The sequence below is a fragment of the Pinus tabuliformis genome, chromosome 2_1 (genome assembly GCF_031772625.1).
Source record: "Pinus tabuliformis cultivar Carrire ecotype Pingquan chromosome 2_1, CPIR1, whole genome shotgun sequence".
In the NCBI taxonomy this organism is placed as follows: Eukaryota; Viridiplantae; Streptophyta; class Pinopsida; order Pinales; family Pinaceae; genus Pinus; species Pinus tabuliformis.
In genome coordinates this window covers 939,794,013-940,082,370 of record NC_142299.1, presented here as the reverse complement: position 1 = coordinate 940,082,370, position 288,358 = coordinate 939,794,013, and the positions used below count along the sequence as shown (strand labels likewise).

The 288,358-nt window shown below is 36.8% G+C and overlaps 1 protein-coding gene across 1 annotated transcript; it reads left to right on the top strand.

Annotated features, from left to right (window-relative positions):
• Positions 1-203,353: 203,353 nt before the first annotated feature.
• Positions 203,354-209,256, top strand: LOC149203730 (uncharacterized). Its single transcript, XM_089401958.1, has 3 exons — positions 203,354-205,029; positions 205,113-206,439; positions 206,530-209,256. Exons 1-3 carry the CDS (start codon positions 203,354-203,356, stop codon positions 209,254-209,256), a joined length of 5,730 nt encoding a protein of 1,909 aa, XP_089258084.1.
• The last annotated feature ends 79,102 nt before the right edge of the window (positions 209,257-288,358 follow it).

Here is a 288,358-nt window from a genome sequence, read left to right as displayed (position 1 = left end):
AGGCAATTGTCACACAAGTAAATTTTCAAATAGAGGTAAAAAATGAAAACTGGTTATGGCATTTGAGATTTGGTCATCTCAACTTTGGAGGTCTGAATTTGTTGCATAGGAAAGGCATGGTGAAGGGACTACCACTCATTGAAAATACGAACAACCTATGTGAAGGATGTATCTTGGGCAAGCAACATAGAGAGATATTTCTGGTAGGAAAGTTAGTAATGGAAAAGGCACATTTGGAGATTGTCCACTCAGATTTACGTGGACCAATGCAGACATCATCAATTGGTGGAAACCACTATGTATTGACCTTCATAGATGACTACACAAGGAAGACATGGGTGTTTCTCCTAAAACAGAAAAGTGAAGTGTTTCAACACTTTCGCCAATACAAGGCTCTTGTTGAGAAGCAAAGCGACACTACATCAAATTCCTTAGGACTGACAGAGGTGGCGAATACATCTCAAATTATTTCCTTCGTTTTTGTAAGGATCATGGAATTCACAAGCAATTTATAGCAAGGTATACACCTCAGCAAAATGGTGTGGCAGAAAGAAAGAATAGGACCATTATGGAGATGGCAAGGAGTATGTTGAAGGCAAAGCATTTGCAAAATGACTATTGGGCTGAAGTTGTCGCTTGTGCAACATATATCTTGAATAGATGTCCAGGCGAAAGCATGCAGAACATAGTTCCTGAAGAGGCATGGAGTGGAAGAAAGCATAGTGTCACTCACATGAGAGCTTTTGGATGTGTGGCATATGCACATCTCCCAGATGAGTTGAGTAAGAAGTTGGACAACAAGGGGGAGAAATGTATATTTGTTGGATACAGTGATGAATGAAAGGCTTACAAACTCTACAATCCATTAACCAAGAAGGTGATAATCAACAGAGATGTGCAGTTCATAGAGGAGGAAGCATGGGATGGAAGTTTAGAAAAGACAGTCAATGTCAAAGCATGCATACCACAAGAGGACAAAGAGGAATTAACAACAATAAGTAATTCCTCAACAGTGACTCCCTCTACACCTATTCAAGCGCAACAAAGTAGGTAGGAAGAAACACCATCAACAAATAATAGGACAATTTCGTGCAGCCAAGCAAGTGCTTCTCCAAGCACACCGCAAAGTGCAACACCAAGTGACATGTCAAGTCCATCTTCAGCAAGCACAGGAAGAACAAAATTCAGAAATTTAAATAAAATTTATGAGCAATATGAAGTTGATAGTAGCGCTGGTCTGAATTCTTTATTTGCCTTGTTTTGTCATGTAGATGACCCAATCCATTTTGAATACGCAGTCAAAGAAGAAAAGTGGGTTGCAGAAATGGAGGAAGAAATAGAAGCAATAGAAAGGAATGACACATGGGAGTTAGTGAGCATTTCGAAAGGAAAACATGTAGAGTAATGTGGGTATATAAGACCAAAAGAAACATTGAGGGAAAGATTGAAAGGCACAAAGAAAGGCTAGTTGTCAAAGGATACAAGTAGCAACATGGAAGAGATTAAGTGGAAACGTTCGCACCAGTCGCGCAGATGGAGACAGTGCGCGCAGTTGTGGCTATTGTCACGCAGCGTAAATGGGAAGTGTATCAAATGGACGTAAAATCAATGTTCTTAAATCGGGTGCTGAAGAAGAAGTGTATGGTGCGTAACCACTTGATTATGAGGTAGAAGGTCAAGAAGACAAAGTGTATCGGTTGAGGAAAGCTCTTTATAGGTTTAAGCAAGCATCACATGCATGGTACAATAAGATAGATGCCTACTTGTTGGACAATGGTTTTGACAAATGTGACGGTGAACCCACTTTCTACATCAAAGAGAGCGATGGTAAGATTCTCATTGTCGTCTTATATGTAGATGATTTGATTTTTACAGGCAGTGATGATTTCCTCATCGCTGATTTCAAACAAGTCATGAAGAGTGAATTTGAAATGACTGACTTGGGATTGTTAAGATATTTTTTGGTCATAAAAGTGAAGCAAACAAACAATGACATTTTTATCTTTCAAGAAAAATATGTGGCAGGCATTTTGGAGAGGTTTAAAATGCAGAACAACAAGCCCGCACCAACTCCAACTATCATGGGGTTGAAGTTGAGCAAAGAAGATTGTAGCAGCAATGTCAATCTGACATTATACAAAAGCATGATAGGCAGCTTGATGTATTTGACCGCCACTAGGCCGGATATAATGTGTGCAGTAAGTTTGGTGTCAAGGTCTATGGAAACACCCAAGGAGACACATTGGCAAACAACGAAAATGATTTTAAGGTATGTCAATGGGACAAAACATTATGGCATTTTGTACACAGCAACAAGTGATTTCAAGCTAGTTGGTTACACTGATAGTGATTGGGCTAGAAGGGCCAATGACAGAAAGAGCACGTCAGGATATGTTTTTCATTTGGATTCGGAGCCATTTCATGGGCCTCCAAGAAGCAGCCAATCACTCTCAACAGTAGAAGCTAAATATGTCGCAGCAACAACAGTGGTGTGTCAGGCAGTTTGGATGAGAAATGTGTCGAGGGATCTTCGTCATGACCAAGAGGGAGCGACAACTATTTTCTGTGACAACACCTCAGCAATTGCATTGTTAAAGAATTGTCTTCCACAAAAGGAAGCATATTGATGCTAAATATCATTTTATTAGAGAGTTCATTAACAATGATGAAATTGTGTTGCAGCACTGCAGGTCACAACATCAATTTGCAGATATCTTCACAAAGCCATTGGCAAGTGAAAGTTTTTTTTTAATCTTAGAAACTGTTTGGGAATCGTCAATGGCGGCAACTGTGATTAAGGGGGAGTGTTGGAAATAATAATCCCAACCACTGCAATAAACACCCTGACAACAGCCATACTTGTCAGAAGTATTTTTGCAGGTTGCGTCTCTATTTAAAGATGGAAGGACTCACGCTAGGCGCAAACCATTCTAAATCACAACAAGGAATTTAAAGCATTTAATGTATTTTGGTAAATAAATAGGGGCAAACATTCATTCAACGACTATTGCCCACCCTCCACAAACATGTGCAGATTCTGATCGCACTCAACAACAACATCATTTTAATTATTTTTCTCTAACATGTTTTAAATGTAAAATCGTAAGTTGAGCTAAATATGAATGTAAAAATCATTTTGTATGTAAGAGAGGGGTGAAAACAACAGTTACTTACTGTGTGTGTTTTACTGTGCTTTATTCCACGTAAAACATAAATGGCTGTAAACCTTTGTTTTATTTGGTGAATGAGCTGCAGTCTCATGTGAATGTATTTTTCATGACTTAAACTTTAATCCAAGGTTTTTATTGTGTTGCTCCAACCTTACTTTGTTTTACTCTGTTATTGCCATCATTGAATTCTGTATTGTTAAGTCTGTATAATAGCTGGGCGAAATCCAGGTCCGCGAAATCAGCTTAGCTAAGAGTCACAGAGCTGCGCGAAATCTAGGCGTCCGAAATAGAGCTCCGCGGTGATCGAGCTGCGCGAAAGTCACACCACTCGCGAAAATTCACACCCATTATTTTTATCTGCCTCTTCGCTGATCACGATTCCACTTTGAATGCCCCTCTGACTACTCTTCGATCGCTGCAGATGGTTAAACAAGTTACTTAACACCGTATTCTCCGCTTAATGTCTTACCTTAACAAATAGTTCGCAAGGTTATACTATATTATCCCCGTATTCCAAATCCGGACTCAGTGGCGCTTGATTAGGTTCAGTGTTTGTGACCGGTACTTCCCAATCAATAAAAAGCTTCTACATCTTCCACTGATGACGCTTTCGAGTGTGATAATATGACAGGATGTAAGATTCCAACATCAAATTTTATTCCGAACTCACATATGTAGAGCACGTTTCGTTGCAGGATGAAGCAGCGGCTCAACCCCGTCACTAATATAATTGTTAATATTTCTAGATACCACAGTCTCCTAGTTCTAGGTACACGCACCATCCTCATATTCTTATTAACGTCAATCGCATTCCTATATCGCTGGAACCGATGTGGGTATGTGTACTAAAATTTCATATAGGATGTATATACGTCTTGGAATAAACTGGTTATATACTACTGAGCACCTGTTCTTAAATCTTTGAAGCAACACCCGGTCAGACCGTATGGCCTTTACTCCAGTAAGAAGCCCAAGTACCTCGAATGCAGATTCTGTGGGCCGTTGCTTATGGTAAGAATAATATTGACACAGAGTTTCATCCGTGGAAAACGTTTTTAAAATTCTTTCCCCGTAACCAAAATGGCGTTTGACAAAATGACAGCACAAATACAATGCAAGGTAATACTACCGTACGCTATTATATGTTTGAGAGATCAATTTTAACTATGTAGTGAATAGGTTTTATCTTACTGTGAAAGATTACATTAAATGTCATCGTGATTCAAACATTTACATTTTGTCAAATAACAATAGTATTCAAACTCTTTAGTTTTTTTCTAAACTTACGTAGATATTCAAAAAGTTGTGAGAAATTCTGCAGAATTTAGGAAAATAAGGTGATTAATACAGAATTAACCTACTGAATAGGGTACATATTTATTAATAACTGGGGTATATATTTATTAATAATTACATATCGAATAAAAATAGTTTCTGAGTTGACTAGTTATATGCGTAAATCCATAAAGTATGGATCCATACCAATTTTTTTTAAAGAATATAAAAAATTAGAGTGTAGAATTGAAAAAAATATGTATTTTTTTTTAAGATTTTTATATGTTGGTAGGGATTAAATTTCTTTCGAATTTTTTTAGATGCAAACATTTTTTATAATGCATAATTTGAAAAAAAAAATATGTGTTTCTTTTCCTCTTTTATCTATATATCTCCCATATATATATATATATATATACTCCAAAAAAACCAAAATGTAAAGTAGTAAAACTACTCAAACATTTTAACTACTATAATTTTTTTTGTTTTCTATTAGATGCAAACATTTTTTATAATGCATAATTTGAAAAAAAAAATATGTGTTTCTTTTCCTCTTTTATCTATATATCTCCCATATATATATATATATATATATATATATACTCCAAAAAAACCAAAATGTAAAGTAGTAAAACTACTCAAACATTTTAACTACTATAATTTTTTTGTTTTCTATTATTTTATATGATATATGTATATTTATTCTATATAATATATGCATAGTTGACATTAAAACATTTTATATAATCTGAAACATTTTATCTATGTATATATAGAAATATTTTATTTACAATTCATAGTGATTAAAATATTCTTACCACATTGGGTTTTAACATCAATGACAAATTGAGTGAAAATTGTGAGGTTGAGATTATTAATATTTATAACTAAATATACAAATTCATTTTTTTTTACTATAGCTGAAATTGTTTTTCTATTTGAGGATATTTTTCATTTAAGAGGGAAAAACGTCAATTCCAAATTAAGCACTGATAGTATCACACATCACCCTCATATTCCAAGTTGAGCACTGATATTATCACACGTCACCCTCATATTAGAATATAGACTATGGCTCTCAATCCAGTACTTTTATGCTCAAATTTGACATAAATTTTTTAAATGTGTTTGTAAGTAAACATTAAGTGAAAAAAAAAAAAAGTCATTAACCAAAATAATAGAATTTGGTTTTCCTAAAATTGAATATTAATGATGATTTTGTGTGAGATTTTTTTAATGATGGAGTATGTTGGAAGGAAAAATGTAATGATGGTGTATTTATCTTTCTTGGGATTGGGTTAGGAGACGAATTTTGCTGCAGAATTGTTTGCATTTTGGTTTGGTGTGTTTTAAGACGGACACTTTGGAATCACATTACAATTTTTTAGTTGGCATGAGAGTTTGATGAATTTTGAGGAAGGCGGAGCTCAAAATTCTAAATCTTAAAACCAGGCCAGGAAAATTAGCCAATTACAATCACAAGAATAATTTGATGACTTGAAAATTATGTATTCTTAAAAAGAATGTTTTAATTGACAAATCCAACAAAAATTCAGTATTAATTGGAATTTTTTTTTTTGCTAAAAGATACCCGTTAGTATGTTGGTGAACTTTGAAACTAAGTTAATAGATTCAAATAATTTTTGTTTTTTTGTAAATGATATGGTGAACACATTATGAAAGCAAGCTGTTTTTGGAAAAGGAAAAAATAAAGGAGTTCATGTTGTTATAATGTGCCAGCGAATTAAATATCATTCGTCGGCATAAATAAGAATTTTATTGGTAGTTAACTGGGAAAGTCGATGGATCATATAGGGAAGACGAGACCTTAAAATATCAATCAAATCACCATATCTTCTGAATAGCTTAATATATTGATTATAGGTAGATCAACAGTTCAAACACGTGCCGATTAAAATTCTGTCTTTCTTTTGCGCTCATATTTTTAAAACACATGCTTAGCTTAAGATCCGGGTCATCGGCGCATCTTCATTTATTAAATAATGTTTAAAATCGACCAGATTTAAAATGAGTGTAAGCGTGTTCAATGTATATTGAAAATATAACAAACCGCGTTGCCTTATTTTAAGTGTGGGTTAAAAATGAAATGTTATTTCAATTAAATTTAAATAGTATTAAAGTTTTGAAGATTATTTTAATAATCAGGTAAAAAGTTTTTATTATATTATAAAATTGTATCTATATATATATATTTTAAATATTAATTTATAATATATTTAATTGAAAATTAATAATATATAAAAATGGAATTATATTATATAACATCCATTTTGCTTAAAAGTTGTTTTGAATTTTGATTTTTAATTTTTCCATAGGTTTCTCATCCGTAATTGTCTGTAATTTGAGAGCTGACCACATTTTTTCATTCAAACTTGTTTGTAATTTGACATTCCTAATTTTTATGGATAGATAATTTGGAAATAAAGTAATCTTGAAATTAAGTGAATTTTCTACTGATTTATAATATAAATTAATATATATTATAATGTGAACATTATACATACATTTAATATTATAGGTAAATAATAAATATCATATTATAATTGTTTCATAAAAATAATATCAAATTATTATGTAAATATAAAATAATTTTATTTCATAATTAAATTATAACTATCATATTGTATTTTTCCAAAATTTATACATACATATTATAATTTATATATTAATACATTATAATCTATATATATCTAATAAATTGATATTAATACAAATATCTTTATTAGAAAGACTAAACATTATATAAATTAATCAAATAATGTTACATATAAATACATGTAGTGTTGTTTCAAGATAGGTAGATTATGTTGGACACACAATCATTTGGTTGAGAGTATATCTCAATAACACACCAATTTAGGAAACATCAATCCCTAAGGAATATGAACAAACCCATTTTCATAGAAATAATCACAATTGAGACAAGTAGGAATTGTATTTCCAAGTCCCCCCCTTAATGACTACTTGTCTCGATCTCAATCTGCAAAGTGTAGTTGTGGTCTTGGTTCTTACAAACATGATAAAAGGAATATGCTGACATCCATATAAAGGAAAAACCATCTACCAGAATGCATGAGTACCAATTGCTGCAACTGTGAGTCTACTAGGATGCCCTTCGTGTACATGGTTGAGTCAACCATTATCTTCATACTTGTACTTGTACCTACAAATCCCCCTCCATCATTATCGTCATGTGTTTTATTTGATTACCCATAACCATGCTCTAGGTTTTATGGGATTACCCTAAACCATGATGAGAGTTTTGTCGGCTGACCCTAAACCATGCCTACAGGAACTTCTGTCCACTTCACTCTCACACATGGTTTCTTCCACTTCACTCTCAGAGGTGGTCTCTAACTTACTACAAATCGACATTGCAAAGTGGTTTCCAGCTTACCACAAACCTTCACTTACTTACACTCTCACAAGTGTTTTATGACTTACCATAGACCTGCACTTCCCAAGTGATTTATGGCTGACCACAAACCTACAATTAGAAAGTGGTTTTAAGATTACCACGAACTTCATGGGGGTACCCATCCCTCATTAGGCTTACATTGCAACTCCAACTCATGGAGTTACCAATACCATTAAAAAAACCATAGACTTGCTTATAGTTGAGATGTGTGATTCATAATACAACATGCTAGTGATTCTATCCAACAAACTCACACATACATTCACTTTGTTGTCTATCATCCTTTAATCTCTAATGTAGCTCCAACCGCTATCCTTTGATGCCATCTTCATTGTCATGTCTTCATCATATCTGGTAGTCAATCATTCTTACAAATAAATTTGTCTATTATTGAAATGGTCAATTCCAACATAGACTCAATTTAATAGTTGGCCAGACTAAATTTCACAACAACAAACATATGATTCCTTCAACTGGATTTAAATTAATGCATTTTTACATGATGCATTTTTACATGAAATACATGCATCTTGACAAAATCAAGGTCGGAGTGAAGGCACCATGTGATTGTGAGTAGAAATGATAAGATGAGTATACAATCCACTGAAATCATAAATGTTCACAAAGTCAAAATCATGTTTAATGCAACAAACAAGCGAAACCATAAATGTGCACAAAGTCAAAATCAGATTTAACGAAACAAACAACAAAATCTGCGGACTGATAGAGTCCACACGGCATTGTGGTTCACGTTGGCTCCACTCTAGCTCTGGTTCGGGCATGGTTCAACAGTCAATGATTCAGCAGCAAATGATTTGGCCGTTAAGTTTTATTTCGATTCATATAAACCTCATTTATCATTTGTTGGGCTCTTCTTCTGTGAGCCTCGCATATACATCTAATTAAATAACAACTACTCTTGAAACAATAGTGAAATGCATAGTCAAAGGGACGTTGTTTCCGCCTCTCTCATCCCACCAGTTGCCTCCCCGCCTCATGGCCAGACCAAAAATTGCTTAATGCCTCTTTGCATAGGCAAGAAAAACTCTTATCCCACTGCGTCATGAGTTTCATCAATAGACTTGGCCCAAAGATCTCTTCACAAATCGTTTTAGAGAAACAACACCTATTTTATTTTTCTCAGTGAAGAGATATGCCAAGCATGTCAGGAGATTTTCTTCTTCTTTAACCATTGTCTTATTGTGGCCATAATACTCCGAAATAGAAAGCCTGAAGAAATTTTCTAAAGAATCTGCGTGAAGAACAAAACTATTTTATCATTACGAGAGCTGCAAAAGTCGTGCAAGCCACCTACAAACTCGACTTTCACAAATCTCTCATATACATAGACAACTATATGTTGAACGGAAGGAAAATAATGGTAATAGTGCTTACGCGCATAATGCAACGACCACGAACATAGCAAAACAAAACATAATTTAATAACTTCAAAATTTTAGCCAAGTGAATGGGGCTCCTCGGAAAACATGAATACAACATAATACATGGTAGTAATGGGATAAGGTGATTCCCTTTCGTCATGGAACCATTTGACTGACCTTTGGGACGAATACATGAGTGTTGGGTATTTTTAATGGGGAAAATACCAAAAACCAAATATTCAAATACACAGAGACAATGCTCTGTTTCTTTTGCTCCAGGATCTTTTGTGCACACAGAAGACTTAAAAAAAAATTCACTGAGGAACAGAGGATTTCACCATAAAATATTTCTATTCATTAAAACAAAAAAAACATTCACTGTGTCTCCATGTGAGAATTTACACTGGAAAAATTCCCATTAACATTTACTGCTGTAAAACCTCCATTCACATTTACTGGTGTAAAACAATTTTACATACTGCTGTAAAAGAAAAACTTACACAGGCTTACAAAATTGGCTCCACCATTTTCCTTATGCACTGCTGTGCAAAACCACACATGGTTTTTCGCTATGGCCAACAAAAAAAAAATTACATCGCCAAAAAAAACTCACACCCCTGTTCTTGTTTTTCTACACACTGCTGTGTGTTTTCCCTTTTTCAAAAATACAATGAGCAAAACTCAAACATATATGTTTTGCTCGCTATATAAAACATAATGCGTAAAAACTCTATATTACGGTGGCCCCTTTTTTTTTTACATTACATATGGTCAACACTTAAATAAATATATGCCGTATATATAAAACTAAATGCATTACGTGCCCTATGTAAAAAACTTAACTATTCACCTAAGTTTATGACAAGCATTAATGAAAGGTATGGTCAACCATGCTTTTAATTTACTCCACGCAAAACATTGAATTGATGTGGGTTCGTATGCAGCTCCAGGTGATCAACGGCGGAGAACACGGGAGCAAATCCAACGGTGGAGAACAATATCGGAGGACCAACAAGTGTTGAACTTTATCCTCCGAGAAAATGACGTTGCGTTACGTCAGGGCTGAACCACGTGTCAGCTCCACATTTTCTCGGGCCCTTGTGTACGAAAACCATTCTCTGCAGGTAGGCGGTCCGAGAAATCTTTAAACCGGTTTGTGGTTTTTGCTGGCGGTTTTGGGGAGCGTACGGCTGCGTTGAAATTATATTTCAACACTCCCCTTTAATTTCAACAGCTGGGCATTCGGTCATACCGAGACACTTTCTCAAAAATTCAAAGCTCTTCTGATCAAGTGGCTTTGTCAAGATGTCTGCTACCTGTTCTTGAGTCCTGCAATGTTCTAGGACAATTTCTCCATTGTTCACTAATTCTCTGATGTAGTGAAACCTTGTATCAATGTGTTTCGTTCTCTTATGAAACATTGAATTCTTTGACAAAGCAATAGCTGAGCTATTGTCACAAAAAATCACTGTCGCTTTTGCCTGCTCTTGGCCTAAGCTTCTCAACATTCTTCTCATCCACACTGCTTGACATGCTGCTGCTGTAGCTGCCACATATTCAGCCTCTGCTGTAGACACTGCTACAATGGACTGCTTCTTAGAAGCCCATGAAATGGCTCCTGAACCCATATTAAAAACATAACCGGAAGTGCTCTTCCGATCATCTACACTTCCAGCCCAATCGCTGTCTGTGTATCCAACCAAATCTGAATGTTCTGAGGCATGATATAAAATTCCAAACATTTTGGTGCCTTTGACATACCTCAAAATTCTCTTTGCTGCCTGCCAATGTGCCTCCTTTGGCCTCTCCATAAATCTGGAAATTAAACTAACAGCATACATTAAATCAGGCCTAGTAGCTGTTAAATACATAAGGCTGCCCACAATGCTTTTGTACAAGCTAGGATCAAAATCCTTGCTGTTGTCCTCTCTGCTGAGCTTTAATCCCATCACTGTGGGAGTGATTGCTGCCTTGCATTCTTCCATCTTAAATCTGCTCAAAATTTGATTTACATATCTTGCTTGAGATATAAAAATTCCTTTTTCATTTTGATCTACTTCTATGCCTAAGAAGTATCTCAACAAACCCATGTCAGTCATTTCAAATTCATCTTTCATGACTGATTTAAAATTCTCAATGAGCTGATCATCATTACCTGTGAAAATCACATCATCAACATATAAGACAACAATTAAAATCTTACCATCCTTTTCCTTGATGTAGACTGTGGGTTCTCCTTCACATTTGTCAAATTCATTATCCAATAGATATGAATCTATCCTGCTGTACCATGCTCTTGGCGCTTGCTTCAGCCCATAAAGAGCTTTCTTCAATTTGCACACTTTGTGCTCTTCACCTTTCTTCTCATATCCGAGAGGCTGTTCCACATAGACCTCTTCCTTTAACACTCCATTTAGGAATGCTGATTTCACATCCATTTGGTAGACTTTCCATTTGTTTTGAGCTGCTATGGACAACACTGCTCTCACGGTTTCCATTCGTGCAACCGGTGCGAAAGTCTCCTCATAATCTCTCCCATACTGCTGCTTGTAGCCTTTGACAACCAGCCTTGCTTTATGCCTTTCAATCTTGCCTTCAGCATTGCTCTTGGTCTTGTAGACCCATTTCACACCAATGACTTCTTTGCCTTTTGGTAACTCAACCAAATCCCATGTTTTGTTTCTCTCTATGGCATTCATCTCCTCATCCATAGCTTCTATCCATTTCTTATCTTTAATAGCTTCTTCAAAATGAATAGGATCATCAACATGACAATACAAGGCAAATAAGGAATTCATTCCTTCTTCATAAATTTCACTTAGATTTCTAAACTTCTTACCTCGTTCACTTGGTGTGCAAGTGCTTGAAGATGCACTTGAATTTCCTCCTTGTGGTGTGCTTGGAGAAGCACTCTCATTGATCCTCAATGGTGTTCCTTGCTGTCCTTGTGTTGGCGCTGCTGTTTGGGGATGCATTTCAGCCACCTCCTCTTCATCTTCATCATGAGACAAACAGTTCTTGACATTCACTGTTTTCTCTATGCTTCCATCCCAAGCTTCCTCTTCAATGAATTGAACATCCCTGCTGACAAAGAACTTCTTGGTAGATGGAATGTACAGCCTGTAGGCTTTGGATTCATCACTGTATCCAATGAAGATGCATTTCTCCCCTTTGCTGTCCAACTTCCTCCTTAGCTGATCTGGTATGTGTGCATAGGCCACACACCCAAAAACTCTCATGTGGGTGACTCCTTGTTTTCTCCCACTCCATGCCTCTTCTGGCACCTTGTTCATGACTGCTTTTGTAGGACACCTGTTCAATATATAAACTGCACAATGTACAGCTTCAGCCCAATACTCATTTGGCAAATGCTTTGCCTTCAACATGCTCCTTGCCATCTCCATGATGGTTCTGTTCTTCCTTTCAGCAACTCCATTTTGCTGTGGAGTGTACCTTGCTGTAAACTGTTTATGAATTCCATTTTCTCTACAATACTTAAGGAATTCATTGGAGATATACTCACCTCCTCTATCAGTTCTCAATACTTTTATGTGCAGCCCGCTTTGGTTCTCCACAAGTGCTTTGAAATTTTGGAATTTCTCAAAGACTTCACTTTTGTTTTTAAGGAAATATATCCAAGTCTTCCTTGTCAAATCATCAATGAATGTTAAGAAATATAGGCTGCCTGCTAATGATGGAGCTTGCATTGGTCCACACAAATCTGAGTGGATAATCTCTAAGGGTGTCTTTGCCCTTATGCTCTTCCCTGATGGAAAACTTTCTCTGTGTTGTTTTCCCAAAATGCAGCCTTCACATAGGCTGTCCGGTTTCTCTATCAATGGTAATCCTCTTACCATTCCTTTCCTACTCAACAAGTTTAGACCTCCAAAATTGAGATGACCAAATCTCAAGTGCCACAACCAATTTTCATCCTTTTGCACGCTTTGGAAGGCCTCTTGGGTAACTGCTGCAATTTCATTTTTGTTTTTCAAATCTGCCCTGATCCTCAAAGGGAACATCCTGTTCCTTGTCATCTTCACTTCAGCAATGCATCTTTTGCTGGGTGGTATATCCATGATGGTGCACACATCATTTACAAAGTAAACATTGTAACCCTTTTGGATAAGCTGTCCAACACTCAAGAGATTACATCTCATTCCGGGGACATAGTATACATCTGCTATGGTTTTCCTTTCTCCTTGCTTTGTAAATATTTTTATCTCCCCTTTTCCCATAACAGACACTTTACTATCAGTTCCTAGTGTGACCTCTGATTTCAAATTCTGATTTAAGGCTGAAAAGAGGGCTATATTCCCTGTCATATGGTTGCTGCAACCTGAGTCTAAAAACCATATGTCCTCACTATGTGTTTCAGCCATGTTACAAGCTAACAGAACATTATTTTGACTGCTGTTTTCTCTTGTAACATTTGCATTTTGTCTACTATTCATATCATGCTGTTTCTTTCTACAATCACTTGCATAATGTCCATACTTTTTGCAATAATAGCATTGAACATTAGATTTATCATACCTTTGTCCTTGAGCATGATACTGTTCTCTTTGTTGGCTGCTGCCTTGGCCTTGGTTCTGATTTGTATTGCTGCCTCTTCCTTGTGCATTTGCTGGGCTGTTCCTTCCACCTCTGTTCTGGCTTCTGCCTCTTCCTCTCTTGTTTCCTCTGCCTTGACCTCTGCCTCTTCCAAAGGACATCTGGGTCTTGAAGGCTTGCTCAAGAGATGAGTTTTCATTCCTACTCAACCTCTGCTCATGTGTTATCAGTGATGCATGTAGCTCATCAACTGAATAACTTGAGAGATCCTTTGTCTCTTCGATGGTGGTGACTATGGCATCAAACTTTGAGGGTAAGACCCTCAATATTTTCTCCACAATCCTTCTATCTTCAATGGTTTCTCCATGAGTTCTCATTTGTGTGATTACACCAATCACATGAGTGAAGAATGAGTCAATGTTATCTGACTCCTTCATGCACAGATTCTCAAAATCCTTTCTCAGCAATTGTAGCTTTGCTGTCTTCACTCTCTCCATGCCTTGATAGGCTGTCTTGAGGGTTTGCCATGCTTCATTTGCTGTCTTAGCTGCTGCTAACCTTGGAAACATACTCTGGTCTACTGCTAGATACAACAACACACGGGCTTTTGAATCTTTCTTCCTATTGTTCTTCAGCAAATCCTTCTCTCCTTGAGTTAATGCATTGAACTCAGTTTCATCTGCTGGTTCTTCAAACCCTTCTTCAACTATTTCCCATAAATCTTGGGAAGCAAGCAGAGTTGTCATAGTTATTGACCAGTAGTCATAGTTCTTCCCATTAAACTGTGGGAGCTGGGTGTTAAACAAACCCATACCAGTGCTTGTGCTGGCCATTCCTTGACTGTGTATTTAAAACACTGACTGTCTCTTCAATAACAAACAAGATAGCTATGAAGAATACCTGAATCCTTTGTTGTCTGAGTCTTCTGTCTGCCTGAGAAGTTTTGCTGCAGCAACAACCTTCTCCCTTCAGCTTCTTTAACTTTTTTTAAAGAGCCTAAGCCAGCTCTGATACCACTGTTGGGTATTTTTAATGGGGAAAATACCAAAAACCAAATATTCAAACACACAGAGGCAATGCTCTGTTTCTTTTGCTCCAGGATCTTTTGTGCACACAGAAGACTTAAAAAAAAATTCACTGAGGAACAGAGGATTTCACCATAAAATATTTCTATTCATTAAAACAAAAAAAACATTCACTGTGTCTCCATGTGAGAATTTACACTGGAAAAATTCCCATTAACATTTACTGCTGTAAAACCTCCATTCACATTTACTGGTGTAAAACAATTTTACATACTGCTGTAAAAGCAAAACTTACACAGGCTTACAAAATTCGCTCCACCATTTTCCTTATGCACTGCTGTGCAAAACCACACATGGTTTTTCGCTATGGCCAACAAAAAAAAAAATTACATCGCCAAAAAAAACTCACACCCCTGTTCTTGTTTTTCTACACACTGCTGTGTGTTTTCCCTTTTTCAAAAATACAATGAGCAAAACTCAAACATATATGTTTTGCTCGCTATATAAAACATAATGCGTAAAAACTCTATATTACCGTGGCCCTTTTTTTTTTTACATTACATATGGTCAACACTTAAATAAATATATGCCGTATATATAAAACTAAATGCATTACGTGCCCTATGTAAAAAACTTAACTATTCACCTAAGTTTATGACAAGCATTAATGAAAGGTATGGTCAACCATGCTTTTAATTTACTCCACGCAAAACATTGAATTGATGTGGGTTCGTATGCAGCTCCAGGTGATCAACGGCGGAGAACACGGGAGCAAATCCAACGGTGGAGAACAATATCGGAGGACCAACAAGTGTTGAACTTTATCCTCCGAGAAAATGACGTTGCGTTACGTCAGGGCTGAACCACGTGTCAGCTCCACATTTTCTCGGGCCCTTGTGTACGAAAACCATTCTCTGCAGGTAGGCGGTCCGAGAAATCTTTAAACCGGTTTGTGGTTTTTGCTGGCGGTTTTGGGGAGCGTACGGCTGCGTTGAAATTATATTTCAACAATGAGCTGTGAAAATCCTTCATTCATGGCCTAGGGGTCGTATTTCTTCTCCCATACCTCATGCAACGTGGCGGAGAGCTTCCACTGAAGAGGCCTCGACTTTCTTTCAGTCTATGGGTGGGACAATTATTATCTCTTTTAACGTAGTGGGCTCTCCTGGTCATGGGTTCATACCCCTCAATGGCTGACACCACTCTTCCTGGCTGCTTAGGCTCACAACTCCAGCAAAAGAAACTCTAACAAATCGCTCACCACCATCACAACTCTCAGCGCAAATATAGATCGACAAATAAAAAACTAAAACCATACAAATATACTTTTTTATTTCCCCACCCGAGGAGGGGCCAAGGCCCACACCCTCACATGCTCTAATACTAATTAGAAAAACCCAAAACAACATAAATTAATCAAATAATGTTACATATAAATACATGTGTTGTCTCAAGATAGGTAGATTATCATGGACACACAATCACTAGGTTGGGAGAATATCTCAACCAAACACTAATTTAGGAAACATCAAATCGCAATAAATAAGAACAAATTCTTTTACACAGAAAGAATCACAACTAATACAAGTAGAAGTTATATTTCCAAGTCCTTTTTCCTACTTCTTCATATTCTATGAAATAAAAATAACTTGTTCTATGATTTTAAGATTTTCAAGTCAGCAAAAATAAATCCTTTTATCTTTAATTTTAAGTATAATAAATAATTTAATTATAAAATGGATGATAATTTGTTTACTCCATTTTTATCACGTTACTTAAAGATAACTTGTTCTATGATTTTAAGATTTTCAAGTCAGCAAAAATAAATCCTTTTATCTTTAATTTTAAGTATAATAAATAATTTAATTATAAAATGGATGATAATTTGTTTACTCCATTTTTATCACGTTACTTAAAGATATTTTGTCAGTTTAAGTTGAAAATATATATAATTGTTTTAATTTTTGAAATGGAAAAATATTATTAATACTAAAAATATTTTATTACTCATATTGTAATAATTATTATATATATAAAAGAGAAAGAAAGTTCTATATATCAATTTTAACATATTTATCATAGCTGACCGGATTCATTGCATCATGGTGAATATTTGTACATTAAACAAAATTATAAAAAAGTTTGCAAGATAAACTTCAAAATATTTAGTTCTTTTCTAAATATAATAAACTTAAATTTAAGATGAATTTGGATTAATATAAATGAGGTTTATATTATATGTATTAAGTTACACAAGAGTAGATATTATTCAATATAGGTACCTTACAATACCACCAATAATGTTATAAATATTAATACATCAAACTATGTCAAGGTAGCAAAAGATATCTTGGACATGCAATCAAATAGTTGAGGGAATATTTAAACTGGGTTCCAGTTTAGGAGGCTAACTAGTTGGAGAGAATATTTGAACCAACTAAATCTTAACAACCTATTGATGAATATGAACAAATTCCTTGTCATAGAATTCTACCAACATTTACCAATAATTCAATAATTAAATATAAGATTATACAAAGATAGCAAATACTAGTTAGATACTCTAAAAATATCATGCATTCTCTTTACTAGATTTCAATTTAATATATCAATAAATTGACATTAGCATGTTTACCCTTTTCCTTACAGTCCTATGCCTTTGCATGCATTGCGAAAAACACATATATGTATCCTACTTTTAGAAACTTTGGTGAGAAAAGATAAAATCTTTTTATCTTGAACATTTCCTATAAAAATATAAGTTAGAATTAATGTTCACATGTGTTTTACAGGGTGTTAATTGTTGTAAGTTTCTAGGTTAGATATTTTTAGTAAATCAGATCCTTTGTTATTGGATCTAGTTGGTAATTGATTCATATATATGTAACCATTGTTTGATTAATAAATATATAGTGATATTTTTGTTTGGTTTGTAACTATATTTTCTCTACCATTTTTTAAGTTGGTATCAGAGCTAATTTAGCCTTGATTCTCTCAAGAAAGGAGTTGAGGTCATGCTAATTCTGCAAGTTTAAATCCACCTTATAGATAGGATAGGAGAGTAGTTTGTGTATTTTTCATGTGAGAGATTTCAGTGTGCCTGTGTATGTGTCTATCTATATATATATATATATATATATATATATATATATATATATATATATATATGTTTTGTGTTTTGAGCTACTAGGAGCCACCATCAATTGAAGGAGAAATTACCAGATAAAGTCTCTAAGTAAACAAAGATTGCTTACCATGGATAGATTGACCATTCAAGGCTAGCGTAGATATATTGATGTGTGAGTCGCTATCATCAAGAAAAATTCCATGGGAGATTAGCGCACAGTCTAGGAACAACCATAAGTGTGAGAGCTTAATTCAGGGTAGTCCAAGATCTATTCCTTGAGAATTGATTTGTCTCTCTTTTTTTGTTGTTGCATATCAATGTCTGTTTGAAATACAAGTAAAATATTTTTATTTTCTTCCCATGACACCAAATAAAATTGTATCCTAAGGTTTCCTATAGTGTCAAATTTCTACACGTGCACTTTATTTTTTGTGCCTTCAAATGTATTATGCATGTAAGAAAGAGATGATCACAACCTGCGTGCATTAGATTAAAGGATGAGCATGTCCAAATACAGATGATTCAGATAAGGATATTCGACCCTCATTTCTCGAGTGCATAGTTCTAGACACATAAGGAACTATTGCAATTTTCTTGTTGATTCAGAATTTTGCAAGGTAGACGTTGTAGAGCTGGGAGAGCATACAAATCTAGATAGCTATGTACCATCAACGCTAGATTGGAGATCAAGAAAACTACAGGGTTGCTACATACATTTCTAGAATGTTTTGCAACATTTATATCCACATTTATTGTGTGGTGTAAGTTTGAAATTTATTGAGTGGTGTGCAAATTTCATGATTTTTTTTGTCATCTCAATTTTCATTTGTAATGAAGAACCAAAATTATAGAAAATTGTAGCATAATTCAAATTGGTGGTTCTTGGTGCACACAATGACACAAGAATACATCACTAATTTGATTATGATATCACCGTATATTATAAGTTGGTGGCGTCATGTGGAGCTATGAACATCAACTTAAAGGTTATTTTGTTTGTGTGTTTAAGAGGTTACATCGTAGTATTGACTTTTGAATACATTCAATCTCTAAAATATCTTCCTAGATAACTAGTGAATACAAAAGAAGGCTATGTGTTCAACACATGGAGGTATGTTCATAGAGTGATTCAGTTACTTGATTGTTTTTCTTTTGGAAACCTCAATGAGTTGAGTATATAAATATTGTCAATTCTACAAGTATGTCAATGATTGTGAGAAACAATTTTATCTTGAATGGGTCAAGTGGTAAGCTCAAAGTTGTGGTGGAGAAAGAGCATAGTATGTGACATGTTAGAGTACATGAAAGCGCTAATGATGATCAAATTAATCGAAGATCAGTGTTTTTATTATAATATTGTAATTTGAGATTTTAATAAATGTAATATAAGCATTAAAAGAAGGATTTAAAATTAATGCTTAGTTGTTAATTGTTGTGAGTTTCAAGCTTAACTATTTTTAATAAATCAAATCCATTTTTATTGAATCTAATGAGTGATTTATTTCTACATATGTAAAAATTATCATATATATATCTATATATATATATATATATATATATATATAAAACAAACTTTTTTGAATATAATAAATTAATATAAAAAGTTGATTATTTAGATTCCCTAAACAACCAACCAAGAGATAAAGGAGGAAATGTTGGAGCTGCATAAATCATTATACAAAGTCATCAACACACACCAGAAGGTATTTAATTTTATTCATGAAACTAAAATTAACTTTTATTATATCATATAATTACAGAGATTTAATAATAATTAATATTTATAAATAATAACTTATTTATAAATAATATATTAATAATATCTCACTAATATTTTTTTAAAATTATTTTCTTAATTAAATATATAATTGATATAAAACCTTAAAACATTTCAGGAGAGTGATAATTTTTATCCTTAAACTGGAAACAAGTTATTTGGATTCATCGAAAAATTATATCCTTCAATTATTTTAAATTTCAAATAATAATTTATATATAAAACAAATAGTAATTACTTTTCTTATTAATTAAAAATTTAAATTAAATTTTAATAGGGTTGATATAATCTTTTTTGGCTGAAGCAAGAGTCGAACCTTCTATTTCATTAATCGGTAAATAAAATACATAAAATACAACATTCCACGAGGAGTTGTGGACCAAGGAAAAAACCAATCTCAATCTGTTAACAGGCCAAAGGCAAAAGCCCCGACCCCTACAAACAAAACCTCAAAACTCTCAAAAGAAAAACAATGCTGAAGCCAGCTAACGAGAATAAAGTATCAGACCCGAAGAGGAACAAATGTACCAATCTATAAGGATTTCATGTCCGAATAACTCACGAACCCTCGAACCTGTAGAACGTACAAAAAATGATGATTCCTGCCAAGAACATTTTGCATCCCGCCAAGAATAAAATGCATTAACGCCTCCCGTCGTCTTCTTGACTTGCATCTTTAATCTCAACCGTCAAACCTCCTCGCCCGATCCAACGACAGTGGCTGATTTCGCAGTACTTAGAAGCACGACGCTTACCCACATGGACCCACCAACATGCTCGATCGTTCCTGACCATAGATCCACCTTGCTTAATCCGATGGCTGAGGATCATATCGCACGGGTCTACATCACCGAACAATAGTGCACGATGAGGGCGGTATTCTATCCGACCCCTAGGCCACGTGTAGCTCGCTGAATGGAATCGCTCCCATTTCGGAAAAACCACTTCCCGCTTGCAAGGCTTGCGATCACTGAAAAACCACCCCAGACGCAGTATTGTGATCAAAGAAGGAAAACCCAGGGTTTTGAGGACGCCGAGAGTTCCTGGATTTCGGCCCCTCGCTGCATCTACTCTACCTAAACCAATGTAAGATGTAACTCCCGCCATCCTGCCGACCATCCAAAAAACAGAGTCTCCCAGGCTGCTTCCACCTGGAGCCTCTATGAATGTACTTCCTCGGGTTGCGAAGGCCGACAATGGCCTGCAACCCACTGAAGACCAGACTGTGAAAAAACTGGTAATCATAAAGAAACTGAGTCATTTGGACCCCCCCTCCATGGCTCTGTTCCAAAACATCATCCTATATTTAGCTGCCTGGTCGTAACAATTCACCTTTAATCTGTTCTGAGGCAACTCTTGCCAACCCATCGCAACCCTGTTTTTTGTATAGATCACTCCTTGATTAGCCAGAATATCCGCTAATTTATTAGCCGTTCTTCGCACATGTTTAAAACTTATTGCTCGAAGGCACTAGAGGTGAATCTGAATCCGTTAAAAGACCTGGATCAGCCTCCAGTTTCTTAAGGCCTTTTCCGGCGTCGCACCCCAACTGATTCTCTTGACCGAGTTAATGATTAACTCTGAGTCAGCTTCAACAATCACATTTTGGAAGTTATCCTGTTCCAGGAAATTTAAACATTGCTCCATAGCCATTAATTGTGCCATATTTTGATGGCTCTTCCTAAATGGCAATAGAAGATGAAAATAATAATTTTGTTCTCATCCCTTAACACCCCTCCATAACCAGCAGTGCCCAGGTTTCCTTCTGAAGCCCCATCAATGTTGTATTTCAAAAAACCCTTAAGGGGAGGATGCTAGAAATCTTGCTCAGAATCCATTGTTATTACCTTCCTATCCAGGCCCTGAGGAATAAGTCCCTGCAAGCCCAGTTGACTGAGAATCCTCAATTCTGTTGCTGAAGGTGGGTTCTTAGGGAGATTTTGCACTATAGTGCTAACCGTCTCCTTAAGATGTTTTAAGATCTGCTCTTAAAGGAATTGGGAGGGCTTCTTTTCATTCTTGAAGATTCTATTGTTCCTTTCTTTCTAGACATTCCATATAATGAAGCTTGGCGTAAGAGCCCATGCTGAGCCAAGAAATTCATAATCTGAAAAATTTCTTCTCCAGTTGTTTAGGGTGTTGATAATACTCCCTTTGTCCCTATCAGTCTGTTGGAAAATGGTGGCAAAAGAATCCCACAACCTGGAGGTAAAAATGCAATTGTTGAGAAGGTGCTCCATTGTTTCCTCTTGGGCTTCACAGAGCTGGCATCTGGAAGGCCCCAGGACACCCCTCTTCCGAATGTTATCCCAGGTCAAAATTTTCTTATGCTGAACCAGCCACATGAAGAGTTTAATTTTCATCCAACCTTGATGCCTCCATAGGTCTTGCCAAATCCTATCCGGAACATGGGAATCCAGTTCAAGGAGTATGAGTTTTTCCTCCTTAAGATTAAAGGTACCCTCATTATTGTTGCCCCATCTCAGTTGGTCATGCCCCCCTGACACTAAAATCGTCCTTTGTTCTAACATTTTCATTACTGCCTCTGCTTTAGCTTTTAGGGGGTTGTCATTCATATAATCAAAGTTCCTCCAGGTTCTCCATTTTCCCATACTATTGGTTTGGTCCCAAACATCTTTTACCTTAGATAACCCTTTAGTATCTTTCTCTTCCTTGAGGTCCCCCAAGTCCTCTTTTAATAGTATAGGTTCTTGTTGCCATTTATCCTCCCAGAATAAAGCTAAGTCTCCCTCTCTAATTTCCTAGAAGTTGTTTTCTTGTACTAAGCCCTTGTTCTCCCAGGCCTTATTCCAAATGTGTGAACCCTTTATATTTCTAGACATCGTTATGTGCTCATTATTTTGCCAAGTGCTGGCATATTTTTCTTTCCAAATAGTAGCCCACTAAGCCTTTGGGTCTTTTACCCAGCGCCACCATAGTTTTGCCCCTAAAACCTTGCTTAGAATCTCAGGATCATCCAATCAAAGACCCCCATGGTTTTTAGGTTTGCAAATTTTTTCCCGGGCTACCAAGGCCCATTTCTTTCTTTCTTCCCTCTTGCCCCAAAGAAAGTCTCTTTGTGTGGTTCTGAATTGTTGCAGGACTCCTTTTGGTGCTGGGAGAGTTGATAGCATGAAGACTGGGATTGATTGAAGGATAACCTTTTTAAGCCAACCTACCAACCAAGTTAAAAGATCTAATAGTCCATTTCCTAATTTTATCTTGCAACTTATTAATCACTGACTCCCAGATGCTTTTGTGTAAAGGTTTAGTATTTAGAGGAACTCCCAAATATTTTGATGGGAGGATCTCCCTTTGAAAGCCCGGAATTCTAGAGGTATTCCTCTGAATAGCAATATTAGTATTAAAGAAAAAAATCTTAGATTTGGAGAGATTAACTTCCATACCTGAAGCCATGGCAAAGTCACTCAGGATTTTCTTATACACAAGAGATTCTTTGACTATGGGGATTCCCTGCAGCATGGTATCATCAACAAATTGTTGATGAGTCAAGGTCTGTCCATTATCAGAAAGTTGGAGACCTCTGATCTTACCAACTTCTTTTTCATGCTTGATAGACCGACCGAATCCTTCCATCATGAGGATGAAGAGAAAGGGAGAGAGTGTGTCTCCCTGCCTGAGGTCTCTTGAGAGAATAAAAGTCTCCGAGGGAGAACCATTAACCAAAATTGAAAATGTGGAAGAAGTAACCAAGGCCATGACCCATCTAACCCAGTTGTGATCAAACCCAAAAGCAATAAGAACTTTCCTGATATAGGTCCAATTCAGCTTATCATAAGCTTTGGTTATGTCCAATTGCATGATCATTCCAACCTTCCTATTGCTAGTTAGAGAGTGCACCAGCTCATGTGCTTGAATGATGTTATTGAGAATTTGTTTACCTTCCACATATCTAGATTGTTCCATAGAAACTAGGGTAGGAAGAAGAGGTTTGAGTCTATTGGACACAACCTTGGATATTATCTTGTAACCACATTGCACAAAGCTATGGGTCTAAACCTGTCAGGAGTTTGAGCCAAGTCCTGTTTAGGGATCAGGGAGATAGAGGAGGTATTGAGCGCCTTCCAAATAGTTCTATTCATCCTGGAATCTTCTACTACATTCAGAATATCCTGTTTGACTATATTCCAACAAGCTTTAAAGAAATCTACATTGAAACCATCCGGGCCTGGCTCCTTACCATTCTACATTTCTTTGAGGACCTCACTCACCTCCTCTTCAGTAACTAGCCTATTAAGGTTGAAATTGTCCTCTCTAGACACCAACTTAGGTATATGTCTTGTTAAGTCCCTGATGGAATGTTCTCTATCTGAATAAGTTTGCTTTGCTATACCTTGAAAGTGCTGAACTAGCACAACTTCTATTTCTTCATGAGAATTGAGAAGATTACCTCCCTCGTCCTTGATCGAAGAAATCCTGTTATGAGCTCTATTTGCCATAGTGGATCTATGGAAAAATATAGTGTTACGCTCTCCTTCTTTTAGCCATTGAAATATAGATTTTTGTCTCCAAAATGTTTCCTCTTATTTACATAAATTCTCCCAGTCTTGATGATATTTGGTAACTTGATCACTTCTGACTTTATCAAAGCCATCCGTGATAAGGGCTTGGTTGAGTTCCTGCATTTTACCTTCAACAAATTTTTTTGCTTCAAAAATATTGCCATATTCATTCTTGTTCCAATCTTTGAGCCTGAGCTTGATGTGTTTTAGTCTTTTTTGAAGAAGGAACATTCTTGTGCCCTGAATATTCAAATCTTCTGACCACCAGTTGGCAATGTTGCTGATGAAATCTGGGTGGGAGAGCTAGATATTCTCAAATCTAAAAGGTCTATTCCTGGGGGTACCAATGCCCTGAACCTCCAGTTGAACTGGCCAGTGATCTAAGCCTCCAAAGGGGAGAACTCTTGCTATCATTTCCTTGTCAATGAGCATAAGGTCCTCTGAGATTATGAATCTGTCTAATTTTGAGGCCACCTGAGACTCTCCTCCTCTTTTATTGTTCCAAGTAAAGAGACCATTACTCGTTACAATGTCCACTAGCTTCATATTATCTATAAAAATTTGAAATTCCAAAGAGTCTTTGCTTAGAATTTTGGTTCCCCCTTTTTTTCCGTAAGTGATTTGATCATGTTGAAATCACCCCCCAAGATCCATGGTATTCCTGCATGTCTATCTCTGAGATCCTCCAGAGAATCTAGAAACCTAAGTTTACCATCCATTCTTTGCGGGCCATACACATTCATGACCAGGTAGGTTTCCTTATCTCCCACAGGCTGAATGACCACTGATAAATAATCCATAGATGCCTCAACATCTATTATGCCAATTTTTTGGGGGTTCCAAAGAGTGAGTATGCCTCCTGCTGTATTCTTTGCTTTGAATTCCAGAAACTCAAATCGATCGAGCAATTTGCTATGAATTTCTTTTATTTTGTGAATGGAACATTTATTTTCCTAGATGAAGATCACATCCAGAGCTGCTTGTTTCATTTTATTACTAAGTAATCTTTCTTTTCTTTTACTCCCTAGACCCATGATATTCCAAGAAGTGAACTTCATTATTAAAAATTTTTAAAGGAGTAGCTAGTTAGGTCTTTCATCTTCCCTGAATCTATCATTAGCTTTCCACATTCCATCAATAGCTCGTTTTGCTTTTTCCTGCTTCTTTTCTTTCCTGGGTTTTTGGGTGCTAATCCTGGTGTGCTTTTCATAGTTTTCACACCTTCGCTGCCCTGCCTTTCATTGTTTGTTTTCTTCTCCAGCCCTTTGGTCTAAGTTTTCCATATAAACAGCTACTGAACTCTATTGAACTCCTTTGGAGGTAACGAGTCTACCCCCTCCCTGGTTCCTTGTTTCAAGAATCCTTCCAGATCTAGGTTCTCTTTATCAAGAATCTCCTATAGTTTGTGGTCCTCCATTTCCATCTCACTCTCGGTCATTTCCTGGTCCATCTCTAGTTCTGCATCACTCATCATAGTTTCTTTCTATTTATTAATATCTTGTGTTTGTTCACCATCTTCTTCTTTCTCCTCCTCCACTGGACATCCTCCCTTTGCCTGATCTGCTTTTGTTATCACTTCTTCTTCTTCTAGTACTTGGAACCTATTCTGACTGGCCTGTTGCCCTTTTGTTTGATGTAGCTTTGGCCCCCTTTTGCCTCCTTTTCCTTTATGTACCACTTTGTGAAAGCTTTCAGTATCTTTCATTGTGTTAGCTTTACTCTTGTTCTCTATTTTACTGAGAGGGCAGTCTCTGAATAGGTGCCCATGCTCATGGCATTTGCGACATCTGAATGGAATATGTTCATAATCTATTGTTTGCACCCATTCTTCATCAAACACTTCCAAGATTACCTCATCTGGTAGAGCTCCAGAGAGATCCATCTCCACACATTTTCTTGCAAAGGAAGTATATTTTCCCCTTCTAATGGCCTTAGAAGCTTTGACAAAACGCCCTAACTTATTTCCTATGGCAGATAAGGATTTCGTTTGCCAGTAATCAAGAGGTAGAGAGTAGAGTCTTACCCAAACCGCGACCGAGGTAAAATTCTCACGCTCCGGGACAAAATTCATAATCCGTGGTCGCATATAGAGACCTGAAGCTGCATACAAGTAGGACCCTCTTTCAAACACTCTGTCCTTATCTTCAATATTTGCAAACACCATAGTGAAGAATCCCTTTGACCCAAGATGTAGGTCTATGCTTCCTTTTGGTTTCCAGTGGCATTTAATCCACGTTTGTAAAGTTTTTTCAGTGGGCCATAAACCCATGAATTTACAAATGATTGCATATGTCTACATGTAGTCCCTATGTGCCTGCAGAGCAGGATCATTTAAAACTACTATGGTTGTGATCACAGCTTTGGATTTACATGGTGTCTTTTGTGCTTTGTCTTTTTTTCCTGTTCCTTGTCTTCTTCCTCATTTTCTTTAGTGCTATTATTCTCCCGTGATTTAGTACCATCTTGCTCCTCTTCACTGTTCCTTTTCCTTCCTTTTGAAGGACCTCTATCATTTTCTATTGGATTTTTACCCCTGCTGGCCACAACCTGCTTGTAGAAGGGAGCAGAGCTACCTCCTTTGCGTCCTTCCATAGAAAACAACCTCTGCAAAAGCCTGTAACCATAGCTATTTGCCCACGCTCTTTCGTGGACAAGTAGCTTTTTCAATCAAACTCACACAATAATCCAATAAGATTGATATAATCATTATTTAATTTAATTTTAATAATTATTTTAAATTTATTATTCAACATTTTTATCATTACATCATAACTAACATAACCATATTTAATTAATTAAATGTGATTTATATACACCTATACGCTTTTATATATATATATATAATATAAATATTATTAATCAATATTAATATTATTTAAAATTAATAATAAAAAATTATTATAAAAACCAATATTAATATTATTAAAAATTAATAATATAAATAATAATTATCTTACTATTACTAAAGATATTATTATAAACCATATTAATAATGACAAATATTTTAATAACTATAATCAAATTTATTATTAAATATTTTTAATAAATAATAATAATTAAAAATATACCAATTAACGATAAAAATTAAATTTTCAAATAAAAATTTGCCTATACTAATTAATAGCTAAAATTAGATTTTAATAAAAAAAACTAATTAACAAATAAAATTAGATATGAATAAATTTTACCCTGATTGTTATTTTTCTTAATTGTTATTTTATTTAAAAGATAGATTATTTTGAAGAGAACTCAGTCCTGAGTTACTATTTCAATTTATAAATAATGAAATGATTTACTTAGCTTGTGTAGACAAGGAGTGCACCTGACTTTGTTACGGCACTAGTTCATTTGACTCGAAAAGATCCTGCATGTTTTCATATCATTGTTTTTCAGTGTCTTCCTCCGTAAAGAGTAAAGCGAAAGCAACTCCCCTATGTCGACCTATTCCCTCCAACCTCCACTATTTAGCCATTGCTAGCCATCTCTAACACAACCGTTGAAATCAAGCCTTCAACTGCAATCGCTTCAGCTATTTCCAATCCACCAAACAACGGTCGATCTCACTTGGAATGCCCGTTAGTTTTCTCAATCATTTCAGGTGTGATTTCCATAGCTGAAGCCTCTGATCGCCCCAAAATTCAATTACAAACGCAAGCTGAAGAAATCTTTTATTTATTCTTTGATTACCAGGTCTAGGTGTCCAAGTCTCAGCTGCATACTAAGATTAGGAGTATTGTAACTTATGGCTTTAGAAACAGCTTTTCCTCATGTCGCAGAGGGATCTTATGATCATCAGCATAGTGTAGTGGTATCGTCGGAGAGGTTTTTACAAGATGTATGGGCTCATTTCATTGGCACCGGGACTCATCATCCAATACATGATAGGCAACAACCAGTTGTTCGCAGTAATCATGGAAAGGAGGAAAGCTGCTTGAATCCTGAAATTGCTGTGCTGCCACTGAAGGAGAACGACTCAGAGGACATGATACTCTTCCAACTTCTGAACGAGGCCGCTAATCATGGATGGTCTGCAAATCATGAACAGAAACAAACGGAAATCCGTGGAGCAACTGGATCCACGGCGTGCGTGTCTGCGATCGGCGAGACTGAAATGACCTGGGAACAAGGTGGAGTTGCAGAGAATTCGAAGAGGTACAGAGGTGTCCGCAGACGTCCGTGGGGTAAATTCGCAGCGGAAATAAGAGACACAGCAAGGCAGGGGGCTCGAGTGTGGCTCGGGACTTACAAAACGGCCGAAGAGGCCGCTATGGCTTATGATAAAGCTGCTCTTCTCATTCGCGGAACTCGGGCCTCTTTAAACTTTCCCGTAGAGGTCGTGGCGAAGGCTATGGCGGACACTAATTACTGGTGTTCCTCTAAACTTATATCCTCTCGGCAGAAGCACATGAGAGTCCCTCATGCTCAGGTGCCGGACGCGGCCGGTTCTCCTGTAGCGGATTTTAAGAATCATATTGGAGAAGACGATGATGGAATGACCAAGATGCGGTGGAAAAGAATGAGGGAGAATAATACAAGTATCGAAGACATTCAAGAGGTGGGCTCAGCATTGGACAGCCCTGCACGCGATCAGGAGCATTTAGGCGGTCCTGCCTATGGGTTGTTTAACAATGTGTTGATGAATAGTGACTGTGATAATACGTGCTTAACCTTAGACTTGGCTGTGCGAATGAATAGCGATAGTAATGATACGCGCTTATCCTTCGACTCGCCTGTTGTCGAGTTACAGGACCTTGGAAACGATTACTTGGAAGACTTGCTTCTTGCCACAGAGGACTCTAGTGATTTCCCCCGGTTTTCTTTGTCTACATCATTTGATGTCTTAAAAACATAGATGTTTAAAACTCTGGGTCTTGTTCATTTCCGATTTGTATTCGTCGATCCATCAATATATAACCATGATATTTATATCAGCAATTATTCTAACAGAAATGTGGCATTCCCTTATTTTTCGTTTAAACAAACTAACTGTCATGTACAAAGGTTGCCGAGAAGAATGTATGAGCGTCACTGATCTCCGCACTTTCAGTTGCTTCTACAGTCATTACTTTTCTTGATCCAGAAATAAGTAGTTCTGTTGTTGGTTGTTATTGGTTGTTATTGGTTTTAATGAAGGATTGCTCCATTGCAATTACATTCATTCCATTAAGTTACGATGAGGAAACGCTTCAAGTGGATTATTGCTTATGTGTAGCCCAGCCCTCACCGATCGGACTGCTAAAATATCTGTGTCATGACACAATCAAAACTATTAGATACCCCACACACATATATATTTCAAATTCCATTAACATATAAAGCTCTCAAATATTGAAGAAACAAAAATCCATTTGTCTTACAAACATCTTCCCTCTTCGAATGGTAGGGTGAGCTCAGGGAAGTTTCCAAAATAGTGGCTACATACTGGTAATGTTTTGTCATCACTATCTTTTACCCAGGTAGGATGGGCTCAGGGTTGTGTCTAAATCCATGCCTACATACTGATAGTGTTTTGTGATGACTATCCTTTTCATCCCACCAACCAATGAAGTCCCAGCGAAATGTGCTAATGGGTGATCCTCCACTGAGACAAGCGATACAACTCGTCCATCTCCTTATCTTGGGTTCAATATACCAACAAATAGCGTCAAGACATGAAGCGTCATCCGAGGACCTGTCTATGAGAATAATGACACTAAGATACAAGCATAGTCAGAATTTTTTCTATCATCCTATCCTATATTACATAAGTTGGTTCTTGAGGTTAATCAACAATTTCATTACACCGATTGGATACTGCAGGTTTCTCTCAAGAGCATAGTGCATATGAGCCCTACATGTTCTGTGTGGTGTTTTAGAGCCAACTGCCTCAGTGATAATAAGTCATAGTGAAGAGGATCATACACAGAGGTAACTTTCCAACATTTTTTATTTGCCATTGATTACTGTTCTTATATGATTTTGTATGATAATGAGTATCAATGTAATTATCTATGGAGATAGTTGCTTCACGCTAACCCAATTTTAGGATTACTAGCTTACACTGGGATAATCTTGTATTGAAATAGATATTTTCAATTTTAATGGTTAATATCTCATGGCCAACTTTAAAAAACTATTGGTTAGCATCCCACATTCCAACTAGTCTCTGCACAACATCATTTGTGAATTCATGTTCTAAATCTTCAAGAATTTCAAAAGCACATAATCCCATAGTGCATCAAGCATATGTTAGTTCATAAATGCTAGCACATATGTTAATGTACTCTCCCTTTCTTTCCACTTTAGCAGGATAGAGAACATGCATACATAATTAAAACAACATTTGAGAAACAAAATTCAGAAAAGGAATTTGAGCAAAAATTGGGGATATTTTTTTTTTTTACTTTTTGGGTGTTAAGGAATAATTGCATCCTCTCAATGTGAGAAGCCATGGACATCTATGGATATTTCCTATATAATCATGACTAGTACCTATTAGTTGTGTTTGTATGGGGCAACTTGTCATAGCACATTCATGACCCTTGTAGTGCTCTCTAGTAGCTAAAAAATCAACTAAATTTAAAAAGAAAGAACTCAAATTAAATGGCATAGCTTGAGAGATTATTTGGTCAAGTCAAAATGGGATTGTGCTAATTGAATTTCCTGCTACGGATTGTGTTAAAAGTTGGAAGAAGAAATAATTTTTTTCCCGCATGTTAAATTTAAACAAAGTTGATTTTGAAAATGGACCTTACTTAACCATATATATACTAGTTTTTGGCCTTTTGAGAGACTAGAATAATCATTGTCCAGATTGTATTAAGGATGTCATTCATTGCTTCTAGCTTGTTATTCATTATTATTCTTACGATACTTTAATACATAATCTAAGTTAAAGCTATTGTTTTTGGATGGTTTTTACAAGACTCTTGACATTTTGTTTGGTACTTTCCATGGGGACATGAAATAAGCCATGACATAAGTGTTCTACATTGATGTATACTCATAAGTTCATTTCTACGATCTAACTTTGTGTTATTAACTATTACATTTTTTGAAATTATTCCTTTCTTTTTGTTCCACATTGTAGCGTGTGCAACATTACCTACCCTTGATGAGACACCCCCATTACAACTAGTTTTACCATTTCGAATCTATGTTGTAATTATTTAGGGTTTAGAACCCATATTTATCTATGCTATTAGTAAAAGTTGAGTTCTATTCTTCTCTCTTAATATTTTTTGTGGCCATGTTCTAATTGGATTCTTATCATTAATTTTTTGCTATATTGTTGCATATGGTTGTTGTTGCTAATGTTCTAGTGCATATTTCCAAAACATTGTTTTCTTTTATCCCCCTTACCACCATTTCATTCTCTCTTATCTATAGCGAATTGCATCAATTTTCCTCCATTTTGGAACCTTACGGAGAAGACTATTGTGACTGGAGATTACGTGCCAAATACCTTTTCTACATTTGTATTGCATAGGTTTGACACATGCACTTGAAAGATAGTTGCATGCCATTGAGTCACTCATTCTCCAGTCAATCATATTTTCACCTCTCTTTCAAATTTGTAAAATCATGAAAAAAGAAACAAAAAAAACATAGGGGTTGTTGGGGTGGGTAATAGCCTTAATTTGTATTTAGTAAGGTTGTATCCATTAGCTACATTCTATAACATGATTATTAGTATTTTAATTCCATCCACTGGCAAGTCTTCCAATCAATTTGGAGTGCCCTTAAATAACTCATGTATTGTTCCATTATATAATTGGTCCTATTAATTCATTACTATCAACTCATCGATATTTCATGCTATATGTTCAAGGAAAACAAATTATGAGTCAGTCATTATATTGTCTTATCTACCCATTCATTTCAACCCTTCATTAGTTATAGTTGGGGATTTATCACTTCACGAGCATCCCCCAATGATTTTTAATATTTCTATTGATGTTTGACACTATAAGGCCCTCATTTGATAATTCTTTTCCTCTCGACATTAGCTCATTTTCTATGAATTGCTTCAAGAAACCTACTACAACGTTACAACATGAAGTGTTTTGTGATAGGTTTCTTGATAACTAATAGTGGGTTCATGTCATTGACTCTTCACTTATTGATTATATGATTGTTTAACATCAACTATTCTATTCAAAATGGATAGCTTGTCCTTGGTGCCTAGAGGCCCATTTTCATTATTGGTGGGTACTTTCATGTATACTAATGGTATTCATCAACGACTATATGCTCAACATCACCTCATATATTCACATGATGTAGGCTCATACCATCAACGGGGTTTGATTGAAGTCAATTTTATTAGGGGCACTCTCCATTCATGTTACCCTCTTCAAGATACACAAAATTTTATCATCATTAATGCTCCCATTTATCTTAGATGTCTCTTTGATGTATATTACGATAGATCCACATTGTATTTTCTCATGGATATGATTTACTATATGACATGGAGCCACTTTATACTTTTTCATTGCCATGGTATTGAATATCATTTTACGGATTTGCAATGTATTGTATTGGCATCCATGCTTTTAACTCCATCTTAGCATGGGTAGCCCTACCTAACATTCTCTCTCTTTTTGTGTGTGTGTGTGTTTTTCATGTATATGATTTACTATATGACATGGATCCACTTTATACTTTTTCATGGCCATGGCATTGAATATCATTTTATGGATCTGAAATGTATTGTATTTCCAACCATGTGTTTTACTCCATCTTACCATGGGTAGCTCTCTCTCTCTCTCTCTCCTCTTCTAACATCACATATACATGTGCATCTAATATACTTTTATTTGTCATCCTAGGCTTTGAAGAAAATTTAATGATATAATTTTATCAAAATCATGAGATATACTTGAAAAATTTATTTTAAGCAAACAATTACTTCTTGGTATCTTTTTCTCTGAAGGAGAATAACTACTAGTTAACTTTTTCTCATGGCTTGATTGATTGCTAATTATTAAAGCCAACTCTTTCATCTTCCAGATGTAGAGAGTTAGTAGGAGATCAATGTGATATGGGCTGGAAATGATATGTTATTGATGATGGAACTTTTTCATGATATATTTTCACCTACTTCACATGCCTTGAATCTATCTTGAATTTTGTCTACATTCCTATAGAGAGAGGCCTAATGTGAGTGATGGGAAACTATTAACTATAAGTTTACGAGTCCTCACATTTGTGTAAAATAATTCACAAGTGATTTTATCATCATTTGATAGAGAATTGGGTTTTGGGAATAAAAAAAAGGGACAACATGATCTTAGACGAGAGATTCCATTATATTCTTCTTATGGTATATATAATTTCCGCTCTTCATCCAACTATGATATGGTGGAAAAGGTGGATCTTGAGGAACATGGATATAGGAGTGCAATTAGAGACTCAATAAAATCTTCACTTGTTGTATCTCTTTTCATTAATATAGATCTATCTTCCTTTCCCCATCCAAATATTGTGTTAGACATTGTTATTCTATTTATGACTTAGGTTTCGTATATCTATTCATCTTTTAGGTCTTATATAATATCTATTTACATGCAATGATAGTTTATATTCCTTATGATTTGATAAGAAGACTTTTTTTGTGTTGTTGGTAGGTAGTAGAATAAAATGGATGTAAAGGAGATGAATGTTAGGAGCGTCTTCATAAGGATATGATTGGAAGAACTTAGGAAAATTTAAGATATCCTCCTCTCTTGTTTATTATAGATCACATGTAGACATTACATATAGGTGGAATTAATAGTGATCTACCCCATATTTTATCAATAAGTGTAAAGGTCAATGAGAGGGGTTATATATCCATAAAAATTCTTGTCTATTACTGTATGTTAATGGGGTTGCAAAGAGGTATAAATGTTACTTCATTTAATCTCCCGAAATTGGCATGAATCCTTAGCTTCTTGAGGTCATGTTTCTATGAGTGAATGACATGGATAAGTTCCACTCGAAATTTTCTATAGAATAGATGATACCTACTCTCAAATGTTATTTTTTCTTTCTATATAATTTCCTTCTACTTATGCACTATTTTTTAGGCTCTCTTCTTCACTACTTTAGTAGTTGGAATGAGGTTGATATTCATATTCCCCATTTATTCAACTAGACTCTTCAAATCTATATAACATTGGGCCAAATAATCCTAATACTACTTCAATAGATCATCTATTTTTTCCATATAATTATCTAACTAGTAATCTCAATTCCAATGATATTTGGTTAGGCATGATTTGAGATGTCAACTTCTATCGTTTTCATCTCAACATTGATCGATTTTTGGTGCTTTTGAATCCTTTAGTTTTTTTTGCTTCCTATATTTCATAATACCTAGGAGGATAGATGATCATATACCCTTCTTCATTTTGTAGTTCAATTTTTTTTTACACTTTTAACATATATTTTACTTCTCTTAAAAAACCCTAATTTCATTAAAATTTGTCTCAACAAGAACTTATGATTAAATTATGTACCAAAATTACAATTATTAATTTTCAAAACTGCAATTATCTATTTTCAAAGGTATGATTGATGACTTCCAAGAGCATGATTAATTTTTTTGTGAGTTTAGGTACTTTATATTACTTTCAAAAAGAGGTGCATAGAAGTTTTCCATGAGCTACTTATATGCCACTTGGGAAACCATACCAGTAGAATAGGTTCAAAATCATGACATTACATATCACATAAGTTATAAGTGTATCTTTTAAACTATAGAGAAAGCAAAAGAAGAATTACACCAAAAATTGATAGCCACAACTATAATAGTGCTATAATAAAATATTGTGACAGAAAGGCTAGAATTTTTTATCACGTTATCGTGAGGAATATTACACTTATATTGGTGTAGGAGGATCACTATCCTTTTTAGAAGAGGTGAAGCAGGTTTTTCCAATTTTTTGGCCTGCATAGAAACTGTTTTCACCAACCTATCAATTTTGTCCATCATTTAGGAGCATGATTATTAGTTTACAAAAGTGTGATTGGTTCCAATAGTGTGATTATTAATTTATACTGGTTATATTATCTATTTCTAATAGCGTGATTTATAAATTTCCAAAACTATGCTAACACAATCTATTTTTCATAGAAAATTCTCTCCAAATTTATCATCTTCCTCTCACAAGGGACAAGAAGGGGAAATATTTGGTAATCATCCTTGACATAAAACTTAAGTGAGATGCAAGATAAAGGAGATTCTAATGAATGGATCTACATATCCTCCATTATATTTCTAGGATTCAACTAGAACCTTTGTAATTCTCGATATCATCTATATCTTTTTACACATCAAATTATTCCTTTCCTAATCCTAATGGATTATTAACGTTTCATCATATAGTGAGAATATGGTATTTATTTACATATTTTCTTGCTTCACATTATTTTATAGGATTGTTACAAGAATGACCCACATATCATCAATAATAAAAACCCTTCGACTTAGGTTGTAAACCATGAGATAATGTTGTTTAGTTTCACAATTTGTGTTTTATTATTTTCTTCTTTTCTACAAAAAAATAACCTCTTCACCTTGATTCATTAAGTAAGTGAACATATAAATCCTTCAAAACATTCTTCCCCTCGATTTTCCATTACTACATTAAAATGAATGTATATGATTTCATTCCTTTATTCATGTCTAACATCTATTTAACATTGTGAATTATGAAAATGTGTGTCCCCTCTTAGGTATGAATGGCTTTCCATTAACCTATTTATTCCATATATCTATGAAACTGAAACCATTTTCATCCCTAATATTTACCTTACCTTATATTACTTGAGGCATGTCACCATCCATAATAAATTTTTTAAAATGATAGGATTTGATAACCATGATATTCTCATTTCCACCCAATAAGTATTTCCACAGAAGGTCCTTAAACTTATAAATATCTCGAAACATGTAAGGAGTGAATTTTATTTCATTTCTAACTGTTGAAAAATTCAACAAGAAAGTCTCAATTTTATTTTTCCTTTGTCAAATTGAGAAAATTCAGATTTCCACATCAACAAACAACTTGGATGTAGTTAACTTGTGTGAAATGGCTCTTATCATCAAGTTAGCTCAGTAAATTCGAGTTACAGGGATTGGAGTTCAGTTAATCATGTGTGGTTTCTAATTTGTAGCAATCAAGGTTAGTTATTTCAAGTTATTTTTAGATAAACTAGTTCTAACTATTGGAGGAATGAGTGGAAGGTCAGTTGTGGAGTGTGATTTTTGTCTAACTCAGTGATAATCTTGTTAACTGATCAATCAACACAAAATAGCTAGTGCATGCAGAGAATTCAAGTTCCCCAGCTTTGATGGAGATTCCAAGGCAGTGTAACATTAGTGGTAGACTACTCTTGAGTGTACAGATGTTGCATGTAGTCAGATGATCAACCTTGGGAATTATGCAAATATTTTGGAGGAACTTCCTAAATAATAGGGGCCTATTTTCCTCAAGAATTGTGCAAGGAAATAGGGGCTGAAGGAGAGGAAAAAATTGACTAAGTCTGGGTCATAAATTCTAAGTGAGCATAAAGATATGTTATTCACTTGCAGGTTGTGCTTAGTTAAGGAAAGTAATTGTAATACATATATATTTATTATATTCATGCAAGAAGAAAAGGGATTATTAGGATATTTATTTCCCCTAGAAAAATATTGTCTGCATGTGTCTTGTTTATCATTGCATGTTTTTGATTGATGTTCTAAATTCTGAGTTGAATTCCATAGAGCAGTAGGGTAGGTTTGTGTCTTGTGATTTTGATTAAAATTTCATAAGCAATTGCAAATATACATCATAGTTTCTACATGGTATTAGAGTAGGATTCACATTAGAACAATAATTTTGAAATTGTTTCTTAGGAGGTTTAAATTTCTAGCTTCAGTGTAATAGGATCTCATAAGAGTTGGGAAGATGACCTTCAACCGGTTGAGATTAGAGTATGCCTTGGAAGGCATATTGAATTTCATTGCATGAAAGGATCGCATGGAGGCAGTGTTGGATGAAAATGGATTGTTAGAATATGTCAAGACAAATATTGAAAAACTACAAGAATCTGATGCACATAATAAGGAAAGGAGAATAATTTTGGAGGGAGTGTGAGACCACATTATCTCAAATATCCATGGCAAAGAAACTCGTTTCATAATGTTTCAGGAAATAACAGATCTATTCGAAAATATAAATGACCACATGAAACTACCACTCAAGGGTAAACTTTGAAATATCAAGATGCATAAGAATGACACTATTCTGCAGTATCTGAGCAGGTTCACAAAAGTTCATGATGAACTTGGTGGGGTTGGTGTTAATGTTGCAAAATATGACTTGGTAAGCATACCCCTTCTAGTCCCTACAAAAATATGGCATAACTACCGAATTTGGAACACTCATGGTATGATTTGGTACAGGAGTAAATAAGGTAGAATATCAAAGATGGGTCCTCATCCAAAGGCGAGGATGAAGAAAAAATTTCATTGGTTAGAAAAAGAGAGAAGGGAAAAGGGAATAAATCCGAAAATAAACTAGAATCTAGCCAAGGGGGAAAGAAAAAATATTTGTCCAAAATTAAACGCTTCAATTGTCATGAATTCAAGCACTATGCCATGAAGTTTCCACTCAAAAATTTGAGAAAGAAGACCTTAGGAGGAGTAATAGATGAAGCTTTGGCTTCATAGTTCGAGCTTGATTTCACCCTTATCACATGCATGGCCATCATAATGATGGAGATATTGTGGTACTTGGACTCAGTTGCATCGTCCCACATGATAGGGTGTGGAGAGTTTCTTAGTGACCTAGATGAAAAAGATCTCCACATGCACATCAAACTAGGGGACGATAGAAAATACAACATGACCACGACAGGTACAATCACCTTTTAGAGGGAGTCAGGCTCCCCTTTGAGACTCAAGGATGTCATGTTCGTTCCATGCCTAAAGAAAAATATCATTTCTATTGCAGTTTTAGAATACTTTGGTTATAATGTTATTTTCAGCAAAGGGAAAACATTCTTGAGACACATAGCCCTCAGATAGGTGAATCAGATCATGGTTCATGTGAAGAACTTGTATCAACTGTATGTGGAAGATTCTGTTTCATTAAGCAGTAAGGCATAAAAAGTGTAGAGTTGCAATTTCAGTAAGTTTGGCACAACATATTTGGCGATTTACATCATGGTTCCTTAAATATTATGGAGAAAATAACAATTGACCTCCCCAAAGGAGAACTTGAGCAACTAGATGTATACAAAGGATGTACCTTGGGGAAGTATGCAAAATTGACATTCAATGATCGGGATAGGAAAGCACATGAAGTCTTAGAAAGGATCCAACCTCCACTACCAGACATAAATATTTTGTCATTTTTATTGATGACTTCTCTAGGGAGTGTTGGTTCTTCTTCATGTGGAAGAAGGATGAGACAATCTCCAAGTTCGTAGAATTCAAGGCACTAGTTGATAAAGAAATAAACAAGAAGGTGAAGGCTCTCAGGAGAAACAATTGATGTGAGTGTGTTTTGAATGAATTCAGATACATATGTGTGAAAGAATGCATTCAAAGGGAGATGACAACACCCCACAACCCACAACAAAATGGGGTAGCTGAGAGGAATAACCCAATCATTGTGGGAGTATTGAGAGCTATGTTACATGACCAAGGTTTTCCTCTGCATTTGTTTGTTGAGGCATGCAACAAAACAGTCTACTTGCAGAACCAGAGTCCTCATCGGATTCTTGGTATGATTACATCCGGTGAGGATTTCATGGGGCGGATGTCAAATGTGTCTCACTTTAGGATTTTTGGAGCTTTTCTTTACTCCCATGTCTCCAAATATTCTAGGAAGAAGCTTGAGTAGACAACAAAGTTGGGAGTATTTGTCTGATATGTGAAAACTCCAAAAAACTACTATTTGTGATCACCTTCCCTTAGAATGAAAGTTGTGCGAAGGGATGTAAAGTTTGATGAGGAGAAAGTGATGCAGTGCTCTCTTGAGAGGGAGTGTCACAATCCACCAGAAGAGGAGCTTTAGATCCAAAGGAGGAGCCTCAAGAATTTTTGGAGTAGCCACAAATTGAGGAGTAGAGAGTGGAGACATCCACTCAAGCAAAACCATCCACTAAAAGTAGAAAAAGAAGCATGGAAGTTGATAGATTTGTGCAAGATGCGAGGGAGAATGTCGGAGCTCCTTCAAATTTGCTAGGAAAAGGAGGTCACTTGATAGGTACACTAGGTATGGATTTAATCACCGAGGTTGTAGGCACTGGGCCATCCTCTTTCGAGGAAGAAGTAGAGAAACCTATATGGGTTGATACAATGGTGGAGGAATACAAATCTATTGTAAAGAATCATGTTGGGAAGTGGTCCCAAGACTACCAGATAAATCAGTTGTGGGTTCGAGATGGATCTTCAAGGTTAAGCATGAAACAGACGAAAGCATAGAGAAGTATAACACCATATTTGTGGCTGAAGGATTACCTTAAGTGGAGGGAAGAGACTATGAGGAAAGCTTTTCTCTCGTAGCAAGGTATTGATACATTAGATCAATTCTTGCGCTAACTACATAGATGGGGTGGCGGATACACCAAACGGATGTAAAAGAAACATTTCTCAATGGTTTTATTGAGGAGGAGGTGTACATCGAGCAACCAAAAGGCTTTGATACATTTGACTGAGAGCATAATTTGTGCAAAATCATTTAAGCATTGTATGGTCTCAAACAATGACCCCATACTTGATACACTAGGATCGATAATTATCTCACTAGTTTTCACTTCAAAAAAAATGAAGTGGATGTAAACCTCTATCACATCTTGGTAGAAGGTAAATTGCTTATTATTGTCTTATATGTTGATTATTTAATTTTAATTTGTGATGAACAACTGATTAGATCTTGCAAGGAGGACCTTGCAAGGTAATTTGAAATGAAGGACATGGGTCTCATCCACTACTTCCTTGGAATGGAAGTATGGAAAGGAGATGGGAACTATTTGTGTCTCAAGGGAAGTATGCAAATGAGATATTGCAAAGATTTTTCATGGAGATTTACAAACCCATGGAAACACCTCTAGTGACCAACTAGAGGTAGGAGGATGACACTTCAGGTGAGGAAGGGGATGCTACCATTTATTGGAAGCTAGTGGGTTCACTGATGTATCTTGTGAACACATGACCATATATGTGCTATGTAGCCAACTAGCTATGCCAAGCTATAGTTAGGCCAAAAAAATTATATTGGAAGGAAGTTAAGCATTTTTTACAGTACCTCAGAGGCACTTCCCTATTTGGACTATGGTATAGAAAGACAATGGGAGTGAATTTATGTGGCTTCATAGGTGAAGATTGGGCATGGACTCCATCTCACCGAAAGAGTAAATTAGGTGGAATTTTTAGTGTTGGGTCCGTAGTTGTTTCCTAGTAAAATAGAAAGTAAATATTTGTGGCACTCAGCTTGGTAGAAGCAAAATACATGGCTTCAAGTCAAGCAACATGTGAGGCGATCTGAATGAGAAAGATACTTGTGGGACTGTTTGGTTAGATGATGGATACAACTATGATCTATTTTGATAGTCAATGGTTCATCAATCTCTCTGAGAATCCTGTATCTCACGATCAATCTAAGCATATAGATATTTGATATCGCAATTTGCGGGACAATGTTCAAAAGTGAATAATGTTGCTACAATACATTCCAATAGAGGAACATGATGCTAACATTTTAACAAAGGCTTTATCAAGATGGATGTTTGAGTTCCACAAATGCAAGATAAGGGTGGTTGATAATCCATTTCTTGCTGAGAGGGAGTGTTGAAAAATGCATTAGGAAAGTCTTAATTTGATTTTGCATTAGTCAATTGAGAAAATTCGAATTTCCACATGAGAAGACAATTTGGATGTATTTAAATTTTGTGACATGGCTCTTTCCACCCAGATATTTTTGTAAATTCGATTTAGAGGGCTTGGAGTTCAGTTAAGAATGTGTGATTGCTAATTCATAGCAATCAAGGCTAGTTATTTCAAGTTACATTTAGTTAAACTAGTGTCTCAAGCAAAGAAAAAATTGACTGAGTCTAGGTCTGAGCTTCTCAGTGAGCAGAGAGATTGGTTATTCATTTGCAGGTTGTGCTTAGTTGAGCAAGACAATTGTAATACATATATGTTCATCAAATGAATGTGAAAATTTCTTTCCCCTAGAAAAATATTGTGTGCATGTGTGTTATTTTTCATTGCATGTTTGTAATTTATGTTATAAATTTTGAATTGAATTCCGCAAAGTAGTAGAGTACGTTTGTGTATTGTGGTTCTGATTAAATTGTTATGAGAAATTACAAATATACATCATAATTTCTACATTAACCATTACATAGTTATTGAATTAAGGCTTCTGTGATCCATATTAGTTTTTGAGACAAGTTTTCGGCAATAATCACATCAAAATTCATTTTTTGACACGTTTCGAACCATTCAAAATTCATTCTATAGTTATCCATCAAAGGTAGTATTTATAATATATCTCATATTTTCATTTGAGTTGATCAATTTAAATGTACCATATATATCTATATGGGCGTGACCAACTAAGAGGAAGCTTACATATATGGATCTAAAAGTGTTTTTTTTTTTAAGTACAAACATGTAATAAAATGGGTAAGAATTCTTATTTTCTATGAGAGTTTCTACACTAACCATTCTATAATTGTACATGAAAGGTAGTATTTATAATATATCTCATATTTTCAGTTAAGTTAATAAATTCCAATATGTTCCATATATATCTATATGGGTGTGACCAACTAAGAGGAATCTTACATATATGGATCGAAAAGTGTTTTTTTTAAGAACAAACATGTAAGAAAATGGGTAATAATTCTTGTTTTCACCTCCACAATTGTTGAGTTGCAAGAATAAAATTTATGGGAGTTTGTTCAAGGAAGCCTTTGGTGTTGATAAAGCTTGCATGGATTCTCTCTTATATTCTTGATATTGTTCAAAGGTTTTGTTTTATAAAAGTACATGATACAATGGATATATTGAATACCCTTTATCCTATAAAAAAATGCCCTAATGACTCAAAAAATGGGTGTTATAACACACTCAAGCATAAATATAAGTACAAGAAAATAAAGTTTGAACCTATATCTAGGAAAAGGATACCAAAGTTACCAAAACTCCTAGCTATACACCTATTTATATTCATGCCAATTATAAGTAATACGAGATTATGGATAGTGATAATTGAATTTTCATTACTTCCCAACCTTGGAATGGAAGTCTTCATATTATCCATCTTGTCATGTAAAATGTTCAAGCATTTTCAAGGTTTCTCCTTTATTTCAAATATATGGACATACTAGGATGGGAAACAACTTTTAGTGTGCTCATTGTGAAATTTTGAACATGTTTCCAATATTTTATCATTGTTAGGTCAATGGTCCCTGTTAGTTTCTAGAAAATTTCATACCACTCATCACAATTTGCAAAGAAAAACTTCTTTGTAGTTGCAAACCGAAAGTAATCCCTATGTTTATCTCAATCATTACCCATTCTTACAGTATTAAAATACAATCATTAGCCATCCATTCCAACATGATGACCAAAGATATGTTTTGAACTTATTTGTGCTCATCATTAACAAAGTGAGTTGGTCTTTGGCATTCCATTCTTATTTTATATTTGGAATTTCATTCTTATTTGTACCACAATCATATACCATATGAGTTTCTAATCTCTTGTATCCAAGATTTGATCTAGTTGGTCTAGGAAACAAAATTAAATTTAATCTTTGCAAGATAATTATAATAGTTTAAAAGAATTGTTTTCTATGTACAATTTTTAGGAAATAATTTTAGAGACATCCTTGCACCACTATAAAGAACAAAACAAGTTTAGTAAGGAGATATATCTAAATGTTCATTTGATGTCTTTCAACATCTAAGTGTTATTAATAAAGTATCAAAAATTCATTTTTATATTATTACACTTCTAAGAAACAATTTCGTGTGTACAATCTATAGGCAATAATGTAAGGGCCATACTTGCATCATCGTGATACACAAAACAAGTTTAGTGAGGAAATATATTTCGATTCTAATTTTCTATCTTACAAAGTCTATATGTTATCACTAAACCATTAAGCTTTTTCTTTTATAACCCCTAATTTCCATTCACTACCTCTATATCACAATTTAGAAATTACCACTTATAACTAAAGAAGGTGACTCTTGTTATATAAAAACATTTATACCATACATGTTGAAAAACCTTGATAACATCAAATTGTTAAGTTAATCACTTCTTTCTTTGTTTTTTTACTCCTATTTATAACTTCATTTAGTTCCAATAAATTGAGCACAATTTTTTTTTCCCTCTCCCCGATCATTTTAATAATGCATTAAATAGTTTAGAAAAACACTTTGTGTTGTCACTGCTATCTATAACTACATTTAATTCCAATAAATTGAACAAAAATTCCTCACCCATTCCTTTAACGAGACATTGGGTAGTTAGAGAAAATATTCATTTTTTACAACATATTTTGACAAACATATCTTCATTTCAACAACATGATAGGACCATTCCATTTATAACATTGACAATAGGAAATATATATATATATATATATATATATATATAAACTTGATCAATTAAAATTCTTATTACAAATTATATACTCAATGGCATTTACAAATATTGTAATTAAGATTATTATAACAAATTATATACTCAATGGAATTTACAAATATTGTTTTTAATCAATAACAATATCATGATATTATCTCTTTACTCCCCTTAATCTTTATCACATTGCCTATATCCATAAGTAAAATAAAGTTCCATCGTAAAAAATCCCTTGACACCTTAATTATTTATTTATGATAATATTAATCAATTTACAATAAATATAAATCAATTACTATATTCGTGTGTAAAATATGGCGTATGACTTATTCATAAATAAAAAATTATTAACATTTTTTTCACATTAGCCTTTGTTTCATCCTAAATTACAAATCCAATCATAATATTTGGATTTGTTATGAAGTGCCACATGGTCATCCATTTTAATGATTCTAACATAGGTAAATATTGTGAGAATTGTTATACGTGTTCTTGAATTATAAACACTCGCTAGAAACATTTCAAGGGATAGATAGAAACATTCACAAAAGATACATATCACCACCGATAGCACAATAGGAACTAGATCAACTAAATTTTCTATGAGATCTTTTATATTTCACAAAATTATAAATATTATTTTTAAATTAAGAAATTATCTTGATAGTATTGAAATTAATGGAGAAATGTATTTTTGGAGAGAGTCTGTTCATTAGTTATGTGTGAGCCTTAGATTAGGATTTAATTCCTACATTTCAGGAGGTTGTTCTAACTTTCCTATTTTCTTGTGAACTATATATTCATGATGTTGAATGATGAGAGGTAGAGGTGTTCTACTAGAGGAAATCTCCAAGTGAAGCTCCTCACCTGTGAGATTCTCAGTTTGATGAATATATCTTTTGTCTTGCATTTTTAACATGATATCGAAGCTTCAGAGCTTCAGGATTTAGTGAGTCAAAACTAGAGTGCTTTGGTAATTGGGTGAGTGCCTAAGCGACAAGATTGTGCCCCTTAGTGATATGAAGGAGTCCTAGTGGAAAAGAGGCAAAGTGCTGAAGTATAGCATGAGAGAAAAAATAAAATTTTCTGAGGATAATTGAAGCAGCAATGTATTTATAAATGGAAGTCACGTTGCCCTAGCTTTGAAAGAGCGCATTATCTATAGCTGGAATTCGTGTTTATCACCGTTTCCTCTTATCGATTCTCATCAACGCAGGCTATCAGTGTGGATTTGACCAGAGGAAGGGCGTTGCTCCAAGTCGACGTGGACTAAGTTGGCCCATTGACTGTGTGGTGGTCGTTGAGAACTACTGGAGCTAGGATCCAACTTGTTGAGATCTATGGAAGTCGATATCGACACAATTTCTAGTAGATCTGGTGAGATCGAGAGAGATCAGATTGCTTGGATTGCACATATCCTATGATTGTCGAGCAGTTGAGCTGAAAGTGTGCGTCGATCAGTCAATAGATTGCAATCGACGTGATTAGAGCAAAGGGGCCGAGTGCCTAAAATTTGGCAGCTGCACTGATAGTGGAGGATTTCCTATTTTCCATGTGTTGACCTGCTTGTTATCGGGAAAACTAGTGTCCATTCAGGGTTGCTAGTCCCACTAAGACGGGTAGCTATCTTAGAAACAAACAGATTAAAGTTACTTGTGTTTTCCTTTATGAGAGATAGATGAGAGAGAAGCAGAGAGTACCAACCTCAGTCTTTTGCTTGGCTCCTTGCTTGTTTCCTCCCTCCTTTCACAAAGATTCGCCACTCCTTCCTTACTTGTCCCGCTTCAAAGAACACCTGTAGAGTCAAAGTAGCATAATACAATCAAAGCATAGAGATCTATAACCATAAACAATATAGGATCAGATGTATATTAACCATACAAATGCATATATCAGTACAAGATTCAGAGATATACAAGAATATGGAGGAAAACTCAAATAACGTTATTGATAGAAGTAGTAGAAGAGAGGATTACAACCCATTGGTTTGAACCAGCGCCATCCTCCCAGCATGAAAGCCCTCTTCACCTCATGAAAAGATTAGATCACCCAACAATGTAGTGTTGCACAATGAAATCAACAGTACTTCCTTATAAAATACAAAATTCCAGCCTTTGCCCCCCTGGATCTCTAAGATGAGGGATCCATATATAGATATTTGCAGAGGTGTGAGTTAGCTCTGGGTTTTTGATTAGTGTCATTCCACTGATAGTTCTTGGTTCCACTTGGAGATTTCATTGATCTCTTACTCATCCTTGGGCGAATTCTAAGAGGCAAGTGTCATATGAGAAGTTTCTAGAAGATTCCTTGATCGCCCACTTAGCAAATTGTCTCTGCCATTTATCTATTCTCGCTCATCGCACCCTACAGAAGTCCTTTTTAGTATGTATCGCACCTCCCATGTGTACAAGGTGATATGCATCGCACCTTGGCCATGGGGCAGGTGAGATGATCCAGTTTTGACCAGTTCTGAGCAGCTTTTTAGGGAGAACTTCTAGGAAATGATGTAATTAGTTGACCTTGATCCTTTAGGGTATGAAATAACACTTTTAGGGGTTTAGAAGCCCTTGGTTTATGGACATATGTGATTTGGGTTGTAGTGCCCAAATATGTCTATAACAGTTTCCCCCTAAAGCATGATGTCGTAAATCTTTTGATGTCGGGTGAAATGATTTATCATGAGGATCTGAGGTTTTTCACACTAGAAGGTGACCTATAATAAGATACAATACAATACATTATATTCATAATATTTTCATGATCTAGCTGAGGCGGGCATTCCCATGCCCAACTTTATAAATTCATTTTCATGTACATAAGAGAGACAATCGTCTGTGTGGCAGACTGATGATTCTGGTACAACCATCATTCCTTAGGTTGGATGATTATCTGTGCAACAATGATGTACATTTTATGTCTTTATTTTCCTGAATATATTGCAGCCCGAATGGATGAAACTAGATCCGGGGTCTTCAAACTCGTTCAATCTTTGCCCGAAGTACAAGTCGATCGATATGAAAAGATGTTCTGATGTCGAACATGGAAAGACATCGCCTAATTACTAGCCAATGATGTAAGTTGTTAATAGGCACGAGAGGAATCACCGATATTGATGATGACCCTCAAGGTACTGCAGTAAAATTCACGTGGTGCAAATACATGAGTTGATGTTGAACACCACGTAAAACCTTTCGGTCGAAGGCCATTAATGTAAACCTGTCGCTGAAAGTGAGAAACTTGCCATTGAGGCATGCAAGCTTCAAAGTACTGAAAGGGTTGTTCTTAGGTCAAGTTCTTGGATGATGAGCGGATGTCGACAAGAAGTTACCCGTCGTATGAGGGCCTTAATGAATCCCACATCTACGACATGAAACGGAGCAAATTATTTTGTGGAGTTGAAAATGATCTGATGATACAAGGTTCAGGGTGGCGGTCATGAAAGAATGAAGCGTGAAGGTATTGCAGTGGATGAGACATAAGATGGGTTGGTGAATTCTCTGAGCGAATTCTCTTGAACATATCGGTGACACTGAAATGGATTGGTAGTGTTAACCCCAAAAATGGATGGTACGGAGGACCAATGGTGATATGAGCAGTGAACAGAATAACCCAACCCGACTCAATCATGGTGATGGAGTGAAAGTGTCATGTTCAAGAGTGACTTGCTACGAATAAAGTTTCTTCAAGTTTTCTTCCCAATTTTTCCCCAGTCATTGCTGACCAGTACCTCTTTATTTTTGTCAAGCTTGAGGAGGATAACATATGCTTGTTATATAATTTTCCCTTCGAGCAAACCTGTCGCTATGTTTTAGCGAGCCTAGCGATAGTGAAACTCGCTCTTGTCTACATGGACAAGTTTGTCGCTATTGTTTTAATGAGTTTAAAGACAAGGATAACTTGGTTCTTTTCAATTTTAGAGAGTCTAAAAATAGACGGAAAGGAAACTCCAATATTCCTTTTTCGTAATATAATCCCTTAAGCCTGAAAAAGTATAAAACAATGCCAAAGGGATGACTTTTTGATAGTTTTAACGAGCCGAACAAGACAAACACTCGATCTTTTTGTGTAATAATCCCTCAGGTCCAAAAAGATTAAAATCCAGAGGAGGGATAACACTTCCGATCGCTTTAACGAGCTGGAGAGGCCAGTTGCTCGGCAATTTTTTCATATTTTACGAGTCAGATGAAAAGAGCTTAAAGGAGACTCGTCTTTTGAGGAACGAGTGATGTTTTCGGATAGCAGTTGGTTCCAAGTAATGTTTGGAACTATTTAATCACGTCAGTGTAAAGAAGGTGGCTAATAGGATCACTCGTCGCAGCTGTTCCTCAAAAGTGGTAAAGAATCAAATGGAGGTGTATGATCGGCTAAAAAAGAGTGGAGGCGATGGTAAGAACATGACCAAGGTTTAAAAGCTGATAATTATGTGATCGCAATGGTTATTGACCGAAGGTGGGTTCATTTTTTAATGAGCTTAAACTCTGGTGGAACATATTCTCATTACTATGTTTATTTTTTAACGAGCTTGAACTTCACGTAAAACTGCTCGTTTTTCCTTTTTATGTAAGCTAGGAACGACCAAACTATAAAGCTAAAAAGCTAAAAATGAAATTGGTCATTTTTGCTTGTATAAAAAAGGTTTGCATGCCTCCAGAATAAAATGTCTTCAGTAACCATATGGAAACTTACTGTGGTTAAGCAAGATGATTTTCTGTCAATACTTAGACAAAACACTTCCTGCACTTTGTCCACAAAATAGACAAACGTGAAAGGTCACTCGGACCGATCACATAACTTACAAGGAAACTTATCTCTACAGCTGGGTTTGTCTACAAAATAGATAAGGGTGCATGCCCTCTAAGCTTTGTTACATTCACCAGTCTACTCGCGGTAATTAGGTAGATGGAATGAAGGTTCCTTTACAAGATCAAGTGAAAGATTCGACTTGGAACTTTGCTCAGCCTTATTTCATTTTTTAATGAGCTTGACACAAGACAAGGAATTCTGCTCAGATCCTTGGTTTCATTTTTTAATGAGGTTAACACTAGTCAACAAATTATCCTCTGGCAATCTTTGATCACAACTCATAAGGGGTCATGAAGGAAAGATCTGGTTCCAATGCCCCCAGTACATAATGTACAACATCATTGAATTGATCATCAGATGATGTAGGTATGGTAGGGCTTGGAGGCAATACCTCGCGATGATCCACACTATCAAAATGTTCAGAGTTCTTCTTCATCCTTTTTGATGTAGAACATATCATGTGACAGGTTTCCACTGTGGCCAATTCGGCCAAATTACTCAGAGGTGGGAGGGCAAAAGTACCCATTAAGGAAGGGTCTTTTAGGAGACCTACTTCGATATTTTGAAGCGAGTGAGAGCTTCCATGGATCAATGGAATGCTTCCGATAACTTGGGAACTGTTGGGGAGGAAGGTTAGTTGGTCAATGATTCTAATTCTGCCTTGAAAGGGGAATGCAATCTTTCTAAAATATGTTGACACAACAGCAGCCATAGCATAAATCCAAGGCCTACCAAGTAGTATATTGTAGTCAAGGTTTCCATCAATGACCTCGACTTCAATTTCTATTGTCTTGCCCCCCAGTTCGACTTGCAAGTCACTTAATATCCCATATGGCGTGTATGTTCTTCCATCGAATGTTTTTAATGTCGTTGATGATTGTGACAAGGGTGGAGAGCCTTAAGTTTTCCAGCAACTCATTGACATAATACAGGTAGATGCCCCGTCATCAATGATTGTTCGATGAACAGTTTTGTTGAGGGCTTTTACTTGTATGAGGAAAGGGAGTTGGGCCAGTAACTGAGGTTCATATCCTTTATGATTAAAGGCCACTAGATTGGAATCTGTTGTATCAATCCCACCTATCGTTCATAACAAAGCCTACTTTTGGGAGGGGAAATTCTGCAGTAATTCAAGTGTCGACATAGTGAATGGCAATTGGGCTAGATCTTCCACTATATTATAATTGTGTTGCTCGATCATGAGGATTAAACGTTGATTTATGTACTACTCCCTTAGGCAGTTTTATTATTAATTCGGGAACGATTGGTGGAACAACTTCTGGTGAAGTTGTTGTCGAACTACCAGGTTGATCTGTAGCCTTGCCGTTCGACGACTGTGGATTTCCATAATCTTTATTCCTTGTAGATATCAAAGCATCATTTTGTTGTTTTGAGATGGATAACATAAGCAGTTGGGATGGGGAAGCATGATCACTAGCAACCAGGTTTATTTCTGGGCTCGGAAACGGATTAGTCAACACCGCTGGGGTATTTGAAGTTTTTAAAAATTTCATAACCTTAGCTTTATGTGGACAATCTTTCATGAAATTCTCATCATCGCATATGTAACATGGATAATGAGGTTTCTTTTGCCCAGTAGGGTTTTCAGAAGATTTTTCAGGAGGTGAATTTTCTTGTTTCTTCTTTTTGTTTGTCCCTTTCTTCTTGCCCCTTGGTTGCTTAGGATTTTTGCCTTTGTCAGTTGACATGGCATTGACCTCCGAGGTGAGAGGTTCTTCATCTGCGTTTTGACTAGAAACCGTATGAGCTTTCTTAGATGTAGCCTTTACGGTTTTCGTGCTTGTCGTACCTATCACGCCATCGCCGGCATGAGAGTCTTTGTTTGATTTAGGAGGAGGAGGAATGGAAAACTCTGGTCTAGGAGCATTAGGAATTTTATCATAGATCGTGCCAAACTGAGTATAGGTCAAGTCTAGATATTGTGCACGAGCAATGACTTGCTCTTCAGTGACAACTCACCCCTTAGCCACATCTTTTGTAATAGAAGGTAACAATGACTTAATAAACCATTAACTAGTAGCTGATCAAGAACATATGTTCTTACCATTCGACGACGACGTCGCCACTCATGAATATGATCAAATATGTGAGTGGTTGTCATTTGCTTAAAATTGGTAAGAAGCTCCATTCCTATTTTTTAACTTATTGGTAACTGAAAATGGGTTGAAAAGGTGGTGGAAATGGTGCTAAACTTATCAAACGAAGCTCTAGGCAATTCTATATACCAGTTAGCTGCCGGACCTGTTAGCGTTCGCTAAAAAAGGCGAAGCCTGATTGAATCATCATTTAGGGTGTTGGATGAACACCACAAATGGAATGTCATCACATGATTCGATGGATCTTCACGTAGATTTCCATTGAATTTAGGAATATCAGAGGGAAGTTTATTAGGAATCGCAGGCCACCAAGGGGCATAAGCAATTGGATCATTCATCAGCCAGTTTAGATCTGGTAATTCTAGAGTTGCTACAAAGGGAAACTGTTGATTCAGGTTAGGCGAAGCATACCCAGGATAAGATGGAATCGCCTGAGCAGTGGGTCTTTGCATACCAGCATAATGTATTTGATGTTGGTAGCTTTGATAAGGTTGATGGTCATAACCATTATAGTATGGTTGTTGATAACCGCTTTGGAAATGTGGTTGCCCATTACTTACGAAGACTTGTTGCCCAGGTCGTTGATATGATTGCTAGAATTGCGGTTGTTGATATTGAACGAGCCATGGTTGTTGGACCATTTCCTATTGTCCAATACTAGATGATTGACCAAGATGAGGAGTCATAGTACCTGTTTGAGCCTGAGTCGCTCCAGTTAAGGAGGAACTAACCTGAGGTTGTGATTGAATCACTGAGACGAGAGGCTATTGTATTGCAACCTGAGAAACTTGGGGTTGACATACAACAGGTAGCGCTTGTACTTGCGATGAAATCACCATAGCAGGTATAGTGGGAATATTTGACACAGGATGGAGTGGTTGCATTGAATATACAACCCTTGGTTGCTGAGGCAGTATTGGTACCCAACTGCTAGATGGAATTCCAGTTTGACCTAAACTTTGTTGTAAACTCCCATATGGTTGTTCTCCAGGAGGGAACAATGAAAAGGCATACTGCCCCCCATATGGTGGCAATCCGGTACTTAAAGGGTATATTGGCCTTTGAAGACACATTGGATCAACTTGTTGAGTTTCAACATAAGAAATAGTAGATGAGAATCCGGATGAAGAAATAGGAACTGACCATGTCGTCGAAACAGTCCCTGATTAGACTTCAGCTTGTTGTTGATAACTTGTCGGGACAGATGGTATACCAATAATCATTGTAGGAACAACAGAAGGAAGCTCCGCTGTAGCTGTGTCAGTTGACACAGTCCTAGATGTTGATGGTTGTTCAGACATGTTTAGTCTATCCAAAATATTTCCTAGTGATTCGATAGGAACTTGTGATGAAAAAGAGCTAACTTCTGTAGTAGAAGGATGTAAGTGGATACCAGTTCCAAAAAGCAATCAATCCAAGTGGAATAGGTAGACCGTTAGGTTCGTAAAATATTTCTGGGCCGAATAATGTGTAGCTTCTGCAATGACAGATACTGGAGGGGTGACACCTTCTGAATTCTGGAATTCAACTTCCAGATGTTCAGGAAAGTGAACTTCAGTTTCTGGATCAGTCCTAGGTGGAGCTATTTCAGGAATAGAGGTGTCTATTGTTACACTAGGATCAATTCTAATGTCCTCTTGTAACTGCAGAACTTCTTCTGTAAAGGCAGATGTACCAGAGATAATTGGAGTAATTGTAGTCTCTAACGATGTTGAAACACAAGTTTCAAATAAATCAGGTGAATTCGACTCAATTAAACGAGAATGCTTTGCCCGGGATGGTTTTGTTTCCAAGGTCAAAGACGGTTGACTCGCTAGTCTCTGCGAATGATGGGGTTTTGATTAAATTTCTACCATGATTGCAGATTACTTGATCAAATTAAAATAAGGAGGGGAAAATGTTATTCCAAATTAAATTAATTTTACAACACTTTGACACAACTTGCTTTTCAATTTTTAAGAGTCGAGAAAAAGCTAAAGATGACTCTAGTCACCTTCGATTTTTAATGAGCCTGAAGAGACATGTGCTCAGATGGACCTTTTCTTTTAAGGAGTCTAAAAAGGAACGAAAGTGACTACTCTCGAAATCTAGACAGAGGGATTACCAAACCAATCGCAAAAATGCAGAATACTTTTTATGGTATGGCAGTCAATCTTCCCAAATGTTGTGTTTAGTGCATTGCGATTGATAGGGCAGTAGACACGACTTCCTAAGGATAAAGGATATAGCCTATTGTGGTCTCCCAATATATACTTGACGGTACGTGGGAGCACAAGTCCATACTGGCACTTGTCGTCTCAAAGAGGAGGAATCACCCAACCTACAATGAAAGCGATAGTTACCAGGATTTACGACGCCGGAATACGTCTCTAGCCTAGACTTCTAAATGTTGTGTGTTAGGTTCCAAAGCGTTTTTATGTTCATTTAATTTATTTTACAGTTGATCTTTCTTAAGAAGTTTGTGTTTAAGGTTCACCACGTGATGTAGATATACAAATCCTAAATATGCAATCTAAGATGATAAACAGTCATTTACTTTCTTTTTGCAATGAAAATCCTAGCTACTAAGGAAAGAGAAGCAAAATCCTTTCAACATAGAGCAGAGAGCACACACTAGATGCACTTTTCCTAAATCAATATCAACAAGTAGTCTAAATGCAAATGCACATGCATGTATTTGTTTTCCTCTTTCTTAATGTGTGAATGACAAAAATAATGCTAAGTACAAATCTGAACTATTCTTCTTCCAAAGCGACAGTACTAACAATTTTCTTTTCAAAAAACCAAAGGAAGACTAAGACGACACTTTGCAATTTTGAATTGAAAACTGCTTTCGACACTTGAAATACTATTAATTCAAATCAAACACAAGAGCAAAAGTGTAATCGACTATCAAAAAGAGGAGGGTTCTTTTCTTTGACTGAAAACAACACTTATGACACTTTCAAATCAAAATACGACAGTTCGATTAAGCTACTGTTTGTAAAGGAGAATTGTAAATGGTGAAAAATACATAAAAACATTCACAATTCTTTATACAATGGAGGTTGAATAATGCAAAGGAAGGGAGTTCCAACAGTGGTATACTGATCACAGACAGCAAAACTATTGAATAAAGCTGAAGATAATGAAGAAAAAACCAAAATCTGGAGGCAGAAATAGTCTTATCTGATCATCGCACCTGTAACACAGGGAAACAGGGATGCATCCCACCTACTACACACAGGAGGTGCGATGCATCCAGTCTACCAAAAGGAGACAATGCAATGGTCCAGGGACGAGACTTTAACTTGGTTTTTGGTCACAGTTTGCAACTTATTTCAGGGATTTAGGCTGAGCTAATGATAGTCAGTAAATACAAAGTATAGGGTCTGATCTAATGAGGTTACTTGAGCTACCACCAGGGCACTTAGGATGTTTGCACGCCAGTTGTTCAGTTCATAAACAAACTCGGAGATTGACTGAAGCAATGTAGATATACTTTGCACTTTCATAGAAAATGCAGTTCAAAGGCTAGCTGGCTTAACTTCAGGCTCCATCTGTAGTTTATGAAGCAAACAAATGGAGGCAAGCAATCAAACTATTCGATCGCCAGCGGAGTCTCCATTTTTCTATCGAGAAAACTAGTGTCCATTCAGAGCTGCTAGTCCCACTAAGACGGGTAGCTATCTTAGAAACAAACAGATTAAAGTTACTTGTGTTTTCCTTTATGAGAGATAGATGAGAGAGAAGCAGAGAGTACCAACCTCAGTCTTTTGCTTGGCTCCTTGCTTGTTTCCTCCCTCCTTTGACAGAGATTCGCCACTCCTTCCTTACTTGTCCCGCTTCAAAGAACACCTGTAGAGTCAAAGCAGCATAATACCATCAAAGCATAGAGATCTATAACCATAAACAATATAGGATCAGATGTATATTAACCATACAAATGCATATATCAATACAAGATTCAGAGATATACAAGAATATGGAGGAAAACTCAAATAGCTTTATTGATAGAAGTAGTAGAAGAGAGGATTACATCCCATTGGTCTGAACCAGCGCCATCCTCCCAGCATGAAAGCCCTCTTCACCTCATGAAAAGTTTAGATCACACAACAATACAGTGTTGCACAGAGAAATCAACAACACTTCCTTACAAAATGCAAAATTCCAGCCTTTTCCCCCCTAGATCTCTAAGATGAGGGATCCATATATAGATATTTGTAGAGGTGTGAGTCAGCTCTGTGTTTTTTATTAGTGTCATTCCACTTATAGTTCTTGGTTCCACTTGGAGATTTCATTGATCTCTTACTCATCCCTGGGTGAATTCTAAGAGGTAAGTGTCATATGAGAAGTTTTTAGAAGATTCCTTGATCATCCACTTAGCAAATTGTCTTTTCCATTTGTCTATTCTCGCTCATCGCACCCTATAGAAGGCCTTTTCAGTATGCATTGCACCTCCCATGTTTACAACATGAGCTGCATCGCACCCTGGCCATGGAGCAGGTGAGATGATCTAGTTTTGACCAGTTCTGAGCAGTTTTTCAGGGAGAACTTCTGCGAAATGATGTAATTAGTTGACCTTGATCATTTAGTGTATGAAAAAACACTTTTAGGGGTTTAGAAGCCCTTGGTTTATGGACATATGTGATTGGGGTTGCAGTGCCTAAATATGTCTATAACACCGCTGGGTGTGTGGTGAAGCATAGGAGGTCGTGTAGATCATTGAGGTGAAAATATTTTCCTCGTGTAACTTTTCCTCATGTGTACAGCTGGTCAAGCCAATGGTGCAGAGGAGGTAGAGCCGGTGGTGCAGCCAGAGGTTTAGTAGTGACAACAATGGCGGTTTTCCCATCGTTGGAGTTGTGGCATCTGTCTGGAGCTAGATCGTCTGCAAGAATATGTCTCATAGAAATTCAAGGGCCTACTCCATACATTGGGATCCAGTCCCATCGTGCACAGTTTAATAATCATTCAGGTGTGTGTTGGTAGGAATAAGGTTGCGATTTGTAAATGGGCGTATCCTCTTTTGGACAGAAGAATAGTGTGTAACTCTGCCCATGGTAGGAAGGCCGAAGGCCAAAGTCATCGAGCATTCGGTGTTGAGGGTGCAACGACTTTCCCAGAGGTCTGCATGCTATATCTGCTTCTCGTGGAAGAAAGGTTCTTCTTGTGGGTCTTCCAACTGGTGTAGTTGGCCTGAGCATGCAAATAAGATTTACACAGAGATTATTTTTGTCGTTTCTCAAGGTTGAAATAGCATCTATGTATATTATTTGGATTGTGTATTTTCAGGGCTCGAATGAAATTTGTAGTGTTGTCATGTTTTGAACATCCATCTGAAACGGGGTGTATTTTAAAAGTTTTTATATTTAAAAGAGAAAGAAAGAACACATACTTTTTGAGATCCCTTCTCTTGGTATCAAAGGATCTATCTCCAGATCTTGAGAAGGGATATGGTGATTGAAATCAATTTTTTTATTTGTTGGAGGTTGACGTTCTTTCTGAAGCTGATCTACAGATCAATCTATCATTATGAACAATCAGGTGGTAGAGGCATACCTGAAAGAGAACAATAAGCTCGGCATGTCCAATTATTCTAATTGGAAATTTAAGTTGTAGATCGTGTTTGAGGGGAAAAATGCATGGGCGATTTCAAGAGGTGATGAATTGAAGTCGACCATAGCTATAGGCGGAACAAAAGCAACAATCTAGGATTGGGAAAAGAGGCAGAATATAGCAAAATTGTGGTTAAAATTGTCAGTGAAAGATTGTATTATACCTCACATCCGATAATGTAAATTAGAAAACAACATTTGGACAACTCTCAGGGACCTATATAAGATCAAAAACACAAATCGCCTGTTGTTTCTGAAAATAAAGATTATCTCCATTAATATGGAAGAGAATGAATCAGTGGGTGCGTTCATCTCCTGAATCAAGGAGCTTATAGATACGCTAGGCGACATATGGGAGATAGTGTATTGATCTCGTCATGATTACCATGAATGGTATGACTGAGGACTATCATATGTTTATCATAGGCTTTACTGCGAGAGTGAAAGCCCCCAAATTTGAAGAATTGACATGGATCCTAATGCAAGAGGAAGAAAGGTCGATGACTCTCAAACCCCAGAGTTTAGATCTTGCTTTAATGGTGAAGAAGAATCCCTTCATAAGGAAGGCAAGTGCAGGAAAGAAAGGCAGAGGTACACCATAAAGAAAGCCACCTCAGGGTATGTATTCAATTAGAAGTGATTGAAGACCCAAATGTTTTTATTGTGGTAGAGTTGGTCACATTTCTAAAAATTACCATAAAAAGAAGCTTGATGAAGGTCAACATAGACATAAGAAGCATGCAGGCCGCTTTACTGATGAAGATCAAAATCAGAATCTCATATTGTTTGTATATGATTCTACATTCTCTGTTGTGGATGATAAAGAACAAACTTAGTTTGTGGACTCAGGAGATTCCACTCACATGACAGGTAACAAACATTGGCTTGAAAATTGCAAAGAAACCAACAGTGGTGCTAATATCTACCTTGGTGATGATAGAGGGTACCAAATAAAAGGGTATGGTAATGTTGGTATCGTATTTCCTGATGGAAATACTAGGCATATTCAAAATGTATTGTATGTACCCAAAATAAAAAAGAATGTGATCTTTGTTTCTATGATAACATATTAGAATATTAAGGTATAATTTTTTAAGTCTTATTCTTTTATTAAATATCTACTGGATCGTATGAAGAAAATGCATCAGATTTTTGAGTAGGAGGACTGTATAAGCTTAATGTAAGAAGCACACCACACCAAGCCTTCAATTCATTAGTTATGACTGTAGAAGACTTGTGGCATCAAATATTCAGTCATATCAATTTTAAAGACATGCTAGTACTTCAGAAACGAGGTATGGTCAATGGTCTTCATGTTTTAAAGAATTTTCATGTTGATTTTGAAGCACGTGCTCTTGGGAAGATGCATAGAGATGAGTTTCCTGCAAATTTAGATAGAAAGAAGAGAGATATACTAGAGCTTGTGCACACTGATTTATGTTGGCCAATGTAGACAAGATCATTAGGAGGTGCCTATTATTTTTTATTGTTTGTTGATGATTGCACAAGATTTACTCGGGTATATTTTCTTAGAAAGAAGACTCATACTTTTGTATATTTTAAATAGTTCAAAAGAATAATTGAAAAACATGCAGGGAAATTTATCAAAACTCTCTGCTCAGATCAAGGGGGAGAATACAATAAGGGTGGTTTCATCAAATATTGCAAGGACCATGGGATAGTTCAACAGTTCACAATACCCCACACTCCTTAACAGAATGAGGTTGCAGAGAGGTAGAACAAAACCCTTGTGGAGTGTGCTCGAAGCATGTTAAAAGGCAAGAACCTTTCTAATGGTTTTTGGGGAGAAGCAATAAATACTGCAGTATATTTGAAGAATACGAGTAAAAAATAAGCCTCGATTTTAAAACTCTATTCAAAGCATTATTTGGTTTCAATCTTGTAGTTAATCATTTAAGAGTTTTTGGCTCCAAATGTTTTTCTCATGTTCCAAAAGAGGATAGGAAGAAACTGGATTCAGAGGCCATTAAATGGATTTTTGTTGGGTACTACACAAAGTTTAAATTTTATAATTTTTTTAATCCTTCTACTTATAAAGTGTTTGCAAGTAGAGATGTAGTATTCCATGAGAAGGTTGATGATGGAAACCATGATAGAATCAATCAAGAATGGCACATGTCTTTGCCAGTGGAAGATGGAAGTGATGAAACAAGGGACAACCATGAGCAGCAACAACATTTGAAAAAAGAACATGTGGATGGTACAGATGCAGGTAGCAGGCCAAATCGACCAAGGGATGATCAAAACATATTTGAAGCTAGTCCACCACTCAGAAGATCAGGTAGGAAAATTCATTTGCCAGCAACATATAAGGATCATGCTCTTATAATGAGTATGTTAAATGTTGTTGAACCCTCTAATTATAAAGAAGCAAGTCAATATAGTGAATGGAGGGCAACCATGGAAGAGGAATATAGACTATACTTAAAAAAAAACCTAGGATCTAGTTGAACTACCTAAAGGAAAACAAACCACAGGTTGAAAATGGTTGTACAAGCCTAAATTTAAAACAGATGGGAGTATAGACAAATATAATGCTAGGCTGGTTGCAAAGGTGTATTCGTAGAAAGAAGACATAGGATATGTGGAAACCTTTGCCCTTGTAGCTAAATTAAACACAGTTAGAATGTTAATTTCTTTAGCTACCAAACATCATTGGACGATACACCAACTAGATGTGAAATATGTATTCGTAAATGGGAAATCAAAAGAAGTGCATTTAATGCAACCTGAAGCGTTTGTTAGACAGGGGGAGGAGCTTTTAGTCTCTAGATTGAGGAAATCACTATATGGGATAAAATAGGCACTCGGGTTGTGGTATGAGAAAATTGATTCATTTTTCTTAGAACATAGCTATAGAAGAAGCAAGAATGACCCTAATCATTATACCGTGTTTGATGAAAAGGGACAAATTGTTTTTATTTCTTTATATGTAGATCATCTTATCATTACAGGAAATGTTGATGTACTTATTAAAGAAATCAAAGAGCAGATGTCACAGGTTTTTGAGATGAATGACCTTGGAGAGTTACACTATTGTCTGGGTCTTGAAGTGTGGAGGGATACTAGCTAGACTTTTCTATCTCAAGGAAAGTATGGTAGGAGCTTATTGAAAAATTTCGTAATGGAACAGTGCAAAGCTTCCTTAGTGCCTTTACAACATGATACCAAACTTTAGAATAATGATGGTTCTAAGGAGGTCGATGCAACACTGTATAGACAATTGGTTGGTAGTCTAATTTACTTGACTACAGCTAGTCCATATTTAGCTTTTATAGTCATTGTTTTGAACCAATTGATGTCAAAACCTCTTGAGGATCATTGGGTTGCAGCGAAATCCATCTTAAGGTATCTTCAAGAAACCTTAGACTTTGGTATTAAACATGCTGATTCGTTTGATGTTAGATTGATACGTTTTTCAGATTTTGATTGGGCCAGAAATATGGATGACAGATGATCCATAACATGTGATGCATTCAACATTCGGTCGAGGTTCATTGCATGGAGCAACAAGAGGCATAACACTGTATCCTTGTCTTGATCATTAGAGATAGACTATTAAGCAATGTGTGTAGCAACGTGTCAGGAAGTTTGATTGAGAAAACTTCTCCATGATGCCGAAGAAGAAAAAAAAGGTGCAACAATTATTAGATGTGACAACCAGAGCTCAATCAAACTTGCAAACAATCCAGTGTTTCATAAAAACACAAATCATTTTGATACACAGTTTCACTTTGTTAGAGAGAAGGTTCAGTCAAAGGAAATTGATATTGAATATTGTAATACGTGTGACAATGTTGCTGATATTTTTACCAAGCCTCTTGGAAGAATTAAATTTGAGTTATTTAGGGAGATGTAGAAGTACTAGTGAACCCTTTATCCATTAAGGGGAAGTGTTGAAATTAATGGATAAACGTATTCTTGAAGAGAGTCCGTTTATTAGTTAAGTTTGAGCCCTAGATTAGGATTTAGTTCGTACATTTGAGGAGGCTGTTCTAACTCTCCTATTTGCTTGTAATCTATATATATTCATGTTGTTTAATGATGAAAGGTATAGAGTTCTGCCAGAGGTAGTCTCCAGGTGAAGCTCCTCACCTGTGAGCTACTCAGTTTTATTAATATATCTTTTGTCTTCCATTTTTAACATATATTTTCCTATTATTATTTTTAATTAAAATAATGGCTTATTTGCTTTGAAGAAAGATAAATTATTGTTTTTATAAAATATTTTATATTGTTATGAATTTTTATTGAATACATTGTAAATATATTTAATGTGTTATTATGGGCATAGTCTAATTTATAGACAAAATAGCATATTTCAATGGAATTCATAAAAATCCGGTAATATAATTTCAACATTTTTTTGTCTTTTATAATGAATTTTGAATGCATAAATGGATTCAACACCCTGAAAAATCCGGGCACACCCGAATTATGCATATTAAACAATTTAAACTCAAGTTTTTAAAATCCCAAAAACAAGGTGGTGAAGAAAGTCATTTCATCTATAAATTAAATTAATGTAACTAATTTTTCTCATATATAGAATCATAGAATCATGTGTGGTATTATTTTGTGTTGTAGTAAAAATTTAACCAACAAATTTTACAATTTATAATGTGGACTATGGCTTTTCTTTTTCTAGACAATAACATATGGATCACGATTGCATGCAGCAACACATTCCATTCCATTATTAAATGCTCCTAGGTCATTTATCTTTTGAATTCATAAATGATGGGAAGTCGAGTGTAAAGGCTAGAAATATATATGTGTGAAAATTTGGGTGGATTTACCAGCAAACGATCTCGCCAACAGGAGAATTGAGTATTTTCAGTTGTGACAATCGTTTATGTGGGATGATAGTAGCCTCTGATCGCGTTATTGTCATTTAACATTTTCTTCCACCAATGGATATTCGTAATTCTCAAACTTTCCGACAGAGAAACATGACCAACAAAAAGTCTCGCTGGTATGCAAAATCTATCACGTTTATTTAGAAACTTAGAATATCAAAAAATTAACCAGGTTTGATGAAAACCACAAATCTTCGATAATTGAGTAAAAAACCAAAATATTTGGGTAAAATAATTTTTGAAATTTGAATCGGTCAAAAATAGAATTTATTTTAAAAATTGAATTTATTTTAAAAATTAAAAGCTAAAAAAATTTGATGTACCGGAAATATTATAATAGTACACACATTAAATCGAGGGAATATTTTATAAAATATTTAGAGATATTTTTATAAAATATTGTAATTTCTATTTATTTTATATATAATGTCTTTTAAAATTTTAGTGATGGTTTATTTTCATATTGAGATAATATTTGTTACAATGTGATGTTAGACCATGATTATAAACCCAAGGGATTTATATAGAACCTTAAAATTAATAATATAAACTGTATGAATAATATTATATCTCGAGAAACTGAATCTTACAGTTAATAAACCCAAGGGATTGATATTATAAACCTTTTGATAAATATTATAAACACTACACATATTCCGTTGGATTATTAAGGGTTATAGTTTTCATATTTACTCTTACCAATCCAAATGTAAGTTAAAATTGTTCTCTCTTCCTTATTATTATTTTTAAACAAAAATTATATTTAAACATTAACTATAAAGAATGACATTGTTTAACTAATATGATGAGTGACACTTGATTATTAATATTAAAAAATACTAATATTAAATAGTAAACATTTATTAATATTATTAATAAAATGATTAAACTTTAATATTAATTACTAAACATTAATGTTAACATTAACATATCAATATTAAACTCACAGATGGTATTAAAATTAATATTAAACTAAAATATTAATATTAATATTAACATTAAAGTTATTAAACAAAAATATTAATTACCCTGGTTAAATTTTAATAACAATGCCAACTTTATTATTAAATTTATTAATAAATTTGATATATTTTTTTATAATATAAAAAAATAAATTATTAAATATAAATTATATTTAAATTTTCTATAGCATGGTTTTAACTAATGTTCTGGATTATGTTAGACTATTAATATTAAATAATAATACTAATAAATAATTAAGAATTATTAATATTGTTAATAAAATTATTAACCTTTAATATTAATTACTAAACATTTAAAGTAATATTAACCTTGATCATAATATTTAAAAATAAATTACCAAATTTATTAGTATGAACTTATTATTAAATTTATTAATATTCAAGTTATCTATAATATTAAAATGATTAAAGTTAAATATTAAATTAAACTTATTAAATTTTGATAACAATACTAACTTTATCATTAAATTTATTTAAATTAAATGTAACTTTAATATTAATATTAAATTATTATTAAACTTATTGGTTAGTTTGATATATTATTTTATAATATAAAGCGAAAAAATATTAAAAACATAATATATTAATAATATATTGGGACATCAACAAGAATGATGCATTGCAAAACATAAATAACATTAAAGATATTGTTACTTCTAAGTTCAAAGAAAAAATGTGGTGTGAGAAAGATTTAGCGGCTAAAAGAAAATCAAGTTATTATAAGAAGGTCATCAACTCCACCCTAGAAGATCAAAAGTATCTCTCTATTTTAACTAGCTCAAAGAAGAAAATTAATATAACAAAGATTAGAACAAATTCTCATGAGCTCCATAGTGAAACAGGTCATTGGGAAGTTCCTAAAACGCCATGATGGAAAGGATTTGCCATATATGTGAGAATAGGAACATCGAGGATGAAAACCACTTCCTCTTAGAGTGCCCCACGTACAATCACATTTGATCTCAGTTTCACAATCTTTGTTACAATACTAACCTTCCGAGCCTTTTACAATGTCAAAATTATAGTGAGCTCGGGAGGCCTCTCTCCAAGGTTTTTGAGCATAGAAATAAAATCTTAAATCAAAATAAATAATTTGTTTCTCTGGGTCCGATAGACCAATGTTTGGTCTCAGCGGGTGGTGGTGGTGGTGGTGGTGGTCGTCGTCGTCGTCGTCGTCGTCGTTTTATTGATCTATTAATAATGTGTTAAAATGAATTTCCCTTCCTTATTATGGTTTTTAAACTAAAAATATATTTAAACATTAACTATAGAAAGTGACATTGTTTGGTTAATGTGTTGGGTCCGAATTATTGATATTAAAGAATAATAATCTTGAATAGTGAACATTTATTTATAATATTAATATGTTAATAGTATTATTAAACTAAAATATTAATATTAATATTAATACTAGCACTAAATTATTAAACTAACCTTATTAAACTTTAACAACACCACAAACCTTATTATTAAACTTATTAAAACCAAACTTATCTTTAATATTAATATTAATTTATTATTAAATTTAACTAACATTATTTAACTAATTTTATCGACTATATTTGACTATTAATAGTAAATAATAATAATATTAAGTAGTGAACATTTAAATTAATATTAACCTTAATCATAATATTAAAATAAAAATTACTAAATTTATTTATATTAACTTATTACTATTAACTTAATATTAAATTTATTAATATTCACCTATCCGTAATATTAAAATGATTAAACTTAAATAGTAAATTAACCTTATTAAACTTTGATAACAATAGTGACTTTATTATTAAATTTATTCAAATAAAACTTAACTTTGATATTAATATTAACTTGTTATTATATTATTTTATAAGATGAAAAGAAAATGTTAAAAAAATAATATATTAATAATATATTGATCTCTATTAGTAATGTAATATATTAACCTCATAAAATATATATTAACCATTGCGCAATAAAGTTAAGTAGTATAACATTGTGACATTTCCAAAAAAAAATTCACCAAACAAAACCGTTACTAATATTATTAAAAATTATTAATATTATTAATAAAATCACTAAATTTTAATATTAATTTATAAATATTAACATTAATTTATTAATATTAACTACAATCTTAATATTAAAATTAAAATTAGTAACTTATCAACATTAATGCTTATTTTAATATTACAGATATTACCTTGAAAAAGTGTTTTGGTGAATTGTAACACCCCTTCATTCTTTCCCCGTAAACGATTAAAAGTAAACACATCTATCAAAGTAAAATTCATAAAGTGAAATTATATATATATATATATATATATATATACAAAGTCGGGATACATATAAGTATAACTATTCCATATAAGTTTGTAAGTCTGACTCATAAAGAACTTAAATGATTAATCTGTCAGGATATTAATCACGATGGCAGATGATGAGACCGTTCACTGTCCAATGGTCAACATAGTCAGCTAGAGTCAGCAGGTATAAATATCATTCGGGGCAGTTATTGTTCAATCCGTGCCTGAAGATGTGTATAAATTGCAACGAATAGTAGTGAAATGTGAAAGGTTTGAGTGTTGAGTGTGTTCTATGATATGGTATCAGAGCCCAAGGGCGGTTGTGTGTTGTGTTAATTGTTTTCCTCCTTAGAGGGTTGCAGTGATGAAGATTGTCTGCAGTTGTGAAAAGTGTCTACAAAGAGTGTGGTTTTCGGGGATTGTATTGTTGTTAAGGAGCTGCTGCAAATTTTGTTCAGATCATGCTGTTGTATTTTGCTACTGAGTGATGTTGTTGTAAGTTAGTCTAGTGTGGAATTGTGTCGTTGCTAGTTGGAGAGGCTGTAAAAAGTTGCTTGGCTGCTATATGTTGCTACTGAGTGACACTGTTGTAAGTTAGCCCAGTGTGGAACTGTTTCACCGCTAGTTGGAGAGGCTGTAAAAAATTGCTTGGCTGTCGCATTTCAAAACTCTTCAGCGCAACATTCTAGCATGGAACCGTGTCACTGCTAGTAGGAGAGGGTGTAAAAAAAATTTGCTTGCCGGTCGCATTTCAAAACTCTTCAGCCTGGTATAATCTCTTTTAAAATTAAAGCATGATTTGTTGTGAAGTATCTTTTTTATGATTAAAAAAGAGCACACCTTTTTTTTTAAGGTGAAATAGCGGCACTTGAATTCTATAAAGAAATAAGGAGTTGAATTCTATAAAGAAATAAGGAGTTGAGGTTAAAAGTTAGAGTGGCTTTTATAATTGTGTGAATGAATATAAGTTTTTTATAACTTTTTAAGGGTAAATGGCACGGTGGGAAGAGGAGTGATAAGTTTTTTTTGTAATGTTTTTTTGTTTAATGGTGAGAGGAGTATTAAAAAGAAAAGAGAGTTTTCCTTTTAATGTGAAGTACGTGAAGTATATTGTGAAGTATATTATAATATAAGGAGGTTTTATTTATGGTGCAATATTTAAGAAAATTCCATAAATGAGAGTTTATGGTGATTATATTTAAGCATTTTGCTTACTGAGATCATTTTGGATTTGGTGAATTTGGGTGCATTTGGCTTCAGATCTGGTGGATTTGGTTGCAGTCTAGTTATTGGAGAAAGATTTTTTTTGTCATCATGTCAAATTTGTTGGCTGATACTTATTTGAATGAATCCACGAAACTTGATGGAGGAAATTACATGAATTGGAAATTCAAGTTGCTGACTATCTTAGAATGTTATAATCTGTCGTCCATTGTGAGTGGGGATGAGCCCAAACCCACTGTTGCAACTTCTGTTCCAGATTGGGAGAAAAGGGGGACGAAAGAAAAGGTGTTGTTGCATATGTCCATAATGGACAACATTATTCCTCACATCAGAGATTGCAAGACATCAAAGGAAACATCAAATATGCTGAAGGGTTTGTATGAAACAACAAATACAACCCAGATCTTTTTTTTTAAGACTAAGCTTTTATCTCTAAAAATGGAATAAAATGAGAATATAAGTCATTTCGTGTCTTGTGTCAAATATTTAAGTTATAAGTTAGGAGATATTGGTGAAAATGTGTCTATTACTGACTTAGTCACCATCAAATTAAATGGCTTAGTGCAAGTCTATCGAATTTTTGTTTCAAGTCTTTCAGCTAGAGAGAAGCCCGCTACATTTGATGAACTAACTGGAATTCTTCTACCAGAGGAGGAGATGATGGCAAGCATTAATTTGGGCTCCAATAGTTTAGATTTAGCATTGGTAGCCAAGTGAAAACATCCATACAGAGGCAAGCCATGGGACAAGAACAAAGGAGGCAAGTTTCAAGCAAAACAGAAAGGTATGACACAGTGTAAATTTCCAAGACATGATAAGAGAAATGATGATTGTTATTATTGTGGAAAACCTGGGCATCATTCTAAAGATTGCTATAAGAGGAAATATACTAAATCTAGGCAAATCAACAGAAGGAATAATGGAAATTTTGTGGACAACGACACCTCAATTAGTGATGGATTTAAAAATCTTAAATTGTTTGCTTTTGATGTTGCATTTTCTGTGGAAAATGATGATGTGAATGCTTGGTTCATTGATTCTCGTGCATCACTCCATATCTATTGTAATAAGGAATGGTGTGATGAAAAATACTATGAAAACATTGATGGAACATATGTTTATCTAGGAGATAATAGATCACATAAATTTCAAGTTTTTGGAGAAATAGGTGTGAATTTCCCTAATGGACAAGAGAGATAGATCCATAATGTGATGTATGTTCTTGGTATCAAAAAGAATTTATTTTTTGTTTCTACTACTGATGATCAAGAGTTCAAGGTGGAATTTGTTAAATCACAGTGTGTAGTGAAAGACATTCAAGATCACTACAAGTTTATTTCCACAGGTACCAAAGTTGGAGGCTTGTATAAGCTGGATGCGACCAGGAAGAGTTATCAAGCATTGGAATCTAAAATAATATCAATGATACAGTTACAGAATGAAAGGTATGGAAATCTAAATAATAATGCTTTAATGCTACTTCAAAAGAACACAATGGTTGAAGGTCTTCCTGTCTTGAAGAGTGATCATATTGAATGTGAAGCATGTGTACTTGGCAAGTAACATAAGCAACAATTTCCTATACATAGAGAAAAAGGCAGAGGGAAATACTTGAATTAATTCATACTGATGCATGTGGACCTATGCAAACTAGATCTATTGATGGAGCATGGTATTTTCCTATTTTTGTAGATGATAGACCTAGGTATAGATGGGTTTATTTCATAAGAAAGAAGAATGGAATTTTTGAGTACCCTAAAGAGTTCAAGAGTATGGTGGAAAAACAAAATTTTTACAATTGCATCAAAATTTTGAGATCTGATCAGGGGGAAGAATATAAATCAAGAGAATTTAATCAATATTGTAAAAGCAATGGGATTCTACAACAATTTACAAGACCACATACACCTCACCAAAATGGAGTTGCTGAGAGGAAAAACAAAACACTAGTTGAATGTGCACTAGTTGAAGCCATTAATACTACTGTTGATTTGAAAAATAGGAGTCCAACCAAAATTTTAGAGTTGAAAACACCCTTTGAAGAATTTTATGGTTACAAACAAAAAGTGAGTCATTTAAGAGGTTTTGGTTGCAAGGAATTTGCTCATATTCCAAAATATGAAAGAAGAAAACTTGATGCAAAGTCAATTAAGTGCATATTTATTAGTTATTGTGATGATAAAAAAGCATACAAGTTGTTTGATCCCATTTCTCATAGATTTCTTGCAAGTAGGGATGTGGTGATTCATGAGAATGCAAATGAAGGTGATAAAAAGAATAATACTGTTTTATGGCATGATACTAATGATTATGTCAAATTAGATACAAGTGTTGAATAGGAACAAGAAAAAGCACAATAGCAGGTACAAGTTGAATATCAAGGAGCATCAAACAGTCATGACACTCCAAGAAGAGGAGAGGAGACTCCACAAGGCATAAAGAAAGATGAAAATAGTAAAACTCCAAGAAGGTCATCATGCCAAAGTTAGGTAGCTATTAGGTATAAATATTATGCATTAATGTCTCTTGTTATGAATGTTGTAGAACCTTAAAGCTATGAGGAAGATAAAGAATATTAAGAATGGAGAGATGCAATGAATAAAGAATATAACTCTGTAATGAAGAATGACACATGGGAATTAACAGAATTGCCTAAAAACAAAGTTCCCATAGGATGCAAATGTCTGCATAAATCAAAGTTTAATGACGATGGAAATATTTATACACATAAAGCTAGATTGGTTACGAAATGATACTCACAAAAGGAGGCAATTAATTATGAATATATTGTTTCACTTATAGCTAAGTTGAACACAATTAGAATCATGATTGCATTAGCTACAAAATATAATTGGAAAATGCATTAGTTAGATGTCAAGTCTACATTTTTGAATGGTGAGTTAAAAGAAGAAGTTTATTTAATTCATCTTGAAGGGTTTGTAAAATAGGGATAGGAGCATTTGGTTTGCAGGTTAAAGAAAGCTTTATATGGTTTGAAACAAGCACCTAGATCTTGGTATGTGAAAATTGATTCTTTCTTTTATGAGAAGAAAAAATTGTCCTAACTTGTACATAAAGGAAGATGAAGGTGGGAATGTTTCTTTAATATTTGTATGTGTTGATGCTCTTATCATAAAAGGAAATGCATGCAAGTTTATTAAATAAATTAAAATTCAGTTGTGACATGTATTTGAGATGAAGGATCTTGGTGAATTACATTACTATTTAGGTCTTGAAGTTTTGAGGGAATCTAATAAGACATTAATGACACAAAGAAAATATAAAAGGGAGATCCTTAAAAGGTTCAATATGATTGAATGTAAGGCAATATATACTCCTTTAGAACATAATGTCAAATTGAGCAGTGAGGATGGAAGCAAAGAGGTGAATGGAACCTTGTATCGCTAGTAGTGGGAAGTATGAACTATCGCACCACCACCATGCTAGATATAGCATATTTTGTCAGCATACTTAGTCATTTTATGGCTAAGCCTTGTGAAATCCATTGTAAAGAAGCAAAGAAAGTCCTTCGATATTTGAAAGGAAGACTTAATTTTGGTATTATGTATACTGATGAATTTGATGTTGAGTTGGCAGGTTATTCTGATTCTGACTGGGTTGGAAATCCATATGACATGAAATATACTACTGGACATGTGTTTAGTATTGGTTCAAGACCAATATCATGGAGCAGTAAGAAACAACCAATTGTTTCCTTGTCATCCGCTGAAGCTAAGTATAAAGCATTATGCAATTCTACCTATGAAGAAATATGTCTTAGAATGATACTTGAAGATGTTGGAGAAACACAACAAGCACCTATAGTAATCAAATGTGATAATCAAATTACTATCAAATTGGAAAATAATCATATATATCATGCAAGGAAAAAAACACATTGACACACAACATCATTTTGTAAGGGAAAAGTGCAATCAAAATAAATTGACTTATCATATTGTATTACAAATGAAAATGTCACTGACATACTCACTAAGCCTCTTAGAAAGGATAAATTTGAAATGTGTAGAAGAAAGTTGTGTCTTGTTGAAAACCCAAATTATGTTGTAAGCCTAGATGAGACTTAGACCAGTAGGGAAGGTCATGATTAAGGGGAGGTGTCAGGATATTAATCACGACGACACATTACGATGTTAGTCATTTTTCAGATGACGTCGATCACTGTTCAATAGTCATCATAGTCCGCTAGAGTCAACAGATAATAAATATCATTAGGCACAGTTATTGTTCAATCTGTGGCTGAAGTTGTGTATAAATTGCAATGTTTAGTAATGAAATGTGTAAAGTTTGAGTGTTGAGTGTGTTCTATATATAATCTAGGATCATAATTATTTCATTGCATATGATTTCTTGTTAGGAGAATTGAATGGGTGTTAATGTTAAAGTTTGAGTCTCATAAATTATTGGTTGCACTTTGTATATATTTCATGCTTGGTGGTATTCGATAATCTCTTGTGTTTCCATATGCTTATTCATTTAACTAAATGGATAAGTTGTAACCCCATCCCAACTTCAGAGAACTCTTGAGAAGGTGGAATCCACATCGGAGGTCATACATGACGGGTTGCACATGTTCCTCCCAACACCGTCCTTCTGCTAGTTTTCAATCAAATGGTAGAGCTTTCGCCTTGACCGTTTAACACAACATTTCCCATCCTAGTCCCTTTCGAAATTTTTCATTCCGTCTCCTCATTGACACAACTCTACAAACTCCAGAACCTAGGGTTTGTCTTGAATTCATGTCAATTGTTCACTCTGGTAAGTGAAATCTGCTAGAATTTGGTTAGAAGATGGTCCAGGTTCCTGCGAGGTAATAGTTATCAGTGGTCATTGTTTTCTGCTCATCTTAGGTAGCATGGAGCAACATTTCCTTCGATTAATTCCTTTCCAACATGATGTGGAATATTATCTCACCCGAGAATAGGATATTTGTTTATTTTCTTTCTTTCCTTTGTATTTCTTGTCTGGCGGCTCTCTTGACTTCTAACCCTCACCTTGTTTACAAGGTTTCTTCACAACACTTTTAGGGTGTTCCATCAAGTAATACTATGTTCTTCTTAATTGAAGTCCTACTGGACTTTTTCATTTGTTCATGCTTAATTGCTTACGCCTCTTGTATCTTATGCAAGTGAGTGGTCAACATGGAAACAACTCTTTATTACCCCAACTGGGGTTTTCAGTCTCAACATTTGATGAATACAAGGGTTTTCTACCTGTAAAAGGCTATTGGATATTTCTCCTCCTAATTCGGGTTTCCTTGTTGGTTAAGGTTTGATCCCGATTTAGAAAAATGTTGGCTAAGTCACCTTTCTGTGTTTTGCATTACTATTTTTTATGAAAAGACAATATGGCTTTATTATTAAGTTTGGTTTTATGCTTTCAGAACGAAACATAGAAACTCTTACAGGGGTTAGGGTTTCAGTTTGTAATTTTGCCTTTCTATTGTTTTTAGCCTAGAATAGGCTAGCCAGAGTATCGACAACTATGGGAGAAAAATGCTTGGCATGTTTTTTATGTGTTAAAGGATTTTTGTATGTTAAATCTTGATGGTGTCGTTCCTCAGCCTCACCTCAGTTGTTCTGTAAAATGTACATTTTTCTTCCTCCAGAATACTTATGGTCATCTTGGATATTTGAGTAATTATAAACTATTGTCGAATGGCTATTTTTTGCAAAATTTTATAATAAACAAGGTTAATTGTATGAATCTTCTCTTTACTTATTTAGTGATGTATACAGTAGATTACCAAGCTGTATTGGTTTGTTTTCTTGGAAGTTACAATGTACTATTTCTTGGGGCTAAATGTAAGAGGAACTACATGTTTCTGCCTTTTATTTCTTGGCTTCACTCGACAGACATTAGGAGAGTACAAATGTGTTTCCTGCATATATCCTATGATACATACATGGGAAATAAAAACCCAAAAAAGTTGTGGATTGACAACGACAGCGAGGGGTTAGCGACACCAAATTGGACCTAGCAATGAGACTTAACCAAAAATCAATCTCGACTTTTGTCACCATCATTTTAAGGTCGCTCTCCCTTATGAAAGTTTCTTTGGAAGTTTCTTTGGAAGTTTCTTTGCACTGTTATGGACGTTAGTCTATGACGATGACGCCTATTGCAGAAATGTCGGAAATGGAAGTTATATCAAAACATGTCGGCTGTTGTTTGTTGACTTTCCCTGCTGACATTACTAGGCCATGTCCATCGTAGATATATGTTCAGATGAAAATATATTCTTTAAAAAATAAATCTTGGCCATCTATTCAAAACTCAAAAAACCTCCTTCCACCTAGAAGTTCATATATATACTCCTATTGGTAAATTACAATAAATTTTAAATTCTAGGCCATCTCCACTAAAGATATATGTTCAAAAGAAAATATATTCTTTAAAAAATGATATATGTTCAGAGCAAAATATATTCTTTAAAAAATAAATCTTGACCATTCATTCAAAATCAACAAACCTCCTTCTACCTAAAAGTTCATATATTTACTCCTATTGGAAAATTAAAATAATACTGATACATATGCATCATCCTGATATTTCAAACATTCAATTAATAAATATATAAAAAATTAATAAATTTAATTATTTTATATATTAAATTTTTTTCTTAAATGGTGAAATATATAAAATATAAATAATATCTATAAATTAAGATCCATTTGAAAATAAAAATTAAAATATTTTTCTGTATTTATAGTGGTTATATTTCCCAACTTCATATTTAAAATTTAATTAATAAAAATATTAAAACGTAGTATTTACAATAAACTTTTTTTCCATAAACTTATATGTTTATTTATATATGTTTATTAATATTATATAAATCACCATAAAATTTAATTTTAAAATATAAAAAAAAAATAACACTCAAAAACAAAAATATATCTGCTACAAACATTGAGAACATCCAAGAAACAAAAGATGCATGTAATGATGAATAGAGGAGAATTTGTGATCACTGTGAGGATAAAAAATAGTCCTTATTTCCTTTTTTCTTCCGAACATCTTTCCAACACGTGGGGTTGGAAGAGGCTGGTGTATTCACCACGATGGCTTGACACTCTGCAGGGTTTACTTTTGGGACATAGGAAGAGACAAACCCTGCATATTTGTCACTATCTAAATTGTCAAACTCATGGGGCCATTTTTTCCCTCCTTGGAGATAATCTAAAGGTAGTTCCATATTTTGTGGCTTAACCCACGGAGAGGGAATTGCGGTAGAATGAACATCAATTGTTAGTATTTAGGTTGGAATTCCTAAAGGAGGAGCATCTAATGTTGTTTGATAGGAAGAAGTGGGCTACAACTCTAAATTCTCTGCTGGAAAATATCTCTATTTGGCAGTTTGTGGTGCCTGCCAACGTATTCTTCTATGGCCTTGAGGATGGATAGAAAGGGAATTTGGGTTGAATATTTCCTACCTCTTAGCACGATCTTCATGTAAAGGTAGTATTTTGGTAATCTAGAGTATGTATGAGAGATTATTTTAGCGAATCAATACATATTTATTTATTTATTTTTATATTCTTAAGTCCAATACAAATATCTATTTCAACACAGATTCTTACAAATGTATATATTCCGTTTTGGACTTGTTCTTCGTCAATCTTGATGAAGGGCCCAAGAATATTGCCAAGTTCCTCCAACAATTATGGAATGTAAAATGGAATAGGCAGATTGGGAAGCCTAACCCAAATAGGAGTACTCATACCTTCATGTCTAGGGGGTTAAAACTGGGAAACCATGGTTCGAATGAGAGTACATGACGCCCCCAGAATCAAGGCCCTTTGCATAATCTACAAGATTATTGAAGTAAACTAAAAAAAACCTTTTGAACAAATCTAGAGAGAATAATCTATGTCTAGGTTTTGCTCAACCAATCACTCAAAAGTTGGAGCTAGGGCCAAAACCTATTAAATCTATAGATAAAAACATTCCTAACAAATAGATAACCCTGCACAATGAATACATCTCCAATTGAATTATAATAGTAGGGGTCTCCTCTAATTTTTTAATGATGTAAGAGAGGGGAGAGGGGGATTTTGGAGCAAGACTAAAGTACCCCCACTTTAGATAATGGCCAAAAGATTTCTTCTATGATGAGCTCATAACCCCAGACCTATTCGTGCTTAGCTCAAAGATTGGTACATCTGTGCCTTGAGAGGTGTTTTTCCATGAGAACCTCCCGAGAGACCCATGGAGACCAAAACAGTAGCGTCCCTACCAATGCCCAAAGCATGGATGGTAGATTCAAACGATAGTGTGTGATGACCATACACCAGTTCAAACTCGGAAGAGGGAATGACCAGAACTATGGAATCTCGAAGCTTTATATCTACCATCATGGAGTTGTGATTCACTGAGAGAAAAAGAGTGGCGGCATCCAAAGATTTTACGAAGATGGAAAAAACCTCAGTATCACTTGATAATTTGGTACTTGTGTTCAAAGCCACCGAAAACAAGTAAGGAGGTACCAAATGCGACCTGAGCTTGGGGGAGCATATAGATAGCAGCCAAAGGCCATCCCGAGGGCCATTCACAGTGAATAGGGACGAATGGTTGATTCCGTGAGAAAGTGAGGTCTGTTGAGGAGCCTATGAGAAAACTTCAGTAATGGGAAACAATGTGGAAGCTAGGGTTCTTCTATGTGACACTATACTTCTCCGCCAAGAAAGATTCAAATGGACTTACGTCTTACCCCTTCCAATCAATTTATTATGTAATATGCTCACACTATTTGTAATATTAATATTTATACTTATTTTTAGAAATCAAGATCACATTAGTTTAAGGTTATATATATATGATATAATAATTAGAATTATTTTCAGTATTTAATAAAATAATTTTTATTTCAAAAAATAATTTAAAAATGTTTTCTTAATTTGATATGCTAGATGTTATGACTATACCAAAAAAATTGTATACCATTTATTTTCACAAACCTTGATACCACAAAATTATTAGGTTAAGGAAACTTCTTTTCTTTTTGTTGTCACTCTGATTTATACCTACAATTACTTCCAATAAATTGAGCACAAATTCCATTTTTTGCATTTTCACACATAACTTTAATGAGATATTGGTTAGCTTAGAAATTAATTATTTTTTATAACATATTATTTTTCTTAGTCATGTGACAATGGGATATTATTCTTCATATTAACTAGAAACATGTAATAGCCCTGGTGAAAATTCCATGTAATAAAATTAAATAAATGAAAAATAAGACCACAATCAGGGGACACATATTCCAAGTTGAATGTTGGGCAGGAGGACATCCTGGTATGGGTGTTCGTTTCAGTTTATTATGGCCAAAGGAAATTGGCAAAAGAAATATCAAAACCATTAAAAAGGAAAAAACCATTTTTGGCACATTTGTTTATGAAAATAAAGGAAAATAGGAGAAAATGGAGGTAAAAGGTCACAAGTTGCATGTGAAGAGGAAAATAAAGGAAAATAATGGAAATTGATGAAAATAGAGGCCTCATTAATAAAAAGCCTTCTGAGGATCAATGGGAAGGATTGGTCAGTGTAAGTTTGGTGAATTCAATTTTGGGGCTCTCTCACTATTCTCTCTCTCACACTTTCTTGGACACTTAGAATTTTTTTGGAGCTCTCTAGCTATGGAGCAAGGAAGGAAAAGCAAGCAAAGGGAAAGGAAGGAACGAAAGGATCAAGCAAGGAAGAGAAGGATCAAGCATCTTCAACACGAATACTTGCAAGTAACATATTGCATGTGTGATTTCCTATCTTGTTTTGACATGCATGGATTTTCATGTTGGAATATGGTTCTCTTTTCGTTGGTACAATGGTTTTGTCTGGTTATGAAGGTGGTTTTCAGCCTAGCCTTACATTTTGCCAGTTGCCATGGTGTGTTGGGATGTTGATATCATTTTTGAGCTTTGGAATTGTCAGATGGATTTTAGAATCCAGGGTAGAGGTGGTATCAAGGTTCATTCCCAAAGGCATTGGAATCCCTTAACTGGTTTTGGTGGGATACACATCAAAGATTGAGGGAGGTGTCTCAGTTTAGTGCCTAGTGATATGAGATTTGATTGTAGTAAATCCTGAGAGACAAGGAGATGGAAAATTCCTGATGGATAATGATGGATTCCATATGGCATTCCAAGTTCAGTTCGATTTTGTGATCAGAGCACCAGTTTTGGTGTTATCACAGTTTGGTGAGGGTGGAGGTGTTTTAATGTTTGGATTACCTTGGTTGTTTTTTATTGATCTGTCCATGAGATACCACTTTCATGCTTGGAATATGGCATAGGGGTGACTCGTTGAAAGAAATATTTGATTCAGCCATGTCTAGGGTTGGGTGGTATGTGGAAGTCCTGAACCTGGTCGGATTTTCCTATGTTTAATAAAAGCTAAGTTCTCTTGTGTTTATACTTATTTATATGTGGATTTAGTGGTTATTATATGACTATTATTTTCATGTTTTTATGATGGTTATAATCATGGTTAAGTGACTTATTCATGGCATTTTTAATTCATGTATTTACTTGTAATTGTTAAAATGATGGATGCAAGACCTAATTATTTTCATATTTGTTGAAAGGAGAAGGTTGTGATCCTTCTTATCATGTCTTTCAGGAGTTTTCAGTCATTCATGCTCTGTATTGTATCTTAGACCTATAGATTACATTGTTTCCAAGTGTTTGACAGAATGCCAGTCTCGGTTGGGGATGGTTAGCCCTAGTCCTGGAGTTGGTTTTTAGTTTATTAGGTTCTTTCATCATGTGTTTAATGGATTCTATAAATTACAACAAGTTCTAGGTAGTGGCCATAATCCTAGGCTTGAAAAGTGCCTTACATCCTCTGGACTCTGACACAATTCTGTTGGAAATAGTCTGTGGACATAGGAATGCAGGCTTGTGGGAGCATCCAGAGCTCTTAGGAAGTTGGCATGCCCATAACATGGCAGCCTCCAGAAGTTAAGTAGTCTAAAAAGTCAATCGAACCTAGGGGCATGATACCTGTGTGGTTGGGGTGGCTCCTAGGAGTGTTGTTTCAAATGTGGAAGGTATGTTTGATGGGTTTCTATCGATTCCACTTACTTAACGATAACTAGTAGGTTGAATCATATCATAGTAGCCACTTGTCACATGTTTACCTTGGTTGTCATATTACTTGGGTAGAAATGGGAGGAGGGATTTACAAAGTCGTATCAGAGCGGGCTACACTCTCTTTGGGTCATATTTGATACCACCGAGTGGTATCGGATCATGGTTCACACCTCAGTTTGGATGGGCACTGTGTTGGTCATGCATTCATGTCAGTTCCATATGTGTTCCTTATGCTTGTAGTCCATGTGCTTGTTGCATTAGCATGACATTGATCATGTTCATAGTGATGTCTCCATGTGAAGGTTGATGGTGTTGTTGTGGGATGTGTCTTCATGAGTGTATGGTTTTATATGTAGTTGTTATGCATGTTGGTTTCTATATGTTGTTATGCATGCATTTTCATGGCGAAGGTTGTTGTGCATAAGGTTATTGTTTGCATTAGGTCATCATGATGATATTCATATGTTATGATGCTAATGTGTTGCCTGAGATAGAGCAGGAGATGAAGAACATCAAAGTGAAGTTTCATCATTGGACCTTGAGGCAAGAGCATGTCATCATATAGGTTTGTATGTTGGACATGCAAGTATGTAGGTTAAGGTTTATTATATGCACTATGGTTATGTGTATTCCTTTCATTCTATTGATGCTATGGTCATGCGTGATAGATGCTAGTTGATTAGTGTAGTCATATGCACATGTGTCAGATAGTCATGAATCATGTAACTTGTGGTTGTATGCATTGCTATTATTGTTTTATGTTCGATAACTTGATGATCAGGTTATATGTTGTTGATGAGGATGATATATAACTTGTTGTTGTTATATTATAGTAACTCAATGATTAGGGTTATTACATTAAGACCTTGATGTTATATGTATCATATTAAGTTGTATTGGTTGGTCCAAATGGTTAGGGTTATGACATTCAGGTATGAGTTAATATGTTATGATATTATGTCATACTAATCTAGACTGAGTGTGCAGATGTGATTATTATGTATGAATGATAATTGTTTATGAGTTTATGATTTGAACATGTTATTTAGTTAATTGTTATGGATATCATGACCTTAATTTGATATGTTGTGAATTTTTATTGTGCTAATCTAGATTGATTGTGTAGAAAAGATAGCCTCCCCTCAGATAGACTAAGGTATGAGCTTTCCTATGTTGTCTATTTGGTGTTTGAGTGTTTGGTGTCGATTATGTTGTCTTGTTGATTTATCCAACATGGTACGCTTATAGTTTGTTTGAATGTTTGTTTAATTGTATGATATGAGTATTTTTCTGTAAGATTGCATGAAGAAATGACCTTATCGTACTAACACATATGTGTTGAGACAGTTGATATTTAATTGAGTATAAGCAGATGATAGTTGTAACATTATGTATAATGACTATGAGATGACTATGGTTATGACATGATTGTTAGTCTTTGTAAATGTTGATTTCGAAGTAGTAGATATGTTTCCTTGATCTTAGAACATGTGGTTGACATGTGTGAGTAGTTGTAGGGTAACATGCTTGGAATTAGTATGACAGGGTAATATATGATTTTCCTATATAATTAATAGATTGGTGATGTGATAACGCATAATAAAAAATCAATTGCAGCAAGGTAAAGGGTAAAAGAAAGGAATTGGGTAAGAATTCCTTTGGCTATGTTTGGAAACCCTAATTCCTAACTGATGAGTGTCTTGCATACAAGAAGTCTTCTTAACCTTGATTTCATCTAACGTTATGTGGATACGTGATATATTCATGGACATGTATTTGAGAGGACCATTAGCTAGTTTCTAGTTACAGGTGGACCTCTTAAGGGAATTGCGGTCCCTTGAGAGATGGTGTGGATGTGTTCAGTAGCAAGAAACGTGCTTGGCACAACAAGGTAAGGTAACCAGTGTATTTCTATGTTTATTTAAGCACTGACAGTTATGTGTTGATGGTAGTATGATGCAAGGGATTGCAAGGAAAAGAAATTTCGATGGAATCTTAAAGAAGGCTTAGTTTGAGCTTTCCCTTGGAAGCACTGGGAACCATGGGCATTGAGTCATGGTGTTTGTTGTTGTTCTTGTGCTTTTGGTATTTTGGTCATTTGTTGTGATTGATTACAATTTTGTTTGTGATTTTTGCATGGCAATGCCACTTTGGTTGTGGTGTTGTATTGTTGTTTCTTTCCATGTTTTTCTTCTTGTTTTTTTCTTGTCTTGCCTTTTATGTTTGGGGTATGGGGAGCTGGTTGGAAAAGAGGAAAGTTAATGGAGCTCAAGGAGAGCTGAATGAAATCAAACAGGTGATGTAAGGCTTGGATGATGCTCAATACATGTATAAGGGAAGATGAAGGAAAGCGTATAACAACTAGTTGGATTGATTGGGTCTGTTGGTGTAAATGTACAATGGGTCGGACAATCATGAGAAAAGTAATCAGGAAAGGTAAATTAAATATATTTGAGGTCTCAAATGCTTCAGCTATGATGCAAATTATTGTTCTCGATGTTGTACATGTGTTTCATGCATAAAGGGAGTTCTATTAACATTGACCTTATGATATCTAGTAATTATGTTGTGATCATGATTATGTTGATGTCTATATGTGTATACATGTATGTATGTATGGATGTATGTCACGTCTGAAAGGCTCATCATGGATCATGATTTTTTAATGATAATATTTATATGTATATATATCTATGTATGTATGTTGTTGTATGATAGGGTTGTTAGGATCATTCTTGTGGAGGAATGATTGCTTATGAAGGTGAATGGCATGACTAAGTGGGGAAAGTCGTCATGACAAATATATGAGGTCAATATCATGTGGTTATGAGTTGATATTATTTGATTATATTATGTCTATGTTATGGGTAGGCTATATCGAGGGATACATCAACGAAATGAAAGTAGTGTGGTCTGCGGCATGTTGGGACAAGCATAGATAAGAAACTGGAAGCAAGGTTGCTTGGTAGAGACATTGTGGTTTTGGATGTGTGGTACTACTATTGTGAATATGTGGTATATTTTGTACATGTTGCATATGTGATGTGGTGAGCATGCAATGTTGTGTATATATAGTGTGTGTACATGTTTTTTATGCAATGTTATGTACATGGTGGTACAAATAGTGTTGTGTGAATATTGCATCTGTAGTGTTGGGTATAGATGGTGTTATGTACATCTTGGATATGCAATGTTCTCTACATATTGTACTATGCGCATGATGGATATGTGGTGTTGTGTACATATGAGGATATGTACATGTTGTATATGTAGTGCTATGTACATATGGTGTTGTGCATGTTGTACATATGGTGTTGTGTGCATGATTGTACATGTGGTGTTGTGTGCATGTGGTTGTGTACATGTAGTCTTGTGTGTAGGTGGTGTTGTATGCATCTCGTCCACGTGGCGTTGTGTACATGTGGTGTTGTGTACATGCCATGCATGTGGTGTTGTGTACATGTGGTATTATGTACATGTTGTATAGGTGGTGTGGTTTACATGTGGCACTGTGTATGTGTTGTGGAGGCGGCACCATGTACATGTGATGTTGTGCACATGTTGTGCAAGTGGTGTTGTGTACAGGGGGTACTGTGTACATGTTGTACATATTGTAATGGTGTGCATGTGGTATTGTGTGCATGTCATGCATGTTGTGTTGCAGGCATGTGGTAATATGTATGTGCATTGTGTAGTCGTGTTATTGTGACATGTGTATGCGTGTTGTTGTACTTTGTGTACGTTTATGTATTGTGTTGTACATTAGGTTTAGGTTTATGTATTATATTGTGGTGTACACCAGATGTAGGTGTATGTATTGTGTTGTGTTGTACACTAGGTGTAGGTGTATCCATTTTATGTTAGGTATAGGTGCATGTATTGTATGGTGTTGTATGTCATGTGTGGTTGTATGTGTGTGATGCACACTATGAGTATGTGTACATGGTTGAATAGAAGGAACTGGGTGTTTTTCAAGTGTGGCACCTGATCCAGAGTGGGTACGAAATAAATAAAAAGGTAGAAGCTAAGTAATTATTATAGGTATCAACATTTTATTACAGCTTTATTATGTGTATGAATTATCATTCTGGTTTATGATGGTTACATGTGATTTATGATTTTGATCTATGATGGTTGGGTTTTGAGCTACCCTGATGTGATATATTTATACATGATGATTTGGTCAAAGATGCTAGTCTGACTTATTCTAACAGGAAGTAAAGAGGATTTCAAGTGTGCCTTATTGACTAGCTACAAATGAGGTATGATTTGAAGTTATTTCATTTTATTTGAATCTAATGGAATTTCTTTTCTTAGTACAAAAAAACATGAACATGCCCAGTTGGGTGGTTGAAATCGACAATAAGAATTAGAAGAAATGACAAAAGGAATTGGAGCATGCAGCAATATGTTGGTAAAGCACTTCAGGAGCAGGGCCATTGTGGGACACTCCTACCAAATAGTGTCCATTGATTGCCATGAGCATGCTATGACCAGTATGATGGTTTGAGTTAGGTATATGCCTTGGTTGTTTGACTTTCCAATGTGAGGAAGCCTTACCAAAGGAGGGATCGCTCGTGATAAGGGATGCCGGGGAACTTGGAAGGTGAGTGACTCCACGGAAGGGGGTGAGTGGATTTCCCGAGGGATTGTGTAGCAGAGAAGAGAAAGTTGGGGACATATTTTTTTTGGTCATTAGCATTACCAGATGGAATTAGATGCACATTTGGAGTGCCCCCTAGAACAATGAGTTGATAAATGTTCACTAAGTGGACAAGTGGTGCATGATATTAGTGCTCGACATTGGATGCATTTTGAGTGTGTTAGTGGATTGAGGACTTCCTAGGAAGGAGGTGAATCCTGTTATTACCTAGAGGGTGGAGGTGTGAGCCTTTTGATTCCCTTGTTGATTGATATGAGCATTGTAGCCTTTTATTGGCTAGTTTAACAAATGTGCATATGTGTATATGTGGCTATTATAAATATTTTAATGAGATATTTTATAAAGCTCTACTAAGAGGTATGGTTGTTGTCTGGTCATGTTGTCATGATGTTTTTCTTTTAAGTAGGTTTTTCATTGTAAATAATCGAATGAGCTAAGTTATAAAGCTCCATGGCAAGTATGTTTTCTTGATAATGGTTTCTATTAGGTCTTGGCGTGGTTTAACACCGACAATGGTGTTTCCCGAGGGGGAGGGCTCTATAAGAGCCCTGGTGAAAATTCCATGTAATAAAATCTAATAAAAGAAAAATAAGCCCACAAATAGGAGATGCCTATTCCAAGGTGAATGTTGGGTAGGACATCCTAGTATAGTTGTCCATTTCAATTTATTATGGCTAAAGGAAAATTGAAAAGGTAAAGGCAAAGGCATTAAAAAGGAAAAATAAATTTGTGGCATGTTTATTTATGAAAATAAAGGAAAATTGGAGAAAAGGGATGTGAAAGGTCATAGGTTGCATGTGAGGAGGAAAATGAAGGACAATAATGGAAATTGTAGAAAATAGAGGCCTCATTGACAAAAAGTCTTCTGAGGATTAGTGGGCCAGATTGGTCACTGTAAGTTTGGTCAGTTCAATTTCAGAGCTCTCTCATTATTCTCTCTCTCACACATCCTTGGAAACTTATAATTTTCTTAGAGCACTCTAACTTTGGACTAAGGAAGTAAAATCAGGCAAAGGGAAAGGAATGGAAACAAGGATCAATCAAGGAAGAGAAGGACCAAGCAACTTCAGTAGGAATACTTGCATGTAAAATATTGCATGTGTGATTTTCTAGTTGGTTTTAACATGCATGGCTTTGAATGTTTGTGTATGGTTCTTTTGTAGTCGGTGGCGTGATTTTCTTGTGTTATGACAATGGCTTTCAGCCTAGCCTTGGATTTTTCCGGATGTCATGGTGTGTTGGGATGTTGATCTTAGTTTTGAGCTTTGGAATCTCCAGATGGATTTCAAAACTTGCAGCAGGGGTGGTGTCAAGGTTCATTCCCAAAGTTCTAAGATTCCCTTCACCAATTTTGGAAGGATACATGGTAAAGACTAAGGGAGGTGTCTCGATTTTGGGCCTAGTGATCCGGGATTGGATTTTGTTAAAGCTTGAGAGACAAGGAGATGGGAAATTCCTCAAGGATAGTGATGGATTCTAGATGGCATTCGAAGTTCAGTTCGGTTTTGTGATCAAATCACCAGGTTTGGTTTTATCACGGTTTGGTGATGGTGGAGTTGGTTTAATGTTTGGATTCCCTTAGTGTTTTTTTGATTTGTTTATCCTTGAGATACCACATTCACGCGTGGAATATGGCACGGGGGTGACTGGTTCAAAGAAATATTTGGTTTAGCCATGTCTATGGTTGGGTGGTATGTGAAAGTCCCAAGCCTGGTTGGATTTGCCTATGTTTAATAAAAGCTAAGTTCTCTTTCTTTTGTACTTGTTTATATGTGGATTTAATGGTTATTATCTCACTATTATTTTCATGGTTTTATGATGGTTATAAGAATGGTTAAGTGACTGGTTCATGTCATGGTTATTTCATGTATTTACTTGTAATTACTAAAATGATGGATGCAAGACGTAATTGTTTCCATAGCTATTCAAAGGAGAAGGTGGTGATCATTCTTTTCATGTCTTATAAGATTTTTCAGTCATTCATGCACTGTATTGTATCTTAGACATGTAGATTGCATTGATGCCAAGTGTTTGACAGAATATCAATCCCAATTGGGGATGGTTAGGCCTCGTCCTCAAGTTAGTTTTTGGTTTATTAGTTTTTTCATCATGTGTTTAATGGATTCTAGAAGTTACAGTAAGTTTTGGATAGTGGCCAAAATTCAAGGCTTGAAAAGTATGTTAAATCCTGTGGACTTTGGCACAAGTCTGCAGGAAATAGTCCCTGGACACAGGCATGTAGGCTTGTGGGAGCGTCTCGAGATCTCCAGACGCTAGCAAGCCCATATCATGGGAGCATCCAGAGTTCAAGTAGTCTAGAACCCCAGTGGGACCCAGGGGCATGATACCGCTGTTGTTGGGATGACTCTTGGGAGTGTTGTTGCTAATGTGGAGGGTATGTTTGATGGGTTTCCATCGATTCCACTTCCTTATGGATACGTAGGAGGTTGAATCATATCATAGTATCCTCTCGTAACATGTTTACCTTGGTTGGCCGGTTACTTGGGTAGATTTGGGAGGATCATGTTAAAAAGCTATTTTCCATACACATTTATTAAATTAATTTGGTCTTAGGAATTGTGATTCTAGGGTATTATTTTCACTAATTGGTGATAAGATCAATTCACAAAAATAGGATATGTTTGTTATAGAAGTAGATATTCTACTTATCTCCACATATTCACCTCTTCTAGATAAATTTCCTTCAATTTTAGATATAATCAGGTTCCAGTAATGTACACAAGCATATCACTTTGCCACTTTATCAAGAAACCCATAGATACTCTAAAGTGGGTTCAATTCTCAGTGAAAAATTTATAGATACAAAATCTAAAACGAAGATAATTTGATACTTAATTATTCCACTTGTTCTCCAAGAACATTTATAATATTTCCCTTAGTAACATCATTATTTTTAGATGAGTATGGATGAGTTAGCTTCACTAACACACCTTTAAACATGAACATGCAATACTTAGTTTAAAAATAGGATCACCATTTTCATTGGTGAAGCCCTTGATCCTATAATAAAGATCATATATTTTTCTTTAACAATTCATCTATTGGAAAATATATTATCTTGTAAGGTTACACTAAGAGGGAGCATACATTTCAAAGTAATGTATATTTTTCCACCATTGCACCAAAGTTATGTGATTCGAACAAATATTGTTGAAAATGTGGTCCTCAAGCATGTTTGACATAAAACCAAAGGGTATTTGTTCCTATATATCTTAGAGTATGTTTTAGAATAACATCATGTAAGTTGTTTTGAACCAACATTCATAGAATAATCTTGGTCCCCATAATACTCATGATAAAACCCAAGGCTATTTTTTCCTCTCTATATGAACATATATGTTTTAGAATGACATTGTGTAAGTTATTTTGGACCAAAATTCATAGAATCATCTTGCTTTTCATAATACTCATACTTTAATGTAGAGTAATCTCTTGGATCCATCCCATCCTCTTAAAAATTGTCATCCATTGAATCACTAAATGACTCCCCTATCAATGCATAATTTGTTTGAGGTACTAAGAATTCATTTGATCACATTGTTACAAACCAGGAAACACATTACAATCCATAACAATGTTTACTCATATGTGTTGGCATTATGATACAGGTGTTTTCCTTGATACAGAATCACATATACGATTCACATAAATGAATGAGTGATGTATGGTGGTAGTTCACAGTGCAACAGGTCAATTCAGAGGTAATAGTATAGGATTATAGATCAGACTCTAGAAACCAAGGAAAGAAAATGGTTTAAGTTGTATATATTATTTCACCTTATCCAAGTATTGTATACAAGTGGTTTCAGAGAACAAAAGTAGCGTATACATATGCACACACTTTCACATAAGGGAAATCACATACGGGATGAAAAATTAAGGATAATGAATACCAGGGGTTCCTACCATGTTATTTGATCCAGGTGGATCTTCAGACACAATGGCATGAAAAAATCTCAAATTTAAAAGCGGTGGAAAGGCAACTGTCTTGACATCAGATTGAAGTTCTCATCGCACTAATTCCAATGGTGCGAACAACACTCCAATCCAAGTCCGGTGAAGGAGATAGAAGCAGTCCAAGTTGGGTTGACTTTGATGATTGGGCAAGTTTAACGAGCAGACAATTTGCACTTTTCTGGTAGATGGGATCTGGCCAACTCTGGCTAGATTCCAGGAGAAATTGTGGCCTAGTTAAAAAGACTCCTTCGCTCCAAAACCGAATTTCTAAAATTGCACCATCTTGTTATTATAAGAAAAAAAATATAAAAAAAGGGGTGGGGGCCACCAACCCCGCCATTCCCCAACTCCTAACTGCACATTGTATTAGTGGAGGGGTGGGCCATGACCCCCAGCCCCTTCCATAGACTGTTGAAGCTACGCATGAATGGGAGCAGAATTGGGTGGGTTGGCCCTTGGGGCGCGGACCCAACCCATTCAACGCCTCGACATCATATTCAATAAAACATAATGGGTGGTGGGCCAACCCTTGGGGCACAGACCTAACCACGCCAAACCAAAAGGAACTTTACAAAAGGAAATTGACTGGCGGGGAAGGTATGGTGGGTGGGCCGCCCAAGGCGGGCCCGGCCCAACCAAAAGTTTAACTTTATAATTTTTGTTGTTGTAATATATGAAAAAAAGAGGGGCCGGGGTTTCACTGCTCAACCCCCTCCATAATAGATGAATACTTAACCTATTGCACCAAAAAAATTATGGAGAAATCCGCCCTCAAAATTATATTTAAACGCAATTTTTCAATGCGCTCGAGCAGAGGAAGTAGTGCACGTGGTTTGAGGCAAAATTTTGCAGGAGGGGCGAATTTTCACTTTGTTAGAATTTGACAAATTTTATATGGTTTCAACACCTCTCAACGCTGCGAATGCAGTGGCGCTATCCATTTCTCCATCAGAGTTCTGCATTTTTCGACCACTTTTTAGTCTGGAGGTATAAAACTCCTTTTCGTAACTGATGCTTGTACTCTTCTTTTTCATGCCACTTAATGAATGAAGACCTCCCCAATTTATAAAGAAGGGTCCGGAGACGTAGTCCAAGTCAGATGAACTCTGTTATCAAGTCTTGTTGTCTTCTTTCATGCATTATGCATTTCTCCTCTTGTCTCATGTGCACATTAAGTTTTCTCTGTTAAGCTATAATTTATGCATGTAATTCTTTAACACATCTATAATCAAAATATTTTGGATCAAGTGGTATCAGAGCAGGTCTTTTTAGATGTGAATTGCATGTTTGTATGCTAACAAGAAACAGGCTCCGAAGAGGCGATGGGAAGCTACAGTCTTTCGATCTCAAAGCGGGGCATGCACATCGAAGGAGAAACATGGCAGATGAAGAGGCTTGTCATGAAGAGGAGCGCAATTTTTGCAAAACCTTCTATACAATGGCAGAGAATGTTCGTCAGTTGCTTCCAATGTTGGAGAAAGAAGAAGAGAGAAATCCAGAAGAACAAGGTTCAGTGCATGGAAATGGTGGAGAAGAACCCCCTCCTTCTCCTTCCACAAGTGAAAGTTCTTCTTCCTCTCATCACCATAATCTTAGAAATTCAAGGGATGCATCTAAGAAACCTTTCTTTAAATTAGATGTCAAATTTGATATTTCCATAGTTAATGGTGAAAATAATGCAAAAAAACTTAATAATTGGATTAGGCATATTGAAATCTACTGCAGGATTCAGAAGATCGATGAGGATGAGGCAAAGATTCAACTGGCCTCTCTTTAGCTGAGTATCACCACTCTCATTTGGTGGGAGAGAAAATCGCGAAGCAATAAGAGTGTGGGTAATCTTCTTTCCTCATGGCCTAGTTTCATTTCTACATTAAAGGAACAATTTTATTCCTTGGGTTACAAAAAAAATCCTTAATGGATTGGCAATACTTAAGGCAAGGTAGAGGTGAGGATGTTCAAAGCTTTACAGAGGAATTTAGAAAACATGCACTTAATTTGGACATTGCACTTGACTCACCTGAAGTAGTAACTAAGTATATTGGACCATTACATAGTTACCTTAGACATTGATTATTATTGTTTAAACCAGCTACTATTGACTCTGCCAGTGTGAAGCCAATCCATCTTGAGAACAGTGGCAAAAATGAAAGAGATGATGATTTCAAGAAACCACCTTTCAAACCTCCAAATGGAAAACCCAAAGTGAAAGGAAAAGGAAAGGAGAAGAGGACAACATCAACCAAAAAAGATGAAGGAGAAAGACCTTATTGCAACCACTACAAAAAGGAAGGTCATGACGATGGTCATTGTTGGGAATAGTACCTGGAAAAGAGACCAAAGAAGTATGAAGGAAAAGGCAAGCAGAAGATAGTGGAAACTCTATAGCAAGACCTTGGATCTGATTGCAGAGATGAAGCGTTGATCACAACAACAGGAACAAAAGGTACTCTTACACCTCATGGTAATTTTGAATCACATGAAGGCACTAGTTCAATAGATGAGTCTCTTCCTAATGAATGAAAGAGAATTGAGCTATTTCATATTAGAGTTATCATAAAACATACAAAAGTGGAAACTCTATTTGATACCAGATCCCAAGAAAACTTAATTTCAGAGTCCTTGGGAAAGAAGCTAGGCTTGGAAACTACACCACATCCAAAACCTTACCCTCTTGGATGGATACATGATAAAGAAAAACTAAATGTAACTAAGAAGTGTAAGGTTAAATTTGTGATTTCTTCTAAGTTAGTGGATGAGGTAAAACTTGATGTGATACTCTTTGATATCTGTGGCATGGTGTTAGGGAGTCCATATGTATATGATAGAAAGGAAATCTTCTTCCGTCATGGAAACAAATACCAAATCACAAAATATGGGGTAGAATATATCGTAAGGGCTCATCAAACTAAAATCAGTGCCAGCCTTGTAAGTAGAAGACAAATGAAGAGGTTGGCAAATTCCAGTAAGGGTTGCATGCTTATGATTGTAAGGGGAAAAGATGCAGAATTATTTGTTTCTTTCCAGGGTTGAGATCATGTGCATAAAAAGGAATTATGTGAATTAATTTCTAACTATGATGAGATGTTTCAGGAACCAAACGGGTTACCTCCGAAGAGGGAAATTCAACATGAGATACATTTGCAGCATGACGATCCTTTACCAAATATTGGCATGTATAAGATGTCGACCATTTAGATGGAGGAGATAAAAAAGCAGGTGTAGGAACTATTGAACGAAGGGGTCACTAGACCGAGTACTTCTCCATGCATCTCACCAATTGTCTTAGTGCCGAATAAAGATGGAACATGGATGATGTGCGTGGATTATCGAGCACTAAACAAAATCACGGTGAAAAATTGTTACCCTCTTCCCCGCATTGATGAGTTACTATATCAGTTAAAGTATGCTATCTATTTCACCAAATTGGATTTTCATAGTGGTTATCACCAGGTCCGAAATACAGAGCAGGATGTGTGGAAAACTACCTTCAAAACCAAACATGGGTTGTTCGAATGGATGGAGATGCCATTCAGACTTTGCAGTGTTCGAGCCACTTTCATGAGGTTCGTGAATGATCTCTTTAGGCCTTTCATTGATGAATTTGTTCTTGTATATCTAGATGATATCCTTATCTTTAGTAAAAGTTGGAATGAACATGTATGTCATGTGAAGAAAGTGTTTGATGTATTGAAAAATGAAAAACTCTATGTAAAATTGTTATAGTGTGAGTTTGGGAAAACCTCTTTAGTTTACCTAGGTCGTATTGTTGGTCATGGTCAGCTAGAAATTGATCCTCATAAAGTTGAAGCAATTGTAAATTGGCCTAAACCTACTAGTGTAACCAAGGTTCACAGCTTTTTGGGTGCAGTATAGTATTGGAGGAGATTTATTGCCAATTTCTCTATAATTGTAGCACCTTTACACGCATTGACAAGTGTAAAGGAAGTCTTTCAATGGGGAGGAAAGCAGTAGAAGTCTTTCGAAACATTGAAATAAAAGATCAGCACCGCACCGTTCTTGGCCTTACCAGATCTCCAACATCCATTCGAGATCAAAACAGACGCTAGAGGATATGCCATGGGAGTTGTATTGATGCAGCAAAAGAAGCCGATATGTTACCATTCAGAGAAGTTCTCTCAGGCTATGAAAAACTATCCCACTTATGAAAAGGAATTGTATGCCTTGGTCCAGAGTGTGAAAAAGTGGAAAAACTACCTGAACAGCAAGGAGACCATCATCCATACAGATCATCAACCCTTGCAGTATCTTCAGTCACAGACCAAGTTGTAGCAATCTTGTCATTTCGGGTGGATGGTTTTCTACAACAGTTTCATCTGGTAATAAAGTATAAGAAGGGCACTAGCAACAAAGTGGCTGATATGTTATCTCGCCCTCCTATTTCTGCTTCTGTTATTTTGCATAATGATTTGTTATCTTTTGAAAGTTATGTTGAACAGGAGAAAGGGTACATGTAATCCCGGAGGCCCACACATCCCTTATGTCTGGTCATTTTGGTATAGAAAAAACTTTGTGTCATGTACAAAGATTTTGTTATTGGCCTCATATGAAGAACATTGTGACTCGCTATGTAAAGGGTTGTGTGATGTGTTATGTTTCAAAGCCCTCTAGTAGAAAACTCGGGCTCTACACACCACTCCCTATTCCGAGTCATCCATGGGAAAGTGTGTCAATGGATTTTGTAGGAGGTTTGCCTTTGTCTAGAAAAAGTTACAACTATTTGTATGTCATCGTTGACCATTTTAGTAAGATGTGTATTTTAATCCCTTGTAAAAAGAAGATCACTGCAAAGTAGACTACTCATCTTTTCTTTCAGCATGTTTGGGTCCATTTTGGGTTGCCCACATCGATTGTGTCAAATCAGGACTCTCACTTTCTCGGAGAGTTTTGAACCAGCTTGTGGAAGATGATGGACACCAAGTTGAAAAGAAGCACGACATTTCATCCACAGACTAAAGGACACATAGAGGTTGTCAATTGCATCGTGGTACATTTGTTGCGAAGCTATTATGGGAAACATCCTAAGTTGTGGGATGAGCATCTTCCATATGCGCAACATTCCTACAACTGATCAGTGCACTCATCTATGAAACGTTCACCATTTGAGACATGTTTTTGATTACCTGCCAAAGGACCCTTTTGATATGGTCTTTAGAAGGGAAGATGACTCCAATGGATGTAATGACAGGGACAAAGCACAACAGTTCATCTAGTGGATCCAGTTGATTCACTAAGAAATATAGGAGCAGTTGGAGAAAAGTCAAGCCCATTAGAAGGCTTGACATGACAAACACCGAGTTGACCATCAATTTCAAGTGGGCAGAAAAGTGTGGTTCCATATCAGCAAGGACAGGATGAAGGGAGAAGGGAAGAAGTTGTGACCAATCCGATATGGTCCATTCACCATTTTGGAGAAGATTGGAAATGATGCCTTTTGTCTCGATTTGCCGATATATATGCAGATGTACTCCGTAGTGAATGTGGAGAACTTAAAGATGTATGAGCCACCATTGATTATGGATACCGAGGAGCTGGTAACAATTCCTACAATTGATGATTTTGCACCAGAGTATCTCGATGAGTTACCTAAAGACACCATCCTTGACAGAAGAACGAGGACTTCATGACTGGGAGATGTGGAATACCTTCGAGTTGTTTTCAAGGGGATGCACCCTAGCAAGGAAAAATGGTTGGAAAAGGAAAGAGTGAGGGAACAATTCCCTCACTTTCCAATTGGTTGATAAAGCTTTTGGCGGTCCAAAAGCTCCTCAATGGGGTGGATTGATCCAGGTGGATATTCAGACATTGTGGCATGAAAAAAGCTCAAATTTCAAAGTGGTGGAAAGGCAACTAACTTGACATCAGATCGAATCTCTCGTCACCCTGATTCCAACAGTGTGAACGATACTCCAATCCAAGTCCGGATGAAGGAGATAAAAGCAGTCAAAGTTGGATTGACTTTGATGACTGGGCAGGCTTAACGAGGACACAATTTGCACTTTTCTGGCAGACAGAATCCAGCCAACTCTGGCTAGATTTTGGATGAAATCGTGGCCTAGTTAAAAGGACTCCAGTCCAAAACCGAATTTCCAAAATTGCACCATTTTGTTATTATAAGAAAAAAAGTATAAAAAAGGGGGTGGGGGCCACCAACCCCACCACCCCCCAACTCCTAACCCCACATTGTATTAGTGGAGGGGCGGGCCATGACCCCCAACCCCTCCCACGGACTGTTGAAGCCACACATGAATGGGAGTGGAATTGGGTGGGTTGGCCCTTGGGGCACGGACCCAACCCATTCAATGCCCCAACATCATATTCAATAGAACATAATGGGTGGTGGGCCAGCCCTTGGGGCACGGACCCAACAACACCCAACCAAAAGGATCTTTCCAAACATAAATTCACTGGTGGGGAAGGTGCAGTGGGCGGGCCGCCCAAGGTGGTCCTGTCCCAACCAAAAGTTTAATTTTAAAATTTTTATTGTTGTAATGTATGAAAAAAGGAGGGGGTGGGGTTTGAGTGCCTGACCTCCTCCATAATAAACGAATCCTTAAAAAACTTCGCCAACAACATTATTGAGAAATCTGCCCTCAGAATTATATTTAAACACAATTTTTCAGTGCGCTCAGGTAGAGGAGGCAGTGCATGCGGTTCGAGGTAGAATTTTGCAGGAGGGGCGAAATTTCACTTCATCAGAATTTGACAAATTTTATATGGTTTCAGCACTTCTCGAGGCCGCGAACGCAATGGAGCTATCCATTTCTCCATCAAAGTTCTTCATTTTTCGGCCATTTTTCAGTATGGAGGTATAAAACTCCTTTTTGTAACTGATGCTTGTACTCTTCTTTTTCATGCCACTTAATGAATGAAGGCCTCCCCATTGATCGAGCAGGGCCTGGAGACGTAGTCCAAGTTGGACAAACTCCGTTATCAAGTCTTGCTGTCTTCTTTCATGCATTATGCATTTCTCCTCTTGTCTCATGTGCACATTAAGTTTTCTCTTTTAAGCTACAATTTATGCATGTAATTCTTTAACACATCTGTAAGCAAAAGATTTTGGATCAGTATTGACCCATGGTACTGAGTGCGATAAAGAATATGGATACCATCAAAGAATACTAGTAGCATAACTATGGTTTTGGTCCAAGGTATTGACAAAGTATCTATGTGTATAAGGAAGAGAAGATCAAAGGGCTAAGTGTGCAATTCAAAGGGTTTTTCATGAATACTTCTATATGAAGTATATTTTACGTTGTAAGGGCTATGGTTATGATATGATATGAAATATATTGTGCACCTTTGGATACAATGTTGGATCAGGATCATGAGACTTGAAATGACTTATTGTTGAATGATCTAGTAAAGAATAGTATAGATCTTATTGTTAACTCATGTTTTATCCTTTATATGCCACGATCTGGGTATATGTGAAGTCCGAAATAGTTGCGAAGCTATAAGTTATTCTCTCCAGATCTATATGTTGGTTCGTCATGGTAAAGGTGCTTATACACACTGGTTTGGCACTACTAAGTAGTGTATACATTATGAAATATGATGTTTCAAGTTGTAGCTAGTACTAGTTGTTGATGCAAAGTTTTGGTTCCAGCTCTATGATATGGTGACAATGATTTGAATGTTCAAATTTACTAATTGTATTTGATGATTGTATTACGATGGTGACTGATTTTTAGCTTCAATGTTACTAATGCGTCAGTATGAAAATTTCATGAAACATGGCCTTCATATTGTATTGTTGTGTACTAAGACTATCCAATCTAAAAATTTATGAAACATGGTCCCTGGAGAATGAGTGAAGGTTGAAGCCTTCTGTAGTTACGTATTGGTAAACATATCAGCTAGTACAAGAGCTAGTGGTTGTAGATTCCTTCCAGTAGAAGCTGGAGAACGAGAGAAGGTTGTAGCCTTCTGCAGGTGGGTTCCTATATACTGGTATGAGTCTGCGCTAGTACATGATCGTAAATATGCTTTTCTTATATTAAAAAGAAGACATTGACAATAGCAGGAGGTGTTTTTTCTCCCGCATTGGGTTTCCACCTTAAATCTTATTGTTCATGTGTTTCTTATGTGTGATGGTTTGTTCTGTTATTACTGCACATGGTTACTATTTAATAAATTATTGATGCACAAATTAAATATCAACATATGATGAATTGACTGAATCAGAAACTCACTAGATATACGCTAGTTTCCTTATGAATAGTTGTGTGTACATGCAAGTTCCCTTCACTAGAATCTGATTAATAGAGTTTAGGCTTCTGTGATCCATATTAAGTTAGAGAAAGATTTCGGCGTAAATCACATGAAAAGTCATTTGTCGACGCGTTTCAAACCAACCAGTGTGGTTCATCGTCAGGACAAGATGAAGAAAACAGATCTAGCTTAGCATGCTATATAGAACGAGCAGAGCCTCCAACGGCTAGTTTGACCCAACCGCTAATATTGACCAGAGGACCAGGATCAAAATAAAGATAACCAGTAAATAATCAAAAATTAAAGGTCAAATTACTAATAAAAGAAAATTAGTTGCAAAGGACCGATTCTAAGAAAGAATTAAGGGAGAATAACAAATTAAATAAATAAATAGATATAAAAACCTGAACTAAAATAGTAAAATAAAACAAATACACAAACACAAAAATAAAAATAAATAAAATAAAAGAGAAATTAAACAAAAATAGACCACGGATATGACTAAGAGTTAATCGAGAATAAAAATAAACAAAAATAAAAATAAAATAATAAATCAAGCGATAATAAATTAATTAAATTAATTAATTAATAATATTAACAATTAATAATATTAAAAATTAATAATAAAAATAATAAAAATAACCAACTAAATGAACGAAAAGTACTAATAAAACAATGAAAAAATGAAATAGAATAATAATAAATATATAAGAATGAATAACTAAAAGGGAATAAAATAAAATAATAAGCTTAAAAAATACTAAATTAATTGAATTAATTAATTAATAAAAGCTAAAAATAATAATAATAATAAAGTAACTAACTAAATAAAGGTAAAATAATAACAAAACAAGAGGAATTAGTAAAAATAAGAATGAAATGAATAAATAGAATCGAATAATTAAAAGGGATTAAACCATAACTTAAACAATACTAATAAATAAATAAACGAATAAAATAGATAAATAATAAAAATCAAAAAATAACAAAAATAATAATAATAAATAAAATAACTAAATAAGAATAAAAGGGAAAAATAGAAGAAAAGAGTCCTGAATACAGCTAAATTGCGAGTAAAATAGTAACAATATAAGGAAATAAGCTACCACCAAGCCCTTAAATAATCAGAAACATAAAGGAAAGGCGATTAGAAGAATGACAATATGTGAAAAAACAATAAAAACCACAGAGGACGGAAAAAAGACCAGGAGGAGTGGGCAGGGACCCAGCATCTGCTGATTTTCCAACCATCGTCTCTATTGAGATTGCTAGGTCTCTTTTCAATCTCCAGAGCTTCCCTGAATTTTCGATGATGGAAATGCGGGACCTTAGCAATAACACTGGCTTCTTCGATACAAACCTGATGCTTGGTTTTCTCCACATGTTCAGCCAAAGCGGAAGACTTAAATCTCCTATGCTTCAGATCCGCTGCGCGCTCACTAATCCTCTGATTAATGGAACGACCAGTCTCCCCAATATAGGGGGTCCCACAAGAACAAGGGATCAAATAAACACCTTTCATATCTTTAGGGTCGATGGGATCCTTCACCGATCTGAGAGACGAACGAATGGTGTTCAGGGGCCTGAAGGATACCGGGATACTATGTCTCCTGAGGATCCTACCAATTCTATCAGTGGTCCCTTGAACATAAGGAAGAAGGACACCAGGAACACGATCTTTTGGCTCTCTTTTCACCAGAGAATTCTTGGAAGCTTTACGGAAAGCCCTATGACCCATGTACCTACTGTAACCATTCTCCACAAAGACATCCAGCAGATGGGATTTCTCCTTCTCAAAGCTCTTCTTGTCCGAGATCCTCAGGGCCCGAGTAGCAAGGGTACTAAGAACCCCCATCTTTTGAGCTGGGAAATGGTGGGAACTGGCATGAAGGTACTGCTCCGTATGAGTTTTCTTCCGAAAAACTTGATGGGCTAGGGAACCATCCTCATTCCTAGAAATGAGAATATCAAGGAAAGGGAGGCATCCATCAACTTCCTGCTCTTTAGTGAACTTAATGGCCGAGGACTGCCTGTTAAGATGATCAAAGAAGAGATCAAGCTCATCCTGGCCGTGAGACCAAATGACATTGGTGTCATCCACATACCTCTTCCATAGCTTAGGAAGGAGCCGGGAAGAGTTCAAAGCTTTGGACTCGAAATCTTCCATAAAAAGATTAGCCACAACAGGGGAGAGGGGGGATCCCATAGCAACCCCACATGTTTGCTCGAAGAACTCCCCTTCAAAACTGAAAAAGGTAGAAGTGAGACAGAATCTGATTATGAAATGAAAAAAAATTATTAATTTGTAAATACGAATTCACACCCCCCAGTATTTTTCCCAACAATTGGTATCAGATCAGGTCCTTTGGCAGAAGCTTGATCACTTGAAGGAGATCCGTAGAGACAATGGGAAAGAAGAAAAACAAGAAAGCAATTCAAAAGAAGAAGACAACTCAAAGAAATATTGACAGTGTTAGAGACGATTCACTATTAGTTGGAGGAAAATATTTAGATTGAGAATCACCTCTAAATGAATATGAACAAGTAAAATAATTATCAGGTACTGTTTCTTTGTCCTCAAGTGATCCCTTTCTTTGTTATATTGAAGATAGTGAATGTGTGAGAAATCTAATGAAGGCAAAAGTTAAAAGAGTCACCGATAAAGTTAGAGATCAACAAGATCTATTTGGCAGAAGGGAATGTTCCTACAGAGAAGAGATTACCAGGTTAAAAACTTAGTTGGAGGAAGGAAACAAAATAAGGAATTAGTACAAGGAAAATGAAGATCAATGTCAAAGGCTGTAGGATGAAGTGACATCATCAAGAAATGAAGAGAATGAAAAGGATAAAATAACCAAGGAACTTAAAGAAAGAACCAGTTACTGTGAAGGTCTTGAAGCTGAGGTCGTCTCTCTAAAAGAAGATCTTGAAATTTCAAATAATAGAATGAATAACTACTTCAAGAATTTTAAGAAAAGGAGAATTAGATTGTCAAATTAAGACAACACATGCAAGAAAGTAGAAAAGTTGAATAAATCATGAAGAAGTAATATTTGGAAAAGGAAGAGCAATATCAGGTTGAGGTAAATATCTTAAAAAGGTAAATTAGAAGAAAATGATAAACTGTTATGATTTCAAGATAGTACTAAGATTTTGGATAATATTGTTAGTAGTCAAGGGTATCCTACCATAAAATCTGGTCTTGGTTTTCATGAAATTTTTGAAGGCGAATCTAGCTCACAAGATGAGGCAAGGAATTCTAATGAAAAATATAAAAATTATGCTCAACAAGGAGACAGGAAGTCAACCCCATCAACAACCAAGGAAAGAAAGTCTTCAAATAAAATCGTTTACTCTTAATTATGGATGTGATAATTAGTTCTTTCCTCTAATGAGTAATTTTGAATGTCATATCTATCATAATTTTCGACATGTTGCTGCCAAGTGCAAAAGTAGAATGTTTCAAGCTAATAACAATCTCACAAAAATATCATCAGCTTCCAGGTACTTTAAGGGATATTGTTTTTCTTGCAATATGTTTGGTCACAAAGCCATTGATTTCTATAGAATGAATATGAAACATATAAGATGTTATGCTTGTAACAAGTTTGGGCATATAGCGAAAGAATGTAGGAGAAAATTTCGGCCAACATACCCAAAATAGAAAACTTCATCACACTCCAAGGTATGGAAGAAGAAGGACTTAGAGTCAGAAAGATGTGGCATAGCTCAATATATAGAAATAACAGACCTATGAGGAACTAAAAATATGAAATTTCAGTGTTTTAATTCTCAAACACAGTTATCGTGAATACAAGTCACGTATATATGCGAGTTTGAAGCTGCATAGTCGCATATATGTTGGTTTGATGAAGAAGCAGTGGGTCAGAATCAGGAAAATGGTTCTGATATTGTTTAGTCAATTATCAATTATCTTTTCTGTTATGATTGATGATGATTATAGTCTGTTGATGACATGTAGAGGTTCTTTTGGCCCTCTTAAGTAGTTTATGACTTGATGAATATCTTGTTGATGTTGATGCCTTGATAATTATTACTGATAAATGCAATGATCAAATATGACAATGAACAGTTGGCACAATTACCGAGGGAGCATATGATATGCTTCTAATAATGCATTGTTGGAATTATGTTTTTCTTTAGAAGACCTTGGTACATAATGATGCTTATTTTGTTGAAAAGATGCTATGTTGTAGACATAGGTTTCCTATGATGAAATCTCACATGATACTTATATTTATTGATCCACATATTTGTTTTGATTGAAATGTCTGCTTTGATGATGGAAATATACAAGTTGTTGTTCTTATTGTTGCTGACAAATGCTTATGGAGAAGATCATATATGATGTATGATAGTTGCTGATGACTATCATGGTCTTGTTTAAGTCCTTGGTATTTGATGTCATGAAAAATTATTTTATGTAAAGGTCATGTGAAGACCTATGATGTAATTTGTAACCCCACTATGCATGGGAAGGATGATGTAATAATTACAATTTTTTAGTCATGTATGAAAAATTGGTATATCCCCACTTCGTTGGGTGATTGATGTATGTATGAGTCATTGGTGATAGGAAGGTCATACTGACATAGTTGAGTTATAGAGTCATGTTATTCTTTTGAAAATTATCTCTCCAGACTTTGCATGTGCTAAGGGGGAGCATGGATAGTATAGTGCATCTCAGCATATACTAAAGGGGAGAATATCTTGGTCTGCCCTTTTCCCTTGATGTCAAAGGGGGATAGTATCTTGGTGTTGTTTGATGGTGGTTCACAGTGCAATATGTCAATTCAGAGGTAACTATAAAGGATTACAAACCAGACTTGAGAAACTGAGGAAATAGAATGGTTGAAGTTGTATACGTTGTTCACCTTGTCCAAGTACTGTATACAAGCGGGTTCAAAGAAAAAAAGTAGTGTATACATATGCACACACTTTCACAGAAGGAGAGGTGTGTATGGGATGGAAAATTAAGGATAATGAATAGCCGGGGTTCCTACCATGGTATTGACCCATGGTAATAAGGGCGACAAAGAATATTGATACCATTAAAGAATATCAGTAACATAACTATGGTTTTGGTCTAAGGTATTGATAAAGGATCTAAGTATATAATGAGGAGAAGATCAAAGGGTTGAGTGTGTAAGTGAAAGGGTTTTCATGAATATTTGTATCTGAAATATATTTTACGTTGTAAGGGCTATGGTTATGATATGATCTGAAATGCCTTGTGCATCTTTGGTTACAATGTTGGATCAGGATCATGAGACCTGAAATGACTTATTGTTGAATTATCTGATAAAGAATAGTATAGATATGATTGTTAATTCATGTTTTATCATTTATATTCCATGATTTGGGTATATGCGAAGTCTCAAATAACTGCAAAGATATAAGTTATTATCTACAGATCTATACATTGGTTCGCATTGGTGAAGGCACGTATACATGTGGGTTTGGCACTTCTAAGTAGCCTATACATTCTGAAATATGATGTTTGAAGTTGCAATTCGTTCTGGTTGTTGATGCAGAGTTTTGGTTTAAGCTCTGTGATATGGTGATAGTGATCTGACTGTTAAAATTGACTAATTGTATTTGATGATTGTATTGCGATGGTGATTGATTTTGAGATTCAATGTTATTGATGGGTCCACTATGAAAATCTGATGAAACGTGGCCTTCATATTGTATTGTTGTGTACCAGGAGTATCAGTCTAGAAATTTATGAAATGTTTTCCCTGGAGAACGAGTGAAGGTTGGAGCCTTCTATAGGTCAATGCCTATGTACTGGTAAACATATTGGCTAGTACAAGAGCTAGGGGATTGTAGCTCCCTTCGAGTAGACACTGGAGAATGAGAGAAAGTTGTATCCTTCTGCAGGCGGGTGCCTGCGTATTGGTATGTTTGTGCCCCTACAATATTGTAAATAGGTTTTTATTATATTAAAAGGAAGACAGAGATGAAAATAACAGGTGTTTTTTCTCCTGCATTGGGTTTCCACCTTAAATATCGGCAACAACAGGTGTTTTTTCTCCTGCATTGGATTTCCACCTTAAATATCGGTGTTCATCTGTGTTGCTTATGTGTGATGTTTTATTCTGTTATTACTACACATGGTTACTGTTTAAGAAAGTATTGATGCACTGATTAAAGATCAACATATGATGAAATAACTGAACCATAAGTTCATTGGATATACTTTTTTTGCCTTAAGAACATTTGCGTGTACACGCGAGTTCCCTTCACTGAAGTAGCATATATAAATCTGATTATGAAATGAAAAAACATTGTTGATTTGTAAATACTAATTCACTCCCCTCTTTCTGTATTTTTCCCAACAGTATATTTATATCTTCATTTGAACAAGATGATGGAACCACTCCATTTGTAGCACTAACAAAAAGGCAATCAAATTTGATAATTTTAAAATGTAATTATGTATATAAAAGATACATATGGGCTACCTATTTCCAAACTTAAAACTTGATCAACTAAGATCATTATAACTACTTATATATTAGAGGGAATTTACAAATATTTTTCTTCAGTCGACGATTATGATATTGTCCCTTTAATCTTTATTAAATTGTCCATATTCCTAATTAAACTAAAATTCCATACTATCAAATTCCTTCATAAATTAATTAATTAATTATTATAATAACCAATACATTTATAAATATAGGAAAACCACACTTATCAATGTGGTTGATATACTCCAATAAGTGTATATAAAGAAGATTTTCAACCACATTAGTAAATGTAGTTGATATATGTTGATAAACGTATATCAACCACATTAATAATTATTAAGTATATATTGTTAAAAGCAAACTATTTCTCATTATTAATAACTATATAAATAATAAAAGTAACATTATTGTATATTTATATATTTATGTTTATTATAATAATATTATATTATTATATAATATTGTATTAATATATTAAGAGTTATATTTCAAAATATAATATAATTAACATATAACATAATAATAACAACTAGTTATTACTAATAATACTTATTTATCTCTCACCGCTATATTATGTTCTGGTTATATATATATATATATATATATATCTATATATATATATATATATATATATATGAAAATAGATATTTAATATAATAAAAATTAAATAACATTATAAATCTACATCTAAGCTTTTCATTTTATTTCTCAATGACTTTGATAGATTTGTCATCAATGTGGCTACATTTTGGAATAGGTTCTTTAATGTTTTGTCAACAATTATCAAGGTATATATAATTCGAGTATGTTAAAAATACTAACTATATCTAGACTATATGTTACACTAAAATATATTATATTACTACTCATAATTATTATAAAATATATATTAATAATTATACATATATAGAGGTAAAGCAAAGGGATTAATATTATAAACCCAAGGGAATAATATTATAAACTCATGGGGTTAATAAACCTAAAGGTCTAATATTATAACCCATTGGGATTATTAATATTATAAACCAAGGGGATCAATAAACCTAAGGGATTAATATTATAATGCTAAGGGATAAATATTTAAAACTCGAGGGACTAATCATATTACAAACTCGAGAGATTAATATTTTAAACCCAAGGGAATAACATTAAACCATAAGTCCTGGATGCGAGTGTACGCAAAGAGTGATCTGATGGCAGCGACACAGGATGGTAAATGGCATAGCCACATGGCCACCCATAAGATCGCACATAGAGCAATAAAACCGTCTCACAGTAGCAGTAAATGCCATTCAATGTGGCGCTCGAACCAATTCACCAGTGCCATCCCACCTCGGCTTTGCATCATGGAGCCCTCAAGTAACATTCGACCCACTTCCTCTATTTTTACTCGTCAGCCTTTGAGCTGCAATTGCCCCTTGGGTGCAATGGAGCCGAGAACACACACTACAACGGGAAGGAGATGTAATATTCTATGTTGCATAGACTTTGGAAAGGGCAGCCATTACTCTTAGAGCTTGATATGTAACCTAACTTTCGATTTTGAGCCTTCTGATCCTACTACCTCAGAGCTCCACCCAGTGTCGACCTCTCATAAGCAGTCTCTTCATCCCCAAGCCATCATGCCTCGACTGCGCCAATGAATACATACCAGGAGGGGTAGCAGCAATGGGATACTGCCCCGTTCTCCACCCTCAACAGTCTAAGACTCCTCTTCTCCCTCGTAAAATTATGTCTCAGCTCATTATCCTAATACTCGTAGTGGTAGAGGCTGCACTCGCACTTTCCACTCCCAGCCTGTGCAAACCTCCAAACTAGTTACTGATATCCCTTCCGGCTCTCAACAATCCAACCATTCTGCCCAATTCATTTACCATTGATCTCTGAATCGACCACTCATTAAGGCTACCATCATAGTTACCTTTCAAGAGGAGAATTCCAGTGACGAAGGATGCCCCACACATGCAATGGAGAAGAGTGATAATGCTCATGGAAAGCCTTCTGCAGCAAAGAAAAATCGAGAACCTCTGGCGAAGGATGACACGAGCATGCTGTCGAAAGATGAGGATGACCCCGACGGCTACAGGTGCCTAATTATCGAAGAGCACCCGTCAGCACCAAATGACAACTAATTCACCACACGTCTTTAGGTTTAGGTTGTCGGCAACCAAGTTTATGTGTTTACTTTTGAATTTTTGAGCAAAATAGTTAGTCGTGAAAATGAATTCAATAGAATATTGCTCCATGTTCGTATGTTGGTTTCCCCTACACGTGCAACAAATTTATTTTGGTTTGGACTAGTTTCCCACTTCTAGGCAGTGTTAATTTTGTTTTTGTTGCATTATGCCATGAGCCTTGGCTTAGAACTGTAGAGGCTAGAGCCTCCTTGTATCATTTTGTTACAATAATAGATGTTAGACTTATTTAGAAAAAAAAACATTAAACCCTAAGATTTATATTATAAACCCAAGGGATTATAAACCTTAGAATTAATATTATAAACCCAAGGGATAAAAAACCCTAGGATTAATATTATAAACCCTACATTTACAAACCATAACTTTATAAACCCTAAACCCAATATTATAAACCAGGGTATTAAATCCTAATTTATTCAATGTCATTATGCGATATTGAATAAATTTTAATGTAATGTATCATTGTAATAATGATTCTGAGATTCATTATCACACTGTTTGTCACATTGTGGTTTTAATGTTAATATAAAGCTTAACATTAGGTTTTATAAACTCAAAGAATTAATCGACCCAAAAGATTATTATTATAAATCGAAGAGATTAATAAACCCAAGGGTTTAATAATATTATAAAACTGAAATATTAATACACTCAAGTGTTTATTAATATTATAAACCCAAGTGATTTTAAGTCTAAGGGATATATATATATATATATATATATATATATATATATAGATATATATATAGATACACACACATTAAAAATAAAAATGTTATATTATTACAATGAATTAAAAATATGATTATTTATTACAATATAACAAATATTAGGGCTTACAATATTGTTTCTTTTAATATAAGTCTTATTATAGGTAAGCATTATATATGCCCTATATAACATACATGCCCAAGAGATTATTAATATTATAAAATCATGGGATTAATAAACCCAAGGAAGTATTAATATTATAAACCCAATGAATTCATATTACAAATCCATGGGATAATAATCCCAAAGGAATAATATTAAACCCTAGTATTTATATTAGAAATCCAATAGATTATAAAACCTATGAATAATATTATAATTCGAATGGATCAAAACCCTTAGGATTAATCTTATAAATCTTAAGATTGTAAACCATAAACCCAATATTATAAACCATAGCATTAAACTCTAATGTGTCCAATGTCGCAATGTGACATTGAATAAATTGCAATGTAACGTATCAATGTGATAATGATTGTCACAGTGATTCTCACAATGCTTGTCACATTTTCGTTTTAATGTTAGGTTTGACAAGCCCATGTGATTAATCAACCCAAGGGATTAATATTAGAAATTATTGGGATAAATAAACCCAAGATATTACTATACCGAAGTGGTAAATATTATAATCCCAAAGCATTAATAAATGTGAGGGATTAATATTATAAACCCAAGGGATTAATAAACCTAAAGGTTATTTAATTTTATGAACCCAATCTATTATAAACCTAAGAGATTAATATTATAAGTCCAATGGATTATAAATCCTATCATTATTATTATAAACCCATTGGATTAATATTATAAACCCATGGGATTAATATACTCAAGGGATTATTGATATTATAAACCTAAGAGATTAATAAACCTAAAGGATTATTGATATTATAAACAGAAGGGGTTAATAAACCCAAGGGACTAATAATATTATAAACTCAATAGATAATAAACCTAATGGATTAATATTATAACCCAAAGGGATAATAAACCCAATGGTATAATATTAAGCACTAGATTTTTTATTGTAAACACAATAGATTACAAATCCTCAGATTAATATTATAAACCCAAAGGGGTTAAAACCCTAGGATTAATATTATAAACCCAAAGAGATTAAAAACGATAGGATTAATATTATAAACATTGTTACACTACAATTTGTCACCATGACTATTAGCAGTTAGTATGGCTCCATCAACTGTCATACTATCCTCCTTGGCAAGCCTCATACCTCTGCTCTCCATGTCAAACTCCAAGAAAGAGAGAAAGTCATTAAAAATCTATATATCTCTGGGTACGCAGTTTCTCTTAGCATTACCTGCGTGTACGCACCCCAAGTTCACAATACCTGCATACATGTACGCTCTGTCTGTAGAGGGGAGGGTGCGTACTCCTGTAAAGGTCAAAAGGCGCAAGTTTCACTCCAAAAAAGTTACTTGTGGTCATTTCTAGAGCATTCTAGAAGCTTGTTTGACGTGTATGGAGCGCCTCCAGATGGTACATGTATCCCTATCAAAGAGGAACTTATCCCATAAAGAGGGGAGCTATCCCATCCAAAGAGGGGCTTATCCCATTGATGGTGGACCTGAATAACTTCCTCTAGAGCACTATAAATACAGGCATTGGGTCAAAGGGAGGGGAGGTTGAAAGCTGAACATTCCTAAGGGTAGATGCTGCTGGAATTAGGACTCCCTTGTAAAGCTTGAGAGGAGAGATTCCCATCCTTTCCTAGCCTTATTTGAGAGTGGGTGAGCTGATCAAAGTAAAGGAAAACTCTTACTGGACCCTAGGAGGGACCTGCACAACACCAAAGTAATGGTTTCTTTTGTTTCCACTTAATACAAATGAACTCATTTTTCTCAACAGATTGTTATTCATGATTTGTTTCATATACTCCTTGGTCTGTATGATGGATATGTATTGTTTTATGAGTTTATCAGGTGCTATTTAATCTTTTGGCTTGTTAGTGAATGCAGGGTTGGAAGAGAAGGAGGAGCTCATCCGGATCGGCGAGGCTAGACTACTACAAAGCATTGGACTAAAGGTATGTTAAAATCACCTGATTACTTGTATTCTCAATGCATGTTTAGAGAAGGGTAGTGTTTATTTGTCTTGTTTGTCACTAGAAAGCCTTTGCTTCTAGGGAGGCCAGTTTTGTCCGCATTATCGACTCTTTCCACATGACAAAATGGCGACTCCACTGGGGAACTCCATTGATGTGAATGTTTTTTCCTTTGTATGAAATTTTGATCTGAGAAAAGTCGTTTGTTTTCTGGTTTTTGGCTGTCTGACTGTGTTTTTGGGTGGGCTAGCTTAGGGTTAAATTAGATTTTAGTTTTTCTTTGTTTTGCTAGAAGTACGCAGCCTCTACGTTGAGTACAGTGCGTACCTGTACACACTGCAGCTTTGTGCACAGAGCGTACACGCACCTGTGCAAACAGGTCGCCTGCGTACCCTGTCAAAATTAAGAAAATTTCAATTTTCTTCTTTTTGCCTTTTAGATTTTCGTTTTAATTTGTTTTTTCTGCCCAGATCCACTGGTTTTCTGCCATAAATCTTCACCTAAGCTTGTTTCGTCAGTGTCGAGAGTTTTAGTGAAATTCATAGAGATTTTGCCCTAGGGTTTGATTTTTGCACTGGTCCTATAGTGACTTTGGCTTTAGAGGTTGTCAAACTTTGGATCTCCCTGGCTTTGTTCAGTCCTCTTAGGAGTCGGGCCTTTCATAGAATCCACCCTTGTGAGAAACCTACCTTTTTGTCTTCTCTTTGCTGAATCTCGAAAAATTTTGTTGATTGAACTTTGAATTTTATTCTTGAGAAAAAGAACAAAAGATTTTGATTTTTGTTTTTGACTGGTTTTTGGTTCTGCATTAACTAGTCCTTAGTTACATTTTGACTGAGTAAAACATCCAGGAATCATCTTTAGTAGGCTTTTGCCTCATTAGATTTACATTTAGATTTATTTCTCTTAGTTTTGCTTTTGAGTGAAATTGAGTTGATTTGATTGCCATAGATTTTTTAACTTTGATTTTTGTTAAAGTAAGTTTTACATGCTTGGTTAATTAGGAAAAAATACAAAAAATATCTTTTGAAGGAAAGTTTGCTTTGCTAGCATTTGAGTCTTTGAAATGAGAAGGAATTTTCGTGAAGTAATTAGTGGTCATGTGTTGTATGTTTTGGAAAAGATAAAGAGTTTGTTTCTTTGATTTTCATTGCCAAGAAAGTTGTCTTTATATCAATTTTGCATTCTCCAACTCTCTTAGCTAGGGAATTCATTGAAAAAGAAAAAGTTAGTATAAATCATCCTAAGTGCATCTTTCTAGTGGATTTCGGTCAAGTCTACACACCATCAGTTTCATCTCCACTACCTTTTGTCTCAAAGAAAAGCCATAAAAATTAACGCTTAAAGTAAAATCAACTTAGTAACTTTTTATTTACTAGGGCTCTGAAACACCAATATAGATCAGGCTAGTGTCTTAGAGTAGGAGAGAAATTAACTCTCCAAGACAGCAAAACCAAACAAGTAGCTCATCTTGTGGTAGGATAAATCCAACTGTTTCATTTGTACTCTGGGAAAGCTCCTCTTAAAGGAGAAGCACGAGACCGTGTCCGAACCAGTGAGGGGATCAATCCTCCTTCATTGGGAAAGACGCTAGATACGCACGTATTACAAACAGTAAACCTCGGATTATTTTCGAGGAGCCTGGGGTCACTTGTCGGTAAACCTTGGATTATTGTCAAGGAGCCGACAAGGGGATTGAGCTTGTTACTCTGCCCTTGCATGCTATCGGGTCGTAGACTGTTCCCCCAGGTATATTTGTTGCTGTTGGTAACCTTAGTGACCATTATCTTTAGGATTCTACCGAGGTGACGGTGGAGGGAAGATCCCACTGTACCTGGAGCAGACGTTGGCTAGACTCACTTGGATTTTCCGGGGGGTTCACTTCACTCGAGATGGTTAAAGTGGAGGAACTTGTGCCGGTCTATTCATTAAGCAGGTTGCCGGGGTAACTGTTCCGCCCACCACTTCTGTACTGAATTCGGCGATGTTGGGTTTCATCTCCAACTAGTGTTTTTGGTCCGGAAGGCTACTGTTTGTGTATGGTTTGACACCCTAGATTCTTTAGGCGTGTGATTCAATTTGTTTGGTTCTTTAGAGACTTTAGGTGGTTTGCTTTGAGATTTTACTTTGTTTGTGTGTGCAATAGTTAAAAGTTTTTAACTGTGGCTGAATTACCGAGACAGTCCCGTAGACTTCGGGGCAAGTCTCCTGAGATTGTTACCATGGCCGATTTGTTGAGGAAGTCTCGTAGACTTCGGGGCGAACCTCCTCAAGAGGTTCCGGGTCATTACGAAGGTTTGAAAGTCCTTGTAACTGCTAGTGGCAGTAAAGTAGGTTCACCTGAAGAAGGAGAGTCATCGTTGGTAGTCCATCCAGATTACCAAGGTCTAGAAATAGGTTATAATCCCGAAGTTGTTGCAGTTTCCGAGCTTGCTGGTAGTTTTTCATCTACTAGTGATATAGGCGAAGAACCTGAAATATCTGAACCTGTTACTCCAACTTCTAGTGCACCTGATTCACCTAGGGTAGAAAGAGTCATCACCGAAAATCTTCCTGCTGGTTTGATAGCTATTGAAGAATTTGCTCCAGAGGAAGAATTTGGCGTATCTATCCTTGAAGATCAACCTACTATTGATCTAAGGGAGCGTGAATCCATCTTTTACAGTCCTCCTAGAAGTACTACTTGGTACCTTTCGTTAACAAATTATTTAGACAACTCAGGGATAAGTTTTTCTCCACCTCGTACTCCTTTTCCACCTGGAGGTATTTATACTCCTGTAAATATGTCTGGTCAGTCGTCCGTGTTCACTCAATCTCCTGAATATTTCTTGTACGACGGTCCTTCTGTTCCCTCCAGGTATCAGTCACTTTCTGGTACTTTTGCGGGAGCATCTCCTCAACCCATTGAACATGGGTTATTAGCTGGAAACAATGGTAATAAACCGTTGGGTGTAGGAGACATTTACATGATGTTAGGTTCAGTTCCCAGTTCTCAACCTCAAGGTGGCCAATTACCGCCTGGGGGGCAGCCTCAATTAACGCCTGGGGGGCAACCTCAAGGTACACAAGTTGCGTCTGGGGGGCAACCTCAAGGATAATATGTACCCATAGTACAATACATTCCTCAAGGTCAACCCCAGCCTCAATATGTACCCCAAGGTCAACCTCAGTATCAATTTATAGCTCAAGGTCAACCCCAGTATCAATATTTACCTCAAGGTTATCAACCTCAAGCTCAATACTCGAGTCAAGGTTATCAACCACCTCAAGGTAAATCTTATGTTCAAGGTATGGGAAATGTACCTTTCAGTTATCAATCCTACCCTCAATCCAGTTACGGATCTCAATATCCTCAACCTGTCATGGGTCAATACCCCGGAATGATCGTAGTGCGGGATCCATCGCAAGTTCAACAGGTATTGCAACCAAGCATACAGTTGTCATCTCAAGCTGGACAACCCTTAGTTGCTGGTCCATCCCAGCAACCAGTCCAATCTAATGTTCAAACTTTTGTACCCTCGGTAGTTACTCAGTCGCCAATTGCACCTAGTACTCCATCTCAAACGACTGCTGCAACTACCGCAACATCTGTTCCTTCCACCACACTTGCTTCTGGAGTATCGACAGCTCCGGTTTCTACTGTCTTTGCAACTACTCCTCAGACATCTTTACCATTGTCTGGATCTATGATTCAAACTACAGTTCAGATGCCTGTAGGACAACCTGGTTTAAGTACGGTTGTCACTAGTCAACCACAATTCACTTATCAACCGTACCAGGGACAGTACCAATACGAGCCTACTATCCAACAGCCGGTTTACCCGTATCAACCGTATCCTGGGTACACTTATCAACAAGCTCAGCAACCCCAGTACGGTCCGGTTAATCCTGGTTTTCCAGGAGGATATAATATCCCGCATGCGATTCCTATTCCAAGTTATCCTGGATATCCTCCTCCTGGGACTGGTCTTGTGACCCAGAGTTTTAGGGATCCTAATCGGCAGTTACCATTTAACGCAACTTTGGATTTACCAGACTTGTCGCGCCTAACGAACGATCCAATAAATTATTTTCCGTTCTGGCCGCCAATGCCAAATAAGTTACCCAGTGATATACCCAAGTTCGAGGGTAAGTCTGGAGAGGATCCGTCAAATCATGTGATGACTTACCACCTCTAGTGTGCTTCAAATTCCATCTCAGATGATTCGATCTGCTTACGTCTTTTCCAGCGTACGCTCATTGGTCTCGCGGCCAAGTGATACATTGAGTTACCACGGGCCTCTTTTTACAATTTTAGTTAGTTAGCTACCTCGTTCCTAACTCATTTTCAGTTTCCGGTCAGATATGATAATGGCACGGAGCTACTAACTTCCCTAAAGCAGTCAACGTCCACTTATATTTCCGATCATATGCATGAATGGAGACGTCGACGGCGATTAGCGAAAGTTTTTATCCCGGACCAAATCTTAGCTGAATGGTTTGTTAAATCATTATTACCGAAGATTACTGAAGATGTAGCTAAGGCCGGAGTAGTTACTGAGGAGCAAGTAATTGCTCAAGAACAGTACCTTGACTTAGTTTACACTCAGTCAGGTACGTTACACGAAAAGATCCCAGATCTTCCAAAGTCAAATCAAATTGCTGCTGCTCCTTCGGGATCTCATGCTGCTGATGGCATGATTGGTACGGTAAATACTAAAAGCAAGAAGAATTCTTCAAAGAATTCTTCGCCTATTATAACCTTACCAGATTCCCCGACAGGAGAATCTTCTCCCGAAATTTCCGCTGATATTCACGTTGTAGAGTCATCTACGGCTCAATAAAAAAATGGTGGAAAGAAGAAAGGTAAGAAGAAGAGTAAAGCAGACAAGACTCCAAAGGAGAAAACAGAAAAGTCGGAAACCAATGACGAAAAGCACAAACCTCGATATCCTTGTCTAATTTATGAAGAGGATCATTTTACAAGAGATTGCCCCCATCGAGCCGAGGTTGTGAAAATAGTCAAAGGTTCCTCAACTCCCGCTGTTTTGAAAGATCCATTTCCAAAGCAGGAGAGTAAGATGATAGGTTCTTCCTCGAGTGCCACTGAAGAACCCATATTGATGATGTCTCATGTAAGGATTGCGACTCGATCACAAGATTATGGTAGTAAAAGTCCTGTTGATGGATCGAAAGAAGCAGAATCTTCTCATTCAAATCCATCAACCTCAGCTCCCGGTTCCGATCCACTACAGATCGAGAAACCTAACCCTGACTTAGTAATCGAACCGCCCGCCAAGGGTGTACTTCGAAGGTCTGCTTTTAATCCACATGCAAGAGCGGCCCAGAATTACAACATTGTTGAGGATTTAGCTGTTTCCCCCTCAGCAATGTCGGCTTTAGAAGTGCTGCAATCATGCCCAGCACAGCGAAAATTACTTTTGTCAGCTATAGGAGCTATTGATGTTCAGGACCCGAACCTAATAATTTTTGATCTAGAAAATAGTACACCGCGTTTACCTCATCAGATGGCTTTCCAGATCCCAGTGATAGTAAAAAACAGGCCTATTCATCGGACTGTAATTGATGAGGGAGCTTCCACGTGTATTATGTCGATACAGTGTTGGAGATCGCTTGGTTCTCCTTGACTAAATCAATCCCCGACAATTATTAAGGCCTTTGATGACCGTGGGTTCCATCCGTTTGGCATTCTACAGGATTTGCCTATAGGGGTTGAAGGAAAAACCGTTAGTCTAGATGTGGAGGTGGTTGATGCCCCTCTAGACTACAACCTTCTTTTGGGTCGAAGTTTGTCTTACGCTATGACAGCGGTCGTTTCATCGGTCTTCAGAGTAATAAAGTTTCCACATAATGGCAAGATCGTAACCATAGACCAGTTGGCTTATTTTTCATCTGACCCAGCCTCTTCAGAGAGTATCCAGCATGTCTGTAAAATGACTATCCCTTTTAAGGATGTTGGCGTAGGATTAGTTAAAGATGCCGGTTTACTGGGAACTTTTCCTTTTCCTCCAATCAACGCCGTGTCTTCGTTTGCATCTATTCATATGATTACTTCAGACACTATTATTTATGACGATCTTTGAATCGTTCCTTCTGAATCTGAGATAGACTCATTTGGCGATGCAATGCCTTTGAGTCCATATGAAATAGCCTATGAAGCCGTGCAGTCTTTTACCGACACGAGTTCAACCCAAATGGACCAAATGAATGTGGTCCGTGAGGAATCTCTTTTCGCGTCAACCTCGGAGTTAATAACGTTTCCCGAAGTTGTGTCATATGACGAACAACTTTGTGAAGTCCTGTGTGTAGACGATTTACCATGGGAAGATCTCCATCATAGATCTTCATTTTTACCTGAGGATGATCATTTTGAAAATGATTTCTCATCAATCTTTACAGCTGAATATGTCAAAGACGCTCAGAGTCCAATGAAACATCCTGATTCAGAGCTGAACTTGGGAAACATTTCTCGCACTATTCCCATTGACATTTCAGTGAAGCCTGGAATTGTTGAATACATTCATATAGGTGCCTCGTGTTCAGATGACGAAATTCAAACATACAAGGCCCTATTTCAAGAATTCTGCGATGTGTTTGCCTGGTCTTACGAGGAAATGCCAGGAATTGATCCCGCCATTGTTGTCCATGAGATCAAGACTTACCTGGACGCTAAACCCATCCGGCAACGTCTGTGTCAAATTCACCCACGAAAAGCGGCCGCGATTAAAGCAGAAGTTGAGAAGCTGTTGAAAGCAGGTTTCATTTATCCGATCCCGTTAACGGATTGGGTATCAAATATTGTTCCGGTTAATAAAAAACAGGGAACAATAAGAATATGTATCGACTATAGGGATATCAATCGTGCTTGTCCCAAGGACAATTATCCAACACCCTATATCGATCAAATAATTGATGATTGTGCCGGCAGTGAAATATTTTCCTTTATGGACAGTTTTTCTAGTTACAACCAAATCAATATTCTACCTGCCGATCAACCAAAAACAGCTTTCATTTGTCCATGGGGGACATTTGCTTATTGCAAATTACCTTTTGGGCTTAAGAATGCCGAAGCCACTTTTCAAAGGGCGATGTCTTATGCATTTCATGACATGAAGCACATTATGCAACCGTATCTCGATGATTTGCCCGCTCACTCCTTACATCGAGCTGATCACCTTGTCCACTTACGAGCAATTTTTATGAGGTGTAGGCATTATCGTATACGGTTGAACCCACACAAATGTGTCTTCTGCATAGAAGTGGGACGATTGCTAGGATTTGTAGTTTCAAAAGCCGGCATTCGCGTCCATCCCTCGAAGGTAGAAGCTATCATCAAATTGCCTCCTCCTTCGAGTTTGCGCCAACTCCAAAGTTTGCAGGGGAAAGCAAACTTTTTACACCGATTCATTCCGAACTACGCCGAGATTACCAAGGGTTTTACCCGGTTGTTGAAACAAAACGCTCAATTTTCTTGGGATGAGATAGCTCAGAAATCTTTTGATGCACTTAAGCACGCGTTGACCCATGCACTGTTGCTGCATCCTCCCAACTACAACCAGGATTACTTTTTGTACCTCACCGCCGCTCATTCTACCATTGGAATGGTCTTAGTCCAGGAAGACGAATTCGGAACGGAACATGTGATATATTATCTTAGTCGGACGTTAAATCCCACTGAGCTCAAATATTCACATGTGGAGAAATTGGCCTTGGCAGCCGTTCAAGCTGTCCAGCGTTTTCGTCACTACATTCTTCTCCGTAAAACTACAATCATTTCGGATTGCAACCCTATGATTTACATTTTGACTAAACAGTTGCTAGGGGGCAAGTACTCTAAATGGATCATTATCCTGCAAGAGTTTGACTTGGAATTTGAAAAGTCTAAGTCTAAGAAATCTTTAGTTTTTGCGGAATTGATGTGTGATTTCCCGCGTGCTAACACGGAAACTGTGGCAGAGGAACCCCTTCCGGATGAATCTTTGTTTCTCATCAGCACTTTAGATTTGTGGTATGGAGATATAATTGTCTATCTCCAAACCCAATCCTTTCGGCCCGAAGTTTCAAAGTCGGAACGTCGGAAAATTCGATTCCAGTCCCAACAGTACAAAATTATTTGAGATACTCTTTATCGTCGTGAGGCGGACTTGGTTTTCCGTCGTTGCTTAACTCATGAAGAAGTTGAAAGGGTTTAAAATGACTGTCACTCTGGAGCGTGTGGCGGTCATATGTCAGGGTATGCCACAGCCCAAAAGATATTGCGCGCTGGCTACTTCTGGCCATCCTTGTTTAAAGACTGTATTATTGCAGTCCGGAAATGCCACAACTGTCAAGTGTTTGATCGCAATATGCGCGCACCACCTGCTCCTCTCCACCCTATAATTGCCGTTGGTCCTTTTTCTAAATGGGGTATCGATTTTATTACATGTAACCCTCACTCGGCCGGGGGGCATGCGTATATCATCCTTGCGGTTGATTATTTTACTAAGTGGGCCGAGGCAATGCCTACATTCGAGGCAGACAGCAAGACAGCTGCGATTTTCATATTCAATCACATTATTGCTAGGTTTGGTGTCCCACAAGCGATAATCACTGACCATGGGCGCCATTTTCGAAACATTATGATGACAGAACTTACAGGCCAGCTTGGTTTGCGTCACGATAGCGTCCACAAGCCAATGGCCTGGTTGAGTCTATTAACAAAGTTTTAGTTATCATGATCCGAAAAATCATTGGTATTCATCGGTCGAATTGGAACAACATGTTATTTTCCGCGCTTTGGGCGTACCAAACCTCAGTGAAAACATCAACAGGGTTCACTCCTTTCCAACTACTTTATGGTTTGGAAGCAGTGTTTTCCATTGAATGCGAAATCCCGTCACTTCAAATGGCTGTCGAATTACTTCCAGCTACTTCCGAAGAGGAGAAGCGTTTATTATACTTAGCTCAATTAGATGAGACTCGATGTGATGCTGCATTGGCAATCAAGACTCACACAAAACGGATGAAATCTCAGTATGATCGCAACGTGACCCCTCGAAATTTTTTGGAAGGAGACCTAGTGCTATTATATGATCAAGCTAACGATAAATTAGGTGCTGGAAATTCGTTCCTATGTGGCATGGGCCCTACATTGTCAAGCGAAAGCTAGCAAAAGGGGCCTATGAGCAGGTAGATTTTGATGGGGACTCTTTGGGTAAGCCCAGAAATGGACTTTACCTAAAGAGGTATTATGCTTAAATGATGGGTATGGAGATTTAGTTAGGTTAGTTTTTTCTTTCTAGCTGGTGTGTTTGTTAGTATAGACAGTGTGCTTAGTTTAGAAAGTGTGTTTTCGTCGTTATTCTGGCTTATCTTGGTTTTACTCTTGATATTGCAGATGTCGACGCCTCTCCAAACGTAGAATGGATTCACTGATGGTGCTTGTCATAGTACACAGAATATCTCTTTCGCAGCTTGGGTTATCTATTCGCCCTCTGACGAGTTAGTTTCTATGCATGGGGTGAGCCTCGGTTAAACAACAAACAACATTGCAGAATACAGTGCAGTGATTGATTTATTATCTGAATCTATTTCGTTTGGGATTCGAAGTTTGATAGTGAGGTTAGATTCTGAACTCGTTGTATTACAGCTTAATAGAGTATATGCCATTAGAAATCTAGTGTTATTAAGGTTATTTTTGAGAGTGCGCCTCTTGGAACGTGAATTTGATTACATTGAATATCAGCATATTCCAAGGTCATTAAATACATTAGCAGATGCAATTGCTTCTCGAATGTTAGACAAACATTTGCGATAATCATGCATGTAAATTTAAAAACATTTCATCACGCATGTTTAACAAGATAAGCCGGTAATAGTGATATATATAGATAGGAGTGTGTCAAAATATACATCGTCTTCGATCATAGGTTGAAAAACACCTTATGATCGGCAAAAATGATAAGTACAAAAAACCAAAATGTCATATGTGTACACAAGAACCTCCTAAAAGGTCCTAGGACTGCGACCACATAGCGTTGAAGTCTGATAGGGATATCATCTATAGTCGTCTCTGGTATGTCCGCCGTGAGACGCTCTTGGTCCTGTTCCAACTCGGCTAAGGTCTCTACGGCCGCATCCTGTGGGGCTGGTGCTGGTGCAACTGGTACTCTCCTCTCGAAAGGCCGAAGATTGGCCGGATGCTGTGGACATACATCTGCATTTTGAAAATTGTCACTGTCAGTTTTGAGACGATATAAAAACAAAAAAAAAAAAGTAAATAATTTAAAAACTTGTGAAAAATGAAGTACCTCTGTTATCCCATTGTTCTCCCTGTGGAAGAACCATGTCCGGATCACCGCGAAAATCCACTCCGGCATAAGGAAAATCCTGGATCGCAAAGACCTGGTCCTCCAACCAGTGAAAGTAACCCGCAGGAAATCGGACAACTCCTGCTCCCTCATCAGGATGCCGGGCCATCACCGCAACCCATCGCATCAACTTTGGCTCCCGAGGAGACCCAACCTAAACAGTGAGATGTTGCGGGATCAGCATCGAAACTCTCTCTAGGGCAAAGATCACAACTAAAGGCCCATACCCAAAGGTCTTTAATTGCCCGTTCTTTGCCCTAGTCAGTTGGCCCTTCATATTGGCCAACACAGTGTCGCACCAGTTGAAAATGGTGCCTCGGAAGCAATCAATCACCATCCGCATTTGGGACCCGGTGGCAATGTGCAAAGCGGCTGCGCCGCAGAGTCTGGTAACTGTAAAGGCAATTACCATAAGTTCAGGTCGGGATATGTATTTGATTTCTATCCCCTTCTCCTGGTTCTGATTATTGCACCACTCTAGCTAGAGACTAGCAAGGGATTGGCCACCCGGCCTAGTTCCGAACAGAGACAGTTGCTCGCCCCTATTAGGCAAACCAGTGAGAAAGTATATGTCTGACGGCTCTATCTCGAGCTGGTGCCCTCCAATGCAAAAGCATTGATCCTGAACGTTCTACCTTTCAACCAGCCACTCTAAGAATCTCACCTGGGCCCTCATGCCAGGTATGGCCCAGTATTTGTAGAGACTGCATGCCTTCAAAGCATCAATGGAAGGTTGATGATCTATTGTGGCCAAATTGACATCTTCGTGTTCTCTTTCGCGCCAATCAAGTATGGTGGGAAATCTACACACCATAAAACATCTGTTAGAGTCCATAAAATTGAAAGTTTTTGGTTCATTTTGGAGCATTGGAAGTTTCAAAATGCTTTCCGTGGGGTACGCAGCCTGCCTTTAGAGACAGAGCGTCTGTACGCACCTTCTCTTAAGGCAAGCTCCGTACACCCGGCATTTTCCCAATGGAGAAAATGTCGGGGTACGCAGGTCACCCATGGGGCACCTGCGTACCCCGAAAAGTGGACCTTGAAACCCCCAAGGTCTCCAAAAAATAAATCTAAAGCCTAAAAATGAATTCTAAACGGATGAAAATGCAAGGGAGGATGTTGTAGAATACCTGATGAGACGGCATTCGGTTTCGACGGTCGGATTCTCCGCAACGACCACGGGAAGTTTCTTGCCAAAAGCCCTTTTTCTCTCCTCAACAGTGAAATGGTAAAACCCCTTTTTATAGGTTTTTTGAGTAAATGAATATTAAATTTGTTTATTTTCCACCACGAAAAGGTATTTTTCAAAGTATTTTTTATCTATATTAAACAGGTATGAGTAATGTGTTGGTTTTTGTGCAGGATAAAAGGATTTTCAGGGAAAATTGTCATTTTTCACATACAAAAGTATCAGAGTCATCTTTTAAACCCTTTTCTGACTACTAAAACATGAAAAGATTGTCGAGCATTTCTTTTACACTCTTTAAAACAGAATTAAAAGACGGTCCCCTTATAGCCCTTTTCTGACCGTAAAAACAGGAAAAGATTGCCGGATTTTTGTCGTTTCAAATTCGATATTGGAAATAAAACGACGTGTCCTTGATCGCTTTTTACTTTTCATGTCAAAGACACTAATCATGAAAGTACTCCTTGGTCGCAAGATCAAGCGGTTCTCTCAAGTATTATTTTATACTTTTTCGGGTTTGGGAGACACAACTTTACGAAAAAGTTCAACCTGGAGTCTTCTTAAGTTTTTTCAGACTCTCTAAAAATGAAAAACGCCGAGTTTCTCCTATACTGGACTCGTTAAAATTTCACAGTAAAGGACCTGTTCGATTACAAACAGGAACGGACCACTCCTTCTTAGGGTTCGAATCAAAACTAAGTTGGACTCATCCGAAGGATGAGCTTATAATCAAGCATATGTTATCCTCCTCAAGCTTGTAAAAAATAAAGAGGTACTTGCCAGAAATGGTGGGGGAAAAGAGAGAAAAATGAGCTTATTTGTTATCCTTTGTCTCAGAAGAAGCCTTATTACCACTCTTGAACACGACACTTTGCATTCACCTGGGTTGGAAAATCCTTTGCCTCACAGTTGATCAAACCACATTGAAAGTTTTCAGCCGGGTATTAACTTTGGGTCAAATGTCACCAAGCCATCTATCGTGTCATTATGTGTTCAAGAGGTCTTTGCATATAAAACATTCATCTGCAAAATACCCATCATCCATCTTGACCATCCCTGAGTCAGTCCTTACAACTACAATTCTCCAACTTGATCTACGATTTCGTGTTGTGGGCTTGCCTGCAACGGGTCGCTTTCTATCGACATCAGCACATTATCTAGAAAGATGACCTAGGAATCATCAGTACCTTGAAGTCTGCATGCATCAATGGCAGGTTTCTCGCCTTTGACGATGGTTTACATCATTGACTTTCGATCGAAGGATTCCGTGAAATGTTCAACATCAACTCATTCATTCACATCTCATGGATTGTACTGGGTACTTTGAGAACCATTAACATCGCTGGTGGTCTCTCTCACACTTGTTAACAGTTTACATCATTGACTGGTAATCAAGTGGTTTCTACCATGTTCGACATAAACTCATTTATTCGCATGGATAGAATCGTACCTGTTCGGGAAGTAGAAATGAAGACCCTGGATCTAGTTTCCACCATCCAGGCTGCGAGGAGTTTTGTATTCATTATACAGTAGACCAATCATAAACAGATGGCTGCATCCATACTGTGTCTACAAAAGTCTATGATTATGATGTACTGCAAAATCATTCCTGTATCAGAGCAGTAGATAGTTTGTTAGTTAATGTTTTCAATCTGAGTATGGGAATGCCTACCTCAGCGATGATATGATCTTATATATGTATTTTGTGTTGAATACTTGCAGGTTCTGACTGGGCTCTCCACAAGATAATCCTTGAAATGCTAAAGTACTTCACCCTTCTTAGATGATATAAAACCCTTATCTACTACAAGCTTCACACTTTATGGGGCAATCTGTTACACTCAAATTTGTCACCATGACTATTTGCAGTTAGTATGGTTCCATCAACTGTCATACTATCCTCCTTGGCAAGCCTCATACCTCTGCTCTCCATGTCAAACTCCAAGAAAGAGAGAAATTCATTAAAAATCTATATATCTCTAGCTACGCAGTTTCTCTTAGCCTTACCTGCGTGTACGCACCCCAAGTTCACAATAACTACGTACATGTACGCTCTGTCTGTAGAGGGGAGGGTGCGTACTCCTGTAAAGGTCAAAAGGCACAAGTTTCACTCCAAAAAAGTTACTTGTGGTCATTTCTAGAGCATTCTAGAAGCTTGTTTAACGTGTATGGAGTGCCTCCAGATGGTTCATGTATCCCTATCATAGAGGAACTTATCCCATCAAGAGGGGAGCTATCCCATCCAAAGAGGGGCTTATCCCATTGATGGTGGACCTGAATAACTTCCTCTAGAGCACTATAAATACAGGCATTGGGCCAAAGGGAGGGGAGGTTGAAAGCTGAACATTCCTAAGGGTAGATGCTGCTGGAATTAGCACTCCCTTGTAAAGCCTGAGAGGAGAGATTCCCATCCTTTCCTAGCCTTATTTGAGAGTGGGTGAGCTGATCAAAGTAAAGGAAAACTCTTGCTGGACCCTAGGAGGGACCTGCACAACACCAAGGCTCAGGTTGTAATGGTTTCTTTTGTTTCCACTTAGTACAAATGAACTCATTTTTCTCAACAGATTGTTATTCATGATTTGTTTCATATACTCCTTGGTCTGTATGATGGATATGTATTGTTTTATGAGTTTATCAGGTGTTATTTAATCTTTTGGCTTGTTAGTGAATGCAGGTTTCGAAGAGAAGGAGGAGCTCATCCAGATCGGTGAGGCTGGACTACTACAAAGCGTTGGACTAAAGGTATGTTAAAATCACCTGATTACTTGTATTCTCAATGCATGTTTAGAGAAAGGTAGTGTTTATTTGTCTTGTTTGTCACTAGAAAGCCTTTGCTTCTAGGGAGGTCGGTTTTGTCCGCATTATCGAATCTTTCCTCATGACAAACATTAAACGCTATATTATAAAGCAAAATAAAAACTAAACCCTAAATTCAATATTATAAACTAGAATATTAAACCCTAATTTATTCAATTTCACAATGTGACATTGTATAAATTGCAATGTAATGTATCATTTTGGCAATAAATGTGAGACTTCTTGTCACATTGCGATGATGTTTGTCACACTATGACATTGGCTAGATTTACATACCATTCCAAGATCACAATATTAAACACTAATATTAAAACAAAATATTCTAAACTCTAACATTATATAACCCTACATTACAAACCCTAAGATTAATATTATAATCACTAGGATTAATATTATGAATCCTACAACAAATATTATAAATCATTGGATTAATGTTATAAATAGTAAGATAAGTATTATTAAACTTTGCATTAATACTATAAATGTTAATATTATAAAACCTAATATTAAACCATATTATTAAACCCAATACTAGAAAACTGAATATTAAAAGCCAAACTGATCTGAAAATGGGGCACTTAGGCTTCTTGTCTAACTTACAAGAACCTCTCCCACTTCCAAAGCTTATTTATTCCCAAGTCTTATTGATTAACCAGTGCAGAATATAATGTGTGCTTGACAATATAACTGTATGCTTATGTTTGTTTTAAACTGTTCAGGTGCTACAAATTAATTCACTTAAACTGATATAAAGCAAATAGCAACAATTAAAAACAACAAATACAATGTAGCGATAAAACACACACAGAATAACAATATTAATTTGGAGTTCACCCAAAACCCTTGGGCTACATCTCCTTGAGCTCTAGTCGACTCGACTAGGCTCTCTAGGATTATGGAAAAATACTTTTAGAAGCTCTCTGGCTCAACTCCACAGTGTAACACAGAAACAATGGGTTTAGAATGCCATTCTATCCCCAGATCTGAATCTCTTGGCCTTATTGCCCTAGCTTTGGCTCTTAGGCTCTCACATTGGCTCTTTGGCTCTGGCTTCTCGGCTTTGTTTTGGCCTCTGCGCATTCTCTTTTGCTTCTGCTCTATCTCAGTGCTGCCTTCTCTTTTTCATTCTGTCATTCTGTGGATTTTTAAGCCAATCGGCATTGGTCGGTTTGTTTTCCCCTTCGGGCTCTTCGGTTCCCAACCTCTATCTACTCAAATCCCCTTCTAAGAATTTAACAATAATTTGTTACGCTTTCAGGGAAGGTGGCCACCTGTTCTATAACGGAATGGGTCATCAGGCCTTTGAAATACCCGAAAAAGTTGTTCTCTATTTACATAGAAAAATACATTCAAACACGGGAAAATTTTGCCATAACACTATTCATTGGACTTTAAATATCCATAAATCCACCTTATACTTCTATCAGGTCTACCTTTTAATTGTTGATCGCATCTCCACCATTGATTTTGGAGATCTAGATCCAATGACTGAGGTTCATTTCGGGCGGCTCTTTTGTACGGGGGTTAACCGACCGAAAAGGGTGGTTTTCTCTCTCTAGGGCCTGGACACGTGGCAACCAATATATGGGCTTGGGCAGAGCCCGGCCAAAACCTCTTACTACCTACAAGCCGCCCGAAATCCCGCTTGTTTCCTTTTTATTACAAAAATACATTAAACACTGAATATATCAAAAAAAGGCTTTATGGCGGACTTCAAATGTTATACATATGCATTCATAAACCCTTTCGAGTCCTATTTCAACACATCGTCGCTTTTCCTTCGTATTTCTTTTATTTAACGAAAAACAAAAATAAAAAGGAAAACCATATTTTATGGATCTCAAAATATATCAAATATCGTTCATACTTTTATCGGGTTTGGCTATATTGCATCACATATGGTATCGGCCCGCTCCTTTGAGTAGCTCCGACGCGATAATGCGATTCAATTAATTGCAACTACATATCACAGAGACCCGGTGTCCTGCCTTAAGCCTCATTGTTGTGGGGAAAAGTATCCAACACGGAATGACCCTATCCCACTCTAAGGGTGATAGTTCCTTAGCAACAGCCGAAGCAAAGCTATCTAAGATTACTTCTTTATGACATGCAAAAGAGGAAAGGAAGAGATCCACTTACCGATGTCTTGCGCAAATGGTCGATCCAATCTTCTCTCTTTGCCGCTTGCTCCCAGCTCCAAGTCTTCTCACGGGCCCAGCTACACGAGATCCTGCGGACAAGACAAGAAAAGGAAACTACAAGAAGCATGCATTCATAATTGATTCAAGGATTAGCATAAATCAAATACGCAAGTAAGACAACACATCATTGAAACACATGCGAATAGAAGAACCTCAAATGCTTTATTAATGGAAGAAAGTAAGGTTCAGGCAGTGATACAACCATAAGAGGTCTAATCCAGCATCACCTTCCCGACGGAAAGAAATCTCCTCTTCACCTCCCTCAAGCAATCACCCAATACTCTCAACTGTAAACCAACAGCAATTCTTTGCACAAAATTCCGGCCTCCAGATCCCATGGGATGAGATCCTTATATAGAGTTTTGGAGTGAAGATAAGTCAGCTTGATGTGTGACTTGTTGTCCTCTTCAACTCTAGTTGTTCTTCAGTCCTTGAGTCCACTCGGAGTTTCTACCTTCCACTTGGAGTTTTTAGAACCTCTTTACTCATCATTAGGCGAATCTTCTGATCCAAGTGTCATTTTGGAAGCTTCCTGGGCACTGGCACATTGAGAAAAGATTCCTCCACATGTCAAAGTATGCCCAGCGCAGGTAGCCTTTGTTGCACTCGCTATGCAGCGCAGGTACACCATGGAGCTTTTGTCATTCAGCGTAGATGCTTAGTGGAGCAGCTGCTTTGATCCAAAATTGACCTGTTTTTGAGTGTTTTTCAGTGGAGAACTGATTTGCAGTGCTGTGGTTTGTTGACCTTGTTCCTCTAAGGGTAAGAACAACATGTTTAGGGACTTTGGATCCCTCAGATTATTGACATTTCATGCTCCATGCTGTAAGGCACAAAAATGTCTATAACAGTTGCCCCCTAAAGTATGAGGTCGTTTATCGGGTGAAATGCTTTATTAGGAGGATCCGAAGTTCATTCAATCGTCGGGAGGTGACCTGTAACAAAATACAATACAATACATTATCTTTTCATACTTTCTTTTCATGATCTAGCTGATGCGGGCATTTCCCATGCTCAGCTTTATAAATACGTTTGATGTACATAAACAGACGATCGTCTGATAATAGACTGATAATTCTCTGCTTTTAATTATCATCCTTTTAGTAGGATGATCATCTGCTGCACATGTCTATGTTTTTATCTCCTGAATATATATCGCAGCCCGGATGGATGAAACTAGATCCGGGGTCTTCAAACTTGTCCGATCTTCACTCTAGTACAAGTCGATCCATGTGAGAATTTCTTGAAGTCGAACATGGAAAGACATCGCTTGATTACCAGTCAATAATGTAAATTGTTAACAAGCGTGAGAGGAATCACCGATAATGATGATGACCCTCAAGGTACTGCAGCACAATTCACGTGGCGTGAATATAGGATCTGATGTCGAACACCACGTAAAGTCTCCTGGTCAAAGGTCATTAATGTATACCTATCGCCGGAAGTGAGAAACTTGCCATTGAGGCATGCAAGCTTCAAAGTACTGAGGGGGTGTTCCTAGATCAACTTCTTGGATAATGAGCTGATGTCGACAAGAAGTGATCCGTCAAAGGAGGGCCTTAATGAATCCCACATCATTGACACGGAACGGAGCTAGTGATGATGGTGAAAACGATATGTGAAATATGATTCAGGGTGGCGGTCATGGAAGGATGAAAGATGATGTATGGTAGTGGATGGGACCCGGTTGACACTTTCTGAATGACATCTCTTGAACATATAACGACACTGATGTGATGGATCCGTAGCATTACCCCATGTATGGATGGTATGGCGAGACCATGGTGAAGGGACCGGTGAATGATAATAACCCAACCCGATATTTACGGAGGCAAAAGTGTCATGTTCAAGAGCGACTTGCTACCATTAAGCTTTGAGGTTCTCCCAATTTTTCCCCAGTCATTTCTGACCAGTACCTCTTTATTTTTTTCAAGCTTGAGGAGGATAACATATGCTTGTTCTATAACCTGCCCTTCGGGCAAGCCTATCGCTATGTTTTAACGAGCTTAACGATAGGGAAACTCGTTCTCGTCTAAAGACAAGTTTGTCACTATCTAATATTTTTAACGAGCCCAGCGACAAAGACAACTCGGTCCTTTTCATCTTTAGAGAGTCTGAAAAGGGTACATAAAGTGGACACCAGGGGTCCTTTTTCGTCATCTAATCCCTTAAGTCCAAAAAAGTATAAAACAATACAGAAGGGATGAATGTTCGATATCTTTATCGAGCCGAACTAGACAAGCGCTCGATCTTTTTGTGCAATAATCCCTCAGGTCCAAAAAGATTAAAATCTAGAGGAGGGATAGCTCTTCCGGTCCTTTTAACGAGCTGGAAGGCCAAAACTCGGCAAACTTTTCATATTTTACGAGTCAGTGAAAAGAGCTCAAAGAAGACTCGTATTTTGAGGAACGAGTGATAAACAGGGATAGCAGCAGATTCCAGGTACAGGTTGGAATTTTCCAATCACGGCAGTGTCACAAGGATGGCTAGGTGAAATCACTCTTCGCAGCTGTTCCTCAAAATAGGTAAACAATCAAGTGGATGTGAATGATCGGCCAAATGAAAAGTGGAGGTGACGGTGCACAAACACGACCAAGGCTTTTATGGCTGATGAATTTACGGTCTCAAATGGTTATTTACCGGTTCATTTTTTTTTTTGGATGAGCTTGAACTCTGGGGGGGAAGCCTGCTCACATGCTTATGTTTATTTTTTAACGAGCATGAATTCCGCGTTAAAACTGCTCGGATCTTGCGTTTATTTTTTAACGAGCATGAACTTTGCCAAAACTGCTCGTTTTTACCAGTCATAAAGTAGGAAGGTCTCCTGGTAGGTTGCTCGCTATTTTTTTAAGGAGCTTCATCTCGCTATGCTTTGCTCCATATACTCTCTTTATGCAAGCTGGGTATCGACTTATCCTACGGGTTAGAGGGGTTAGTCCTACCTAAAATTAAAAAGCCGCCCGTGCTTGTATTCCAAGAGGTTTGCATGCCCCCAGGTGTAAGTCTAATTTCAAGGTTGCCCCTACTTGTCTGTCGAAAACCCTTGTTTTCAATGGGTGAGGCTTACCTCTTTCAGGTTATCCAAAGATCGTTCTGCTAATCCTTTCAAACAGAAACTTTCTTCGGCGATGTCTATCATTAGGTTACACAAAGGTGGTTACAATTTGTTGCAGCAATAGAATCTCTTTCTTTGGAGGCTTCCCCTACTTATCCTTTAAAACATTTGTTTTAATGGGTGAGGCTTGCCTTTTACCCAAAGATGGTTACTACTTGCTGCCGCAAATGGATCCCCTTCTTTGGCAGAGCCTACTTATTTAGACAAAGGTGAATGACGACGCTCCGCCACACACTTAACTTTAACAAAAGAATCTTTTTCCAGAACAACCCCATTCCTAACTGCCCCTTCCTCTGCATGAGAGCTCTTGCCGGCTCTTCTGTTTTACGAAGATGAAGGAGGGGACGGGGTACGGACTAGTCATATTCTCCCGCGGAAATTCTACTTTACACCCAAGGTTTTTTCTGACCCCAGCAGACCAGGATGCATGCCCCCTGGGTTCCGGCCCTACTTTCCCGAATCACTCGCACTCATCAGGAAGAAGAACCGGAGGTAGAGACCTTTCTTGATCAAATAGACCATTCAGGATAGGTATGTGACTATTTGCGATGCGTGATCCCGGAAATGAAAGTTGGTCTACGAGCTTGACCATTCTTCCTTCGTATGGAAAACACATTATTCGAAAGAGTGAGGAGACTATTGCTTCCATGCAATATATGTAGTCTCGTCCAAGGAGTAGGTTATAATCCAAGGGTCCTTGGACGACCATCAAGTTCATCTTGACAGCCTTCCCTTTCAAGGTAATAGGCACATTAGGTAGAATCCCTAATGGTCGACTGGTTCCTTTGTCAAAACCCGAGAGATTCCTTATCTCAGGCAAAAGCGTCGGGCAACCCAGCGCTTTCCAAGCAATAGAGGACAGGATACTCACAGATGCCCCTTCATCAATGATAGTCCCAGCCATCACCATTTTGTATATTTGGACTATAATTCTAAATGGTATACTGGCTGGTAACCGGGGTCTGCCTAGTTGGTTCCAATCAAAGGACACAACAAGGTTGCTTGGTGGTGGGACCGAATATACGGCCGGGTATGATCCTGACGATGCTCCTTCCTGCGATAAAGGAGTGGGCACATTGCCCTGATGTTCATCAGAATCGGCGTTGATGAAAAGAATCTGGACGGTGTCATCCTTACTCTCTTCGGTAGGGGTGTCAGCTAAAGATGAATCCTTAGTGACTGTGGTATTTGAAGATGAAACTTCTGAAGGGAGAACCGGGTCAACTGCCATTTCGACCTTCAGACTTTCGTCCGGTCCGGATTCAGTAGGTTCACTTTCAGTGACTGACACTTCAGCTGGCCCTATGAGCGGGGCAGCTGTATTTTCGACCAACGAAGGACTTGGCGCGAGTTTTTGGTATCTAGGAGGAAGTAGCAACGGTGCAACAGGTTGATCTTCCAAAACTCTCTTGGCTTCGTCTAAAAAGGGACAACGGCGGAGGGTGTGATTGCCTTCACACACTTCGCAGGGGAATCTCATTCCCCTTCGTCGTCTAGAACCTTCACTTTCGTTGGTTGACGGTAAGCATTCAACCTGGTTGTCAGAGGTTGACGCTTCCAAACTGTGCAAACGAGGGGACCAGTCCCTTAGTATCCGGGGAATACTGGGACAATCACGGTGGAGGTGGTCACCTCTACATATGACACATGGAAATTTGGGCCCGGTCCGTGCTGTGTGTGGATTTTTGTTAGATGCCTTTTGCTTGCCCCCAGGGGCCTTTGGCTCCTTCTGCTTCTTTTCTTTCTTCTTCTTTTCCTTCTTCTTTTCTATGGGAGCTCCGCTTTCGGCGGCTTGACCTTTCGAAGAAGAAGGATTGGAGGAAGGCTTATAAGAAGTGAAAGGCTGGAGGGTAGCTCTAGACAGGTCTAACTGTTGACTCGACTGTTCAGGAACCGTGGTGTTCTGAACTACAGTGGTAGAGAATAGCCAAACTGGCAGGCCAATTGTCAGTCCTGGAAGTGACAACGTGGCCATGTGGGGCACACCAACTTCTCCCCAAGAGGAGAAAGGGCTAGGGGTCCCATCATGTGGAATCCCTTGGTTGGTGTGTTCCATGTTCTCAACCCAAAGATCAACGTAGGAATAAGGGGTGATTATGTTCCGTTTAGAATGAATTTTATATGACGACGCTTTAGACTCAACTTGCTTTTTCACTTTTTAAGAGTCGAGAAAAAGCTAAAGATGACTCTAGTCTCCTTCGATGTATTAACGAGCCCGAAGTGACAAATGCTCGGATGGACTTTTTCAGTTATAGAGTTTGAAAAAGGCCAAAAGAAACTACTCTGGAGTTCTAGGCAGAGGGTGTGCCAAACCTTTCGCGAAACCACAGAATACGTTTTACGGTACGAGTGGTCGATCTTCGTGAATGCTGTGTTCACTGCATCGTGATTAGTAGGGCGGCCGACACGGCTTCCTATGGATAAAGGCTTTGTTCCTATAGGGGTCCCCCAATATACGCGACGGTACGCGAGGGCACAAGTCCGTATTAGTGCTATCGTCCCTCAGGAGGAATCACCCACCTTCGTAGAGATCGACGGTCACTATGTTTAACGACGCCGGAACACGTCTCTACCTAGACCTCTACTGTGTTTCGTTATGTTTCAAAGCGTTGTTAGGTAAATTCAGTTCGTTTTAGGTTGATCTTGCTTAGCAGTTTGCCTTTATGGATCACCACGTGATGTATGATACAACTCCTAAATGCAGTCTAAGCATGATAAGCAAGTTTTTTCAATTCTTTCAACTTATGAAAATCTTAACTACTGAAGGAAAAGAAAGACATCATCTTTTCAAACAAATCATAGAGCACACACTGATGCACTTTTCCTAAATCGACATGCAAACTGTCAAAATGCACATGCACAATGCAAGTATTTCTTTTCTTCTTCCTTAATGTTGATGTATTACAAAAAGAAAGCTGTTGTATAATTTCGAATTCAATTTCAAGCGAAAGCAAACAAGTTTTTGTCCAATAATCAAAAGAACACCTTAAGATTCACCCGTTTCAACACAAGAAATACTGAAATCCGAACCATATAACGAAAGAAAATGTTCAAGCAGCTATGAACAGTAATAAACTAGCTCTTAGAATCACAACGACACTTTCTTACAGGCCTAGATCCAAGAGGTCACAACAAGACTAGTTCACTTTCGCTACGGGAAACTGTGAATGAAAGCAAGAAATACAATAAGAACAATCACGGTTTCTTCATACAACTGAGGCGGAATGAAGGCAAAGAAAGGTAGTTTCAGCTGGGTATACAGGTTGACAACAGGCTGCAAAAACAATATTGAAAACTGGGCAACAGACAGTAGGGAACCCCAGTTGCACAAGGCAAAACTGGATCAGCGCAGGTACTGCACTGTCAATCTGACATGCAGCGCAGGTAGCCCCTTCGGGACCTGTGTTGCAGCGCAGGTAGCCTTTGCTGCAGCTGCACTGAAGAGACAACTCTCGTCTCTCTCAGATTCCGGGTCACAGTTTGCTAAAAAATCAATGGTTTTTGGCCAAATCAGAGGCTATCAGCCAAGTATACACTAGAGGATGATTAAGGAAGATGAACACTATCACAAAGAGCTAAAAAGAGTCCTTGTGGATCAGCTCTTCAAATCATAAACATGCCCAGCACTGAGCTAGAGTAGCTGCCCTCTACTTTGCATTCGAAGGATTCGAATGCAGTTCGATTCGGTACTCCCTTTGTTTAGGAAATGAATAGCAAGAAACACAAGCTACCAACAAGACACGATCCCCAGCGGAGTCGCCAGTCTGTTGTGGGGAAAAGTATCCAACACGGAATGACCCTATCCCACTCTAAGGGTGATAGTTCCTTAGCAACAGCCGAAGCAAAGCTATCTAAGATTACTTCTTTATGACATGCAAAAGAGGAAAGGAAGAGATCCACTTACCGATGTCTTGCGCAAATGGTCGATCCAATCTTCTCTCTTTGCCGCTTGCTCCCAGCTCCAAGTCTTCTCACGGGCCCAGCTACACGAGATCCTGCGAACAAGACAAGAAAAGGAAACTACAAGAAGCATGCATTCATAATTGATTCAAGGATTAGCATAAATCAAATACGCAAGTAAGACAACACATCATTGAAACACATGCGAATAGAAGAACCTCAAATGCTTTATTAATGGAAGAAAGTAAGGTTCAGGCGGTGATACAACCATAAGAGGTCCAATCCAGCATCACCTTCCCGACGGAAAGAAATCTCCTCTTCACCTCCCTCAAGCTATCACCCAATACTCTCAACTGTAAACCAACAGCAATTCTTTGCACAAAATTCCGGCCTCCAGATCCCATGGGATGAGATCCTTATATAGAGTTTTGGAGTGAAGATAAGTCAGCTTGATGTGTGACTTGTTGTCCTCTTCAACTCTAGTTGTTCTTCAGTCCTTGAGTCCACTCGGAGTTTCTACCTTCCACTTGGAGTTTTTAGAACCTCTTTACTCATCATTAGGCGAATCTTCTGATCCAAGTGTCATTTTGGAAGCTTCCTGGGCACTGGCACATTGAGAAAAGATTCCTCCACATGTCAAAGTACGCCCAGCGCAGATAGCCTTTGTTGCACTTGCTATGCAGCGCAGGTACACCATGGAGCTTTTGTCATTCAGCGCAGATGCTTAGTGGAGCAGCTGCTTTGATCCAAAATTGACCTGTTTTTGAGTGTTTTTCAGTGGAGAACTGATTTGCAGTGCTGTGGTTTGCTGACCTTGTTCCTCTAAGGGTAAGAACAACATGTTTAGGGACTTTGGATCCCTCAGATTATTGACATTTCATGCTCCATGCTGTAAGGCACAAAAATGTCTATAACACTCATGCCATCGTCGATGCCGATCTGCCGATTTCAGCGATTGCACCATTGCATCAACCCTGGTCTTTTTCTCATTTTATATGCCTATGCTTGACACCGACCCGATATGTTGGAGATCAGCAATTGGGGTGCTTCCCCTTTCCACTTAAGTCCACCTTAGACCTCATCCTATGCGATTTGCTTCATAAAGCCTTTTAGGCCATTTTTTTTAAGATTTGCCTCTCTTTCCAGTAAGCAAGGGCACCTTCTTTCTGCCATAACTTTTGCATCCTAAGTCCATTTTCTCCCATTCAAGTTGTAGTAGATTCAGAATGAGACGATCTCTGCAGTGGGGCTAATTCAAGAGACTTCCTTGGACTTTAATTTTTCCTCTGTGAGGAACACTTAGACTTAGGAGTTTATCCAAAACCCATTTTGGATCACGTCTTCGCACTAAAAGAACTTTTGGTCTCCAAAAGGCTGATTTACTGATCTAAATAGTAAATGAGAGTGACTCACCCTCTTCTTTCAGCCTCCCTACACTTGCCTTGCATAATGCCTCTGAACCAAAGTTTTCTGATCACTTCCCTTCTTGGATGGGCTGGTCCTCCTGGGAAGAATTGTCTTCCTCCTTGCCTTCCTACAGAACTTCTGCTAAAATGGTCATAGAAGGTGGTTTGAACTTCTTTTCCTTGATCATTGATCCAAGGTGGCTCAAACAAATGTGAAGTTCATCTACTCCACAAAACTTTCATTTGTATCTATTTGACAAGCTGTCAACAACAACTGTTAACAACAACAGAAATACAGACAACAACTGGATGGCCTAAACTCCTGCTTCAACAAAAGAAATAGATTTCACAGCATGTGAACACCTCCATGTCTTAGATCTGCATACAAATGATGGACTAGGTAACAAGCCCACAAAACATGTCTTTAAAAAAAATGACCATTCAAGTCAAGCATGTAGAGAAAGACCATTAGGACTCTTTTCAAAATATGAAACACCTCATCATTATCTCCATCTAGGAGACCAAGTCAACTTTTCCCAAGTCAATATTGCATGCATGTTTACAACAAAGCAATCAACCCTTAAAGTTAATTACTCATACATGTTCAAATACAAGGAAAACATCAACATCCCTGTGTTCATGCACATCATGCTTATGCATGCATTTCATCCTTCAACTTTCACTTAAGCACATTGTACTTTCAAAACTGAATTGAAATATAATGTTGCAGAAACAAAGTGAGTCTCCTACTCACCCCTTTTTCCATTCACCTTCTTGGTAGAAACCTGTAACTTCCATCTCATCAATACGGAAATTCAAATGGATGCATCAATAGACATGCAACGTTAATTGGAAAATAACTCTAACCATTTCTTACCAATTGAGTTCAAAGGTCTTTCCTTTGTCTGCACATCAGCATCAACATGTGAATCATTCTAAAGCACATCATCCATGGAAACTTCCTTTCCATTTTTGCCATATTCTCTTTCCACCTTCCTCAACTTTTGTGGGAGCATTGTTGGATTCAGATTCCAACACCTTTTAGCAAGATGCCCTTGCTTATGGCAGTAAGTGCAACACATGTGCATCCTCTTGACAGCATGATTTTCCTTGTCCAATGGACCTTTTGATTTTTGCTTCTTTTCCTTCAAAAGTTTCTTGTATGTGGCCATTCTCTTCCAACATCTAGAAACATGATGGTTATCCAAACCACATAAGGAACATGTATATCTTTTCCCATGATTATGTGGAAATTTACCATGCTTTGCGAAATAAAAGGGGTATGATTAGGACCAGATTTATACCTCCCTCTTTCACCTTTATTGCCTTCATGAGGAGATGAAGCAAATGAGGAAGTGGCTCCCTTTGGAACACCATCAATCTCTTCAAGGTTGTTAGAGTCTCCCCAACTCTCTGGTTCAAGTGTGTGCTTCTGAACACCTGCATCCTGTAAATGATGTTTCAGGCTATTACATTCCTCCTGAATACAATCTTCATACTCTTGAGGTAGAGGACCTGCAATATAACTCCTTCTTGGAACTGTTTCAATGGCTTTCATGGAAGTTTTGGAACTTTCTCCATAAGACTTTCCATAACCAAGACCCAAATACTTAGGCCTTTCCTCAACTATTATTGGCTCAACAATACCTTGTGCATGTTTACCCAAGTCTTTTCCTTCATAGCCCATCTTGGACATTAGCTTGGAACCTATGCCTCTAGTATGTTTTTCAAAACAACCAATATAAGGATTCTTAGAGGAATTTGAAGACAAAATGGAATGGTTTACCTCTTCTTCAAGTTGATACTTGACCAAGGCTTCTTTGGCAACAAAGAGCTGTGACTCCAACTCATGCACCCTCTTCAGATTCATATTTTCAATATGAAGTTACCTCTCCATTTCCTGCAGTCTATCAGAAAGAAACCGCTTCTCTTCCTTCATGGAATTCAACTCTTCTCTAATTATGTTGCTCTTCCTTCCATCCTCATACATTTCTCTCACCTTGTCCATCATGATGAACAAGTCTTGTTTCATGTCTCCATCAAAGAGTCTTGTGATGGAGAAGGAATTTGAGGATACACTTGAGGAAGTTGTCATTATGCCAATGAACAAAGAACTTCAAACAAGATTAATAAAGAGCTTATTTAAGCAACCTTTTGCAACAAACATCTTGTACTCCAAGGACTACCTTGAGGTCCTTTGGGATAGAATAATGCCTTCAGCCCTTCTTCCTATTTGTCCTTCCTGGAATGAGCTATCAATAGCTTTCCCTTCACCTCTACAAACTCAAAAAATAGCCAGTCTGCAAACAAGCATACATCAATCAAACAATCAATCCTTGACTGCCAAAACACCTTTCAGACAAGCAATCTTTGCTCTATCAATCAAGGATTCTGATATAACCTCCTTTGAAGGTGGGTTTAATCAAACTTATGCTCTGATACCACCTGATCTGAAAATGGGGCACTTAGGCTTCTTGTCTAACTTACAAGAACCTCTCCCACTTCCAAAGCTTATCTATTCCCAAATCTTATTGATTAACCAATGTGGAATTTAATGTGTGCCTGACAATATAAGTGTATGCTTATGCTTGTTTTAAACTGTTCAAGTGATGTAAATTAATTTTCTTAAATTGATATAAAGCAAATAGCAGCAATTAAAAATAGCAGATACAATGCAACAATAAAACACACACAGAACAGTAATATTAATTTGGAGTTCACCCAAAACCCTTAAGCTACATCTCCTTGAGCTCTAGTCAACTCAACTAGGCTCTTTGGGATTATGGAAAAGTCTTTTTACAAGCTCTCTGGCTCAACTCTATGGTTTAACACAGAGACAATGGGTTTAGAATGTCATTCTGTCCCCAGCTCTGAAGCTCTCGGCCTTCTTGCTCTAGCTTTGGATCTTAGGCTCTCGTACTCGCTCTTTGTCTTTGGCTTCTCAGCTCTGTCTTGACCTCTGTGAATTTGGTTTTGCTTTTGCTCTATCTCAGTGCTGCCTTCTCTTTTTCATTCCGTCATTCTGTGGATTTTTAAGCCAATCAGCATTGGTTGGTTTGTTTTCCCCTTCGGGCTCTTTGGCTCCCGACCTCTGTCTGCTCAAATCCCCTTATGAGCATTTAACAATCATTTGTTAACGCTTTCAGGGAAGGCGGCCACCTGTTTTGTAATGGAATGGCTCATCGGACCTTTGAAATCCTCGAAATAGTTGTTCTTTATTTACACAGAGAAATACATTCAAACACAGGAAAAATCCACCAAAACACTATTCATCGAACTTCAAATATCCAAAACCCGCTCTATACTTCTACCAGATTCACCTTTTAATTGTTTATCGCATCTCCATCGTTGATCTGGGAGATCTAGATCCAACAACTTAGTTTCATTTCGAGCGGCTCTTTCATATGGGGGTTAACCGCCTGAAAAGGGTGGTTTTCTCTCTCCAAACCCTTGACATGTGGTAGCTAATGTATGGGATCGGGCGGAGCTCGATGAAAACCTCTTACTACCTATACGCCGCCCGAAATCCCACTTGTTTCCTTTGTATTAAAAAAATAAATTAAACACTAAAAATATTAAAAAGGGGCTTTATGGTGAACTCGAAATGTCATACATATGCATTCATAATCCCTTTCAGGTCCAGTTTCATCGCAACGGCGCTTTTCCTTCATATTTCGTTTATTTAACGAAAAACACAAATACAAAGGAAAACCATGTTTTCTGGATCTCAAAATATATCAAATATCGTTCATACTTTTATCAGGTCCGGCTATATCACATCGCATATGGTATCGGCCCCACTCCTTTGAATAGCTCTGATGCGATAATGCGATGTGATTAATCACAATCACATATCGCAGAGACCCAGGGTCCCGCCTTAAGCCTCATGCCATCGCCGATGCCGATCCTCCGATTTCGGCGATTGGACCATCGCATCGGCCCGGGTCTTTTACTCATTTTATATGCCTATGCCTGCCTCTGACCCGATATGTTGGGGATCGACAATCAGGGGTGATTCCCCTTTCCGCTTAAGCCTGCCTTAGACCTCCTCCGATGTGATTTTCTTCATAAAGCCTTTTAGGCATTTTTTTGAAGATTTGCCTCTTTTTCCAAATAAGCAAGGGCATCTTCTTTCTGCCATAACTTTTGCATCCTAAGTCCATTTTTGCCCATTCAAGTTGCAGTAGATTCAAAATGAGACGATCTCTGCAATGGGGCTGATTCCATAAACTTCCTTGGACTTTCATTTTTCCTCTCTGGGGAACACTTAGACTTAGGAGTCTATCCAAAATCCATTTTGGATCACAAACATTTCAAACGCTATATTATTACAAAAAATTAACCCTATGACTATTAATACATTATCATGAATATTCAAGTTTATAATATTGGTATTTTAATATGCGATTTTTAATAATATAGGTCTTTTTATATATTAGCATTTAATATTATAAACCCAAGGGACTAATAAACCCTAGGGACGAACAATATTGTAAACTCAAGGGATTAATAACCCTAATGGATTAATATTATAAACCCAAAGGAATAATATTAAACCCTAATATTGATATTATACACCTAAAGGATTGCAAACCATAGGAGTAATATTATAATCCCAACGAATCAAAAACCCTAAGATTAATGTTTTAAACCTTAGGTTTGTAAACCCTAAACCCAATATTATATACCAAAACAAACTTTAAAACTTAAACCCAATATTATAAACCGTAATATTAAACCTTAATTTGTTCAATGTCGCAATGCAATATTGAATAAATTGAAATATAATGGTTTAATGTGATAATGATTGTCACATTTATTTTAGCAATGTTTGTCACATTGTGGTTTTAATGTTATATGTTTAACATTAACTTTTAATATTAATATTAAGTTTAATACTAGGTTTGATAAACCCAAGTGATTAATCACCCCAAGGGATTAATATTATAAACCAAAGGGATGAATAAACCTAATGGTTAATTAATATTATAAACCCAATGGATTTAAACTGAAGGGATTAATATTAAAACCTAGCATGAATATTATAATCCCAAGGGATTATAAATCATAGGATTAATATTATAAACTCAAAGGGTTAACAAAATAAATGGTATCATATTAAACACTATAATTTTTATTATAAACCTAAGGATTACAAACCCGTAGAATTAATATTATAAACCCAAGCGACTAAAAACTATAGGATTAATATTATAAACCTTAAACCCAATATTATAAGCTAGAATATTAGACCCTAATTTATTCAACTACGTAATGTGATATTGGGTAAATTGCATTGTAATGTATCATACCATTTCAATGTCACAATATTAAACAATAATATTAAACGAAATATTATAACCCCTAACATTATAAAACCCAACATTATAAACCTTAAAATTAATATTGTAATCCCAAAGATTAATAATATGAACCCCACAATAAATATTATAAATCATTGGATTAATGTTATAAACAATAAGATTAATATTATAAAATATTACATTAATATTATAAACCCTATTATTAAACCTAACATTATAAAACCCAATTATTAAAAACCCAACATTTCAAACCCTGATACTAAATCCAATATTACGAACCCAATATCAAACCCTAATATTATAAAACTAGTATTATTAAACCCTAAATTTATGAACCTCAAGTTTGTAATGTCACACTACAATGTTGAATAAATTGCAATGTGATGTAACATTACAACAATAATAGTTAGATTGATTGTCGCATTGAGAAAATGTTTGTCGCAATGCAATGTTGGACACATTTCTGCACCATTCTGGCATCACAGTATTAAACCCTAATATTAAGTCAAATATTTTAAACCATAAGATTATTAATATAAACCCTAAGATTAATATATTAAATCCTAGTATTTTAAACCAGAAGATTATTATTTTAAACCAGGAGATTAGTATTATAAACTCTTTGGATTATTATTATAAATAAAATGGATTAATATACCCAAGGAATTAATATTATAAAACTTTGTGATTAATATTATAAAACCAAGGAATCAAACTTGAAAACCCAAGGGTTTACTATTATAAACCATTGGGATTCATATTATAAACCTAATGGATTAGAAAGCCTAAGTGATTATTAATATTTTTTTTTTCTCTGCAAATACTAAATTCTATTAACTGTAAGGCAAAATATTTTTCCATAGAGTCGAGGCCTCATGAAACATAGTTTGAGGGCGCTCAACAGAACAAAACTGCCCCCATACAAACAGAAGTTGGGGAGACCAGTTACAAAGAGCAAGAAACCAGATGAAAGACACAGAGAGTGGCATGTTTAGCTGAGAAGGAGGACTGAGCCATAGAAACACAAAATCAGTGCAAACCAGCATAAAGTGTATCACCAATTCCCCAGCTGGAAGCCAAAAACAACAGGTCATGAGTGTTGAAACCTGACTGAGAGCCTGGAACAGTAGCTGAATAAAAAAAGAAAGAGGCAGTCCCAGGTGGCGCTACCCCTCCTTAGCCTTACCATGATTCTTCTCCTCAGCCAAACCTGCACCGCCGGTCCTCAAACTCTCATTGTCGTCCAAATCCCTCACATGGATTTCCGTGGAATGGCTTGCTTCACCTTGAGTCCCTTCCTCAGCATCGGGTCTTGTATCTTCAAGGGTAGGAATATTTTTGAGAAATTCCTCCTGATCAGACTTCTCACTTTTCCAATTCTCCAGGCTATCTTTGTCCATGGAATGCTCACTGCTTTGGGAAGGATTAGGAGCAATGCAAGCCAGAGGGGAGACCTGATTTTCCTCTTCCAAAAGAATAATGGTGATGTGAGCAGTAATAAGAGGCCTGTTCAAATTACTTTGAAATTTAAAGTGCATGGTTTGGAAGGCACTGTTCAGAATTGGCTTGCGCCCAGAGTGCAAAGGTGGCACAACTTCGTGGATGGGGGGGGATTGATGGGCACCGGCTCAGGTTCCACAACATGACCGGCCGAGGAATGCAAGCCACTGTCACGACGCCCCCCAGAACGATGTCTCTTGCCCGAACGAACCATAGTGACAGACAGGTGGTAGAGCGCAGAGAGATTATAGACAACAGAGACGACAGAACAGAGTCGATTGAGGCGATAGGGATGCCAAATAGAATTCACAGAATACACCCTAGATGACGACACAATACATCCAATGTGTAGATCCAGAACGGGGGAGAGCTTACCCTTGGAAATGTTTGCCTGGAGTTCGCGGCGGTGAACCAAAATCAGCCCATCACCAACTGCCTCCGCTAACCAAGTTCCGTTGCCGTGAGACTGAGCATAAGGCATGATGAAAACACTAAGGATCAACATGATTATAACAGAGAGAATGTTGCGTCGAACAGCGCGAGCCATTAATGCAGATCTGCTAACCGATCCTGCCTTAATACCTTCCTCCCGCTCGCACAAGGTGAAGTCTCGGGAAGCCACGCTGCTCTGCAGCTTGCAGTACCAGACTTTAATTTTCTGCATGATATGCATTAAGAGTGATAGTGCCACTCGCATCCGGGGAAGTGATTATTAATATTACAAGTGCAAGGGATTAATATTGTAAATACAAATGATTTATAAACCCATCTATTGAAATGGTCATATGAAGAAGCAATCTATTGATTTGACTTTTAATATTGCTCTCAAGGTTAGGCCTTGTAGCTCTTTATTCCCAATATCAATTGTTGTCCGTTCTAAACTCAATCCAATGAATTAATTGACCATAGAGACCTTGGTTGACCATGTGAAACCATTCTAACCATCGACTATGCTTAACCATTAGGAAGCTGAGTATTATAAACCCAATATATTATTAATATTATAAACACAAGGGCTTAATATTATAAACCTTTGGTATTAATATCATAAAGCCAGGGGATAAATATTATAAACCCAAGGGACTAAAGCTATTATAAACTCAAGAGACTAATATTATAAGCCCAAGGGATCAATATTATAGACATGAGGGATTGATACTATAAACTCAAGGAATTATAAACCTAATGGATAATACATGCAAGGCTATAATATTAGACCCTAAGATTTATGTTATAAACCCAAGGGATTATAAACCCTAGGGTTAATATTATAAACCCTAGGGATAAAAAACCCTGGTATTAATATTACAAACCCTACAGTTATAAACCTTAAAGATAATATTATAAACCAGATCACTAAAGCCAAATTTATTCAATGTTGCAATGCGACATAGAATAAATCGTAATGTAACGTATCATTGTGATAATGATTGTCACACGTATTATCACACTCCTTGTTGCATTTTGGTTTTAATTTTAATATTAAGTTTAACATTATGTTTTATCATCCTAAATGATTAATCAACCCAAGGGATTAATAAACCTCAGCGTTTAACAATATTATAAACCTAAGGGAATAATGTGACTTAAGTGTTTACTAATATTATAAACCATGACCTAGTGGCATCTAAGACGTGAAAATCACCTAGGGATCGCACTCGACCTCGGTAATACTAGCCTTTATCATGACTAGATTTTTTTTCCCATCGATTTTTGAACTGGTGACCTTCACATCACGGAGTGACTTAACAATACACCCCATTGCCATTTATTCTACTCCCGATGGGAAATTAATAATATATATATATATATATATATATATATATATATATATATATATATATATATATATATATATATATATATGTATGTATGTATGTATATATATATATATATATATATGTCTGTATGTATGTATGTATGTATGTATGTATGTATGTATGTATGTATGTATGTATATATATATCTATATATATATACATACATACATACATACATACATACATACATACATACATACATACATACATATATATATATATATATATATATATATATATATATATATATATATATATATATATATATATATATATATATATATATATATATACCTAGATAGAGAGAGAGAGAGAGAGAGAGAGAGAGGGAGAACTTGGTCAACCATGTTTGGCCATTCTAACAATGGTTGGAAATTAGGAATCCATAGAGCTCAAAATGTTCTTGGCTGACTAAGATTGACCAAAGACGACCATATTGATCATGGTTATTCATGGTTGACCATGTTTAACCATATTCAACCATGATTAGTCATGGCTCACCATAGAAACATTCACTGACCATTATGACAATGGTTGATGATTCTTAACCATGGTTGACAATGGTTGATAATGGTTAACCATGGTTGGCCACACTCAACCATGGTTGACCAAATTCAACCAGACAGACCTTAATCATGGTTGATCATGGTTGATGAAATTTAACCATCGTTAATCATTATTGGCTATTATTGACCATGGTTGGTTATGGTTGACCATGGTTGACCTTACTTAATCATGGTTGATTATGATTGAAAAGAAATACATTGTCCATAGTTATCCATATTCAACCATGAGTAACCATGGTTGATCATGGTTAACTATAGATAAATTGTTTGAAAATTAATATGGGATTGTGTTTCACAAAACTTGAAGAGTGTTGACTATCCAACATAGTCCAACATAGTCAACTACATTAATAAATGTGGTTGACTTATGTTGCAACGTCGCATTGTAGAGTTAGATAAATCACAATGTAATGTAACATTTCAACAATGAATATTATTAATATTATTGAATAATGTTAATAGGAAATTATGTTTGACCAAAATTGAAGACCGTTGATTGTCAAACATAGTCAAACATAGTAGAAGAGTCACCCACATTATTAAATGTGGTTGACCACATTTTGTAATGTCACATTGTGACGTTGGATAGCTTGCAATTTGGTGTAACATTGAAATTTAGTGGCTGGCCATTATTGACCATATTCAACCATATAGATATTCATCAACAATAACCAACCATACAGACCTTGGTTGACAATGTTTCACCATTCTAACAATGGTTGACTATGGTTGGCCACTATGAGTCTGTGGAGCATGAAATGTTCTTAGAAAACTACGGTTGAGAAAATATGACATATTGATCATGGTTGATGATATTCAATTATGGATGATCGTAGTTGACCATAATCAGCTATGGTTGAGAATGATTGACCATTTTTATCAAGGTTTATCATATTTGACCATAGTTAGCCATAGAGACAATGACCATGGTTAACCATATTCAACCATGGTTAATCATGGTTGATCATAGAAACATTGATTGGCCACTATGACCATGGTTGATGATGCTTGACCATGGTTGATGATGGTTGAGCATGGTTGATGATGTTTGACAATAGTTCACAATAAATGACCATGGTTAACCATGTTTGATCATGGTTAACCATGGTTGACCACACTCAACCATGGTTGACCAAATTCAACTAGAGAGCCCTTGATCGTGATTTTAAAAATTTGCCCATGGTTAATCATGGTTGACCATTATTGACCATGGTTTACCTTAGTTAATTATGGTTGATAATGGTTGACAATATAGACATTGTCCATGATTGAATATATTCAACCATGCATAAGCATGGTTGATCATAGTTAGCCATAGATACATTGATTGACCATTAATAGGGGATTGTGTTTGACTGAACTTGAAGAGTGTTAACTATTAAACATATTCCAACATAGTCAACAACATTAGTAAATGTAGTTGACTAAAGTTGCAATGTCGCATTACAATGTTGGATAAATCACAATGTAATGTAACACTATAATAATGAATATTTTTAATATTATTAATTAATATTAATAGGAAATTATGTTTGACTGAAGTTGAACACCGTTGATTGTCAGATATAGTCAAAGAGTGAATCCGTATTATTAAATGTGGTTCACCACTTTTTGTAATTTCGTACAGTGATATTGAATAAATTACAATTTAATGTAACACCCCAATTTAATTCTTGACCATTATTGACCATATTCAACCATACAGATCTTAATTGACCACAATGGCTGACCATAACCAACCATAGAGACCTTGGTTGACCATGTTCAACCATTATAGTCATCGTTGACTATGGTTGGCCATTAGGAGTTTGTAGAGCATGAAATTTTATTTGCTGGTTGTGGTTGACAAAATATGGCCATATTAATCATGGTTTATCATGTTTGACCATATTCAACCATAGAGACCTTGATCATGGTTGATCATGGTTGCTCATATTCAACCGTACAGGCCTTGATCATGGTTGACCATGGTTGATCATGGATGATGATATTCAACCATGGATGATCATAGTTGACCATAATCAACTATGGTTGACCATGGTGAACCATTTTTATCATGGCTCATCATAGTTTACCATCTTTATCCATATAGATAATGAGTATGGTTAACCATATTCAACCATGGTTAATCATAGTTCACCATAGAAACATTGATTGACCATTATGACCATGCTTGATGCCGGTTAAACATGGCTGATCATGGTTGACAATGGTTCACATTAAATGTCCATGGTTGATCACAGTCAACCATGCTTGACCACAGTCAACCATGTTTGACTAAATTCAACTAGAGAGACCTTGATCACGATCGACAAAATTAAACCATGGTTAATCATGGTTGACCATTGTTGACCATGGTTGACCTTGGTTAATCGTGGTTGAGCATGGCTGAAAATATATACATTATCCATGGTTGACCATATTAAGCCATGCATAACCATGGTTGATAGGGGATTTTGTTTGACCAAACTTGAAGAGTGTTGATCGTTAAACATAGTCCAACATCACATTATTATTATTATTATTATTATTATGTTGTTGTTGTTGTTGTTGTTCATGTAAACTCAATGTTCACTGCATGCACAAGAAAATATAGGTATATCAACTCAAAAGGATCTACCGTCCAACCAAACTAGCAAGGCCGAACCTCAGTGGCATAGACGAGATTTGATCATGTGACCTCCCGATAGGTAGGATACTTAGCAACAAGAACTCAACCAAATAAGGTATCCATTGGGGCTATAAAATTAATTTATTATTATTATGTTAATGTGGTTCACTCACACCGAGTAGCCACTACATCTACGAGAAAATATAGGTAGATCAAACCAAAGGGATCTACTCGTCATCCAAATGAGCAAGGCCTAACCCCAATGGCATCGAGGAGATTTGACCTTGTGACCTCCCGATAGGTGAGGTACTGAGCAATAAGAACTTGCCCAACTGAGCTATCCTTTGGGGCTATTATTATTATTATTATTAAAAACATTTTAATTAATTTTATTTATGTTTTAATTAATGTTTTAACGTTTTAGTTAATGTTTTAATATTTTAAATTAATTAATTAATTAATTTTATTAATTATTGTTTTAATTAATATGTTGTCAATTGTTTTAAATTAGTGTTCTTAAAATAATATAAAATAATTGACTAAACTTGACAATGAATGGCCATGGTCAATTGTTGTTGACTATAAATGAATATGGTGTAGTTACATTGAATCGAGATGACTTTGAGTGAACATGGTTGACTACTATCAAATACCGTAAACATAGGGTTGACCAAATATGAATGTGGTCATGTTTGACTACGTTTCACTAACGTGGTTAACTATAGTAATTATGTTTTAAGTAAAAAAAATTAATTAACTATGTATTAATGCTTTAACTAATATATTAATGTGAATAAATAAATAAAGTAATAATATTATTATTTAATATTAATATATCAATTTAAACATTTTCAAATTAATGTTAAATGTAAACATTTAATGTTTTAATTAATATATTGTCATTTTAATTAATGTTATTAAAACAATATAAAATAATTTAATAAAATATTATATATTTCAAATTATTTTATAAAATAATAATAGTTTAATACATTAATATAATAATGATTGTATTAAAATAATTTAATTATAATTTAAGCTTATTGTTTCTTCATTATACACTTAGTTATCTAATAATGAATCCATAGAGTTGCATTATTATATAAATATAATAATAAACCCTAGCTTTCACCCAAGAGTTGAATATATGAGTATAATAAAACCATAGTGTCAACCAAAGTGTTGATAGAAATTCTGTTTATTTTTGCATAGATGTTAATCTTAAAAAATAATTTAGAAAAGTAATATATCCTCAATTGATTATGATTTCTTAGCCTTACAATTTAACCCTACACCCAAATAATGAAACATAATACTATATTATAAGTTAACCCTACTATTTATTATTTATTCATTATATTGTTTATATAATAATGAAACGTTATTGATTATCAAAAATTTCTTTGTGTGCATGGATATGTTACAGAAGGATGTCGAAATGGCTCTGATGCACATGTCCAAAAACAACCTGATGTGTGTGTATTTTTGTGAGCAATAATAATTTAATCGATGATCAAACTTGCGGTGTCGCCATGGGTTCCCCCCTCTCCCCTGTGGTAGCTAAGATATTCATGGAGGATTTTGAATCAAAGGCCTTGGCTTCTTCTCATATTCTGCATAAGATGTGGAAGAGTTTTGTGGGTGACACTTGTGTCATCTGGTCCCATGGTAAAGAAAATTTGGAATTTTTTTTCCTCCATCTTAACAAGCAATCTAGTTCTATAAAGTTCACCATCAAATTTGAATGTAATTGTAGTCTTCCCTTGATGTCCTCCTCTTAAGGAATGATGATGGCTCTTTCTATCATCAGGTATATTGTAAGAAAACTCATACAAAATAATATCTTCATGCTAATTCTCATCATTTTCCAACTCAAAAGCTTGGTGTTCTCAACACCTTAGTGACTAGAGCTTTAAGAGTTTCTAATGAGAACCATCTCAAGGAAGAGAACTCACATCTCCTAAGTGTTTTCTTTAATAATTGGTATAGTAGACGTCAATGTACTAAGGCTTTCCTCAAAGCTGAAAACAGTCCTAGTGCTAAGAAAGATACCAAGGATTGATTTTTTGGTGTTCATCTTCCTTTTATCCAAGGGACCACTTACAATATTGTGAGGATCTCAAGGAAGCATAAGGTGGCTTCAAATTTTAGGCCTTTAAATACCATCTCAAGCTCCCTTATATCTGTGGAAGACCCAGTGGACCCCAAGAATATGAAGGGTGTTTACGTTATCCCACGCTCTTGTGGGACTCCCTACAGTGTTGAGACTAGTTGCTCGATTAATCAAATGATTCGTGAGCATGCTGCTAACATCAAGCATGGCAGGACCCACTCCTCTGCTTTGGCGAAGCATGCAAATAAATTTAAGCATCACATCTCCATTAAGGAGGCCCAAGTCATTGCTAGGGTTAGTCATTTCCATCATCATAAATTGAGAGAGTCCCTAGAAATTGAAAAAAGACCCAATAATTGGAATAGAGATGATGGTTAGAATATTCGTAGAAGTTCTATCCCTGTCCTTTCCTCCTAGTTTTTTAGGCTTCTTTTTGAGATTTATTTTGTTTGTGTTTATCTATGTAGGTATTGGCATCTTTTCTATAGTATTTGTTGTTGATTTATTCTTCATTAGAGTTTATTTTTCCTTCGTGTTTTCTTATGTATTTTATCATCCTATTCATTCGTAACTCCTTTTAGTATTTTTGTTATTCGTTTAATGGGCCTGAGCTCCAAAATTTATTGTTTTCTTTTGACTTGTGTATATTTTTGTTTTATTTTATTTATTCTTCCATTAATTATTTTTAATTTATTTTATTTTATTTCCATCAATTATTTTATTTATCAAATGATCTTGTCTTGATTAGGTCTTCACTCATCTATATAATTTTGGCCTCCCCTCTTTTAAAGTTTGACTTTGATTTATTTATTTGTTTTTTTTTAATTAATTTAAATATTATTTCTCAAAAACTAGCTGTTTAATATAGTGGTTACTTATTAATATTTGTTTTTTAATAAATTAAGAAACTAATATCACAATTTAAATATTATTTTTCGAAAACTAGCCATTTAATATAGCCGTTACTTAATAATATTTCTTTTAAATATATTAATAAATTAATATTATAATTTAAATATTATTGTTCAAATATAGCAGTTACTTGAAATTATGTCTCTACATTGCTCTCTATTTAAGCCTTTGTCACGGTCTGCCTCTTCATCTGGTCCTCATGATGAACCACACTTGCTGGTTCGAAACGCGTCGGCCAAAAATTCTCTTATGTGATTTCTACCGAAAGACTTTGCTTAACATGAACAATTTAATAAAAAAATATTCTATCCAATATAGTTACCTCACATGTGAGCAGATCTTTGATAATATCTTTCATAGAAAATTCCTTAGTGAATGGAGTGGACAAAATGCTTGCCAATTGGTTAAAAAATCATACATTTGAGAATATGAATAGTTATAAGTTTCAAAACCAATCCATGTTTCAATGAATGTTTTTTAAGTGTGTTTTTTTAATTCACTTCTTAGTGATTATCATACATGATTATTAGCAACATGCACAATAGATTTTTAATCATGTTTTGTAAAAAACCAATTTAAGTGTAGTTTAAACATATGATCTAGATATGCATGGAAGTTATAACTTTCAATTCCATTTGTTGATGTAGTGGCGATGATGAGAATGTACTGACATATTTCAATTTAGACCACCTGATCTCAAATATTAACATTTGTAAATATGGTTGATATATGCCGATAGGCTTATATAAATAACGTTAATAATTATTGGGTGTATCTTGCTAAAGGCTAACTATTTTTTATTATTAATAACTATATAAACAATAAAAATAATATTTTTTTTGTATTTATATATTTATGGTTATTATATCAATATTATATTGTAGGGAAGAATTCCAATATCTTTAGAGGTATAAAGTAGGCATTATTTCAACAGGAATGGTTAGTCGGAAGAATTCTTGGTGCGAGGACTTCAGGTTCATTAGAAAAACATAAATATGTCATGACCTGTTCTCGAAGGGAGCATTATGTAAGCTTGTTCTCCCAAAATTTATACCAATTTTTGGAGGAATTGTAGAGGAGATGAGGGAAAAATTACTACGAGAATGAAGCTTAATGGGCTCAACATTCTAGTTTATTGAACTTGGATTTGATAGAAATTGTAGGGATCGACCCTATGCCATTTCTTTTACAATGTAGATAAACTAAGAATACAACCATAAGCAGATAAACATCGGGAACTTAGGAATATTATAGCACTTACATCGAACATCCATGAATTTTGCTATATTACACATATTATGTGTTTTACATTTTATCAACTACATGCACATCAAAATAATAGTATAGAACATCATAAAAAACACATGTACCATTCATATGAAGACGAGGTTTGATATTGACATTTCCTCTACTTGCACTCCCTTACTATCATCCACCTCCAAGTGTGAAGGTGTACATGCTCTAATTGAATGTAGTGGCCATTGGTTGACATCCCAACCTACTCCTTGGGTACTCTTTTTCCAGGCAGACCCTCGAGCTACAATGGGGTTATACAATGGAGAAAGTGTGTTCGCTGATAGAGGTGAGCACTCTTTGGATTAAGATTCCCCTATTTAAATATACCTCACCAAAATCAACTATAGATCGTAGCCACTCATAATGACATAATGTCATCAATTCAACAATAGGGTAAACAAAGAGTCGCCTCACCCATGGCTTTTCACTTATTTTATAACAGGCTTTATAGGCGACAATTGGCATTTCATGCATAATTAAACTTTTTTGTTAATAAAAAAAAATTATTATTAACCCACCAATGTTGCATCTTCTCACCAAGGCTCTCCAAAATTATTTATTAAATTTTAATTCAAATATAATATTTTTCCTCACCCCAATAAGACTTCCTATTTCTTCTTTTAGTTGTCTCTTGATCCCCCTTTTCTACTCCATAATTTGTGTTCATTATTAAATTCAAAAGACAAGTGTCATATTTAGTCCCCTAAATATATCCTAATTTAGCTCAAACTGCCTCCTAGATGTATATTCTTATGTTTGCTCTTGCCACATGGAGGTTATCTAAATTTCTCTAATTTTAATTTATTAATATTACTTTAATTCACCACTCACTTCTCTTAATGAAGTTTAACTATTTTATAATTATTCACTACCATTAGCTTTATGTTCATATTGCCCCCTTTACCTAATTGAATTACTTATGTACATTATCTAGCTAATATTCTTCAACATGGGAAGGGTAGACTTCTCAAGGTATAATATTTTTATTTCTTCATCTCCCTTTACCCCAAGTTTTATTCTTGATTTAATTCCCTTGGTTTTAACGTCATTTAAACCTGATATGAATTTTTAGGATTCACATATCTTGATTATATTTATTAGTTTCTTTTTAATGATGCCAAGGGTGCCATGTTGGTCATTCCATTCAAGAACTTCCCTTCAAAGCTCCAAGGGTGCCACACCTAATATTTTATCTGTGATACCAAAGTTGTGAAGATGGTATTGCCCTTCAAGAAATTCCTTTGAAGTTCCAAGGGTGCCACGTTGCTTGCCCTTCAAGCATTCAGTGGCTACGAGGTAAAATTATAGGTTCAATGGTAGAGAATTGATGCAAGTTCCCTAGTATAATAATTGTGGTTGACCTAATTTGGGGACTGCCCCCATGGCATTGTGATCTTCAAGGTGAAGGTGCTCCAACCCTTCTAGGAAAATTCATGGTGGTAGTGTTAGTAGGTGAAATCGAGGGCACTATTCCACCCCTCCCATGCGATTCCATCTCTTTGTACAACCCCATCACCCATGTTTGAATCATTCAGCCAACCAGCTAACATGTGGCTGGAGCCACTAATACATCATTAGAATTCATAACAAGTTTCAAAGTGAACTTTAAAATTTGAAAGAATGATGTTCATTTCCATCAAACTAGATGTCGTCAACTCATCACATGTCACTTCTTCTGGTGGTTTCCTATCATACTTGACAATCATCAGTAATAAGGTTTCTCAGGTTTAGTCACTTCCATAATAGCATCATCAACATAACCTAATCATTTACATCATTGTTCATTATGAACTAGAACTAATGTAAGTAGCTAACACAAGGAACAAGTCCATAAGAATTATCATCATCATAACATCAGTAGGAAGCATACATAACCATTGAAGCTTTCATTATCACAACATCAATAAAAAACATACATATACATAAAAGCTATCATCATCATACCATCAATAGGGAAAATACATATCCATAAATGTTATCATCATCATAATATCAATAGAAAATATACATATCCTTTAATGTTATCATCATCATAATATCAATATAGAACATACATATCCATCAATGCCATCATCCTCATAATATCAACTAGGAAACAAACATAACTATGAATCTACCAGTAGTAGGGTCAAGAATTTGGATCCTCAACATGAGGTCCTCAAAGAATAATGTGTGAGCCTTGAGGGACCTACAAGGGGCTTGATAATTCATGCTAAATATTTAGCTAGAAGATAAGTAGGCCCACTTATTGTATTGACAATGCGTCAAAGGGGTCCCCCCTCCTTCTGAATCTTACGAAGCCCATAGATCCTCAAAGTGAGAGGATTTCTCTCAATCTACTTCTGGCTTATTGAGTTGATGAAGCTACTAAACTTAATAGCTAAGGCAACAACTTAAAAAACTTATTTTAGGGGCTTCTTGTTAATATTTCTTTAACTACCGATGTTACATAGGTGATCACTCATTTTTATTCTATAATCCTCCCGATCGAAGATAAAAACTTCCCTAGCTATATCAGTTGTGAGAATACAAATGTTAGGGTTATTATTCAAAGCTTTAAGGGCTTCAAATGCCAACTTGTTTATATTTCTCATAGGAGTTTTCCTTCTTATGAACCATAGCACAATCTTCCCTATTGATGTGTTTAAGGGGATCATATAAGTCGTTAATGCCAAATTCAAATTTGCAAATAATCTCTTCAATCAAATTTTTCTAGGAGCAAGGGTAATGTTTAACCCCATTTTTAGAAGATGATAAACATGGGGACTAAAAGAAAATTTTGAAAGATTGATCACCCTCTTATTAGAATAGGGGGGAATTTTAAAATCATTGTTAATAATAATAATAATAATTATTAATAAAATAAAAATAAAAGTAATAATAATAATAATTATTATTATTATTATTATTATTATTATTACTATTATTATTATTATTGTTATTATTATTGTTATTATTTTTAATGAAATTCAAATTGTTAATGTTAATAATATTGTTATTCCTATTGTTATTATTAAAATTGTAACATCCTCATCCCACATCTAGTCAGGTAACCACCCAACTAGGGTAAATATGTGACGAGAGGCCACTATAATGGGATTCAACCTCCTAGGTGACCTTAAGGAAGTAGAATCTACAAAAACCCACAAAACCGACGTTCTATACCTACTGCAAGACTCCGAGAAGCCTTCCCAGTCATCCCCATGACTAGTCCTTGCGTCCCACTAACGTTTTAAACCATTAAACTGCTAGGTTCTCCCTTGATATGGAGAAGGGTGCATTTGGGAGGTTCTAGTCAATCCCACAACAAGGCATGGGTGCATATAGAGAATTGTCTCCTCAATCCTATGTCTACGACTCTGGGATTTGTGGCACTTTTTCAGGCCTAGAGCCCAAGTCACTGCCCAAAACTCCAGGACACTTTCAGAACTGAAATCTAACAACAGAATAATGATATAAATGTAGTTAGTTAAACAAGGACTTGACTGGACCCCTACTAGCCATGACAAGCATTTCGTCAAACATGTCACAAATATGTAATCACATGTTTAAACAACATATTTGAGCATAGGGGTCCCATACTTATCTAAGAACCATTAAGAAGCATTGTTCCCTTATATCATTAGTTGCATTATCATATATTAGGTCATAGATACATTATTCATTAATTTACAAATCAAAAAATTAGGACAACCATACATCATCATTGCCATAATACATGCTTATAACCAACATAATATCAACAAAAATATCAAGGATACATCAACCATAGAATCCACATATAAACCAATACATTTATACATAATATACCAAAGAAATAACCTCTTATTAATGAATGCAAAAACCAAATTGGTATAGGACTACCACATTCCACCCAACCATAGATTTGTTGAGACAAATATCTCTTTAGCTAATCACCCATGTGCCATATTTCAAGCATCAATGTGGGCCAAAAGAACCAATCACAACATCACGAGGCTAAACTACCTCACCCTCATCAATAGAAACTAGGATTTACTTCAATCCACACTAGATCACTAGACCAAAACAATAAAAATGTAATAACAGGCTTTACCATGATCTCCACCATATCAGTAGGCCAAAACAATCATGGATGCCACCGGATTTCTCCACCTACACCATGAGAAATTTTCCGGTATCCTAGTCTCTAAGATTTACCACAATCGACACCGAATCAATGGCACCTAACTGAGACTCCACTCTCTATGATTTACCATATATACCCTCACAAGCTTATTGGGCATAATGGAGAGCACCTACATCTAGGCTTTATCGTATATCTTGCCATTCACCAGTCGATGATTTCTAGGCCCACTAAGGAAACATAAAATCTAGCTTTACCGCAACCTACAGTCTAGTTCATGGGTTACTAAGCCATGTCTTTATTTATTCAGAGATCCACCTCACCTAGCTTGGAATCCATCCAACAATCCAGCTCAACCAAAACATGAGAAACCCATCACACCATGGCTATCCAGAAATGGCAAGGCTACATTGGAAAATGTCATCACACCTGACAAAACCCATGCTAATGATAGAAAGAGAACCAAGAACACACATGCAACACCATGAATGCCAAATATATCAAGGAAACAACACATGAAAATCGATACTTGTAAAGAATCCTATTGTAGTTGCTTGATCATTCTCTTCCTTGCTTGATCTCTACTTCCTCTTTTCCTCCTTTGCCTTTCTTGCACCAATGTTGAAATGCTTTAAGAAAACTCTAGGCATACATGAGTGAGAGAGAGAGAGAGAATAATGAGAGAGTTCAAAAACTAAACTGAAAAAAGGTATCAACTGCTCATTAGAATCTGTTTTATTAATGAGGCCTCTATGTTTATCATTTTCCATTATTTTCCTTCATTTTTCTCCTCAAGGGCAACATGTGACCTTTCACCTTCCTTTTCTCCTAATTTTCATTATCTTCATAACTAAAATGCCATTTAATGCCACTTTTCCTTTCCAAATGCCTTAGCCATTCCCTTTGCTGATTTCCATAGCCATAATAAACCAAATGAATACCCACACTAGGATGTTTTTCTGAACATTCAACTTGGAATAAGTATCCCATAATCCGTGGTTATTATTTTTCCTTTTCTAACTTTTATTACATGGAACTTTCACCAAGGATGTTAAAAAACCCTCCCCCTTAGGGGACACCATCCTCGGTGTTCAACCACACCTATACCTCAACAAAACAAATGAAAAACAAACATACTTCCCATGGAGCTTTATAACATAGCTCGATGGAGTATTTAGTATTATCACCCTGCTAAGAAGAAAACCAACATTACTACATAACATCATAATAACATGACATCCATACCTCTTATTGGAAATTTATAGCTTAGCTCATGGTAGTATTTACATCGACATACATATATACATATATCAAAACATCACCCAAACATATACCAAACATCATACCAAAACTTCTTTTCCTCAAACAATAAAAAATGAAGGATGCATAACTTGCATCTGATCCAACATCTCCCATGTAGCTTCATCAGGCCCAAAGTGCTTCCACCACACTTTAACCTACTCGACTGCTCAGCTCTAAAGCATGAGTACATTTCTCTGTAATACACACTACAGTCATGGCTGGAAGTATCCTTCTAGCTCCACCTAGAATACAGACCAATCAATCGCATGATCAACATCATTAACATACTTCTTAAGCAATGACACATGGAAAACATCATAAACTTTGACTATCGGAGGTAGTGCAAGTCGATAGGCCAGTTCTTCGATCCTCTCAAGAATATTGATACATCCACAAAATTGTGGCACCATATTGGCACATGATCCAATTCGTAAGGACATATTATTTGATTTCATGCATAAGTGTCATGTTCCCCAACCAGAAACTCCTTGAACACCCTGTTCCTATTTGCATAGCTCTTCTACATATCTTGTGTTGCCTTTAGATTATTCTTGATTACCTTCATTTCCTGCTCCATGTCTGCCAACATGTTTGGTCCAATCACCACCCTGTTCATTGGATCACTCCAACTAATGGGAGTATTGCAAATTCACCCATACAAAGCCTCGAATGGACTAATACTCAAGGATTCTTGATACCCACTGTTGTAAGAAAAATCTGCCAATGGAAGTTACTCTTCCCACTTCCCCTACTTATGCATCACATACATCCTCAATATGTCCTCTAATATTCTGCTCACCCTTTATACTTGTTCATTAGTTTACAGATGGTAAGTCGTAATAAAGGCCAACTTTGTCCCGAACTCTGCAAATAACTCCTTCCAAAACTTGGAACTAAACTAAGCATCCTTGTCTAATACAATATTCTTCAGAACCCATGCCTCCTAACCACATCTCTAATGAATAATTGTGTTACATCACTAGCTGAAAATGTAGACTTCATTGGAATAAAGTGCACAACCTTCATCAACTTGTCCATGACAACAATGATTGAATCATGTTGTCTCATTATCCTTAGAAAACATGTGATAAATTACATGGAAATGACTTCTCATTTCCATTCTAGAATCGCAATCGGTTGTAGAAGTCCATCTAGATGCTTACACTCAACTTCCACCTAGTGACAATCCAAATACCTATCCACAAACATTTCTACATCCTTCTTTAGATTTGGACAATAATAAAAATTCTTCACTGTGGTGAATTTCTTCTAACATCCTAGGTGACTTTAATATGGTTTCATATGAAACTCCCTCAAGATCACCTTCTTGAGCTCAATTCTGTCTGGCACATATATCTTGTCTGTAAACCTGACGAATCCATCTGTTATAAGACAATAGACCACATCCTGTCTACCTATACCTACACCTATACCTTTACCACTAAATGTGCCTGTACATGTACCTGTACTCTATTGTAACATGTGCATAAGCTCTCTTTACCTGCCATCATGTTGACTTGCCTGTAAGATCTAATCCTGTAAGATTTTCCCATAGGAGCTCATAAATTCTATATTATTCACCTATATTTTCCTGCTAAGAGCATCTACAACCTTGTTCTCTTTTCCCTTGATGTACCCGATCTCAAAGTCAAACTCATTGATCATGGACAACCATCTAGCTTGCCTGGCCTTCATATTTGACTGGTTAAACAAGCATCTCAACCCACTATGATCACTCATCAGTACAAACCTCTTGAAAAGAAGATAGTGCCTCCACATATTCAATTCATGAATAATGGTTGCCAACTTAAGATCATGTGTTAGATAGATCTACTCATGTTCCTTTAGTTTCTGTGATTCATAGCACACTGCCTGGCGTTCCTGAATAAGGACTCCACCAAGTCCTCTCTTGTAAGAATTTGTACATAATAAAAATTCTTTATTCGGATCAATGATCTTTAACACTGGAGCATGTGTCAATAACTACTTAAGCCGCTTAAAATTGGCCTCACACTCCTTTGTCCATTCAAACTTATTACATTTCCTCTACAATGATGTAATAGGATAAGAAATATGTGAGGTGTTCCTCATGAACCTCCTGTAATAATCTGACAATCCCATGAAGGATATCACCTCATCTACATTTCTAGGAGTTTCCCACTCCATGAAAGCTCTTACATTATCTGGATCGTTGTTATGTCATCAATGAACACAATAAAGCACTTGTCCAAATAGGGACACAACACACTATTCATCAAACACATAAAGGTAGCTAGAGAATTATTCAAACCGAATGGAACTACAATAAACTCATAATGCCCATACCTGGTCTGGAATGTTGTCTTGTAAATTTCCTCCTCTTTGATGGATACCTGATGATATCTAGATCTTAAATCAATCTTTGAGAACGCTACTGGTCCCTTTAGCTAATCAAATAAGTCATCAATGCTCGACAAGGGATACCTGTTCTTGATGGTCACTTTTTTCAATTTCCTATAGTAAATGCACAATCTAAGAGTACCGTCCTTCTTCTTTACAAACAATATTTGTGAGCCCCAAGGTGATACACTTAGCCTAATGTATCTCTTGTCAAGAATTTTCTTTAACTACAACTTTAGCTCTACCAACTCTCAAGTGAAAATCTTGTATGGTGCTTTTGTTATTGGTGTTTCCCCTAGTATGAACTCAATACAAAAGTGTACTTCCCTGCCTTAGGAAATACATCCTGAAACTACTGTAAAACTAGGTACTTTCTCAAAATATTTGCATCCTCAACTTCCTTACCTTTGTCACTATATATATTTACTACAATTAACACACACCCTTTCTTACGACTACGCTTGGCCTACATAGTTTTCACTAGCCTAATTAATGTGGTTTTATTCTTTCCCTATAAGACTCTTGGTTCCCCATTATCATCCAAGCACTGAATGGATTTGTCATAACAATTCACCTTGGTCCTATAGAGGTATATCCTGTCCATACCAAATATCATACTGTATGATCCCAATGAAAATATGTTCAAGTGCACTGATGTAAACATGGAATTCAACTCAAATGCACAATCTCTTATCCAATGATGAACTATTTTCTTTGTATATGTAGCCAACTGCACTAACCAAGATTCTACATGCACTGCTTTATTCAAACCACACTTATCCACCATGTCAGGACTATCATAACTATAATTAGATCTAGGTTCAATCAAAATAGAAACAATTTAATCACATATCTTGTTGTCCATTTGAATGATAGATGTCCCATAGTATTCGTGCCTATTATCCAGTGTTATGTAGATGCAAGGAAGGCTCTAACCAACATCCCCAACAGTATGTGCCTTCTGTGAACTATATATCTAATGCCTACCGCCCTGAGTCTACATAAAATGTCTCTTAGGGTGTTTCTTACTGCATGTCCAACACTCCATCCATCCAGTACCATCACCTATATGTTGTTGTTATGATCCATGTCCTATCTAGCTGCATTGAACTTATTTTGTGGTGCCACATTTTATTTCTCTTCTGCATTTTTAGGCCTTGTTCTTTTAGGCTACGATTTACCGTTACCTTTATATTTCGATTTCTATCCTTTCTGAGATTGATTATTACACTTTGAATGCTCATAGAAATTCTTCAATTTCCCAATAAATTCCTCAATTGACTGAGGCTCATCATACTCAATCCGATCTATAAATGATAATGGAAAACTATCAAAAAATTGCTGAACTTTAGCCTTCTCATCTTTAAGATACCGTACATACCTCAATAGCTCTAGGAACTTAGTCAATTACTCATCATTTGTCATTGATCCCATATTTAGCTCATATAATTCTTTGGCCTTACCATCATAGTACCTTTCTCAGAAATTCTTCTTCCAGAAAATCCTCTTGAAATAATGCCAACTCAAGTCCTCTGTCCTGCTGTCTCTAACCCACTTCACATATTCCCAACAAATATCTACTTTACCTCTCACGCTGAAGATAATTACTCTAGCCTTCATATTATCTATGTAATTATGCGACTCAAATAACTTCTTCATCCCAAGTATCCAAGCCTCTGCACTTTCCGTCTTCTTCAAATCTCCATCAAAAGTAGGTCTCTTTTATTTCATAAATTCATCTGGAAAGTATCCCCTAACACTCCTCCTATAAGGATGATAATGATGACAATCATAATGCCTATCAGAACCAGAACTAGAGTAGTAATTGTGTCCATCACCTCTCCTATCCAAAGTATCCAAAAGTATGTCATCTCTCACTATGTCATCTTTATCTGATATGTGACCACCGTGACACCTATTTCCATATGCCCCATTAATTTTTTCCTCATGCCAATGGATGATCCGATCTGTCCACTGTCGCTGCAATTATGACAGACTTTGAAGAAGTATTGCATTAACCTCTGCTTCTTTCTCTTATTCCTGCATGATTTTGTCATTTTCCACCTTACAACTCCTTATTTCTTCCTTCATGCTTCTCAATGTGTATTCTAAATCGTAAGAGTGCCCAACACCATGCCACTCATCTAATTGGTAGGGAGAATCTTTGTAGTACACCATCTTACTAGTCATTTGATCTTTTTCCTGTAAGGCATACTATGTTAGCTAAACGAAATCATAATAAACCAACGTACTTTAGGATAATTCGAGGAAGATGTCTCATCTGCAATATCAATCAAATCAACATAATATATGTACAAACATAATCATAGCAACATATAGACATATAAAAAATAGGTGTATCAACACATAAACATCATTCTAGATTAGAGGCCCGTCACCAATGCATGACCATATCAACCACACACCATGACCTCATGCATTACAACAACAACCGTACCAATTTACACTGACAATATGCAAGCATAAACAACATGTAATCAATCATACATGATGACACATTCCATGACAACACCGTCACTTTCACATGGAAACATCACTACAATCATAGTTATCACCATACATATGCAACAAACATATTGACCACAAGGATGAGTAACACATGTCCAACTGACATGAACGTATAACCAGCGCACATCTACCATCCAATCCAAGGGGTGAACCATGCTCTCATACCACTCTGTAACACCATCATCCCACATCTACTCAAGTAATCGACCAACTGAGGTAAATATGTGATAAGAGGCAACTATAATGGGAGTTAATATCCTAGGTAACCTTAGGGAAGTGGAATCGATGGAAACCCACAACACATGTCTTCTATACTTGTTATAGGACTCCCAAAATCCTTCCTCGTGATCCCTAAGACAAGTCCCTAGGTCCCGCTAAGTTCTTAGACCATTAAACCCATGGAAACTCCCTTGATATGGACAAGGGTGCATCTAGGAGGCTTGTGTTGCTCCCAAAATAAGGCATTGGTGCATCTAGGGACTTTTCTCCTCATTCATGTGCCCCTGACACCGATATTTGTGCCACTTTTTTAGACCAAGATCCCAGGCCACTAGTGAGAGATCCATGATACTTTCAAAACTAAAAGATAACAACAGAATAACGATACCGATTCAATGACTTGAACAAGGAGTTGACTCGACCCCTACTAGCCATGACCTGCATTTCATTAGACATGTAACAAATATGTAATCTAGGTGTTTAAAGAATAGATTTGAGCATATCGGTCTCATACTTATCTGAGAATTGTTAAGAAACATTGTTCCCTTATATCATTAGTTGTGTTATAATATATTAGGTCATAGCTACATTATTCATTCATTTACAAATCAAAACATGAGGAAATCCATACATCATTAATCTCATAATACATGCTTATAACCAACATAATAACAACAAAAATATCAAGGATACATCAGCTATAGAATCCAGATATAAGCTAGTACATTTACACATAATATACCAAGGAAAGAACCTCTTATTAATGAATGCAAAAGCCAACCCAGTATGGGACTACCATGTTCTGCCTGACCATAGATTCGTTGGGCCAAATATGTCTTCAACCAATCACTCTCGTGCCATATTCTAACCATGAATGTGGTAGTCAAACCAAAACAACCAACCAGTGCATATCGATGCTACACAACCCAACCCTCATCAAAAACCAGGATTTATTGTAATCCACACTGAATCACTAGGCCAAAGCAATAAACATGTTATAATAGGATTTACCATGACCTCCACTAAATCACTAGGCCAAAAAAAGCATGGATGCCACTGGATTTATCCACCTACACCATGAGGAATTTTCATGTCTCCTAGTCTCTAGGCTTTACCGCAATCCACACCAGATCACTAGGCCCTAACCAAGACTCCACTCTCTAGGCTCTATTGTATATCCCATCCCAGGATTACTAGGCTTAGTGGAGGGTACCCACCTCTAGGCTTTACCGTATATCCTGCCATTCACAAGTCGTGGATTCATAGGCCCACTGAAGCAACAAATAATTTGACTTTACCGCAACCCACAATCTGGTTCAGGGGTTACTGGGATATGTGTTCTTTTATACACAGATCCACCTCACTCAGCTTTGAATCCATTCAAAAATCTAGCTCCACCAAAACATGACAACCCCATCACATAATGGCTATCCGAAAATCGCAAGGCTAGGGTGAAAAACATTGTCACACCTAGAAAAACCCATGACACTGACATAAAGAGAACCAAGAACACACATGCAACACCATGCATGCAAAATATAGCAAGGAAACGACACATGAAAATCGATACCTATAAATAATCCTACTATAATTGCTTCATACTTCTCTTCCCTACTTGATCTCTTCTTTGTCTTTGCCTCCTTTCCCTTTCTTGATCCAATGTTGAAATGCTCCAAGAAAACTCTAGGTGTCCAAGAGTGAGAAAGAGAGGGAGAATAATGATAGAGGTCCAGAAATGAACTGACAAAAGCTACCAACTAATCCCCAGAAACCTTTTTATTAATGAGGTCTTTATTTTCTTCATTTTCCATTATTTTCCTTCATTTTCCTCCTTACATGCAACCTATGACCTTTCACCTTCCTTTTCTTCTAATTTCTATTATTTTCATAAATAAAATGCCTATTAATGCCACTTTTCATTTCCAAATGCCTTAGCCATTGCCTTTGCCAATTTCCTTATCCATAATCAACCAAATGAATACCCACACTAGAATGTTTTTCCCAACATTCAACTTGGAATAAGTGTCCCATAATCACTGGTTATTATTTTTCCTTTATTAACTTTTTTTACATGGAAGTTTCACCAGGGCTGCTATAGATACAAAGGGAGGGGGATGGGATTAGGTTGAAGGAAAAAGGAAGGGAAGGAGATAAGGAAACACAATGTGAATCATCCCTAGTGGAGGAAGGATCAAAGTAAATTGCAGAAGTCGAGGTACAGATGGGAAGGATCACTATGGTGGAGGATTTAGACATGAGAAAACTAGTCGGTTGCAATGTGGAGGGGGGACGGTGAGCATTGGTTGAAAAGAACTAGCTGGATGAAGGGTAATCAATAGAGGAATTAGAATCATTCACATTGGTTAACATAAGGACCACCAAGAGGTCTAAGCATAAATATCAGTTGAAATTATCCGATGGCACATGTAATATCAGTAATTACTGTATTTTTCATTCTTATTTTTTTTATTTGTTGTTTAGAAAAAAACTAAATAGATATCGATTAGTTAAAATTTAAGGTTTGTTAATTTTTTGGACAAATGAAAAATTTAGAGGAATCATGTGTGAATGCAGTTACAAAATTGTTTTGTAAATACATGTATTGTACATCTTGTTTGTTAAAACAAAATAATGATGAATGATGAATGGAATGATAATTCTCTTCTTTATTTACATTTATAATTGACCAGGAATAGACCAAGGCCACTCGGGGAGAGTTGGGTCACGTAGAGCTAAGAACGAAAACAAAACAGTTAAGGACAAGATCAATTACCCTAAGAAAAGGGGAAATATAAATGAAAACAAAACTAGCTGGAGAAAAATTCTAGGACGAGCTTAACGAATTTGCATTGATAGTGTAGGTATTGTGTTATAGTGTTACTGGTTGGCATTGATGTCAACCTGGTAGCATAATGGCAACATTAGATGTAGCTAACTGTATGTTGATCTATATGCTTGGCTTGCTACAAGTGTTTACTTGATCACATGATTGGTTGTACGTGTTAGTGCATGCACTGGATGGTGTTTAGTGTGTGGTTATGATAGATGTGTTAATTCAGTTTTGGAGGTACAAAATGGGTAATGCAAGTCAAAAAAAAAAAGAAAAAAAAAAAGACAAAGCATTAGTAATGTTGGTATGAGCTTAGAGGACAGTGTTATAATGCTGGAAAAAAACGTAGACGGGGGTGTTACTCTGTTTGAGAATTTTCATTGGTTTACTTGTGCATCCTACATATTTCATGACTATAGTATTATCATCATATAGGTGTCCTAGGTATTGATATTACCATGGTATATGTCTATGGTATTGGCTTGGATATTATCATGGTACAAGGGTTTGTGGTATTTCCATAACCATGGTATTTACCTGTGGTATTGACTTGGAGATTACCATGGTATTGGAATAACCATGTCATTTACCTTTGGTATTGACTTCGATATTACCATGATACAGTGTCCATGGTAATAGGATAACCATGGTATTTTCCTAAGGTATTGATTTGAAGATTGTTGAGGATAATTTTGAAAATACTTTTGTGAGAGTTTATTATTATTTATTTGGTTATGTGAGAGGATAGATGGTGAGAGTTTATTATTATTGATTTGGTTATGTGAGAGGATAGATGGTGAGTGGGTGTGAGAGTGTGCTACAAGGTTCTATCTATAAAATTGCATATTTGTAGGTATGTGGAGTTAGGTGCATATCATATTTTATATTCAGATCAGAGAGGTTGTTGGGTTACTCATGTTGAGAATATTTCAGAACCCGGTTTGAAAATGCATGAAACATGGTTCACATGGAGATGTTAAGGGTGTTGAGGCTTATAGTAGAGAGTGTGTAGAGAAGGTGAAGGACTTCTAGAAGATAGAATAATACAAGAAACAGTTTCTCCGGAGTATAGTAGAACTGGGTGAGGCTCATTGGTTGTGCTGGATTCTAGTGAATGGTTGTTCGTAGAGACATGAGAGAAGAGCATTTACAAGTAATTTTTATATCAAATCGTCTTAGTAGTTGAGTCTTCCATATACTGGTTGTTATCTCCTCTATGTAAAAATATGTTCATCATAATAGAATATTTGAGCAGTAGTAGCAACGGGTGGTTTTTTTCCCTAGAGAGGGCTTTCCACAAGAAAATTTTGGTGTTCTCTTGTGTGCATGATTGATATTTCTCATGGTTCTTTCATATGTTGATTTTATGTTGATTTCTTATGTTAGGTTATGGGTTACTAATTATTGGTTATTTTGATAAAAATATTTAAAAAGTTAATAAATCATCACACTATTGATTCACCCCCCCCTCAGTAGTGAGATCAATTCAAACAATTGGTATCAGAGCGAGGTTCTCTTCGTGAAGATTTATCACTTGAGAGTAGATCATGGGCCATGGAGAAGAACATGAGGAAACAATATCAGAATAAGAAGAGATGCAATAAAACAAAGAATGTTGCAAAACCCAAAGAACCTATTTTATTGGTAAAAGGCACGGAAAAACTTATTTTCGTTCATGGACATTTTCCTTGCTAGTCTAGTGATGATGATCTTGGAATCATTGAGGAAGATAATAGTCATTTCTTTGAAGTTGATTCCTCAAGAGATGAGGAAGGTGTCTTTCTAGTGCAGGATTCTTGAAGTGAGGATCTTAAGAGGTTGGTGATTCTTGAAGCCAAAAGAAAAGCTCAAGAAAGGTTGACAGAAAAGTTGATGTTCGACAATCAATATCTGAAGAAATTGCTCTAGTTTCTTGAGGAGAGAAAGCATGAACTAAACGAGGAAATTTATAATATGAAAAATGAGTGGAGAAAGAAAGTAAAACTGAAGAGGGCATTAGTGCTAAGCTAAAGGAATCGATCAGAAGTTGTAGAAAACTTGAAGAATAAAGGTATGAGAAATATTATATTTTTTAACTGTCAGAAATTTGGTCATATTTTAGCTAATTGTAGAGACAAAGTGACAATATTTTCCTAGAAAAAGAAGAAGTAATATGTGAAGGATTCCCAAAAATCTAGTGAAGGAAGTGTGCTACCATTAGTTTCCATGTACAAAAATTATTTTTATGGGTATTGTTACTTTTTTAATGATTTTATGCATAAATATGTTGACTATAGGGTTCATGGCACAATAAGAAGAAATTAGATGAACACAAGATCTGAATCATTTCCACCATTTCTCAGACATATTAAATGTTATTTCTGTGATAATATTTGGCATATGGCCAAAACGTGTAAGCTACCTTTGGCCATCATGGAGTCTATATGGAACAAAATGTATCCTAATGTGAATACCTCCAACATGCATCAAAGAAACCTGCAAGTGAGCTCCAAAAGAATTTGTAGAAGAAAGCAACAACCAAAACAAAGAGAACAGATTGTTAAAGTCTAGAAGATAAATTAGCAAAAATAAATATAAGGCCATCCTGGCCTCAAGGGGAGGATGAAGAAAAAAGTGCACTATTTTAGGGAGTTAGTCCAATAAATGTCAATATGTGTTTCAAGTTTTTTCTTGTTTATTCTCTTGAATGATATTATGATGGACCTGTAGTTGAGCACTCGTTCTTTCATTACATGGTTCTATGTTTGTTTCTGACCCTGTGTGCATACATGGAAGACCAATCCAATAAATGGATCTAAATTAAGAAAACTAATGATCCATAAGTGGTTGATTGAAAATATTTAGTGAGGTATTTGAGGTGTTGGTGAATTCTTTTCAAATCTTGAGAGGTCCCCCAAGTGTTAGGAAAGTTAGGGTAGAATTTTGAGATTGTTTGAGCAAAGTTTAACAATTTTTTTTTGTTGATATTTGGTGTTGAATAAAGGTAATGTGGGTTACCAGTGCAAGGGCGCATTATAACTCGGGTATCCTTCATTTTATCTGCATTACCCCATCCATTAATGCACTTCCTCGAGGAAATAGGTGTGTTATTGTCTATAGGTTCCTAAAAAGAAAAACTAAAGGCCCAATTGTGGTATTTCTATGGAAGGGTCAAAAAATCCATCACTATTTTTTTCTTATGGTATTAGACATACCTTGGTAATGGCTTGAGGTATTTGGAGGGTTAAATCAAAACAATTGGTGTGCATTCAAAGGGTTATTGTGATATGTTTTTGTAGGTATGCACCAGTGACCAAGGAGGATGGATTGATGCACAAATCTAAGACATCTAAACATATTGTGAAGAATCATTATGTATTTGATACATGAGTAATGAAAGATTAAATTTGACTGTATGATTTTTCCTATGCTCTAACCGATTTGTTACAAGATACCCTAGAGATTGAATATATTGGCAACTGGTTGTAAACACAGTCATATAGTTGTGCTTGAAGTCTTCAAAACAACCTTCAATTTTTGTTTGGTATTATGCAGTAATAAATAGATCTATGTGTATGGGAACCAATGATGAAGATATCTTGGTGACATTGTATCCCTTTTATCTTCTCTTGATGATGAATATTTGATGCAAAACATGTATGCAAAGACCAAATATTGAACAAAATTATTTCATTAATGTTGTTGCTTATAGAGATCCATGATGTAATGATAAGAGTATGATGGAAATGATACATATGAGAGAAAATATGACTGTGGGTGCAAGGATTTGATTTTGTTTGTGCGCAAAGGTCATTATGCAGAGAACTTTTTTTTTTCTACAATATGAGTTTATTATTTTTTTAATGTTTTGAGATCAGAAGGAGTGACTAGAGGAAGTGGTTGCATTCAATGTTGTATTCATCTCACAAATCATAACAAGGTATCTATGTTGCTGAACATGTGAATATATTGACTCATCTTGTGTTTGTAGAGGTCCATAATATGAAAAGGTCCTTTATATCATTGTGTGATCTAGGATTTCATGCATAAATTGAACTTGATTGTTTGATTTCTCAGCATTGATATGTAGTAGTGGTAAATGGTCATGGAAGAAGCTGGTGTAACTTAAAATATGACTATCATTTCATTAATGATATAGTTAAGTATTGTAGAAGATTCTTTCATAAATCTATGTGCCTAGAAAGAGTATGCCTTTACTCTTTATATGTTGTATAGATTTGTGTGGAGATTAGAATATTCTTTATTGAGACAAAGATCTTATACATTTCCTTTATTTTTTCAATATGATTTTAGTTTGTTTCTTGAAAATAATGATCACATTGTTGATGTCAAGGGCAATGACTTGTTGACCTTATGCTAAAATAATTTTACTTGACTTGATTTGCTTGGTATTTAGTGGTGATTTAGATTTGGTATTCCACATTGGAAAATAGTTTCTTGGTATTTGAACAATGAAAATGGAATTGACTCTGTGTGCAATTCTCAAGATAAAATTCAAGTGTTGGGATGTGCATTGTGGATATAACGGAGATATATAATTTTTTATATGCTACAACTTTTGTTTTTCTCATAATGTGATCAACATACTACTTGACAGTAATTTTATATTGAGATATAAAAATGGAAAGAATTAGTTTGACTTGATATTGATTGATCTCTCATGATTAATAAGAATGTGATGATAAATATATGGTAGATTCTTGTGTGGTTGTAGATGAGCGAAAATCTTCTTTGATAATGATATTACACTGGTTTGAGACATATCTTATGACCTTTTTTTATAGGGAATTGTGCACTTCCATGATATACCTATCTACATTACTTTCTTGCTACTGATGGTCAAGAGGATTTGATAATACCATTCCATGATAAGTCATCTATAAAAATGAAAAAATATTTGTTCTTGGAAGTGGAGGATGTCAAGAAAGGTCTGCAGACATGAGAGTGGATCCTTTCCATGACTACATGTGCTTTCTTGTCTCGATAATGGAATTTGGATTTTGTGTACTTCCTCAATGTACATCCTTTACATACATTTTCTTGCTCAAGTCCTCCTTTGGGGAGGCTTGTGGTTACCTGTTGCATGATCTTCAAAGTGCCATGATGAAAATGGCCAAGTCTTCTATTCCAAATTTCACTAACATCGTGTCTCTGCACCTTCTCCACCTTTATTCTCAATGCAATTCAATCATCCTTCACACGAACCTCTATTTGCTTCACATGTCTCGTAGCAATGTTTCTCAGGAATTCCTTTCCTTTACTAAATATCACATCATAACCATGGTCTTCCAAAACTGCAATAGAAATGATAATTTTCTTTAGGCTCAGAATGAACATGACATCCTTAAGCTTGAGGGGGGAGCCAAACTCACTCCCAAAGGTGATTGTACAAATCCTAGTCATGATATACCCTCCATCATCCCCCATCTCGATGTGAATCTACAAATATTTCTCCTCTAGGTCATTAAAAAAGTATCTACACCCTATAATGTGGAACGATGCACCTGATTCCAAGTACCACACGATCCCCACCACTCTGTAGGCCATGCATGCAATGAGGGTATACTCAAGCTCTTTCTAAGGTCTTATTTCTTGTATTATTGTATGGACACTTCATGGGATAGTGCTTGAGTTATTGACAATGGAATTTAAATTTTGACAGATCTTCTTCTTGCCCCATTGACTGGATTTTCATTTGGATTGGGATTTCTTCCCTTTTCCCTTCTTTTCCTTTCAATCCAATGCCATGTTTTCTTCATCCTCGCCCTTGGAGGAAGTCCCATCTCCGGTATTCTGCTTTATTTCCTCCCATACTCGACCAAACCATAAGCGCTCCCAATCTAGTAGTTTCTCGCTCCCGTTCATCGAATCTTGTTAGTTATTCTAGCTCTTGTAAAGGCCCAGAAGGACTAATAATACCAAGTCACATTCATGGAAAGTAACACCAACCTCTCTTTGTTCATCACAAATTTTTGTGAACTTGCTCAGATACTACGATATAGTGTCATTCTCCTACATCTTTATACTGTGAAGTTTATCCTTGAGCGCCAACTTCCTGTGGTCACTACTATTCTCAAGCAATTTAGCCAGTGATTTCCACATTTTGAACGAAGTTTATTTTGAGTGGATATTTGAGAAAATATGATCTCATTCTCCCTTCAAGATTATTCTCCTCACCTTGGCTACATCTTTCTTCCACTGTGAAAGGTCCTAAACATTAGTTGCTGGTGGTCTTGGATTATCTGTCTTTGAAATATTCAAGAAATACAATGTCATCCAGCACTGCCTCCATGCATTTTTTCCATGCAACAATATTTTAGGTGCCTTCGAAGGCATACTCTAGCCTTAGTCCATTGAAGGCCATATTCTCAACTCTAAATAAATCTTTCTACATTAATCTTCAAATTTGAACCTCTGAGAAATAACTTTGAATTTCCTACTATAATGTGAATCCAACTCTGATACCATGCAGAAATTAGGTTGTACATTTTCAACTACTCATGAGGTTTTAATCAAAATAACAAGACAGAAACTTACTCTACTTCTCTATGGACATTAATTCACAATTTAGAGCAAAAATCTCATTCATGTAAGAAGAAATAGCACACATTCAAGAATTATTTTTATTTGGGGAATGAAATATGCTAAAAACCTTAATGTATTCTTGCATTAATCAAATGAATATAGATGTATTACAATTGGTTTGCTCAATCGATCAAACCTTGTAAGTGCATAACCTATCTCTCTACTCACTAAAGGTCTCTGACCCAAACTTAGTCAAATTATTCCTCTCATTGAGCTACTATTTCGTTGTGAAGTTCCTTTAGGAGTAAGTCCCCTATTATTTAGAAAATTCCTCTAATTGAATTGTGCAATTCCTTAGGTTGATCATCTGCCATCATCTAACACCCATACACTTAAGACTAGTCTACAATTGATGTTTCATTTCCTTGGAATCTCCACCTCAACTGGGTAACTCGAATTATTTGCATGTACTAGCTATTTTGGTTTGATTGATCAGTTAACTGGATGGTCACTGAGTTTGTATGAAGTACCACTACACAACTTGACCCTCTACTAGTTCCTCCAACAAATAGATCTAGTTTAACTAAAAACACCTTAGATAACTGAACTTTAACTCCTCCAAATCAAATTCAGTGAGTAAACTAGGTGACACAAGCCATGCCACACAAGCTAACATCATCCGAGTTGTCTGTTGATGTGGAAATTCGAATTTTCTTAGTTTAATCAAGGAAAAGTCGAATTAGGAATTTGTTACTACATTTTTCAACAAAACCATATGTCATGAGATGATAATCCACATCCTATTCACCTATACCCTATTACTATAACCTCTTCTTAATTTGCTAGTAATTTTCATCCTATTTTCCTTCCCGTAAGATCTAATCCTATAAATTTGTCCCATATGTACTCATAGCTGCAATCTGATTTACCTGCACTCTTCTACTAAGAGAATCTGCAACCATATTCTCTTTATCCTTAATGTATCTGATCTTGAAATCAAACTCACTGAGTGTAGCCAACCACCTAGCTTTCCTAAATTTAGATTAGGTTGGTCATAATATTACCTCAACCCACTATGATCACTCATTAATATGAACCTCCTACCAAGAAGATAGTGTCTCCACATCTTCAATGCATGAATGATAGTTGTCAACTCAATATCGTGTGTTATGTAGGTCTTCTTATGTTCATTCAATTTCCTTGACTCGTTTCATACTATATGTACTTCCTACATTAGAACTCCTCCAAATCCTCTCTTACAACAATGTGTGCATACCAAAAACCCTTCGTCTAGATCTGCAATATTTATAACTACAGCGTTTGCAAGAAACTGCTTCAACTGCTCAAAACTAGTTGCACATTCCTCTATCCATTCAAACTTCTTTCCTTTTTGCTACAAATATGTAATAGGATAGTAAATCCATGATAATTTCATGATGAAACTCCTGAAATAAACTACTAACCCAATGAATGATCTAACCTCATCCACATTCCTAAGAGTTTCCCACTGCATCATAGGTCTGATCCTTTTCTTGGTCCACTCTTATGCCTTCCTTGGAAACAACATGCCCCAAGTAATGAACTTATATCTAAAGTAAAACACATTAAATAATTTTGGCATACAATTGATGCTCTCTTAGTAATCTCAATAATTATTCTAAGTGGTTGACATGCTCTTCCTCATTCTGAGAATAGATCAATATTTCATCAATGAATTCTAACACAAAACTTTCTACATAAGGATGCAACACACTATTCGTCAAACACATGAAAGTACTTGGAGCATTAATCAAACAAAAAGGAACCACAATAAAATCATAATTCCCATAATTGGTCTAGAAAGTGGTATTATAGATGTCCTCTTCTTTTATGCGTTCCTGATGATATCGTGATCTCAAGTCAATCTTCGAGAACATTTTTGCTCCCTTCAACTTATCAAACAAGTCATGAATTTGTGGCAAAGGGTACTTTTTCTTGATCATCACCTTATTCAATTACTTGTAGTCAATAAACAACCTGAGAGTACCAAACTTCTTCTTTACAAGCAATACTTGTGCTCTCCATGGGGACACACTTGGCCTAATGTAACCCATTTCAAGCATTTCCTTCGATTGCATCTTCAGTTCCACTACATCTGGAGTGCTCATCCTGTATGGTGCATTTGATGTTGGTGCTTCTTCTGGAATCAAATCAATAGAAAATTCCACTTCCCTGTGAGGAGGCAACTCTGAAATATGTGTTGGGAATACATCCTAAAATGGGCACAAAATCAGATACCTCTTCAACACTTCAACATCCTCAACATCCTTAGCTTTGTCACTGGAAATATGAACTGAAAATAATACACACCCTTTCATGCAACTACGTTTTTCCTGCATAGTTATAATATTTCTCACTAATGTAGGATTATTCTTACCCTGTAATATTCTCTTCTCTCCATCAACATCCAAGCACTCAATAGCCTTATCATAGAAATCCACCTTATTCCTGTCAATGTACAACCATTCCATGCCCAAAAACATATTTTATAATCCCAATAGAAGCACATTTAGATGCATTTTTGTAGAAATACCATTCATCTCAAATGGACAAGATCTTACCCAATGATGAACTCTTTTCTTGGTACCTGTAGCCAACTATACCAACCAAGAGTGTACATGCAATTCTTTATTCAAGAAACACTTATCCAGTAGGTCACGATTGATAAAACGATAGTTATATCAAGGGTCAATCAAAATAGAAAAAACTTGATCACATAGCTTACCTTCCATCTCGATAATAGATGGTTGATGATAAACTTACATATTATCCAATGCTACATAAATCTAAGGAATCAATTGTCCAACATCCATAACTGTTTGTGCATCCTTAGTGCTATAATTATGTAGCCTGCCACCCTAATGTTCTGGAAAATATCTCCTACGATGATCCTTGCCTCAAGTCCAACACTTTAAAGCCTTCCTACCATCACTCTTGTTCTGCTCCTCAGATTGAAATCTATGTCCTCTGTCAGTTGCATTGAACTTCATGTACGATGATGCATTCTTCTCATGATCTGTATCATGAATTTTTCCTCTCTTCTTAGCACACTTTTGTTTATTATTCTCATTACCTTTCAAATATTTCTTAGACTAAATATTGCGCTTTGATTACTCATAATAGTGCTTAAACTTTTTGATGCCTTCCTCCAACAATCTAGGCTCATCAAACTCAATCCTGTCTTTGAATGACACTAGCAACCCACTGATGAATCTTTGAATCTTTGCTCTCTCCTCATTAAGATAAGGCACATATGAAAACTCCAAGAATCTGATAGTATACTCATCATTGGTCATAGATCCCATCTTCAAATCATAAAATTCCTTTTCCCTACCATCATAGTATCTTCTAGATAGATACTTGTTCTTGAACAGTATCTCAAACACACTCCAAGTCAACTCCTCTTCTCGATTTCCTCTGACATTCTTTACATATTCCCACCAAATGTATGCTCTTCCTTTAAGATTGAAAATAGATATCTTGGCTTTCATATTCTTTGAGTAATCATGTAATCTAAAGAACTTGTTCATCCCAAGGAACTAAGTTTATGAATCTTGTGAATTCTTCATTTCTCTATCAAATTTAGGAGGATTTTCTTTCTTGAACTCCTCTAGTAAGTAATACTTTTCATTCCTCCTACATGGATGGTGGCAATGATGAATATGTTGTCTCTCTAATACATAACTAGAATAGAACCCATGGTCATTACCCCTCATGTCAGGTGTATCCGAGAACCTATCATGTATGTTTGCATCATCCCTGTCAAACTTGTATCATGATTGAGACCTACCACCATATTCCCCATTAGTCATTTCCTCCTATCCATGATTGATCCTAAGTAGTCTATGTCTTTGTAAATCTAATAAAGTCCGAAGAATCATTGCATTCACCTCTGTTTTCTTTTCTTGTTCCCTATCATGTCTTTATTGTAACTCAATGATACTGTCATTATCTTCCTTACAACTTATTATCTCTTCTTTCAAACTTCTTAATGTATCTTCTATGTCAAGGGAGTACTCATCACCATGTTGTTCAATTGATCTGTAGGGAGAATCAAGTGAACTTTAGTCCACGATTTTACTTATCATCTTGATCTTCTACTTCCTGTAAACCTACCATGTTAGATAACCAAATATAAACATTATCAACATACCTTAGTTAAGTTCAGGGGAGGCTATCCATTTGCAAAATAAATCTGGATTAGCATAACATATGTATATATAATGAAACCAACATATCGATCATCTCAATGTATACATCATCAACCTCTACATGATAGCACAACGGCAACAATGACTATCACAATGCATTCATAATGAACACATAGAGGACTTTCCCTTGCCTCCTTTCTTCGAATCAAGTGAATGTTAGAGTGCTCCAAGCATGCTCCAAGGATACCCTAAGTGTGCAAGACTATGAGAGTAAGAGAATAGAAGAGAGCTCTAAGATAAAACTAACAAAAGTTGAAGCAAAGAAAGTTATGAACTGATCCTCATAATCCTTCTTATCACTGAGGCCTCTATTTTCTTCATTTTCCTCTTTCCTCTTCATGAAAATCTGTGACCTTCCATTTCCCTTTTCTCCTATTTTCCATTATTTTCATAAATAAATATCAGTTAATGGCTATTTTCCTTTGTCAATTACTTTTCCATTTTCCTAATCATGAGTGATACCCCATCACTATGTTTTTACCCTACATTCATCTCGGAATATGTGTCCCATGATCTTGGTCATATATCTTATTTACATAGGAAATCAACTAGGGGTTGTTACATTTACAATGGGTTATGGGGTAGTGAATATATTTCCTTATTTGATATTCAAACTATATTATAGAGATTTAAATATCATTAAGACCCTTAGTTTAGTATGTAAGAAGAGTTCCTTAATTATCTTGAGTTTATAAAGGAGAGTTTCCTCCACCTAACAACAATTTTCAATGTTAACAATTTTCCCATGTTGTATCATGGTCAACTTAGGGGTTGATTATTTTTATTGATTTTGATATGTGATTCAACCTATTTTTGGTTGATAAGGTTCATTCCTAAGTCAATTCCCACCCTTTCGTTTTAGATAAGTCCTTATTCATATTTTCATGGCGTGGCATATTACATGTCTATATATTTATGCAACATTGTTGGTATGGTTATTTTGTTTAATATAAATTCATATGATGCCATCAAATTTATGCATAATTAGTTTCTTCAAAATCATTGTATGAAAAATATATGCTTAATGGTACTTTGATTTACAGTGGTTATGTATACCTTGCATGTTGAAGAAGAGATGTAAGGATGTAATGAGTCTCTTCTTTCTTTATGATAAATTTGACATATTTTTGATCAAGGATATGAATAGAGTAAATATCCTATCTCATTTGTGATATATGGTAAGTAACTACCTATTGTTTCTTAATTATGGAGCTTTACATTTTCAAATAAGTCATTATAAGCTTCTTTAGATAGTTGTTTCTCTTACTATGGTTATGTATGAAAGATGCATGTAATAGGGATTTAGTATGATGCCTTATAAGACATGTTTCCCTATGTAAGCAACTATTGAACTATAAGGTTTACCCAATGGACATGTTATAACCATTTCCTTAAGGCCATATGAGATGAACGATCTTCCTCTTACAAATTTTCTTTAATGGATGATATCCTTTCACTATTGAGTATTTTTTGAAACAAAAGAGAGTTTCTTACGTCCAAAGTGTATAGATGCATGTGATAATAATTGTAATTTTTTGCATAAGTATGTTTGAAGGTAAATAGAACCATGCATATATATCTTATTAAAGGATTCCTTATCTAAATTAAATTGGTAATAAACCTTTAGAGTGGTTGTTTTTGTAGTAGATATTTGCATATGAGTTGATATGTAGAAACATATAGTGAGAACGTTGCAAGTCTTGCTTGTGGGAAATAAGCAGGAGCTTTTGAGGATTAGCTAATTGGGGCTGGTTTATCAAGTCCCTACTTGAGTAACTAGAATGTTTCAAAGTTATGGCTGAAAAATGTCTTAAAAATCACTATACATAGTTTTCTTTAAAAATATAATTTGTTAAGAATGAATCCAACATTATTTTTCTTTAAAAATATGAGTTGTTAAGAATGAATCCAACACTCATACCCATGGGAATGGAGTGATGGAGATCATTGTAGGAGTTATCTCAAGGTAGTCTCAAAAAATATATAAACCTAGGAATTTTATAGTATGGAAACCCAAACAAAAAATTTATTATTGATAATAAACACTTAGACTTATACAGGGAACAACTTTCAACCTATATTTCATTGCATTAGTGCAATGACCTGATCTTATACCATTAGTGATATGGTTAATCTCTTACTCAATTAGAGGATTATTCCATATCTCCCTTATTTTATATATTGATTACTATCTTACCTATAATATTCTTCCTAAGTGATTTTCATTGCATCACTATTTGATATCAGTATCATATCATTGGTGGTGTAACACCCTCCTCCCACATTTACCCAAGCTAGTTGGTCCACCAGGGTAAATAGGTGACACAAAGTTACTATGATATGATTCAACTTGATAGATAACCTTAAGGAAGTGGAATCGATGGACCAACACTTTAAGGACCTCCCTCAGAAGCTACAAAAACTTTATGAGACAGCCAACCCCTCAAGGTGAACTTCCTTCTTGACTGAAATAGACCCCTAGTCGCTCCCATGACAAGCCTTCCATGCGACTGGAACCCTCCAGTCACTGCCACAACAAGGCATCCATGTGACTATAGCCCTTTTCTGTCAATTTTATGCCAAAAACCCATTATTTTGAGCCACTTTTTCAAGGCCACAACTGAGATATTTACGCAAAACTTCATGAAACTTCTAGAAATGATCAATAACCAAATGAAAGGGTCTCTAATGCAAAAATAGAAGAAGGAAATGTCCTGACAAGTCATACCCATGACATAAATTCTATAAAACACATCATGATGATGTAATCTATAGTTCATATAAACACATATGATCATAGGGACTTCATACTTATCTGATAATTGCCAAGAAGGTATGATGCACTCTCATAATAGTTACATTATCATTTATTAGATCATACATTCATTAAAATTTCATTTACTAAACAAAACATGATGAGATCCATAAATGAAGTCTATCATGAACCATGCTTATAACCATCATATAACCAACATAATAAAAATGAAAGAACAACCATTAAAGTCACATAATAACAAGTGAATTTACACATAAACCATAGGAAGAAAGAGCTCTGATTAACATATGCAAAATCCAACCAAGCCAAGGATTTCCACATATCACCTAACCATATATTGGGATGAACCAAATATTTCTTTCAGCCAATCACTCTCGCACCATTTTCCAAGCATCAATGTCAGACTCACAACAAAATCAATCAAGGCTTCCTCATGCTTTACCATGTAACTCTCCAAGGGATGCCTAGGCCCAAACAATAAACATTACAGACCTTACTCTAATCCCTCCATATACCAATCTAGGGATCACTAGGCCCTAAATGAGCATGGATGCCTTCAGAGCTCTCCACCTAAACCGTGCAGAATTTTCCCATCCCAACCTCTAGCCTTTACCATGTATCCCTCCATTATTGGTCAAGGGATTCCTAGGCCCAACGAGGATCCACACTCTAGGCTTCACCATATATCCCACCATTACCGTCAAGGGATTCATAGGCCTAATGAGGCTATTCAGGACTAGGTTTATCATGTATCCAACCATTACCTTTGAAGGGATTCCTAGGACTTGTGATTTTTATTGACACCACCCCACTCAGTTTCCAAACCATCTGGAAATCTAGCTCAAACAGGTAAGAGAAACCCCATCACACCATGGCTATCCAGAAATGGCAAGGAAATGATGAAAAGCACTGTCACACCTAGAAAAGCCCATGCTAATAACAACATGTGAACCAAAAACATACATGCATGTACCATGAATTCTAAAGCTAGTAAGGAAAGCATACATGCAACTCGGTACCTCCAAGTAATCTTTTTGTAGTCTCTTGATCTTTCTTTCCTCACTTTATCTTTTCTTCCCTTTTACTTTCTTTTCCTTCCTTTGTCTTCCTTCAACCAATGATAAATTTCCCCAAGCATACTCTAAATGTGTGAGATTATGAGAGAGAGAAAATACAGAGATAGCTCCAGAATGGAACTCGCAAAAGGTTGTGAACTGATCCTCATAAGAATTTTTATCAATGAGGCCTCCATTTTCTTCAATTTCCATTATTTTCCTTCATTTTCCTCCTCACATCCAAACTATGACCTTTCACTTTCCTTTTCTTCTAATTTCCTTTAGTTTCATAAGTAAAATGTCAAGTAATGCCTCTTTCCTTTTAAAAGCCTTTGCCATTTCCTTTTCCAATTTCCCTTAGCCATAATAAACCAAATGAACACCCAAACTATGATTTGTTTCCCAAAATTGACCTTGGAAGAAGTGTCCTATGGCCTTGGTTATTATTTTTTGTTTATTAACTTTATTACATGAACTTTTAACCCAGGGCTGTTACAGAGCCCTACCCCTTAGGGGAACACCATCCTCAGTGTTCAATGATGCCTACAACCAACAAGATTGCTGAAAAACAAAACATACCGCCCATGGAGCTTTATAACTTAGCCCGATGTAATATTTACAATGATCAAACTGCTAAAAATCAATCCGTCATGAAAAACATAATTACATGACAACCATACCACTTATTGAAGGTTTATAACACAACTCATGGTAATATTTACATCCATATACATATATACATATGCCAAAACACCATGCAAAACATATACCAATAGACATCTTCTCAACCAGCAAATAGAAAAGGATACATGGCCCACATTTGATTAACCATCCCCCATGTAGATTCATCTAGCCCAAAGTGCTTACACTGCACTTTAACTGGCTTGATTTATCAGTTCTGGAGCATGATCATCTTTCTTCGTAAAATAAAATGAGGTTTAATCTAGAATTATCCTTCTAGTTCCACCTGCAATACAAACCAATCAATAACATTATCAACATCCTTTACATATCTATTAAGCAATGAAAAATGGAAAAAATCATGGACTTTCACTGTCGGAGGCATGGCAAGTTTGTAGGCCACTGGTCCAATCCTCTCAAGGATATCAAAAGGCCCACATTACCATAGTGCTAATTTCACACATGACCCAATCCTCAAGGTTCTCTTATTGGGCTTGATGCACAAGTACACGTGTTCCCTAACCTGAAACTCCTTAAACAACATGTCTTGATCTACATAACTCTTTTTCTTGTCTTACGTTGCCTTTAGATTCTTCTTGATTGCCTACATCTCTTGTTCCATATATGCTAACATGTTCGGTCCTAACAAAACCTTGTTCACTGGTTCACTCCAACTGATGGGAGTATTACTACTCCAACGATTGAATGCCTAAAAAATATCATCTTTAGTGCCTCCTGATATCCATTGTTATAAGAAAACTCTACAAGTGGAAGTACTCTTCACTTTCGTTGTTGATGCATCACATACATCCTTAACATCTCCTCATGTATTCTGTTGATCCCCTTTCCCTGTCCATCTATCCATGGATGATAAGTTGTGCTGAAGGCAAACTCTATGCCCAAACTGCAAATAACTCTTTCTAGAACCTCAAAGCCAAATCAACATCCCTGTCTGACACAATCTTCAATAGAACATCATGCAACCTCACTACATCTATGACGAAGACCTGTGCTACCTCACTAGTTGAATATGTAGACCTCACTGGAATAAAGTTTGCTACCTTTGTCAACCTATCGACAACAACCATGATGGAATCATGTTATTTATATGTCCTTGGAAAAATTGTAATGAGATCCATGGAAATGACCTCCAATTTCCACTTTGGAATCGAGATCAACTGTAGTAAACCACTTGGATGCTTACACTCTACTTTTACCTATTGAAAATCCAAGCATCTCGCCCAAAACTCTTCCACTTCCTTCTTCAAATTCTATCGATCATAGAATTTATTCACAGTTTTCAATGTCTTTTGATATCTTGGGTGACCTTAATATGACTTAGCATGAAATTTTCTCAAGATAATATTCTTGAACTCAATGTTTATGGGACATAGATCATGTCCCTAAATCTAACAAAACGATCCACTATGAGATGATAGTCCACATCCTGATCACCTGTATCTTATTGTAACATGTGGCTAAGCTCCCTATACCTCTCATCCTATTGACCTTCCTATTAGATATGATCCTATAAATCCATCCCATAAGTACTCAGAGTTGCAATGTGATTTACTTTTATCCACCTACTAAGAGCATCTGCAACCCTATTCTCCTTTCCCTTAATCTACTTGATCTCAAAATCAAACTCACTGATCATGGCCAACCATCTAGATTCCCTAGAATCTACATTTAGTTGGTCAAACAAGTATCTCAATCTACTGTGATCACTCATCAGTACAAACCTCCTACCAAGAAGATAGTGTCTCCACATATTCAAAGCATAGACTATTGTTGCCAACTCAAGATCATGTGTAACATAATTCTACTTGTTCTCATTAAATTTTCTCGATTTGTAACATACCACGTATCCCTCTTGCAAAAGGACTCCACCAATTCCTCCTTTTCAAGCATCTGTACACAGCAAAAACTCTTTATGCAGATATGGAATTTTAAGAATTGGAGAATTTGTCAACAACTTGTTCAGTAGCTCAAGATTGGATGCACATTCCTTTGTTCATTCAAACTTCTTATCTTTTTTTTGAAATGATGTAATAGGATATGCAACATGAGAGAAGTTCCCAATGAACCTCCTATAGTAACCTGCTAACCCCATGAATGACCTTACCTCATCCACATTCCTAGGATCTTCCCATTCCATAATAGCTCTTCTATTTTCTGGGTCCACTATTATTCCTTCCTTGGAAACAACATGCCCCAAGTAATGCACCTTTGTCTAAAAGAAACAACACTTGCTAAGCTTGGCATACAAATGATGTTCTCTTAGCTATATCAACACTGCTACTAACTGTTCGAAATGTTCTTCCCCATTCTTAGAATATATCAATATATCACCAATGGACACAATAACAAACTTTTCAAGATCAGGACGCAACACATTATTCATCAAGCACATAAAAATAGTTGGAGCATTAGTTAGACCAAATGGAACTACAACAAACTCATAATTCCCATACCTGGTCCAAAAATAAGTCTTGTAGATTTCCTCTTCTTTAATGCATACCTAATGGTATCCTGATCTCAAAACAATCTTTGAGAACATTGTTGCTTCCCTCAACCGATCAAATAAGTCATCAATCCTTGGCAAAAAATAGCTATTCTTAATGGTTACCTTGTTTAGCTGGTTATAATGAATGCATAACCTGAGAAAACCATCCATCTTCTTCAAAAATACTACCGGTGTGCCCCAAGTGATACACTTGGCTTAATGTATCACTTGTCAAACATTTCCTTGAACTGCAACTTCATCTCTACTAGCTGTTATGTGCTCGTCATGTATGGTGCCTTTGATGTTGGTGTTGCGCCTAGTACCAACTCAATGGAAAATTTCACTTCTCTATGAGGAGGTAACTCTGAAATCTTTGTGGGAAACTCATCCTGAAACTACTATAAAATTAATTACCTACTCAATACCTCTGCATCCTCAACATATTTACCTATATCACTTGAGATATGTAATGCAAATAACACACACCCTTTTCTGCAATTGTGCTTTACCTACATAGTTGTAACCATTCTGACTGATGTTGTTTTCTTCTTACCCTGCAATGCTATTTTTTATCCATTGTCATCTAAACATTCAATAGCCTTGTCATAAAAGTCCATCTTGGTCCTATGAATATGAAACCATTCCATATCCAAAAGCATACTATACGATACAAATAGAATCACATTCAAATTCAATGATGTAGGAATACCATACAACTCAAATGCACAAGCTCGGAATGATGAACTATTTTATTTGTACCTGTAGCCAACTGAACTAACCAAGGCTTTGCATTCACTTCTTTATTCAAACCACACTTATCCACTAGGTGAGGATTAAAATAACTATAATTAGATCCATGATCAATCAAAATAAAAACTACTTGATAAAAATTATTACCCTCCATCTTGATAATAGATGCTTGGTGATGCTCCTGCATGTTATCCAATGCCGCACAGATCTAAGAAAATCTCTTACCAACATCCCCAAGTGTCTGCATTTCCTGTGCACCATAAATATTAGGCCTACTACCCTGATACTTTTGAAAATATCTCTTGAGATGCTCCTTGCAACATATCCAACAATGCAACTATCATATACCATCACCTTTATTTTGCTTCCCTCTAGGTTATGACCAATGTCCCCGTCCAACTACATTAAATTTTATTTAAGAAAAAACATTCTCTTTTTCGCCTGCATCCTGTGGTCTTGTTCACTTTAGCTTCCATTACCTTTAGTCTTGTGTTTCCCCTTCCAACCTTATTAATATTTTGTTTTACGCTTTGATTTCTCATAACAATGCTTCAACTTAACAATGACTTCTTTAAGTGACCAAGGCTCATAATATTCAATCTGATCTCTAAATTCTAATGGTAATCCATTGACAAATATCTAAACTTTCGCCTTTCATCCATAAGATATGGTACATACTTTAATAATTCTAGGAATTTGGTCATATGCTCCTCATTTTTCATCAATCACATCTTTGGCTCAAATAAATCCTTAGATTTATTTTTGTAGTACCTCCCTATCTAGTACATATTCCTGAAGAGCCTCTTGAATTCATGCCAACCCAACTCTTTTGTCTTGATGTCTCTAACCCTCTTCACATCTTCCCACGAGATGTATTCTTTCCCCTTAAGGATGAAGATAGATATTTTGGCCTTCATATTCTCTTTGTAATCATGAATCTCAAAGAACATATTCATCTCGAGTAACCATGCCTCTGCATCCTCCGATTTATTTAAATCTCCATCAAAGGTAGGTGTCTTGGATTTCTTGAAATCATATAACAAATATCCACTATCATTCTTGCTATAAGGATAATAACGATGATGACCATGATAACTCTTGAAACTAGAACTAGAAGAACTTGTGCTCATCAACTCTCCTATCTAGTGTGTCCAAGAATGTTCCATTTATGGTCGTGTCATCCCTATTCGACCCATGCCCATAACGAGACCTACTTCCATCTACCCCATTAGTCATATCCTCCTATCCATGAGTGATCCTAAGTAGTCCTTGTTTCTTCAGATCTGACAAATTCTGAAGGCCATAACGACATTAACCTCTAATTGAGTCTCTTGTGCCCGAATGATTCTGTCATGATCTACTTTATAAGTTCTTATTTATGTCTTCAAAACTTTCAATGTGTCTGTTTTGTTAGGAGATTTACCATCAACATGCTTCTCATCTGATCTATAAGGAGAATCTTGTTAATTGTAGTCTACCATATCGCTAGTCATCTTTGATCCTATTCCTACAAGTATACCATGTCAACTAAACAAACATATAAAAAAATCAACATACCTCTGTATAGTTCAGGGTAGAATATCTCATCTACAAGGTCAAACATATTAGTGCAATACACCTGTAAGCATAATCATATCGGTATATAGACATAATTTCAACTATTATCTAGTTATGATGCATGAATATACCATAACAATGATAATGCAAATGTTCTGACATATAAGCAATGACATGCATAACAAATGCATAACCAACATGCACTCATGACAACCACATCAAACAACAATCACCATCATCTTCCACATGGCGACACAACTACAAAAATCAACACCACCATGCACAAAAAAGCACGTAGATCATAAGCATAAATAACACATATGCAACCAACATTTATGCATGACAAACACATTCTGCCCATCTAGTCCAACTGGTGAACCATGCTCTAATACTACTCTGTAACACCCTCCTCCCACATTTACCCAACCTAACTGGTCCACTGGGGTAAGCAGGTAATGAAGAGTTAGTATGATCTTATTTGACCTCCTAGATCACCTTAAGGAAGTGGAACAATGGACCAAAACTTTAAGGACTTCCCTTAGGAGCTACAGAACCTTCAAGAGCCAACCAACTGATCTAGGTGTCCAACCCCTGAGAGAACCTGCTTCTTAACTGAAATAGACCCTGATTTTCTCTAATGACAAGCCTTCCATGAGACTGAGGCCCTCCAATCACTCCCACATCAATGACTCCATGCAACTGTCAACTGTAGCATTTTTCAGATAGTTTTAAGCCATCGACCCCAGATTCTAAGCCACGTTTTCAGGGCTAAGACTTAGATCTCTACCCAGAAATTTATGAAACTTCCAGAAATGATAAATAACAATATGACAAGGCCTCTAATTCAAAACATCAATAAGGACCTGACTTGGAAAGGCCTATCCATGACAAACATTTTTCCAAACACATCATGAACATGTAATCTATAGGTCATATACACACATTTGATAATAGGGACTTCATACGTACCTAATAATGGTCAAGAAGGTTTGATGCCCTATCATAATAGTTGCATTATCATATATTACATCATACATTCATTAACATTTCATTTACTAAACAAAAGATGATGAGAGCCATAACTCAAGTCTATCATGAACCATGCTTATAACCATCATTTAACCAGTAGAATAAAAATGATAGAACAACCGTTAAATTCACATAATAACTAATGAATTGACACGACAAACACAAGAGGAAAGAGATATTATTAACATCTGCAAAATCCAACCAGGCCAAGGACTTCCACGTGCCACCCGACCATAGATTGGGATGTACGAAATATTTCTTTTAGCCAATCACCATCCTGCCATATTCTAAGCATGAATGTGGGACTCACAACAAAAGTAATAAAGGTTTCCTCAATATTTAACATGTATCCCGCAGAGGGATTTTTAGGACCAAACAATAAACATACACTACATTCTTTACTATAATCCTGTCATATACTAGCCAGGGAATTAGTAGGCCCTAAATAAGCATGCATGCCTCTGGATCTATCCACCTAAAGCGTGAGGAATTTTTTTGTCTCTACCTCTAGGCTTTACCATGTATCCTTCCATTATTGATCAAGGGATTCTTGGACCCAACGAGGCCCCACCCTTAATGATTTATCGTGTATCCCGCTATTACAAGTCAAGGGATTCCTAGGCCTTGTGATTTTTCCTAAGACCACCCCACTCAGTTTCAAAACCATATGGCAATCCAACTCAACCAAGTAAGAAAAACCCCATCACGCCATGGTTATCAATGAATGGAAAGGAAAGGCTAAAACCCATACCCAAACTTGGAAAACCCCATGTGAATGACAATAAGAGAACCAAAAACACACATGCATGGAAAAACTAGAAAGGAAATCATATATGCAACTCGATATCTACATGTAATCCCATTGTAGTGCTTGTTCCCTCTTTTTCTTTCTTGATCTTTTCTTCCTTTTTCTCTCTTGTCCTTCCTTTTCCTTCCTTCTTCCAATGCTAGAGTTCTCCAACAATAATCTAAGTTTATGGTAGTATGAGAGAGATGAAAGAGAGAGAGACTTCCAAAACTGAACTGGAAAGAGGTTGTGAAATGATCCTCAAAATCGTTTTTAACAATGAGGCCTCTATTTTCATCAATTTCCATTATTTTCCTTCATTTTCCTCCTCACATGCAACCTGTGACCATTCACCTTCCTTTTCTCCTAATTTCATGTATTTTCATAAATAAAATGTCACTTAATTCCTCTTTCCTTTTCAAAGCCTTTTCCATTGACTTTGCGAATTTTCCTTATCCACAATAAACCAAGTGAACACCCACACTAGTATGTTTTGCTCAACATTGAACTTGGAATAAGTGTCCCATGACCTTGGTTATTATTTTTCCTTTATTCACTTTATTAAATGAACCTTTAACCTAGGGTTGCTATAGGTGGTTTGGTGATATAGGAGGATCCAACATGGCCTCAAATTCAAAGTCCCCAAAGCTGGATGCAAGTGGTGCCATTTTGAAGAGCTTAATGAGACAATTCCAATGCAATTTTAATATCATCAAACTGAGTTTGTATTAGGAAGATACAACAATTTGAAGAATTTTGACAATTCAACAGAAATTCAAAGTCAACATGGTAGCATAACACATGGCACCTGACATGAAAAAAAGATGATTGATGACATGGAAATTACATGGAAGTATATGGTTCTGACATGTGGCACTGGATAGGCTACTAGGGAGATGCTGCGAAACTATGAAATTTTCTACGAAATTAGATGCTGCGAAATTATGAAATCTACTATGAAATCAGATGCTACCAAATTGTGAAATATGCTACGAAATCATATGCCATGTATTATATATCAAATATGTAGTTTGGTGCATTGTTGGAACCATTTTCCACAATATAATATATGGTTGGGGACATATAATATTGGTGGTTAAGTTTATTGAAAACTCTGGCCAACAATACGATGGAAATCCCGCCAACCTGCCAATAAGACTATACATGGGTGGTTATAACAAAGACAACATAATATGAGTTGAATGTCGAATATCGTCGAATTATCATGTGGTTACAATATGGTTAGAATGAAGGTTATTTTACCATATGGTTTATATATAGTATACTTGTTAAAACAATTTTTCCATTTTAATATGTGGTTGTACCAAAGGGCCATAAACCCCGTGGGTTTGACCCAAAAAATTATATTTTAAAAACATTTTTCCATTAAGCTACAACTTTGTGGTTGTATTATTTTGGCATAATGCTTGTCTTTTGATGCTTAGTTTTACACTATTTATTATGTTTAAAACCATGTGTTGGCCCTTTTGAAGTGCAACAAAATGAGAGATAGGTCGAAAAGAGTTTATAAACATAATTGTGCAACTACAAAAAGCATACATTGTGATGCTTAAAGAAATTCTAAGCCCTTTCCATTTTGTAGCGTGGTTACCAATGTTTTCGTGATAAGTCATAGAGTTTTTTCCCTTTTGGAGAATTTCAAAAGGAGAGTTGTAGAGAAGGGTTTTTACAGTATTTTGAGAAGCTGCAAAAGTAAAGAGCTAACTTTTTAGATTGGGGATTTGATTTAATTTGAGTCATTTTGTATCATAATTGAAGAAGCCACTCCATTGGAAGAAAACCCATATAGATAACCTACATGGGGTGAACTCTGTTATCAATATCATTTACTTTCTTTTGTTTTGGATGTTGTTATTTTATTTAAGTCATCACATTTTTAATAACTTTTGTAAATATTGGTATTTTGCATTGATTTTTAAACCCGATAAATCATAGGCTCACGATAAATAATCTTGATCAAGTTTGGTATCATAACATAATGAGCTGGTTTGATTTGTTTATTGAGTGTAAATGATTACCAAGTCAAAGCTTAAGAAGGGAGAAGGTGAACTTGAAGTTTGAAATCCTGAAATTGATTCAAGGAGCTTCACTCAAAGAGGAAAGTTCTATTCACCAAGAGGAGGGAGTTATTTTAAGTCTAAGGTTGATTTTCTCTAGGCGTTCACTGTGTTGCAGTCAAATATGGAAGAGCTCTATGAATAAAAACAACTTAGGAAATGAGAAGGTTTTATTTGAGTAAATAATGAGGGTGATTAACCCCACCTTACTCTTTATTCTCCTCCTCCTTCAAGACCTATATGCCTCATCCTCATTGGTCACCTCCTTCTTCTCCATCAGCATTGCCATCTCCTCATAAGAATATTTCTTTAAAGAAGCCATTGTTGAAGTTGGGTGTTAAGTTAAACTTACCACTGTATAATAGTGAGCTTAAAGTAGAGATATTGCATAATGGGATTCGATAGATAGAAGTTTATTGCCATAATATGTAGACTGATGAAGAAGATGTAAAGATACAATTGTCTTCTCTTCGACTTGAAGGAAGAATGTTGGTATAGTGGGAAACTAAACTTCAAGAAGGAAACAAAAATAATGGTAAGCTCCTTTCTTCTTGGTCGAAATTCTTTAATTCACTAAAGAAGTAGTTTAATCAATTAGCTTATACTTTGAAAGAAATTATGGAATGGAAAAATTTAAGATAAGGAAAAGGACAAAGCATGTAAAGTTTTACAAAAGAATTTAGGAATAAAGCATTGAATTTGAATATTCCATTAGATTCTCGAGACACACTTTTGAAATATCTTGGTTCATTGCATAGTTATTTTTGCCATACTCTTTTGATGTTTAATGCCACCAATTTGGATGAAGTATGTATCCAATATACTCATCTTGTGTCTAGGGGAAAGTGTGTGCAAAATGATTTAGTGAAGAAGAAACGATAAAAGTTCATTGAAGTAAAATATAAAGGAATGAGCAAAAGTAAGACAACTGTAGTAGTGAAGAAAGAAGAGGAAAAGCCAGCATGCTCACATTGTAAGAAGGAAAGGCATGATGATGTTCACTATTAGAAGTTTCACCTTGATCAAAGATCGAAGAGCTTTTTAGGTAAAGGAGAGAAAAATATTTTTCTAATAATGCAACAAGATTTAGAATCATATTCAGGTGATGAAACTCAAGTCATTGATATTGGAGTACACTGTAAAGGATCTGCTCATTCTAATTCTAGTTCTTATATTCTGTCTCCTAGTGATGAAAGAAGAAGTGATATTTCTCATGTAAGGGTGCTTATTAAGCATACAAAATTAGGTACTAGTTCTTAACTGAATTCAATTTCTTAGGAAATTTTCAAGAAGTCGGGATTAGAAATGACACCTCACAAGAAATATTATCATTTTGGATGGTTTTGTGATAATGTGAATTTGTAAGTGACAAATAAATGTTAATTGAGATTTGTTATCATTTCAAAATTTATTGATGTGGTTGAGTTAGATGTGGTTCCTATTGATATTTGCATATTTGTTTTAGGGAGACCTTATTTATATGATAGGAAAGTTGTATTCTTCGGTATGGAGAACAAATATCACCTCACTTAGGATGGGGTGGAGTACGTTGTAAGAGCGTGCAACATAAATACTAATTTATCAGTTGTTAATTCATGGAGAATAAAGCGACTGATTAATGCTAGCAAGTATTTTGTACTTCTAGTTGTGAAAGCATAGGATATTGGACAATCTGATGGTTTTAAGGGTTCTGATTCATTTCATAAGGATGAATTGATTAAACTTATTTGTAATTATTATGATATTTTTCAAGAACCTGAATGGCTGCATCCAAAGAGGGAGATACAACATGAAATTCAATTGAAAGAAGGTTCCCCTCTTCCCAATATTAGAATGTACAAGATGTCTATGATTGAAAGTGTAGATATTAAGAATAAAGTTCAGGAATCGCTTAAGAAGGGAGTCATCAGAACGAGTACTTATCCATGTTGATCGCCTATTGTGATGGTACCAAAGAAATATGGTACGTGGAGAATGTGTGTTGACTATCATGCCTTAAATAAGATCACGATAAAGAATCGATACCCTCTTCCTCATATCGATGATTTGTTAGATCAACTTAAATATTCAATCTACTTTACTAAGGTAGATTTGCAAAGTGGTTATCATCATACTCGAATTGAAAAAGGTGATGTTTCGAAAAACACTTTCAAAATATAGCAAGGTTTGTTTGAATGGTTAGTGATGCCTTTTGGGCTTTGCAATGCCCAACAACTTTTATGCATGTGAAGAATGATGTTTCTTGGCCATTCATTGATGGCATTTTGATTGTCTATCTGGATGATATTATAGTATTTAAAATAACTTTGGATGATAATGTCAAGTATGTTATTGTGAAATAGGTCTTTCAATGGGAATGTAAGAAGCAAAAATCTTTTGATACATTTAAAGAAAAGATAAACATCGCAGTGGTGTTAGTATTACTAGACTTGTAGAAGTAGTTGGAGAAAGAGATAAAAGAAAGTTCTTGGCATTCGTCAAATCAAAGATCTCCATTTGAAATTTTCTTTGGGTACATGTAAAAGTATCCATTAGATTTGGATTTTGGGAAATATATTGATTCTTTTGAATAGATAGATGAAGATAAGGCCCATAAATACATATAGAAGATCCAGATGGTGCGTCAAGTAGTGTAGGAACAATTGGAGAAGAGGCAAGCCTAGTATAAGGCTAGGCATGAAAAACCTGTGGTGGATCATCATTTCAAAGTTGGTGATTGGTTTTGGTTACACATCAATAAGGATAGGTTAATAGGGGAAGTTAAGAAGCTCATGCCAATTTAGTATGGCCCATTTACCATTTTGGAGAAGATTGAAAGTAATGCTTTCCAATTAGATCTACAACCATATATGAAAATTTATTCAATTATAAATGTGGAGAACTTGAAACTCTATGAGCCACCAATGACCATGGATCAAGATGAGAGTATTCAAGTTCTTCCCATTAATGATTTTTCTCCTAATTATTTAGATAAGGTATATGAATATGTCATTATAGACAGGAAGGCAATGACTTCACGTCGTGGATATGTGGAATATCTTTCAGTGGGTATTAAGGGAATGAAGCCAAGCAAGGCATGGTGGATTGAGATCAGGAAAGTGAGGGAGCATAACCCTCACCTATATGTTGAGTACTTTACCTTTTGGTGGTATAATTCTTCCAAGTGGGGAGGATTGATCCAGGATGGCCTAAAATTGAAATTCCCCAAAGTTATATCAAATTAGTGCCAATTAGAAAAGCTCAAGAAGATGACTCCAATGCAATTTTAATCACGCCAAACCAATTCCATGTGATGAAGATATCATAGTTTGAATAATTTTGACTATTCAAAAAAAAGTCAAAGTCAGCATGGCAATATAACACCTGGAATCTAATGTGACAAAAAGATGACTAATGATGTGGAAATGACATGGAAGCATATGGAACTGACATGTGGCACAGGGAAGATAACTTGGAATATATTGTAAAACTGTGAAATCTGCTACGAAATCAAATGTTGCAAAATTGTGAAATCTACTACGAGATGACATGCTATGAAATTGTGAAATCTACTGCGAAATTAGATGCCACATATTATATATTAAATATTTTGGTTATAACAACAACCGAAAATGATCACATTGATGAATTTTGGTGCTTCGTTGGAACCATTTTCCACAAATATAATATACGTTTGGAGGAATATAATATGGGTGGTTAGGTTCAACGAAAACTCCGCCCAACAATACAAGGGAATCCTTCTGACCTACCAACAAGACTATAAATGGATGGTTATAACACCAAAAATGTAATATGTATTGAATGACAAATAGAACTACACTATGATCTAGTTGCAATATGGTTATAACAAAGTTTATTTTAACCATATGGTTTATATATGGTATATTTGTTAAAATGATTTTACCATTTTTAGTATGTTGTTGTAATGAAGGGTCATAACCCCCACGGGTTCGACCTTGGGGTTGCGGACCCATAAACTTATATATCTAAACAATTTTTCCATTGAGCTACAGCTTTGTGGTTGTGCTATTTGGCATAATGCTTGTATTTTAAGGAATAGTTTTACTCTATGTAGTACATGTAAAACATTGTGTTGGTCCTTTTGAAGTGTAGCAAAAGGAGAGCAGGTCAACAAGAGTTTGTAAAGTTCATTATGTAGTTGCCAAAGAGATACAGTATTGTGGTTTGTAGAAAAGCTAAGTGCTTTCCATTTTGTATCATGCTTATCATTGCTTTTGTGATAAGTCATCGAGTTTTTTCCTTTCTAGGAAATTTCAAAAGCAGATTGTAGAGAAGGGTTTTTAGAGACTTTTGAGAAGCTGTAGAAGTAAAGAATGAACTTTTTATATTGGCTATTTGACATAATTTTAGTAATTTTGCATCATAATTGAAGGCCACTACATTGGAAGTGGACCCAGAGATGTAACTCACACTAGGTGAACTCCATTATTGATCTTGTTTATGCTCTTTTGTGTTATCTGTAGTTGTTTTATTTATTTGATCGCATTTTTAAAACCTTTTCTTAAGCTTGGTATTTTTCATTCAATTCTTAGGACTAATAAATCATATGCTCGTGATAAAATATCCCGATCATTTGGTCAAACCTCAATTCATCAGGACTTTAGCTTGATTCCTTTCTCTCATAAGTGGTTTGCTATTTTCTATGCACTGATGTTTACTTTCATTTCCCTAATGGAATTTTGGTTTGAACTGTAACTCATCAAAATTTCACCAAAACAATTGATGGTGAATTGGGGCTAAAGATATCAGTTCATCAATAGTTTGGCTCCTCACATTAGAGAGTGAAAAGAATATCTATGATGGCATGTTGCTAAAGAGCCCATTAAAAATTAATAATTTTGTCTGATGATGCTCGTGATATAGCATGGAATTAGTCTCGTCGGTCATCTATCAATAAATTTTAATTTCTTCCTTCAACAATTTACCAAATCATCGATCGATGCTTTACTAAATTGAATCTCTCAGTGTTTCAATGGAGAGTCCTTTTCTTGAAAATTTGGCAAAGATTCCTCTCATTGATGTTTGGGCCAAGTATATACCGCATTAATGGTTGTCCCAATATCTATTTTGGTTATCAATAGAGGTAAATTATTAGTTGATTGGGGATTTCAATTTAAATAGGTTGTACCCTCATATGAACTTATCCATTTTAGCTTTATTAAACCAACAAAATTATTAAAAGTGACTGAAACTATTCCATATATATATATATATTTGTGTGTCTCCATACTAGGTGAGGGATTGCAACACTCTTTCTTTGAATATAAAATTCAAGCTCATGCAATTTTGGAAAAATTAGTAGGGAATTCACCTTTGATTCCTTCAGATCTACTACAAGTCTAGTGGAGTGGGTTAGGATGATTAAGAAATTAAAATGATAAGACTCTAGCTCATGCATGCTACGAAGGTATTAGTTTGGCCATAAGGTGGTATCAAACTTGAAACCTAAATAGGTAAAGGTAAAATAGAGTCCTCTATTAAAATAGAGTGGACTCTTCATGTGACAAGGTGGTATTATAGTAGAAGACAACCATAGGGTTACTATGGCACAATAATTATCATGGAAACTTCTTGTTGTTAACTGATATATTTATTCAGATCTCATGTTATATTAGTGTCATTTTACAATAGTTCTTTCCAAGTCTACATAAGAATATGTTAACACAAGTAAATTTCCCATGTCAAAAGGAGAAAAACTTTCCTATTGGAAAATCCTAATTAGATCTGATCTCATTTGGGGTAGTGATCTCCACCAATATATGGGTCCAATTGCTATTTAAGGAATGAAATAAATTTAATACCCCATCAAATGAAACCCAATTGTAGTAAAATATCTAAAGATATAGCTAACTATATTTCATAATTTAACTATATTGTTATTAATAAATGCTCATTCTAACTATGCCATGTGTGTGTTCATTTAATGAAAAAATTATATGATATTTCAATTTTAGTAATGAAAAGAATTTCAAATAGTAAAAAATGATATCATAAACATTGATATAATAGAAAACAATGATTCCTAGTATGGGTATGAGAATGACTTTCAGTGATCTTTCAATCATTAGCTCAACTTGATAGAAACATAAAAATTAAATTATGAATTTTCCAACCTCACTTTTTCTTGAAACCTAGGTTTATTTTATAATCAATCCTCTTGGAACTTCATTTCATCCATTTCTTCTGTGGTTACAACTATAACCACTTTCCAACTCATGCTTCGATCACCATACCAAAACAAATATAATATACTCCAAAGCTATTGCCTTGCTATAAGTTTCATCAGTTTCCAATTCAAGGATTCCTATCGCATAACAATTTTGTTTTTTGTTTTTTTGTTTTTTTAATAGAAGTTACTATGTCTCATACCAAACATGATCTCTTAATTTGTATTCATATCTCACATACAAGACAAATTTAATTAATATAAGTATTAAGACCAATATTGAATGAGTCTTATTATTATTATTAATAGAAAATAAATTAATGTGAAAATTCCTGATAAAAATATTTACTAAACATAATTATTATTTTATTATTTGGTATTTTTTTTCAAATTTCCTAAAATAAATAAAAATGAATTGAAATAGAAACTAAATATTTTTTTTTAAAGAAAAAATCTAACTTTTTATAATCAGAATAAAAAGTTACATAGTATATGCCGGAGCATTCTGTTTCCTATATGATTGAGAATCACAGAGCTCTACAAGAAGAGGCTACCCTTCCTATCCAAAAAATAAGAGAAATAAGAATCCCTGAGATTGTGAGCCTCCTCATTATGAGGAAAACAGCTCCCGTCCCCAGAACTGTCAAGAAAATATAGTTTCCATACATTGCATATCCATAAAAGGATCAGGACCGAGCATCTATTTCCCGGGTCTCCTCACTAAGGAAAACAACCCAAACCAAAAATAGATACACAAGTCATACAAAAGCAAGAACAGTTTTACATAAAAATACCATATCAACAAAATCCATAAAAACGGCTTTGACAAGCCTGTGAGGTCTTAGAAAATATCAGTATATCAGTAAGGAGGCTGATCTGAGGCGCAGATCTCTCCATTGTTCTCCTCCACTATTCTCCAGCTGCCCAAATCTTGTTGCAAACCCTCTTTAGAAAGCTTGTCTGCTAAATCATTGTGTTCCCTGTAGATGTGGCATAGAGAAAAAATATTAAATGAAAGCTTTAAGTTCTGAATCTCTTCTAATAAAGGTCTCAAAATATAATTGTGACATCTACTTTGTCCATTAGCCCATTTTATAACATTTAAAGAATCCCCAAAAATTTGAACTGTGAGGATGTTCCTGTGGATAAGCCAGCATAAGAGAAACTTTAGAGTAGACAATTCTGCGAAGTTATTTGAGTCAGTGCCTAAACCCACAGATGCTTTTAGAATCTGATTTTCATTTATGTGAATGACCAATCCTGCTCTTTCTTTATTGTTCTGAGAAGCCCCGTCAAAGTGAGTCCATGGAACTCCTTCCTTGATTTGTTCCTCTCTAACTTGTCTAGGATTCCTCTCCTCTTCTGAATCGGGAATGTTTGAGTAAATAGAGGTACATTGTATGGCAATTGTCTCAACAAGGGTTTCCTTATTCAAGAAGATGCACCTACTCGTGGCAATCCAGATGCCCCATGAAATAATGGGAGGTAAGTTTCGTAGTTTCCCTCCTGGATATAGGCGCCACCATTTGTACCATACATCAGTGATGATTTCCCCTTCCCAGACTACTTGTTTTTGGATGAGCTTCCCAACCTCCACCCATACATTTTTAACAACAAGACAATCTATAAATAGATGCCTTATTGTTTCAGAATCATTTTTACATAGAGAACATCTTCCTGGCCCTAACTTATATCTAGATTGAAGGATGTCCCATGTAAGGACTTTTCTCTAGAGAATGCACCAGAAGTAAAGTTTGGCTTTTGCAGGGCATTTTAACTTCCATAATGGCTTTACCCACCATTCCGAATCTCCCCAACCTTTCTTTGACATAAGGAAATTATACCTAAATTTTGGAGTATAGGATCCAGAATCTGTATGGACCCACACAAGTAGATCTGGTCTGTCTTTCAACCTCACGTTTGATCTGGAGAGTTCTTGGGTGTAGACCTTCCAATCATTCCACCAATGGGGCTGGAGATTCTCCTCTCTTGATTTCCATGTTTGTCCCCAAATTGTTGAATGACCAATTTTCTCTCCCTGACGAAGGAAGAGGATTCCTTTGGATTCTAGGTGTCTAATAAGACCTGGGGAAGAGAAAAGTTTTAATAGAAACTAAATATTAACAAAAACTCTTCATTTCTTAAAAAATTAATAAATAAATCCTAATATTTAAAATAAATCTTTACTATCCTAATTTTTCCATATTATTTAGCCTCTATGCTGTTATAACTATCTTCTCATGAAAAAAGCCGTGCATAATTTATAAACTTTATTAATGATTACATAATAATTAAAGATTAAATAAAACTATTAATAATATATAGAGCACAATTTATAAACTCTATTAATAATTACATAATAATTAAAGATCAAATAAAATTATTAATAATATATACAAACAATTAAAAATATGTAAGATAAAATCAAATTGTAAATAAGATTTGTATCATCACAAAGTGAATGATTGATTAAATAATAAACGTGGGTGATTAAATTTATTCATTTTCAATCTTTTCTTAAAAATCTATTGAATTTTTTATTTTTTTTAATAATTCTATTATGATGTTCCTTACACTTCAAATTTCTAATGAGCCATTTCTCGCTCAAATTGACCACCTAAAACCTAAGATGTGGCTTATTGAAAAGCATTGTGTAATTGTTCATCTCACCTTTGAGTAATTATTAACCACTCATCTATTGGATTATTGTTTTAATTCAAATGCATTTCGTGAAAGAAATTCAATGCTTTTATATCATTTTTACCTACCGGTGTAATAAGTATGACATGTTATTGGTGGTATGGAACGTCTGGCCTATTTTAATGAAAATTTGAAAAAAAAAAAAAAATTATAAAATTATTTATTCATATTACATTTCAACAAAGAAGGTTATACATATGGTTTCTAGGATAAGGATACAAGTTAATATCAATGTTGGTTAAATATAAAATTTATTTATATGGATAAAAGTGAACAATTGGAGAGATTTGGATGTGTTAGATGTTATGGTATATTGCACATGTGGTTGTTATGTGGTTGTTAGGGTTAGGGCAAAATTTCACCAATAATTTTTTTTTGACATTTTGAAAAAAAAAAGCATTTGTCAATTTTATTAAAAATTTGTTTATTTTTTATATATATACAATTAAATTGATGAATTTCACTTAAAAATTACGAATTTTAATAGTAAATTATATGTTTTTTATTGAATATTTACTTACATTTTATAGATACGAGTTTTCAAGTTAGAATAGCCATCTACAATACTATATATACGGAAAATAGTAAGTCCTTAAAAAATTCCTTGATTTGGATATCTATAGTCTGCATGGTTGGAGTCAATGCTAACTTCAATGTTGGCTAGTAGAATGAGCTGGAATCTAAAAAAAAAAGGAATGATATAAAATTTAAAATTCGGATGTCTAGACTTTGCATGGTTGGAGTCAATGCTAGCTTCAATATTCGTTGGTTGAATGATATGGAATCTAAAATAAATGAATGATATAATAGTTTAAGTGAATATTCAAATACTTAGATGTAGATGACATATCACACACCATGTAGAATAACATCTTTGACACCAATTCATATTCCATGTAAGCAAAGCGTGTGGATGAGGGAGAACTTCTACATATCTAAATGGCATAAACATAGTTACCAATCAAATGTGAACTATTACCTCAAAACAGGTACTCTAGCCCAAAACCCCCCCAAAAAACATGAAAAAACGGGTTGAAAACGAAACGTGTTGATGTCAGAATAACAAATTTTTTTGGTACATTTTCAACATCTTTTAAAAATTATAGTAAGAAATAAAAAAAAATTGTGCAAAAAACACTCTAAAAACAAAAATAATTAATGTTGGAATAACATCTTTTTTTCAAGGTACATTTTCAATATTTTTTAATAATGATGTTAAAAATAAAATATCATGTCTCTAAAAAACTTTGAATTTCCAATGATTTTCAAGCATGCCATTAAAGATAAAATATCACGTCCTTGAAAAGTCTTAAAATTCCAACGTTTTTTAAGCATGACATTAAATTTAAAATATAATCTATTTGAAAAACCTTAAAATTCCAACAATTTTCAGGCATGGTTTTAAGAAAAAATACTTATAACTGTTTTCAACCATAGTATTAAAGATAAAATATCACAACTTAGAAAAACATTAAAATCTTGACAAATTTTCAACCATAGAATTAAAACCAAAGTTATGACTAAAGAACAATCTTAAATTTTCAAAATATTTCAAGCATGACATTATGGAAAACAGTTACGACTAAAAAACTTTAAAAATGAACACCTGAATGAGAGAGTTATTATACCAAGTGTAATTTTTTTTAAATGCTAAATGTATAACGATTTTAAAATCTTAGCTTAAGACAGCTTGATACATTGCAAAAAAAAATTAAAAATAAAGCGCTGAATTGACAGAGTGTAGATAAACTCGACCCATTGTAATGAAAACTTAAAAACCAACCATGAAATTGACACATTGTGGGGGCAGACTTGATTCACTGTAATGAAAAATTTAAAAGTAACTATCAAACTGCACGTAATGACACTGGGTTGTTAGACTAGCATCAACATGGACCCTATATATATATATATGAAAAGTACAAAAGGAAACAAAAATTAAAATATTGAGAAAAACAAAAAAAATAAATAATAACAAATAATAAAACATTAAAAACATGACAAAAACCAAGATAAAAAAATCAAATATAAAAAATATATAGAAACGACAAAAAAATATATAAAATATTAAAAAAACAAAATTAGCGTGTAAAATTTAAAAAATTAAGCAAAAAAATAAAAATAAAAAGGGGGAAAATATTTCAAAAATACACATAACTTAAAAAAACAAACTTAAAGATTAACGAAAAAATCAATCCTTTTTTTTGACGTTTAAAAAATAAAATCAAATAAAAAGTGGTTAAAAAATAAAGTAAAACATTAAAATAATTTAAATTAGAAAAAAAAATTAAAATAATTTTAAATATCTCCACCCACCTCGAGGCCCAACTGCCAAGGTTGTAAAGGGGTGATTCATAACAGAAAATAAATTAAATAAAAGAAAAAACCATAAAATTGTAAAAAAAACACGAAAATTAACTTGTAAAAAAAATAAAATTAAAATAAATAAATAAAAATATCAAAAGATAAATAAAAAAAAGAAAATACTTCAAAAAAAACATATAATTTAAGGGAAAACAAAAGAAAATAAAAATAAAAATCTAAATCAATTATTTTTTTAAGTTATAAAAAAAACTCGTAATAAAAAAATATAAAATTATTAGAAAAAAAAAAAATCCCAACCCCCCGACACCACCCTCTCTCCCCACGCAACCCCCCTGGCCTACCCCACCTCAACCTATCTCCCCAATGCACCCAACCCTTCACACACCTACCACCTAGATCACGCCACCCTCCATCCCCTGCCCACCCTGTGGCCCAACCACCCCGAGATGGCGAGGGGCTGATTTTGGGAATCAGCCCCTCACCACCCAGGGCTGCAGGTGGACAAAGAGGGAGTTGCGTGCAGCTCCCTCCCCGCTTGCCCTGCGGACCAATCGATGCTGGGTGGCAGGGGATGATTCCCGAAATCGACCCCTTGCCAACTAAGGCCACAGGCTGGCTTGGGAGGGAGGGCAGGGTAGGTTAGTAGGGAGGCAAGGGTGGAGAGGGGAGAGGAAGTGTGGGAGGGAGGGTGGTGTGGTGTGGCAAGAGATTTTTATTTTTATTTTTTTAATTTTTATTTTTAATAATTTTTTTATTTTTTGTAAACTTTTTCAACTTTTTAATTTTTTTCATTTAATTTTAATTTAATTTTTCTTTTTCTTTTTTTAATTGTTTTTATTATTATTATTTTTTTAATTTAAATTAAAAATTTTAATGGTTTTTATTTTTTTTAATTTATTATTGGTAATTATTTAAAATAAAATTATGAAGTTTTATTCATTTATTTTTTTAACCTAAAAAAATTAGATTTATTTTTTTGGTTTTTGTTTCCTTAAATAACATTTTTTCTAAATATTTCATTTTTTATTCATTTCTTTATTTTTTTGTTAATTTTTTATTTATTATTATTTTTTTTCACAATTTTTTTTTTATTTGACTTTCCTTTTGTCATGGTGGTTTTTGTGATCTTTTTTTTTTTTTTACCAACATGAAAATCATCAACATTTAAAAATAAGTATCCACACTCAATACATCAAAAAATTTAAAGTGCAAAAATTAGTCCTCTAAACAAAAAGGGTTGATGCTCGTCAACATTTTTCAAAATCAAGATCAAAATCACGAACAAAAAAATTGTTCCTACTTGATATATAAAAAAATTTAAAGTGTCAAAAATAAGCCCTCTAAAAAGATGTGTTTATGTTTCATCAACACTTTTGAAAATTAACATGAAAATCAGTAACATTTAACAAATATGTTCATACTTTATACAGAATTTTTAATATTTAATATTCTTTTTAATTTTTTCAACTTTTTATTTTCTTTATTTAATTTTAAAAAAGAATTAAATGTTTTTATTATTATTATTTTCTTAATTTAAATTTAAATTTCAAATTCAATTTTTTTTTGTAAATATTTAAAAAAAATTACGAGGTCTTTATTCATTTATTTTTTTTTAAACTAAAACATATTTTTAGATTTTGTTTTTTAGTCTTTTTTGTTGACTTAAATATATATATATATATATATATATATATATATATATATATATATATTTGAAAATATTTGATTTTTTTATTTATTTTTTGATATTATATATATATAAACATTTTTATGGTTTTTTTTTTTTTTGTATTTGATTTTTCTTTTGTCATGTTTTTTTTATTTTTATTTTTATGTTTCATCACCATCATGAAATCACCAATATTTAAAAAAGATGTATCGACACAATACATTAAAAAATTTTGAAGTGTAAAAAATAAGCCCTCTAAACAAAAAGGGTTGATGGTCATCAGCACTTTTTAAAATCAAGATCAAAATTACTAACAAAAAAAAAAAATCCTACTTGATAAATAAAAAAATTTAAAGCGTCAAATATAAGCCCTCTAAAAAAATTTGTTGATGCTTCATCAACACTTTTGAAAATTAGCATGAAAATCACTAACATTTAAAAGAAAAAATTCATACTTGATACATAATTTTTAATTTTTAATATTTCTTTTAAAGTTTTCAACTTTTAAAAAAAAATTGTTTAATTTTAATTTATTTTTTATTTTTTATTTTTTTTGGCAATTATTTAAAAAATAATTATGAGGTTTTTATTCGTTTAATTTTTTTAACCTAAAAAAATATTTTTAGATTTTTTTGTTGGTTTTTTTCCTTAAACATTTTTTTTTAAATATTTCCTTTTTTTATTTATTGTTTGATATTTTTTTATTTATTTTTTGTTAATTTTTTATTTTTAAAAGTTAATTTTCGTTTTTTTTTCTTTTCCTTTTTCTTTTTTTCTTTTTACTTTTTTAACGGTTCTTTTTTCTTTTTTATATTTTATTTTTCTTTTTTTCAAGTCTTTTTATTTTTATTTTCATGTTTCATTACGAGCATGAAAATCACCAACATTTAAAAAAAGTATCCACACACAATACATTAAAAAATTCAAAGTGTAAAAAATAAGCCTTCTAAACAAAAAGAGTTGACGCTCATGAACACTTTTCAAAATCAAGATCAAAATCACAAACAATTTTTTTTTTTTCCTACTTCATACATTAAAATATTTAAAGTGTAAAAAATAAACACTCTAAAAAAATGTGTTGATGCTTCATCAACGCTTTTGAAATTTAGCATGAATATCACTGACATTTAAAAAAAATGTTCATACTTTATATATAAAACAAATTAAAGTGCCAAAAAAGAGTTACAAAATAAAATAAAACATAAAAAAATTAAAATATTTTAGATTAGAAAAAACGAATTAAAAAAATTTAAATATCCTAGCCCACCCCGAGGCCCAACTAGCTAGGGTTGGCAAGGGGCAAATTCATGACAAAAAATAAATCAAATATAAGAAAAAAAAATCAAAATTATCTTTAAAAAAATAAAATAAAAAAACAAAACAAAAAATAAATAACAAAAACGAAAATATTTCAAAAAAATATATAATTTAAAGGAAAACAAAAGAAAAACGAATCTAAATCATTTATTTTAAGTTAAAAAAAAAAAAAAATCATTATAAAAATATATAAAATAATTAGCAAAAGATTAAAATATATATATATATATATATATATATATATATATATATATATATATATATATAAAGCCCAGCCAACTTGACGCCTGACTTCCTCCCCAGCTACCCCACTTGGCCGAACCCAACTTGACCTCCCTTTGATCCCCGCCTTTCCTCCCACTCCTCCCCACTCATCCCTCCCTTCTACCACACGCCGCCGTCCCTGCCTGCCCAGCCCGCAGCCCAACCGCCCCGGGGTGGTGAGGGGCCGATTCAGGGAATCAACCCCTCCCCAACCAGGGCTGGTTGGGCAACAAAGTGGGCGGGGAGGGAGTTGCTCCCTCTCCGCTCACCCTGCGACCCAACAAATCCTGGGTGGGGTTGGGGGTGGGCGGAGAGAGAGTAGCTCCCTCCCCATCCACTCTGTGGCCCAAAATTCCCTAGGAGGGGAGGGGTTGGAATCAACCCCTTGCCACCTAGGGTTGGTTGGGTTGGGGGTGCGCAGAGAGGGAGTAGCTCCCTCCCCATCCACTCTATGGCCCAACATTCCCTCGGAAGGGAGGGGTTGATTCCTGTAGTCAACTCCTCACCACATAGGGTCAATTAGGTCGTCGGTTAGGCAAAGAGGGTGCCACCGTGTCACCAACCAGGCATTGGGTGCTCAGGGAGGGTGGGAGGGTAGGGTGGCATGCTAGGGAGACTGGGGTGGGAAGGGGTGTCACAGAAGGTGCGGTGGCATGGGCGGGGAGGTATGGGATGGAGGGATCGGTTGGGTGGAGAGGGAGGGCGCGGTGGGGTGGGTGAGGAAGCATGGGAGGGAGCGAGAGAGGGGTGAGTTGGGTGGACAAGGAGGATGACGTGGGGTGCGCATGGTTTTTATTTTTTATTTTTTTTAATATATTTTTAAATTATTTTTTTTTTAAACTTTTAATTGTTTTTATTATTTTTTTATAATTTTTATTTATCTATCTTATTTTAATTTTTTCAACTTTTAATTTTTTCTTAATTTAAATTTTTTAATTTTTAATTTTTAATTTTAATTTTATTTTTTTTTAAATTTTAATTTTAATGGTTTTGAATTTTTGATTATTATTATTTTTAATTTAATTTAAATATTTTTTTTTAGAATTAATTTTAATTTATTTTTGGTAATTATTAAAAAAAAAATGAGAATTTTATTTATTTATTTATTTAACCTAAAAAAAGGTTTTATATTTTTTTTCCTTAAATTATAATTTTTTTTGAAAATATTTTATTTATTTATTTATTCTTTGATATTTATTTATTTTTTGGTTAATTTTTTATTTAAATTTTTTATTTTTAAAAGTTAATTTTGGTTTTTTTTATAATTTTTATTTTATTTTTTCCTTTTTGATATCTTTTCTTATACTTGATTTTTCTTTTGTCATGCTTTTTTATTTTTATTTTTATGTTTCATTACCATCGTGAAAATCACTAACATTCAATAAAAATTATCCACACTCAATACATTAAAAAAATTAAAATGTATAAAAAACCCCTTTAAACAAAAATGGTTGATGCTCATCAATACTTCTCAAAATCAAGATGAAAATCACTAACAAAAAAAATTTGTTCATACTTGATACATAAAAAAAATTAAGTGTAAAAAATAAGCCCTCTAAAACAATGTGTTGATGCTTCATCAAGACTTTTGAAAATTAGCATGAAAATCTAACATTTAAAGAAAAATGTTCTTACTTGATACATAAAAAAATTTAAAGTGCCAATAATATACTCCAAAACAAAAGGTATAATTTGAATCACCATTTTTCAAAATCAAGTGACTTTTTGCTATCTCATAAAAATAGTACTAGGTAATTTTCTTATTTGATCATTAACTATGTTCATAATGATGAAGGATCCAGATATCCAAAATATAGGTTAGTGGGGTGATAAATAGAGGAAAAGTGAATTTGGATAGCTCACATATGGATACCACATTAGATGATCAAGGCCATACATGACCTAGGATGAGGTATGATACATCGAATTCATTATAGGATGACAAATAACCTAGCACGTTAGAAATTGTGATAACATGGGAGATATATATGACATGTCATAGGCTAGATTAATGCCTCGTGCAAGTGGTGAAGCCAATGAGTTGGTATTGGCATTGAGTGGCATGATCCAAATATTTACAAATAGGAGGAAAAATGTCATAGAAAGGAAGAGTCAGATGGCCAGGATCCAGATGCTATGTTAGCATGGGCATGTCATCTCCAAAAAAGAAAATCTTGAATGTAGGTGATACAAGAGGAAAAATGTCTTAGAAAGGAAAAGCGAGATGACTCAAATCCAAATCATAAGATAGCGTCGACACATCGTCTTGAGATAGAGTGAGACGAGCGGTGTGCTATCACCAAAACATGGACCAAAAAGGTGCAATTTCCACATTATGCATCGACATGTTTGAATAAATGTGAGGAAAAGGGTGCTTTAGAGGTCCAAAACCCAGATCGTCATGACAAATGCAAATGGTGGGACCATGTGAATCCAGATAAATGGGATTATATAAAACTTAATGAAGAATCACTCTACCAAATGTATAAATCTAGATATTAAAATAATATAAAAGTTTAAGTGCTAAGTGTGAAGAACTAGATCATTTAGATCTAGATACAAAGATAAATTAGATTTAAAAAATACAAATCAAGGTTTAAAGTGTAAGGTTCCAATCTAAATTATCTAAAATATATATTATCTAAACATAAAATTCAAATTTCAAAAGATGAATGTCGCATGTAAAGAAATTATAAAAGATGAATATCGCATGTAAAAAAATATAAAAATTTATAAAGACGAATACGTAGAGTTTCAAATTGCGAAAAATAAAATCAATAAATATAAATATAAATTAATTTGAAGGATGAGTAAAGATTTATAGGTGTGAGGGTATGTATTTAAAATTTCAAAATTAGACGTATAAAATAAACGTTTGTTTTTTCGTTTTTTTTTTAAATTCGGATTTTCCAAAGTCTAAAAAAAATATAACAAAAAAAGTCCAACTAAAATCCTGTGATCATTGAATTTAATTTTCATTTAAAACTGTTTTCTAAGTCATAAGCTACTGACATCTTATCAGTCGAACGGAATGTTGCTTTTAGTTAGAAAACCACCTATGTCACAAATTCATTTCCCTTCCATGCGTTTGTCACAAATTTCAAAATTGGGCCTATGAAATAAAGATTTGGGATTTCCCAAGGTTTAAAAAAGAAAAAGAAATCCAACTAGAACCTTGTGATCGTTGAATTTAATTTTCATTTAAAACTTCTTTTAAAGTCATATGCTACTAACATCTTATCATTATGAGAACGAAATTTTGGTTTAAGTTGAGAAAACCACCTATGTCACAAATCCGTCTTCATATATTCACCTTGGAGTATGTTGAGGCAAGATTTCCTTAAATATATTAGAAATTTATGTAAAGTCATTTTGCTCGAAGGTATATATATATATATATATATATATATATATATATATATATATATATATATATATAGTGTGTGTGTGTGTGGCATTATGTATTTATTTATGTTGACTGTGTTCATTGTTATGAACAACGATGTGAAATGATCTTTTCATTAGTTTCATTATAAGTAGTTTTTGGTTTGCACTTCTGATGTATATTTTATTTGGATAATGAAATATATGGTTATTTATGTTTAAAAAATTGGAAAATAAGGTTGATTAATTAAATCAAATGTTGAAAAAAATTATTTCCAAAGAACATGAAACCCTAACCAAATTTTAACAACTTCCATAAATACGATTGATATCATTGGTAGGAGAAGTTGAAAAATAAGGAAAGAAAATACCAGATATAAATATGTTCTCTATAAAGAGAAGAAGTTGAAAAATAAGGAAATAAGATATAATATATAAAGATGTTCTCTGCGTTAGTGTCTTAGATATATTTTTCATTTGAAATGAATATTTATTGAAACCTTTTATGAGTTTAAAGGCGTGCAAAAGGTGGCTAGATGGGGTTGAACGTTTATCAAATTGATGAAGATATTTAAATTTTAAAATATGTAATTTTTATTTATGTTAAAAGTGATTTTTTTTATAAATATTTATAATATGAAAATTAATTATGCGTAATTATGATAGATTTTTTTAATATAAAAATTAAGTATAGTTATTGTCTAATGTTTTTGTTGGGATCACGATTGTCGTTACACCAAAATCCGCAGGTGAGTAAACGGACGCATCGCCAGAGTTAACGGATCCTCGAGAGGCAGTTATTCCATGTCACGAAACACACGGGGAGCGATGGATTACCCAATGCCCAACAATCTCCCTCCAGTGTGAGCCGGGTGTGATTTGAACTCGAGGCCTTTGGCTCTGATACCACTTGTTGGAATCATGATTTCCGTTACACCAAAACCTGCAGGTGTTAGTAAATGGATGCATCACCAGAGTTAACGGATCCTCGAGAGGCAGTTAGTCCATGTCACGAAACACATGGGGAGCGCTGGATTATCCAATGGCCAACAGTTTTATTGTCATAAAGATTGTTTTAATATGAAAATCAATTATATCAATTACATTTTTTTACGGTTAGGGTTTATATACTTTTGTTTAGAGTATTAATCTTTTATGTTTAATATTATTTCCTTTAGTTTTTAGTATTAATCTCTTGTATTTATTAGTGGTTTGTGTTTAATATTAATATTATTGATATGGTTTATAATATTAATCCTATGCATTAATATAAATCCCTTGGGTTTACAATATTAATAATCCCTTATGTTTAAAATATTAATCTTTCAATTTCTTAATATCAATCCCTTGGATTTTTAATATCAATCCTTTAGGTTTATTAATCCATTGATTTATAATATTAATAAATTGATCTCATTATTATAAATTGTTACTTTAATTGTTATAATAATTTGCCATTATAATTTTCAATATCATTATTATTACCCATTCTCTTAATAATATCAAGATCTATTATCATCTTCTGGGTGAGGCCGGAGGCTCTGATGGTGTGCACGCGTACGGGGCTAGGCTGAAGGTTTCCTCGCTGTCGACTGCAGGAAGACGCCGCTAGGGTTTTACTTACCTTCTAGATCTGTTTTACCGCCGCGGTCACAGCCCTGGGTCATTACTGCAACAGCATCTCCATCGGATTCTCCACCAGTCTTTTTCGGTCGCCGTTACAAGAGACAGTTATGGCTGACATGGAGCTAGAGGCGGTGGACTACTCGGAGGATCCTTCGCCGGACAAGGCTATTTTCGGAAACCCTAGCTTAGCCTCTCGATCTCGATTTGCGCCGTCTTCATCTTCTACTGCTCCGGATCTGCCGCAGCACCCGCCCTCCATCTCGCTTGCCGCTCATCGAACCCCTCAGACCTCTGCAGGTACTTACCCTATCGAATCTCCGCCATTTGAGGTCCCCCCGCTCTCGCCGGGCTCTCTGCATTTCTTGGCTACTCATACGCCCCCTTCGCCCTCTTTTGATCCGCTGGCCCCTCCTCTCCTTTCGGTGCCCTCCCCCCCCCCGTCGGTTCCCCCTGCATCTCATCCCTCTGTTTCGGGAGTCCGCCCCTCCGGATGCTTTGAAACCCCTGCTGTCAAAGTTCGGCCTGCAAAACCCCCAAATTTGGATGGTATCACAAATCCCCTGGTCGACCATCCGTCGGCTCCCCGCACCTGCAAAAAGAAGATCAAGTGTGTAAAGGCTACAGCCAAGGACATCTCCATCAAGTTCGACGAATCGAAGCCTCTCGGAGAATACATGGACATTGCAAACACTGTGTTGGTAGGGCACGTCAGGGGAAGGACATACTCGGTGAAGCGGCTCACACAATGGGTAAAGGAGATCTGGGGCGGAGTTCTTTTCGATCTACCTGTGGTCCATGTCCTCCCCAGAGGATGGTTTTCCCTTCATTTCTCCAAGGAAAGTCACACAAATTTGGTTTTGGGCAGATACTGGCATATTGAAATGGCCCCGGTCCTCCTCAAGAGATGGAGTCCCCTCTTCGATCCTGAACGGGAACAGATCGGAGCCGGACCAATTTGGGTACGCCTGCCAGGTCTACCATTGTCGTTTTGGGCCGAAGAAGTTTTCATTAGGATCGGAAATGCCCTGGGGACGTATCTGGATTACGATCGCACATATGTTGAATCTGGGAACCGAACCCTAGCGCGGATATTGGTCCATCTAGACACCCGGGAAGGACTTGAGGAACAAATCACCCTACAATGGGGAAGGTGTATCAGAGTGCAGCTATTGGACTATGAAGGAGTCCCCTTCCGTTGCAGACGATGCCACAAAGTGGGACACCTTGCGAAGGACTGCCCACTCAACAAGAAAGCAGAAGACTCTCCGAGAGGAACCCCGGCTCCAACCAGGACGGCATCTCCCATTACCTCTCGTCCTTCCTCTTCGGGACCGCCCCCACCGTCAACATCTCCTGTGGTCGATCCGGGACTTCGGCAGCCCTCGCCGCCAAAGACCAGGGCACGCACAGCAGCAGAAGCGGGTACGGTCTCGGGCTCTCTTTACCCTCCCTTGCTTTCTACTTTTGATGTTATGCATGAAAATGGATCCTCCTCACAGACTTCCATGATTCACTGTGCACTAACATCTTCCCCCCATATCTGCACCACTGATCCTATCATATCCACCTCATCCCCCGCGGCTAGCTCCTACCTGCCCCCCTCGGAGCCCTCCCCACCTCATTCATATTTTCTCCGGTCACGAACTCTTGCCAAAGAGCCTTCTGTCAGACATTCGGGATTGGGCATAGTGATACCTGAGGGGGGATCCTTGAACTCCAGAGGGAGAAAATCCCATCTCTCAAAGGCTATTAAACAAGCCGGGGCAGAGGTTGTTTCTGGCCGGCAATCGACCATTGACGGGGTCCTTAGAGCAGGACACACCCCGAGAGGTGTTCCCCCATGAAGTGCCTATCCTTTAACTGCAGAGGACTGGCTAGTTCCTCCAAGAAACTAGCCATGAAGAGGCTCATTGAATCTGAACCAATCGACATCATCATGCTCCAAGAGACCCTCTGTACTGCTGATCAGATAACTCGGTCCATGCAAGCCTTGACCCCTGGCTGGAACTACTCTGCCATTGATGCCGTGGGCAGATCTGGAGGTCTGGCCATTGGTATCAACCCTCGTTCCATCAAGGTGGACTCGACTTGGGGAGGAGCGGGGTTTTTAGGGATTGACATTTTCTCTGCTGATCTTGGTATGAACCTCAGAGTGGTCAATGTTTATGCCCCCTGCTCCCAGAGAGAATCGTTCTGGCAGCATCTACTACATCTCTCTATGATGAATGAAGACCGGGTTGTTATTGGAGGAGACCTTAATTTCTCTCTGGGTTTCAGGGAGTCATGGGGCTCGGCAGCACAATTTGACCCCATTACCGACTATATGACCAATCTGCTTGAGCAAACAAATTTTATGGATATACCCATGCAGCGACTTCTTCCTACATGGAGGAATCGGAGGGTTGGGGATGCTGCACTTGCCCGCAGACTTGACAGATTCCTTATGAAGGAGACTCTCCAACAACGCTTGCAACTCTACAGACAATGGGTTGGCTCGGGGGGATTGTCGGATCACACTCCAATATACCTGGAGATTCAGGGTCCTTTCAAGAAACCCAAGGCACCTTTCAAATTTAATCATACCTGGCTGAAGGATCCATCATATGTCAAGATGATATCGGATTACTGGTCCTCTCACCCTATCAATGACACAGAATCTCTTGCTAAAGGGTTCTGCAGGAATCTCTCTGAAATAAAACATTTATCAATTGTTTGGGCAAAGGAGAAACAGGACCGAGACACGGCCCAGCTTACCCATATTGAAGCTGAATTAAGCTCTCTCACCGACGAAAGAGGGCTGGGGTTCATATCAGCAGCAGATAAATGCAGGCTAATTGAATTGGAGAATCAAAAAGTAAAGATCCTCAAAGAGAGAGAGGAATCCATTAGACTGAGGAGTAGGGCATTATGGATCCAAGCTGGGGATGAAAACTCGAAGTTCTTTCATAGTTTTGCCAAGAGCAGGAAAGTAGCAAATACTATCTGGAAGCTCCCTACCCCGGATGGTGATATCGCAGATACTTTTAACAAGCTCGCTCATCTGGGCACCACTCACTTCAGGAATCTATATAAGTGTCCTCGGGAAGTTAATCTACCTGATATCATTAATGTGGCAAATCACTTCCCGAGATTTGTGGAGGAAGAAGACGTGGAGGCTCTAAATGACCCGGTCTCGGCAGAGGAACTGGAAGGAGTGCTGAAATGGTTCAAAAAAGACAAGAGCCCTGGCCCGGATGGATGGACCATTGAATTTTACTTAGCCTTCTATGATGTCCTGGGACAGGATCTGCTGGGGGTGGTCGAGGAGAGCAGGACATCGGGTTCCATCTATCATGCCATCAATTCTACTTTCATTGCACTTATCCCTAAATCTGATTCCCCGGTATCCTTCGATGATTACAGGCCTATCTCCTTGTGTAACTGCCTCTATAAAATCATTTCTAAGACCATTGCAAATCGTCTTAGACCTATCCTCTCCAGATCCATTGCCCCGCAACAATTTGCTTTCCTTGAATCTAGGCAGATTCACGAGGCCATTGGTCTCGCCCAAGAAGCTATGCACTCCATTTGGTCCAGGCATCTAAAAGCCATTCTCCTCAAAATTGACCTCTCAAAAGCCTTCGACCGGGTCAGCTGGCTCTATATAAAAATGATCCTCATCCACCTGGGTTTTCCTCACGCCTACATCTCTTGGATCATGGCCTGTATATCCTCCCCTACCTTCAGTATCCTCATTAATGGCTCGGCCTCCCCTTTTTTTCACTCTGAAAGGGGATTGAGACAGGGCTGTCCCCTATCGCCCCTACTCTTCCTCTTGGTCATGGAAGGTCTCAGCCGCCTCATGGACTCTGCAAAAAGGGCTGGAGATGTAGGGGGCCTCCGCATATCCGACCTATGCGCTCTCACACATCTGCTCTTTGTGGACGATGTTCTCATTCTACTTGATGGCAGTGTTCGAGACTCTCGGACCTTCTCAAAGATCCTACAACTTTTCTCTGCTGCTACAGGTATGCTGCCAAATCAGTTGAAATCAACCATCACTTGCACTCGCACTTCAGTACAGGAATCCCGGCTAGCCCTTCAGGTATTCCCCTACAATGTCCTCCCTCTGGATAGAGGTCTCAAATACCTGGGGTTCAATCTGAAGCCTACTTGTCAAAGGATAGCAGATTGGGTCTGGTTGGTTGCCAAATTGGAAAAAAGACTCACAGGCTGGAGCTTCAGATATCTCTCTAGGGCTGGCAGATTGGTGCTCATTAAATCTGTGTTAGAGGCTACCCCGGTTTTCTGGATGGCACTTGCGTGGATACCGAGGAATATTCTAGGGCGTCTTCAGCAGCTGTGCAATCGATACCTCTGGAATGGGAGTCAGGATAAAAGAATCTTTGCTTGGATTAGCTGGAAGAAAATATCTTTGCCCAAAAAATGGGGAGGATGGGGCCTCAAAGATCTATCTGATTTCGCTATGGCACTTGCTGCCAAGATGGGTTGGACCTTATTAACCAGCCAAAACCTATGGGCACATGTATCCTATCACAAATATATATGGCCCCAGAATATTATGGATTGGGCTAGATTACCAACTTGGTCATCAAAGGGATGCTCATCAACCTGGAAGGCCTTGATCCATTCCCTTCCCCTCATTCGAGATAATCTTGTATGGAGAATTAATGATGGCTTGTCAGGCAGGATTGGCCTGGATCCGTGGATCAACAGTGGGGGCAGACACATCCTCAACCGTGATCTCATTACACATCTACATAACCGAGACATACGGAATTTTGCTCATATCGCCGATCAGCTTCGCACAGACATTTTTTCCCAAGCATGGAAATCGGCCCAGCAACTGGATCTCCCCCTGCAATGGCATCAGGAATGGAATAACTATATTTCTGCATTATCTGAATCCCATATTCGCATCAAACAAGGTCCTGACGAACTCATTTGGTGTATAGCGGATCATGGTTTATACGCTCCAAAATTTGGATACAGAGCACTCATCTCTCACAGAATACCTGATCCAATTCATTCGTGGTGGCATCTCATTTGGAAGCTAAAGGCTCCACCTCGCACCAGACTATTTTTCTGGTGTGCCCTCAAAGGTATCGTCCCCACGGGCGAATATCTTACCCGCAGATCCATCTATGGACCTTCCTGGTGTATCTTTTGCAAGGCTGCATCAGAGACCTCGGATCACATTTTTCTAAACTGTCCTGCTGTTCACACCCTATGGACCAACATATGCACACAATTGGGCATAGCAGGGAATTGGAATGGGGATGAACTATCGGGTGCTTGGACTGCATGCACTCATCACCACCCGGGCTCCAAACTTTTAAATCTCCCCCTCGTGGCAACATGGTATACCTGGCTTGCGCGGAATCGTGTTATCTTCGAGGATCAAACAGTATCTTGGACCCGGTTAGAAGCTACCATCATCGCCGCGTACCAAGAATTACCCGACCCTCCTCCACCTCGAACCAGGTCGATACAGGCCATGCCCAATATTGACAAATCGACCCCGTGGGCCTTCTTCGACGGGGCAGCAAACCAAACGGGATGTGGAGGTGGATTCGTGCTGCACATAAATGAACATCACAGATACCTTGTAAAAATGGGATTCGGCAGAGGATCTAATAATTTTGCTGAGCTTTCTGCCATCCGGAATCTATTGCATTTTGCTTTAACACATCAGCATTCTAATCTCAACATTTTTGGGGATTCAATGATGGTCGTTAACTGGATCAATAATGTCACTACATGTCATGCACACACACTCAGCAATATATTACATGATGCTCTCACACTCAAAGCAGCATTTAATCATTTCTCTTGTTTACACATTTACAGAGAACATAACAGCGAGGCTGACAAATTATCCAAAGAGGCCTCGATACTTCCCAGAGGCAAATGGCTAATTGTGGAGCAGAAAGGAACTGAAGAACGGAGGTTCTACCACAGGCCATACATAGACCAGAGAGAACAGAGGGACAACAGTCCCGATAGCTGACAGTAATGGATAGTATATTTTGACATGATGGAACTGTACATAACTATGGTTATTATTTTGTATGTAAATGGATCCTTTGTGAACTCGAATAGGCTAGAACAGCCAGACATATGCATGTACCTAGCTCAATTTTGTAATATGCTCTGATACAACACCCTGTGAGGTGAATTTTGTATGAACATCACAGCAATGCCAATGGCATCTACTATATGTAATTTTCTAATCTTAATGAAAATTACTGATTTTTCCAGTGGAAAAAAAAATATCAAGATCTATTATATTATTGTAGTATTATTACAATAATATTGTAATAATATTGTAGTATTATTACAATATTATAATTATTATTATAAATTGCCATTATAATTGTTATAATTATGATCATATTTATTATGGTATAGATAATTATAATAATATTTTATAATACAATTATTATTATTATATTATTTTTATATATTTATTAACATCAATATCAATATTAATTATATTTATATATTTATTAATAACAATATCATTATTACTAATAAATCTATATCCAATGGTAATGTATAAGATAAATACATTGCCTATTGACGCACAAGCATCTGGTTTAGGGTTGAATGTTTACTAAAGGAGTTAGTTTGCTAAGTTAGGATTTAATTATTTAATGTATTTTTCTTATAGTTTTAAGAGAGAATGAGAATTATTGTAAGTAAGAGAAGGTTTGAGAGTATTTTGGAAGAGTTGAGAGATTAATGGGTTAGCTAGATCTCATTTAGAGATAAGGCATGAGGTGAGATACTTTATGAATCATGAGAAATATTTTGGGAGTTTGTTCAGGATCTAGAATCTACATTGGGTTCAGATCCACTTGTATAAATCTAGGTGAGCCCATGGGGCATGTAAGTACGAATGACGGTGAGGAATGAGAGGTGGATGATTAGGCCAAGGGCTTTCCTGTAAATATTTAATTTATTTATGATTTATTTATGATATTTTATGTGCATATGTATGGTGTGGTTTTCATAATTATGTATTGTGTTAATTTTTGGTTACAGACCCTATGGCTCACACCAACATTTTGGTATCAGAGCCTGAGATTGGTTTCTTATAAATTGTAGAGAGACTATATGCATTGAAAACCCAAAGAGGATCCAATGCTTGTTATGGAAATTTCTGATAATTTCGAACAAAACAGAGGAAGCAAAGTTCCTCAACTCAACACAAAGAAATGAGAGAAATCTGGACAAAGAAGATATGGAGAAAAGCTCTGTTTTTATTAACCATAAAAATGACAATAAAAATTACAAACTTCTTCAGAACTACAGTTCTGGAATAACTAAAAACTCCATACTCTGTTTTTACAAACTCTGTTTTTAACACAGATTCGTGTTTCAGCATCTAGCAGACAATTGCTGAAACACCAGTTTCAGCCACACAGTCTGTTGCTGAAACACACAGACAGTTGTTGAAACAGCCTGTAGAATGCATTGCTGCTCCAAAACACAGTGACTCTGTTTTCTTGTTGTTTTCTCTGCTCTGCCTTCTTCTCTGTCTTTTTCTATTTCTCAAACTCTCTAACATTCTTCTAACATAAAAAAGAACTGTTGTTCATTACATTTATATGTTAAAAACATATTTGACTTTAAACAATAAAATAATAAAAATATCTTCTAAAGATTATCTGCGTATTGAATGCAGCAAGAGGTGATGCCTTTTGAAGAAATGAAGTCGGTTGTTGCAGGGGAATTTAATTCTGAAAATTTAATGCACATTTGATATGAAAAATATCAAGCACAACTTTGAGGCATCCAACAGTCTAGAATATCTACAGCAAATCGGATTTCTGTCCAGCTGTTTATGTAGCAGTTGGAATTAAATTCCAACACTCCCCCTTAATTTCAACTGCTGGGTTTTTCTGCATATCCAGGCATTTCCTGAAATGATCAAAACTTTTCTTTCCCAATGGTTTTGTCAAGATGTCAGCTAATTGATCCTCTGTTCTGCAGTGCTGCAAAACAATCTCACCATTGTTAACCAATTCACATATGAAGTGAAATTTGGTGTCAATGTGCTTTGTCCTTTTATGAAAAACATAGTTTTTAGACAACGCTATTGCGGAGCTATTGTCACAATAAATGGTTGTTCCCTTTTCTTGTTCATGACACAAATCTCTGAGAACTCTTCTCAGCCACACTGCTTGGCATGTTGCTGTTGTTGCTGCCACATACTCTGCCTCTGTTGTTGACAAAGACACAACTGGTTGCTTCTTGGAATCCCATGAGATGGCTCCCAATCCCATATGAAACACATATCGAGATGTGCTTTTCCTATCATCAACACTTCCAGCCCAATCACTGTCAGTGTAACCTGTCAACATGAAATTTTCAGAAGAGGAGTATAAAATACCAAACCCCTTTGTTCCATTCACATACCTTAGAATCCTCTTCGTTGCCTGCCAATGAGTCTCTTTCGGTCTTTCCATAAATCTGGAGATTAAACTCACAGCGTGCATAATGTCCGGCCTAGTTGTAGTCAAGTACATAAGGCTGCCAACTATGCTCTTGTACAATTTTGGATCAAAATCCTTGCTGCTGTCTTCTTTGGTCAATTTCAACCACATTAGAGTTGGAGTCACAGCTGCCATGTTGTTCTGTATGTTAAATCTCTTCAACGCTGCTTCTAAATATTTAGCTTGAGAAATGAAAACACCATTTTCACTTTGGTCTACTTCAATTCCAAGAAAATACATTAAGAAGCCCAACTCAATCATTTCAAATTCACTTTTCATGACTGCTTTAAAATTAGCAATGAGAGAAGCATCATTCCTAGTAAAAATAAAATCATCTACATATAAAACAACAATAAGAATCTTACTGTAATTCTCCTTTATGTAGAGTGTGGGTTCACCATCACACTTATCAAACCCATACTTAATCAGATAAGCATCTATTCTGTTGTACCATGCTCTTGGAGCTTGCTTCAGCCCATAAAGAGCCTTCTTCAGTTTGCAGACTTTATGCTCTTGGCCTTCAACTTCATAGCCTAGAGGTTGTTCAACATAAACCTCTTATTTTAACACTCCATTCAGGAATGCAGATTTAACATCCATCTGATAAATCTTTTATTTGTGTTGTGCCGCAATGGACAACACTGTTCTGACTCTTTCCATCCTTACTACAGGTGCAAAGGTTTCATCATAGTCTTTGCCTTGTTGCTGCTTGTAGCCTTTCACAACACGTCTTGCTTTGTGCCTGTCAATCTTGCCTTCAGCATTGCTTTTGGTCTTATAGACCCACTTAACTCCAATGACATCTTTTCCTTCAGGGAGGTCCACTAACTCCCATGTTTTACTCTTCTCAATTGCACCGATTTCTTCATTCATTGCTTCAATCCATTTATCTTCATTTACAGCATTGTCAAAATGAACTGGGTCATCAACATGACAATACAAAGCGAATAATGAATTTAGACGGGTATTGTTACTTACCTCTCCTTGTTCATAAATCTCATTCAGATTTTTGAATCTTGGTCTTCTTGGTGTGCTTGGAGTTCCATCCGAACTTGAGGGTATTTCTGATCCCTATGGTGTGCTTGGAGAAGCACTTCCTTGACTTCTCAAGGCTGTTCGAATTCCAGCTTGTGGTGTGGTTTGTTGTACTTGTTGTGGTGGAGGAGGAGCCACCAAGGAAGGATTATTTGCTATTGTCCCTTCCTCTTCTTCTTCGTGAGACACAATTGTCTTCACATTCACTGTCTTCTCTAAGCTTCCATCCCAAGGTTCATCTTCATTGAACTGCACATCTCTGCTTACTATCAGTTTCTTGGTGGATGGATTATAGAGTTTGTATTCTTTTGACTCATCACAATAGCGAATAAAGACACACTTCTCCCCCGTACTGTCAAGCTTCTTCCTTAGCTGATCCGATACATGTGCATATGCTACACAACTGAATACTCTCATGTGAGTGACAGTTTGCTTTTGACCACTCCATGCTTCTTCTAGTATTTTGTTCATGACAGCTTTAGTTGGGCATCTATTCAAGATGTAAATTGCGCAAGTGACAACTTCTACCCAATACTCATGCGGCAAGTGTTTTGCCTTCAGCATACTTCTGACTATGTCAAGAATGGTCCTATTCTTCCTTTCGGCAACACCATTTTGCTGAGGTGTACACCTCGTGGTGAGCTGCTTTTGTATGCTATTCTCTCTGCAAAAACGCAGAAAGTATTTGGAGATGTACTCTCCTCCTCTATCTGTTCTAAGCACTTTGATATAATGCCCACACTGCTTCTCAACAAGAGTTTTGAAGTGGCAGAATTTCTCAAACACTTCACTCTTCTGTTTCAGCATATACACCCATGTCTTTCTGGTGTAATCATCAATGAAAGTTAAAACATATTTATTTCCGGCAAATGATGGTATTTGCATCGGTCCACACACATCAGAGTGAACAATTTCCAAGGGTGCTTTTGCCCTTATACTCTTTCCTATTGGAAAGCTTTCTTTGTGTTGCTTTCCCAAGATGCAGCCTTCACAAAGGCTGTCTGGTTTCTCGATCAATGGCAATCCCTTTACCATTCCCTTTTTGTGGAACAGATTCAAGCCTCCGAAATTGAGATGTCCACATCTCAAGTGCCACAACCAATTCTCATCTTTCACTTGTTCCTAAAAGACTTCTTGTGTTACAGCTGCAATAGTTCTTCCTTCCTTCAAATCTGCCCTGAGTTTGAGATGAAACATTCTATTGCTGGTCATCTGCACTTGTGCAATGATCTTTTTACTTGGAGGCATGTCTCTGATTGTACACATATCTTCTTTGAAGAACACATTGTAACCTTTATTAATGAGCTGTCCAATGCTCAAAAGATTATATTTCAAACCAGGTACATAGTATACCTCTGGCACAATCATCTGTTCTCCATTTCTTTCTCGGATACTGACTCTGCCCTTACCCTTGACAGATATCTTACTATTAGTTCCTGTTGTTACCTCAGATTTCATATTTTCATCCAGATTAGCAAACATTGCAATATTTCCAGTCATGTGATTACTACAACCTGAGTCTAAGAACCAAAAATCTTCTTGTTTGTCTTGTGCAATGTTACATGTTAACAGCACAATCTTTGGATTCTTATCTTCTTCATTTGTAAAATTAGCATTCTGCCTACTATTCATGTCATTTTGTTTTTTTCTACATTCATTGGCATAGTGCCCATATTTCTTACAATAATGACATTGGACTTGGGATTTGTCATACCTTTGTCCACGAGCTTGTTGTTTGCTTGAACCTTCATCTTGGTTCTGATTGCAGCGCCTTCCGCTTGTGCTTGCAGGATTATTTCTGCCTTTGTTTTGGCTTCTTCCATGACCTCTGTTATTTGCTCTGCCAAAACCTTTTCCTTGGCCAAAAGACATCTGAGTCTTGAATGCTTGCTCAAAGGAGGAATCTGTTCCTCTACTCAGTCTGTGTTCATGAGACATAAAATAAGCACTCAGTTCATCTATTGTGAACTGTAAGAGATCATTTGTTTCTTCTATTGCTACCACAATAGATTCAAACCTTGAGGGTAAAATTCTCAAGATCTTCTCTACAATCCTTCTTTCTTCAAGAATCTCACCATGAGATCTTATTTGGGTTATCAACCCAATAACCTGAGTGAAGAATGAATCTATTGTATCCGATTCCTTCATGTTGAGTGTTTCAAAGTCTCTCCTCAACATCTGCAACTTTGCAGTCTTCACCTTCTCCATGCCTCTATTGTAGGGAAAAGTATCCGATTCGGATGACCCTATCCCACTCTAAGGGTGATAGTACCTCAGCAACAACTGTAAAGAAAACTACTTAAGGTTTACTTCTTTATGAAAGCAAGAGAGAATGAAGAAATGCACTAACCGTTGTCTTGCGCTTAATGTCGAATCCAAACTCTTCTCTTTGCTTGCTTGCTCCCAGCTCCTTGCTCTTTTGCTGGCCCAGCTACAATGAGATCCTGCAAAATAACAAAGAAGGAAACTACAAGAAGCATGCAATCATAACTGATTCAAGGATTAGCATAAATCAAATATACAATTATCACAATACATCATTGAAACAAGTGCATATAGAAGAACCTCAATAGCTTTTATTAATGGAAGAAGTAAAGTTCTGAGAGTGTTACAACCATTGAAGGCCCCAATCCAGCAACACCTCCCAGCAGAAAGAATTTCTCCTCTTCACCTCCTTCAAGCAATCACCCAATAGCTCTATAGTGAAACCAACAACATATCATTACTTTGCACAAAATTCCAGCCTCCTGAGCTCATAGGAGAGAGCTCAATATATACATGAATTGAGAAAGGATGAGTCAGCTTGCAACTGATGTGTAGCTGCCTTGTGTCCTCTCTCTCTTCAGTTGATCTTCAGTTCTTGAGTCCACTTGGAGAACCTTGCTTCCACTTGGAGAAACAGAGCCTCTGACTCAGGCGAAATCCCTGATCCAAGTGTCATTTTTGGAAGATTCCAGAGCAATGACTCAGTGTGCCACTTGTCCCATCTCGCTCAGCGCAGGTGGCCTTTGTTCTACCTGCTTTGCAACGCAGGTACACCATGGAGGAGTTGAGTCTTAGCGCAGAAGCCTAGTGGAGCACCTGCTTTGATTTCAGGATTGCTTGTTTTTGAGTGTTTTCAGGTGGAGAACTGATCTGAGAGCTGTTGGTTTGCTAACCTTGTTCCTCTAGGGGTGGGAACATCATGTTTAGGGACTTTGGATCCCTTGGATTATTGACAATTCATGCCTGATGCTGCAAGGCACAAAATTGTCTATAACAGATGCCCCCTAAAGTATGAGGTCGTTTATCGGGTGAAATGCTTTATTAGGAGGATCCGAAGTTCATTCAATCTGCTGAGAAGTGTCCTGTAATAAGATACAATACAATACATTATTTTTCATACTTTTTCATGATCTAGCTGAGGCGGGCATTCCCATGCTCAGCTTTATAAATTCATTTTGGTACATAGAAGAGGCGATCGTCTGATGGTAGACTGATAATTCTCTGCTGAAATTATCATCCTTTGAAAAGGATGATCATCTGCTGCAATGATGTACACATCAAATGTCTTTATATCCTGAATATATATCGCAGCCCGGATGGATGAAACTAGATCCGGGGTCTTCAATCTCTTCCGATCTTCACTCGATGTACAAGTCGATCCATGTGAGAATTTCTTGAAGTCGAACATGGAAAGACATCGCTTGATTACTGGTCAATGATGTAAACCGTTAACAAGCGCGAGAGGAATCACCGATAAGGATGATGACCCTCAAGGTATGGCAGTACAATTCACATGGTGGGAATAAAGGACTTGGCGTCGACCACCATGCAAAATCCTCTGGTCGAAGGTCATTGATGTATACCTGTCACCGTAAGTGAGAAACTTGCCATTGAGGTATGCAAGCTTCAAAGTACTGAAGGGGTTGTTCCTAGATCAACTCCTTGGATAATGCGTTGATGTCGACAAGGAGCGATCCATCAAAGGAGGGCCTTAATGAATCCCACATCAGTGACACGGAACGGAGCTAGTGATTGTGATGAGGTGAAAACAAACTGTGATGTATGATTCAGGGTGGCGGTCATGAAATGGATGAAGGACAATGTATGGCAGTGGATGGGACACGGTTGACTCTTTGCAGAACAACATCTCTTGAACATATAACGACACTAATGTGATGGATTGGTAGCATTACCCAAAATGTGGATGGTGTGGCGAGGACCATGGTGATGAGACCGGTGAATGAAACAACCCAACCCGCTGTGATACGGAGGACAAAGTGTCATGTTCAAGAGCGACTTGCTACCATTAAAGCTGTGAGGTTCTCCCAATTTTTCCCCAGTCATTGCTGACCAGTACCTCTTTATTTTTGTCAAGCTTGAGGAGGATAACATATGCTTGTTCTATAACCTGCCCTTCGGGCAAGCCCATCGCTATGTTTTAACGAGCCTAGCGATAAGGAAACTCGTTCTCGTCTAAAGACAAGTTTGTCACTATTTAATGAATTTAACGAGTCTAACGACAAGGATAACTCGGTCCTTTTCATTTTTAGAGAGTCTGAAAAGGTACATAAAGTCAACTCCTGAATTCCTTTTTCGTCATCTAATCCCTTAAGTCCGAAAAAGTATAAAACAATACAGAAGGGATGAATTTTCGATTGCTTTAACGAGCCGAACAAAACAAGCGCTCGATCTTTTTGTGCAATAATCCCTCAGGTCCAAAAAGATTAAAATCTAGAGGAGGGATAGCTTTCCGGTCGCTTTAACGAGCTGGAAGGCCAAAACTCGGCAAACTTTTCATATTTTACGAGTCAGTGAAAAGAGCTCAAAGAAGACTCGTCTTTTGAGGAACGAGTGATGACCAGGGCAGTAGCAGATTCCAGGTACAGGTTGGAATATTCCAATCACGGTAGTGTCACAAGGATGGCTTAGTGAAATCACTCTTCGCAGCTGTTCCTCGAAATGGGTAAATAAACATATGGAGATGAACAATTGGCCAAACGAACGGATGGAGGTGATGGCATATAAACACGACCAAGGGCTTTAATATGGCTGTCAAAGGTTACATTTACCAAGGTTATTTACCGGTTCATTTTTTCTGGGTGAGCTTGAACTCTAGGGGAAGATTGCTCACAACTTATGTTTATTTTTTAACGAGCATGAACTATGTGCTAAAACTGCTCGGATCTTGCGTTTATTTTTTAACGAGCATGAACTGTGTGCTAAAACTGCTCGAATATACCAGTCATAATACAAGAAACGCCTCAGGTGAGATAGCTATTTTTTAAGGAGCTTTATCTCACGAAGCTATGCTCCTATTTGGCAAGTTTTGACTTTTGCCCCACATCCTTTCTTTATGCAAGCTGGAAACGGCTAATCCTACGAGTTTAATGGGTTAGACCTACAGGTTTAAAGGGAGGACCTAAAAATTTAAAAAATAAATAGTCGTCCCGTGCTTGCATTCCAAAAGGTTTGCATGCCCCCAGGTATAAAGTATAATTTCGAGGCGCTGCCTCTTTCTTATTATCCGAAAAATGGTTTTATTTGCTGCCGCAAACTGAACTCTCTTTTCGGCGATGTCAATCATTAGGTTGCTAAGGATGGTGACTACTTGTTGCAGCAATTTCATCTCTTTCTTTGGAGTCTGCCCCTACTTATCCTTCAAAACATATGTTTTAATGGGTGAGGCTTGCCTTCAAAGATGGTGGCTACTTGCTGCCAAAAATGGATCTCCTTCCTCAGGAGAGCCTACTTACCTAGACAAGGGGAGCGAGAAGCTGATTATCTCACTCACATAACTTTGACAAAAGAATCTTATTCTAGAACAACCCTCTCTTCCTTCCTTTGGACGGGGTACGGACTAGTCATATTCTTCTGCGGAAATCAACTTTATACCCAAGGTTTCCTCTGCCCAAGGCAGGCCAGGGTGCATGCCCCCTGGGTCCCAGTTACATCTTTCCAAATCACTCGCATTCATCGGGAAGTAGAAACGGGGGTGGAGGCATTCCTTGAGTGAATAAACCGTTAAGGGATGGTATTTGACTATTTGCGATGCGTGATCCTGGAAATGAAAGTTGGTCTACGAGCTTGACCATTCTTTCTTCGTGCGGAAAACACATGACTCTAAAGAGTGGGGACACTATCGCCTCCATGCAATATATATAGTCTCGTCCAAGGAGTAAGTTATAAACCAAGGGTCCCTGGACGACCATGATGTTCATATGAACTGTCTTCCCCTTCAATGTAACGGGAACATTGGGGAGAATCCCTAACGGGCGACTGGTTCCTTTATCAAAACCCGATAGATTTCTCATCTCAGGTAAAAGCGTCGGGGAACCCAGTGCTTTCCAAGCAATAGAGGAAAGGATACTCACAGATGCCCCTTCATCAATGATGGTTCCAGCCATTACCATTCTATAGATTTGGACCATGATTCTGAATGGTAAACTGGCTGGTAACCGGGGTCTGCCTAGTTGATTCCAATCAAAGGATACAACTAGGTTGCTTGGTGGTGGGACCAAATACACGGCCGGATACGACCCTGACGATGTTCCTTCCTGCGATAAAGGAATGGGCGCGTTGCCCTGATGCTCATCAGAGTCTGTGTTGATGAAAAGAATCTGGATGGTGTCATCCTTATTCTCTTCAGTGAGGGTGTCATTCGAAGATGAATCTTCAACGACGGTGTCATTTGAGGATGAAACTTCTGAAGGAAGAACCGGGTCAACTGCCGTTTCGACCTTTAGACTTTCGTCTGGTCTGGATTCAGTAGGTTCATTCTCAATGACGGACACTTCAGCTGACCACTTGAGCGGGCCAGCTGGATTTTCAACTATCGAGGGATTAGGCACGATTTGGTATCCAGGAGGAAGTCGTAACGGTGATACCGGACGATCTTCCAAAACTCTCTTCGCCTCATCTAAGAATGCACATCGGTGGATGGCATGATCGCCTTCACACAACATATAGGGTGATCTTGGTCTCCCTTTTCGTCCTTCACTCTCGCTAGTTGATGGACTGCAATCAACATGACTACCAGAGGTTGATGCTACCGGATTGTGCAACCTGGGGGACCAGTCCCTTAGTATCCGGGGAATACAAGGACAATCACGATGGAAGTGGGTCCCTTTGCAAATGACACATGGCGATTTAGGCCCGGTCGGTGCAGTGTGTGGATTTTTGTCAGATGTCTTTTGCTTGCCCCCAGTCGCCTTCGCCATAGGCCCCTTCTTCTTCTTTTCTCTCTTCTTCTTTTCCTTCTTCTCCATGGGAGGCTGACTTCTGCCGGCTCTACCCTGCGAAGATGAAGGATCAGAGGAAGAATTGTAAGAGGTGGAAGGCTGGTGGGTAGCTCGAGACTGGTCTGACTGTTGATTCGACTGCTCAGGATTAGTGGCGATTTGAACTACATTAGTTGAAACGAGCCATACAGGTAGGCCAATTGTCAATCTTGGAAGTGACAATGTGGCCATATGAGGCGCACCAACATCTCCCCAAGAGGAGAAGGGATTGGGACTTCCACCAAGGTGACTTCCTTGGTTGGTGGGCTCCATACTTTTCAACTGAAAGATCAATGTGGGAATAACAGGTGATTATGTTCCGATTAAAATAAATTTTATTAACAACGCTTTAGACACAACTTTGCTTTTTCATGTTTTAAGAGTCGAGAAAAAGCTAAAGATGACTCTAGTCTCCTTCGATGTATTAACGAGCCCGAAGTGACAAATGCTCGGATGGACTTTTTCAGTTATAGAGTTTGAAAAAGGCCAAAAGAAACTGCTCTGGAGTTCTAGGTAGAGGGTGTGCCAAACTTTTTGTGAAACCACAGAATACGTTTTACGGTACGGGTGGCCGATCTTCGTGAATACTGTGTTCACTGCATCGCGATCAGTAGGGCGGCCGACACGGCTTCCTATGGATAAAGGCTTTGTTCCTATAGGGGTCTCCCAATATATACGCGACGATACATGGGAGCACAAGTCCGTATTAGTGCCACCGACTCTCAGGAGGAATCACCCACCTTCGTAGAGATCGACAGTCACTATGTTTAACGACGCCGGAACACGTCTCTACCTAGACGTCTATGTGTTTGCATTATGTTTCAAAGCGTTGTTATGTAAATTGAATTTATTTTAATGTTGATCTTGCTTAGCAGTTTGCCTTTAAGGATCACCACGAGATGTATATGACAAATTCCTGATGCAGTCTAAGATGAGAAGCAAACTTTTCAATCTTTCAACTTTGAAAATCTTAACTACTGAGGGAGAAGAAAGGCAAATCTTTTCACACAGATCATAGAGCACACACTAATGCAAAATTTCCTAAATCGTCATGTAGGCAGTCAAATGCAAAAATGCACAATGCATGTATTTTCTTTTCCCTTTCTTAATGTTGATGTATTACAAAAAGAAAGTTGTTATATAACTTTGATTTCGATTTAAAGCGAAAGTAAACAAGTTTGTCCAAAATCAAAAGACACCTTTAAGATTTACTTGTTTAATCACTGGAAATACATGAAATCAAACCATAATGATGAAAGTAAAAAAAGACTAATCAGCTATGGACAGCAAACAAGCGAACTCTTTAGACCAGCAAAATGCCTAACACAGGTTCAGATCTAAGAGGCCAAAGCAAGACTAGTTTACTTTCGTTATGGGAAATTGTAAATGATGTAAGAAATACAAAAGAACAAGTACAATTTCGTTATATAACAGAGGCGGAATGATGGCAAGTAAGGTTGGTTTCAGAATAGGTGCAAGACTGGTAACTGGCTGCAAAATCTATAGTGAAAACAGGCAAGAAAAAGGGAGGAAACCCCAAATGCACAAGGCAAAATTGGGCCAACGCAGGTGCTGCACAGCCAGTCTGGCTCTCAGCGCAGGTAGCCCCTTCGGGACCTGCGTTGCAAAGCAGGTAGCCTGTGTACTACCTGCTTTGGAAAATGAAAGTTGCGTTTTCTCAGTTTCCGGGTCACAATTTTCTCAAAAATTCACAGTTTTTGCTCAAATCAGAAGCTATCAGTCAAGCACACACTAAGGGATGACAAGGAAGATGAAAAGCTATCACTAAGAGCTTACAAGGATCCTTGTAGATCAGCTCTTCAAATCATGAACATGCTCAGAAATGAGCTAGAGTAGCTGCCCTCTACTTCGCTTTTGATATAGTCAAAAGCTTTTCGATTTGGTACTCTTTTGTTCAGGAAATGAATAGCAAAATACTACAAACAATCAAACAGATACGATCCCTAGCAGAGTCGCCAGTTTGTTGTAGGGAAAAGTATCCGATTCGGATGACCCTATCCCACTCTAAGGGTGATAGTACCTCAGCAACAACTGTAAAGAAAACTACTTAAGGTTTACTTCTTTATGAAAGCAAGAGAGAATGAAGAAATGCACTAACCGTTGTCTTGCGCTTAATGTCGAATCCAAACTCTTCTCTTTGCTTGCTTGCTCCCAACTCCTTCCTCTTTTGCTGGCCCAGCTACAATGAGATCCTGCAAAATAACAAAGAAGGAAACTACAAGAAGCATGCAATCATAATTGATTCAAGGATTAGCATAAATCAAATATACAATTATCACAATACATCATTGAAACAAGTGCATATAGAAGAACCTCAATAGCTTTTATTAATGGAAGAAGTAAAGTTCTGAGAGTGTTACAACCATTGAAGGCCCCAATCCAGCAACACCTCCCAGCAGAAAGAATTTCTCCTCTTCACCTCCTTCAAGCAATCACCCAATAGCTCTATAGTGAAACCAACAGCATATCATTACTTTGCACAAAATTCCAGCCTCCTGAGCTCATAGGAGAGAGCTCAATATATAGATGAATTGAGAAAGGATGAGTCAGCTTGCAACTGATGTGTAGCTGCCTTGTGTCCTCTCTCTCTTCAGTTGATCTTCAGTTCTTGAGTCCACTTGGAGAACCTTGCTTCCACTTGGAGAAACAGAGCCTTTGACTCATCACAAGGCGAAATCCCTGATCCAAGTGTCATTTTTGGAAGATTCCAGAGCAATGACTCAGTGTGCCACTTGTCCCATCTCGCTCAGCGCAGGTGGCCTTTGTTCTACCTGCTTTGCAACGCAGGTACACCATGGAGGAGTTGAGTCTCAGCGCAGAAGCCTAGTGGAGCACCTGCTTTGATTTCAGGATTGCTTGTTTTTGAGTGTTTTCAGGTGGAGAACTGATCTGAGAGCTGTTGGTTTGCTGACCTTGTTCCTCTAGGGGTGGGAACATCATGTTTAGGGGCTTTGGATCCCTTGGATTATTGACAATTCATGCCTGATGCTGCAAGGCACAAAATTGTCTATAACAGCCTCCCTGGATTTTGTTGCTGCTGCAATCCGTGGAAAAACACTTTCATGTACTGATTGGAAGAGAAGAAAGAGGGCTTTGGCATCATTCTTCTTGTCACTCTTCAACTGGTCTCTTTCTGCTACTATTAAAGGAGCCAATGTTGTTACATCTGTAGGTTCAGCGTAGCCAGTTTCAACCAGCTCCCATATTCCTTGAGAAGCAAACAATGCTTTCATTGTTATGGACCAATCACTGTCATTTTTCCCATTAAACTGTGGCAGTTGGGAATTTGTCAAACCAGTTCCAGCATCTGCCATCTTAACCTGTATAAGTAAAGAAGAGATACTGTCTGTATAATTAGAAACAAGCAAAAAAGTTTTTCTGCTGGAGAAAATCTGCTCAATAAGCTTCTTACAGCTCCTACAGTGAAAAAACAAACTCTATTTTTGACTCACTGAGTGCCTAGACCAGCTCTAATACCATGATGGAAATTTCTGATAATTTCGAACAAAACAGAGGAAGAAAAGTTCCTCAACTCAACACAAAGAAATGAGAGAAATCTGGACAAAGAAGATATGGAGAAAAACTTTGTTTTTATTAACCATTAAAATGACAATAAAAATTACAAACTTCTTCGGAACTACAGTTCTGGAATAACTAAAAACTCCATACTATGTTTTTACAAACTCTGTTTTTAACACAGATTCGTGTTTCAGCATCTAGCAGACAATTGCTGAAACACCAGTTTCAGCCACACAGTCTGTTGTTGAAACAGCCTGTAGAATGCATTGCTGCTCCAAAACACAGCGACTCTGTTTTCTTGCTGTTTTCTCTGCTCTGCCTTCTTCTCTGTCTTTTTCTATTTCTCAAACTCTCTAACATTCTTCTAACATAAAAAAGAACTGTTGTTCATTACATTTATATGTTAAAAACATATTTGACTTTAAACAATAAAATAATAAAAATATCTTCTAAAGCTTATCTGCGTATTGAATGCAGCAAGCGGTGATGCCTTTTGAAGAAATGAAGTCGGCTGTTGCAGGGGAATTTAATTCTGAAAATTTAATGCACATTAATGTGCAAAATATCAAGCACGACTTTGAGGCATCCAACAGTCTGGAATATCTACAACAAATCGGATTTCTGTCCAATTGTTTCAGCTTGTGCGAAGAGTATAAAACCCATGAAGTGTGGTCTGCGTAGAATGTGCTGGAAGCTAGCCAACGTAGAAAGTAATGTGAAAGGTGATGCTTGAATAGAGCATAGATATCAAATGCTTCATTAGTCGTTGCGCTCAAAATAACATAGAAAGAAAGATTCGATGGTTTGATTTTTTCGAGAATTGATGGGCTACCTTTGCGATCAGTTGTTGGAGATAAAATACACTGATTGAAGTTGCAAAATGGTCTAAAGATATACCTAGAGCAGGAGAGCTGCAGAAACTGCATGGAGCAGTGTTTGATGGCATTGTGAGTTGTGACTTGGTTTAATTATCGATACATTTGTCTCTTGGAGGTGAAGCAGATGGAATGTGTCAATTGGAAATTTGTGAAGCAAACCGAAATAGATAGCTCGTGTTGAGAATTGCGTAGAAGGTCGATCTATGTGTTGTAAACAAAATAAATCTACAACGGTAAAAACGGAGCATAAATCTCTTTGTTTTATATTTCTATACCATTTTTCTGCAGTTATTTATGCTTTTTAATTTCATATAGATCCTAGAGAATTTCCAAGCCTATGTGTACTGATTGAGAACTAAAAGAGAGAACAGAGAGTGATTTTGCACAACACAAATCTCACACTGTATATTATTCATTTCAACAATTACATATATAGGAAATTACACACTGACTTTGACACTTCTAGATAATGACTCCAACTCATTATATGAGAATCAACAGCTTCTAGAATGACACCTAGAGACTCACAATAACAACTACACATGACATGGAAGTATTACTTCCAACACCCTGCCTTAATGCTTAAATGGAAAACATATTATAGAAATAAATAAGTATATGTATGACTAGTCTTCATCAACACCGACATCCACTCACAAACACTGCTCTTTCACCACCATATCTTCGAGGTATCACTTGACCTCCATTTAAAACGTAACCGCCTCTGACCATACATTTAATTTTTTAAAGTTTGACAAAAACCAAGAAAAGATAAAAGAAAGGATACATGCCAATAGTTGAAAACAACAACCAAGAAGGAAGAAGATAATCATGGCCATGGCATGGAACTCGCGCATACCTATGTGAAGAACTACATGAAAGAGTACCAAATGCTACAAATTTGTTTTTTTACCTACGTGGAACGAGATGCTGCCTGTTCGAAGTCAAACCAGAGGCAAACAAAAATGCACCATTATTTTGACAACTATGATAGTGAAGTTTGAGTGCATAATTATTCTGGAGCGTGTGGAGGAGTGATCACTCTCGGTTGTAGAACTGTGTGGTATAATGCACTGAAATTTGATTTCATAATGCGTTAAAGAGAAGAATGTGAGTGCATTTCAAAGAGGTGAATTTTTTAAAATCATTATCGTATTTATTTACTTATTTTCTACTCTTAAAAGCCATTCACGTGAACTTTATGAAGGAATGAGTGGTGTAAAATATAATTACTGGATAAAAAAGAGAATTGTAGATATGTGAGATAATAAGTGCTTAGTGGAATATTCATATTGGATTACGATATTTTGTTTTCCATTGTATGATGTAAACTAACGATAGATTGGATGGTTTGTAAATGTGTAAGGGTTTTTTCTAAGGTTGGTAAGAGAATTAGTGGTGAGAGAAAAGTTTAATGGAGTGTTGAAGTAAAGTTGGAGTAAAATCCCATTATTAATTATTGTAATAATTTTAATGAAGTTATGATTTGAAAGTTAAGTCTAAATCCAATTAAAGTTTGAGAAGTTATTTATATATTATGCAAAAAGGATGTATTTTCTGTTGTATTTGATACCCAAGGTTTAGTAAAGAGTTGATGAAAAATTAGAAGTCTCGAGTTAAAGTGTCATAAGTCAAGTCAAAAGTGTGTTTAAGTTTGAGTTATTGAATATAGTGAGTGTATGATCAGTAGATCCCAACAACCAGAAGTCTCATTAATGTATTATAAGGACAAGGGATATTGCAGCAAAGGAATCAGAATACATAGAAGCTTATGCAAGGAAAGAAGGAGATGAATATGACTATGGATAGTCACAACGATGCCATAGCAGTTGGCGTAAGTGATAAATAATTTGAGAAAGAGATTGTTGAGTTGAAGATATGACTTGACGTATTGATAGAGCTACCACAAAGTCAGAAACAAGAATGGATAATAAAGAGAACAACTAGATGTCCAATCTAGTAGATGATTATAAGAAGACAGAAACACAAGTTGAAAGTTTTGTTAAGGGAAGCATAAAAACTCTAGATAACAAATATGAATGTGTGCATTTGTGAATGAGAACAAGGACTGATGCTTAGTGATGATGATTATGATGATGCTAAAATGAAATCTGTTGATATGAACATGGGTTCGATTCGCACTGATGGTATCACACACATTTTAGAAGATCAATATAAACACTTGATACCAAAATCATCTGCTGAGACTATAAAGCCTTATGTTTCTAAATATAACAATTGGTGTGTGGTTGCAGTATGTGTTGCAGATGCTTGGCAAGACACTAATTCTGTTTCATGCAGAGATGAAGACCAGTCTCTTGAAATGATTTATAAAAGAGACTGTAAAATTCTTATGAAATGTGAAGAGGAACTAAAATTGCTGGAAAAGATGTTGATGGAACCTAAATCCAAACATATTTTAGATAAGGAAGAGAAATGTTCAATCACTGAAAATGTGGAACTTGAATGTAAGTTACAATTTAATGTTGGAGATGGTGAATTGATGTTCCAAACTAATAACACTAAAATTCAATCAGAAACTAAATTGGATGATGAGATTGAAAAACTAGGTAAACAGGTGGAAAAAGTACGAAAACCAAGATATTGCAAGATAAGGCAGAAAGAAAACAACATAATGTATTTGACTACTTGAGTATACATCAAAAAAGAAGGAGAAGAAATATAGCATAAAGTTTGTAATCCCAGAAGATGAAAAAAGACAACATAATGGAAGCACTAGCAATTGATCAATGAAAAACTAAAGTTTGGGAGCTAGGAGGAATTTAATTAGTTTATAAACACATGGTCGAGAGACAATGATTTTCTTTTACCTTGGGAGTATGATGCGGAGCATCTAACTTAGGGTTGAATGTTTACTAAAGAAGTTAGTTTCCTAAGTTAGGATTTAATTACTTAATGTATTTTTCTTATAGTTTTAAGAGAGAATGAAAATTATGGTAAATATGAGAAGGTTCGAGAGTATTTTGGAAGAGTTGAGAGATTTATGGGCTAGTTAGATCTCATATAGAGGTAAGGGATTAGGTGAGAGATTTTATGAATCATGGGAGATACTTTGGGAGTTTGTTTAGGATCTAGAATCTACTTCAGGTTCAGATCCACTTGTATAAATATAGGTGAGCACATGGGGCATGTAAGTAGGAGTGAGAGTGAGGAATGAGAGGCTAATGATTAGGTGAGAGATTTATGGGCTAGTTAGATCTCATATAGAGGTAAGGGATTAGGTGAGAGATTTTATGAATCATGGGAGATACTTTGGGAGTTTGTTTAGGATCTAGAATCTACTTTGGGTTCAGATCCACTTGTATAAATATAGGTGAGCACATGGGGCATGTAAGTAGGAGTGAGAGTGAGGGATGAGAGGCCAATGATTAGGTCAAAAGATCTCTTGTAAATATTTTGTTTAGTTATGACTTATTTTTTATATTTTATGTGTATATCGATGGTATGATTTTCAGAATTATGTATTGTGTTAATTTTTGGTTGCAAGCTCTATGGATTGCACCATCACCTATCCACGTATTTTAACCACATTAATATTTTCAATGTAGTTGTTCTAGTATATAAATATGTTCTCTGTGAATGTCTTAGACATATTTTTCATGAATATTTATCATCTTTATTGTTTTGTTATTGAAGCTTTTGATGAGTTTAAAAGCGCGCAAAAAGTCATCAAAGCTAAATGAGAAATATTTGAACATCACAAGCTTAGTTTCATCCAATTTATCAATTTAAAAGCAAATATTTAAATTTCAAAAGATTTAATTATTATTTAGGTTTAACCAAAAAAATAATTATGTGTAATTAGCAAAATAAAATAAAATTTTCCAAAAAATAACCATTTTTTATTATTATTCAATACATAGCCGGAATACAATTCAAAAGAAATTGAGGATAATTTATTTTTACAATTCGCATCAAAAGACAATATATTTCAAATAGCAATAATACATATATTTAAGTACATGATTTATAAAATCATTATAAATAATATTATAGATACAACAATATATTATATCAACGGTATTATAAATTATGATGTCGCTATTAAAGAGTGAGATGTGAATAAGATTAATGTACATATGTATGTATGACGATCATTTTTAAATGTAAATTGAATATAGCATATTTGATCATTTACAAATATGTGTATGAGGTCATTGCAATGATTACATTCTAGATTAATTAGATAATAATATATAATATAATGGGTGCTAATTAGAATAATATTATATATAATAAATTGTAAATTATATATTTAATCAAGAATAAATTATGATTTTGTGTCCTTATTTAATATGAACATAAAAAAAAACCTAGATGTGCATTCTACTCAACATGGAGAGATGCATTCTTTACTTTCTCATTAGTCATGTTTATCCATTAGAAAAACAATATTAAGGAAAAAATCATAACTTCACTCTTATAAATGTTTTGGAAAAAAGGGGTCTAAGAAGAATTTAAATATACGATAGAATAAGTTAATTGAATTGAATTAATGAAACAGGATGATAGAATATATTTGGTGAGTGCATATGATTTTATTATATAAATTTAATTATTTATCACTATCATGTAAATATGTATTCTCTTATAATAATCATAGGTAAGAGAATTGAGTGATTTCAAAACATTCAAAAGGGATATAAAGAGAGTACAACTTCTCATTGTTTTCCTATGAATAGAGGATTAAGTATTCACAAATCCAAGGGAAGCTCAAATTAGAAACTCAAGGGCCATATAAAGAGTAAATTAATGAGCTGAACCCTTAGTTGCTTACAATTAGGTTTTCATATGTATATTCTTTTTATTTTTCTTTTATCCCTTTTAATATTATCTTCTCTCCATTTGTCATATACATACATAAAATTAGAACGAATTTTGACTTATATTGTACGGAATTTTTAATAAAAAGATGGACAATGACATAAGTGAATGCTATATTATGTCACTACATAACATGTTCAACAAGTTTAGTATGATTATTAAAATAATATGAATTATAAAGTATATTGTGTTCTCAATCTAGATTATAATGGTATGATTTTAAATGCATATTTATTTTTTAGCATGTGTATATATATTGAAAAATAAGTTTAGTATGATTATTAAAATAATATGAATTATAAAGTATATTGTGTTCTTAATCTAGATTATAATGGTATGATTTTAAATGCATATTTATTTTTTTAGCATGTGTATATATATTGAAAAATAATAGAATTAGATATTTGTTATAGTTATTTATTTTTATAATTTAAATGTATTTATAAGAAGTGAGATTATAATTATTTGATGACAATATTTATTCTTATTTTACCTAGATTATTACATATTTTATATTTCCAAAAATTGATACATAGCCGGAACTTAGATCTTTATATAGAAAACTTATTTTAGAACTTTGGCTTCGAAAAGAATTGTTCAACAAGTTTAGTATGATTATTAAAATAATATGAATTATAAAGTATATTGTGTTTTTAATCTAGATTATAATGGTATGATTTTAAATGCATATTTATTTTTTTAGCATGTGTATATATATTGAAAAATAATAGAATTAGATATTTGTTATAGTTATTTATTTTTATAATTTAGATGTATTTATAGGAAGTGAGATTATAATTATTTGATGACCATATTTATTCTTATTTTACCTAGATTATTACACATTTTATATTTCCAAAAATTGATACTTAGCCGGAACTTAGATCTTTATATATTTCCAAAAATTGATACTTAGCCAGAACTTAGATCTTTATATAGAAAACTCATTTTAGAACTTTGGTTTCGAAAAGAATTAAATAAAAGAGTTTGACATCACATTTAAGTGATATTTTACTATTCTCCTAATTCATATAAAAATAGATTTAGTGAAGCATAAAATACAAATAATATTTTCAAAATTATAAATATATTTATTATTTAATTTTTAGATTTTTTTTAATAAATTCATTATTAATCAATTATATATTTTTCTATAACGAATATAACGAATATTGTATAATGTTGCTTAAAAAAACAAAGTTGGTTCTAACTTTGTTGCCTTATTTTTTTCTCACTTTACCTTTTATTTTTTCAAGTACACATTGTTGCATTGACCACTTATTCACATGATGATTTGAATTCATAAGGCTTTGATCTTCTAATATCAAAAGAAAACCTCCTTCAAAGAGAAACATGCATTGAACATCTATAACTTTTATTTGAAGGAACATTGTAGCATACGATTTGTTTGGAGGAGTAATGTAGTGTACCACATAGCTCCCAAACTCATGGTAGTTTTTTGTTATTCCTGGAATTAGAACACTTCATAGCATAACGATAATCGAGTTTAAGACCATTGTATAACAATAATCAAGTAATCAAGTTTATGACCAATGTATGATGTGATTCACATGTACTTCTTTGAAAATATAAAGATAGGAAAAACAAAGTTGATGGCATTTCACTCATATTCCTTTCATAAGATTGTAGTTTAGATTAAGGTACTTCATATATATATATATAAATTTCATACTTATTATTATTATTTTTTAAATAATAAAGTATTTATTAATTCAAAAGATAGTATTTACAATCAGAGTGTGATGATTCGAGCAGGATGCCTATACACTAGATCTAGACTTTCCTTTTACAATAGTTGCAAAAAAGGCCTTCTTATACAAGTTCGAGACTTTAATTTTACAATAGAAAATAGTTACCTAAAAGTCCTCTATTGCTGGGCTAAAAGGAGAGATGGAGGTTCTTCTTGCCAATTCTACAAAAATTAACAAAATTTCCCATTAACCTGAGAGGGTGAGAACTGTGAATATCTGAGGGAACCGAATCACAGAGAGTAGCATTATTGTCGAGTGCACCATAGATATGAAGATGGTTCCAAAGACCTGCAGTAAGCATCATACACATTTTCATTAAGAAATGTCATCCAAGGGATAATCATCCAACCTGATGGGCTTCTCCGGAGAATTGCTAGCAGGGGCGTCCATCGCAGCTTGGTGAAAGTTGGAGCCACCAACTGTCTCTTTCTTGATGCCTAGAGATGCACCATTGCTGGAATGCATGGTAGCTATACAACACTTCAACAGAGCATAATGTGGTGAGTCCCTCATGACAAAGTGTGAGTGGTGGATAGATTCTATATAGATAGTGAATTTGTCATTCAACATATCTAACTTTGCCTCCAAGACTTTAGTATTTTCAAAATGTTCTTTCAATGTGAGTTCAAGAATGATCTTGAGCTATCATGAGATCTCAATGGTATGAATGTATAAATTCTCCCTAGCATGGGTAAGGTGCGGGTCAGGTATCCATTCAAATTGAGCATCAAATGCTTCCGTGGTCATCCGTTGTCATGTGTTTCGTGCCTGGAGCTCCCAATTATGAATATGGTCTTGGGTTTTAGGATTAACAGAGACAACGTAATTGAGGGATAGTCTTCTCGTCTATGCCTCGGATCTTGTGTGAGGCCACATGCTGGGGTTGCCACACCTTGTGTTGTTGTAGCTATGACTGCAATGGGAGACAGGGATAGAGCTACGATGAGAGGCCATGATATGAAAGAAGGGGAATCATGAGGTAAATCGAGGAAAAATGTGATGAAAGCAAAGGCTCGAGGGAGAAAGGAGAAGTGGGGAAGAGCGAGCGGGTCAGGGTATTCATAAGAGGAGCAGGCAGCCGAGGTGGGAAAGAAAAGGGTAGGCATGAGAGAGCCATTAATTGTGGCAAGTAAGAGGTACAACGCAATCATGAGAGAGCACAAAATGGTACTGGTCAAGGGATCAGGTTGGCGACGGCTCTGAAGGATCGTTAGAATCTGGTAACTTTCTAGATCATGTGAAGAGTTGGGATGACTGTTGTCTGAGGAATTCATTATGAGGGGATGCAGTGATTGTACCATTTTTGTTTTGGAGATTGACATACATTCTCATTATTGAGAGGAACTCGTACTTGTTTATCAATTCTATTTAATTCCTCACAATCTCGGTAGAGAGGTTCATCCTCTAAGTCCCTCCATGCAAGGGAGCGAATTCTCGTGTTTCCATTTGTTCCTTCATTTGTCAACCTGTCAGCCAACCTATTAGCCTTTTGTCTAATGGCCTCAAAGTGGAGCCCACTCAGCTCTCCAATGTATCGGCTGATTGTTATCGGGAAAACTAGTGTCCATTCAAAGTTGCTAGTCCCACTAAGACGGGTAGCTATCTTAGAAACAAACAAACTAAAGTTACTTATGTTTTCCTTTATGAGAGATAGATGAGAGAGAAGCAGAGAGTACCAACCTTAGTCTTTTGCTTGGCTCTTTGGTTGTTTCCTCCCTCCTTTGACAGAGCTTCGCCACTCCTTCCTTACTTGTCCGGCTTCAAAGAACACCTGTAGAGTCAAAGCAGCATAATACCATCAAAGCATAGAGATATATAACCATAAAAATAATAGGATCAGATGCATATTAACCACACAAATGCATATATCAATACAAGATTTAGAGATATACAAGAATATGGAGGAAAAATCAAATAGCTTTATTGATAGAAGTAGTAGAAGAGAGGATTACAACCCATTGGTCTGACCAGCGTCATCCTCCCAGCATGAGAGCCCTCTTCACCTCATAAAAAGCTTAGATCACCCAACAATACAATGTTTCACAGAGAAACCAATAGCACTTCCTTACAAAATACCAAATTCCAACCCCCAGATCTCTAGGATGAGGGATCCATATATAGATATTTGCAGGTGGGTGAGTCAGCTTCTGGGATTTTGATTAGTGTCATTTTTCTGATAGTTCTTAGTTCTCCTTAGAGATTTCATGATCTCTTGCTAATCCCTAGGTGAATTCAGAGAGGCAAGTGTCAAATGTGCAATTTCTAGAAGATTCTCTGGGTTTCCACCTAGCCAACTGCCTCTGCCATTTGTCTGCTCTCGCTCATCGCACCCTACAAAACAGCTTTTCAGTATGCATTGCACTTTTTTCATGTGGTAGGTGGGATGCATCATACCCTTAGCACTGAGCAGTCTGTATGGTCCAGTTTTGACCAGTTCTGAGCAGTTTTTCATGTAGAACTTCTGGGAGATGATGTAATCAGGTGACCTTGTTCCTTTAGGGTATGAAACAACACTTTTAGGGACTTAGAAGCCCTTGGTTTATGGAAATATGAGATTGGGGTTGCAGTGCCCAAACATGTTTATAACAGTTCCCCCCTAAAGCATGAGGTCGTAAATATTTTAATGTTGGGTGAAATGCTTTATCATGAGGATCCGAGGTTTTTTGAACTGGAAGGTCACCTGTAATAAGATACAATACAATACATTATCTTCATAATATTTTCATGATCTAGCTAAGGCGGGCATTCCCATGCTCAGCTTTATAAACTCATTTTCATGTACATAGGAAAGACAATCGTCTATGTGGCAGACTGATGGTTCTGGTACAACCATCATCCCTTAGCTTCGATGATTATCTATGCAGCTATGATGTACATTTGATGTCTTTATTTTCCTGAATATGTGGCAGCCTAGATGGATGAAACTAGATCCGGGGTCTTCAAACTCGTTCAATCTTCGCCTGAAGTACAAGTCGATCCATGCAAAAATATGTTCTGTCGTCGAACATGGAAAGACATCGCCTGATTACCACCCAATGATGTAAGCTATTAACAGGTGCGAGAGGAATCACCGATAATGAAAATGACCATCAAGGTACCGCAATACAATTCATGTGGTGTGAATACATGAGTCGATGTCGAACACCACGCAAAATTTTTCGGTCGAAGGCCATTGACGTAAACCTATCGTCAGAAGTGAGAAACTTTCCATTGAGGCATGCAAGCTTCAAATTACTGAAAGGTTTGTTCCTAAGTCGACTTCTTGGATAATGAGCTGATGTTGACAAGAAGTGACTCGTCGTAGGAGGGCCTTAATGAATCCCACATCTACAACACGGAACAAATCAAATGATTTTGTAGAGGTGAAAACGATTTGATGATACAAGGTTCAGGGTGGCGGTTATGAAAGAGTGAAGCATGAAGGTATTGCAGCGGATGAGACACAAGCTAGGTTGGTGAATTCTCTGAGCGACTTCTCTTGAACATATCAGTGACACTGAAATGGATTGGTAGCATTAACCCAAAAAAATGGATGGTATGGAGGACCAATGGTGATATGACCGGTGAACCGAATAACCCAACCCGACTCAATCATGGTGATGGAGTGAAAGTGTCATGTTCAAGAGCGCCCTACTACCAATAAAGTTTCTTCAAGCTTTCTTCCCAATTTTTCCCCAGTCATTGCTGACTAGTACCTCTTTATTTTTGTCAAGCTTGAGGAGGATAACATATGCTTTTTCTATAATTTGCCCTTTGGGCAAACCCGTCGCTATGTTTTAACGAGCCTAGCGATAGTGAAACTCACTCTTTTCTGCATGGACAAGTTTGTCACTATTGTTTTAACGAGTTTAATGACAAAGATAACTCGGTCCTTTTCAATTTTAGAGAGTTCGAAAAGAGATGGAAAGGAAACTCTAGTATTCCTTTTCATAATATAATCCCTTAAGTCCAAAAAAGTATAAACAATACGAAAGGGATGACTTTTCGATAGTTTTAATGAGCCAAGCAAGACACACGCTTGATCTTTTTGTGTAGTGATCCCTCAGGTCCAAAAAGATTAAAATATAGAGGAGGGATGGCACTTCCAATCACTTTAATAAGCTGGAGAGGCCAACTGCTTGGCAATCTTTTCATATTTTATGAGTTATATGAAAAGAGCTTAAAGGAGACTCATTTTTTGAGGAACGAGAGATTTTTTTGGATATCAGCTGGTTCCAGGTAAGGTTTGGAACTTTTCAATCACGGCAGTGTAAAGAAGGTGGCTAATAGAATCACTCATCGCAGTTGTTCCTCAAAAGGGGTAAATAATCAAATGGAGGCATATGATCGGCTAAAAAAGAGTGGAGGTGATGGTAAGAACATGACCAAGGTTTAAAAGCTGACAATTATGCGATCGCAACGGTTATTTACTGAAAGTGGGTTCATTTTTTAAAGAGCTTAAACTCTGGTGGAACATATGCTCATTGCTAGGTTTATTGTTTAATGAGCTTGAACTTTGCGTAAAACTACTCGTTCCAGTCGTATAATAAGGATGTCTCATCAGTAGGTTCATTTTTTAGGGAGCTTGCCCCATTCGCAACTTTTCTCTGAAGCCTTTTGTCATGCAAGCTAGGAATGACCAACCTACGATTCTAAAGGGTTAAGAGCCTACAAACTAAGAAAATAAATGGTCGCTTTTCACTTGCATGCAAAAAGGTTTGCATGCGTCCAGGCATAAAGTAGAGTTTCCAGGTCACCATATGGAAATTTCTTGCACTAGCAAGATTGTTCCATCTGCATCGTAGACAAAACAATTCCTTGGCGATGTCCATCGAAATGGACAAAGGTGACTGTTGTCAGTGCCAATCACATAAACTTGACGAGGTAATCTTATTCCAGTCTAATCCCATTTTCCTAAACGGACGGGTGTGTCAGACTAGTCATATATCCTCTGCGGAAACCTACCCTATACCTAAAGTTTTCCTGCCGAAGCAGACCAGGGTGCATGCCCCCTGGGTTTTAGTCACAATCACTGAATCACTCGCGCTCATCAAGTGGATGAACTGGAGATTTATGAGACATTCCTTGTGTAAAGAGACCAATTAGGGATGGCATTTGACTAATAGTTGTGTTTGAACCAGGGAATGAATGTTGGTCAACTAGGTGGACCACTCTGCCTTCATGCGGAAAACACATCACTCGAAAGAGCGAGGAAACAATAGCTCCCATGCTATAAATGTAGTGATGCCCAAGGAGTAGATTGTAATCTAAAGGTCCTTGGACTACCATCACATTTAGATGAACAATTTTCCTTCTCAAAGTTATAGGTAAATCTGGAAGGATCCCTAACGGTCGACTAGTTCCTTTGTTGAAGCCTGTCAGATTTTGAATCTCAGGTAGAAGCGATGGCGAACCAAGTACTTTCCAAGCAGTTAAGGAAAGGATACTCACAAAAGCCCCTTCATCTATAATAATACCAACCATGATCATTCTATAAGCTTGTACTATGATTCAGAATGGTACATTAGATGGTAGGTGGGGTCTGCCTAGTAGATTCCAAATGAAGGAAATGACTAGATTGCTTGGAGGAGAGACCGAATAAACGACCAGATAAATCTCTGACGAACTTCCTTCCTACAGTAAAGGAATGGGTAGATTGCCCCCACGTTCATCGGATTTTGTGTTAACAAAAAGAATTTGAGTGGTGTCATCCTCATTCTCTTTGGTGACAGTATCATCTGAAGGTGGACCTTCTGGAGACAAGACTGGGTCGACTGCCGTCTCGACCTATTGACTTTGGTCCGGCGTGGACTCAGAGGGTTTATCTTCAATGATAGGTGCTTCGACCAACAACGAAGGTGTGGCAGTCGGATTTTCAACTAGTGATGGACTCGGCAAGAGTTTCTTATATCCAGGAGGAAGTCGTGGCGGTGAAGCAGGACGGTTGTCCAAGACTCTTTTAGCTTCATCCAAGAAGGGACAACGGTGGAGGTCATGATCGCCTTCACACAGTATACAAGGAAATTTACATCTTCCTTTCTGTCCATTGTCTTCATTTTCACTAGTTGACGGTGTACTCCCAACATGATTGTCAGGGTTGACAACACTGGATTGTGTAAGTAGGGAGACCAGTCCCTTAAGATCCGTGGGATGCAAGGACAATCTTGATGATAGTGGTCCCCTTTGCAAATGACACATGGAGATTTAGGTTTGGATGGTGCCATGTGTGGATTTTCGCTTGATGATGCATGGTTGCCCCATTTTGCCATTGGCTTCTTCTTCTTCTTCTCCTTCCCTTTCTTCTTCTTCTCAGTTATTTGGTTTTTATTTTCACTAGCTTCACCAAGTGAAGAGGAAGAAGGAGAGGGAGAAACAAATGAAGTAGAAGGGTGGGGGGTAACTATAGTATCATTTGGTTGCTGATTTGATTTCTCAGGGATCACGGTGTTTTGAATGACAAAGGTTCAGAAAGGCCATATTGGCAGGCCAATTATAAGCCTTGGAAGGGACAATGTAGCCATATGAGGTACACCAACATCTCCCCAAGAGGAGAAGGGACTAGGATTTCCCCCAAGGGGAAATCCTTGATTGGTGGACTGTTATGAAACCAGCTCAAGAAAAGATAGAAAAGATAGATAAACGCCTTAGAATTCAGCCTCTTCGAGGGGGCAACCTCCTTTACATTACATAAATGAACAATTCTTGGATGATTCAAATGACAAAACCTCCTTTCTATATATAGGAGTCTAAGGAGTCACAATGTAACCCAGCCAACCTAACAATAATAATATAAAGCCACAAAAATAACAATAGAGAGATTCTATGGGGCATAGTAATACAATATGGGGGCAATAGGGGCACAACGATATTAATAAGGGGTACAACTACAAGAGTAATGGGGTAATCACTAGTATTATAGGGACCCAACATGCCCCTCTCCTTCAAAATAGTGTTGCCCTAAACGCTTGAGTAGTTCTGGATACTTATGTATAAAATTCTCATCCTCCCATGTGGAATCCTCAGCAGATAAGTTCTTCCACTTGATAAGATACTCCGAAATTGGTCGATTTCGTAGCTGTCGAGTTCTTGTTTCTGTGACTGCTTCCGGTTCCAATATAATTTTTCCTTCCTCGTCAAGTTCTGGAAATATTCTTTGAACTGGGAGCTTGTCGCCTATAACCTTCTTTAAACATGAAACATGGAAAACATGGTGCAATCGAGAAGCTGCAGGAAGCTCCAATTTGTATGCCATAGTACTAATCTTTTGCAACACCTTGTACAAACCATAATACTTTGGTGATAATTTATTATCCCTCTTAGCTTGCTTGAGGGAAATTTGCTTATATGGTTGTAGCCGTAGGAATACCCAATCACCTACATCAAAACTTCTTTCGCTACGATGTTGATCTGCCTGTTGTTTCATTCTATTCTGTGCCAACACGAGGTTATCCTTTAAGAGTTGGAGGACTTGTTGTTGATGTTCGATGTGATGTTCCACTACCTGAACCTTAGAATTTTCTCTTAAATATGATGTGATGGATGGTGGTTGATACCCATAAACTGCCATGAATGGGGTCATTTTTGTTTCTGTATGGAAGGAAGTGTTGTACCACCATTCATCTAGAGGCAACCATTTGACCCATTGTGTCTGTTTATCAGATACAAAGCAACGAAGATATCCTTCCAAACATTTGTTTACTATCTCAGTTTTCCCATCAGATTGAGGATGATAAGATGAGTTATGAGCTAACTAAGTACCAAGACAAGAAAATAATTCTGTCCAAAAATTTGCAGTCAAAATGGGATCTCTGTCACTTACAATAATCTTTGGGTTTCCATGTAGCTTTTGAATTGTTTCCATAAATGTAGTACAAACTGTATTGGCTTTAAATGGATTTGATAATGCACAAAAGTGTGCATACTTGGTAATTTTGTCAACTACCACCATGATGACACTCTTTCCCTCAGACTTGGGTAAACCTGTGATAAAATCCATTGAAACCTCCTCCCAAAGTTGGCTTGGAATGGATAAAGGTTGTAATAGACCCAGTGTCTTAATTGTTTCAACTTTATTTTGTTGGCAAACCAAACATTCCACCACAAACTTTTGAATATCTGATTTAAGGCCATCCCAAAAAAATTCCTTCTTAACCCTGTGGTAATCTTTTAAAAATCCTGAGTGCCCTCCTAAGGGAGAAGTGTGCAATTTCATAAGAATATTTTGTTTTAGCTGGGAATTCTTATAGAGGTATAAGCGATCTTTGTACCATAACAAATCATTTTGCCAGCTAAAGGTATCAGACGTACTGGAATCTTGTTGTAACTTTCGAATAAGTGCCCACATTTCTTCGTCATTCTTCCATTCCTCCCTTGCTTCATTTATCCAATCTGGTTGGATAATAGAAATGGCGCACAAAAATGCTTCCACATCCTCATCCTTTCTTGAGAGTGCATCTACCACCACATTTTGCTTCCCTTTTTTGTAGATGATTTCAAAGTCATAACCCAACATCTTTGTGACCCACTTTTGTTGCTCTTTAGAGGATAATATTTGTTCTAAAAAGTATTTAAGGCTATCATGATCCGTTTTTACCTTGAAGTGTCTTCCCATTAGGTAGGGTCTCCATTTCTTAAGTGCATGGAGTATTGCCAACATTTCCTTCTCATAAATAGCTTTGTTTAAAAACTTTCCCTTGATTGGATGACTTTCAAAAGCAATGGGTCTTTCATCTTGCATTAGAACAGCACCAATTCCATTTCCTGAAGCATCACATTCCACAATAAAGGTTTTTGTGAAGTCCGGTGTAGCTAAGACTGGTGCTTGGCACATTGCCTCTTTAAGATGTTCAAAGGTCTTTGTTGCTTCTGGAGTCCATGAAAATGCATCTTTCTTCAATAATGTTGTTAGAGGTGCTGCTATTCTCCCATAATTCTTAACAAACTTGCGATAATACCCTGTCAACCCGAGAAATCCTCGCAGATGCTTTATGGATGTGGGGATTTTCCATTCCTTAATGGCTTTAATTTTGTTAGGGTCTACCTTAACTCCTTCATGAGATACAATATGACCCAGATATTCCACCTCCTGGACTCCAAAGAAACATTTGGATCTTTTCACATATAATTGTTTCTCCTCCAATAGTTGTAACACCCTGTCAACATGTTCAACATGATCCTTCCAAGACTTGCTGTAGATTAGTATATCATCAAAAAATACTGACACAAGTTTTCTAAGGAATGGTTTGAAAATTGAATTCAAAAAACCTTGAAATGTTGAAGGTGCATTGGTAAGGCCAAAAGGCATGACCAAAAATTCATAATGACCCTCATGAGTTCTAAATGTTGTTTTCAGAATGTCTTCCGTCTTCATTATGATTTGATGATATCCTGAACGAAGATCCAACTTGGTGAAGTAAATTAATCCATGCAATTCATCCAATAATTCATCAATGACAGGAATGGGAAACTTATCTTTAATAGTGAGCTTGTTGAGCTCCCTATAATCTGGACACATGCGCCATGATCCATCCTTCTTGTGCACCAATACTACTGGAGCAGAGAAAGAACTTTGACTTGGTTGAATTATACCAGCCTCTAGCATTTCTGCAACCATACTTTCAATTTCACTCTTTTAGACATAGGGTTATCCGTACGGCCTGATGTTTGGAGGAACACTTCTTGGAATCATATGAATAGCATGATCATGATCACACATAGGTGGGAGACCTTTGGGAGTCTCAAATACCTTGGAATGATTGTCTAGGACTTTTTGGAGATCTGGAGAAATAGATGGTTTCGATGTGGAAACATCTAGTGAACATAATTGTGCAATTACACCTCTTTGTTCCTTTTTTAGAAGCTTTGTCATACCATTAGAGCTGATTATCTTTCCTGGTTTCCCTGCAATACCCCTTATTTCAACTTCCTTTCCTTCCGTAGAAAATTTGATGAAAATTTCTTGAAAATTAAAAGCTATTGTACCCAAGAATTGTAGCCATTGGACTCCTAGTACAACATCAACACCTCCCATTGGAATGGAAAGCATTGGGCTAGTCAATACATATTCTCCCATGGATAGCTTGATATTATGGCACTTTCCAGAGCAATTTATTGTTCCTCCATTTGCAATCATCACTTGACACTTTGGTGTTGGATATAGGAAGCAATTCAATTCTTTTGCTACCTTACAATGAATAAAATTGTGGGTGCTTCCTGAATCAATCAACACTATTACCTTTTTCATCTTGATTTGTCCTTCTATCTTGATGGTTTGAGGAGTGGTAATTCCCGCCAATGCATTACAAGATATGGTCGGATTCATTTGTTCTTCATCTAGGCTTTGTTCCTGGAGTATATCCTCTTCTTTTGACCTTTCTTGCTCCTTTTCTTCTTCCTCTTCACAATTTATGTAGAATAATTTCTTCTCGGAACACTTATGACCTTTAGTGTATTTGCTATCACAACTGTAACAAAGCCCTTTTGCTCTTTTTTCTTCCAATTATTGTGGTGTCAACCTTATAGGTTGTGGAAGACTAGGGGAAACAACACTTCCGTCTTTATAGTTGTGAGTGGTATGCTTCTTGGTTGCCATAATTTTGCTTTCCATTTTTCTTGCTAACCTGAATGCCTTCTCTAATGAATCAGGTTCCCAAAGGCGAACATCATGTTCGATATTATCCTTTAAAGACCCTATGAACACATCAATCCTATGCTCCTCTGGAATATCTTTTACCCTTATGTTCAATTTTTGGAACACCTCAATGTGCTCCATTATTGAACCCTTTTGTTTGAGACTTATCAATTGGCTAAAAAAAGTGTTGCTTTTTGTATCCTCATAATGTGTTATCAATTCTTCCATAAAAATTGCCCAAGTGATAAATTGTTTACGATAGAAAAGCCATTGAGACCATACAAACTGATTCGGTTCCAAATATAAATTTTCCATACGTACCTTTTGTGTATTTTGCAGATTATTGACATCGAAAAATTGCTCCATCTGTAATATCCATGTTGCGGGATCCTTGCCATCAAAATTCCTCATATCGGTTTTTGGAATAGGGTGAGTCTTCGATCCAACATCAGAGTCTATGGAATCATGATTAAAATTTCTTTTGTTCTCATCATGAGTTTCCTTTAGTACCCTTTCACTATTAGTGACCATTTCTTGTAGCAACTTATTCATATTTATCTTCAATTCTTCCATCTTATCATCCATGCCATCAATTTTAGCGTCCATGCCATTCATCTTAGCTTCCATGCCATCCATCTTAGCTTTTACGCCTTTCTTTAAACAATCTATCTTAGCTTCTACACCTTTCTTTAAACCATCCATCTTAGCTTCTACATCTTTCCTTAAACCATCCATCTTAGATTCTGTTGCCTTTTGTGCAAGTGACACTTGTTGCACTTGTTCTTGTAATTTTGATATATCATATAGCATTTCTTCTTCTTCTTTTTCATGAGTCATGCTAGAGCTTTCAGGTTCCTTACTAGGTGTTTGCATTTTCTTTCCTCAGGGCATTAGTTACCAATAATAATGCTCTACTATCCCTTTGAACTCCTTCAAAATAAATTTTCAAACCAATCTTAAGCAAAAATTTAAAAGAATCTACACACCTTTTTTTCACTTTCTAGGAGCTCGATATTGCCTCTGATGTATCTTTATACTTTCAGATCATCTAGTTTTGAAATTTCAACTTGTGGTAGCCCTCTCTGTCCTCTTTCCAATGCCACCAATCTGATCCAAATTGGATTCTCCAAGGAAGAATTATGTGAAATCTCCCACAATGACCTTATTATAGACTAGTTCAGTACAACGAACTTGTACGACGTGCCACAAGTCACTGTTTCAACCTTTGGCTCTGAAAAATATATACAAGAAACTACAGTCCATCCTCTTTCTACACCTTATGAAATTTCAATCCAATGCTCAGAGAAAAAGTTATGACGATTTTCCCCATGTCACCTTTTTGGAATGTAATTCAGGAGTCTGCAAAAAGACCAACTTCCTCAAATCATATCTCTGCAAATATAGCGCAAAAAGCTCTGAAATTCGGATCCGAGATTTAGCGCGATGTCTTCTGAAACATCACAGAAAAAAAGTTATAGCAAAAATGCCACGATGACCTGTTTGGAGCAGCGAAACCCTAGAATCCAAAGCTCTGATACCAAATGTTATGAAACCAACTCAAGAAAAGATAGAAAAGATATGTCAACGCCTTAGAAATCAGCTTCTTCGAGGGGGCAACCTCCTTTACATTACATAAATGAACAATTCTTGGATGATTCAAATGACAAAACCTCCTTTCTATATATAGGAGTCTAAGGAGTCACAATATAACCCAGTCAACCTAACAATAATAATATAAAGCCACAAAAATAACAATAGAGGGATTCTATGGGGCATAGTAATACAATATGGGGGCAATAGGGGCACAAAAATATTAATAAGGGGTACAACTACAATAGTAATGGGGTAATCACTAGTATTATAGGGACCCAACATGGACTCCATTTTCTCAACCTAAGACCAACGAGAGAATAGTGATGTTATTCCAATTAAAATAAATTTTATGATGCTTTGACACAACTTTCTTTTTCAATTTTTAAGAGTCGAGAAAAAGATAAAGATGACTCTAGTTGCCTTCTATTTTTAATGAGCCTGAAGTGACAAGTGCTCAGATGGACATTTTCTTTTAAGGAGTCTGAAAAGGAATGAAAGTGACTACTCTGGAAATCTAGACAGAGGGATTACCAAACCAATTGCAAAACTGCAGAATACTTTTTAAGGTACCGTAGTCAATCTTCCCTAATGCTATGTTCAGTGCATTGCGATCGATAGGGCGGTAGACACGACTTCCTAAGGATAAAGGATATAGCCTATTGTGGTCTTCCAATATATACTCGGCGGTACGTGGGAGCACAAGTCCGTACTGGCACTTTTCGTCTCAAAGAGGAGGAATCACCCAACCTACGATGAAAGCGATAATTACCATGCTTTACGACGCCGGAATACATCTCTAGCCTAGACTTCTAAATGTTGTGCTTTAGGTTCCAAAGCGTTTTTATGTTCATTGAAATTTATTTTACAGTTGATTTTTCTTAAGAAGTTTGCCTTTAAGTTTCATCGTGTGATGTAGATATACAACTCCTAAATATGCAATCTAAGATGATAAACAATCATTTACTTTATTTTTGCAATGAAAATCCTAGGTACTAAGGAAAGTGAAGTAAAATCCTTTCAACATAGAGCAGAGAGCACACACTAAGATGCACTGTCCTAAATCAATTTCCACAAGAAGTCTAAATGCAATGCACATGCATGTATTTGTTTTCTGTTGTCTTAATGTGTGAATGAAAAAAAGAATGCTAAGTACAGATTTGAACTATTCTTCTTTCAAAGTGACAGTACTAGCAATTTTCTTTTCAAAAAACGAAAGGAAGACTAAGACGACACTTTAAATTTCGACTTGAAAACTGCTTTCGACACTTGAAATACTATTAATTCAAATCAAATACAATGGCAAAAGTGTAATCGACTATCAAAAATAGGAAAACTTTACGACACTCTTTTCCTTGACTGAAAATGACACTTGTGACACTTTCAAATCAAAAGACGATAGTTCTATTAAGCTACTGTTTGCAAAGAAGAACTGTAAATGATGAAAAATACATAAAAACATTCACAATTCTTTATCAACGGAGGCTGAATAATGCAAAGGAAGAGAGTTTAAATAGTGATATACTGGTCACAGACAACAAAACTATTGAATAAAGTTGAAGACAATGAAGAAAAAACCAAAATCTAGAGGCAGAAACAGTCTTACCTGATCATCACACCTGTAACACAGGGAAATAGGGATGCATCTCACCTATAGCACACAGGAGGTGCGATTCATCTAGATTGCCAATGGGAGACATTATGATGGTCCAGGGATGAGACTGAGCTTGGTTTTTTCTCACAGTTTGCAGCTAAGTTTATGGATTTAGGCTAAGCTAATGATAGGCAGTAAACACAAAGTATAGGGGCTGATCTAATGAGGTTATTTGAGCTACCACCAGGGCACTTAGGATGTTTGCAAGTCAGTTGTTCAGCTTATAAACAGACCCGGAGATTGATTGAAGCAGCGGTGATCTACTTTGCACTTGCATAGAAAATGCAGTTCGAAGGCTAGCTGGCTTAACTTCAGGCTCCATCTGTAGTTTATAAAGAAAAAAAATAGAAACAAGGAAACAAGCTATTCGCTCCCCAGTGGAGTCACCATTTTGTTATCGGGAAAACTAGTGCCCATTCAGAGCTACTAGTCCCACTAAGATGGGTAGCTATCTTAGAAACAAACAAACTAAAGTTACTTGTGTTTTCCTTTATGAGAGATAGATGAGAGAGAAGCAGAGAGTACCAACCTCAGTCTTTTGCTTGGCTCCTTGCTTGTTTCCTCCCTCCTTTTACAGAGCTTCGCCACTCCTTCCTTATTTGTCCCGCTTCAAAGAACACCTGTACAGTCAAAGCAGCATAATACCATCAAAGCATAGAGATCTATAACCATAAACAATATAGGATCAAATGTATATTAACCATACAAATGCATATATCAATAAAAGATTCAGAGATATACAAGAATATGGAGGAAAACTCAAATAGCTTTATTGATAGAAGTAGTAGAAGAGAGGATTACAACCCATTGGTCTGACCCAGCGCCATCCTCCCAGCATGAGAGCCCTCTTCACCTCATGAAAAGCTTAGACCACCCAACAATACATTGTTGCACAAAGAAACCAACAACACTTCCTTACAAAATACCAAATTCCAGCTCTCGAATCTCTAGGATGAGGGATCCATATATAGATATTTGTAGGTGGGTGAGTCAGCTTCTAGGATTTTGATTAGTTTCATTTCTTTGATAGTTCTTAGTTCCACTTGGAGATTTCATGATCTCTTACGCATCCCTGGGCAAATTCAGAGAGGCAAGTGTCAAATGGGTAGTTTCTAGAAGATTCTATGGGTTTCCACCTAGCCAACTGCCTCTGCCATTTGTCTGCTCTTGCTCATCTCACTCTACAGAAGGGCTTTTCAATATGCATCGCACTTTTTGCATGTGGCAGGTGGGATGTGTTGCACCCTTAGCACTGAGCCGTCTGTATGGTCCAGTTTTGACTAGTTTTGAGTAGTTTTTCACGGAAACTTCTGGGAGATGATGTAATCAGGTGACCTTGTTCCTTTAGGGTATGAAAAAATACTTTTAGGGGCTTAGAAGCCCTTGGTTTATGGACATATGAGATTGGGGTTACAGTGCCCAAATATGTCTATAACACTGATGAAATGCAAGGTCTTGCTGAGCCTCCAATTTTATGCTACCTTGGTGACAGTCATGCCTTGCTAAAGCTTTTGATCGACCTGGGTGGCGAGGTTTGAATCTCCTTCCATGACAAGAGGCCAAAATTCTTAGACTTTGGAAATGTTCAGATTATGCTCCAGAGCTTAGATTTGAGCAACATTGTTCATAGCTATGCCCAAGTTTCTCGCGTATAACCATAATATAACTCCTTGTGATTTTCTTAAGACTCCACTAAAACCTGCAGCTCCATGAACGGCTTTGTAAGCTCCATTATAATTCAATTTCAGGATGTATTTATCTAGAGGGTGCCAGTGATAGGGAGCTTCCCTATTTTCCATTGCTGGAGTTAAATTTTTTCGAGGGGGATGGTGCAGCTCACGTAGTTGTAGGATCCTCATATCAACAGGACGAGGGGGGTCCCTAACGATCGGTAGTTTCGATATGGATACATATTCCCAGCTTATCTATTTAATTAAGGTGAGTATATTCTCTTCTGGCCTTTTTTCTTCTCTAAAAATTCATGCACTTTTCTCTTTCCATATTACCCAGCATATGGTACCCAGGATAATGTTTCAGGCACTATCAACCATTGGGTGTGAGGAGAAAGAAGCCCTCCAATTTTCAAGAGTGTTAAGGATGGAATCCATGTCCCTGTTACAAGATATGAAAACAACCTCAACCCACTGACAAAGTTTGTTGGAATATTCACAATCGTTCAGGAGATGGTTTATAGTTTCTTCACGCTTTTAATGAAGAGGGTATATTGAGGGTCTATTGAATCCTCTTTTGCATAAATTATCCCATGTTAGAATCTTCCTCTACACAATTTGTCAAAGAAAAAGGATGATTTTGGGTAATCCTTTTCTGCCGCATAGAGTTTTCCATTTTTGTTGAGGCTGTAGTTGATCCTAGTGGATCTCTAAAAATTACCAGTGGCATGGTAAAAACGCTTGAAACTCAAAGTGGTAGAATATGGATAAACTTAGCATTAGATCGATGTGCTTGTTATCCTGATTCTAACGATGAAACCAACACTTGAATCCGAGCTCATATAAAGAAGTTAAAGCAATTCAAAATTCATGTTCGACTTGGACATGTGGCAGGAGAAGATGATGTGGTAGAACTCTCAGCGAATGGGGAAGCGCCAAGTGGTAGGTTGCCATTGGCCCAACATATTGCAAATCGCAGAAGTAAGAGGTTGCATCTTAAGAAAATCAACCCCAAGCAAGTTATGGTTGCAATGCGATAAATTGTAATCGCAGATCAAAAGGAGGGAATAGTTAAAGAATCAGCCCCATAGAAAGTGAGGTTGCGATGTGGTATATTGCAATTAGAGAGTCAAGTTGTAATTTGTGATATCGCAGTCATGGTTTGCAAAGGGAAGTAGTCGCATAGACTACAACCTCGGTCCCACCAATTGCAATTTTTGATTATTCTTCCACACCTGATATATTATGTACTCTGGTCTAATAGCTCGTCAGTTCCACCTTCACCGCAGGCTTCTTATTGTAAAGGCACGAGTCTCTCCACTGATAGAAGTCGCCAATTGAAAATTTTGATTCAAGTGTTGATGTTAAAACCCGTTGGGATTAATGTGCGGTTAAGAGGTTCTCGAGGTTTTTCCATATATGAATGGTTTGTCACCTGCATTCTATCCTAGGCCTAAGAACCCTTGTATAGCAACCGTCGCTTGCTAAACTTGTCGTTTGTTCAAGAACTGCCAATGGATTGATGAGTTAGCCACTAGCTTATGTAAGGGACTTTCTGCATCAAAAAAATGCAAAGACATGAATAGTTCAAAAACCATTGAACAACTATAACTTGACCTGGCAGCAGGCTGAGACCTCTTCTTGAGCAACACAGAGGTTTTGAGAGGGTGCAAAAGTTTTATTTCTACGAAATTGGGTGTCTGGATAGGTGATTTTACATGATTTTTCACCACGAGTTCAATGGTACTATTTGTTTCTGAAGATGGGATCTCTATTCTTCATCCATCTTCGAGCTTGGAGGTGTAAGGATTGTAAATGAATGTTGCTTTTACTTTATCTTCTTTTATGCCACTTAATGAAAGAATGTCTCCCCACTATTGAGTAGGGCCCGAAGATGTTGTCCAAATTGGACAAACTCTGTAATAAAATACTTGTGTCATGCTTTCATGCTTATCTTGTTATTTATGCATTGTTTCATGTTTTGATGCATCTATAAGTAAAATATCTTGGATCAAGTTTGGTATGACAGTAGGTATTTGTCGATGTGAATTTCCTGAGCATATGATAACCTTAAACAGGTTGCGAAAAGGTGAAGGAAGGTGTAAGTCCTTTGACCTTGAAGTAGGACATGCACAAAAATGAAGAAACATGGAAAATGAAGAAGCTTTTTGGGAAGAGGAACAAAATTTCCGCATGGTATTCTACAGTATGGCAGAGCAAGAGGATAAGTTGTTTTCAGAGTATGAGAAGGCACTTGGGCACGAGAAGAAAGATGTCGATGAAAATGGATAAGAGAATCATGAAGGTGGTGGAGAAGAGCCTCCTCCCTCTCCTTCTTCAAGTAATAGTTCTAATCACTCTAATCATGATTCCAAACATACATCTAGGAAACTATTATTCACGCTAGATGTAAAGTTTGACCTGCCCATGTATAATGGAGAGTGTAGTGAAAAAGAAATTAATAATTGGATAAGATGCATAGAGGTCTACTATTGGATTTACCAAATCGAAGAATATGAGGCAAAGGTCTAGTTACAATCTCTTCAGGTGAGTGGCACTGATTTTGTTTGGTGGGAGAGCAAGTTGCTGAAGGGCAACGAAAAGCGAGGTAACCTTCTTTCCTCTTGGTCCAATTTTATTTTTGCATTGAAAGAGCATCTTGCACACATTGCAAGAGAGAAGTTCATGATGAGGAGCACTCATCTAGAGTTGATACCAAAGAGATTCAACGGAAAGGGCAAGCAAAAGGTAGTGGCAACATCGCAGTAGGACCTTGGATCAGATTCAGACGATTAGACATTGATCACAGCCGTGGGCTCAAAAGGTACTCTTTCTATTAATAATAATTTTGATTCAATTACAATTATTAGTTATTTGAATTAGCCTTTAAGTAATGCGAGAAAGAGATGAGAGCATGGCACGGTCGGAGCAGACCACTAACGCCCAGATCCGAATCCAAAAACGTAGTACCAACTCAATCTTGAGCCTTTAACTCAGCATAAGGGCACGATGAATGTGATCTGGCCGGAAATAACTGCGGAGGAAGAAGACAAACAGAAGGGTGCTCCTCTTCAATCGATCGAGATAAGGAGGGGAGGCATAGACCTGATGCCTGAGTTCTTACCTACGCTGGGCGGCTCGGTACTGGAAGCAGAATTACTGTGGCTGTATCTGGAGCCGCTATGGATGCATCTGAGGGTAAAAAGAAAGCCCTTATACGCAGAAGATAGACATACAAACTCCAGAACCAACAACGAGTCGCCAGATCCAGAGAACAAGCATGCAAATCAGGGCCGGATCAAAGCAGATCTGTCAGATCTGAAACCAATATTCATCAGATCGGTAGAAGGCAAACATTATTGTGTACAAATCAAGGAAGGGATGGAGGTTCTGGAGCTAAAAAATCAGATCCAGAGTAAGCTGAGAATTCCGGTAACATGTCAAAATCTTTTATTCTCAGGTCTGTGCATGCAGGACCAGCACACTCTCCAGCACTATGGAGTTGTTAAGGATTCAACCATCACCCTCAATCTGAGGCTTCTAGGCGGCTGCAAGGGAACCAGCTCAAAGAATACAGGCTCCTTCCGTGATGCCGTCAAAGGAAAGGAACCAGAGCAACACAGATCAGAACCCACACCAGAGCTTCCAGGGCCATACATTGTGGAACAGAGGCCAGAATCACCTCTGATTACAGTATCACTGCCGGAGGTAACAGATCTATACACAGATTTAACTCAAAATGCTGTTATATGCAGATTCAACGGTTATTGGCCCAAAGCAGATGCACTGCATCAATGGGTATATGCTTCATGGACACCCAATTGTGAAATATATTTGTGCCCTAAAGGATTCTTCATAGTCAGATTTAGCACAGAACTGGAACGGGACAAAACCATTAATTAGGGGCCTTGGTTTTGGGGCAATGCTGGCCTCTTTATCACCCCCTGGTTTCCGGATTTTAATGCCAACACCATGGTAGTATCGACGATGCCAGTATGGGTGAGGCTACATAACCTCCCATTGCACTTTTGGCATCGAAAAGCATTAACAGCCATTGGGAATTCTTTAGGGAAACACCTTAAAATAGATGATGACAGAGCCAATCGGGGAATTTTCACATATGCCAGAATATGTGTAGAGGTGGATCTAAGTCAAGGACTCCCAGATCACGTCACATTGAATTTTAATAATTCACTGTGGACGCAGCAACTTGATTACGAGAACACGGCATTCAGATGCCGAGGCTGCCTGCAGACAGGACACCTACAATATGCATGCCCACTGTCTCGTAAGGAGCCCAAAGGGAACAAGAAACAACAGCAAAAGCCAAAAGGCTGGCAGAACACCGAACCACTGGAGGAGGATGCACTGAACACGGATCCCTTGAATGCACAAAGCAAGCAGGAAAAATTGCAGGAGGAGAACACCGAAGGACCCAATTTGGAACCAAATAACTTGGGACGGCAGCAAGAATTACAGCTGGAAATTAGCGGGGCCAAAAGAGCACATAGCTCCGAAGGATCGGACTCAGAAAAGGAACAACTGGTGTACACGGAGGAAAACCAACTTGCCTTAATTGTTCCCACTCCAAATGCTGGAGTCTGGCGTAAAGTAGAGAAGAAAAAAGGAAGGAAAACATAGGTCCGTAGATATTCTAATTTTCTGCCGTATTCCTGTCATCACAGGAACATTTTTTTGCTCCTTTGAGATTTTTATATTCTGTTTAGCTGCCTGTTCTTACAGGTACAGCCATATGCATATGCTTCTAGCATCTACAAAATGTAATTTTATCTAGATGAATAAAATTACGATTTTTTCCTAGGGGAAAAAAAAATGCGAGAAAGAGATTTGAATTATTCTACATTAGGGCTATTATAAAACACACACAGGTGGAAACTCTGTTTGACTCAGGTTCCCAAGAGAATTTAATCTCAGAGTCCTCAGTGAAAAATTTAGGCCTCAAAACTAAGGCTCATCTGAGTCTATACCTGCTTGGTTGGGTAAGCGATAAAGAAAAATTACAAGTAACCAAGCAGTGTAGGGCCAGATTTGTTAATTCTTCCAAATTAGCTGATGAGGTAGAGTTAGATGTTGTGCCTTTGGATATTTGTGGAATTATCTTGGGAATTTTGTATCTATATGACAAAAAGGTAGTTTTCTTTCGGCACGAAAATTAATACCACCTCACAAAGGATGGGGTAGAACATATAGTCAAAGCTCATCATATGAAACTTAGTGCTAGCCTTATAAGTGGAGGACAAATTAAATGACTGGTTAATTCCAGTAAAGGGTTCATGCTCATGGTGTTGAGAGCGAAGGAGGATGAGTCAGCTGATGTTCTCAAAGGTTGTGATCCTGATCATAAGAAAGAATTGTTAGAAATTATTTTTGACTATAATGGATTGTTTCAAGACCTGAGAGGATTTCCCCCATAATGGGAAATCCAACATAAGATCCATTTACAATAGGATGCAAATTTATTGAATATTTTCATGTACATGATGACTTTTATTGAGATGGAGGAGATCAAGAAACAAGTGCAGGAATTTCTAAGTCAATGGGTCATCGGACGAAGTTCTTCTCCGTGCAGCTCACCGATCGTGTTGGCACCAAAGAAAGATGGCACATGGAGAATGTACGTATATTACAGGGCGCTAAAAAAATTATGGTGAAGAATCAATACCCTATCCATCACGTTAATGAATTATTAGATCAGTTGAAAAAAAATTGTCTACTTTACAAAACTGGATTTGCATAATGGATATCACTAGGTTAGTGTTGCAGAATAAGACATTTGGAAGACTGCATTCAAAACCAAGTAGGGGTTGTTTGAATTGATGGTGATTTTATTCAGACTGTGCAATGCTCCGTCCATGTTTATGAGGGTAATGAATGATCCGCTTAGGCCTTTTTGTTGTTGGGAAAAGTATCCAATACGGAATGACCCTATCCCACTCTAAGGGTGATAGTACCTCAGCAACAATCAAAGCAAAGCTATCTAAGATTTCTTCTTTATGAAAGTAAAACAGGGAAGAAAGAGATCCACTAACCGATGTCTTCCGCTAATGGTTGATCCAATCTTCTCTCCTTGCTGCTTGCTCCCAGCTCCTTGCTCTTTCACTGGCCCAGCTACAACAAGATCCTGCAAAATGGCAAGAGAGGGAAACTACAAGAAGCATACATTCATAATTGATTCAAGGATTAGAATAAATCAAATACACAAGTATAGCAACACATCATTGAGACACATGTATATAGAAGAACCTCAAATGCTTTATTAATGGAAGAAGTAAAGTTCAGGAAGTGATACAACCATAAGAGGCCCAATCCAGCATCACCTCCCAGCAGAAAGAAATATCCTCTTAACCTCCTTCAAAGCAAATCACCCAATAGTTCTAAACTCAAACCAACAGCACTTCCTTACATTCACAAGATTCCAGCCCCTCTAGACCTCATGAGAGAGATCTATATATAGGAGTTTTGGAGAAAGGATGAGTCAGCTTGAGGCTGGCATGAAGCTGACTAGTGTCCTCTCTCACATCAGTTATTCTTCAGTTCTTGAGTCCACTTGGAGGTTCTTGCTTCCACTTGGAGATCTAGACCCTCTTACTCATCACCAGTCGAATTCCCTGATCCAAGTGTCATTTTGGAAGCTTCCTGGGCATTGACACCTTGAGGAATGACTGTGCCACATGTCCCAACTCGCCCAGCGTAGGTAGCCTTCTTTGCAGTTGACATTCAGCGCAGGTAGACAGTGGAGCAGTTGACATTCAGCGCAGATGCTCAGTGGAGCAGTTGACATGATCCAGAATTGTCTTGTTTTTGAGTGTTTTCAGGTGGAGAACTTTTATTCAGTGCTGTGGTTTGCTGACCTTGTTCCTCTAGGGGTAGAAACAACATGTTTAGGGACTTTGGATCCCTTAGATTATGGACATTTCATGCTTCATGCTGTAAGGCACAAAAATGTCTATAACAGTTGCCCCCTAAAGTATGAGGTCGTCTATCGGGTGAAATGCTTTATCAGGAGGATCCGAAGTTCATTCAATCGCTGAGAGGTGACCTGTAATAAAATACAATACAATACATTATTTTTCATTCTGCTTTCATGATCTAGCTGAGGCGGGCATTCCCATGCTCAGATTTATAAGTTCATTTTGGTACATAGAACAGACGATCGTCTGATGATAGACTGATAATTCTCTGCTGAAATTATCATCCTTTGAGTAGAATGATCATCTGCTGCAATGATGTACATGTCAAATGTCTTTATATTTCCTGAATATATATCGCAACCCAGATGGATGAAACTAGATCCGGGGTCTTCAAACTCGTTCGATCTTCAATCTAAGTACAAGTCGATCCATGTGAGAATTGCGCTGAAGTCGAACATGGAAAGACATCGCTTGATTACCAGTCAATGATGTAAACCGTTAACAAGCGCGAGAGGAATCACCGATAATGATAATGACCCTCAAGGTACTGCAGTACAATTCACGTGGTGTGAATATAGGACTTGGCGTCGAACACCACGCAAAATCTTCTGGTCGAAGGTCATTGAGGTATACCTGTCGCCGGAAGTGAGAAACTTGCCATTGAGGCATTCAAGCTTCAAAGTACTGAAGGGGTTGTTCCTAGATCAACTTCTTGGATAATGAGCTGAAGTCGACAAGAAGCGATCCGTCAAAGGAGGGCCTTAATGAATCCCACATCAGTGACACGGAACGGAGCTAATGATTTTAATGGAGGTGAAAACAATCTGTGACATATGATTCAGGGTGGCGATCATGGATGGATGAAGGATAATGTACAGCAGTGGATGGGACACGGTTGACTCTTTCTGAACAACATCTCTTGAACATATAACGACACCGATGCCATGGATCGGTAGCATTACCCCAAATGTGGATGGTTTGGCGAGACCATGGTGATGAGACCGGTGAATGAAACAACCCAACCCGATGTGATACGGAGGAAAAGTGTCATGTTCAAGAGCGACTTGCTACCATTACAGCTTTGAGGTTCTCCCAATTTTTCCGCAGTCATTTCTGACCAGTACCTCTTTATTTTTTTCAAGCTTGAGGAGGATAACATATGCTTGTTCTATAACCTGCCCTTCAGGCAAGCCCATCGCTATGTTTTAACGAGCCTTGCGATAGGGAAACTTGTTCCCGTCTAAAGACAAGTTTGTTGCTATTTAATCATTTTAACGAGTCTAACGACAAGGAAAACTCGGTCCTTTTCATTTTTAGAGAGTCTGAAAAGGTACAGAAAGTTAACTCCAAGATTCCTTTTTCGTCATCTAATCCCTTAAGTCCGAAAAAGTATAAAACAATACAAAAGGGATGAGTTTTCGATAATTTTAACGAGCCGAATAAAACAAGCGCTCGACCTTTTTGTGCAATAATCCCTCAGGTCCAAAAAGATTAAAATCTAGAGGAGGGATAGCTCTTCTGGTCCTTTAACGAGCTGGGAGGCCAAAACTCGGCAATCTTTTCATATTTTACGAGTCAGTTGAAAAGAGCTCAAAGAAGACTCGTCTTTTGAGGAACGAGTGATAAACAGGGATAGCAACTAATTCCAGGTACAGGTTGGAATTTTCCAATCACGGCAGCGTCACAAGGATGGCTACGTGAAATCACTCTTCGCAGTTGTTCCTCAAAATGGGTAAACAATCATATGGAGGTGAAGGATCGGCCAAATGACGGTGAAGGTGGCAGGTGAAAACACGACCAAGGCTTTTTATGGCTGATAAATTTACGATCACAGAGGTTATTTACCGGAATAGGTTCATTTTTTATTTAAAAATGAGCTTAAACTCTGGAGGAAACATTGCTCACTGCTTTTATTTATTTTTTAACGAGCATGAAGACCGCGTTAAAACTGCTCGGATCTTGCGTTTATTTTTTAACGAGCATGAACTTTATGCTAAAACTGCTCGATATACCAGTCATAAGATAAGAAATGTCTCCTATGAGATCTCTATTTTTTAAGGAGTTTCATATTCACTAAGCTTTACTCCATATCCTTTCTTTATGCAAGTTCGGAAACGACTAATCCAAAAAACAGATAAATAACCGCTCTTTGCTTGCACTCCAAAAGGTTTGCATGCCCCCAGGTATAAAGTACAATTTCAAGGCTGCCCCTCCTCCTTCCCACTTCTGTTTTTCTTTGGGTGTTCACAGCTACTTGTCGTCTTGCTAGTCTAATGTTAATGATACTTGTCTTCTCGTTATTTTTAACGGGTCTTATGCGATACTTGTCTTCTCGTCAGCCCAACTTTTAACAGATCTTTCGCAAGATCGCAAGAGAACAGCTACTTGTGACAAGAGAGCAGCTACTTGCGACAAGAGAAGAACACTACTCAAAGAGAAAACATTTGTGTTATTGAGGGAGGCTTGCCTCTTTCTGGTTACCCAAAGATTGTTTCCTTAACTTCTTCAAACAAAAACATTTCCTCGGCACCGTCTACTGAAATAGACAAGGGTGAATGACTCTTGTCAAACACGTAACTTTGACAAAAGAATCCTATTCCAGAACAACCCCTCTTCCTCTATGGACGGGGTACGGACTAGTCATATTCTCTCGCGGAAATTCTATCTTATACCCAAGGTTTTCTCTGCCCAAAGCAGACCAGGATGCATGCCCCCTGGGTTCCAGTCCCATCTTTCCGAATCACTCGCACTCATCGGGAAGAAGGACTGGGGGTGGAGACATTTCTTGATTGAATAGACCATTTAGGGTTGGTATGTGACTATTTGCGATGCGTGATCCTGGAAATGAAAGTTGGTCTACGAGCTTGACCATTCTTTCTTCGTGTGGAAAACACATTACTCTAAAGAGTGAGGAGACTATTGCTCCCATGCAATATATATAGTCTCGTCCAAGGAGTAGGTTATAATCCAAGGGTCCTTGAACGACCATCACGTTCATTTGAACGGTCTTCCCTTTCAATGTAACAGGCACATTGGGGAGGATCCCTAATGGTCGACTGGTTCCTTTATCGAAACCCTAGAGATTCCTTATCTCAGGCAAAAGCGCCGGGGAACCCAGTGCTTTCCAAGCAATAGAGGAAAGGATACTCACAGATGCCCCTTCATCAATGATAGTGCCAGCCATTACCATTCTGTAAATTTGGACTATGATTCTGAATGGTATACTGGCTGGCAACCGGGGTCTGCCTAGTTGATTCCAATCAAAGGATACAACCAGGTTGCTTGGTGGTGGGACCGAATATACGGCCGGATATGACCCTGACGATGTTCCTTCCTGTGATAAAGGAATGGGCGCATTGCCCTGATGCTCGTCAGAGTCTGTGTTGATGAAAATAATCTGGATGGTGTCATCCTTATTCTCTTTAGTGAGGGTGTCATTTGAAGATGAATCTTCAGTGACGGTGTCATTAGAAGATGAGACCTCTGAAGGGAGAACCGGGTCAACTGCCGTTTCGACCTTTGGACTTTCGTCCGGTCTGGATTCAGTAGGTTCATTTTCAATGACTGACGCTTCAGCTGACCACTTGAGCGGGCCAGCTGTATTCTGAACCAACGAAGGACTTGGCATGAGTAATTTGTATCTAGGAGGAAGTCTCAACGGTGAAACCGGACGATCTTCCAAAACTCTCTTCGCTTCGTCTAAGAAGGGACAACGGTGGATGGCGTGATCGCCTTCACACAGTCTGCAGGGGGATCTTACTCCCCCTCTTTGTCTTGAACCTTCACTTTCGCTGGTTGACGGTAAGCATTCAACATGGCTATCAGAGGTTGATGCTCCTGAATTGTGCAAACGAGGGGACCAGTCCCTTAGTATCCGGGGAATACAGGGACAATCTCTATGGAAGTGGTCTCCTCTACATATGACACATGGCGATTTAGGCCTGGTCTGTGCTGTGTGTGGATTTTTTTCAGATGTCTTTTGCTTGCCCCCAGTTGCCTTAGGCTCCTTCTTCTTCTTCTCTCTCTTCTTCTTCTCCTTCTTCTCCATGGGAGCTTGGCTTTTACCGGCTCTACCTTGCGAAGATGAAGGATTGGAGGAAGAGTTATAGGAAGTAGAAGGTTGGTGGGCAGCTCTAGACTGATCTAACTGTTGACTCGACTGTTCAGGAACCATGGTGTTCTGAACTACATTGGTTGAGAATAGCCAAATTGGCAGGCCAATTGTCAGTCCTGGAAGCGACAACGTGGCCATGTGGGGCGCACCAACTTCTCCCCAAGAGGAGAAAGGACTAGGATTTCATTCATGTGGAACTCCTTGGTTGGGGCGTTCCATGTTCTCAACTTACAGATCAACACAGGAATAGGAGGTGATTATGTTCCGTTTAAAATAAATTTTATAACAACGCTTTAGACACAACTTGCTTTTTCACTTTTTAAGAGTCGAGAAAAAGCTAAAGATGACTCTAGTCTCCTTCGATGTTTTAACGAGCCCGAAGTGACAAATGCTCGGATGGACTTTTTCAGTTATAGAGTTTGAAAAAGTCCAAAAGAAACTACTCTGGAGATCTAGGTAGAGGGTGTGCCAAACTTTTCGCAAAACCACAGAATACGTTTTACGGTACGAGTGGTCGATCTTCGTGAATGCTGTGTTCACTGCATTGCGATCAGTAGGGCGGCCGACACGGTTTCCTATGGATAAAGGCTTTGTTCCTATAGGGGTCTCCCAATATATACGCGACGGTACGTGGGAGCACAAGTCTGTATTGATACTTATCGCTTCACCGTGGAGGAATCACCCAACCACTCAACGCTAAGATATCACGTTTAACGACGCCGGAACACGTCTCTAGCTTAGACCTCTATGTGTTTGCGTTATGTTTCAATGCGTTGTTATGTAAATTCAATTTATTTTAAGGTTGATCTTGTTTAGCAGTTTGCCTTTATGGATCACCACGAGATGTATAATACAACTTCCTAAATGCAGTCTAAGATGATAAGCAAGCTTTTCAATCTTTCAACTTTGAAAATCTTAACTACTGAGGGAAAAGAAAGACATCATCTTTTCACACAGATCATAGAGCACACACTAATGCACTTTTTCCTAAATCAACATGCAAGCTGTCAAAATGCACATGCACAATGCATGTATTTCTTTTCTCTTTCTTAATGTTGATGTACTACAAAAAGAAAGCTGTTGTATAACTTTGAATTCAATTTCAAGTGAAAGCAAACAAGCTTTTTGTCCAAAATCAAAAGACACCTTAAGATTTACTTGTTTCGACACTAGAAATACATAAATTCAAACCATATGATGAAAGCAAAAGCTCAATCAGCTATGAACAGCAAACAAACTAACTCTTAAGATCAAAATGACACTTATCACAGGTCTAGATCTAAGAGGCCACAGCAAGACTAGTTCGCTTTCGTTATGGGAAACTGCAAATGATATAAGAAATAAACAAAGAAAAAATACAGTTTCTTTATACAACCGAGGCGGAATAGTGGCAAAGAAAGGTGGTTTCAGATAGGTACATTGACTGATAACAGGCTACAAAAACAAGGATGAAAACAGGGCAACAGAAAGCAGAGAACCCCAGTTGCACAAGGCCTAACTGGTTCAACGTAGGTAGTACACTGTCAGTTTGACATTCAGCGCAGGTAGCCCCTTCGGGACCTGCGATGAAATGCAGACTGCCTTCACAGTGCCTGCAATGAAGAGATAAACTTTCGTTTTTCTCAGGTTCTGGGTCACAGATTGCTCAAAAATCAACAGTTTTTGGCCAAATCAAAAGCTATCAATCAAGTACACACTAAAGGGTAATTAGGAGGATGAAAAGCTATCACTAAGAGCTGTTCAGAGTCCTTGTGGATCAGCTCTTCAAATCATAAACATGCCCAGAAACTGAGCTAGAGTAGCTGCCTTCTACTTTGCATTTGAAAGATTCAAATGCAGTTCGATTCGGTACTCCCTGTGTTTAGGAAATGAATAGAAAAAACACAAACAACCAACAAGATACGATCCCCAGTGGAGTCGCCAATTTGTTGTTGGGAAAAGTATCCAATACGGAATGACCCTATCCCACTCTAAGGGTGATAGTACCTCAGCAACAATCAAAGCAAAGCTATCTAATATTTCTTCTTTATGAAAGTAAAACAGGGAAGAAAGAGATCCACTAACCGATGTCTTCCGCTAATGGTTGATCCAATCTTCTCTCCTTGCTACTTGCTCCCAGCTCCTTGCTCTTTCACTGGCCCAGCTACAACAAGATCCTGCAAAATGGCAAGACAGGGAAACTACAAGAAGCATACATTCATAATTGATTCAAGGATTAGAATAAATCAAATACACAAGTATAGCAACACATCATTGAGACACATGTATATAGAAGAACCTCAAATGCTTTATTAATGGAAGAAGTAAAGTTCAGGAAGAGATACAACCATAAGAGGCCCAATCCAGCATCACCTCCCAGTAGAAAGAAATCTCCTCTTCACCTCCTTCAAAGCAAATCACCCAATAGTTCTAAACTCAAACCAACAACACTTCCTTACATTCACAAGATTCCAGCCCCTCTAGACCTCATGAGAGAGATCTATATATAGGAGTTTTGGAGAAAGGATGAGTCAGCTTGAGGCTGGCATGAAGCTGACTAGTGTCCTCTCTCACTTCAGTTATTCTTCAGTTCTTGAGTCCACTTGGAGGTTCTTGCTTCCACTTGGAGATCTAGACCCTCTTACTCATCACCAGTCGAATTCCCTGATCCAAGTGTCATTTTGGAAGCTTCCTGGGCATTGACACCTTGAGGAATGACTGTGCCACATGTCCCAACTCGCCCAGTGCAGGTAGCCTTCTTTGCAGTTGACATTCAGCGCAGGTAGACAGTGGAGCAGTTGACATTCAGCGCAGATGCTCAGTGGAGCAGTTGACATGATCCAGAATTGTCTTGTTTTTGAGTGTTTTCAGGTGGAGAACTTTTATTCAGTGTTGTGGTTTGCTGACCTTGTTCCTCTAGGGGTAGGAACAACATGTTTAGGGACTTTGGATCCCTTAGATTATGGACATTTCATGTTTCATGCTGTAAGGCACAAAAATGTCTATAACACTTTTCATGTTAAATTTGTGCTTGTATATCTAGGCCATATTATTGTTTATAGTAGGACATGGGATGAACATGTATGTCATGTGAAGAAAGTGCTTGATTTCTGAAAAATGAAATTTTTTATGTAAAGTTGTCAAAGTGTGAGTTTGGGAAGACCTCTCTGTTTTATTTAGGTCACATAGTTGGTAATTGGAAATTGAAAATAGATCCCTCTAAAGTAGATGTTATTATGAAGTAGCTTGAGCCCACAAATGTTATAGAGGTCTGAATTTTTCTGGGTGTGGTACAGTATTAGAAAATGTTCATTGCAAACTTCTCTGCTATTGCAGTCCCCTTACACGCATTGACAAGTGTGAAGAAGGCCTTTCGGTGGGGAGGAAAGCAATAGAAATCCTTCAACATGGTGAAAGAGAATATAAACACAACACCATTGCTACCCTTACCATACCTTCAATAACCTTTTGAGATTGAAACAAATGCCAGTGGATATTCCATGGAAATTGTATTGATGAAGCAAAGGAAGCCTGTATGTTACCATTCAGAGACTTTTGCCCAGGCAGTTGTGAATTATCCCATGTACGACAGGGAGATGTACTGTTTGGTTCAAAGTGTAAAGAAGTGGAAACACTAACTGAGCAACAAGGAGACCATCATCCATAGGGATCACCAGCCATTGTATTATTTTCAGTCACAGACGAAGCTTCAACAAGCTTTTTATTTCAGAAGGATGGGATTCCTCCAACAGTTTCATCTGGTAATAAACTACAAGAAGGGTGCCAACAACAAAGTAGAAGATATGCTTTCTCGCCCTCCTATTTCCACATCTGTAGTTTTTCAAAATGATTCTTTATCGTTAGAAAGTTATGCTAAACAATATGCTAACGATGATGATTTTAAAAAGATCTATGCAAAATGGACTCATGGATCGTAGGTGGGAAATTATTATTTGTGGGAAAAACTATTGTACAACCTTGGAAAATTGTGCACGCTCATTGATGAAAGAGTACATGTAATCCGAAAGGCTCATACCTCTCTTGTGTCTAGTCATTATGGGGTCGAAAAAAATTGATGTCATTTACAGAGATTTTTCTTTTGGCCTCATATGAAAAACATGGTGACTCGTTTCGTAAAGGATTGTGTTTTGTGTTCTGTTTCAAACAACTCTAATAGAAAACTTGGGCTCTCTACACACCACTCCCTATTTTGAGTCAACCATGGGAAAGTGTGTCCATGGATTTTGTTGGTGGTTTTCCTATGTCTAGGAAATTTGATGACTATTTGTATGTTGTCGTGGATCATTTTAGTAAAATGTGTATTTTAATGCATTGTAAAAAGTGGGTCACTACTAAGCAGACTGCTTATCTTTTCTTTTAGCATGTTTGGGTCCATTTTGGGTTGCCCATATCTATTATGTCATATGCATAATCTTCCTTTCTTGGAGAGTTCTCGACCAGCTTGTGGAGAATGATGGACACTAAGCTGAAAAGGAGTACGACATTTCATCCACAAACTGATGGGCAAACAAAGGTTTTCAACCACACCATGGTACACTTGTTATGAGGGTATTGTAGAAAACATCCCAAGTTGTGGGATGAACAACTTCCTTATGTGCAGCATGTGTACAATTGAGCATCACATTCATCCACACAGAGCTCACCGTTTGAGACATGTTTTAGTTATCTAGAAAGGGATCCCTTAGACATGGTCTTTGGGAAAGATGAGAATGGAAATGTACGAGATGATAGGGACAAATGTTGGGAAAAATAATGAGAGGGGCAGGTGAATCAATATTTAAAAATAAATAACTTTTTACATTTCATATTTAGATTTCTATACGTGACTTTATTGAATGGAACCTGCGTGTGTACACGATTGTTCTTAAGATAATTAGGGTATATCCAATGAACTTATGATTAAGTTAATCCATCATATGTTTGTCTTCATCCATTGCATCATTATTTTATTAAACATTAGGTAAATAGTAACCATGGGATTTAATAACAAAATAAACCATCACACATGAAAACCAGGATTAAGGTGGAAACCTAATGCAGGAGAATACCACCCGCTGATGTCATATCTGCCTTCTTTTCAATATAAACAAAAAGTTTCTTACAATGATTTATTAGCACAGAATCATACCAGTACGCGTGCACCCACCTGTAAAAGGTTACAACCTTCTCTCCTTCTTGAAGTTCTATAAGAAGGGAGCTACAAAAACCTAGCTCTTGTACTGGCTAATATGTTTACCAGTACATAGGCGCAGGCCTATAGAAGGATATAACCTTCACTCGTTCTCTAAATTCTACTATAAGAGAGATCCAACCCCCTAACTCTTGTACTGGATGATATGATTACCAGTATGTAGGCGTCGGCCTAAAGAAGGCTACCACCTTCACTCTTTCTCCAGGCACCACATTTCATCAAATTTTCAGACTCGACCCAGTTGCTTCAATACATCATAACTTGTAGGCCATGTTTCGTCAAATTTTCCTACTGGACCCATTATCAACACTTAAGATCAATATCAAAAATCAAACTGTAGCTCATACCTATAACATATTCATCCATCATTGGTACATCTGAATCAATCAATCATTGAAACCCAATCATCAATCTCTGAGATAATTGAAACCCAATCATTTCTGAATCATCTGATCATTGAAACTTATGACACAACTGAATAAAACAATCACTAAAACATCTAACACAAATGAATCACCCAATCATCAATTTCTAATACAACTAAATCAACCATTCACTCAAAACCCAATCAATCGACACTTAATCAAAATTAAACCAATCAACTAGAACAGTGAGATCACTATAACCAGTACAAAGAAATGAACTCAGAACACTACGTCAACAACCAAAACCAATTGCAACCTCAAAAATCATGTAAGAATGTATACGCTACTTCAATGAGGACAACCTGTGTGTATATGCTACTTTTGTAACCCAACCTATGTATACCTCTAAAGATATTGAATCATAAAACTTCTGAACCAAACACTATACTAATCAGAGACATTCTGAAGATCTACTATCATATTATATATTTCTAAATAGATAGCAGGAGACATCACCCTTCTTAATCAATCAACCAGACTCGATCTCCTTATACAATCCGTTTTACTTCAGATCTAATGAATACATCATTGACAAACAATAGTAAAACAACAACACTGATCAGAGAGATTAGTCCTTTCTGAACAACTAACCCTTCCTCTACATATGCTATTTGGAATTCTAGATTCCATGTGTATACGCACCTTCACCAAGGCGGACTTATAACTTCGCAGCTTTTCAATACTTTAGATATACCCAAATCATAGCATTTAAAGGATAAAACATGCATTAGAAATCAGATCTAGCCTATCCATTATCATATCATACAATGATATGTCATTTCAGGTCTCATGATCCTTACCCATCATTAGTGCATAATTATTTCTGATCTATTAGATCTCATCCATCATCAAACACTCTGGCGCATACCTAGTTCAGATCAAGAAAAGCATCAAAAACCCATAACATGCATATTTTCTTTTGATCTAACTCTTCATTATATTTTCATCACTTGCACACTCTAACACTTTGATATTTACCTCTTTATATAGTTTTAGTTTTTTTCAATACCTTGGGTCAAAACCATAGTTATGCTGATGGTATTCGTTTACAGGATCAATATACTTTTTCGCACTCATTACTATGGTCCAATACCATGGTAAGAACCCATCGTATTATTTAACCTTAATTTTCAATACTATATGTGCTTTTCCTTCTGTAAAATTGTGTGCATACGTATACGCGCCTTTTATTCTGTGAACCCGCATATATACATGACTTGGAGTAGGTTAAACAACGTATCCAACTTAAAACATTCTCATTCCTCAATTTATTTATTTTGATTTGTAATCCTTTGTCCCATCATCCTATTCTTTTGTGCCATTACTCTGTTACCTGTGAATTGACTTGTTACAATGTGAGTTTCCATCACTTTATCGTTTATGAACTGATTCCTCTAAACTTCCCTCCATTTTGTCACATTTTTTAAACTAACTGTCATGCATTGTGTCACATCATGTTTATACCATGTTTATTGTCCATTCTCCCCCTGAGCACATGCAGAGTCCACAGAAATATCTTTCGAAATAATAACATGACTCTATAATGAAACTATGTGAGTATGACCTTCCTATCACCAATGACTCATACATATATCCATCTCCCAAACAAGTGGGGCCCCACCTAGAGCCTTGAGCCTTTGGCCCACCTTGATGGGAAAATCATCCTTGATGGGGCCCCTCCTTGAACCTTGAACCTTGAACCTTGAACCTTGAACCTTGAACCTTGAGCCTTGAGCCTTGATGGGAGACCCCTCCTTGATGGGGCCCCATCACCCCACCTTCCAACCAAACATCCACCAACCCCACCAAACGTTGTTGGGTTATCTTTTTTCAACCTCCAACTAGTGTCAACAAGATTAAAATTTAATCTCTGCCCTTCAGCCACCAGAACCTCTGCTTGTGTTCCTGAACCCTCAGCCCCTTCGACCCTGCCTTCATGGGGCCCCTTCGACCCCACCCTATGCTTCTTTGATTTTTTAGTTTAAGCTTTTAGCTTCAGCCCTGCAATAACTAAGCCTTCGGCCTAACACCTGAGCCTTCGGCCTTCATGGGATATTAACCCTTACAAAGTTTGGCAAAACTCCCAACCAACCAACCCAACCTTGTTGGGTTATCTTTTTTAAAGCTCCTACCAGTGTAAACAAGATTAAAATTTAATCTCCATTGTTTAGCCTACCAAATCGAGTGTAGGGTGGGTATATAAAAAGGAAAACTTCCCATTACACACTCCTCCACGACCTTATCTGAACGAGTGATGTTAGGGAGCCAGGGGACTGCCTTGCCTCAATGGGAGGTTTACCACATGGTGGTAAACGAACGTGTGGGCTTGGAGGGGACAAACATGACTCTCAGCCCCATTTCTAACGGTGTCCATCATGGTTAGGGTTGATGGAAGCAGGCTTGCCAAGGCCTCATGACTCCACAAGCTCTCTCGCAGATCTTGTGGGTGCATGGGGCCCGCTCATCAACCCATCCCTGAAGGTTAGGGTAGAAGGAAGCTGGCTTGCCTCTATGTCTGCGATTACCACAAGTCGTCCTCGTAAAAGCATGTGGACCAAAGGGGCCATCTCATCCACCCAACCCATGACTGGACTGTCCCTCCCATTCTTCTAGAATTTATATCTAAAGATTGCTCTCATGTCGAAGATTTTTCCAACTCATCATGGCTTGCTGCATGTAGGCCAATGGATATAACTACTTTTTTATTGCAGAAACAAATTCACTCCAGACAGAGAGAGTCTTACCATGTCCTTTCATGTCAGCTTGGATCCTACCTTCCCACCAATTCAAGGCAGTGCCTCCAAGGAGTAGGCTTGCTAGATGAATATTGCTCTTGTCTGAATCGATATTCTACACTGCAATAAACATCAATTTTTCTAATCCAATTGTCCAGCTTTTTTGCATTCAACTCTCCATCATATATAGGTAAATCTAATTTAACATCTAGTTTGATCAAAGATGCTCTCTTTTTGTGTTCAAGGCTATTAGGAGGTGTCAGAAAGATTTCTTCTTTCCCTTTGCCTTTTGAGTGGTCATGGAAATGAGACGCATCTTCTCCTTTGTCTTGTTTAGAGCCTGATGAATCTTCATCCTTATGTTTTCTAAAGTACCTATACATTTCCTCTACCATGAACTTTATGGCTAGGAAACTATCTATGAATTGAGGGTCTGGCCCAATAGAACCTTCCTCTGACATTATCTTCCAAGGATAAACTCTCCCAATTTCAGGATTAGTTTCAACCAACTCTCCTTCTCCTAATTTGAGCTTTCATCTAGTTAGCATTCAACAGCTAAATCCAACACAAGCTTGTTTAACCTTAACAGTCTAGGGCTATGATACCACCTGATTTAAAAATCACTTGTGAGTGATCTCAGCTAATTAATTAATGAATGAAGGTATTACAAACTCATGTGTTTGGGTGTGTGTGCATTATTTTAGGCAACGGATCGATCAGATTGCAAGATACACAGACACCAGAAAATGGAAAACAGTAAGGGAAACACAGCAAGAAAATACAAGAACACAACACATTAATAAGGAGTTCACCTTATTCTCCAAGGCTACGTCTCCAGTCCAGCTTTCAGTGGTGGCCTTATTTTATTGTGTCTTTAGAGCAAAGATTTACAATGAGGAGCTCAACTTGGGTCTCTTGAAACAGATAATACTTGGTAGGGTGGTTCTTGGATTCCCCAAGCCACTAGAGTGCACAGTCTCTTTCCCTACCAAGTCTCGACCTCTCTAGTTTTTAATGGGATGAGTCCAATGTGGTGCTCAATTCCCGATAGATATACTCACGGGGATCGCTCGAACCTCTCAAGCCTTCTGTCTGCTTGATGCTGCCTTACGCTACAGGTTAGCTCAGCTTTCTATTTCTTTTCTGCCTCTTGCTTTACTGTCTCTCTCATTTTTGTTTTCACTATTCCCTTCTCTGATTCTTCCTTGTTTTTTTCTCTGTCTGTTCATGGCTTAAAGCCAATATGTTCTTGACTATGCACTTCCTCCTCTGCCCCTTCAGATCACCTGCTGCTATTCGTTTGGAGTTCCCTGCCTCTGCATCATCGCCAACATCTCACAAGGAAGTGGCCACTTTTCCTCTCACGAACTGTGCCAGCTCTTCTTCAACAGTTTGGTATTTCGGTTACACTGTGTAATGATTCATTCGCTAACTCAACAATGAAATCAGACTTCAGACTTTTATATGTCGCAGCTTAATTCCCCCGTCAAATCTAGTTTCCCATCGGGTGCAATCTCCGCCATCAGATCTAGAGCCCCCAGATCCTACGGTGTTTGCTCTTATCGCACGGTTGACTTGCTCGACTGTTAGCTCGTGATGAGAGGCGGTTTTCTCTCTCATCGCTGGACACGCGTCGTGCAATGTATGGAATCTCTCTTTTTCTACCAAATAGGCTTACCGCCCAATATGCCTCCGATATTCTGCTGGTTTTGGAGCACGGGGCCCGTTTTTTGCTTTAGCACTTTCCCTATGGTTTCCCGGCTTCCCATGCGACCGAGCATTTCACGGCTTTTCCTTCTCGAGGGGTTTTTCCCAGCGATCTCCATGGGCCTCGGTCAGTACCCTTTGGCCGATGTCCTCGTTGTTCCTTGCTGGCTACAAACTGCCACTGTCTAGAGGTCTTCTTAATAGCTCTTTTTTCATAAATTTTTTAAGTCTGTCCTAATTTGATACAGTCATAGCACTTTGCTAGTTTTCATGGATCCAATTCGGATCACTATATGCACTTTTCCTTCTGTCAAACTGCGTGCATACACATACGCGCCTTTTATTCTGTGAACCTGCGTGTATATGTCACTTGGACTAGGTTAAACAACATATACAACTTAAAACATTCTCTTTCCTAAATTTCCTGATTATGATATGTAATCCTTTTTCCCATCATGATGTTCTTCTATGCTATTACTCTGTTACCTCTGAATTGACCTGTTACAATGTGAGTTGCCATCACTTTATCATTTCTGAACTGATTCCTCTGAACTACCCTGCATTTTGTCGCATCTGTAAACACAACTACCATGCATTGTGTCACATCATGTTTATACCTTGATCAAGTAGTCCATTCATCAAATAGGTTGTCATTAAGGACAACTCATCACTTAGGTTGCTATTAAGGACAACACCTAATTCATAATACAAATAATTTCCCGTATCAAGCTTTTGATTTTGATCCATAAACCTTTAACTCATTATTCTATTCCATCATTCTTTCACTTCTGATTTGACTAGAAGATTCATCCAATTACCATATACTTGTTTTTTTACATGTTAGTTTCCATCAATGAGAACACATGCATCATAATGCCAACAACAAAGCACGAAAGTTTATTCAGTGGATACAGGTGATTCATCAGGTAGTATAGGAGAAATTGGAGAAGAGTCAGGTTTGGTATAAAACTCAACGTGATAAGCACTGAGTTGACCATCAATTTCAAGTTGGGGACAAGGTATGGCTCCACATCAGCAATGATAGAATGAAGGGATAAGGGAAGAAATTGGGACGCATTCGATATGGTCCCTTCACCATATTGGCAAAGATTGGAGATAATGATTTTTTCCTTGACTTTCCTGCTGATATGCAAATGTACTCAGTAGTGAATGTTGAAAACCTAAAGCCTTATGAAACTCCATTTATTATGGATACCGAAGAGGTTTCACAAACTCCTATACTGGACGATTTTTCACCAGAGTATCTAGACAAGTTTCCCGAAGATATCATACTCGATAGGAAAACTAGAACTTCACGATGGGGATATGTGGAGTACATTCATGTTGGCTTCAAAGGAATGCATCTGAGAAAAGCTTGATGGATGGAGAAAGAAAAAGTGAGGGAGAAATTTACTCACTTATTAATTCATTGAAAAGGATTTTGGTAGTTCAGAAACTCTTAGTGGGGATGATTGATATAGGTGGATCTTTAAAAAGTACCACTGGCATGGCAAAAAGGCTCAAAACCCAAACTGGCATAATCTAGATAAAATTACCATCATATCGAAGTGTTTGTCATCATGATTCCAACAATGTGAATGGCACTCGAATCCGAGCTCATATGAGGAAGTTAGAGCAAGGCAAAGTTCATGTTTGACCTGGATAGGTGGCAGGAGAAGATGACGAGGCAGGACTCTCACCGTATGCGGAAGTGCCAAGTGGTAGGCCGCCATTGGCCCCGCATATCATATATTGCAGAAGAAAGAGGCTGCATCTTAAGGAAATCAGCCGCAAGTAAGTCAAGGTCGCGATGCGATAAATCACAGTCGCAGATCACAAGGAGGGAAGAGTTAAAGAATCGGCCTCGGAGCAAGCCAGGTTGTGATGCAATATATCGTAATTGCAGAGTGAAGTTGCGATTTGTGATATTGCAATCGTAGTTCACAAAGGGAAGTAGTCACATAGAGTACCACCCTAGTCTTGTTGATTACGATTTGCAATGATTCTTCCGGACTCGATATATTATTTACTATCGTCTAACTGTTAGAAATACTGAGAGGGGGTGAATCATTATTTCTTATTTTTTGTTCTAGTGATTGCCAAAAGCATATATAGATATGTCTATGTATACAAAAAACACAGAAATCAACAATTGGAATAAATGCTTTTATTAAAAACTCAAGACAGTGCAATGAAATAAATACAATATAAGTATAAATCTGATTGTGAATAGTTGCCAAGCTCCAACTTGGACTTCAGTGAGGCTCCAACCTCGAGAGCACCAACTCTGTTTTGCAGTGGTTCTACACTTAGGAGCACCTACCCCCAGTGACTTCAGTCTTGTTCAATTCTGAGGCTCCAACCTCTTGGGCTCCAACCCAACTTTGGTATACACTAGTGTACTGCTGCACTCTATTCAACTTCCACTGCTTCTGCTGCCCCTTTTGCCTCTGCTGCTTCCACTATCTCATACTCAGGTTATTCAACACAACAACAGCCACAATTCTCTATTTTTTTTTGTTTTTATACATTCTCATGCCTTTGTCCATTCGTTTATGCTAGCTCGCTAGCTCTTTGGCTTCCTCCTTGCTCGCTTGAGCTTCGGCTTCCTCAACACTCGCTCGACCTTCTGGCTGCCCTTCTCCATTCGCTTTAGCTTCCTCTGCGCTTGAATTAACAAATGCTTCATAGCACACGTTCAAGAGGAAGAGGGCCCGAATTACAATAGAAATGATGCTTATTGAAAAATATCAGAGAGGTCCCTTTTTTTTTCAAGTTCACGAGTCGTGAACTGTTATTTGTTTGTAATATAGATGCCTGAGATCAATTCCAGAAATGAGGCATTTCAACATATATATATATATATATATATATATATATATATATATATATCTGACTTTTTTTGTTCACAACTTTATTACTTCACAGAAACCATATGAACGAGGCTATAGCCATATAGAGGTCCCACATGCCATGTCATTCTTTTATCGTAATCACCGCTTCCAGAGGTTCGCACATAACACAGTCGATTGCCGATGGTCGATTCCCCTGCTGGACGTGATATTATATAAACTGCAGTTGATATTGTCGTCAGGTCCACAACCATTCATCACAATTGGGGTTTTCCCTTGGCCGAGGTCTGATTCGATATCGCCATCGGTGATCGCAAGTCGCATATGGTCAGGGCCTTACCTCCGCTCCAATTTCTCAATGCGATAATCTCTATCGGTGATCACAAAGTCGCATATGGTCAGGGCCTTACCTCCGCTCCGATTTCCCGATGCGATAATCGCTATCGACAATCGCAAAGGGGCCACTTGACACACTGTAATGCCCACTTCCGAAGTTCTGATGCGATGTGCCGGACCCGATAGGATCCCAAATCTCCCGTGCATATATTTTCAAGTCTGGTTTCTGCCTGCAATAGTGTAACGGCATATATACGTGATTTTTGCCGCTGATGGTGTAAGTACATATAAATACAAGTATTTTTGCCTCTGTTTGCATTAGATGCATATTTATATGGTTTTTGGCCTCTGATAGTATATTTGTATGCATATAACTCTTTTGTGGACTATATGGCTCTCTATGGCTTTGTCTTGGCATTGTTTGCTATTAAATGCATCCATTGCTCCTCCGATGACTCTGTGTGCTCCTCTTGTATCCATTGTGGCTCCTCTGGCTTGGTCTGCTCCTCTTGGCTCCGTTTTCTCCTCTTGGCTCCATCTTCTCCTCTGGTGGCTCTGTCTCCTCCTCTTGAATATTGCCATATTGACATCAATGACAATCTGTGTCCAACAATCTCCCCCTTTGTTATTGATGGCAATATTCTTCTGCTCTCTCCCCCTTTGACATCAATGGCAAAGGAATGCATACGAACTCCCCCTGTCAAACTGCTCACCCTGTCCTACTGCGTCTTTATGAATGAACTTGAGTGATGATAAAGAAATAACCCCCATCTTTTGACGCAGATGTTCGAATGCTTCTGAAGGAAGAGGTTTTGTGAAAATATCATCTATCTTCTCCTTAGTACTGATATATTCTAGGACGATATTTTGTTCAGCTACTTGCTCACGGAGGAAATGATACTTGATCGGTATGTGTTTGGTTCTTGAGTGCATCATTGGATTTTTGCTGAGACTGATAGCACTTTTGTTGTCACAATAAACGTTAATTGGTTGATCTGTACATATGTCAACATCTTTTAGAGCTTCCTTCATCCATAGTATCTGAGTACAACAGTCTGTTGCAACAATATACTCGGCTTCAGCTGTGGATAATGATATGGATGACTGTTTTTTGCTGAGCCAAGATACCAAACATTCTCCTAGGAAGAATGCATTTCCACTAGTACTTTTCTGATCATCTATACTTCCAACCCAATCAACATCGGTGTATGCAGTTACAGTCAATGTTGAGTCCTTTGGCTACCAAAGACCTAAATCAAAAGTTCCCTTCAGATATCTGAGAATTCTTTTTACAGCTAATAAATGGGATTGTTTGGGAGCAGATTGAAATCTTCCCACCATTCCTACTGCTTGCATTATGTATGGTCGTGTCGCTGTTAAGTATAGAAGGGCTCCAATCATTGACCTGTAATGAGTTGCATCTACTAGAGGGGAGTCATCATCTTTGCTCAATTTGCTGTTTGTGGTCATAGGTGTGCTCACGGGTGCACAGTCCTCCATTCCATATTTTTTGAGCATGTCTTTTAGATATTTGGCTTGAGATATATACAATCCTACTCTGGTTTGAGATACTTGAAGTCCAAGGAAGTGGGACAGCTCTCCTATCATTGACATCTCAAACTCTTTTGCCTTGCTTTGAGAAAATTCATGGCTAATTTCATTATTATTACTAGCAAAAATCAGATCATCGACATAAACAAGAGCAACTAGTAACTTACCTTGATCTGTCTTTACGTATAGATCGCTTCCAGCCACTCCCTTTTTGAAGCCTTGTTGTTGTATATAGCTATCCAGTCTTGCATACCAAGCTCTAAGAGCTTGTTTCAACCCATATAAAGCCTTTTTCAATTTACAAACTAAGTCCTTTCCTGCTGTTAGATCAAAACCTTCTGGTTGCTCCATGTAGACTTCCTCCTTGAATTCCCCATTTAGAAATGCTGCTTTCACGTCCATTTGATAGATTTTGAATCCTTTTGAGCAAGCAAATGCCAAGAACATCTTGGTAGCTTCTGTTATCTCAAAATCAAGCCCTGGAAGGCTGCAGACCAGGAAGACTTCAAGTAACTATTTCAAACCTACTTTAGGCTGAGGCTTAGCCTCCTCAACCTGAGAGGGCTCTCTCTAGATGGGTTAATGATTTTGATTAAGATAAGATGGCTAACTCTTGTGAAACAACTGTAACAAATATGAATGCTGGAAACATACTAAACAACTATCCATTGGGCCTATGGAGTCAACAACACTTCAATACAACAAAGATCTTGACCTTACATGGAAGTCAGGGCATTCAGCATTTGAATATTCAGAATATATACTCATAAGGAACCACACAGTTTATAGATGCATACAGGAAATCAGAGCACATTCAGTGAATTCTGAGTGATTATACATCCATACCACTGTAAACAAAACTAAGAAGAAGACAACATCACACATTCTGAATATGAAAAATCCTTCATGAATCCTGAGAAGTAAAACCAAAATTATATTACTGAAAGTGAGTCTTTACATAAGCCAAATACAAGCTTTGTTCATAAAATTTCCAACCTTGATTACATTGTTGTTTCAGCTATATATAGAGTTTTTATTCTAACTAATCGAGATTCCTCCTCCAGCATGAGGGGAATTCGAAAACTACTTCTAATGACACCTATCAACCATTCAACTAACTAATAAATACAACAAAGTGCTGACTAGAGTTCTTTTTAGAGTTCTAGATCCACTATGACTCTAACTCCATATTACATGCATGATGGCTTCTCCTCGTTCTTTGACACCTGGTCCTCTTTCAGTTTGGCTGAGCTGGATGTTTAATGCTCCATGTTGACCCTGAATGCTAAATCTTTTTAACTGCTCAGAAATATTAGGAGACTACCCTTGCTTCTCGGCTTCAGTTCTCCCCATTATATTTGAATGCACAAAAGCATGTCTTTTAGCCTTTAATTACCCAAAATGTGGAAAACTGCCACGTTCTTGATGCGTGGTAAGCTTTGTCCATGAACATGTGTGCAAGCCAGAGTTTCTTGCAGGCAATCCGTTTGATATATCTTGAACGGTGATAAAGGGGCTTTACACCAAAAATTTAAAATTGGATTTGACTCTTCAACCTTCTTAGGCACCCACATGTCTTGACCTGATTGACTGTTGACAGCTCCAGATGATGTCTTGCATACCCTTTAGACGTTTTCCTTTCAAAATTCCCGCTCATGATTCAAACTGCTTGAATTGCGCAAAAATCATCACCTACAGCAGTTTCGTAGCGCGCTACGAAACTGCTGAATTATTTAAAACAGCTTGCTTTTTGACCCGAGACCTTTATTAACCGAGTATTTGATTGCCAAAAACTCCCTTAAACTTTCCACATGTCGAACAGGGATTTATATTTCCTCAGGAAGATTAAATCAAGCGAATTTGTCAAAATTTTAAAACAAAATCTTACTTGACATGGAAACTCATTTAGCAGGTAGCTGACTTAGCTGTGCCTTCATATCTTCAATTTGTTTCTGTTGGAAATAATACTGAGAGGGGGGGGGGGGGGGGTGAATCAGTATTATCAGATCAGTAAAACCTTTCCAATTTCATACTCAGAAACATATACGCTACTTCAATTAAGTGAACCCGCGTGTACACGCTACTGTGTCTAATGCAACCAGCGTATATCTAGAGATCTTATAATTCAGTTAGCTTAATCTTCAGTCAATGCATCAGAACATTATTAAGCATATTAACAGTAAACAGGTGCAGTATAACAGAACAGAACATCACACAAGAGCCACACACATGAACACCATGATATAAGGTGGAAACCCAATGTGGGTGAAAACCACCTGCTGCAATTCCTCTCTTTCTTCTTTAATAAGAAACTTCTTTTACAATGTACTGGTGCAGTCCTTTACCAGTACGCAGGCTACAACCTGCAGAGGGCTACAACCCTCTCTCGTTTTCCAACTACTTCTGGAAGGGAGCTATAACCCCCTCAGCTCTTGTACTAGCCGATCCATTTACTAGTACGTAGGTGCTGACCCTACAACCTTCTTTCCTTCAGGGACCACGTTTCATCAATTTTCAGACTGGATCCAAGAGTACAAAACAACCATTACTGCAATACAATCATCAACTTATACTTGCATCATAATTCATTAAACAACCCAATACTGAATCACTGAAACCCTGTCATCAAGAACACAGAACCCAAACCAGAGCCCAGAACTCTGCAACAACCACCAGAATCAACAGCAACCTGAAATATCAAATCTTATTATGCATACGCTACTTCACTGTACCAAAACCGCGTGTATACGCGCTTTCTCCAAAGGCAACCCGCGTGCAGATCTAGAAATAATTACTTATGCCTTCGCTGTCAGATCCGACCCTTGCCAAGCGTCCCAAACAGATAAACAGTGATACCAGATCTTCTCACTTCGTCAGACACACCATACTTGCTTCCACTTGCCTAATGATCTTCTCCTTATATAGCCTTAGGCCCTTTACAATACCACGGTCCAAAACCATAGTAACCCAATACCATCAGCTTCAAAACTAGGGATCAACACGTTCGTCGAGACATCAAGGTCCAAAACCATAGGCACAACTTCCAAGGAATAACTGCCGTGGACCAAAGATAAGTTTTCCACATACACGCGCTTTTACTGAAGCCAACCAACGTGTACACGCGACTTGATATATAGAGAACCTGCGTATACGCGACTTGGTATATAGTGAACCTGCTTGTATACGCGACTTGGGCTTAACGAACCTGCGTGTATGAACTTTCTTGGCATGCTGTACTAAGATCTGTCCTCTGATTAAGTTGCCATCACCTGTACCAACCTCTGAGCACCTGTACCAACCTCTGAGTGACTTGCCATCAAGGACAACACTTGAATCATAATGCCAACAATCTCCCCCTTTGGACTTGATGGCAACCACCACACCAAGTCACTCTCCCCCTTTGACATCAAGGGCAAAGGGCGGACCAAGATATTCTCTTCTTTGGTATACCTTTTACTGTCCATACTGTTGTCCATACTCCCGCTGAAGTTTCTGATTTGGCTCCCCCTTTGTATATGCCAAGTTGTATCAATCCATCCATGCTCCCCCTGAGCAGATGCAGGTTCTAAGACCAACCATTCAGATCTGTACTATAAGCATCAGCCTGCAATACTATTCCTTTGATCAAACAACAAGATGTATCATTTAGTTTCATCAGCAACTTCTAACCATAATGCCAACAATGAATGATTTGAAGTATATGCTCCCCCTGAGTGTGACCCAACCATGACTGAACCATTTCCTGAGTCTGTTCTGCTCCCCCTGAGCCTGAGCCAACCATGACTGAACCTGGGTCTGTTCTGCTGTTCTTTCTTCATATACGCGACTTTGCAGCCTGTAACTCGCGTATATACGCGACTTGTCTTCATTATATCAGCGTATGCAAGATGGAATACTGAATTTCATCACTTTCAGATTCCCCTGTGTCTGTTATGTCAGCTCTTTGAATTATGCCACACCTTTCTATCTCTGTCTTCTTCAATTCCTGCAACTGTGATGATGTATGGTCCTCTTGTTTTGAATTTTGAAATCTGCTCCTGCATTCCCTTGCTTTATGCCCATAGTTGTTGCATGTATAACACCTTACATTTTTCATGTTCCTTCTATCACAATCAATTGCTTTGTGTCCATATGCATTGCAGGCAAAGCAATATCCTCTGAAATACCTGGGGTGCGATGATCTTTCTTGAACCATTCTACTTCTACATCTGGCTACAACATGTCCAAGATTATGACATACATAACATTCAACATTATTCAGTGGAGGAAATAATCGTCTATCACGTCCATAGTTAGGAGTAAAGGATCTTCCTTGAGGAATTTCTTTCCTTGGTTGTTCCTTGTTGAGCATTTCAGATTTCTCATTAGAGTTTCTTGCCTCACCTTGTGAACTAGATTCACCTTCAACATATTCATGAAAACCAAGACCAGTTTTGATAGCAGGAGACCTTTGGCTATTAAGAATATCATCCAAGACTTTAGTACTATCTTGAAATCGTAAAAGCTTATCCTTTTCTTCTAGTTTACCTTTCAAGATATTTACCTCAACTTGATGTTGTTCTTCCTTTATCAGATATTGATTCCTTAGGTCTTCTTCAGCTTTTCTTCCTTCTTCCACTTGTCGCTTTAGTTTGATCACTTCATGTTCTTGATCTTCAAGAGCTTCTTTGTTCTGTTCTCTTGATTTTTTAAGATCTTCTTTTAGAGAGAGGATCTTTGATTCAAGCCTTTGAATAGTTATGCTCTGATCCTTTAATACATCCTGTAATTTCACCCTTACCCTGGTTACTGTCTCCAATTGTTCATTTAATTTGGTAACTTCTTCAGTTTCTGCATTCTTCTTTTCATGTGCCATGAGACTTTTAATATCTTTGCTATTATTGGATGAAGCATTCTTCTTTTCATGTGCCATGAGACTTCTAATATCTTCACTATCATTGAATGGACTTGTAATATGGGTATAATAGCTTCTACCATCTTCTTCAGATATCTTTCCTTTGTTATGAGGGCATCTAGCAGCATAGTGACCAACTCTACCACATAGAAAACATTTGAAAGGTAGTTTACCTTTGAACCGTCCAGTTCCCCGTTCAAGATTCTTGACAAAGTTTACCTCATCTTCTTCCTCTGACACTTCGAATGCGGCTTCTGGTGGTACCTCTTGTCGCATTTCAAAAGCAGTTAAGATCCCGTGAAGCTGTGACATGGTGATTTTCTGCACATTCTCCTTTTCTTCTATGGCAGATACTTTAGAATCAAATTTAGCAGACAGAGATCTCAAAACCTTTTCAACTAAGACAACTTCCTCAAATTCTTCACCTAGATCTCTCATACAATTCACAATCTCATCCATACGCAGGAAATAATTAGCTATGCTTTCATTACTATGCATCTTAAGAGTTTCATACCGGATTCTGAGAGTTTGAAGCTTTGCTCTTTTTACCTGATCATCTCCTTCGTAGCTTGTGACGATTTTGTCCCATATTTCCTTAGCTGATTTGAAATGCATGATCTTCATAAATTCTAATTGTGTCAAACTACTCAATAGGACAGTAACAACTTTGGCATTGAGCTCATATTGCTTTTTCTCTGCTGGATCTGTAGGAGTTGCTGATGGGAATTTGTATCCTCCTTCTACGATTCCTCAAATTTCTGCTCCAAGTGATTGTAGATATGCAGTGTTTCTTATCTTCCAGTGAGTAAAATTGTTCCCGTCAAAGACTGGTGGCCTGATGTGTGCCTCTCTTTCTGGATTAGCCATTCTGATGGATCTTTTCCTTCAAGCGATCAAGCTTCCTCTGAAGGACCTGCTCTGATACCAATTGTTGGAAATAATACTGAGAGGGGGGGGGGGGGGGGTGAATCAGTATTATCATATCAGTAAAACCTTTCCAATTTCATACTCAGAAACATATACGCTACTTCAATTAAGTGAACCCGCGTGTACACGCTACTGTGTCTAATGCAACCAGCGTATATCTAGAGATCTTATAATTCAGTTAGCTTAATCTTCAGTCAATGCATCAGAACATTATTAAGCATATTAACAGTAAACAGGTGCAGTATAACAGAACAGAACATCACACAAGAGCCACACACATGAACACCATGATATAAGGTGGAAACCCAATGTGGGTGAAAACCACCTGCTGCAATTCCTCTCTTTCTTCTTTAATAAGAAACTTCTTTTACAATGTACTGGTGCAGTCCTTTACCAGTACGCAGGCTACAACCTGCAGAGGGCTACAACCCTCTCTCGTTTTCCAACTACTTCTGGAAGGGAGCTACAACCCCCTCAGCTCTTGTACTAGCCGATCCATTTACTAGTACGTAGGTGCTGACCCTACAACCTTCTTTCCTTCAGGGACCACGTTTCATCAATTTTCAGACTGGATCCAAGAGTACAAAACAACCATTATTGCAATACAATCATCAACTATACTTGCATCATAATTCATTAAACAACCCAATACTGAATCACTGAAACCCTGTCATCAAGAACACAGAACCCAAACCAGAGCCCAAAACTCTGCAACAACCACCAGAATCAACAGCAACCTGAAATATCAAATCTTATTATGCATATGCTACTTCACTGTACCAAAACCGCGTGTATACGCGCTTTCTCCAAAGGAAACCCGCGTGCAGATCTAGAAATAATTACTTATGCCTTCGCTGTCAGATCCGACCCTTGCCAAGCGTCCCGAACAGATAAACAGTGATACCAGATCTTCTCACTTCGTCAGACACACCATACTTGCTTCCACTTGCCTAATGATCTTCTCCTTATATATCCTTAGGCCCTTTACAATACCACGGTCCAAAACCATAGTAACCCAATACCATCAGCTTCAAAACTAGGGATTAACACGTTCGTCGAGACATCAAGGTCCAAAACCATAGGCACAACTTCCAAGGAATAACCGCCGTGGACCAAAGATAAGTTTTCCACATACACGCGCTTTTACTGAAGCCAACCAACGTGTACACGCGACTTGATATATAGAGAACCTGCATATACGCGACTTGGTATATAGTGAACCTGCTTGTATACGCGACTTGGGCTTAACGAACCTGCGTGTATGAACTTTCTTGGCATGCTGTACTAAGATCTGTCCTCTGATTAAGTTGCCATCACCTGTACCAACCTCTGAGCACCTGTACCAACCTCTGAGTGAGTTGCCATCAAGGACAACACTTGAATCATAATGCCAACAGTTTCCTCATAGCCCTATTCCCAGCTCTCAGTTGCATATTGATCCTTCTGATGTACTTGGCTTCTTTGATTGCTGGTACTGTCCATGTATGAAACTGTGAATGGCCATCTACCACTAAATTCAACTGAGCTTCTACAGCTACATTCCCTTCCCATAGGGTTTTATAATATTTTGCATGTATGGCTGCATGTTTTCTAGCGGCTTTCCTCAATTTAGCAATTTCATACTTAGTTGATTCCAATTGTCTCTGTATGGCTGCTATATTATCTTCTTGAGATGCAATGATTGTTTTGCCCGTATCTTTTTGTATCTCTTCCCCTGTTTCCTCTGTTCTTGGCAGTGCTTCCTGTACCTGTTGGAATCTCCTTGTCATAGGTCTTCTTGGTTTAAAAACGAACTCTTCAGCTGGCTCATCAAACCTAAGCCTTTTTGAGGCCTTGGATTTCTTGGTGCTTTCCTGTTCTGACTGCATCAATTCGATTTGAACTGGTAGAGACTGCTCAATTTCAATAGCCTGCAATAAATCATTTAAACTTGCTTTGGACATTGGACTTTCTTCAACTGCTATAGCTTTACCTTTTTCCTTATTTATTTGACTTCTTGTTCTTACCCTTGAAACTGCTTCAGATGTGCTTGTTTCAGGTACATTCTTTTTACCCTGAGCCTTTTCCTTAGTTGATTGCTGAGCTTGATCTTGGATGATGAGTGGCTTCAGTGGCTTCACTGGTTTTCTTACTTGTGATCTTACTTGTGACTTTGTAATTCTTTTAGCTCTTGCTTCTATTTGAAGCTCAGCTCTTGTAAAATCCCTGGCAGGTTGGGGAGTGAGGCCAGTCTGGCTTTTGAAACCAGCCATAAAAATGAATGAATTCCAATCCCTGTCTATCTTTTGAAGCGCATCTAAAACCAGTAATTTGATCAAACCATGATGAAACAAAGAGGTTTCAGAATCCTCTTTCCTCAGCTGTACCTTATCACACATCTTACTCAAACTACGGAAAAGATAAAACGGTAAGTCTATGGAGACCTTCCCGGTGAAATGCAAGAGTACTTTGAAATGGTAAGAATAAACCTTGTTATACCTTCCTTCACAAGTCAAATATTTTTGTATGCAGGTGAGTAAGAGAGCATAATGTTCTTTGACATAATTCCTGGGCACTCCCCTACTTAAATCTTCATTTACATAATCATCCTTCAAAAACTCCTTGTAAAGATTCATGTCAAATTTGAAATTTTTGAACCATTCCTCTTGTCCTCTTGGGATCTCTCTCACAGCAGATATCACTTCTGGAGAAACCTGCACTTCTAACATAGCTACCTTTGAATTCAAACCCGTGAATTTAAGTGCAAATTCCTTAGTTACCTGTGCATGTCCTCCTTGTAAGTTTTTGCAAAAGTTCCAGCACCCAACCTTTTTAAACGCTTTCTTCACCTCTTCATTTCTCAGCGTTATATCCAGGCCTTCAGGTTCAGTCCTTAGAGGTTTACCGGATCTGTGCTCTTTTTTCTCCATGGATTCTTCCAAATCTTCGCACACAAAGACTACCAGCTCCGGTTGGAATTGTGATTCAACTTCTTTTTTGAAATCAGCCTCGCTTGAATATTAAACATTCGCTTGAATTTTAAACTCTTCCATTTAAAACCTTTCAAGATACAATCTTGCAGATTTGTCATTCATGCAGGACTTACGGCCATCATTATGGTTTATGCACGGTAAAATTTCTTGGGAATAATAACTTGTGCATATCAACAAATCTAGTGGTGGTGATAGTGGCAATGAGTGGTAAAGAGAGGTGCATGAGCTGACATGAGAGGACATGGCCTATGACTCACCTAACGGATTTGATATTTCGGGAAAGATTCGCTGTGAAAAGTACGAATCCATGATTTCGCAGCGCGGTCAGTTTAAATTTTGATGATGCGCTGCGAAACTGGCTAATCATGAAGCGCTGCGAAACTACCTAGTTATGATTGCGCTGCGAAACTGGTGAATTGGAATAGCGCTGCGAAATCACGGAAAGGCACGGTGACTCACATAAGACAAGAGTTGGCTATAGAACAATGATGGGTAGAGGGGAACCAATAGGAGTTGAGAACAACTTGAGTTAAAAACTCTTTTAAAAACTCCAAAACCTACGGGAAGAAAATTAAAAATAAAAATTTGAAATTAAACTAACACAGACCTTTGTCATCGAGCTAGGATAGAAAATTACATGTATCAATTTTTAGTTCTAAGTGATAAAAGCTTCCATACGGGCCACTGGTGCAAATGTCTCTTCAAATTCAACTCCTTCAATTTGTGAATAGCCTTTGAAGACAAGTCTTGCCTTGTTTCTGATAACTTGTCCTTCCTCATTCATTTTATTTTTGAACACCCATTTGGTTCCTATTATGTTTTTGTCCTTTGGATGAGGTACCAGCTCCCAAGTCTTGTTCTTCTCAATTTGGGACATTTCTTCTTCCATGGCTTTTACCCAATGAGCATCCTTACTTGCTTCTGCAAATGTTTCTGGTTCTGTCATAGATAGGAGAGCAATGACTTTTATCTTGGGTGTGATTGATAACCTTCTTCGGGTCTGCATACCTTCATCTTTATCTCCAATGATCTTCTCTTCTGGATGATGTCTTTGGATATACTTAATCTTTGAAGGGGTATTAGGTGGTTCTCTTTCCTCCTCTTCTTCTTATTCTTCAATGAGAGAGTCATCTTCATGTTCTTCAATTTCCCTTTCTAGAAGATCTTCATCAACCTTTACATCAATGCTTTCCACTATTTTCTTCAGTCGATAATTGTAGCACTTGTAAGCCTTGCTCCGTGTAGAGTATCCAAGTAATATCCCTTCATCAACCCGAGAATCAAACTTTCAGGGTGATACATCATTTCTTTTTATGAAGCACTTGCTTCCAAAGATCTTGAAGTACTCCACCGAAGCAGGTCTCCCTTTCCATAGCTCATAAGGGGATTTTTCACAATTTGGTCTTAATTGAGTTCGATTCACTGTATAGACAGCTGTCCCTACTGCTTCTCTCCATAATTTAGGTTGTAAGTCTGCTGCTAATAACATTGTTCTTGCCATTTCTTGGACTGTTCGATTTCTTCTTTCAACCACCCCATTTTGCTGAGGTGTTCTGGCAGCCGAGAATTCCCTTTTAATTCCATGAATATCACATAACTCACTAAACTCGTTTGATGTGAATTCTCCTCCTCTGTCTGTTTTGAGGCACTTAATTTTTGAATCTTTTTCATTTTCTACAAGGGCTTTTAGATTCTTAAAACACTCAAAAGTTTTAGATTTATACTTTATGAAATATATCCACATCATTCTGTTATAATCATCAACAAATAACACAAAGTACCTTTCTCCTCGAAGTGCTTGATTTCTAGTTGGCCCACACACATCAGCATGGATGATCTCTAAGGGATTCGATGTACAGTGTTCCTTTGTCTTGTGGCTGGTTCTGGTCTGCTTTCCATGTTGGCATGAACCACACACTACTTGATTTGGTTTGAACAACCTTGGGATGTCTTGTACAACTTTTATCTTGTTGATATTGATCATATTTTCGAAGCTTGTATGTCCAAGTCGCTTGTGCCACAACCAACTCTCATCTGTCTGAATCAAGTAGCATTTATTTTCCTGAATCTTGTTCAGAATGTAAATGTTGTATGGTGTTCTCACCCCTTTTGCCACAAGTTTCCCTGAGGCAGAGTTCCTTATTTCACAGTCTTTGGTGCTGAAAACAACCTTACGTCCTTGATCACAGATTTGGCTGACACTCAGAAGGTTGTATTTGAGTCCGTCAACCAGCAAAGCATCTTGAGCTTTTCGTTTTCCATTGATCAGGGTAACTGTTCTTTTTCCTGCAATTCTGCCAGTTCCACTTCCAAAGGACACATTCCATTCCTTTTTGCTCAGTGAGACAAACTTCCTTCTGTATCCTGTCATGTGTGTGGAGCACCCACTATCTACAAACCATTGGTTTAAATTATTTTGAGCAAATATAGCCAAGCCACATTTGTCCATGCTGGAGTTCTTGCTACTCGTCTTTCTTCCTTTGAGTGGGCAGTCTTGTTCATAGTGTCCGTTATTGTAGCAAAAAGAGCAAATCAGATCAAATTTGGTCAAGGGATCAAATGAATTGAAGGTTTTGACTTTTCGCTTCCTTTTGGGGGCATAGGAGTTGATTACTCGGTCCTTTAGCATTGTTTTTTCACTTCTGCAAGCCATACACTATCTGGCTTGATGACTGAAGTTTTTCCAGTGAGAGCAGTGTCCAAGAAAGATGGTTTTGAAGAAACCCCCGTTTGAGTCTATTTCCTTCCTAGGAATTACTCCTCCCTCGTCCTTTGGATTTGTGATGGGCCCTTGGTGGAGTACAGGTTTGTATTTGTTGTAGTGTCGATGATTCGATTCCACATAATTCTTTGGAGTAATTCTCTCTTCATTGTTGGGATCTCGGATGCACTTTTGATAACATACTTCTTCATCTTTTGGATTGGAAGAGAGTGCATCAACATAGCTTTTTGCACTATTCTTAGTGCTTGAGGATTCTCCTTTGAAACCTATTCCAAACTTGTCATGTTGAGGTTTTGATTTTTCAGAATAGTTTCAAGTATTTGATAGATTTTACAGCCCTTTTTAATTTGTTCCAACTCCTTTCTCAGAGACACCATTTCAGCCTCGCGTTCCTCACAATTCTCCTCTTTTTCTTTAAGCTTTTCTTCCAAGAGATCTTCTCTCCTTCTTATTTCCTCATTTTCCACTTTGAGAGAAATGATTTTGTTCCGTAGTTATTTTCTTCAATGGCGCTTATTAACAATTCATATACATTTCCTTCCAGCCCTGAGTCATCATCATCTGTGAGTGCCATGAATAATGCTTCTTGGCTTTCATCTTGATCACTTTCCTCATCTGATTTCTTTTTGATGACCATAAAATCATCCTCATCAGACTCATCTTGCTTGGAGAAGAAGTTTTTCTTATTGAACCCTTTCTTTTTGTGTGCCATTCTTTTAGAATTCATTATCACTGTCATGTTTATGAGGACATTTTGCTGCATAATTTCCTATTTTACCACATTTAAAACAAATAAGAAGATGCTTGCCTTTAATCTTAGATCCTCTCTTTAGCTTTCGTACAAATTGGGCCAATTCGTATTCCACATCTGACTCGTCACTTCAGTCATTCCTTTCTTTCCCTTTCTTTGAATTTGAGGCCTTGAATGCTGCATCTTTGGAACTTGGGCCACCTTTCCTCATTTCATAGGCAGTGAGAATTCCATGGGTTTCATCCATTTTGAGGGTACTAGATTCTTTGCTTCTTCTATAGCGCTTATTTTGGAGTCAAATTTGTTTGGAAGAGACCTTAATACCTTTTGAACAATGGTACTTTCTTCCACTTTTTCGTCCAATCCTTTCAGGGAATTTACCACTTCAACTACTCGGAGGAGGTATGCTGCAATATCTTCTTCATCTTCCATCCTCAAACTTTCAAATTGTCTTCTGTGAGTTTGAAGCTTTTCTTTTTGACTTTTGATTCTCCACCGTACAAGCCAACTAGCTTCTCCCACATTTCTTTGGCAGAGGTACAGTGCATGATTTTTGTAAACTTGGAATCAGTGATTCCACTAGTGATGGAGTTCATGGCCTTTGCATTTGCGATGTAGGCTTTCCTGTCGTCTTGGTCTGTTGGAATAGTGGAAGTCGTTTGGTGTTCATTTTGACAAAAATGCGAGACTTCAGGTCCAAGGGACATTAAGTAGTAGGTCATTCTTTTCTTCCAGAAACCAAAGTTAGTGCCATCGAACAAAGGAGGTCTTCCTGATGCTTCGTGATTTCTCATCATGGCTATGGATCCTTCTTAAAGAGCTGTTAGGCTAGTATGAAGAAGTTGGCTCTGATACCAATTGTTGGAAATACTGAGAGGGGGGGTGAATCAGTATTTCTTATTTTTTGTTCTAGTGATTGCCAAAAGCATATATAGATATGTATATGTATACACAGAACACAGAAATCAACAATTGGAATAAATGCTTTTATTAAAAACTCAAGACAGTATAGTGAAATAAATACAATATAAGTATAAATCTTATTGTGAATAGTTTCCAAGCTCCAACTTGGACTTCAGTGAGGCTCCAGTCTCTAGAGCACCAACTTTGTTTTGCAGTGGTTCTGCACTTAGGAGCAACTACCCCCAGTGACTTCAATCCTGTTCAATTCTGAGGCTCCAACCCAACTTTGGTATACAGTGGTGTACTGCTGCACTCTATTCAGCTTCCGCTGCTTCTGCTGCCCCTTTTGCCTCTACTGTTTCCACTATCTCATACTCAGGTTATTCAACACAACAACAGCCACAGTTCTCTATTTTTTTTTGTTTTTATACATTCTCATGCCTTTATCCATTCGTTTATGCTAGCTTGCTGGCTCTTTGGCTTCCTCCTCGCTCGCTTGAGCTTCGACTTCCTGAACACTCGCTCGACCTTCTGGCTTCCCTTCTCCATTTGCTTTAGCTTCCTCTACGCTCGAATTAACCAATGCTTCATGGGACACGTTCAAGAGGAAGAGGGGCCGAATTACAATAGAAATGACGCTTATTAAAAAAATATCAGAGAGGTCCCTTCTTTTCTTTTTTCAAGTTCACGAGTCGTGAACTGTTATTTGTTTGTAATATAGATGCCCGAGATCAATTCCAGAAATGAATCATTTCAACATATATATATATATATATATATATATATATATATATATATATATATGACTTCTTTTGTTCACAGATTTATTACTTCACGAAAACCATATGAACGAGGCTATAGCCATATAGAGGTCCCACATGCCACACCATTCTTTTATCATAATCGCCGCTTTTGGAGGTTCGCACATAACACAGTCGATTGCCGATGCCTGATTCCCCAGTTGGACGCGATATTATATAAACTACAGTTGATATTCGCGACAGGTCCGCAACTGTTCATCGCAATTGTGGTTTGCCCTTGGCCGAGGTCCGATGCGATATCGCTATCGGTGATCGCAAGTCGCATATGGTCAGGAACTTACCTCCGCTCCGATTTCCCGATGCGATAGTCACTATCGGCGATCACAAAGTCACATATGGTTAGGGCCTTACCTCCGCTCCGATTTCCTGATGCGATAATCGCTATCGACGATCACAAAGGGGCCATTGACACACTGTAATGCCCGCTTCCGAAGTGCCGATGCAATGTGCCGGACCTAATAGGATCCCAAATCTCCCGTGCATATATTTTCAAGTCCAGTTTCCGCCTGCGATAGTGTAACGACATATATACGTGAGTTTTGTCACCAACGGTGTAAATACATATAAATACAAGTCTTTCTGCCTCTGTTTGTGTTAAATGCATATTTATATGGTTTTTGGCCTCTGATAGTATATTTGTATGCATATAACTCTTTTGTGGACTATACGGCTCCCGATGGCTCTGTCTTGGCATTGTTTGTTGTTAAATGCATCCATTGCTCCTCTGATGACTCTGTGTGCTCCTCTCGTCTCCATTGTGGCTCCTCTGGCTTGGTCTGCTCCTCTTGGCTCCGTTTACTCCTCTTGGTTCTGTCGGCTCCTCTGGTGGCTCTGTCTCCTCCTCTTGAATATTGCCATATTGACATCAACGACAATTTGTGTCCAACACTAACTACCCATTGTGTCCTCCTTTATCATAAGTCACTTGTTGTAAAGGCATAGGTCTATCCACCGATAGAAAATTCTGATTCAAGCGCCAATGTTAAAAGTCATTGGAGGTTTTTCCATTTATGAAAGGTTTGTCACCTGCATGCTATCCGAGGCCCGAGAACATTGGTGTAGGTACCACCACTTGCTAAACTTGTCTTTTGTTCAAGAACTGCTCGAGGATTAAGGAGTTAGCCACCAGCTTATATAAGGGATTGTCTGCATTGAAAAAAGGCAGAGACTAGAATAGTTAAGAAACCATTGAACAACAGTAACTTGGCCTGGTGGTAGGCCAAGACCTCACCTTGAGTAGCAGGGAGGTTCTAAGAGGGTGAAAAGATTTTATTTCTCTGAATTGGGTGTTTGAATAAGCAATTCTTCATAATTTTTCACCAAGATTTCAATGGTACTATCGGTTTTTGAAGTTGGGCTCTCCATTCTTCATCCACCTTTGATCTTGGAGGTATAAGGATTGTAAATGAATGCTTCTTTTACCTTATCTCTTTTTATGCCACTTAATGAAAGAAGGCCTCCCCACTATTGAGCAGGGCCTGGAGACATAGTCCAAATTTGACGAACTCTGTAATAAAATCCTTGTGTCATGGTTTCATTCTTATCTTTTTATTTCTGTATTGTTTTATGTTCTTTTAAGTTCCATGGTTAATAAGCTCTCTTTCATGTAATTCTTATGCATTTATAAGTAAAAGATTTTGGATCAGTAGTTGATCATGGTTTACCATATAGCCATAGGATTCTTTGAGATTGAATTGTCCTAATGAGTTTTTACCCAATCTGTTCTTATTTTCACCTATGTCAAATTAGATTTGTCTTTCTAGAATGGTATTGGAAAAAGTGCTCCAATCAAATCCAATGGGAAGAGGTTACCAATCTTTGTCTTCAAACCATTCTCACCATTTTTCCATTCCATTGTTGGGCTTCTAGTAATGGGCCACCCTATGCTTATCTTTTCCTTTCATAACAATGTGAAGTTGGGTG

Bases quoted from the DNA above. Each gene is read 5' to 3' on its own strand.
- LOC149203730 (XM_089401958.1), top strand. From the start codon at position 203,354: ATGGCTGACATGGAGCTAGAGGCGGTGGACTACTCGGAGGATCCTTCG. The intron at 205,030-205,112 runs GCAATCGACCAT...CTTTAACTGCAG, and splicing joins GCAGAGGTTGTTTCTGGCCG to AGGACTGGCTAGTTCCTCCA. The intron at 206,440-206,529 runs GTGCTGAAATGG...GTCCTGGGACAG, and splicing joins CGGCAGAGGAACTGGAAGGA to GATCTGCTGGGGGTGGTCGA.